Source organism: Thunnus thynnus, chromosome 6, assembly GCF_963924715.1.
Source record: "Thunnus thynnus chromosome 6, fThuThy2.1, whole genome shotgun sequence".
NCBI lineage: Eukaryota > Metazoa > Chordata > Actinopteri > Scombriformes > Scombridae > Thunnus > Thunnus thynnus.
Window position 1 is genome coordinate 13,465,858 of NC_089522.1, and position 238,496 is coordinate 13,704,353.

At 39.9% G+C, this 238,496-nt stretch overlaps 13 protein-coding genes and 2 long non-coding RNA genes across 39 annotated transcripts; 7 read left to right on the forward strand and 8 right to left on the reverse strand.

Annotated features, from left to right (window-relative positions):
* Positions 1-2,474: 2,474 nt before the first annotated feature.
* On the reverse strand, positions 2,475-11,445 carry prdm2a (PR domain containing 2, with ZNF domain a). Of its 3 annotated transcripts, none has more exons than XM_067591844.1 (4): positions 11,304-11,445; positions 9,841-9,908; positions 4,770-9,078; positions 2,475-4,483 (listed from the first exon to the last, which is right to left on the reverse strand). In XM_067591844.1, the coding sequence occupies exon 3, from the start codon at positions 9,009-9,011 to the stop codon at positions 4,803-4,805; it is 4,209 nt and encodes a 1,402-aa protein (XP_067447945.1). In that variant the 5' UTR covers positions 9,012-9,078; positions 9,841-9,908; positions 11,304-11,445; the 3' UTR covers positions 2,475-4,483; positions 4,770-4,802. The 3 variants fall into 3 exon arrangements, with proteins under 3 accessions (XP_067447945.1, XP_067447946.1, XP_067447947.1); XM_067591845.1 differs by having other exon boundaries at positions 11,330-11,443; XM_067591846.1 differs by lacking the exon at positions 11,304-11,445 and adding an exon at positions 10,937-11,278.
* A 6,344-nt stretch (positions 11,446-17,789) lies between these two features.
* On the reverse strand, positions 17,790-28,828 carry si:ch211-156j16.1 (uncharacterized protein LOC564557 homolog). Of its 5 annotated transcripts, none has more exons than XM_067591856.1 (6): positions 28,359-28,827; positions 21,129-21,539; positions 20,718-20,826; positions 20,290-20,332; positions 19,798-19,857; positions 17,790-19,449 (listed from the first exon to the last, which is right to left on the reverse strand). In XM_067591856.1, the coding sequence occupies exons 1-6, from the start codon at positions 28,420-28,422 to the stop codon at positions 19,393-19,395; spliced, it is 744 nt and encodes a 247-aa protein (XP_067447957.1). In that variant the 5' UTR covers positions 28,423-28,827; the 3' UTR covers positions 17,790-19,392. The 5 variants fall into 5 exon arrangements, with proteins under 5 accessions (XP_067447957.1, XP_067447956.1, XP_067447958.1 ...); XM_067591855.1 differs by having other exon boundaries at positions 20,284-20,332; XM_067591857.1 differs by lacking the exon at positions 20,290-20,332 and having other exon boundaries at positions 28,359-28,823.
* On the reverse strand, positions 28,647-95,879 carry LOC137184312 (forkhead box protein J3-like). 6 transcript variants are annotated; one of them, XM_067591849.1, is made up of 13 exons: positions 95,568-95,879; positions 86,151-86,274; positions 85,380-85,855; positions 63,322-63,396; positions 60,224-60,307; positions 51,976-52,077; positions 47,513-47,671; positions 42,596-42,860; positions 39,269-39,556; positions 36,132-36,233; positions 33,832-34,104; positions 32,971-33,072; positions 28,647-31,952 (listed from the first exon to the last, which is right to left on the reverse strand). In XM_067591849.1, exons 3-13 carry the CDS (start codon positions 85,737-85,739, stop codon positions 31,828-31,830), a joined length of 1,935 nt encoding a protein of 644 aa, XP_067447950.1. In that variant the 5' UTR covers positions 85,740-85,855; positions 86,151-86,274; positions 95,568-95,879; the 3' UTR covers positions 28,647-31,827. The 6 variants fall into 6 exon arrangements, with proteins under 6 accessions (XP_067447950.1, XP_067447948.1, XP_067447949.1 ...); XM_067591847.1 differs by having other exon boundaries at positions 32,944-33,072; positions 95,568-95,878; XM_067591848.1 differs by having other exon boundaries at positions 32,944-33,072; positions 39,269-39,553; positions 95,568-95,876.
* On the forward strand, positions 76,516-77,801 carry LOC137185342 (uncharacterized). Its single transcript, XR_010928834.1, has 2 exons — positions 76,516-77,246; positions 77,325-77,801. It is a non-coding gene; the product is annotated as an uncharacterized lncRNA (long non-coding RNA).
* Positions 95,880-98,803: 2,924 nt separating the features above from the next.
* On the reverse strand, positions 98,804-100,236 carry LOC137184317 (uncharacterized). Its single transcript, XR_010928653.1, has 2 exons — positions 99,620-100,236; positions 98,804-99,504 (listed from the first exon to the last, which is right to left on the reverse strand). It is a non-coding gene; the product is annotated as an uncharacterized lncRNA (long non-coding RNA).
* A 2,408-nt stretch (positions 100,237-102,644) lies between these two features.
* On the forward strand, positions 102,645-118,815 carry rimkla (ribosomal modification protein rimK-like family member A). Its single transcript, XM_067591859.1, has 5 exons — positions 102,645-103,491; positions 110,861-111,091; positions 113,058-113,144; positions 114,628-114,831; positions 115,708-118,815. Exons 1-5 carry the CDS (start codon positions 103,329-103,331, stop codon positions 116,226-116,228), a joined length of 1,206 nt encoding a protein of 401 aa, XP_067447960.1. The 5' UTR covers positions 102,645-103,328; the 3' UTR covers positions 116,229-118,815.
* A 658-nt stretch (positions 118,816-119,473) lies between these two features.
* Positions 119,474-127,273, reverse strand: zmynd12 (zinc finger, MYND-type containing 12). 4 transcript variants are annotated; one of them, XM_067591861.1, is made up of 9 exons: positions 126,820-127,271; positions 124,829-124,958; positions 123,765-123,936; positions 123,490-123,659; positions 123,181-123,303; positions 122,999-123,095; positions 122,112-122,257; positions 120,608-120,763; positions 119,474-119,677 (listed from the first exon to the last, which is right to left on the reverse strand). In XM_067591861.1, exons 1-8 carry the CDS (start codon positions 126,960-126,962, stop codon positions 120,641-120,643), a joined length of 1,104 nt encoding a protein of 367 aa, XP_067447962.1. In that variant the 5' UTR covers positions 126,963-127,271; the 3' UTR covers positions 119,474-119,677; positions 120,608-120,640. The 4 variants fall into 4 exon arrangements, with proteins under 4 accessions (XP_067447962.1, XP_067447963.1, XP_067447961.1 ...); XM_067591862.1 differs by having other exon boundaries at positions 119,474-120,763; positions 127,035-127,273; XM_067591860.1 differs by having other exon boundaries at positions 119,474-120,763; positions 126,820-127,270.
* Positions 127,274-127,480: 207 nt separating this feature from the next.
* Positions 127,481-132,676, reverse strand: LOC137184323 (epithelial membrane protein 3-like). The gene is made up of 5 exons (XM_067591874.1): positions 130,161-132,676; positions 129,027-129,115; positions 128,820-128,922; positions 128,584-128,724; positions 127,481-128,167 (listed from the first exon to the last, which is right to left on the reverse strand). The coding sequence occupies exons 2-5, from the start codon at positions 129,102-129,104 to the stop codon at positions 127,989-127,991; spliced, it is 501 nt and encodes a 166-aa protein (XP_067447975.1). The 5' UTR covers positions 129,105-129,115; positions 130,161-132,676; the 3' UTR covers positions 127,481-127,988.
* On the forward strand, positions 132,658-149,572 carry LOC137184318 (coiled-coil domain-containing protein 30-like). Of its 5 annotated transcripts, none has more exons than XM_067591865.1 (27): positions 132,658-132,740; positions 133,534-133,739; positions 134,823-135,005; positions 135,239-135,359; positions 135,671-135,861; positions 136,226-136,336; positions 136,824-136,980; positions 137,463-137,534; positions 138,315-138,430; positions 138,517-138,644; positions 138,744-138,936; positions 139,178-139,276; positions 139,744-139,872; positions 140,158-140,295; positions 141,234-141,412; positions 141,621-141,888; positions 142,056-142,178; positions 142,408-142,578; positions 142,849-143,058; positions 143,371-143,528; positions 143,698-143,863; positions 144,568-144,689; positions 144,788-144,929; positions 145,816-145,952; positions 146,187-146,304; positions 147,789-147,853; positions 148,077-149,572. In XM_067591865.1, the coding sequence occupies exons 2-27, from the start codon at positions 133,719-133,721 to the stop codon at positions 148,282-148,284; spliced, it is 3,726 nt and encodes a 1,241-aa protein (XP_067447966.1). In that variant the 5' UTR covers positions 132,658-132,740; positions 133,534-133,718; the 3' UTR covers positions 148,285-149,572. The 5 variants fall into 5 exon arrangements, with proteins under 5 accessions (XP_067447966.1, XP_067447967.1, XP_067447968.1 ...); XM_067591866.1 differs by having other exon boundaries at positions 136,259-136,336; XM_067591867.1 differs by having other exon boundaries at positions 136,262-136,336.
* A 450-nt stretch (positions 149,573-150,022) lies between these two features.
* Positions 150,023-160,072, reverse strand: znf362b (zinc finger protein 362b). Of its 2 annotated transcripts, none has more exons than XM_067591871.1 (9): positions 159,963-160,072; positions 157,466-157,529; positions 156,929-157,157; positions 156,398-156,502; positions 155,082-155,400; positions 154,164-154,388; positions 153,953-154,031; positions 153,684-153,842; positions 150,023-152,250 (listed from the first exon to the last, which is right to left on the reverse strand). In XM_067591871.1, exons 2-9 carry the CDS (start codon positions 157,526-157,528, stop codon positions 152,134-152,136), a joined length of 1,296 nt encoding a protein of 431 aa, XP_067447972.1. In that variant the 5' UTR covers position 157,529; positions 159,963-160,072; the 3' UTR covers positions 150,023-152,133. The 2 variants fall into 2 exon arrangements, with proteins under 2 accessions (XP_067447972.1, XP_067447971.1); XM_067591870.1 differs by having other exon boundaries at positions 156,929-157,184.
* Positions 160,073-165,708: 5,636 nt separating this feature from the next.
* LOC137184321 (tumor necrosis factor receptor superfamily member 23-like) lies at positions 165,709-176,802 on the forward strand. The gene is made up of 7 exons (XM_067591873.1): positions 165,709-170,296; positions 171,514-171,610; positions 171,700-171,825; positions 172,447-172,578; positions 172,739-172,766; positions 173,737-173,915; positions 174,175-176,802. The coding sequence occupies exons 1-7, from the start codon at positions 170,282-170,284 to the stop codon at positions 174,333-174,335; spliced, it is 738 nt and encodes a 245-aa protein (XP_067447974.1). The 5' UTR covers positions 165,709-170,281; the 3' UTR covers positions 174,336-176,802.
* Positions 176,803-179,100: 2,298 nt separating this feature from the next.
* On the forward strand, positions 179,101-192,695 carry LOC137184320 (tumor necrosis factor receptor superfamily member 1A-like). Its single transcript, XM_067591872.1, has 10 exons — positions 179,101-180,890; positions 181,764-181,860; positions 181,950-182,075; positions 182,702-182,830; positions 182,991-183,018; positions 183,993-184,231; positions 184,491-184,667; positions 186,738-186,775; positions 187,068-187,167; positions 190,378-192,695. The coding sequence occupies exons 1-10, from the start codon at positions 180,876-180,878 to the stop codon at positions 190,701-190,703; spliced, it is 1,275 nt and encodes a 424-aa protein (XP_067447973.1). The 5' UTR covers positions 179,101-180,875; the 3' UTR covers positions 190,704-192,695.
* Positions 192,696-193,878: 1,183 nt separating this feature from the next.
* On the forward strand, positions 193,879-201,882 carry ttc34 (tetratricopeptide repeat domain 34). 4 transcript variants are annotated; one of them, XM_067591876.1, is made up of 9 exons: positions 193,898-194,011; positions 194,093-194,309; positions 195,267-197,046; positions 197,209-197,431; positions 198,321-198,513; positions 198,922-199,088; positions 199,653-199,926; positions 200,112-200,326; positions 201,147-201,882. In XM_067591876.1, exons 3-9 carry the CDS (start codon positions 195,338-195,340, stop codon positions 201,690-201,692), a joined length of 3,327 nt encoding a protein of 1,108 aa, XP_067447977.1. In that variant the 5' UTR covers positions 193,898-194,011; positions 194,093-194,309; positions 195,267-195,337; the 3' UTR covers positions 201,693-201,882. The 4 variants fall into 4 exon arrangements, with proteins under 4 accessions (XP_067447976.1, XP_067447978.1, XP_067447977.1 ...); XM_067591875.1 differs by having other exon boundaries at positions 193,879-194,309; XM_067591877.1 differs by having other exon boundaries at positions 193,879-194,225.
* Positions 201,883-201,925: 43 nt separating this feature from the next.
* On the reverse strand, positions 201,926-209,895 carry alas2 (aminolevulinate, delta-, synthase 2). Of its 3 annotated transcripts, none has more exons than XM_067591881.1 (11): positions 209,738-209,827; positions 209,201-209,368; positions 208,307-208,658; positions 208,058-208,150; positions 207,753-207,975; positions 206,978-207,162; positions 206,538-206,717; positions 205,489-205,653; positions 203,818-204,086; positions 203,145-203,307; positions 201,926-202,854 (listed from the first exon to the last, which is right to left on the reverse strand). In XM_067591881.1, the coding sequence occupies exons 3-11, from the start codon at positions 208,635-208,637 to the stop codon at positions 202,691-202,693; spliced, it is 1,773 nt and encodes a 590-aa protein (XP_067447982.1). In that variant the 5' UTR covers positions 208,638-208,658; positions 209,201-209,368; positions 209,738-209,827; the 3' UTR covers positions 201,926-202,690. The 3 variants fall into 3 exon arrangements, with proteins under 3 accessions (XP_067447982.1, XP_067447983.1, XP_067447981.1); XM_067591882.1 differs by having other exon boundaries at positions 209,201-209,302; positions 209,738-209,789; XM_067591880.1 differs by lacking the exon at positions 209,201-209,368 and having other exon boundaries at positions 209,738-209,895.
* Positions 209,896-211,382: 1,487 nt separating this feature from the next.
* LOC137184326 (N-terminal EF-hand calcium-binding protein 1-like) lies at positions 211,383-230,601 on the forward strand. Its single transcript, XM_067591883.1, has 12 exons — positions 211,383-211,729; positions 215,811-215,835; positions 222,264-222,372; positions 223,126-223,151; positions 223,381-223,478; positions 227,356-227,614; positions 227,815-227,894; positions 228,942-228,995; positions 229,248-229,360; positions 229,508-229,585; positions 229,736-229,827; positions 230,263-230,601. Exons 1-12 carry the CDS (start codon positions 211,613-211,615, stop codon positions 230,289-230,291), a joined length of 1,080 nt encoding a protein of 359 aa, XP_067447984.1. The 5' UTR covers positions 211,383-211,612; the 3' UTR covers positions 230,292-230,601.
* Positions 230,602-238,496: the final 7,895 nt, after the last annotated feature.

Sequence of the window (238,496 nt, forward strand, 5' to 3'; positions counted from 1 at the left end):
AACATTACTGCACTCGTTACTGTTTGCCAAGAAATAGTTCCAGCATGTGACTTCCCATAAAACCACAAATTTGTCTTTACATTTTTATGTACAGGTGTTACAAACAAGATACAATGTGTACGTAAATCAGCTTTAGAGGTGTTAGCAGGGGTGTTTTTTTCACTTTGGACACAGTCTGGCTAGCTGTCTCTCTCCTTTTCTTTAAGCTGAACTAAATCTTAACACACAGACATCCTCGTAAAAAAGAGAAGCATGTTGAACTCATTTAAAAATAAGAGAAACTCCCACCATGTATGGACTCACTGCCACTTGAAAAAAAAATCCATCATCTGTTTTTAGTCATTATTAATTGTTTTTATCTGAATGTTAGTATTTGTTTGATGTATTCTTTTTGCTTTTTTTCTTCCATATTCCCCAGCCACACAGGATATGTTGATGGCCATGGTCTGACCATGAATTTGTTTTTTAAATATAAATGATCTGTCTATTAATACTATTTATACTTTGTAGCTAGTATGCACTATATACTGCATATAGGCATGAAAAAACAACTAGAACCAACCAGTTTTAGTTAATGTTAGTGTATAGTAAGTTACTGTTTATTGACCCAGTTTCTCATATAAGCTATGATGTCATTATATTGAAGTCACAGAGCATCTGCTTTTCTGAAAGTTAAACAGATAAAACCCTGAAGGTTGTTCAGCAACACTTACCACTGTTTTGAAGGTATTCCCAGAATCCCCAGACTCCTCTGTTCATCTGGATCAAAAAATGTCCTCTGTCAAAATGCGAAAACTAATCTACTGCCGTTACAGCTTTGCAGCTCTGACTCTTAAAGTTTGCCAACGCATTATTACTCTTCCATGCAATGTTTTTGTAAGTGAAGGGGGAAATCCTTCTACACATGCACACAAATTTAAACAGAGCGCACATATATTTTATAACATGTTCAGCCACTCACTGCTGCAACACTGTCAAAATCGAAATGATAAGAGTTTTACTGTTTGAATGATGATTGCTTGAATGGAGACAGGTGTTTAAGGTTATAGCTAATTACCTTTTTTTTATTTACTCAGGAGAAACCGATTGAGAGCAACGTTCTCATTTACAATGATGTCCTGCAAATACACAACCAAACAAATCACATAGCAAAAAGTGTAAAGACCAACTTATACCAAACATAAATACAACACAAACACAAGATAAATGACTTGAATGACTGAAATAACTGGACCTCTGTGGGCTTGTAGAGAACAATTTCCCTGAGCATCACAGGAGCTCGGTGGTTATTCTGCAGTGCTTTTGCCACACAAAAAGAACATCTAGAGTTCAGTCCATCTGTGGCAGATTCTTGACACTTTTTAAGTTTTTTTTGAGTGCAAAGTGGGAGTGTGAGTGGGAAAATGTTGCAGTTTTTGGTACTGCTATACATGTTAGCCACTCACACATCATGTGACTCATCCCTTTTATGTAAATAACTTAATAACCTCAGTGTGTGATGACTAACATCACATGTGAGGCACAAACTGTGGCTTGATTAATGTTAGTTAATTTACAGTTGAGGTTTCAATGCAAAGGTCAAGGAATACTATAGAGAGACATCAAGAAGAGAAGGGGACAGTTGCATTTTTTTAAAAAAGCAATGAAATATCTTGTTTGAGCAGAATTACACTCACATAGCACACACACTACTTGACAGGTTTTAATTATTCATGACCTGAAGCTTGATTAAGCAACTGTGTTAAAACTAGTTAATTTAGGAAAAAGAAAGCAATCGTGCAGCAGCTGCAGTCATGGTATGTTGGATATCACTGTTTGATCCACAGAACTCCCTTAATTTTGTTTTTTAGCTGCAAGAGTAACCTTATTTAGTCCTTATATGCACTTATACAGAGGGAGTACAATAAAATGTAAAAGGTGTTACAGATAGTTATTGCACCTTCTGACTTTTGGATTATCTGTTTGTTCCTTGGTTATTTACAATTTTATTTATACCTTTTGTTGATGAATGTTAATGTGAAATATCTACTCTACACAGTTATTCACTGTTTTCACAGAAAACAGGTCACAGGCTGGCAGCAGTCCGCACTCGTTCTGGAAACCTTTGCATGGAGATTTTTTGGCATCCACATTCAAAATGTTAAAAATAATGGTGGAGGACAGAATGCTTTAACAATAGCATAAAAAACATGTGTCACTGAAAACTGAATTTTCAAAGAGACTGTGGGAGTGCAGATGAGATGCAGTGGTATTATAAAATCCTATCTGTTGAAGCCTCTGCTCAAGATGTTAAAGTAAGGAAAGTGTGCCACCACCTGGACATTTTATTTATTTGTAGGCACACACTGCAGTAGGCTGAGTTGAATTCTGTTAATACTGTAAAGTAACCAAATTAAATGTATTTAGTCATTTATAAACTTGCAATAATGTGATAAACTTGTTTACTAAATAAAATTTCACACAAACTTCAAATGTAACTTTAACATTCTCCATTTATTTTGAACACTCGCTTGAAAAAACTTTAGTGCAAATCATACAGAGGAACTTTTCAGAGATTGAGAACATAATTTTAAATTATTAATAAATATACATGACTTAATTTACACTTTGAAATGCTACAAGCACTTTTCACAGTTAAATAACAGTCTTCCAAATCATCCTGTACATCCAACACACTGCAGTCTGTCTGCATGAGGAAAATATTACCAGCAAGGGTTGAAAAGGCAAAAATGTAAAACAAAAGTACCATTACTCGCTCTCAGATACAGACCATTGTCAACTTCTCAAGTGCAAGTTTTAGTTCAAATTAAGTTAACTCATTTAAATCATAATGAAATAATTACCCTGTGTAGCACTTGAACTTAACACCTGTAGCTTATGATAAGCAAACAGATACAATTCATTACACTCACTCTGACAATAGTTACAACTTGCCATCATCGTTTTCATATTCCAGTACGGGGTTCCAGCAAAAATTACCTCATAATCGATCTTACATTTCCATTTTGAGATTTATACATGTTGGAATTCATTATACACACACGACACAACAAAGTGTTGACAACTGTTACACAGAATTTAAGCAGTGATGAAGTGCTTGTATTCTACAGATGACAAAGACCTAAATAGACTGTATTTCTCACATTAAAATTTCTAGTCATTGATTTGGAAAGAAAACCACACAAAATCATATTTTTGACAAGCATTTTGTGAAACAGGTGCAAAATAAAGCCTAAAAGCAAACTGGACTGTTGTAAATGTTTCTAAATTTCAGAAAAAAATGCAGAGAAGCCAAGCGCTGGAGTCGACTCAGCCGATGCTGTTTAGAATTGAAGTCTTATTACTGTAAAAGTGGCAGCAATGCATCCAAACCATACAGAAAATTACATAGTAATTTGTTTGGGATTGCAGTGCAAATACATCAAACTGCAGTGTTTTTCTTCACATTGAGAATTTATTTGTGGTGGCCCATCAGCAAGGAAATCCAACATACAACATTCGGCTGCAAAAGGAAGTAATTTTTCTTTTTAGATGTAATTACACATCTGCACTTCCACGCAGACTTCTGAAGAGACAAACATAAAAAAAAAAAAAATCATCTATTTGGGTCGGCCACCTTAATAAATTCTACACTTGGGGAACAACTATGTTCATTCTTCATCATCTTTATGCCACATTTAACCTTGTCATATACATTTGATGGCACAAACAGTAAAGATCATTATTCTCAAAACTGATAACTTCCATACAAATACGTAGCAACTGGGCCAACCGGATTATATACAATTTTGATTTGCAAAGGCTGCAGCATTAATTCTACCAAATGTTGCATTCACATCAATAATGAAAACGCTGACTTCTCTAATAATTGACAGTGCCGATATCCTTAACATGAATTTTGACAGGTAGCTTGTGGCCAATGTTACACTGTAGTACACTATACTATAATTATGCAACCTCAGATTCAGTGTTTAAGGCCTAACTGCATCAACATAATCCTTCCTAAATGAATTTAGCTGTAGTACAAGCTCACAGCATGCAGTAAGACTGTAAACCAAAAGGCCACAGATAACAGATAAGGAAAAGTGCAAATGCATGCTGAAAATGATTGCCACCTGCCATCCTCTCTAAGTAGCCCACCGAGTAGGAAATGAGAGCAGCCTTCCAGCTCAATTCCTCCCACTTCCTTTCCAATTTGTGACATGTAGCAGTCAGATTAACTTCAAAGTGCAAATCCAAGCCGTTTGACAAAAAAAGTTTACGAAATGAAGGAGGAAGCTACAAAACTCCGAGCAACTACAAAAGCATTCAAATACTCAGTTGAATACATCCACTCACTGCAGTCTCCTTAGTCGTGTGTTTTATCCATCCTCAACTCAGTCATTTAAAGTACAGTATAACGCAATCTGAGTCCGTGTCCAGTTTACAGTGTGAGAAGCAGTTATCTCCTTTTAATATCACTGAAGTTCCACACAGCAGAGTCCTGAAAGTGAGAACAACAACATACATTGAGACAGATGTGAGCATGAGGTTATTTACGATCTTGTATTTAAGCATATTTCATTTTCTATTTTAATTGCACAACCATGTATGATCTTAAGAGGCTTCTTGTGTGTTGTTTAAGCTTGTTAACTCACTTACCAGTGTAGTACCCGTCTTACCTGTATAAATGAGTAATAACCGTGCATATCCCTTCTATGTTTGCAACTACTACTTATCTTTTTACTTTTTTATCATTTTGCAAATAAACTTAAATGTGCTTTAACTACCTGAAGATCCTCTGGTGGCCTGCTGAATATTCTTCAAGCTGAAGCGCTCTGCTCAGAGCTGCTGGTGATGGCTCCGGTTGCTTCTTCTCGGCTCGGAGCGGGAGGCAGCTCATCCTTCTGTGGTTCGGCCTGTTGTGGTTTCACTATGGTGATTTTAATGGGGATGCCTTTGACGTTATGCTGCACTCTGGTATACTGGCGCATCGAGGGGTTGAAAGTGCGAGCAATGGGAAGTTCATTCAGAGTGGGTGTCTCAGTTTTTGGTTGCGTGCTCTCTTTTATGATTATTTTACTTCTTTTGTTTGAAAAGACAGTTTGCACTGGTAGGATGGCGGGCCTCTTAGCATGGCCAGAAGTCTGGAGTCTAGTTTTATGCTGAGGTGAGACTTGTTTCTCTTCGACGTGAGAGACCCCTCTACGCAGGTGGCCATCGTTCTCCTTGGTCACAGAGATTCCCCCTTCTTTCCTTTTCTTCACCTCTTTAGGCTTCTTGGGGCAGACCGCCATGTGTTTGGTTCTGCTGCGACGCATTGTGAACTCCCTGCTGCAGTGTGGGCAGACAAATATCTCCTGCTGCTCATTAACCTGTGAAGATGACACTTTATTTGATGAAGGGGCTGACTTGTTCCTCTGAGGCATGACCCTTTGTACCAACTTTTTCTTCCTTTTGTTCAGCACTTTGAACTTCATCTTTACTGGTGATTCTTGATGAGGTTTGGACCTGTTTGACTGGCTGGCTCTGTTTGAAGCATTAAATTCATTAGTAGAGTTAGTTGTAGACAGCACTCCATTTTGAGTTTTTGCAAAGTGGCGTAGTGGGATGGGATTCTTTTTGGGTGTGTACCGCCTTTTATCGCTGGCGTTTGCACAAGCCAGGATGTGCTTGTGTAGCTCTGGCATGTTATCAAAGCTTTTCCCACACTTGGTGCATCGTATAGCCGTACTAAATGTTTGTGGGATGTTGTGGGTAGTGAAGTTTGTGGCTGAAGCCAGTGAGCCAGCGGGTGATCTGTTATGGTAAGGAAATGGAGGAGGCTTAAAGCTGGGATAATGCTGGTTAATGCCAAGTCGAACATCAGGCCCTTTGAGTTTGCCTCCATCTGAGGCCATGATTTTTATTGTTGTAAACAGTTCTTCAGCAGCCATATCCACCTCACTCTCTTCCTTTTTCACCAATTTCTTGGGTTCCTCTGAAGCATCAGGCTCTGAGGGCTCTGTGTTGACTTTCGTTGAGTTGTTGTAGTTCTGAGGTCGTAGTTTTCCCTTTTCTTCTTCTGTGTATGTACACTGCTGACCGGGATGTAATTCTTCCTGATGCTGTTTCAGATTGCAAAGGTAGACAAAGTCTTTTGTACATGCACTGCAAACATAAGTCTTGCCGACACCGTGGAGGCTTGATCGATGGTCAAGCAGAGCGGATGGCTTACCAAAGAGCAGCACGCAGAACTCACATTTGTAGGGCCATTCATCAGCATGGTCACCTACATGATGGCCTAGTTCTTTCATTGAATGGAAAAGCTTATCACACACATTGCAGATGAAGTTCTTGGTGAAAGTCTGCTGTTGTGCATCGCTAGGTGAACTACCTGAGGATTCTTCCTCGTCAGCTTTCTCAGAAGGGTGTGAGGTTTCAGATTTAGAAGTTTCGGGTGGGGAAACAGAAACGTCAGCAGGTTCCTCCTCTTTTGTGGTTGGTGGCTCTGATTTAACAACCAGTTCTGGGTCAGGATTTGATTCACCTACTGTAGGACAATCAGATATCAGTGAGGTGGTGGTGGACAGAGTCACTGATTCTGCGATGGAGGACACAAGAATAGTGGGATCCGCAGTTGGAGGGCTGGGTACTGATACAATCTGTTGCTCTTCTATGTGATTAACAACCATCTGCGTAGGTGCTGGAGGCTCAGCAGTGTTTTCTTGTAAGGTAATTGCAGCAGGGACAACACTCCCTGGGCCTTCAAGAGCTATTGTGCACTCTATCAACACAGTGTTGCTTGTAATGTTGTAAGAGTTAATGAGGGAATCATTTAAAGTTACAGTGGGTGTGAATGGCACGTCTGACACAGGAGTGGATTCAACTAAAGGGGGGTTGAGGGCAATTTGATCGGTGAGAAACACGTGGCCAGGTAGATTTAGAGTCGGGTCAAGGGGTTGTGAGAGAGCGACAAGGTTTGCAGAATTCGCAGTGGTAAATGCAGTAGTTAAATCACACTCTGAGGAATTTAATGCATTTTCTGTGCAGATTACCAAGGGCTCAGGAGATATATTTGGAGCTAATACTTGGATTGGTTGGCTTGAAGGGTTAGAAATGGGCGGTGGTGGTGCCAGAACTGTAATTAATGAAGGAGCAGTGGGGAGCACTGTGTGTGAGGCTGGGGAAGCAAATGCTATAGTGCACGGTGAAGCTGGCTGCAAGGCAACAGAGGTAAGGGAGGCAGATGATGGAGTGAGGGAACTGGAGGGAAGTGCAAGCCCATAAACAAGTCCTTCCCCAACAGACTCCACGGGGGTCACCATATCTGATCCTGTAACTATCGCGAAGTCTGTGACTAAAGGGGTCTCAGGATTCCCTAGGCTTATATTTTGCTCTGCAATATCCATTAAGGCCTTCTCCGCCATGCTTGTATTCGATCTTCCTTCTTTCAAAACTGCCTGTAAAACTAAATTTGATGGCAGCTCAGATTCATCTAGGCTCCTTTTTTGCAAACTTAAATCCAGCACGGCATCGGCCAAAGCTTCATCTTCATTTCTTTTGACTGTATTGGAGAGATCCAGTGGTTGCTGGTTACAGGAATTACCACCAGTCATAGGGGGCCAGCTCTCTGTTAAGACAGCATTCACTGCTGGTTCCTCTACAAATACAGTTGCGTTATCCTTCTCATTGGCTGTTTGGTGCACAGGTGAGCTATGCTGAGTCTCCGTCTGTCCTACACTTACAGCATCACAATCTCCCGTATCTGGCATTGGCGTTTCCTCGTTAGTTGTTGGATTTTGCTGTGGAGAGCTTTGTGGAGATCCAGTCCTTCTTTTAAACCTTCCTGTTCCGGCAGGCAGGACAGACAGAGAGACAGGTGAACAAGGCTTTTGGCCATCTGTGATGAGGGCGAGTGTGGGTTTAAGGCCATCCTGCTTCTCCAGGAGCTGCTTCAGCTTAGGGGACAGAAACACGGTCCTTTCCTTCTGCACAACTGTAGACTCTGTATTCTGAGGAAGTAGATTCTCTATTAAAGAAGACACAAGTGACGATGAGGATGAAGACACGACTACCTCAGACTCCAGTTCAGTTTTAATTTGTGGTAAAAGAGGTGGTGTCGCAGTTCTTCTCTTGGCCACTGGCTGACCAGGTATTTCTTTACCTGTGACTGAATCTGGATTTAAAACCTGGCTGATTTGGGTGGGGTCTAGAATCAAGGCATCCAGTCCGACTAAAGTTGAAGACCCAGAATGAACCTCAGCTGCTTCACAGCTACTGACTGTACTCGTTGACACTATCTTTCCGTCTATGTAAAAGCTGAGATTCTCTGAAATATTGCTAGAGACATCTAGCATGTACTGTTCTGTGTGCTCCCCTTCATTCTCCACAACAGCTGCAGGTGCTGTATTTTCACTGAGCTCTGTTTCCTCTTGCGATGTTGCACTGATAATCCTCTGAAGACTTTCCTCCTGGGGCAGCTGGGTTTTTTCTGTGTGTTGCAGATGCTGCTCGTGGATCCTGCGCTCATGTCGTCGCTTGTTGGTATGAGTGGTGAATATTTTTTCACAGTACTTACAAGCATGATGCCCCTCTAATACTCCCTGTTTGTCTGGCTGAGCAATGTTTTCTCCAGCCGACAAAATGGAAGTATTAGAGCTTGTGGGGGATGAAGTATGAGGCTGCGTGACTGAGCCTTCTGAATCCAAAGGCTTCATCTTTTCATGCTGCAGCTGACCTAAATTTGAACCAAAAGATATGATGCTCTTATTGCTTTTGTATGCCTGTGCCTCGTTGTTTGCCAAAGTGTGGATGTGCATGTGTCGTTCCAAGCCTTGTTTACTGGTAAAATGTCTCTTACAGTGCTGACAGGGAAAAGAGTCCCAGCCACTCTCAGTATCCTGGCCAGGATGTTCATGAAGATCTGCATTAAGTGAATTAGGTGTGTCTGGTTCCATGTTACTTTCCTCTTGATAAATGTCTTCCTCGTCCTCCTCTATATCCTCACTGTCTCCAAACTCAGAGATGTACAAGTGAGGAGAGTCCTCCATCTTCTGTGGAGGTTGTATCCAGTTTTCGAAGGAAGTCTGTCACACAGGACTTTGACAGCTGTCACAACTAATGAATACATAAAAAGAGACATTGTCAATTTAACAAACAAACACATAATATAGCTGAAGTGCCATTAAAGGACTCCAACAACTGAACTAAAACATCCATCATGTGCAGTCAAATCTTTCAAACTTTACACTATAGTGTAAATCAATAGATCACAAATATTTAACTGGTGTTTAAGTTATCTGCTTTTTCTGTTATTTTTATGTTAAGAACTTTGAGCTTCCAATAATTTATAAAAGGTGCTGCATAAAGTTCATTATTACCAGTAATAGCAGTATTAGTAATTCCTTTTATTTATGAATGACAGCAAATTTGCACCTCTCTAATGCAGCTCTCAACAAAAACATGAACATTATGTAATGCTGGCAATTTATTAATATAGCACTTTTCAAAACAGAAGTTACAAAGTGCTTCACAGGAAGAAAAAAAGGGAAAATGGGGAGTAAAAAGAAACATAATTGTATTTCAATTGTATTAGAATAGTATTATATTTTACAAGTGGTCAAGATATTGTCTAAATCCTACAGTATAACATATCACAATGTTATTATATATTCTTGGTCTATTTTTGCATTTGTTTGGGTATATTTCATCAGCCCTCAGTATTATTGTAAAGGTCATTCCCATTCTTTGATGTGTTACTATCTAAATAAATTCAGCCATGACAACACTCCATATATTCTAAGCATTAAATAAAAAAACAAACATTCAATATTGAAGACAACAATAAATTAAAAATATGTAAAATCATTGCCATCTTACCATTTTAATTGTCAGTGAAGGGTGGAAGGCATGTTTTGTTTGCCAGATGAACACACGGGCTTTTCACTCTGTTGGAAGAAAGATAACAGCAAAGCACATATTTAAAAAAAAACATGAAAATGTGTGCCAGGACATGAGGCTTACACTCAAACTACAGAATGATACAAAGCACAAACTGATCAGCTGTGATGTGGGAGTTGCTGACCGTTTGCTTTATCTATCTGTTCATTTGGCTGCAGAATAAGCCTCGGGTCCTGCCTTGTCATTATATAATATGCTGATATCCCTCAAGCATATCAAAAGACCCACACCTTGTACGCAGTTAATGCTAGATACTGTACTGCTTTCATTTTAACGACTGCTTACTAACACTGAGCATACTGCTAATCTGTCCCCATGATGACCTTATTTACCCTGGTATGCCTTACACCACCTGCTACACTGATTACACACATACACACACCTCAATCATGGTCAATATTCTGATAGTTACTTCTCAGTTATTATTGGAAAACTTGTAAGGAGATACAGTTTGATACATCCATCTACTGCTTGGTGGGACAAAATGGCAGGCCCATCATGTGTGCCAGATCTGTCGTCTCTGCACACTTACACAATATGTTTTACTCGATTCTTTCATCATTTGTTCAGTTGTTAACATGTTAATCTCTTTGCTCCTTACGGACAAATTATTTTCTATTCGTCCTGCATAATTAATACATATCAGCGCAGTTTTCAGGCACTTGTAGATACGAGAGGAAATGTAAACAAAGACCTTAAAGCTTGTGTTTATACAATTAATCTTTCATTTATTTAAAGGCAAAGCGGTTGTGTGTTGCTTTTGCACAAGTACAACTGAATTACTCACGATATCATGTTAGTGGAATCGAAAAATGTACATACACCAGTCAGAGGCCTACATTACATTATTTGAGCCATTTTTTAAAAAAAAATATTTAACTTCTATTTCCATCCATCTGCGCTGCAACAGGCTTCTCTGGCATGACATATAAAGTGCATTCATAACAACAAAAAATACGTATTTTATTTAAATAACTGCAGGTAGGATTCGTGCTGGTGCGTTCACATGCTTCACCTGGTTTGATGACGCTCCCCCGTCCTTGCACCATTGCTAGCTGGTCACACAACACGTCGTCACAGGACTGTTTTGCTACAGACGCTGCTGCTAGCTCCCCCACTTGAAAAGGTCAACTGGCTCCTCTAAAATAGCCCCACCGCTACCCTCGACATACAAGAAAGCCGCTCGCACACTAAACACCGATAACCGTCAAGATCCTGTGACAAGGTTTCACTTATCAAAGGGAAAGAAATCAGCTGTCGGCCATTTAAGCATTGGCAACATAACGTACTGCTAGCTACAATGCTAACTCGCAAGCCCTGGCTAGTAGCTACAGTTAGTGAAAGAAAACACGACCGTTACTAACACTGCCTGTTATACAAACCTGTTTGTTACAGCTTCCGTACATACTTTTATTTGCAGCTTGAGTGGCGTTTGAACAGTTTAAAATATTCCTCTGGTGCAGGTTGTGGACAGCTGTGTTCCTTAATGTTACCAACAAGGTTCTGGCGTTCTGATTGGCTGGAGAACGTGGATGTCAAATTTTCGACCAATCAGCGACAGGTTTGTTAAAGCGCAGGAAGAAAATAACATCTAAGCAAAAGGCAGCTGTCATCAGAGACTAAAATGAGAACATAAACGCATCTCTACCAGCCTATGCACTGTTTCATTCAAATGTATACATTTTTATGTATTTCAAGATATTAGATTATAAATATTCACTTGAGTAATCACAGATATCCATGCTGTCTCCAGCTAGTTTGAATGTATTTATCTAAAATTGCGAAAAAAACCAAACTCCAAACTGAAACTGCGTACTTGAGGACTATTTTACCCATTTTTACCTATTTTACTATACGTTGATATTTTTAGTTTGGAGTTTGGAGATCTTGGATAATCTCTTCACACTCTCAACAATACAGTTGAATTATCAAACAAACTAAATGCGTTTTAAATAGTTGATTTGACAATTTGCCATTTCTTTGTAACACAACCATCTCTTATATTTTATTATGATAAAAAAAAAAAAACATATTCCTTGCAGTGTAATAATTTGACCTGTAGAGGGCGCATTATAACATGTTCTCAATACAAAGAAGTTCATTCGCTTCACTTCTGTGGATTATACAATAAATTTGGTCATTCACATCAAAGTTGTATTTCGGTGTTGTTTGTAGGGCATAAACATTTTGAATGTGTAATGTTCTCAAGCTTTCAGACGACAGCCCTTACTATATGATCAATTATTAATACTTTTTTTTGCTACCAAATGCAATGTAAAACATACATTTAAGCTTGTCTGCAAAACGTTACTTAAAATATAGTTCTGTTTTATCTTAATCTACATATATGTATACATATATTTTATGTGTTTCAGTTCTTTTCTTTCAAAAATATGTGCTAATTTATGTGCTAGTTATAGCCAGGCCATATTTCACTCTCCAGAGTTCCCCTTGTCACTGATTCTCAGCTGTGGAGAGAAGCCAAACCTAGTTGACAGATTTATTTATGATGTGTGCTGTTATGCATTCTCATCCCCCAACCACTTCTCTGTTTTCCCCAACAATTGTCAATAGGATCACATGGCAATAGCTCATATAAAGCTCACACCTACACTGATAGAAAGCTACCCCCTGGTTTCACATAGCATTATTTCCACCTCCAGAATCATGCCAACATAAAAGACAGTCTTTGAAAGAATCTGTAGGAGTTGACCACACTATACATGTGCATGTGTGACATTGTGCAGCATATGGGTGGTTTTCTAATGGCACATGCATGGAGTTCCTTGTTGTGATGTAAGTGGGCTAATTGGTGTTTTTATGTCAAACTACATGCCAGAATTCTGCGAGACATACTGAAAGACCATACAAATCTCTATTTGAGATTCAACCTCACAAACGTTTCATTGAAAATGCTGACACAGTGTGGTGTGTAGAACTGATGTAACTCTTGAAGAACAAACTGTATCTGGCAGTATCAGATTCTCATGCAGAGTTAATTTGGTGACAAGTTGACTGTGATCATATATATCTATCATATCATATATATTTATAGCTAGTCACAGTATTACAAACAGTCACTCTGCACATGCCCGAGGCTCCAGCATGTCTTTCACATTGGATGCCACATGCGGTTCACGTTTTGGTCTGCTGGCCAGACACATACGTCAAATCATCGTATAAGCAGGTGCTGACCACCTGGAAGCCATGTCAAACACATGGCTAAGCAGCCAAAGTCGTCGGATGAGCTTTGCTCGTTGAAAGCAATTCAACACATATATAGCCTCATCAGAGAACAAACTGTTCTCTGTTGCACCAGGACTTTGATAGCCAGAAATATAAAAGCAGAAAATATTTGCATTTGCTCTACAGAAAAAGCCATCAACCATTAAATGTCCAAACTCAACATGAGTTGCAGTGATAATATGTGTTTATATCTGCTGCCCTGTGATAAGTACATACTTCGTCTGCTATGTGACGTGTGAGAAGTTCATTAGGAGAGAAACGTCATCTGCCCCATATCAAATTAACAACGTGTCTCACTGTCAACATGCATGCAACTGGATTAGCCGCAAATGACCCCCGTACTGTATGCCACCATGAACATGGAAGCAAAACTCTCAAGCTTTCAGACGACATTCATAAACATATAAATGCTCAATGTGACATTTGAGGATTTAATACCATATATATTATTTTATTTTTTTATTTTATGTACTTTCCCTATTTTTAAATTATTTGATTATTTTCCTTTTTATTTCCAAGTGATCATTGTGTTGCATCACTGTGTACTGTAACATGGATGTTTACTTCTTGTGGTCACTCAGTGTTGTTTTTGTGTTGAAGATAAAAGAACAATAACAAAATTCAAATAAAAGATATATGAGAAAAAAATATTAAATATTAGTTTTAGAGAACAAATGACGTCTTAAAAGTTATGAATATTCTTTGCTGTAAAAGCAAACAGGAAACTGAGTGATTGTGAGAGAGAACTGAAACAAAATGTGCCCCAGATTACAAACATGGTAGCGTATCCTGTGGCAGCGGGCACCGGTTCGTGCCAATGACTCTGTGCACAATGCAACATTCACCAGCCACATGAACATATAGGACAAGAGAGACAAAGATGAGGGAGAGAGGGAGAGGTGGTCCACAACGTGTCTGTGTATCAGGACGATCAGTGAGCAAGACATTGGTGTGAAACAATAAGGGTCTCTTATAGAGGATGTGTGCCACACAGTGCAGACAAAGCCTCGCCTGTGATCAGACAACATGTCATGTCACTGGGACGAAATAAAATTTTACTGCCACATGTGGGACACCAGATGTGCTGGGAAGAACATGTAAATGCGAACACGTCGAAACACAAATACAAACTGTACAGTGGAGAAACACATGATACTGTACAAATGTGCACACAACTGTAGCACAGTGATGTACATGCACACAGACACACATGCCACACCCATGCTAATAATCCCTCAAAGTCCAATAAACACACATGTGCCCTCCAGGATGACTGCACCCTCTGACTTCTGCACACACACACACATTTAGAGATGCACCCTGACACCAATAAAGTAACACGCCATATGCACAGATACTATACACACACTCTTACATACCAATCACACACCATCAATCCTTCTCCTCTTTCACTGTCTCCGCCTCCTCGCTGCCACACACAAGCAAGTTCAGCTATTCCCTGTACCATGCATACTGTCTCTGACCACACACACAAACACACTAAGTGTCTATGCCTGTCACCCAGCGTTGTGCCCCCACCTTTGCCCCGCCACCTCCACCCCACTCCTTCCATCCACCCTCTGGCCCAGCTGTCTGAGACACTCAAAGCACACGGGCCTAGTGGCTGACATTTTATTCGTGACATCACAAACGCCTGCACCCTACAGGCCTGACATGTGGCGCTCCTCGCACACCCATAAACCTTCATCACCGTAAGATGGCATTCATGCCACCTTCATGAGTTGAAGAACCGCAGACATGTACCAGAGACACTCGTGAAGATAACTGCCATTTGTTTACACAAGTCCCCTGACTGTCATATAGTACTGAAAAGTATACAAATACTTTTGTATCTTAAATCTGTAACAATAATCAAATTATGAGATCACTTCCTGTAGATTTTGATAAAGTGTCAACTAAAAACCACAACGCTTTTGGAACATCTTATCCTAGATAGTGGTTTTATATCAGCTCTGAATTAAGCAAGTTCGATGTTGTGAAACTGGTTGTAATATGGCCGACTGACACGGTAGCTGAGTGGTTAACACTGTCACCTTGCAGCAAGAAGGTCCTGAATTCTGGCCAGCTTGGGCCTTTCTGTGTGGAGTTAGTTAGTTTCCTCTGTGTTTCCTCCACATGCTCTATTTTCTCCAATCAATCCAAAGACATGAATGATGAACTGCTGAAACTATATGACTATAGATGTGACTTTCTTGCCTGTATGAGTGCCTTTCACCCAAGGTTTGATAGCATATGTGCGACCCTGATGGAAATGAGCAATTTAGGGAATGGATGGATGGTTGTTTTTAGAGGAATCTATTTAAACATACAGGGCAGACAAAATTTAACTACTAAAATCTGGTACTTCATTACATCTTTAATGTTTTCATTAAGTAGAAACACTATAAAATAATGCTGGTCAGTGAGTTGTTTTAGTTGCATCCTTTAATTGCTCAATGTGAAGGAAATGTAAAGTTTCTAATAGAAGACTTTTTCTATTACATCTTGAATTATTGCAATTTTTCACACTTGTTTTTTAAGCAAGATTTGCCAATAGGTGGCCCAAAGAATTGCCCAGAATACATATTTCTACAAAGAATAAAAGAACAACCTGCTGTTATGTTTTATCCAGGTTAATAATCTGTGTTGTAAGATTTTAGTAGCAACTGAATATTAAGGAGAACAAAAGTGACCAAAACTATTTTATGGTACAAATAGATATTTGTTGTTGGGCATGACTTGTTTCATATCCTTTGTTTGTTGGATTGCCTTACATAAGAAACTCTCTCTAAGATACTGCAAAAAACAACAACAACAAAAAAAATCCAGTGTTTTTTAATTGAAAATATTGAGCACATGTATGCTACAACCCAAATTGTTCTCTAAGACAGCCTCACCTGCCAAAAGCAAATTTAGGGGAATTACTCTGATGTCTGGTGTTTATTTCAAGTCCTGCATTTAGAAATCCCCGGTCCTCTATTGTTATACAATCTGTGCTCTCCTTACACCGTCACAGGATTATTTTTTGCTGAGTGAGCACCAACAGCTTTCCTACATGTGAAAACGATGACCAGTCCAGATTACACGTCTCTTCTGTGTGGAATATATCACAAACAGACAGTTCACAGTCAGCTATAAGAAACCAAATTTCATTTGCTGCTGTACAGACAAAAATAAACACACATTCTTCTGTTAAATCAAAATACACGGGTGTGGTTTTATTTGGAGGAAAAGATATTGCCTCATCAATCTGTCTGCTAGAGCTGAGCAGTTTCCTCCTTCCTGTTTTTCAGTCGCCCTGAGACGAGCTCAGGAAAGTCGAGGGGAGACTTTGTGTAATGTCTAAATACCAAAAAAAAAAAAAAAAGGAATTCTGATGATTTATTCCACATGTACACACACAGACTCATGCATTGTGTCTGTATTTATAGATATATACTGTATATAACATGTACAGACCAGATACACACATGTGGCGGACCACACCAACACATGTGACTATGCAGAGCCTCCAACACACTCAGCTCATATTTATGCCTGCACACCACATAAGCATCCTGTTTTGAGCCTGATAATTAAATATGAGACATAGACCTGTGTTTGCAGTGGCGTAACCATGTGTCATGAATCTGACTCCGTGAATCACTCACTTTTATGGCGTAGCTTAATAGCTTCTTCTGCTGGGACATTTTGCTGGAGCATGACTGTTATGATAGCTTTAACATGTGCTCATCTGCACAGTCGGTACACAGTTAGTGATCTGGGTCTGTGTTTGAGTGTTTCTGTGTATGAGTGCGTGTGTAAATGCACATGATCAATGCTGGGCCCACCCAGGAAGTGACTCCACCCTGTAGCGATGTACAGAATTCCCCCTTTTGCCGAAGGAACGAGAGGGAGCTGCTGGCGAGCAGTTTCACAGCCACGGCCCATAGCTTCTCCATGTGCCCCTCTCAAAAGACTCCATTGTTCCCAGCAGTCTGAAGCGAGAGAGTGAGCTAAAGGGAGTTATGAAGCTCGCCGGTGGGGCAGAGGCTGAGGTGGTGGGCGTTGGGCCGCTGCCTAAAACCACACGGAGGAGAGGGAGCCAGACACAGAGCATCTCTGTGCGACTCGCAGCCTACTGTTGGAGCCTTGCCTCAGCTTAACAGCACCATATGAAAAACTCCACAACATGACATAAAAAACACACCTAACTGTCAGAGGGCTCAACCGACTCAACGGTTCGAGGCCATATGGTCCTCCATATTTGGTGCTGTTTGTTTCCACTCCGAAAAAGGGTTGTTGTTTTTTTTGTTTTTTTTCGAAAATTTGAAGCATTACGTGAACCAATCAGAGCGGGCAGCTGGATGCTGCCCCTGTGGAAGCTGTTAATGATGTGTGTGAGTTGCACTTGGAAATAGAGAAGTGTCAGAAGATTTTAACTGTTACAAGTATTTTGGCCTGGCTCAAGATTGAATACAGTGCTACTCAAGAATGTATTGACTTTTTGGCGTTGCCATGGTTACTAATCTAATTGATAGGAAATGGTGAGGACAATAAACAAATATTTGAAAAAGCTATTCATGCACAGAAGACAAAAGAGAGCTTTCAGTGAACAATTGAGTGAACTACTTTGTGGAGTGTTTTCAGTTTTTTATTGAAACAGTATGAACAAAAACACTGCAATTAAATAAAAGGGTTCAAACAAATCAGATGGCACAAATTAAAGACCTAGAACTGATAATATGTGGCAAAGCAGAAGGGAGGAAACAAACAAACGTCGTTGCAAATGTTTGCAGTGTCTAAAGCCTATTCATTAAACATTACATCACTCATTCAGTGCACATATTAAACGAGTTTGTAAAGCAAGCGGAGCTAAGCTGAGACTTAATTATTTGTACACCCATTTATGCACACTTACAATTGCAAAAATAACAAAAAAAGGGCATTACTGCCAACACTGTGCACTAAAACTAAGTGCAACTATAAAATGTCGTCCTGTTTACGCAATCTGGGTTTAGCTCAATTTATAGACTGGATGGCTGTTCTGGTAATCTAACTATTAACAGAAGTACTATGAATACATTGTCAAGACAATGCTATTACTATGTTGAACAACCGCTGGCTGTGTGTAAGCCTTTACAAGGAACACGCTTTGGCAAGGAAGCCAGAAGTCATCAAAGCTGGTCTGTTTTGGAATGGGTGGCAGTTAAAAAGTACAGTCAATTCACATTAATAATGCACTTCAAAAGTTAAAATCCTCCTAACTACCTAGAGAATACCAGAGACAGTGGCACAAACCCTTCTGCTAAATTTCACAGATATGTATTAGGTTTTTATATGTCAGTGTTAAAGTGGGCAGAATGTCACGTTACTCTTGCAAATGAGGGGTGCCTTTTTCTTTTTCTGTTAGCCCCACGGTAGCCCTCAGAGCTCCTGGGTGTGCTACATGTATGTCAGAACAACTTCTGCACACGGTGCTTCATACAGTTGGCCAACATATCAGGGATTCTGGCTACGTGAGAAAATGTTTTAACTGGTGCTCAGGGTATTTTTAAAGGTCTGTTAGCCACAACAATAGCCTAAGGCTGCCTGTATGTACTGTGTATTCCATAATATCAAATGCTAGCCTATGCAACTGCAACATATGAGAAAGTCATTAGCTGTATACTATGTAGTCCCCTTGCATTGTATATACATCCTGTGGAATTTGTAACAGTCTTTCCTGCCTCCTTTCCTGCTCACACCTTCCTTGTCTATTTAATTTCCTTTTGTTTAGTCTGGATTTTCATTTTATGTCTTTTTCTTCAACCTGCATGTAAATCTAAGCCAGTCACTGTAAGAGTATCACTTTATAGGAGAGAGACTTTTTTCCCCCAGATGCCAGATAACTCTCTATTTCTCTCTCTCTCTCTCTCTTTTTTTTTTTAAACAAATGCATTTGAAAAGCCCTGAAATTCTTTGTGACATCTTGCTGTCACCTTGTTTTGTTCTCTCCGAGGGTTTGGAGTAGGGGAAGACAGAGCCTTTTATATCGATGGCTCCAGGGGGTCAGGGAGGTAGCGGGGGGAGGTGATGATGTTTGCTCATGTACCCCTCTTGTCTCACATACAGTACATACATAAACACACACACAAGTCTCCCTCCCCCTCTTTTTGGGCAACAGTCCAGAGTCCTGGTTAGATTCGTTTAGTTCTGGTATCGTGCTTGTTTTAATGATCGGAAATGACATCACAGTTCAGTAGTTCAGAATTTCCAGAACTTCGAGCGCTCCTGCTGCTTGGCCGACTTTTTCCTCAGGGGCTGTGGGATAAAAAGAGAGAGTCAGACTGTCAGTGCTTGAAAAAGGAGGATTACCCGTATCTACAGCTGTTAGAGTATCTGAGGTTGAACTCATTTTGAAGTTAATTCATTGGTGGACTTGTTTTGTTTAGTGTCGTTTCATGGATGTACAGTTAATTTTTTCCATTATGAGGGCACATGGAAACAAAATGGGGGTACATTTAAGTAAAAGATTTAACATGTAGGTACATATACAAAAAAAAGAGGCAACATAAGTTTTACATAGGAGGTGTATTTATCAAAAACAAAAAAGAAAGGGACATTTTTTTAAGTGAGAGCTGACAACATTAGTTTGCAGACTACACTTACCCCTTTTAAAGTGTATCTTAAGTCAGGGATGATTTTTAGACGATATTCTGTGAAATAAACCTTTTAAAAATAGACCAACAATCACAGGAAGACTCATAATTAGTTCCTGAGATGAAAACCAAGCTGCAGTTTTGCGTTGCTGCCCCACTTCTGACAAACACAAGCTCCCTGTTCTACGGCTGGTGAGACAGACAAGGGGACAAATCAAGCTGTTCATATAGAGCCAGTCTTCTTGATGACACTTGGCCACATAGACAGACGCTTGAGTAAATAAACAGGCTCATTATAAGGCCAAATAGAGCCACTTGTCACCATCAATGCCTAATTTTACCCATTGGGCCACAGGACTGTGTGTCAGCAAAAGGAGCAGCAACTGTCAAACTTTGTCAGTAGTTTTTGGGTAAAAGACGTCTTACACGTCTGTGAAATAAAGGGGGAGGAGGCGTTAAAGTGGTTAGATGAAAGATTCAAATAGGGAAAATTTACAGAAACCATAGCGCTGTCTTTTTTCGCAGGTTTTTTGTTCTTGGCAGACCTGTGACAAAAAAAGACATTCATCATTAGCGTGACATGCAGCACATGACAGTATCCTCGGAGGGGAGGGTGTGGTTTGTGGGAATACTGTCATCAAGATGGGACCTCTATTGCTCTCTCGAGGGAAGGTCGGCATTTAAATATTTTCAGCACCAGTTATGGTCTAAATGCTATGCAGTTTGGGCATGCGAGGTCATCTTATCACACAGAACTCTCTCACCAAGATCCATGACATCACTGGCTGTGTTATTTCATCACAGGATGTGTCCGCTGTGACTAAAAGCTCATGCATTTTCACTCCATATTTAGAGGAAACCAGTAGTGATGACTCACTGCACAACATTATTTTAACTGTCTGCATTCACCGGGAGAGGAGAAGTACTCACGAGTATTTGCCCATCCTCCTCACAACAGCAATCACCACGGCAATGACGATGACCACTGCCAACAGAGCGCCAATCACGATGCCGACTACCTGGCCAGAGCTCAGGCCATCTGAGGGACAGAAAGACAAGAGATATTTTAATATGTAGACCAGTGAAGGCGTCATGAGTCATTTTTACCCTTAGAATTAATAAAATGCCATCCACTTATCTACAGTATCTATCTAGAAAAAGATTAATAACCTGTAGGAAAGTGAGAAAGAGTCTGTTTTGGGGGAGATTAAGCCTGTGTGTGACTTTTAAAACCCTTCGCAGAGTTTGAGCTTGTCTATCACATCACATCAGTCAATAGGAACACCTGAATTCAAACTGACCACCATCACTACCCAAACCCCCACCCCACACATTCCTCACCCTCTGTGCCTTCTTCCATGACCACCTCGTCACCCGTGCCTTCCTCAGCGGCTCCCGTCGCCTCAGTTTGGTCCTTAACCTTTGCTGGATCAGTGGGGGCTTCGGTTTCCACAACAGGAAGATGAGTGGTAAGGGGTTGTGATGCTGCAGTAGAAGCAGGAACGGGGGCATTTGTCTCACTGACGTGGTCCTCGGTAACAGAGGGAATGTCTGCCACAGTGACGGCAACTGTTGCAGCCTCAGGGGCCGCTGCTGGAGCTGTTGTAGGAGTATTAGTGACGGAAGTAAGATCCTCTTTTGGAGCATCTGTAGTCTCAACTGTTGTGCTGAGAGTGGTCAGGAGAAGATCAGTTGCTGAAGGTTGTTCTGTGGTAATGCCTGGAAGAGCATCTGTAGGGGTTCCTGTAGGGCCTGGAGAGAGTCAGGGAGCAATTAGTAGAGAGATCACAGATGGGTTCAAATGCAGGTGTTGTTGTAATAATAATACTTATTTATATATTATTTTTGTCATTTGTTTCATGTTACATGGTGCTGCTGGGAAACCATTTTAAATTGGTTTGGCAAAATGCACTCTTTGTCTCTGAAGTCTGAAATATTCCTGCCAGTATTTTTCTAAATGTTGAACCCTTTAATGGTTGTAATAAACCTAAAACACGTAATGTATGTCATTTTCCAGTGATGAAAACAAATCAAATTAAAGCCTCTTTGTGTCTGTATGGATGAAATAATATTGCAGTTAGTAGCACAGAATTATCTTGATATAGATGTTAAAATCTCTACTGAAGTATTCAAAATCACATTTGAATTAAATATTTTTCAGTGGTTTTCTTTAAAATGTATTCATTTTACACTTCATATTTCACACTGTGATAGATTTTGGTAAAAATTTTTTGGTAAACTTTTTTGGTAAACTTTCATCATTCATTTAGACAAGACAACTGTGAAACATGATATCTAGATATGTGAACGAAGTAACAACACTGTTATATAAAGGTACAATAAATTAGAATATTGAACCAAGCTCCACTATACTCCGTCATATCGACCCAGATCCAGATCAGTGCCAAAAAAGGTAAAAATGAACAAGGTAAATGTTCACATTCCTCCCTGACATATCATGACATGACCTTTCCTCCTTCTCACACTACCTCGTGACACTTTTCCTGTCACCAGCACACGGCAACCGTGACAGCATGACCACCACACCCCATGACGTCATAAAACATACATCTTCCCTCCATTCCCCCACCCCTCCATCCTGTCTTTAGGGCTGGTATTCTGTGCGTACTGGCATGCCACATCCTCTGCCTCATTTCCTGTGCAGAGAGCCACCGCTGCAGCAGTTGATGTGTGAGGAGAGCACAGGATGTTTTATTAGCTCTCAGTCATTTTACATGTGCAGTTATTTAAGGGTGGGGTATCAGGGACAACTGATTGTGAGAGGACCATCAAAAAGACAATCTCAGGAAGATGTCCTAATTCTGAAGTTGTTGTTCTGTCTTTGTTTTTTTTGTATAATTACTATCCAATATCAATCTTAAAGATCCCATGCAGACTTGTTTTAAGATGTATGTATACTCTACTTTGAATAATAATTTGCGTCTGATATAATATTTCCACACAAAAAAAGTTCAATTATGTTGTTAAAATCCTTAAAATGACACCTACTCCTTCTCCCTCATTAAAAATTCTGAATCTAGAAATATGCAAATATATTTAATCTCAAAAGTTTAACTACTGGACATAAGATGTCTCCTTTTTCACTGTAAAGTCTATTCTCAGTGTATGTGCACTGGAAGTTTCAAGTTTCCACATCACACTTGTGTAAGCTGAATATTGCACCAGGATTGGCTCCAAAAACTATTTGTGATGTCACAAATCATGCTCGTAAAACTGTATTGTCAATGAGCACAGAGAAACTTTCCACTTTCAGCCGATGAATGTGAAAAAAAGCCTTCTAGTGCACATAAAATCATCCTGCACAGTGAAGCTCAAACATTCGAGAAGCAAAACATTTTTGAGTGGAGGGTGACTTCAAGAAAATTAGAACTTTTTTTTTTTTAAATTGCCATCTAACATCTAAAAGACAGGCTTTGTCAGAGTTTAGAAGATGTCTGTGCTTGCAGTTAAATGGAAGCTCCCATTTTGCATTCAGCGACTGTATGAAGACATGTATTTATCCTCCTGTCTCTCATCAAGGCCTGGACTATGAAGGGGCCTGGGTTCAACCTAATCATTTCCCTCCAATAACCCTAGTTCCATCTCCCCACGTTCAACATCCTCCCAGCCACAACTGAAAGCTCAGCCTGGACAGCGCTACTTCAAAATTAAGGAGGTAGTTTTCAGTGTGGCACCAAAATTACGGTCTACAGTTAACTTTCCACTGACAAGATGTTGGCCTGAAATTGCTTCTTCTCCTTGGAAAAGAAAAAAAAAAAAACTCTGCTTCTCCTTTAAAAACTTTCTTACTGTAGAGACCAGGGGACAAGCATCTATGCAAGTCTTCTAAACTTAGCGTCTGACATCATGTTCTCTCCATCTCCGGTTTTCACCAATTGTTCTAAATACTTGAAATAATAGAAAATACTTTACAAGGGTAAAAATAACTCTGAATGGCTGGACTTGTCTAACAACTGGTGCAGTTATTCCTAGTCCTGTGCTGGCTAGCGTGTTCATTAGCAACAGGCGGGGTAAATATAACAAAACATTTGTTCCCACCGCGGTCGAGTATTGAAGGGGGTTTTCAAATGGAGACTGTTTGTTTGGAACGTCTGTAAGTGATGATAAAATGGTCTGCGCTTCACAGAGTATGGCCTTGCGCTATGTGTAATCACCCCTTCAACCTCCACCAACAATTGTTTCATTATGTGCACAGTTCCCACAATTAGCTCTGAGTAGTATTTCCTCCCCACTGTGCTGACTATCGTGGGTTAATACAGCTGCATTAGTGAGTAAGAGAGGGTGAGACTGTTGCGGTTCACATCCCCTCTCTCTTTTCCTTTTAATCTACTACTTTTCGCTCCCATCTTCCTTTCCGTGACCCTGCCACTCCCTAAGGATAGGTTTGTTGCTGCTGCAAACCTTTGAGAAGGCTGAATCCCCAGAGAGAGAGAGAGAGAGAGAGAAAGAGAGAGAGAGAGAGAGAGAGAGAAAGGGAAGCAGGAGGGAAAGTAAAAAAGGGTGGAGGGGAGTTGCGAGGGAACGGTATGTTAAATGAGAAGCCAGGGAGCAGCCCAGTGTCCCTTCTGCTGCTTGAATTCATTGTGAACATGGTCTGTCTTTGATTTGCTGTCTTTGCTCACAGCAATATGTGAGCCTGTGTGTAGTGGTTAGTATGTACGCAAGTGACCCTCTGTTAATCCTCGGGGGGGACGGAGCACAGGGTCACATGCAAGAAGAGTACTGCTCGAGCTCCATGTAGATGCAGATATGATTTTCGTACCACAGAGTCACGCTTCTCGTGCGTCTAATGATGACCAGACACCTCGAAACCGCCAAAGTTTAGTGGCGTTGTGTGAAATCTCAACACACACACACAAAAAAAAACTGCAACACCGCAAAGTTGGAAGTGGTTCCAGTTTCCTTTTGACTCTCTCAATCCTAGACTGAGAAAGGTTTACGTAACTGTGGCGTTGTTCTTATTATTCCAAATTTTCAGCGGTGCACGCAGGTCATTTTACCCACCATGACATCATTTTGACCACACGTACTCCTTGGCATCCATTTCCATGTGAAACAGCCTGAAATCATCCTGCCACTCAGCAAGAGTTAGCAAGCACCACAGCATGTGTTTATGGGCGTGTGTGTGTGTGTGTGTGTATATGTAAAACTATGGCTGTCTCAGCCTTTGACAGGGCTTTAAAGTGTCTGTTCACCCAAATTATAAATATATTTTCTCACTCATTAAGTTATTAAGAGAAAAGAACAAAGCAGGTAAATACAAGTAGAACACAAGCGGTGATGATGCTGTCTTCAACATATAATTGGGACTGTGAATCATTCCCTTCAAAAAAAAGCTGGAGTGATGGAGATACTCAGGGAAGGAAGGGTGAGGTGGAGTATAAAAACGCAGGCAGACAAAGAGCTGAGTGAAAAGTGAGCGAAGTGTAAAGGAATAAAGTAAAAAGCTGGGAGAAAGAGGCACCCACATGGGGCTTCACTCCTGCCCAGCAGAAATAAAACCTCCAGAGAGAGTGAAAGAGTGAGGGGTGGGGGGGGGGGGACAACGATATACAGTGTGAGACCGAAAAGGAGGGAGTAGCAGCTTCCATCCATTACGATCACAATCAGCTGTCACTGAGGCCCCCTATTTGTGTGAATGTGTGTGTGTGTGTGTGTGTGTGTGAGATAGCTACTAATTCACAGTCCTGTGTGGGAGGGAAAGCGTCCATACAGACGATGGGAGGGACTGTGTGTGTCCACCTTTGGAGCCCAGGAATGTTTTTGCGGCGCTGGAGGAGGGAAATGTGAGAGATAGGCGCCCTGCCCATCTCGCTGCACTATGACGAGATGCCGTACGGTATAACCTCCCCCGCTAAACCAGTAGGAGTCAGCTGTGGAGATACTGGGGCGTGCCATGCACTGCACACTGGGGATTTTGAAGCAGGAGACAAGCTGTAGTGGAATATTCTCAGCCAGTCTTATCACAGAGGCAACACAATGAGCGTCCACACTCAAACAGGAACAGATTTGTTCCCCTCCTGGGCTAACTTAGATATGAGGACATGCAGCAAGTCCCATCTGGACTCTATCATCCGAGGCACGAACTGGTACCAGACCAAGTGGGCCTTTAATCTCTAAGTTTAACAGGTCTGATTAAATTCCTAAAATGTAATGAATCAGAACAGGGATGACATGGAATGCAAGGGAAGATGTAGAAATGACAAAATAAATAGATCACGCTGTAGCATCACTTTTCCTCTCTCCTTTTCTGTCAAAACAAAACACCCCAGATAAAAGCAACACTCCTGACCTCTAGAAATTTATCAAGCCAGCCCCTTAATGTATTTCTAATCTTGCTAACCTTCAAATCCAACTCCCACATCATAAAACACCCACCCAGTTGTGTAAGTGTTCCTTAGTCAGCGGCTCTGTTTTTTTTTTTTCTTACTTTCTCTTGCACCATGTCTCACCCTGCAGCACACGTAGGTGCTAGAGATATGAGACATTTGTGCTGGTACTCATAGAGGAGACACACACACACACACAAAAAGTCCCTCTACAGTTGGGTTTGGGCCATGCTCTGCTACTTATTTAGTCATGTTTCTGGAGTCCCACTCTCATGTGATAAAAAGTGCCTGCAGCACACTGTCGGGGATTGGGCTTGGTCTGGGCTGAAATGGCAACCTCTTTTCCATAAACAGATGTTTCTTTCTCCTAGCAGAAATTTTTGGAAGTATGACTGAGCGTTTTTGTTTTCTCAAAACGAGACAGAGTTGACGTGAGAAGCGCCCGTTCCTCATGGTCCCTCTTTACCCAGCATGTGTCTCATATTTGGAGTGTGAGCGCAACATTTGAGTCATTTCTAGACGCAGGCACGGACAAAGGGCATTGACCTCTCCCTTCGACGGCCAGATGTGACGGGGATGTTATTGGACCAGGGAGGCAGACAAAACTCATTAAGAAGGAGACTGGAGGGGTGGGGGGAGGCGAGGGGGGAGCGGGGGTGTAGGGTTTTACAGGATACATGGGGTTTGCTAGTTAAGTGAGCGGGCGCTAGGGAGTTAAAAGACCCTGTTTCTGAAGCATGGATGAGGAATGAGCTATTTTCTTTGTTTCCTCTTTTCTTTGGGAGGTGGCAGAGGAGAATCGCTCTGGAAGTTTTATAAGGACCTTCTTTTTCAGAGTAAACCTCCATGGAAATGGTACAGGCACGTCGCCTCCGACCGGTAAAGGTTGTTGTTTAAAAATAGACCCAGCCTCTCTCAGCTCCCCCTGTCTTTACACCAACCCTGTCCCCCGGGGTCCAGACTCATCAAGCTGGAAAAAGGGAAGGGGGCAAAGAGTTAGGAGAGAGGCGGAGGACTGTTAAGAGACCGAGGGAGAAGTGGGAGGGGTGGGGGGGGAGAAGTTTAAGTGGTAATGCTTGATACCCCACCAAAGATGGGTAAGTGCCAAGGGGCGGGGTGCCGTACGGTCTAACAACATGCGGGTAAGAGAGGGTGGGGCGCCTCTTATAGGTCATCACGTACGGGGTGTTCTCCCTTCTTCCTGTCTCTTGCTTCTCTCTCTCATCCATATGACCCTCTTAAATATAGAGCCTCCCTCTATTAATACACGCACGCAAACCAGCCCTGCCCTGCCCTGCAGTTCCCTCAGGCCCTCAGCCACACCCCCTCCCTCCATGCCTGCTGCTTCCCCCCGGGCAAACACTGCTGGTCAAGGCAAAGGAAGGAAGGAAGGAAAGAAAGAAAGAAAGAAAGAAAGAAAGAAAGAAAGAAAGAAAGAAAGAGACAGAGAGAGGAAACATACATATAGGGATTAAGAGAGGCAAGAGAGAGAACAGATGTAAAGCAAAAAAAAACAGAGGAAAAGAGAAAAGAGTGAGTCAGGAGTGAAGTAAGAGGAGGCAGTAGATAAGCTTTCAGATAAATGTGTATGGTGTATGTTACAGTTTACAGCCATCCCTCCCTCTCTGTGTATGAGCCCTGTTTTGGGAGCCTTCCAGAGGATATTCCTTTCTTCTCATTGCCTGTGCCAAGAATTTACAGACACGAGGCAGCAGAGCTCCTGCCATTACATCACTTTTCTCCCTTGTGTCTCCAAATCAAACTTTTTTTTTTTTTTTTTTTCCTTTGCTGCTCAAAGTTCAGAGGTAGTGTGTGAAAATGTGAGAAAGATAGAGGAAGGGCATCTGTTAAAATCAACACAGTCTGTCCACTTGGCTCTGTCTTTGTTAAATTAACACCAGAAAGTTTGGAGAGTGAGTCTCAGCCAAGGTGGAACATATGAGCCGGCGGTTTTCAGTGATGATTTAACAGTATAAACATTAAAAATATCAAAAGTGTAAATGACTTGAATAAGATGAGAAATAATTCATTAGTTAACAGCTACACACATTAAAATTGAACTTATTCCCATTTGAAAACAGCCCCCATTGTGTTATTGTATGAAAATCAACAGGGATTAAAGCAGACAAAGAGTGGTGTGGTGTGGGCACATGGAGGCAGATGGAGAGAGGGGGACACAGTGTGCTAACAGCAGGACGGTGATAGCGGAGAGTTTACTTACTTGCATGTGTGAAGGCACAGAAAGGGCCAGCCAGGGCCAACAGGAGCAGCAGCTGAACATTCATCGTGGTGAAAACTTTTCTCCTCCAGTCACTACCTTTAGGGACTCCCTCGGGGCAAAGAGCACGACACCGGAGTCTTCGCGCACGCCAGACACACACACACCAACCGGCCTCTTCGGAGAGGAAGGATGAAGGACCAAAAAAGGTCAAGAATGAAAATGAAGTCTTCTGGGGAAGTTTGGGAAAAATAGCAGTCTGAGATCCTTTTTTCTTTTTTGGACTTGTAGAGGTTGAAGGCAGACGGGGCCAAGCCGGAGCTGATCACTCTCTCAGTTGGAGCGGGAAGAAAGAAGAGTGGTGGAGGGATGTAGACAGGACAAGAGCAAAAAGAGATGAGCTCTGGCCACTTTAAGGAAGTGAAGGGAGAGAGAGGGACTGGCACACACAGCAGGAGAGAGAAAGAAGAGAGTGTGTGTAAGTGACTGTGCTGAGAGTGGAGGAGGGGTGCTGGTACTGGTGGTGGGCTGGGCGGGTTGAGGCGCAAGGGGCAGGTTGGGTTGGGAGGAGGGTGTCTGGATAGGGGCAGTAAGGTGGTTTCAGCCCTCTTGGTGCGCAGCCAGACACCCTGTTTGCAAACCTTGCAATATCAGCAGCACGCACACACGCAAACACACACTTGGAAATAAAGATAAATAGACCGACTTATTTATCAAGACAAGACAGGCGTTTCAAACTACAGGCCAGTTTAAATAATTAGAAAGCTAAAGCAACAGGCTGTTCCAGTGCTCTCTGAATGAATGGAGAGAGATGTAAACAGAGCTTTGAGCTGTCTCAAATAATCCTTAATCACATAGTTAAGAGCCAAGAAAGTGAATGAAATAAAGCTGTTCTGCAGCCTCATATTTTTTTAAACCGATTTTAACCGTAAAAGCAAACAGTGAATGAAACAAGCATCCATAACACATCCGTATTGATCCTTTAAAAACATCAATTTTGTTTGAGTAATGAAAATTGGCAGCTTACATCTGTGGCTGCTGTGTGTTAGCAAGCGGTAGCTGCTTTTTGAACAGGTTTTCCAAATGAAAAGGAGCCATAAATACAGTTAGAACATCGTGTGACTTTCACACAGACAAGCATGGGTGGTCTGTTGAGTTTACATGCGATGGAGTGCAAACAAACTGTTGCTTGGCACTAGACTGACACCTGTTGGACAGCACGCTGCAAAGGTCAAAACAGCACAGAGGAAAGGAGGAAAAAGTTATCTCAATAACAACGACAAAGTAAACATTTACAAATGTGACTCCTGCTGAGTTGTAGATTTAGAGTCATGAATAGCACTTAAGCAACTTGTCCAGCATCATTTAAATATTTTTTTTCATTGACTGTTGAAGTGAAACGTGCCAACAGCTGATGAAATAACGACAGCAGATGCATGTTAGCGCAGTAAAAATGATCAATGACATTTTAATAAACACTGAAACAGATTTTAACTGTTGAACCGCCATACACAGATTATCTATGACACACAGAACGCCAATGCCGATTTTTTTTTTTATCACTTATTTACAATATACCGAAGGTATGTACATACGGTGTCTCCTGAATGACAAATAACAAAATACTTTCTCTCCATTTGCTTTTTTTTTTCTTTTTATCAGTCTGTGTTTTTCAAGGGCAAACAGAGGAGTAACATACTGTTATTTACATGGACAACAACACACAAACATACAAGATATATATAATGCTGGTCACTGTAATACAGCATTTAATGGCAATAATAAAGAGTATTCTTTTTTCTACAATGAGACCTTGTTTTGACCATCCTAACAATCACTGAGATCCTCCAAACCAAAGAGCACTTTAAGGTCCCATGTTTCACTGTGTACCCACTTTAATACAAACAAAGTATTTGTTTCTTATGAGTATCTTTTGAGCTACACGGAGCGGTATGCTAAAGAAAATCAGAGAAGACTATACACACTTGTACACACAGACAAAAGTAAACATCACAGTAAAAAAAAAAGTTGAGCATTTTGTTTAATTTTGCTCCCTTGCTGATCATCTTAATAAAGAATTAAAAAGTTCACCGTTATCTTTTATTTCTCTCATTCACTAGATGCTATCAAGCTAGGTGTTGTGCAAAAAAATGCTTGTCTTCTTCTTAATGAGGCATCTCGAAAATCACGGCCGACCTTCCCTGTCTGCTCATAATTGATATGCACTTTCCTCAAATTATAAAAATTGGAAAAAACTAAATTATGTCTCAGAAAACAACGGATTATTGTTCACGATGTCCAAAGTCTAGCCAGCATATTGTTTTAATTTTAATTAGTGGCTGTTGCATGAGCTGCTGAAAAAGCATATTCCACAGTATTTTATATCAGTTAGCTTATAAGCTGACAAATGAAGACTTTACTTTTGACCACAGTCACCAGGACGCTCGCTGTTCGCCGACAAGAAGTGAACACTGATTGCACCGTACAACACACGGCAACCTCACATACAGACATGTAAATGGCTTTGTGTTGGTTTGACATGGCATGTGAGCGAAACACCCTGAGAACATGGCACCATGGACAGTTACACACACACACACACACACAGACACACACACACACACACAACAATGGCATTTGAAATGATAAAGTAAAAACGTTTACAACTGGTGTCCAACGTGAAGTAACAAAGATAAAGACAGAACAGACAGTGGTGCATAGAATTTTTTTTTTTTTTTTTTGGCAGAGGAAGCAATATGGTGCCTGTTTTAACCAGCAGGTGGTGCTCCACTCACCCTTCACTGATTCAAGTTACAGGTACAACATCATTACTTTCTTCTTCAAAAAAAACAACACAGACGCCCGGTATGAAAATAATGAAGAGAAAAGAAGAAAACATCTGAAATATTTGGACCTGCTGAATGCATGTGAATGACAAGCAAAATTCATTTTCTGCAGTTTGGAAAGTTTGGAGATGAACAAACTTTCTATTCGTTACCTCCACTCGATCACATTTGCTGATAATTTGCAGACATGGGACACAAGTTGTAGCTGGAAACACAAAAGATTTAAGAAAACAAAAAGAAAACAATTCACAGATGTTTCGACAACACTTTGGCGACTCGTAACCCTGTTGGCACTGAGGGAGGGGGGCACACAACATGAGACAATTCAGAGAGCTTCAGACGTCCTTTAGTTTTGGATGATGTGTGTTTACATCTTGGCTCGGTCCAATCCTGTGTAAGTCTCATTTTTTAAATGATTGTCTTTAGACTCGTCATCCACTTGTAGCAGAAAAAAAGGCCAGCGAGATCAGACAAATTACTTAACGTTTGTTTTCTCTTGGATTGTCTTCTGTTTTCTCACACTGGTGAAAGGAGCAGGTTGGCCAGTCCCATACCTCATATGTCTCTATGTCTCTTTCTCATTTCCAGTCTCTCTCTTCATCCCTCCTTTCGACTGACGACTCCGTTTAGACGATGGAGTCCCAGTCAAAGTCGTCCTGGATGTCGTCTGCAGCGAGCATGCGTCTCACCTGGAAGTGTCCCGGAGGCAGCGTGTGTTGTTGCTGCTGCTGGCTCAGCTGGCTGTGATGAGCTGGACATGGAGGGAGAAAGATACTGTTACACATACTAGTGTTGTCACAGCGACATATCGATGCTTCTTCTGTATCGTTGCCACAAACTGATTTTTTTTAGCACAGTATTTCTTTTCTTCGATGAAGAATAAGGGAAAAGAAGTTTTGAATAAAACATTCTTCAGCTCTTGATCATGTCAAGACATCAGCACTTAGTGAAAAAATCTGAAAAGTCAAAAACAGCTGAAAATACTGCTAACAACATTAAACAATTCACTATGTCTTAAATTCTCACCCACATTCACTGGTTTATACTGGTGACACATAGTATCTTGGTGATTTTAATGACAGACTAGAGTTGTGAATTTTACTTTTAAAATGACATCAGCATCTTTTAAATTAATGCAATCCAATGCAATAAAAGCTAGTGCATCTTTATGAAGCTCATAACATTTTTGAGACTGTCAGATAGGTATTGATTCAACTATATGGTAATATCTTACACTTTAGTTTGTGGTGTTGTCATATTGTTCTGTATCATGTATACTGTAAGTATTTTTTTATCGTTATCTTCAGAAACATATTCTCAGCTGTCTTCACTACAAAAGGACCATTTAACATATTAAGATATGTGGTGAACAGCGTCCTCTTGCAGCAGGAAATGACTACTTCTTGAGGCAGTGGCACATAAAACCATGGAAGTTTATTATCAGGTGAAAATCTTTGAAAAATTGAAACAATTTGTCTTAATTGTACCAGTTTCTTCTTTAATTCCCTGAACGTGCCTGTGACACTCTTGTATATAAATATTCATAATTTCTTCTCCTTGAAGAGATTAAAATGTATTACTGAAACTACTTATATTCATGCTGAATTTACAATATTGCATCATGGTGTCATTATATATGCATATTACTATTAAATGCACTGATACTGAGAAACACACACACTTGCATGGATGTACACCTGCATACACATATACACCCTGCATCTCTACCTGCTCCTGCTGACCTGTTAAGAGAGCGATGGAGGAGTCACCTGTCATGGTGGGAGTCGTGTTGCTCATGGGAGGCATGTGGGGGTACCCCGGCGGGCCCATCAGAGAAGAAATGTTCTGTCTCGAGTCCATGTACATGTTCCCTGTGGGAGAACAGACAAAAGGGCAATGACTAACTGTCAAATTAGTATCCCGATTTTCACAGGTGCGCTTGTGTCTTCGCAGAACGCGAATGTGCTATAATGTGCACACAGTTTTACTGCCGTCTTATGTCGAACTAGAGAAATTTAGCAGAATCTGCAGTCACTCAGTGGATTTCCCACTGGTGAAATATCCCCTTGTCTCCATGTCTTTACTTCGGTTGCCATGAAGATGACAACATCCATAATTCCCTTGTAAATCTATAATGGGCCAACAATGGCAAAGTGAGTAGAGATACTTTAATTCAGCTTCAAGGCCTACTTGAATGTCTACTGTCACAGGTGGGAGGACATTTATATACTGTAAATCTGGCACTTTTACTTGAGTATTTCCATTTTGGGACACTTTTTACTTTTCATCCACTAAAATATTTGTGTTTTTACTTTTACTATGTTTAAGTGATGGCTGATGTTACTTTGTACAATCAGATTTTATATTAATTTTATCATAATCTCATAAAATTTAATTATTCTCAAGTAGAAATCTAAAAACATCTTAAATCTTTAATTTAATCGATATCCCTTTTCAAAATATCAGGAACTTTACATAACAGCCTTGTTTCAGTTCAGTGAATCAAGCAATGATATTAGACATCATACAAAGTGAATTTATCTCAACTTGTACACAAGTTTCTTTCAATTTTCTCTCTTCCACTGCTGCCTACCAGCCTGCTGTGCTGGGTGCTGTGTATGTATACTGACCCGTGCTAATGTGTTGGTTATGTTGGTTGAGTTGGCCATGCTGACTATGCTGGCTGGCCTTTGGGTGCATGGCCCCATGCGGCTGAGCCGGGTGCTGCGGTGCCTCTGGTGGTGTTGAGTGTTGGACCTGAGGTTGTGGGTGGGCGGCGCCCTGAGGGGGGATGACCCCTGTGGCCGTGAAGAACTGGTTAATGGAGGAACACAGGTCAGCCATTTGGGCGGCATCCAGAGACCAGTTGTTGAGCTCAGCCTGCCGCATGCTCTCCTTTAGGCCTGATTCAGACGGACAGAAGAGACAAAGACAGAAGGTGACGATTACTCACTGTAGAGCATTTTTCTATTCTTATCTACATCTGATTAACCCCATGAACACAACTGTTCCCAATATGCCACACCATTTTCCCTTTTAGTAAAATAAAAACTTGTAATATCTACATTTCTAACTTTATTTACTGTTTCAAAACTTAATCTTACATATCTGGCTGTTGCAGGTTATGTGTTGCCGTTTTCTCTGACATACAGTATATTTGGTATCTCAGGTTCTTAGCTATAATATAAAATAATTTGAACAGTGTGTATCTTCCAGAATTTACAAGGTCAATATTTGGAGCATTGGAGATGTGTGTGGATAAAAATGACATAAGGTGTTCACTGTTGTAGCAGAAAATAAAGTATGCACATTAATATTTTTATGTGTATAGTGTTGTTCCATCTTGCTTTAACAGTGGTGATGGTTACTTAAGACTAACAGTGGCCTTTCCTTTCCTGAAATGAACTATTTCAAGACAATTTCATGGCCTCATAAATGCAGGGCTCAGGGAAAACACACTCAGCACCTCAGAGAAAAACTTCAAACACAAATAAGCAAACCATAAAAAAAGAACTGTACCAATTTAGCACTGTAGTAATAAAACTCACGATGGCCACTTAAAAAGAAAACGAATCAAAATTGATGCAGAAAAAACAGATATATTGCTTTTTTTCTTCTATGCATTCTTTTTCCTTGTCAAAACCTGGGGCCTACATTGCCCACAATGCCTTGACTCCATTCAGTCAACTGTACAGATTCTTTTATGTAATGCTAAAAGCGGCTAGTGTAGCCTCAAACCTCAGGCAGAGATGAGGAGTGAGCTACAGATGTCTGGTAAACAAGCTTCTTTCTAACTCCACACGCCCACATTTTTTTCATTTTCAAACTTCAGTCCCAATTGAAGTTGCCTCAAGTGACATCACTTGAGGCAATTTATCAGACTTCATGCAGCTCTCTCTGGAGCCACAAAAGACTTTACACAACTTTTTACCATATGCAGTAGTTCTCCTCGAGTTCTCCTCAAACGGACTTCTCAAGACCTGTAAACAAACTTTAATGTGTATAATAGGTGGAGGCCCCCTTTAAGTCTTAAATTTCAACAAGTTAAAAATATATTACTAGTATCACATATATTTGTGAGTCACATCCAGCATAAGAATCCCACTATTACTTTGCTATTCCACCAGCATTACAAGCCACAGTGCATCTTTCTCGACAACACGCTTGTTCACATCTGACACAATGTAGAACGAGTCCTTAAACCTAAAACACCTCATATTCTTATCAACTTGTTCAAACAAAGACACAGCCGAGCTCCTATTCAACAAACTACACTCTACTATCCTATATTTCTCTGAATCAAATTCATATGGCTTGTGTTTGGCGGTGGCTGAGATGAGAGGATCCGTCCCCTGCTCTTTGGATGCGAGCCAGGAACGGTGGAGGATGGCATAACGGCGGTGTGAGGGAGGTCAAGCGCTGCGGGAGGAGGGAGAGGGGCAGCGGGGCCTGTGTGTTATAAGACCAGCCGTCATCATCCATCGTGTGTGGATGTTGCCGGCTTTGTGCGCTGACCGTGATAAGAGGCTGTTACTGAGCCGGGGCCTAATTGGATTATTCACATCATACAATTGGGAGGGAGGGAGACAGTGTGTATGTGTGTTTGTGTGTGTTTGTGTGTGTGAGAGAGAAAGAAACAGAGAGTGGCAACCTCTCAGATGCAGGATAATGACTTTTATTAGGCCAGTACTATTACGACAGTGGATATTATGATATTGTGCCTCAAGGGCGAGTGCATATGAAAACACAGAGTGGAATCATAATGGTTTAATCAAAGTAACTGATTGACATCATAAGCATTTGATCAATTCTCGCTGTGAGGAAACCAGCTGCTGTGGATGGCTTTATCAATATTCATATCAGACGCTGCTCACACTGATGGCACCGGGACTGTTAGTGGTGTGTGTGTGTTAATTAAAGCGTGTATTACCTTGAAATGGGGAGAGGTCTACGTCAGCCCAGTTGTAGCTGGTTGCGATGCGACAGCTCTCCTTCAGCCAGTCCAGGTTGGGGTACCAGTCTGATGACATGCCTAGGAGAGTGCACACACACACACACACACACACACACACACACACACACACACACACACACACAGACACACACACACACACAGGGGATGTGTTAAATTACTCCAACTTAAGATATTCAATTTACAATGAAACAGAGTAGAGCAGCAAATCCTCCAATTTCTGAAGATAGAAGCAGCAAATGTTTGCTATTTATGTTTGATTAATGACTATCAAAATGTTAAATATTAATTGTTTCAGCATTAAAATAAATACTAGAATCAAAATATGACAGTCAGAATAAGAGCATGAGCAGCATGATGATGTAAAATAATCATATGAAACAGGTGAACTGAAAAATAACAAGAAGATTAAAAATATAAAAAAAATTGGTCCACAGTCTAAGTTCTGTAATCAACCACAAGGTGGTGCAACTTCACACAGAAAAATTCCAGCCACAGCTCTGCTTTTGAGAAAAAAAAAAAAAAAAAAAAAAGAAAAGAAAAGAGAAGATGCTTTTCACCGTCTTCACTGCCACAAACTAAACAATACATTCTCAGGCCGTGGATCAAAGACAGAGGGATTGCTTTCATTCATCCTCAGCTTGGTTGAGGAGAATACTAACCTAGATAAATAATGTCTGAATAGTCCTTTTTTTCTGGCCTGAGAGCAGTGTTGCAGAGACACAGAGGAGGGGGAAAAAAACAAAGACTGGGAATATGAGGAGGAAAAGCCTCGGTGAAGCGCCGCCATACCCGGCCTCATAATATCAAACGCTCTGGGACCTTATAGAGGAAAGAGTATAATATAAATGCAATGAGTCTGTGCAGAGACAGGCTTGTTTTGATGTGTTGGGTGAATTGCATTTACAACAATGTGGCTTTGGGAATCAGGAAAGTAGAATAATTGTTTGGTTCTGTGTTGCATCAATATATATGAAATATGAAACAAACTATACCGCACACTTGCAACCGGGTTCCTTTCACAAGAATCAGTAAAAAGATATACAGCGAAGTCGAGACATGGTTATATTGGACATTCAGGCTTCCAAAGTAGACGTCTTATACATATTTCTTATTCTTTTCAAATTTGTCTCATAAATGTGACTGATAGTTGGAAAGATATAGAACTGGTTGATTAATCAGTACGAACACTCCATGAAAAACTGCTTCAAAAAAATGCTTTACTGATAAAGAATCACAGGTAAAAGTACTGTGCATATAAAAATGTTAGGGAGAGATGTAAGCTACAAAAAAACACACAGGCACCAAGCTTAAAATTAAGGTACCTGTGCTGCTAATAGCTGTTTGAAGCGATTACGCTTTGAGGAAACCCTGGTAATACACTCCACAGAATGAATCAATTCACTTTTGGATTCTGGATCAATTCAGCAACTATGAAATATTCAGAATATGCTATTACTCTGATTTCATGGCTCTGTGTGTGGCGGAGTCTTCTGCTAATGCTGTGTTCACGCCATGGCGTCAGAATGGAGAGAAAGGAAAAACATCTCGTTGTTACACCTCTGAAGCATTCATGCATTAATTCAAGATGGTTATCCCCTCTCCTGTTCCTATAGTCACACAAGGTCAATGGAAATGTAGCCCAAATTAACTATTTTAGTGTGGTGTATATCTGCAGTGGTTTGGTTTAACCAGATATGAACAAATATGAAATTTTGTAATCAAAGTGCATTGATAACATTTATATTAAAATGTTAAATAAGTTCTTTCCCCACCTGGAAGACTCATTAGGACACTGATGAGGCTGACACGAACGTTTCTGCCCACTTAGCTGCTTGTATTTAAGGTCTGTGCGATATGATGTGAACGTGGTAATAGCCACAGCTGCAAAGGCTCATGGGTATTGTAGTATTTAGAGACGTCAACCATACCAAACTCACAAAAGCAATGAGACGAGGCTGTGAATTACCCAGGAGTTTCCCATGTCGCTACATTGGCAAACACTGGTGTTATCATTTAAAGAAAACTTTCAAATCGACATTTAGTAGATTCTTTCAAATTATTCTGATGGCCTACATTGGGAAGTTGTAGAAAAATTAGAGTATATCAGTGAAAGCTAGTGTCGTCTATTTGTTGCTTTCAGCCCTTTAACACTAGAAGTCGCCAAGTCAGAAATTTTCATATCCTACACGTTGAGGCCTTAAAGGACAGGTTCACAGTTTTTTAAGTCTGTCTTAAAGGATCCATGTGTAAGATTTAGGGGGATCTATTGGCAGAAATGGAATATTCATTAATATGTTTTAATTAGCGTATAATATAAACTTGAAAATAAGAATTGTTGTGTTTTTGTTACCTTAGAATAAGCCTCCTTCCATGGAGGCTGCCATGTTGCACCGCCATGTTTCTACAGTAGCCCAGAACAGACAAACCAAACACTGGCTCTTTTATGCCACTAAATCCGACACACTGGTCCTTTAAAACAATAGCCAGGTACTCAAATGAACATTGAAAGAGGTTTTTCTTGCTGTAATCATTCCTCCTGTTCGTACTGGTCATTAAGATATCCCTCACTCATGCACTTACAATATAAGTGATGGGGGACAAACCCCATTTTTATATTTATATATATAGATATATTTCAAAGTTGCAATCTTCTTAGTATAAAATTCACCCTTTGTGTTTCCCTGCACAGTGTTTTCCTGTCATGCTGTGGTGGAAGGACAGTAAAAAAAAAGAGGGAATTTGGCACTAAAAAGAAAGTAACTGGAACTCAACTAGTAACTGGAAGATATTGAGTTGATTTGACTAATTTGGACGGCTGAAGCTTCATATTAGCTTCAGATAAACTTTTAAATTAATTTTTGCACAGAAGGAGGACTGTGGATTTTGGCTCCATCACTTAAATTGAAAGTACATTATGATGGGATCTTCTAATGGCCAGTATGAACAACAGGAATGATTACAGCAAGAAAGACATGTTTCAGTGTTAATTTGGTTACCTGAACACTGCGTATCCTTTGAAAACTGTGAACTTCTCTTTTAAAGCGTGTTAAATACACAACCTGCAGTTCTGCGCTCGAGTGCTCCGTCCTCACCTGTTGTTGGGCAGGTCTGTCCAGTGTGACTCTGGTGGGAGAGAGACGGGTGCTGCTGGGAATGAACAGGGTGCTGTTGGTGCTGGCCATGCTGACCATGCGCCTGGTGCTGACTGTGGGCGGAGTGAGGGGAGAGGTGCTGCTGAGGGTGGTGTGGGTGGTGTGACGCCGGGCCATGGTTGTGTTGGTGGTGGTGACTGCCGCCGTTTCCTGCACCAGGAGAATGCTGGTAGGAGCAGGCGGTCCGGCCCTGCTGGCTGGAGTCCCCGGGCATTCCCATCAAACCTGCTGGGAAAAAGGTGACACAACTTATCACAAGTAAGACAACAAACAAAAAGAAACGGAAAAAAATGGACAAAGATCAAATATTCGTAATAAGACGGACAAAGTGGAGGCTTGGTGTTAATACTGGGATCTAGGAAAAATATGTACATTCAACCCTGAACTACTCACATCTCACTTTGCCCTTTTCGTCTGACTGTTTCCCCAGCTGTCTTTTTCCACACATATTTACACCCACTCATGTGTCCGTGTCACCACCGCCACAGATTGTCTATGGGCTCTATCGCTCTCCTGAAGCTTAATTTTTTAGCTGTTTTAATCATTTAATCTACTGAAAAAGAGCAGCTATAATGGTTCGGCTTCTGGTGCTTATAAATCACTGTGCATAAAATCATAACAGCATATTCCATATGATCATAGCTCAGACAATAAAGTGATCTCTCGAGAAGTACAGGATGAAATTATCAGGGCCAATAAAACAGAATGACAGTATTGAAGTTTTGACGATCAGGCAGCTTAAAATCTTTATAACGACAAAGTAGCAGATGATGTTGACTTGCTTCAAGTTTTTAATTCTTATTGTTTCGAGAGGTTTGATTTAACTGAGAACAACTATATACTAAGATAATCACTGGTTGTAAATTGCACCATTTGCTGAACATTATTCCCTTTTTCTAGTTAAATGACCATAATTTGGGAATCTTCCTGTGTAGCACTGTTTCCGAAAATAAGTAGCCCTAAACAATGTAATGATTTCAATCCAGTTGCACTTTGGTTGCCAGTTAGGAAAATGTTGTCTGAAACACACACACACACACATTGTGTCTCCATCATTCCACTTCTCCTGTGTATGTAGAGAGTAGAGGATTCTTATCAATGGATGTTTCTTCATTGCACAGTTTGTTTTCAGATGATGCCACATTGTTGTCTCTTCCTCAGGTCAAGATTTGGACTGTAATTGTTCCTGCTTTTTTAAAAAAGTGGTATAGTGACAATTTAATGTAAGTGGATTTAAATGTAAGTAATAGATCGGTTAAATTTATTCTTTAGTACAGTAAACATAGAGATGATCATGAAGTGTGACCAGCACAGACCTTTTGGAAACTTCAATTGTTTCAGTCAGTAAATTTATTCTTCAGTCGTTTATACTATATAATCTTCTGTTGAGACTCTTTTGACCTTTTCTTTTATCTGATAGTTTTATAGGTTATCACTGAGGGACAGATCACTGAGTAATACTGTTAAGATCTCTTCAAAAATCACTGGAGTGAAACAAGAGGACTCCAGCTCTTTTAGTAACCAAAGAAAGTAATGACCATACTGACTCGATCAGAATTTTCACTGCTGCCATCAGGGAATCGTTTCGCTTTACCTGCTTGTAAAAGTGTTTTTTATTCAAACTCTTTTATCCACTCTGCTGTCTGTACTACACAGTACTTTATTGCTGTCTTTTAAAATTGCGTCATCGGCATTGTTTTATCTGTTTATTTATTTACTACTTACTGGAAGTCCCTGCACAGCTTTTAAATGTCTTGGTTGCTTTTTTTTTCCCTTCCTAGTTTATTGTAAGGGTGTTGTGTGTGTTATTAAGAACTGTCATAAGGACAAATATAGTTATTCTCAATTGAATTGAGACATGCCACTTGTGAGTGGTGAGTGTGGTTATTAAATGAGTTATTTAACAATCTCAGTTGCTCCAACTGATGATTTCAAGCCTTCATTTATTAATTTAAGGTTTGTTTTGTGATTTTTTTGTCTATTGTTTGACCTGCTATTTATTGGGATGTAGATAAATGATAGAAGCAACACCACCTGAGTCAGTTACAGTTTGATGTGTGGTCTTGGACACACTGTGGTTTTTTTCAGGGGCGGCTGTGGCTCAGGAAGTAGAACGGGTTGTCCACCAATCAGAAGGTCGGTGTTTGGATCCCCGGCTCCTCCAGTCCGTATGTCGAAGTAAGCGCACAGAAACATTGCGGGGCGCTTTGGATTGATAGGAAACGCTGTATTACTCCTGATGAGCGAGTTGGCACCTTGCATGGCCGCCTCTGCGGTCAGTGAAAGAATGCGTGTGTGAATAGGTGAATGTATTGTAAAGCGCTTTGAGTGGTCGATAAGACAGATAGAAAGGCGCTATATATACAGTAAGTGCAGTCCATTTACCATTTACCATTCAAAGGTGATGATGAGCTCCACTGTCTGGGTGACTCAAATTCTCAAATACAATGACTGCTGACACGTCCTCCCGCTGAGCCTCACACTTAAAGGCCCCTTTCAAACATCCGCTAAATCCATTTTCTTCTATGTTTTCTTTCTAGGTCTACGTGTTGTATCTATTTTTTCCAATCAGTATTCTCATTGTCTTGTCTTTTTTTCTGTGTGTGTGCACCCCTGACCACAATTTGAAGGGGACCTTGTCAGAGGGTGAATCCAGGCAGCAGTTGCGGAGCTCAACAGAGCGCATCAATCTGCCTCGGTTACAGAACATACGTGGATGTGTGCGGAGAGAAGAAAGAGGGAGAGGGAAGGTGATGGAAGGGTGGTGGGATGGTGGGGGGTCCAAGTGGGAGGAGGCTTGGTGACCTGAAAGCTTCAGGAAGCAATTAGCGAGATGCTTCACAAACTTTAGAACCAATCTAATTAGCTCCTATCAAAGCTGCAGAACCCTTTGCTCTGCTCGACTGCAGATGTGTTTGTGAGTTTTTTCTCCTTCTGTTGAATTCTTCTTCTTAATTGCCTTTGCTCATTTGACTGAGCGAGCCGTAAAATGCAGATATGCGGAACAACAGATTGTTTATTAAAATACAATAGAGTAGGAGTCGTGTGTGGTGGATATTAATACAGGAAGGCTTTTACTGCTATGAAAGCAATGTTAAATTCTTTGCACCGCAATTTCAATAGGAGGACAGTTAATTATGTGCATGAAGCCTGACATAGAGGTTTACAAGTTGTTGTTTTTTTTTCTGTGAACACATGTGTCAATATAGATGTTGGACAGGCAAACATGAACAGATAAACACAAACAAAATGAGGGTCGACACCCACCTTGCTGTGAGAAGGACTGCTCGAAGACGCACTTGTAAAGGCTGCGGAACGAAGCGCTGAGGTCTTCGAAGTCAGAGAAACAGAGCTGCTTGTCCCGTGACTCCGGGACAGGCAAACCGTACTGGGGTTGTGGGGGAGGAGGGGGAGGCGGCGGAGGCTGGGCGGGCTGCTGGAGGCTCAGGGACTGGGATGAAGGCTCTGAGTGGCTACCCACCTTCGATAGACAGACAGAGAGTAGAGAAAGGAGAGAGACGGAGTGTGAGAGCTGCAGAAAGAGAGACACATGGAAAATCAGTGGTATTGATCAGCAGTATTAGTTTCAGAAAAATACATCAATGGCAGAATCCCCACAGCGGCTCAAAGTGTGCGGCTGCAGTTAGGCCGACATAAGCACTGCGTCAAATGACATAAATAAAAACAGTCTCCTCATTCACTTCAATGGGACCAATAAAACCACTGTATTGGCACAACTGGGGTCCAGATGGGGGGAAAAAAACACTAACAGCGTTACAACTGAACGTTAATACAGGTGGAGGTGATCACGCAGTGGTGTAGCAGTGAGGAGTTCATTGTTCAGTAGGACTGCAGCTAATGATTATTTGCATTATTGATTAATCTTTCCATTATTTTCTCTTCTGTATGTTAGAAAATGGTGAAAAATGTCAATCGCTGTTTCCCAAAGCCCAAGGTGACGTCCTCAAATGTCTTGTTTTGTCCCAACCAACAGCCCACAAGGATAGATATTCAGTTTACTGTCAAAGAAGGCTAAATAAACCAGAAAATATTCATATTTGAGAAGCAATATTTGGCAATTCAGTTTGTTATAGTGAATCTGACACAAAAAGCTGTATGGAGACACATTTTCAAATTTCTATTCAGATTATTGTATGCAGTGTTGCCATGACACTAATTAAATCTGTCATTCATCATTCATTCATAAGTTACTGTGAGCCAGCGTTAGCATGAAGGACAATTCAAAAGAAGGTGAGTGAAACCTTCAGCTTCACTGTGACTGGAGAATAATGATGCACATGGCCTGATTGGCCAAGAGAAGAGTGTGAGGCCTCTTTTGCCAGCACTGGAGTGGGCCGCTACCTGTCAGTCACCACGCAGGGAAGTAAAGTCCTTGCCCTCCTACCTGGATGTTTGTCTCCAGTAGCTGAATCTAAATTGAGAAACCTGAATTACAATTGGGAGAGCTGTACTGCAAAGTAGAAAAATAAGTAAAATTCAATAATAATGACATTCAGATTCAAGGAATTTAATTAAATTTCCAATTGTGCCTTTCAAATTCAATTTCCACATTAATTAATCCTACAAATCATTTTTTAAATTCACTCATCCGGTATAATGATAATACCAAATTCAATTTAATGCAATGAAAAAAGAAATCTCTGCTGGCACTCGCAAAAACAAAATACAGCTCTTCAAATTTCTACTTCATATTGTGAATGCAGCCTGTCTTCCTCCACCCTCAATCATCTCATCCCAGCTGTCATCTTCCTCACCATCCACCCAGCACATACAAGCAATTTGCTTTGAAAAGTGTGCCTCCGCAAACATAAGCCAACTTAGCATGACACATCCCCCCCCACACATCCACTTCCACCCAATAATGGCAGCCTTTCCATCAGCTATCTTGGTGTCTTTGAGATCTCTGCCAGTGATGCCACCAGTAATCACCGTCAGTCAGGAGGGTATCACCTGCGCCAGGTAATGAGGCAGAACTAACCCCGATCCCGCCGGACCAGACCACAGATGAGGTCTGAAGCGATGGAGGAAGAGGGCGAGGGGTGGAGGAGGTGATGCAGGGAGGAAGAAAACAAAAGATGGCCTCTAGAAATGAGAGGTTAACGAGATGAGATTGCACTGACCTTTGCTAATGCGGGTGGGAGGTGAGCGGGGAAAAAGTGATTGATGGTAAAAAGGTGAGCAGCTGTTACAAGGGAAAAATAATGAAGTGCAGTGATTTTTCAGGGCTCCTATAATTTTGGACTAAATGTTTTTGGACCGAGACTGGCCTTTAATATTATATTATATTTAGTTTAAAGGGACAAACACTTTGACAAACATGTCAAACACATTGTAAGCGCATCAAAAGTCTCCATAATTAGACTAAACTGAATGGACGTTTAATGACCACAATGAGACAGTATAGAGAGAAAAACATAGAATAAAGGGATACACAAAGCAGCATAGGAACTTTCTTCCTGATCTTAAGGTTTATCACCTGGGAGTATGAATGTGCTGAGGGTGACACATGAGGAAATATCAAAAAGGTTCATCCTCTCAGTGAATGAACACAAAAGTGCCCTTTAGATTTTGATGTTTATTGTGTACAAATGGAGGTTCTGGCCCGATAGTGGCTCCTCTGCTTACCTAGACTTACAGGATAAGGCTGCAATTTTCTATTTTTTTCTTATTGTCAACAAATCTGATGTGCAGAGCCAAACTAACAACGAATTGATCCTACTTACAAGTACTGTGTGCGTATCCAAAGCCTGATATATTTTATTCCTCTGTGCCATGGACCAAAAACTATTAAAAACACGTCAATGAGCTACACCGCTGCACTGGGTGACATGTTTCTTCATCACAAAAAGTATAAGCATGGTAGTTTATATAGAAACAGCTCAAAAGGCTACTAACTGTGATAACATTTTCACTCTCCAGAGAGTAGTTCCTTGTAAGGCAGACGCCGCTGCACATGCGTGGGAGTGCAGTTCCATTTACAGAGCTTTGCTAGCTTGTTGTGCTACATATCACAACCTCCTGATTTTGTGCTACACTGTAAATTTCTCAAAGAGCTTCAGTACAAAGTCACAAGGTTGTGATATGTAACATCACCCAGTGCAACAGTGTGGCTCACTGACATGTTTTTAATCGTTTTTGGACAACAGAGGATTACAGCACAGAGGAATAAGATATATCAGGCTTGTAAGTAGGATCAGTTCATTGTTGGTTTGGGTCTGCGCATGTGATTTATAATCACAATATATTCTATATGTGAGGATTGTCCTGTTGCCAATATCAGCTTTATCTTAACAAGAGAAGCTTCACTATTTAAATCATTACTATTATTGTTAAAAGCCTTTCTTGGGTCAAAGGCTTGTGCTCCAGACACATTTCTTGCATCTGATAAGCATGTGATAAACTGTTTGCTGCCTCTGTTAAATATTTGCTCTAACTGTAAACTGCTCGGCATGGGACAGTTTATGTCCTGACAGACAGGTTGGATAATCTAACCACTACTTCATAAAAAGGCAACTTATTATCATCTCACAAACACACTGCTTGAGACTAATCAATTCAAACAGCCGAAGGACCTTGCTTTGTAAGATGAGGAACCATTTAAACAGCTAGTATAAAATCTGGCCAAATGTGTCCCAGTGTACCAGTGGCCTGCCAAGTCTCGAGTGTACTTTACACCGGCCAACACCGTAGGCACCATAACAGTAGACGACACAGGACAGCCTTGGTTTAAATAAACCTCTCTGTGTGTGTGTGTGTGTGTGTGTGTGTGTGTGTGTGTGTGTCTGTCTGTCTGTGCATGTACAGTAAATGGGGCATAGAAAAAAGTCACGGTTAGTGTGAGAAGGGTGGCTACTGCTTACCTCCCTCGGCTCAGGCCTCAGACACAAACAATAACATAGTCTCTCTCTCACACACACACACACACACACACACACACACATATAGAGCTCTGCCACTAGAAAGGCACAGAGACAGCACAATCCAAGTCTTTAATTGCTGGGTAACAGAATTAATTTGCTTCTAATTTTGTAAAATCTTGCCGCTTTGTTTTAAATTTGTTAATGTCTGAGTGGTCAGGCATCATTTATATGCATCAGGGATGGTAAAGGTGAACTGTCACACTGACACACTCTGTTTCCTGCTGTTTTTATTTTTTTCGGGATAGAAGCATTTCTATCAGAGCAAACCACAGCTTTAGATTTATTTGTGGTGTTCGACCCTGAGGTGTGTAGGGGGGGCATTGATAGTCAGCTGCAAAACAGCATTCACCTCAGCTAAATAATCATTGCATATGAAGGCAACAACAAGGTTTTCAATCAATCTGCACTTTAAATTGCATTTCCACACCTCTGAAAGGAAGAGATGATAAATTCAAAAATCTTTATAGATGGGGGCATTTTGATTCAGTTGGGCTGCCCAAATAAATTCTATTTATGGGAGACACTGACTGAAATATGAAATATGAATGTCAACAACAGCAATAAAATGGTCTACTTAGCCATTATTCTTAATTATTTAGTATTTAGTAAGTGAGAATAAGTGAAATATCTGATTTTCTGCAGGCTAAAAAGACACGAGTGTATCTGTTCATGCCATCTACTTAAATCTGGTTGGTCGGATTTTTTGCCAACCTAACTCATCATTTTATAGCAGCAACACACTTTATGTACTCTGATAGTGTTCATAATAATTCAGATGTAATCTAAGCATAGTGAATGTGCTCTCAAAAGACCACAGAAAATATATTTGCTTGCAAAGTCTGAACATCAAACAGAAAATACAAGTTTCAGCAGAGTGCTGTAGATCCAGCGTACATGTTGTTAGCTGGTTACCACATCCTCAGTCTGCTAAGGGTGCAGTAGACACCTTCTGTACCGACTCTGCCTGTCTGGACCACTGACTGAATCATCCAGATTTTGTCAGAATCAAGTGAACACAGAGCATGAAATACAAAATCACTTTTAGTTTGAATGGTGGTGGTTTAAAAAGCAGTGGAAAAGAGGTAGTCTTTTGGAAAGTGGGAGAAAGCACCGACTCTGCTTGAGTGTCCTTAAACAAGACGAGTCAGGTCAGCGGGTGTCCTTGTGCAGACAGACATAAGAAAGGAGAAATTCTCCTGCAGCAATCATTAGGCTGTCACCCAAAATAAAGAAGAGGTCTCACTGGTGTGTAGCTGTGCACGTTGCTGCCGCTGCTGACGGCAGTGTTCAGGTTGTTAAGGTTGACGGACGCCAAGCTCTGCTCTGAAAGACTGTTGCTCAGGCTGCCGCCCAGACTCCCTGGACTCTCGCTGCCTTCTGCCTCCGGGTTGTACAGCGCTACCTGCACATACACACACACACACATCAGAATCATGTTAACATAACAATAAAGGCTATTATACAGGGCCGGCATTTTGAGGCAAAACACCATGTAAACTCACTTCAAAGACAGGGATTCATGATTTTATTGTTCCTTGTTGTCCATTTTGTTACTCTCCCTCATTTTGTCCATTTGCCAATTCATATACAGACTAAAGTGAACATTGCCCACCTCAAGAAGTTACCCATGCACCATTAACTTACGAGACAACTCATGAGGAAATATGGAAATTAAAGTGCTGGTCTATGTAAATTAGTCCTGCTGCTGCGTGAAAACACAGAACGTAAACATGGGGATTTTTGATTAAATGTCTTGACCCAGAGACCAGTCCGTAACTGCCAGGTTATTTCAGAAATGTATTTATTTTCTGAGAGTTTTGGCACTGATGAAGACACAAGTTTCGCTTCAGAGGAAGTGTATATTGTCTTGCAGTGACAGATCACAAAGCTTTTAAAAGAAATGCCTCAGGATTATGTTGAATCACGTTTCTCCTGTTTAGTTTGACTGTCAGTACTTGTGAAGCCGAGCGCCAGTGTTACCTCCAGGCTACATTTAATTGTATAGACAAATGTGAAAATATAGCCTTCGGGTGAGACAACAGTAACGGCTCTCTGGGGCAGTGCTCTACCCTGTAGAGCTTCCTTTAGAGGAAACAAGTGTTTTCGATAGTGAGATTTTTAAGTGTTAATCCTGAACATTTTCTGTTTCTGGTGGATTTGGTGATTACTGTAGTGAGCGAACCTGCAAAGAAATGATGATGCAGTTTACAAGAACATTTGAGGTTTACATCAATGCGTTAGAAAAGAAAAAAAACCTGACAATTTTAGGCAGGCTTGAAACTGTTTTTTACATTTAGTAGACCTTCAATCACTACAGTTTTAGAAATTCCAGTAAAAACATTACAATATCTGAATCTAATCCTAATTTCCTGGTATCATATTCTAGAAATGTCTACTTCAAAAGGAACAGGCTCTCTCCAATGCAAACAGAATATTAGTGAGCAAATGTGTTATTGAAGAGGCTCTGACGCACTACTGTGCCTGCAGGATGCCACCTGTCTGGATGTGGGAGCATATCATTGACGTTGGCATCAGCATTATTATCATCAAGGTCCTCTTCTCTCTGCTCTGAATCATTGTTTCAAAATATAGTCAAGTTTTAGTCGCTGCTGAAGTAAAACAGAATCAGTGGACGCTGTCTCTCCATCTGCTGCGTGTGTCACACACCGAACTGTCTGGGGAAATAACGACGATCATCACCTGATGCTGATTTCCTCAGCTGATAAGGATGATCAACTATTGCTTTTTATTGTCAAATTTCATGACTAATTTGTCTGCATACCTAATAAAACTGAAGAAACCTGTACAGAATAACTCAATAATGTCATTAACTGATGTAGTAACTACTGTTTTAGGAAACATAACATAGTGACTTAACCACCACTGCATCATTTTTCTATGTTTCTTCTATATTATATATCTGAAGTAACAAAGGCATGTTCAATTGCATTTCAATTGTCTGAACAAAGGTCAAAAAACAAATATGCTAAATTTACATGAACAGGGAAAAATAGCATTCAAGGGGCTAAAATCAGTTAATGCTTTATATTTCAGTGGATAAATCAAATTTTTTCAGCAATTAATCCATTATAAAAATTAAGAAAATAAGTGGCTATGTAATGCTAGTGAGAATAATATAATGTATTGTATTGTTCTTACATAATAATCATATTCCCGGACTGTTGAAATACAGTGATCAAAGTGTTTCATATTGACAAATTCTGGGAAGAATGAGTCAAGGTCTGTGAAAAGAGCAGAGTGGAAAACTGGAATAAGCTGTCAAGTCCAGACCTTCACATCACGTCCAGACCAAACACTCTCAGTTATGAGAGCTGCTGCTGCGGGACAGATTTTCTCTTTGGTCGGGGTCAGATGAAGGGGTCACGTACCACACATCATCATTCCATGTGTGTGTGTGTGCCTGATCAGACAGACGTCAGAGGTCCCAGTCGACGCTTGATCTCTGACCCTCATACAGACGGTCACACCCAGTTCAGCTTTTTAGTCAGCGTGTGTGTGTGTGTGTGTGTGTGTGTGTGTAGATGTGTCACTGCATAAGGTTGTGTGTGAAAGAGCAGAGCTGTTAAACAGGCCAGGCCACTGATGGTGTAAGAGAAATACAGACTGCTTCTGCTGCAGTTTTATATCCAGTCTGTATTTATTATATACTGGAGCAGACATCAGTTACATTATTTTGGCTTATTTTGTTTTATGTGGAGCAGGAGTTCAACAAAACTCAACTTTTTCTCAGCAATGAGTACAAATGAGTTCATCTTCTTGAATATTTGTCAAAAAACCATCATTACACATCATTAAGAAAGACATATACAAAAGATTAGAGTGGCCCAAAGTTTTTCTACTACTTCTGCATTTAATATTTGTGGCTCCTGGAGCATAATATGAGTCAAATTCAGCATTGGGTGCTTAGTGGTTGTTAGTTCAAAGGAAGTCTAGCACCTGAGGCTCACCCAGTCCTAAGATTTATGTCTTCAAAACCGAAGCAGCAGGCAGAGGTTGTGTTGTTGTTAGAAATCTATCTTTTCTGCATCACTGATGTTCAACCATCCTTGCTCAGACTCTCAGTTATCTCTCAACCTTTCACACTGATATACAGTTTGGTAATTAGCCAGGTAGCTAATATTAGCAACTCTTGAACTCATGTCAGTATGTGAGTAGCTAACTGGTTACCAGTGGTGGAATGTAACTAATTACATTTACTCAAGTACTGTACAAGTACAATTTTAATGTACTTGTCCTTTACTTAAATATTTCCATTTTATACTAGTTGATACTTATACTCCACTACATTTAGTTTTTTAGCTTTAGTTACTGGTTACTTTCTTACTTTTCAATATCAAAGATTAAATCAGTAGTTCCCAAATGTTTAGTCTTGTGACCTCTAATAAAAAATCAGTGTGTAGTTGTGTCTCCTTGTCATGTTTCAGAGGTCTATGAGTTCTTATCAGTTCCACCAAAGAGACATTTCCCCTCTAAACTTCTCACATGGTTTCATTTCAATAATATATATTTAAAGTGATCCAATATTTCACCAAAAATCAAAGATTAGACAAAAGTCCAAAAACTGAAAAAAGATTTGTGATTCAGAATGTTGTTTTTTCTTCTTTCCTCTCCCATTAATCATCTCATGACCCCCTATAAACTAGTTGCAACTAAAGCAGCTGCAACAGTAAAATGCTATTTACACATTGAATTATCAATATTAAAAATCTGATCATGTCATATATAACAATATATCAATAACAAGGGGCAATTTTCTGCAAAACAAGTACTTTTAATAACCTACTTTAAGTAAATTTAGCTGATAATACTTTTGTACTTTTACTGAAAAGCAGGACTTTTACTAGTAATAGAGTACTTTTACACTGTGGTATTGCTACTTTTACTTAAGTAAAGGATCTGAGTACTTCTGCCACTACTGCTTGTTACCACTCTCTTGAATATGAGGACTTGTTGCTTCTTCTTTATGGTGTTGCGAGTCGCCTCAGCGAGCTTCCTGTTTGAAATTGTTTGATTTGCTTGCTGGAAGGAAAGGATCTGTCCAGAGAATTGTGAACCAACAGCCGTGTTTCTCCACTGCTCTAAATGACAACATCTACTCTGTGATTTACACTTTGTTCAACTTTAAGTTGCGACTCGTATTTCATACTTCCAGATGTGGAGTATAAAACATCCTTTTAAGCTTGGAGTCACTACTTAGAAGGTCAGGAAAGTTTTTTCAAAGTACAGTTTGTAATGTGAAATCAAAATTAATGTGGCTTCCTGAACAAAAGTAGAAATACTACTTTTACACTATTTTATGGTTTCAAATACTTCTAAGTTAGATATTTTAGCATTATATGTTTAAAAACTAATCAGCATTCCAATACAGTGACATTACTTGGTTAAACGTGTACAAAGTATTTACTGCCTGTAGCAGCCAAACATTTTACAGCGATCTGTGTTTTTCTACCTGAGCAGCTCAAATGAAGGTTGGGAGTGAATTAAAATTCTCACCACTTCCCGTTAATGAATTAAATAGGAGGAAACAATGGTTATGTACTGCACTGAGATACATGTTTGGTGGAATAAATCTTTTGTACCTGCCATCTTGCTCTATTTTGTATTGTTTTTGAAAATACCTGCTGAATTAGAATAGTATGGCCTGGAAAAAACAAACCTTTCCGAATTGACTCGCTAGTGTCGTACCTTGTTGGTTACAGCGTTGATGGCCAGAGTGGGAGACACCCCTCCAGACATGATGCAGTCCATCCTTAGAGACTCTGACTCCAAACTGTAAGGAGTTGACGCCTAGAAGGAGAGGGGGAGGACATGTTCATATATGATGTTGTGTTATCCAAATAAACAAAGAAGTCAAATCAATCAACAATGCTTCCAGAAGATCTCCAGCAAAAGGGACTTTTTCACAGAAGACATTTTGACATGTCACAGTAGAAAAAACACAGGTCTAATAAATAAGATGTATATATATAAAGATGTCTGAATTCCACTGTCATGGCTTACTGGGACACTTAGTATAGAACGGAGCCATCTTTAATGTTATTAGTAACACTGGTGCTGTTTCTACTATAACAAGTCAAAATGTCTGCACTGAAAAAGGCCTATGATGATGTTCCATGTTTACAGCCAAGCTAAAACTGTGTTAACGCTAATGTGTCCAACGCAACTAAAAACAGTGTGTAAGCATTTATATTTCTCTTCATTTCAACTTTTAACCCTGCAAAAAACTCACAATATTTCATCATTCCCCAAACAATTCGGGGGCGGTTGGAGTCACATATCATGAAAAGACATGTCATGTAAAATAACTTATTAGACCCGTCCTCATAAGGAGCTTTTCCAACGCAGTTTGTGTTTATTTGGCTGTGATTTGATACCAGCTGTGGCCAAATTCAAGCTGTTTGTATTGATACGACTTGTGCATTGATTTAAAGTAGTGAATTGTGACACACAGGGCAGATTGATGAAATTTACTGAAAACATTATAAGAATATTGAAGTAGTAGGGACCACGTCCTGTTTCCTTAAGAGCTGAACGGGGAGAACAATAGAGGACAAATAAAAATCACTGTTTAGCGAATAAATACACCTTTTATAAACCTGTATCAGCTATACTGAGTAGGCAGTGTTTTCTTTTAAGAGTTATATTTACACTTAGATGAAGACGACAAATACGAATAGGTACACGCATATTTTTAAATCTTGCCTATTAATTAATATGCAGAAGTATTTCAAGTATACTTTCCTTTGATTGGAAATATGCGGAGGAGAGTGGCAGTGAGAATGAGGAAGGAAATTAAATGTGACAAAGGTTACTAGAAATGTCTGAATGCTGCCAGTTCATGATTCTGTGCTGAGCCTCCTGAATCACCAGAGTGCCCAAGGCTCCAACTATGCGAACTAGTCGAGGCGCGCTTCATTTAAAGTGCCGGACACTTAAGCAGCCTGGAAAGTGGACACATCACTTGCACTTGATAAGATAAATCAAGCCATCCTCATGCATTATTCAAGCATCTAAAATGTATTCAGCAGCGGTTCATTTTCTGTTGTCCTCACAAAGTGTTATAGTCGGGTTAACCGAGTGTGAGGATATGAGGAACTATTCAAAGATCGATGAGGGGCTAATTTGACGCCTGTAAAATTAAAAAAATAAAAAGAGGAGGACGATATTTTTTCCTTGTCTGACTCCTTTCAGGGTTCAAGACAGCTTGCCTGCCTTCCCAAACTGCTTACAGTAAGAGGATTGGTTGGTAACAATGCAATCTTTAATTTATGATAAACTCCCAAGGAAACGGGTTGTCGGTTCCCTGGTGGAGGCACTTAAAAAGAAGACAATGGAGAGGTGAAGAGAGGAGTGAGGAAGGCTTGTGGAAGAAGGGGGAGAGGAGGAAGAATAGGTAGAGAGATAATTGAGTGGTGAAGGACAGATAGACAGGCAGACAGAAAGGCATACAGGCCATGAAAGAGAGTGATTATGCTGGGGGCACCAGAGACGCAGGTACTAAACTAAGTGTAGACTGCCTGTCTACACATTTATACAATGCATTTATGCAGCTGACGTTTAGCCCCGCTGCCAACTTCAAATCTTTTCATTTGCACAGCCGCTTGTCATCAGAAGACTTTAAAGACTTTGACTGTGTAGCCATAGGTGCAACAAAACCCCAATAAAACAGTATGACATATTTAGCCCACCTTTTTTTTTCCCCAGACGGTAACACGGCTATAAATCTTAGCACTTAAAACCTCCCTGTTTCTCCTTAGCCCATGTGACAGCCCGCAGTGTGTCTGCCAGCAGTGTAAGTGAGGCGTAAGAAAAGGGGTCGAAGGGCCCATCCATGTAAGACGAGATGACAAGGCTCTGAATTAATTAATGTTTGTAATAAAAAAAAAAATCGTTGGTGAAGAAAATATGTCTAACGGCAGCCCCGGGGCCTTCTGTGGTAATTAACTGGAACACAAGCCTAGAATACTCTCCCTCCTCCCTCCGCTCCTTCTTGTTACTCCTCTTACTTCTTTTTTCCTCCTCCCCCTTGCAGCTTGACTTTTCCCTCTCTGCTCCGTCTACCTTGATGTCTTCTTTTTTTTCCTTCATCCATTCTCTCTTTCACCCTTCCCTTTCTTATTTCTTTGCCATATTTCCCTTCTCTTTCCATTCCTCCCTCTATCTCTCTCTTTTACCTCCCAATGAGCGACTGTGATCGTGCACTTTGCCGCTCCACGCCTGCCTGAGCTCCAGGGAAGAGGAAAGGGCTAAAGCAGGTATACAGGCAGAGAGGGAGAGGCAGGGGGGAGAGCGGCAGACGAACCAATAAACGGACAGACAGAAAGATAATGATCAAGATACAGAGGAGGTGGCGAAGGATTAGAAAAAAAACAGGGAGATGACCAGTCAAGCTACACTGTGATGAAAGAGTCTGCAGGTTTTCTTTAATGAAATAAAAAGATAGGCGGGTGTATGTTCACTAAACCCTCAGTGAGTCAGCTACTGGATACAAAGATCTACAGTATGCAACAAAAACAGAAAGGTACCTGTGTACTGGAAGCAGCTAATGGTGACGTTTCAACCCAGCAGGTCTTCTGCTTGGTCCAGCTGATTTCACTAATTGGTTCCTCAACCTTCGCTTTGATACTAATGTCAATTTATCATCTAATTATTCAACACTTATCATGAAGTAACATCACTGAACAACCATTTTTTATACTTAATTCACTTTATCTTTGTATTTATTTGCATGTATTTCAACAGGTGGCGTGTTGAAATAATTTAATTCAGGAACTTGATCAATAACGGCTTGGTGGGCTGCTACGTGCTACAGCAGCATCTTGAAATAAATGCTATGTCTTGTCACCTGTGGAGCACAGTTATCGGTTCGTGTAAGTTCTGTTGACGTAATGGTCAAAAAGGAATTTCATCTGTTGAATACTGAATCTGCTAAGGGGAAAAGCACAATATACAATAGTCAGAGACAGAGTCAAAACAACGGAGATGTAGACAGGCTGAGGTGACGGCAGACCTGCGATACATCACAGAGCTCAGCCTGCTTTGCCTTTGTATTCAGATCCTCGGGTTAATGACTGTACACCTGCCGCATTCTGCTGGGCTGATGCAGGGTTACATATATTTATGGCCTCAGCCGCTGTCAATCAATTTCCCCAAACCAATTTTCATTCCTACTTTTGTGTTGTCACATCTGCTGTTTTCGTGGCATCTTGAAAATTGCATATCCAAGAACCTGTGGTTAACATGTATTTACATGCAAGTCAATCCCACTTGATCTAGATGAATATAAAATCATGACATTGAGACTAAGTCAAACAAAGAGAAAGGTCTAAATTCTCCATTCCTATTTGTTGTGAGGTCTGTTGTGACATTAAAAAACAACAACCTTGAAATGCCACAAAAGAAAACCCATCGATGCGAGGACAAGATGGAGGAGATCAGAAAGTCTCTTTATTCCATGTCGGAGGAACTAAGTAAAGTGGCTAATCAACAAGCTAAACTGCTTGGACTAATGGAGGACGTCCGGGAGCTCAAGTCATCTATCAAGGAGAAGGACAAAAAAATTGCAGATCTGGAGCAACATGTTGATGATCTGGAACAATTCTCTCACATGGATGATTTGATTATAAGCCAACTCAAGATAAGACATAAAACCTTCGCCTGGGCTACAGCTGGTGGAAAAGGTGAAGACGCCCTACTGAGTGAATTACTTTCTTTGGAAAAGCAGGTGCTTCAGTTCTTTGAAAACCAAACTGTTTGTATACAAACCAATGTGATTTCAGCCTGCAATACACTTCCTAGAAAGGACAGTTAAACAAAGCCAATAATTTGTGATGCGCTTTAACAAAGCCGATAATTGTGATGCGCTTTGTGAACAGAAAAGCCAAAACTGAAATACTGAGCCAGGCTATAAAGCTGTGGGGGACTGAGGTCTACCTGAATGAATATCCAACTAAGAAGAACGCTGATAGCAAGGCAGGCACGCATCTTAAAAAAGCAAAACAAAATAGAAGCAACGTGGACGAGGAACTGCAAAGTGTGGATAAAGTTGAGTGGATCACCTGAGGAGGCAAAAGCAATAATGATAAGAGAACTTACTGACTTGGAAAAATATGGATGAATAGTCATCTCTGTTTTTACTGGCTAATGAGATTTATGGACAAATTGAGAGACAGACTGAACTGTACCAACCTAGTGTGCCCACAATGACATGAAATATGAAATATGATGTTATAAAAAACGGACATTAAATCCAACCTATGACCAGTTCTGACAGATGTCATTTATCTCCATCTGGAGATAATGATTGGCAACCAAAAAGGGGTACGGGATATGAAAGCCTCGGACTGAAAACACAGAGCATAAATTACAAGATATGGAGATAAGATATTGATCCTGAGAATAATTTTTACCACAACATGCATAGTCATTGTGAATACTAGACTGTAGAGTAATATTAGTAGGAGCCTTAATACAAACTTTTCAAAGATCCAACATTGTTTGAGACAACTTGATAAGAAGTTTGCCGTAATGATGATCTCTGAGACTTGGCTCAGTGAGGAGCAAGCTGCTACGGTCGAAACTGAGGATATGAGATGTTCTTTATTATTAGGATTTTTAAAAAAAGGGATGGGGGAGTTGCTTTATACATTGATAAAGTTTATAAAGGTGAATTTGTGAGTAGTATGTCACTTGTTATAGAAAATGTTATGGAATGTATCTTGTAGAAATCGAGATTGAGAAATCAAAAATATAATTATAAGCTGTGTATACAGAACACCAGGATCTTGCATTGATACATTTAGGGATAAGCTATCGGGGCTGTATGAAGACATAAACAATAAGAAAATGTTTTTTAGTTTGTGGGGATTTCAATATTGATTTGTTAAACTGACTTGAACACAACACAACAACAGAGTTCATTAACTCAGTGTACAGTATGTGTCTATATTCCTCAATTACACAGCCAACTAGAATAACAACACACAGTGCTACACTAATTGACAATATATTTACCAATGTTATTGATCAGAAAGTAGTAAGTGGACTACTTATAAGTGAACATCTACCATTCTTTGCAGTCAATCGGAGCTGTATTAGGACCAACAAGGATGTTAAAACTAACAAACTAATTAGACACAAAACACAATATGCAATTAATTCTTTTAAAGAAGACCTATTGATAAAAGATTGGAATAAAGTCTATGTGAAAGATGTAGATGAAGCATATGAGACATAACAATTGCTCTCTATGAAAAAAATTGTCCTTTAGTAAAGAAAGCAGTGGAACAGAAATTTGCTGGGTATACATCACGCATGCAAAAAGAAAACAACAAAAGAAGTACAACATACATACAAGACATATAAAAACACACTGACATGAATTATGAGATGCGGCAAAAAGGATTATAATAGTAAATTATTGGAGGACAACAGAAATAATATTAAAAATACATGGAAAGTATTGAATGACATTATTAACAAAATAATAACAAAATATTATTGAGTGTGTGGTGAAACCTCTGACACATATTTGTAATCAGTCTCTACAAACTGGTGTATTTCCTTGCAAAATAAAAACAGCTAAAATCTTACCTATATATAATGCAGGAGACAGACATTTACTCTCCAATTATAGACAGTTCTCTAAAATACTGGAAAAAATATTCTATAAAAGACCAGATGATTTCATCACAAAACATAATATACTGTGTGAACAGTAATATGGGTTTAGCTCTTACAGGACAACTTCGCTTACATTAATAGAATTTGTGGAGGAAATATCAACTGCATTAGAAAATAAAGAATATGCAGTGAGGTTTCTCCTGGATCTTACAAAAGCATTTGATAATGTTGATTATGACTTATTATTGAAGAAATTACAAAGATATGGAATTAGAGGGGTAACACTCTGGGTAGTTACTTGGAAAATAGGTATCAATATGTGTAAATAAATAATTTTAATTAACCAACTAATAAAGGTTATTTGTGGGGTTCCCCAAGGCTCAATGTTAGACCCATTATTGTTTATTTTGTACATAAATAATATATATGAGGTCTCCAAAATATTAAAAATTCATATTATTTGCAGATGATACCAATTTATTTTGTTGTGTTAAGAATCTGAAACAACTTTTGGATACAGTGGAAAAAGAACTGGAAATGCTAAAGAGTTGGTTTGATTCTAATAAACTAACACTGAATTTAAGTAAATCTAAATTTATAATTTCTGGTAATTATTTAACTAATTCAAAAAGAAAACTCATGATAAATGATATTGACATTGAAAGAGTGTCTTAAATTAAATTTCTTGGAATGATAATAGATAAGAAATTATGCTGGAAGCCACATATAAATTATATCAAAGCTAAAATATCAAAGTCAATTGATTGCAATACTATATAAAGTTAAAGATCTTCTGAATCAAGCTTTGTCATACAGTATAGTCCCATATATAACTTACTGTGTGGAAGTGTGGGGACATACATATAAAACAAATACTAATCCAATCTTCATAGCTCGAAAGAGAGCCATAACAATTGTAAACAAAATTACTTATAGAGAACCAACAAACAACAACAAAGGCTCTAAAATTTAAAGATGTTTAAATGTGTGTTGTTTTCAACTGTGGTATCTGAGTATCTGCCTCCTTTTTATGTGTCTATGTATGTGAATATATGAACGTGCATATTTATACACACGACCTAATTATTTCTGTTATTGATTGCAGACCGAAATAACTTTAAACTATAGGCTCTTTTTCTGTTATGGCACATCGTACATATAAAATGGCACATGTGCTGGAGAGGGGGCATTTCTGTCAGCACAGACATGTTTCTCTCCAGTAGCAGAGGTCCAGTAATGAGTCAGTCAATATCCATTAAATAGCACACAGCAAAGATACCCCTGCTTATTCAATACAGCCAGGGGAAAAGGTGCATGATGTATTTGAGGTCTTTGCTATTTTTGTGCCTTTTCAAAGTAATTATTGCTATTATATAGATGAAGGGCTCATATTCAAAGTCTGATGCAGTAGACAATTAGATTAATAGAGACCCTTCAAACAAGCATAACATGCAGCAAGAAAAAAAATAAGCAAAAAGCAAACAATAAAAGAATAACCTGCATTTTTCATTCTCTCCGTGAAATTTATTAGCACCACACTAAAGCAGGCAGCTGACCATGTACTGTAGTTGTGGAGTGAATGATTGTTGCTCTACTGAACACTGCACAGTAACACTATATGAAGTGTGGAGTCGGTAGAAGGTTTCATTTGTTGTAGATGTCATGGCCTGCTGGCAGATGGCCTCCCCACTGTAACCAAACTTTGTCTTTGTCACCTGATCGTCTTGGCGCTTCACTTCACTGATCTGATCCCAGACAATTTTCAATCCACATTGTGTGCCAACGATTACAATTAATGCCTCTCAATCACAATAATAACAGAACAGAACAAAATTTGCTGGTATGTTTTTAACTGTAAATTGATTTGTAAAGTTTGGTCAACTGTAACATTTCACTGCTCTGCCCAGAACACTGCAAGCTTTTTTGTTTGTTTGTTTGTTTGTTTTTGCTTAAAAGGTACCTTCCTGGTCTATTCGGACATCATTATAGCACGGAAAAGGGGAAAATACTGGATGTCTGTTCACACACAAACATTTCTGTGGCATCTCAGGTGTATGGAGCAGCTTTTCTCAGTCTCTTGTTTTTCTGCTCATGCGCCTTCTCAACAATACTCCCATTTGCCACTTTGTGGACTTTAAGCTTGAACTGGAGTGAAACAGGGATTTATTTGAGAATTGGGAAGCTAAAAAACGCTAGGACTATTGTGGCAGCAAAACCTCAAATAGCACATGTTAAAGTCTTTTGGAAATAATAACAGTATATCGATGTCAGTTGAATACTAACTTACATACAGTGTGGTTGAGGTACTCACCCTTTCTCCAGAGCGCGGCCTCTTCTTTGGCCTGCTGGGTACTGTGTCCTCTTTAGGGTTGGTGTCTATGGCCCAGTAGGAACCCTGGAGATTGACCCCAATAAAACAACCAGTTAAGCCATCTGTTTGATGGAAGCTGCTGTGTATTTCTCTAGTGCTTTTGATTGCTCTCTAGGTTTAGCTACACTTACATATTCTTTTTTATCTTTCTTTAATAAGGAGTCAGTACTCAAATAATTACTTTAATAAAAGAATCAACACCAAAGGAGGAAAAATTACTCCATTACAAGTGTAAGTACTGAATTAAAACATTTTCTAGTGTTACCTGTAAAATAAATACAAAAATGTACCTTATATATTGAGCATAAAGGTACTCATTATAGGAGAGAAATCTTGTACACTTGTATTAGTGTATTAATATGTTATACTAATAATAATAATAATATAACTGGATCTTATTTTTGTAGTTGCTCCAGGTGGTGTGAGTGAGTGTGATTGCCGAATCGTAATGTTGGTTTTAACTACAGCAATGGATATTTTTTTATAAGTAGAGAAAGTCATGTTTTGAATATGTGGAGGCTGACTAGTAATTACAGCTGTTTTCCAAAATGAAAACTCAAAATGCCTTTAAATATGATACTTGAGTATATGTAATTAGTTACTTCCCACCTCCTTAGATAACTTTATTGATTCCAAGTGACAAACAACAATAGAGACTGGTCACATATGAAAGATATACAGCCACAATGGTAGACTAAAAAGAAGTCAACAAAAAAGATAAAAAATATAATACATATGAAATGAAACCTTACAATTTATGTCAAGAACACAACCCATATTTCAGGAAACAAACAAGTATCACATGTCATTCAAAATGTTCACAGCTGTGGAGACAAAAGACCTTCTCACTCTGTGGAGGATCTTAAACTGGTCATTTAACAACTTGTTAGTTTGTTGCAAACACCTTCACACCGATGTATGGTTTGAACTCTTCTCCTGGTTCCTTCCTCCAAAACATTTTGTAACGAATCAGTAATCAAACCAATTATAGATCCGGCCTTTTTAATAAACCTGTTTATCCTATTCCTATCATTGGCAGCAATGCTTTTACCCCAACAGTCAACAGCATAAAACAAGGCAGTGAGCACAAAACTCTGGTAGAAAACGTTTAAAAGCTTCTTACTGACCTCGAAGGACTGAGAAAAGCAACCTGGATGGTGTCTTTTTAAACATAGCAACATTTTCCTGCTTTGCTTTAGATGATGTTTCAAATAAGAGTGGTAGGTAACAGAGCAATTAAAATAGTAATTACAGCATATATCTGTTATTATCTGCCATTATTTGTCAATTATTTGACAATTCCATCTGTTTGTAATGAGGTATCACTTTCTATTGAGAGTACAATTAAGCCTCTTTTTTTCTCACTTTTCCCCAGTGAGGCTGCTTCAGTCCCTCTAATAGGGGAAACAAGTGTCACTAAACAGAAAAAGGTGCAGTAGATGGATCTCCCTTGCATCAGATATCTGTTGTTATTCCAGTTCTAGATCCAATCAGTTTCCTCTAGGTCTAGGTTTCCTGTGGTGCATGCTCCTGCTGCCTTCCCCAAGAAAATCCACTAAAATCCTTTTGATACACAACGTTAAAACACAGCAGCCTCCAAAATACACACATACAATGAGAGAGGAGGAAATCAATTGCTTTTAGGTCCTTGATTTCCTCCTGGTCTGTCCCCCCCCCCCTCCTCCCCCACACACACTTTCATTTTTCCTCTTCCCTTCCTAGCAGGTCCAAAGCTGCAGACAGAATTCAGGAGGTTCATCTAGGCCACACACACACACGCTAACACACACACATACACACAAACACACACACACACACACACTTCTCCTCCCCCTGTCTCTCAGTCCCACATCACTGAACAGTACACAGCCAATTAACGTTAGCACATGCATGATTTAGCTTCTCCTCTCTCTGCGGCTTCAAACAGACCATGTACATTCAACTTCTCTGCACACAGATGACCTCCCCCTCATACCGCGGTATTGACCACTTCGATCCAAGGTGTGAATTAAGGTGCTGGTCAAGCCCAAGTCAGGCTAATCAGGGGGGAGCCGCTCTCTTTGTGTCTTTGCAGACTATAGGCCTCCACTCAAGCCCAATGATTTTGTTTGAATTATTTAAACCTTCTTCCCCCTAATTCATTTTTCAATGGCTCCAAAATCCCCACAGCCTGGAGACACTCCCTCCTCCTACCGCCCACTAAAAAAAATGAAAAGAGTTTTGAGCGCTCAGTGAAAAGTTTTGGTTTGTCAGTTTTTGTAAAAAGTGGTGGATTGCTTCTCACATTAACCCTGTGATGAGTTGAAATGCAGACATTTGAGCTTTTATTAAAAAATCTTGTAAGGGCATGCTTCAGTGATCAACTGTAATTATATACTTTCCCCCGTCTGAGCAATTCCTTCGATTCAGCACAAACAAGGACTTGACAAATTGTTGTTATCAAGCCGGCACTGCTGAAGTGGCCGTGGCAACTCTGCTTCCTAACCGCAGGAGTAGCAACGGTGAAACATATCTAAAGCTTCCTCTGATTGTGTGTGTGTGTGTGTGTGTAAGAGAGAGTGAAACAGAGCCTAATAAAGCATAACAGATGCGTGAACGGCCTCGTATCTGAAGGGGTGTACCTACATATACTTATTATTCATTACTCCCTGTACCACATTATTACTTGGCAGAATCAATATCGGAAGAGTAGCAGAAAACAGAGAAAACGGCATTAGGCATTCAACACAGCCAGTTATGGAGCAACAAACTGCTTTTAAGTACAGACTCTGTGTGTGTGTGTGTGTGTGTGTGTGTGTGTGTGTGTGTGTGAGAGAGACAAAGAAAGAGAACAAGTGAGTATGGGTGTCTTTTGGTGCACTGATGCACAACCGTACACACACATGTGGCACGAGGGCGTCTAAACACGTGAAAAGTAATCACCGTTTCCTCAGCCGTATTTGTAAGCTCGCTGAAATAGGCTTGCATTTTCATTGTGTGTCGCACCGTCATTCAAGCTGAGCTTTTCAGTCGCATTACATTGTTCAGGAAATACTTACTTTTCCAGGGTCGTCTTTGGAGCGAGGCACTTTGAGAAAACACTTGTTCAAGGACAGGTTGTGTCGTATAGAATTCTGCAGGGAAAGACAGACAGAGAACGAGAGAAAGAGTAAGAAAAGAAATAACAGGAAAAACAAAAAGTCAAAGAGTAATTTAACACTGAATTCACTCAAATAAGTAAAACACATTTATAGTGACTTTATTAAACAGTACTATCAAGTGATTCTGGTCAATAGTGTTCATTGTAACATCACTTCTTTACCTGTTTCCACAGAAAATTGGATATTCTGTCCTCTAGACCAGTGGTTCACAATCTGGGGGTCGAGGCCCCCCAGAGGGATCACAAGATGATTAATGTGTGATGATTAAATAATTCATTCTTCTTCGCCGAATTTTTGTTCATTTTTTTCTGACTTCTCTCTTAGTAATTCCTTTTTTCTTGTGAAATACTGGGTAGCCTCTAAAAAAAATATTTAAACAGAACAATTTGAAAATGGAAAATCACTTTGGTCAAACTGCTCATAACTCATAGGCATTTTCAACCACCCCCCCAAAAAAAATCTGTGAACAATCTGTAACGCTGCCTCGTACTCGATGCCCCCGAACAAGACAACGTCACGTTCTTACATAACAACACAAATCAACTGACGATGTAGAGAGTTGCATCTTAGAGCAAGAGCATGTGACCGAGAACAGAGCTTCAAACAAGTCAGGCTTTGAACCACTTCTTGGCCGTCAAGAAAAGTGTTGAGTAAAAAAAGAGGCTTCGGGTACGGGCGTGGCTTAGAGTGGGGTGTGAGCGTCTGTGGGTGTGTGGTGTCCCAGTTTGGGGTGCTCTGAGTTCGAATGCATTTATTGAATATGTGAAGGGGCGTGTTCAAACTGAAAGGGTGTTACATGAAAATTCAGCCATTTTTGAAGCATATAACAAATCCATGGTTTTGGCCATGATGAGGAGAAACTGAAATTTCTGCAATTTTTAACACCTCCTATTGTGTTTATTGTGTACATGTGAGAGAACAGAAAGGGAAAGAGAGAGTGGGAGAGAAGGAGAGAGAGGGAGAGAGAGGGAGAGAGAGGGAGAGGGCCCACAAACAGCGTAGGCTAACCTGACATGAACCTGTTCTCCCTTCAGGCTCCCGTTCTCCACTCATCTGCTGCTGCTAATTAATACCACTGGGGAGGAGGAGGGGAGAAGACAGAGGGATGGGAGGAATTTCTCTGCTCCTTCTCCCGAGTTCTCGCTGCTCAACACTGGCTTTGTTTCACCAACAAAAACCAGCCTCTCTTTCTGTCTCTAGCATACCATAACAGCCTGGCCCACCTCTGCCTCGTACTGCTCCTCCTGGAGAAAAAGCTCCAGCAGTTTTCAGCTGCTCTACTTAGCGAGTCACTGGTTGTTTTGCGGCCGTCCATCAAGGAACTGCGTGACAGTCGGGCGAAGAAAAAGGCAGTGACGACTGCCACCAGCTCGGCACACAAAGGCAACCATCTGTTCCAAAAACTTTCCTGTGGGAGGTGGCAGTGGGTAACAACGAGTCCACCAATCACTTCAGCAGTCTAACTTTACTAACCTCCACATCAGGATCCAAAATTAACACCCGCCAAGCGCCAAATGCGGGTAGATTTTCCGTTTGGTGAGTAAATCGCTATCCGCCACATGGGCGGGTAAATGTTTGTACCAAAATAGTCATGCCATAAAATATCTGGCATGATGGGGGAAATTACTCATGTTTGTCCCTATACAGCGTAGACACGATCACCATATGTGTTTTTTACGTGTGTCTAAACAATGCGTCAAAACTGTAGGAGTGCTTGAGACGGTCTGAGGTGAAGGAGTGCCAGCCACGGACCGTCTCGAGTGCTCCTACTTTCGTGGCAAAATTTGCTAAACCAATGGATTTTTTAATCTACCGGTCCCCTCGGCAGGTGAATTTCGGACACTACTCTGTATACTGTTTGTTTATTTACACAATTTTTTATTACCCAAGCAGTTTTTGCACATCTGTGCACTACTTGCGATGTCTGCACGACGTTGTGTATTTAAGACTTTGCACACTAAAGCACTTTTCACTTTCAGGTATGTGTGCTCTAAAACAGGGGTTTACAAAGTCTGAGACTGTGGGCCTCCCCTCAGACAAAGCTTGGAAAAGGCGCCCCCTCACCCCCTTTAGTTTACTTGTTAGTTTCACTCAATTCCTGGATGCCTATTGGATCATGATTATGTTATTTGATCCCATAGACACTCAATGATTGAGCCAAGATAGCCTAATATTGCTGTTTGACACTTCAGACTACACCAAATACATAAAAAAGTCTGTCCTAAGGCATTTATTAGTTTCTGACTCTGGGAAAGCGGGAAAAACAGTAAAACAGTAAACATTACCATAAATTATCGTGTCTCTGAACTATCTCTTTAACCAAATCACACATATTCAGGCTATTCTACATGATCTCCTTTTGACAATTAATGTAATATTTTTTCACTTCCAGTCACTGAGTGCTCTGCCTTAAAAGTTACCACTGCTCACTATAAACCATGAATTTCTTAATGTGCGTCACCATGAACTGTCCCCTAAATCTAGCTTTTTTTGTGGCATTTTTCATTTGGCATTTGTGGCATTTTTGCCTTTTTATTGGATATTGGGCAGTGAAGAAGCAGACAGGAGACAAGGGGAGAGAGAGATGGGTATGACATGCAACAAAGGTCTCTGGCTGGAATCAAACCAGAGACATTGCAGTTTTGTGGCATATACAGTAACCATTTGGCTATAAAGGCGCCCCCCTATATCAAGCTTTTAAATTATTAATCCTAGGATAGTTTGGGGCACACAGGGAGCTTGTTTTTCTCATGAAAAACTAAAACCTTCTAACCTTAACTGACTGGAGTGTCAGAATACAGAGCAACACATGCTTTTACACCACACTGATTACTTAATTAATTAGTATATAGGCCTACTTGTAATACATTGACATAAGATGAGGTGAATCCCCTCAGTTATTAGAAAATATTTTATGACTGAATCAAAACATATTTCAGCAGTATTGAATTTTAGTTGTCAGGGAGCTATGATGGCAAGAAAAATGGTATTTTCAGACCAGAGTAAATAAACTTTGGAAAGATCATTCCTCTCCCCACCGTGTTCCAGTGTTTAAAGGCATCAAATTTGTTAACTTGGCAATTAGAGTTGTGCAAAAAATATCACTACAGTATGATCAAGATGTAGTCAAGATATTAAAAATAGTTGTCATGCTAGCGGCTCTATGAGGCTGTATTTAAGCACAGCTGTGCTTTGAATTAAATGATAATGTTAACATGCTAACATGTGAATGTCTAGGAGGTATGTTTTTCACACTCTTACAACAATCTTAGTTTATGTTCATAAATCAAAGTGTTGGATGAATGAGTACTTTGACCTGGTGATGGCTCAAGATGAAACTTGGATCACCAACTCATTCTGAGGGGAACATGAATGTGTGGACCAGATTTCATGGAAATCCACTGAATGGTTGAGACGTTTCACTCAAATCCATAAACTCACACTAGAGGAAAAAGTCAAGGCATCACTAAAGTCATTCGAAGACTGCAAACTGTAAATATCTGTAGAAAACGTGGTGGCGATCCATCAAGCAGATGAAGTATTTCACTGGATAAGTGAAAACTTTGAGCTGTTGGTGGCGCTAGAGGAAAAGTCAGGGAATCACCAAAGTCATTTGGATTCATCCTCTGGGCAAAATGGATATCTGAACCAAATTTTATGGACCAAAGTACTGGACATTACCATCAATATAAACATGCTGCTAGAGTGGCTGAAAATCTTCTCTTGAGTCAAAATATTATCTGGGACTCTGGATATCATAACAACATGATGTAACTGTTATTTTTGTTTTTCTGGTCTTACAATAAAGGCTACATTAGAGCTCAGTGACAAAGATGTCTGAGCTTATTTCTTATTTCACTGGTGTCTTTGAGTGAAATAAACAATGAAAGCCTCTACGTGATGTTTGTTCTTCAAATGTTCCTGTCATTATGTCTGCGAAGCTCCAATAATTGGCCACAAAATACTCTCAGAATTATATCAATACATGTTGATTTCAGTTTTTTTGTCAAAAATATTGTGACATTTCATTTTGTAAGTATATACTATCCTAAATAATTACAATTGTATCAGCTCAGTTACCATTTACAGTATGATCATTTCCACTCTGATCATTGTGACCTTTTAATTTCTTTTTTTTAATTTACATTTTAATTACAGAAGAAAAAAAACCAGACCAAATACAAACAACACAAACACAGAACACAAGGACAGTACACCAGAGGTTACAGACATAAAACAAAAAGAAATAAATATAATATACTTTCTTAGGAAATCATTACATCACCAATCCTTCTTGACAGGACTTCTCCGTTCTACCTACAAAGATCAGGTTTCCATTTCATTGTGCTGGCTTTATATCTTGGATATGTAAGGAGCCTTCATAACGTACACACCACCTCCATATATGACACATGCATACATGCACACTCACACTGTTAGAAACCCACACAGTGACACAAAAGACAGCTTCTCTTTTCTTGTCAATGACAGGAAGAAAAAAAAAAAAAACAACAACCAGGATTTTACCGTTCAGCCAGCTGCAAGGACATATATTTTCAAGTAGGAAAATGTGTGTGTGTGTGTGTGTGTGTGTGTGTGTGTGTGTGTGTGTGTGTGTAATTGCGTAATGAAAAGAGAGACTGTCCTTCCACCTGGAAAACATCAGTCTAAGCCTACATTTCATATGCCGACAAATAAACGCAAATGCCTTCTTTCCTACATGTTATGGAAACAGTAATCTCCTCTCACTGAATGGAAATAGTCATCATCAATAAACCTACTGATTAGCAGTGCTGCAGAGTAAGATAATAAGATTCACTGCCGTGTCCTCCTTCCGCCCACTCCTTGCCCTGTCTGATTAATGAGCTTATTGGGCCAGGCTGGGGCCATGCCATTCCTGCCCAGTAGCTGATGGATCACACAGTCAAAGGCATCGTGTGCGAGTGTGTCTGCGTGTGTTTGTGTGAAATGTAGGAAGAAGACTACTGGTCCAGGTCCTTAACTTTTCCAAGAGCAAGAAAAATCCTATACATAGCATACATGCTCAGTGTTTCCACTGCAGGAAAATGTCTCAAGAGTCTGTAAACACAGTAAATCAGTGTTTGCCTTCTCTATATGCAGCAGTCTAGAGAGTCTTTTCAGACACACACACACACACCAGGCATCTCTGAAACCAGTGTGGTCTACAGGTTAAGAGAAACTCATGGAAGAATTAGCAATGTGGCCGTGGTTATGTTTTTCATACACTTATGATATTTGTATACGCATAGCTTTTAAAGGGATGTTTAAAAAAAGCAGCTCGGCAGGTTGGGGTATGTGCAAAAAAAAGTGATGTTTATTAACAAAAATATTAATGCAACAGAGGCAAAAATGAAATTGAACAAAAATAACTGCTCCCTCACCGTACGCAAACTGACTGGCGACAAAATCTGCACTCATTCATTGTCTATAGGAAGTGACTAATTCACTGCACAAAGCATGCTGGGATACCTGAAGACACAGACCAAGCTAGCGGTGTGATGAGAGAGCGGGACAGATTCAAAAATTCAAACGGTGCTCGCATCAAGACAACCAATCAAGCTGCAGCACCATCGACTTTTTGAACAGCTGTGTGTGCCAGCTGTTTGAGTGGGCGCGGGTTTATACGAATTAGTCGCGTACAGTGGGCCAGCACCATCAGCCTCACCAAACTGGAACGTACCATCTACTCAGGTTACCACAGGGTGAGTTGGACTGACAAAGCATAAGAACAATACAGATTTCTCTGTTACTGCTGACAATCACAGTTTTCTATAGTCACACACACACAGCCATTAGTGCAACAAATTATGCAGAATGTCATTTACTACAGAACAGTTTTATTCTTCCTACCTCAACTTGAGTTAAGTGACTCACTGCTTAATGCAGCTAATGATGTATACATGTTGTCACTATCACTGATTAAACAGATGATCTGCCCTACCATCACAAAACTCTCAAAAAACCCCCAACCCATCACAGCAGGATTGAAGCCCTTCAACAAAATATAACACTGTGAAACACAAACCACACAAATGAAACCCATATTCCATCATTGGTGTAACATAACTGATAAATTAACAGAAACATTGGACTGAAATTTGTGATTTAACACAAAACAATAATAATTGTGGAAACCAGGACCCAGTGAAAAGGGAGAGGAGCAACCTTTTCAGTTATAATGATACTTTTATTACTACATCAATTTGATTAAACATGAATTTGCATATAAAGCAGGGGCCGCTATTAAAGTAGTTTATTACAGTATGCTCAAGATAGAGAGATACTATATATAGATAGATAGATTAAGTTTCAGCACATTAAGTCGAGGACTAATAATGAGTATACATATGCATGAATACACTGTTTATATAATTTTGAGAGCAGACTACAATGCAACTGCATCCACTCAGTCTACGATCTACTCTAAGTGTTCAGCTCCCATTGATGCCTCCTGATTTAACCAGCATTTTTTAGAGACTGGAGATTAAGAGCTATGTCACCACAAAATAAGGTCATAACAACCGTTTTTATGCAGTTGTTACTAGACATATAGGGATTTGTGCTTGCATACAGTGTTTACATGCTACGTACAGTATAAACTGTGTATGTGATAGCGGGTGTTGCTGCTGCTGCTGCTGCTGCTGCTGCTTAATGTGGGGTGTAGGATCCTGGACTTGAAGAGGTTAGTTATATAAAGCAGGCTTGATAAGCATGGATGACTTTTTGACAAAATGCAATGTGATATAATGTGATGTGTGACAAAAAGTCAGGTTTTGGGGACATGCTTTCGGGTGGAAAAGAAATAGAGGAAAGTAGTGTGCGACTGTGTGTGTGTGTGTGTGTGTGTGTGTGTGATGTGTTAGAAAGTGATCAAAGAAAGAATGATGAGGCTGAAGGTTGACAGGAATGGTTGAACAGGTTAACGTATGTGTGTGTGTGTGTGTGCAGACAAGGTAGGGTGCATGTCAGAGGAGGCAGAAGGATATTCCGGCCTGTGTGTGTGTGTGTGTGTATGTGTGTGTGTGTGTACACAGAGAAGACTGAAGTTACATAAGCGGGTAGGTTTGGAAGATTTGGGTCATGGTAGCTGAGTTAAATACAACGGGGCAACATGAGATGGCATTTCCTCTAAACGGAATTAAACAGTCTTGAAAAGTGATGTTTCGCAAGTGAGGCGACAAAAACTGTTCCATTTTAACAAAACACCGAATAACTTGATGAAGTTGAGCACACTAAAAACTCACAACATAACTGGTATAGAGTTTAAGTTGTAAAGAGGAGGGATTTACAGTTTTTCAGGTGCCCAGGTTTCTAGTTGCAGTGATTGTTTGATAAAAAGTCAAAGGCAGAAGCTTGTGTGCATAAAACTCACAACTCCCTAGGAGCAATTCTGTAATAAACATGCGCTTAGAGCTTATTTGAGAATCTATTATTCGACACAGGCCTTTTTATTCTATTAGTTTATTTTATTAAGTCTCTAATTTCTGCTCAATAATGCAAACTCAACATCTCAACAACTCCCTAAAACCCTTCCAGCAGTTCACAGGATGTCTTTCCTTCCCTGGAAGGGTTTTATTGTAAAACATCTGCAAGGTGTGTTGGGCCTCATTAACAGCAGCTTGTCTTCATGATGAAGCAGAAATTTAAATTTCACAATCAGTGAGTACGAATAGTATTTCAGTTAAAAATAGAAACTCAACAGAATGCTGAGTGAAGCAAAACTGTGTCGTTTTACTGATGGAACTAATGCTGTAAAAATAGAAATGATGCTGATGTGCCATATGCTTGCCATTACAGCACTGATATCAATCATTTTGTGGGTTTTCGCCCTCTCTGTCTTGGCTATTGTTTGGGGCCTAGCCATTATTGGAGCAATGTCTTTTATGTGAGAATGTAGAGGACACTGAACATGAAGACAGACATGTAAAAACACAAGATATCCATTTAAGATCTGTAGACAATATGAAAACAGTGAAAAGCTTTCGATAAAGATCAAGTTTGAGTTTTTGAAATAAACAAATAACAGAGGACAGCTTAAAACAAATGTACAGATGTAAATAAATGCCAGTGGACTGTTGTGTGAAATCCAAGTAGGTAGCTGCTGGTCTGAAAAGTGAAGCCAATGCAGAAGTATCTTAAACCTGAATTCTCTCAAATGGTCATCAGGGGGCGACATCACTGGCTGCAAAGAGAAGACCAATTGTATGGAAGTTAATGAGAAAATGACCCTACTTCTCACTTGATTTATGATCCCAGTAAACACTTTTCTAATGAGGTTATGGTTTCAGTTGCTTGTTTCAAGTCTTCTTCAATAAAGCATGATGTTCATTTTGTAAATTATGGTCACATAAGAGTGAAACAGACAATAAAGCAGCGTATCCTTTAGGGCGTGGCTACCTTGTGATTGATAAGTCACTACCACGGCAACAACATTGATAACTTAACCATGGTGTAACCCCAGATTCACAGAGTATAGGTGTAACCGTCGCTATTCAGTGTGTTTTCAGTTCATGAATGTTAGTTGTAACATTTTGGTCGCCTAAAAAAGTCTTGTTCAGCATTTGGTTGTATTGTGAGACCATCTAAGGAGTCGGATGTTCAGTTTTTCCAGTAAATACATTTTTAATGGTTTTAGGCCTGTTTTTTGCTAGCGAAGATTAGCATTAGCATTAAACATAGACTGTAAATGCACAATGCTAACCAAGCTAGCAGCTAGCACTAGGGTCAGCTCCACCCTCTCATCCAAATATGGTCACTTCTGGCTCCAAAAATCCAAGATGGCGATGGTCAAATCGCTAGACTCAAGGCTTCAAAATGGCAGTCCACAAACCAATGGGTGATGTCACAGTGACAACTTTCATGTTTGTTTTTTTTACAGTCTATGGTGAAATCCAACATATTGGGTCACTGTGGTTTTGGAGATGGGCAAGCCGTAGAAGTTGGAGAAAAGATAAACTGTAGTTTGTAAGTTTGTTTGAAAATAAATTCACTAATGTGGCTGGCTGGGAGTCTCTATTGTGCAAGATAAGAAAGGAACCATTCATGTCTGTGGCTGTGTAAATCCCACAGAAAACTGCTCAACTGGGTGTCTGTAAGGAGACTAAGATCATAGGGCCAAAGGTTTGCTGGTCGGGGTATTAACCTATGGAGGGCCAATGGAGTTTGACGTGCACACACAAATGCACACCCACGCTGCAGCATTCAGGAGAGTCTCTCCCATGCCCTTCAGGATAAATGTATTGTGGTGTCAGAGAGGTAGTCCTTGTGCGCCCACAGACAGAACAAGAGATAGAGAAAAGAGAGAAAAGGAAGTAAGATAGAGCAGGAAGGCATATTTAGAGAGAGGAGAGACAGAGGAGATTTTATTAACTTTCAGCTGAATCCATACAGTGCATAAAGAGAAGGTAAAATGTGGTAAAGTTTGAAGGTAAGGAAGAAGGCAGAGGAGAAGGAGCTAGGAGGAGGGAGGGTACAAGAGGCACAAAGAAGTAAAGAGCTGGAGTCGGCTAGAAGAGGAAGTGTGGGGGTACACGCACATACGGACAGATGTCTCAGATGTGAGAGTCTCCTGGGTTCTGAGCATCATTGAGACACCTTATTATATCCTGATGGTGACGGAGTGACAGACGCTCCGTGAGAATGCGGGGTTGAATACAAGTCACTACTTCAAACCCCATCTAATACATATTCATTTCATTTGATGGACCCTTCCCCCGCCCTCTTCACTCCCTCACTGAAGTACTTCACACAAGTCATCTATAAGATGAGAGGTTTGTGTGTGTGTGTGACTGTGGAGTGTGTGTTTATACACTGTGTATGTGCCTGAATGTGTGTTTGTGTGTGTGCAGCCGTGTGTATTTCAGTATTCGCTCTGTTTTGCTTGCACCTGCGTATACGTGTGTATGTAGGCAGGTGTGTGTGCACCTGTGCATGCGCCTGTGACTGTGTGCAGCTATGTACACACCTGTTCATCTGTGTTAAGGTGTGCGTGTGTGTATGTGTATGCATGTTTTACAGCATGAGTCTAACATATCTGCTTACAGATATGTTTGTGTGGTGAAAAGAGAGGGAGAGCAAGGTGAGTGAGTGTGTATGTGTGTGTGTGTGTGTGTGTGTGTGTGTGTGTGTTTGTGTGTGACAACAAAGACATCTCAGACGAGGTGGAAGTAGGGTTGCTGCTGTCTCTGGGGATCTTGCAAGAAACTCCAAAACAGGAAGGATACACTAAAATGCAGTGTATCATTCCAACCAGCAGGCCCTGCTGGAGCAAAATGTGCCCAAAACCAGCAACTTCTCATTTAAAAAGGGGAAAAAAAGTCAAATGAATATAGTTTCTTATCTTTTTTACTATCTTGTGATCCCTCAGATTTAATTTGAAACTCTTTGGAGGTTCCAGACCTCCAAATTGGGAACCACTGTCCTGAGCTGCCAAATATTAGAAGTAACACTTCACCGACTAGCTACCATCCTCCCCGTGTCACATCCGTAAGATTTCTCATCTCACAACTGATTTAGAAAGACAAATCCTTTCAGCTGTTATTTTAATATACTGTTTCAAAAATAACAGCAAGACCAAACTAGCTGGCAGGGCAGCAAGAGGTCACGGTGGCACACTTCCTGTTACTGGTTGTGTCGAGCAGAACGCTGCGGTGAAGTGACAGCTTCTGTCAGCGGCTTTCCGGGAGAGGAGGTGAGTGAGCGGGGACGGAGGAAGGGTGAGCTCTGATTGTGCTCTGCACCCCAATAATGTTTGACAGTCTCCTTTTTCTATTCTCCCTGACAAGTATGAAGACCAGTCCAGCGTGAGTTTCTGAACTACATGGAAGTGAGCTGTGTCGAGCCGCTCAGGACTGAGCTCCGTTCATGTCTACTGAAACTGCACTGGTTAGGCAGAAATGGACAAAATCCACACTTCAGGCATTGGTGTACACCAACCAAAGTGCTTGTCATAGGGACACACGCTCAGTGGTGCCGGACAAATCAAATCCAAAAAGTCCACCAGTCGAGGGGAACGACAGAGCACTTAAGTAATGAACACTTTGGCAGCTCCCACTCATGGTGATGCAAAACTGCATTTGAACTTGAGTATTTGGTTCTTGCTGGAGAGGCTGTCTGAATCAAACCTTCCTGGCACATCAGATCAATACAGACAAAACACAGTGGGATACTATGCACAACATCATGGGAAACCATTAGGAAAGCTTACGCTGCTCAAGATAAACAAACATAAAAAATAATATCGCAGGTGACTGGGTGTAACGTGACAGAGGAAAAATCTTGCAACAACACATGTACAGCTTATGGTCACCTCACAGTAGGATCCCCAGAATCTGCACCAATGTTCAAGCCCATTTTATAGGCCAAGCGTGCCGAGGTGAGACAGTCAGCACTGTTTGAACTCCTCTGTCAAGCTCTCCTTTTTCATTCTTTATACAATTATTTCTGTCAGTTTTAGTGTGTACAACATAGTGCAACACTATTCAAAGAAAGCCTGTCTGAAAGTGTGCACTGTTATCTCCATGTTTCAACAGTTATCACATCTCTACTCACTCTGACGGCCAGCTTTTCACCCCGCCTTTCAGTGCGGCCACTCAGAACAACACTTTTGCCTTCCAATGTGGTCAGAGATGTTGTATTAACTGGTTATTTTTTGGCCAGCGTTTTATCCCTTGAAAAATTGAGCTTTCTCAAAATCTAAGACATAAGCCTGCTCAGACACCATCTGGTGGTAAAGTTAAGAGGTCAGAGTTCTGTCACCTTTAACCCTCTCTGTGATTCCTCCATTTAATTGTCAGTACAGCCTATCACATTACATTAATTTGTCATTATGTCATATGACCTCGCAATCATAAAATAGTGACTTTGGTCAATGTCTCAGTGTAGCAGCATAGTAGCTGTTGTTTGTCTGGTTTAACAGTATTTATGAGCCACAATTTCTCTTCTTGCTCAGTTGTCTAAATACAGAATATAAATGAGAACAAATAAATAGTGAGTTTGGCTCTAAAGTATAAGTGAACCAAATGGAGGTTTAGAGGTTTGAGATTCAGCAGAGTAATGACTATGTTTCTGGTCCACTCCTTAGCAGATGTTGACTGTGATGCACAAGTTTGTTTGCCGAAACCAAAGAGTATGAAGAACAGATGTAGCCATTTTCGTCTTGTTTCTGTGTTTCAGGGTGGACAGTGATCTTTATTCTCAACCAAAATGACCTGAAAGCGCTAGTGTGGAGGTGTGTCGTTTTCACATGTAAACTGTGTTTTAAGATTATGCCACATTAGTGAGGATGTAGTCATAAAGAAAGAGAAATGCCTTAGTGGTTTTATGTAACCAGAGTACAAACTAACTAAATTACCAACAGCTGAAGAGGCAGTTTTTATATTTTGATTTTGTTTCACATAGATTTTATACTTTCGTTCCATTATTTTGTTGCATTAATTTTTGAAAAACTCTACAAATTGAATCAACTGTTCACAGTTGACAGTCTGACGCGTCTTTAGACAAAAACATACCAGTGTCCGTTTTATCTGACTGGCCTTCCTTTTAAAAAATCACCATATAGGTTTCACTTGCACATATCACCCGATGCACTTGAGCAAGGCTTCTTTAACGCTGTCATTTTAACTTTACCAGAAAAAAAACATCTATAATTTCTTCTTCTGTTCTATAAAAGTCAAACAGCTCTGTTGTAATTTGGAGTCTGACAAAAGACAGGCTAATGTCTCTTTTTGGGATAAAAACCCAGGGACTAGCTAATAAGCTCATTCTGTGGTATTATTGTTGCATTCCAGAGTGCTCGGAAAACCAGCCTTAAGCCTATTATTAGCCATATGGAGAGTGCTACAGGCCTGGCTGGTTAGAGAGGGAAACGCAGAGCTGGATGGGTGCCAAATCCTCGAGGAGATAGCAAGAGAAATTCCTCAGTTTTAATTAAGAATTTAATACTGAGACTGCTATTAGTGATTAGTATGTAATTAAAAGCTCTAGCAGTGTTTCACATACAAGTATAATTAATAGCTGCATGTATGTGTGCTGTGTGCGTGCACATGCGTGTGTATGGAGGGAGGAGGGAGCCTAAAAATGACACGGATAATCTTAATTTGTTCGTCAAACATTAGCAACAGTTTATATTAAAAATACAAGTGTGGTGGAGGGAGGGTGCCTCTGGTATATATTGACTCATAAAGAAATGTCATCGCATGCAGAAAAAATTGAGGCTATTATTGTTTCATGGTTCACCTTTAACTTCGACCAGATTGGGAGAACACACAGTTTGTTGCAAATGGGATGTCTGCAGATATAAATCTTTGCCTATGAAACATTGGTTTTGTATGAAGGAAAGGAAGGAAGGAAGGAAGGAAAAATGATAAGAAAGAAAGATTATTTTATCGGCTATACAGTGCCTTGAATAAGTATTTCCCCCCCTGGACTTTTCCACATTTTGTCATGCTAATACCTCAAATTAAAATGGATATTTTTGGGATTGTATGTAATGGACCAACAATTTTCTAATAATTTTATAAACAGTCATTTTAAAATGAGGGGTATATTACATGGTTTTCAAAATTACAAATAAAAATCTGAAAAGTTTTGACTGCATATGTATTCACCCTTTGCTGTGAAACCTCTAACTAAGATCAGGTGCAACCAGTTGCCTTCAGAAGTCACATAATTAGTTAAATGGAGTCCACCTGTGTGCAATTTAATCTCAATATAAATACATGTGTTCCGTGAAGGCCTCAAAGTTTGTTAGAGAACATTACTAAACAAACAGCGTCATGAAGACCGAGGAGCTCACCAAACAGGTCAGTTGTAAAGTTGTGGAGATGTACAAAGCAGGGTTAGGTTATAAAAAAGTATCCAAAGTTTTGAATTTCTTACAGAGCAGCATTAAGTGCATCATTAGAAAATGGAAAGAACACGGCACGACAGAAAATCTACCAAGAGAAGGAAGCAGGCCAAGAGAGCATTAATCAGAGAAGCAACAACGAGTCCAGTGGTAACTCTGGAGGAGCTGGAAAGATCTACAGCTCAGGTGGGAGAATCTGTCCACAGGGCAACTATTAGTTCTGCACTCCACAAATCTGGCCTTTATGGAAGAGTGGCGAGACGAAAGCCATTAAGAAATCCTGTTTGGAGTTCACCACAAGCCATGTGGGAGACACAGCAAACATGTGGAAGAAGGTACTCCAGTCAGATGAGACCAAAATTGAACTTTTTGGCCTGAATGCAAAACGCCGTGTGTGGCAGAAACAAGGGCTGAACGATTGTGAAAAAATATCTACTTGCGATTATTTTGACTGATATTGCAATTGTGATATGATTTGTGATATTAGAGGGATTAAATTTTTACATCATTATTCTCATTTTAATTTTTTTTTTTTTTGATGAGATCTGTACCAAACAAAGATGGTACAAAGATACACAATATGATGTGTAGGCCACGACATCTCACGACAATATTTAATTTAAAGCTGGAGTTCAGGTTCTGTCTCCCCCTTCTGGCAGAGAGAGTGAAGGGGGGCGCTCGGCTGTGATTGCCTGACACAGGCGTGCAGCATGCTCTCACGCTCACCCAGAATGACAGGCACACAGAGAGGGCCGGTAAAAACGGATATGTTTTGACGGCCTACCAGGATTTGTCCCAGTATGCCAGCACAACACTGGCCGTACATTTGGGAAGTCTACAAGAGCTGCACGATTAACAGCCAAACGGCCAGCGTGGGAATGACGCCCCTGACATGAGATTTAAAAACTCTGTATACTGTGAAATACAGAGAGATTTATCTGGTGGTGAGAGGCTTAATCAGCACTGTGTGAACTTGTTTGGCAAGGGCTTGAATGTAACACACATTCATTTATATGTAAAAGTTCCGCGCTGCAGGTTTAAAATGGTATTTTGACACACATTTCTCCTTTAACAAATATTGCGCCTCCTGTGATTTGAAAATTGCAGTAGGCCATGTTGCGATTTCAATAAAATTTCAATTAATTGTTCAGCCCTAGCAGAAACCCAACACTGCACATCACCCTGAGCACAGCATCCCCACAGTGAAACACAGTGGTGGCAGCATCATGCTGTGGGGATGCTTTTCATCAGCAGGTACTGGGAAACTGGTCAGGATTGAGGGCAAGATGGATGGAGCCAAATACAGACCAATTCTTGAAGAAAAGAGGGGGGCGGAGGTTCACCTTCCAGCAGGACAATGACCCTACAACCAGAGCTACACGGGAGTGGTTTAAGGCAAAGAATGTTAATGTCTTAGAGTAGCCCAGTCAAAGCCCATACCTCAATCCAATTGAGAATCTGTGGCGAGACTTGAAAATTGCTGTTCACAGACGGCCTCCATCCAATCTGACTGAGCTTGAGCTATTTTGCCAAGAAGAACGGGCTAAAATTGCAGTCTCTAGATGTGCAAAGCTGCTGGAGACATACCCTAAGAGACTTGCTGCTGTAATTGCAGCGAAAGGTGGTTCTACCAAGTATTGTCTCAGAGGGGGGTGAATACTTGTGGATCCAGCAGATGTCTGCTTTTTTGTCTTAATTATTGTTTGTGTCACAACAAAAAGTATTTTACACCTTCAAAGCACCATGCATGTTGTGTTAATCAAATGGTAAAAAGCCCAATAAAATCAATTTGAATTCCAGGTTGTAACACTGCAAAATGTGGAAAAGTCCAAGGATGGTGCAAACTTATGCAAAGCACTAACACTGGCTCATGTATCTCAAGATGTTTTCATATTACAGCACAGAAATCTCTGGAAAAGTTTGACAGAGCACAACTTATGACGACATGCTTAGCCTCTGTGTGACTTGAAGCTCTTGGCAAAAGTCCAATTTTTATGATTTTTATTTTCTATCATCAGTAATAAAGTCTTATCTATACACATAATTATTTAGGTCACCAATGTGATCATGTCAGTATGAGATCATTTTTGGAGGGTTTAGAATTTGTTTAAATGAACAACTTAAAACAGACTTTCAGAAATGCACTGTGAAGATGTGGTAAAGCTGAATTCGAGCAGTTGTTGCTGTTTTTGTAACTGAAATTGGGATTTTGTTTTCTAAAGGTTAATTAAATAAGCTATCAGCTCTCAGATTTGATAGCAAAGTATCAAAAAAATCATTTTCAGGGTCAAGGTTGAATTTGATTTACAAGCAATCTATATTGTATACCAAAATTTCACCAACACAACATCAAGTGGGAGACTTTGACCTTGAGACCTATTTACACACACGTGCACGCTCATGCACGTGCGAACACGCACGCAAACATCTGGCCAGCAGACTGGTCCAGCATGACATGTAGACTGGGAATGCTGGACAGTTCTCATGTGTTACTTAGTGACGAGGGGATAAACACACAGTTAGAGGTGAGACTCAATAGAACAAACAGACGGCTGAGGCATTTTCCAAGTCACCACTATCAGACACTTTTAAAAAAAAAATGTCTCAAAAAGTGCACTCACACACATACACAAGTATGCAGCTGTACACCCACATACACATCTGTCCCCGTACATACAAAAAAACCCATCTTGTACACAGAGCTACAAACACAATCACTACACAGTGTAGAGGTACAAACACTGCACACTGTGTTTTTGCACAGATATTCCACAGATTGTCCTAAAGCTGAATCACAACAAGCACAGCCCAGTGGTGAAATTTTAGTTGTGTTCATGAGACTAAAGCTCAGGAGCCTTTGTGCAGCTACAGCCACATAATGACTCCCAGCAGCCAATGACAACAGCCTTCCTCCACATACGTAAGTACACTTGACACTGTGCACCAACCTCCGCTGTGCTCAGTCGCAGATCTCCCACAGAGAAGGGAAGAGAGGATGTGAGCCAGAATAATGGCCCAGTGCTGATTCATATCAGGTGATTGTCTGTGACATGTGGTGTTCAGCCAAAGGCCAAAGGCCATTGTGGTAGTGCTGCCCTTTACAACGTCACATTAGGCCTTGCTAATTCGCAGGCAATTAGCCTGGCTGCATGGGAGCTAGCCTGAGGCGACGGGGGTCGCAAGAGAGCAGGTTAGTCTGCACAGACTACAACATGCCATTTGGTGAAGGTACAGGTCTAGACTGCATTTCTGAAGTGGTAAATAATGGGGAAAGCCTTCATATTTCAATAGTAATGTAATGGTGAGGTAAGCTTTGAATATTCAACATTTCCCATCATAATATTCATCCTGAATAGAATATAATAGAGGAGAATAGAACAGAAGTTTCATCACGGATGAAGATTTTTTTCATTTAATCAATACATTATCATTATTTAGTCTTTAAAATGTAAAAAATATATGATAAATACCCATCACCAGTTCCAGTAGCCCAAGGTGATGTCTTTTTTTATCTGACCAGCAGTTCAAAACCTATTTACAATGATAACAACCTGCCAAAAGCAGCAAATCCTCACATTTGAGAGGCTGGAACCAGAGAATGTTTGGCTTTTTTGTTAGATCAATTACTTTAATGATTGATCCAAAATTGTTCCGTCAATCGATTACTTGACTAATCGTTTCAAAACTTAATAGAATAAAACTAAATAAAATAGAAAAGAAGATTCCACCAAGGTGAAAATATTATTTAACCAAGACATACAATCAGCACAAAAACAACCCATAGCAGAACAGATCAAGACAGTGAATAAACAACACGTTCTCACTCCCAACTCGTCACATACCGAGGCTTGGTCAGGACCCCCTGGCGTCACTTTTTAACGCATTGGGTACCCCTTTAGCGTAATATTTCAACGTGCAGTATCACAGCAGTCACTGTTAAAAAACAATTATATTTTATGGTGTGACAACGCTATGGTTAAGGTCTGGTTAGGTTTAGGCACAAAAACCACTTGGTTAAGGTTAGACGAAAGATAATGGTTTGGGTTAAAAAATAAAATAAAAACGGCAAGGTGGTCTCGAACCGTGCTCTCTGCTGATTTCCAACTTTCTGCCAACAACGTTGCAAACCATCCACCAACCCCTCCACCTCCTAAGAAGAAAGTCAGCTTATATAGACGTCATGCGAAGTACGTCACCTCAGAAACGTTGATATGATACGTATTACAGGTGTTGAAATGTAGATATTCGATGGATCAGTGGTTTGCAGAAATGTACAATGCCAATGTTTTATTCTGGCGACCAGGCTGAAATTTGTCACCTTACATAGACGTCATCAGCGTCTATTTCAGATGTTGTGGGAGTTCAACAGAAGTCTATCGGACTACCCTGCACGTTGAAAACGACGCTAACGGTGTACCCGTGCATTAAAAAGTGACGCCACGGGGTCCTGACCAAGCGTCAGTATGTAACAAGTTGGGAGTGAGAATGGGCTGGCACAAAATAATAAAACAGCATAAAAGAAAAGCCAATTATGCTAATTAAGGGAGGTTAAAATATTAAACAAAAAATATTATAGGACAGGTGTAGAATCCAGGTAAAATCCAGATTGCACATTCTCAAAATAAAAAAAAGTGGACTCACTGTCACAAACTGGCCAATCAGAGACAAAGATAGAAAGCAATTAAGAGAAATCTCTGTGTGGCTTTGGTCTCCCGCTGCACACTCATTATAAGATGAGGTAAAGGTGGGCCCGAGGGCCACGGGAGTGGGGGGACACGTGGGTGTGAGAGGGCTGCGAGGGGACTGCAGAGGGCATGGGAAACTAGAGCAGAGCACAATGTAGGACACAGATAGAAAGAGAGAGAGAGAGAGAGGGAGAGGTTGGTAAAGAAAGATAACATAGGGGCGATGATGCCAGTCCTGTGATACAAAATAATACTGGAATGATGCAGTCTGATGCAACACTGTTTGCATTCCTCTCCAGTATACTGTATCTCCACTCCAGTGTATCCTCTGCTTTAAAAACAGAAGTGCTATGCATGCATGTTACACAAGATGAATCTAAGAGCGCCGACGAACTTCATAAACAAATGGCTTATGCATGCGTGTGCTATTTAATTTCATGATTTTTTTTTTTGTTACAGAGTCTACACCTCCTCCACAGATCTGGAGGAAGCTTCTCATCGTTACTTCTCAGATGAAAAGAGTTCTCCATATTCATTTCCCGCTGAGACAAAAATCTCATGACCTTGGAAACTACATGATTATAACGGCTAACTAGATTGGCCGTTTAATGCATTTGAAAGTGTGTGTGTGTGTGTGCGTGTGTTTGTGTTTGTGTGCAGATGCACCACATGAAGTAAGACTGATTTCTAAGGATGGAAGCTGGATGTGTGTGTGTGTGTGTGTATGTGTGTGTGTGTGTGTGTGTGTGTGTGTGTGTGCGTGTGTGTGGTGAGTGTGTATGACTGTGTGTTGTCCTGGTTTCAACTCTGCCGTTCCTGCACTCTCACATTATCATACAGAGCAGACGGAGTGCGTGTGCTGGGTAGTAAAACTCTCCTCTGCTCTCTGACAGTCTCCTCTCTCTTCTCTCCCCGCCCCCCGCCTCCCCCCCCCCCATCTCCTCTCCTGCTGAGCTCCCCATGTGTAATCTGTAGACTGCACACGTACACTGCCTACCTGAGTGGGAGTCTCTTGGTGGGTGTACAAGCTTGTGTTGTGTGTGTGTGTGTGTGTGTGTGTGTGTGCATGCATGTGTGGCAGAGGATGAAGGAGATGGCAAACACGACGGACCGCGTATGAGGCATTTCGGAAAAGCTCAAGTGTTCGACTTCAATCGGTACATTCAGAAAACACACATTTCAAAGTGTGTACTTGCAACGTGTGTATGCGTGAGCCGACAATGTCTGCCGAACGTGGCAGCCAGACAATCTCTGTGTCTGCGTCCCACTGTGTACAGCTGACAGCAATCACCTGAACTGGAATGAACCAGACTTATGTAACTTTCCCTGTGACGGCCATAGCTGGTATAAAACAAGCCCCACTGTGTTGATTCGGGTCATCCAGGAAGCAAAAGTTAACAGCCTTTTCTCAAAGACCAACACAGAAATGTGACTTGTGATCTACCTTAAAATCCTGCAGAGTGCTTAATTTGTTACTTTACAAGCTTACAAAATGTCAGTTCATGCACAAGTCAGTGGTTGTGAAAATGTTTTACAATACAATGTGTAAAACTCTTTTATTGGTATCTTAAATAGAAAGAAAAAAAAAATAGATGGGACAATCTGAATTAGCTTGTTGTTTGAGAGTGTGTTGTAGTCTAAGAAGCATATTCCGTCAAGTATTGTGTATTGTTCATGTGGCCATGACCTCAGTGGAAAGCTGCACAACTTTGAGTTATGTTTCTAACTACAAACTCACCGCATTGATCTCATGGACGAATGCCAGAACATGTGAAAATAAAACCACCATCAGTATAGTGCTTTAATGATGCTACTAGAATGCAGCCGCACACACAAATCAATGAATCTAGAGGTGTAATTATGGGATACTAAAACATCCTGGCACCCAAATACAACCAGAAAGAGAAAGCAGTCATAAGCTGCGGAGAGAGAAAAGCCTGAATGGTCTCAATAACCCCTATCCTCTCCCTCTCTGAACAGAAAACTAATTGATTGAATCCTACGTGCAGGTAAGAAGCACTGCCAACACAACCTGGCTTGTATCATAACCTTTTTGTCTCAGTTTCTGGCATGCATCTCTGCTCGGGGAATGGTGTGTAGAAGATTATAGACGGGGAACAAACACAGGTTGGTGAAAGGAAACGAAGAAAAGAGGAGAGGAGTGAGTGAGTGACTAAGAGAGAGAAAGGAGAGGAGGAGGAGGTGGGGAGGAGGGGGGGGGGGGGCGGTGGTGGAGTGCAAGTGCTTGGGAGATGAAGATAGAAAGTGAAAGAAAGAGAAATAATGAGAGAAGAAGAAAAATGTTCCTGCTCTCAGCGAGATGAATAGGTTGATAGTTTGCAGACAGCCTTTTCAATGTGTCAGTGGAAGGACTATATCCATCCTCTTCTTCACTAATAAGGTAGAGAATCCCCAAGACACAACTGTAGGGATCTATTCATTTGTCTCCAATAACACAGCCACCTTTTCTGCTCATATTAGCCAGGATTTGCATAGCTACATTTACATAAGGATTTAATAATGTCGGCTGAATGAGACGAAATGCATCTGTCAATCAATCCTGGTTCACTAAAAGGTTTCTGTGCTCTTCAAGGCAACCGCTGGATCAGATTTGTGTATTTTGAGCACTAGAAATAGGGCTGAGGGGGTTCAGTAGCGTTTGATCAAATCTGAATTCAGTATCAAATCCGCTTGTCAAATACAAAGTCTTTCAAATCCCTTAATGAATCTTGGTTTAGCTTTCAACATTTGTGAGTTATGAATGATTTAACTAAAACTCAGAGATTCAATTGAGATATGTATTCACCTTCACCTTGGGTGGGAAGGTAGAAACAAGACGACTACAACCTGAAAATAAGATGAGCACTATGATATGATATTAAACATTGAAATAGCAGGTGTCACCTACTTACTTTTGCCCACCTTATATTTCAAGAACTAATTACTACAAAACAAGAGGTCCTAATTCAGAACTACAGTACTAAGCTGAAGTTTAAATTATTGTTATGATATATATGTGAAACTATAACTGGCATATTCATATTTCTACTGGGAAACTGATGCAACACACGTCTCCACTGGTCTTGTTGGCCTGCAAAAACCATTCGCATTCCAACCGTAATCATAGAGTTGTGTAGAGAGTGCTGTTACAGAATTAACGTTAATTAGCTACAGCTAATATAATTTGTTGTTGCCAGTTTTTCTCAAGAAGGTTTTGTACACTGCTCTTTCCTCACAAAAAAGAGAACGAGAAGAGATTAAAAATGTGTCGGTAAGCAATATATTAGCCTTTAGATCTAGACAAATTTGGGTATTTGTGCAAATAGGAACCAGCTATCGGAGCTCAACCCCCTTTCAGCAAGACCCCAAATCACATAACATCTCTCTCATTTATCTCCTCTTACCTTCCAGCCGCTGCCCGCTTCTCGGTAGTAGGGGAAGTTGTCACAGATCCACTGGTAGATCTCACTGAGGGTCATCCGTTTGCGCGGTGAGCCGTTGATTGCGAAGGTGATGAGGCTGGCGTAGCTGTACGGCGGTTTACCGTCTCTGTGCTGTGCAGCTTCTTCCTGGTCCAGTGTTGTTCCTGGGTCCAAATGGGTGATTTTCTTGCCAGGTCCGTGGCCGTGATGGTGACCATGGTGGTGGTGTCCATGGTGGTGGCCGTGGTGGTGGCCCGCATCTGTCTTCTGGATGGCCGCCCTCATGCTGAGCTGGGGGAGCCAGTCCATTGAGGTCAGGCTACTCTCCAGCTCAGAGGTCATTGTGCTTGTAGGTCAAGGGGTCAAAGGGGGAAGGGTGCGCGGCTCAGCGACGTGGCGTGTGGACGATCTCCCGTTGGCTCACTGAAAAGGTGCTGTGCAGCAGCCTTGGCTCAAATCTGGAAGAGCAGGGGGTTTGTTTACTACGTCTATTCCTCTCCTTTTGCTGGAGCAGAAAGCACACTTGGCAGAGAAACACAGATGTTAACTTGCACATTATTTTCCACATACAGTGTATGGCTGACTACAGTATGTAGCTTTGTATAATGGAAAAACTAAATATTTTGGCATGGTAACCACTTGCTCTTTAACATTGCAAGATATGATCTGTGATGTAAGCTGTGGATAAGACAAAACTTTAATCAAACAGTGAGAAGCAAAGCAATACAGGGGACTAGGTATTAAGTGTCTTACTCTTCCCAGTCCTTTCCATCTTTCTTTGGGCCAAAGCATCTGGGGAAGTCACCGAAGTGAAAGGTAGAGTCCTTCCCTCGTGCATGTTCACAAGTTCTTCATTTAGTCACTGCAATGGCCACTGCTGCAACGCACAAACACAAAACCACACAAGACGGTGAGCTTGCTCTGCCAGACAGCCTTCATAAGATATTAATATCGTGCAACCGCTCAACTGGCCTCGGCATCTGTCCAACCCGATTAAAACTCTTCTCCCTTTCTCTCTCTCTGTTCTGTCTATCTGGATTGCCTCTCACTCTCATACCCTCCAAAGTGGAAATGGCAATTGGATCTGCAGAGTGACTAAAAGCTGGGGAATTGTTTTCACAAGTGTCTGCCAAATGGGGGGGGGGGGACTGCGCGGGAGGAATTCCAACCCTCTGGAGGAGCTGAAAGGCTCGTCCCCTTTCCCTCTCTGTGTACCCCCCCACCTCCCCCCACACTGTGTTCTCATTCTCTGACTCTCGACGTGCCTCACTCTCCTGTCAAGTCCATGCCCACCCACCCCCCTCCTCACCCCACACATCCCCTCCTCCTCTTCTGTGATCCATCTCAGACAAACACAATCAATGAAAAAAATCAAGAAGCCTCAATATTTTAATTTGGTAGCTATTTTTAGAGCACTGCTGAACTTGAAAATGTGTCCTCTTGTTTAAGTAGAGTAGAAAGTTTCGTTTTTTGTCATGGAGTCTTTTTGCAAATAGTTTTAGCATGAATCAGGACAAAAGACAATCATTTTTTTACATGAGAGTGAAAATTATTCACCAATTGTTCTGTACTTCTGTCAGTCACAGAATTTTTGTACATTTGTCACTACTGGACTGAGAACGTCATGTAACTGTTACTCATCACTGGAGTAAATATGTTGCTTTCTGATTCAACAAAGAAATTTGCCTTGCTTAGTGGTTGATGCTTTCGGAAGATAAATTATGTAAAATGCAGGTAAACCTACGAGTTTTGAAAAAAAAAAAAAAAAAGTTAGATAGAGTGAGCCAATAGATAAATTGCTGCCAGTAGTTAACAAAGGCTGTATAGATTTATCCAGAAATCTACATCTAAAAATTCATCTTGCATCTCATACAGTAACCTTCATGTGTCCTTCAACAACAAAGAGCCTATTGGCCCACGCATTTTCCATTCATGCTCACTGTATATAATCAAGGTGGGAGAACTTCAATGACTCTGCCTACCAAGAGGAACACAAACCCCTCTGTCTCTCCTTCCACCAATCCCCCTGGAGAGCCCAATACACCAGGAAGACGAAGAAGGGAAATACTCAGCTCCTGCAAAAAAATCTTGTTAATTACAAGCAGAAAAAAACAAATGTTTATCAGCCGACTCATCAAGCCAAACAAGCCAGGCAGTGGGACTAGGGGAAGGAAAGAGAAACCGAGAGGAGAGATATGCCCGATGAGGCCTCTTGCACAACACCACCCCCATCTCCTCCTCAAGGCCCTGCCACTGTGGGAGAAACCATAGCTAACCCCCCCTCTTCCAAATCCCAGGAAGCAATCTTAATTAGTGCACCTTTTTTTTTTTTTTTCGCTGAAGGGAAGGTAGCATTGCCAGTTGTAGTGGTGGTGGGTAGGTGGGGATGGGGGTGGTGACACACAAGACACAGAACAACAAGTACTTATTTTCCCCTCATTAAAAGGAGGCTCAAGCTGCAAATCAGCCTGCCACAAGCCCCGACCTGCTGTGCTGCCATGGCTGTTGTTGTTGAAGAAGTTTGGGAGCGTGGGCTGGCTGCATGGCGGCACGGTGTAGCTTCACACCGCTAGCCTGGTAAGGCGTCGGGATGATGAGTAATAGAAGAGAGCGGAGAAAGAAGAGGAGGGGCATGACTTGGCTTCTAGGGGAGAGGGTCCCTGCTGGGTGGATAGACGCAACCAATTAGACCTAGTCGACTCAGTCAACTGGTCCCACAGTGACTGGGCTAACCTCAGCGCCGAGCCTTTTGTTTCTGATATCTGCCGTGTTTCACATCAGCCTCAGAGGCCTGCTTGGTATCAGGGGAGAAAAATGATCACTGCAGAGATGACAGCTTACAGTGCATCTCTGCTTATCTTAAGGCTATCAGTTTACTGTACAATTTCATTGTTTTTTATTGTAGGAAAAGAGATCCAAGAGTGCCGATGAACTCTTTAGGACCCACCATGATAATAAGATAAGCTCCAAAATGTCAACTAACGGTCAAAAAAAGTGCGACATACTTTATCAAAAAGGTCATTTATTCATCTCAGGTAATTGTTTTTGGTTTTCTGAGCATACTAAAGCATCCATACAGTCTATTGGCATCTGCTTAAAGTACTCATGATTGGCATCCTTCAGTTTCTTCACTCACGTAGCCTGGAAAAGTGTAAGCCCTGAGATGATAACATCATTGTCAGGTTCAGATGGGTATCAGACGTGTCTGTCTGTGATGTCGTTTGGAGACACTTTTCAGCCACATCCAGCAGTGTTTCAAAGACACACAGAAGACTGTTCAATGTTAAGGCTGTTAATACTGACTTGTCTGAGTTTGATATACTATTAATGATGTTGAAAATGATCCTTTACAATAGTAAATCAAGTCCATAAAAACACTAGGTTTTCATATGCAATGGATCTAGCCTCCCAAAACATTCACTTTTTTTAACATTGTTTAAATTTGTTACTTTAAACACTATACTTTTATTATCAACTGTTATTATGTTATCATGACAGGAATTAAAACTCTAAGCCAATTTAAAAAGGAACCTAATTAAGAAAACTACCAGATTGTAAAGTCAATGTTCTATCTAACAATAACAACAAAAATGTATGTTTTTATTCACAAATAAGCAATTAAATATCATTGAACAGATACAGTAAATTTAATTATGGTTGAGAACATTGTCCCTGAAAAGAGTCAAACCTACCAACATAACTCCTGCACATACAAGTTTAAAGCCCACAAGAGTCAACTGTGCACCTTCATATGTGAGCTGGAAACATCAAATTATTGAGCAGACACATTTCAAAGAGCCGTAGTTGAATAGGAAATAAAGGTAGTGAACAGGGGATATTCTGGCAGATGATCATACAGAAAAACAGTGTTTGATTAAATAGTCTGAATGCTTGTAGTGTGAATGTGCTTGGGAACATAAATTTTGAGAAGGACATTTTGGCTACCATTAGTAGGTATCAAAAGAGGTTCAAAATCTGGCAAAAAGGAGAACATGTGGCATCTGAGATTTTTATCTTTTACCCAACGAAAAAAGCATTTAAAAGTTAACTTTAGTAGCTTGAAAGTTGTGAGATATTAGCTGGCACTTCCAGAAAAGATTACAAGCATTAATGAAAAAAAAGGAGAACAGGGATTTGGACGTTTATGAACAAGAAATCTTTCTCCTCCAAAGAATTTAAATACATCACTCTCCACACTGTGGTTGGAGCTTTCATGACTAGGAACATTGTCCCTTTAAAAGAGTTGAGGGTGTGTGTGTGTGTGATTGAATGTATTCACCCATTAGACTTTGTAGCTGTGATGCACTCACTCAGCTGTATGCATCACTAACAGCTAACAGTCCCCCGCTGCTAGCAGGCTTTTAGACTGAGAGGCTTTACAGTTCTGCATTTTAATAGAGAACTTTGAATGGAGTGACGGGGGATGGGTGAGAGAAGGGGGGGAGGGAGCCAAAGGAAAGAGGCATCAAAATATTTTCAGAGGAAAATGAAGTAATGACAAAATACCCACCCGGAGCGTGCCGAGCAGAGGGGGTTTCTGGGAAGGACTGCCTTGGCAAGGGTAAGGCTAATGTGTCAAAAGAAAGTCTGTAAGCATACTGAGCGCTGTCATGTCTAGGAGTGTGGGCCATTCAAAAGAGGGAGGAAAAGGTCCAAAAAGCAGTATTGAACGTCTTAATTACTTTCTGCTTCAGTGCCAGAAAACATACCCCTGAAAAGGTTCAATTATGAGATATCAAGGCAAATCAGCTGCCCTTATGGTGGCTGCTTGCTCATCTCTCAATGGAGCTGGGTTAAGCAATTATGGTTTGATACTGTCTACTTATTCTCAAAGGAGACCTGGAGAGGCATCAATGTAATGCACTGTTTCAAACTGAGATACATTTTGTGGCCTTAGTCCTTAAAGCGAGTGGTCAGGCAAATTAATGCATGAAAGGAAAACAAAAATGTGTAAAAAAAATAAGTAATACAGAGTGAGGACATAATTTATCCATGACAGAACAACACTTTCATGAGCAGTTTCTGGCTGCTGTCTGGTCCTTGTCAAACAAGTCAATCCAGTGGCATCTCGAATGGAACAGAACGTACTTATTCACTCCACTTTTCTCAGGTCTGAAAGAAAATCTGATTGAAAGAAGGAAAGAAAATCAGTAGGTTCCACTGAATCCCCGAAGGCCTAGAATAAAATATTTAACTCGCTAAGCCCACACAGAACATAACACCTGAAAACATCTGCCAAGGTAGAGGGAGTTAGCGACCCAGAAGACTTACCACTGCCGACTAGGAAAAAGCTATCACAATTCGAGATTTTGACAACGGCGAAGTTAAAAAGGCATATTTTGTCATAAATAAAACATAGGAGTGCAGCATTTCGGCAAACTCCCCCAACGAAAGGTCCCAAGAGAGATGGGATGCTGTTTGTGAACTCATGCTTTGCACAGTAAAGGGGGCTATAGCACTGCGTCACCACGACTCAAACTACATTCCCACATCCAACCCTATTCAGCGAGGACTACTCCTCTTTAAAAATTCATTAATTTACAGCAAAAATAGATTATAGATAGAAGCGCCCAACTGCACCAACCTAAAAAGTTTGGCTTGTGAATAGCATTAATAATGGAAGCGAGCATCCAAAACCTAGAGGCCCTGGCTCGGAGGCATAGCTTAGGTTTTGTTGCGCTTTATAATGGAGGGTAATTTACATTTTTTAGAAGTATTACAGCTTTTTGATGGTTGTTTATAATTACATTGTTTTACATGCAAATTGGCTAACAATTGTTACTCATTAAAACATAACCAGAAGAGTGCAACAACACTCTCAGCTTGTGTAAGACACAGGCTTTACACCAGGTTCACAACTGAAGTCCTGTCGCTGGCAGCACCGCTGCTGAGTTCAATCCAAATGACAGCCCTTTAAAAGTGATCACTCCCTATCTTATCTTTTACATCTTTCTCTTTCAAATCACAGCAATGTTTTCCTAACAGAATCAAAGAGGATTTTGACAAGATAAAAGGATTTACTGCATTTGAATTCAAATTATGTCTATTTTCCTGGGGACGACAAAAATCACAATGCCTGGGAACACTCAGAAAACTTAAAGGTACTTAAAAAGAGGGGAAGTTTGCTCTAATGCGTCATCAGCCTGATGATAGAGGAGTCTGCTATGGCACAGTTAAAGGTAAATCAACATCTAAGGAGCCGCTGATTTCATATTGTGTATACAGCATATATAACAGACTGGGGATGAAGGTTTTCACATCCACTCAGTCGCAGTGGTCTGAAAATGACTTCTTATATCAGGTCATTTCAATCATGACTTTGTCTGAGTGAAGATTTAAAGGACCAGTGTGTAGGATTTAGGGGAACCTACTAGCAGAAATGGATTACATTCATCAGTATGTTTTAATTAGTGTATAATCACCTGAAAATAAGAATCATCGCATTGTTACCTTAGAACGAACCCTTTATATCTGCATAGAGAGCGGGTCCTTTTCCACAGAGCCCACCATGTTGCACCACCATGTTTCTACAGTAGCTCAGAAGGGACAAACCAAACACTGGCTCTAGAGAGGGCCTTTCATGTTTTTCACGAGTTTCACAGCCACTGTAGGTTCTCCTACATGCTTGGAAGGGGAGGGGTATTCAGTTGGTTGCAATCTGCAACCTCACCGCTAGATGCCACTAAATCCTGCACACTGGTCCTTTGAACAAGTGACTATTGATATGACCCTTAGGTAATTAAAATGATCTAATGACCTGGTAATGTTGTAGGGGCCTAATAATTATAGAGGGAGATTAGAGCTGAGGCAAACAGGACGTCCTCCCCATCTTCTTTAATAGCTGCTGACATGTTATCTTCAAGCAAGGCACTTTCCCCACAGCTGCTCTAACGTGTTCAGTAACAAGAGTAGAAAACAGCATCTCCCAGGCATCAATCTGTACAAATTAGAGTGTGAGTGTTGGTGTTTTGCTAAAAGCATATTCTTACTTAGTACATTTTTCCTTAAGCAGTGGTGGAAGAAGTACCCAGATCCTTTACTTAAGTAAAAGCCCCAATACAGCAACGTAAAAATACTCCATTACAAATAAAAGTCCTGCATGAAAAATCCTACTTAAGTACAAGTGAACATAAGTATCAGCAGCAAAATGTAGTCAAAGTATTAAAGTACTCTTTTCGTCCATCTAACTGATATATTATTATATATGACATCATTAGATTATTAACACTGAAGCATCAGTGTGTCAGCAGCATGCTACTGTTGTAGCTGCTAGTCATTTGAATATTTATTGAAATTAAACCATGTTAGAAGTTTAGAAGGAAAAATCAATATTCGGTGGAGCTGTTAACAACTCATAGACATCTGAAATGTGACCCTGACTACACACTGCTTTCTGTAAGACGTCAAAAGCCAAAAAGGTTGGAAACCACTGGTTTCATCTTTAACGATGTGTTGTATTTTGAAAGCTTGTTATATTATCCATTGTGTCAAATCTTCATCTGAAAAGTAACTAAAGCTGTCAAATACATGTAGTCGAGTAGAGAGTACAATATTTCCCTCTGAAATATAGTGGAGTGGAAGTATACAGTAGCATCAAATGGAAATACTCAAGTAAAGTACAAGTACCTGTGCAGTACTTGAGTAAATGTACTTAGTTACTTTCCACCACTGTCCTTAAGTAAGCAGAGCCGTCCAAGGTTAAACACAGATTCTGTATAATGGCAGCAATATGAAAAGATGAGCCTATAGTCAACTGTATTCTGTGTATATATGTGGTTAAGACAGACAAAACACTTTCTGCACAGCACGTCAAAGAGATTGGTTTTTAGTTATGAGCTGTAAAAAAAAAAAAAGACGTCTGGATGACACACATTAATCATGCTGCGTTTTTCAGTAAAATGATCTCAACATTACACTGTACAGACACATAGATGCTGGGATCGTGTCTCAATTCCACATGTGCTTAAACACATATCTAAGATAAAATATTCAACTCGCTAAGCCCACACAGACCACAACACCTGAAAACATCTGCCAAGACAGAGGGAGTTATCCACCCAGAAGACTTACCACTGCTGACTCACAATTTGAGATTCTGTCATAAATGTGTATATACAAAAACAACTATATGTTCATTTTTTAAAAATGAACATATGAACAATTTTTTGTTTTAATTTGTGAACATTTCAGTGTTTTAACTCCATCATGTTTTAATTGGGTGGCAAATCATTCTTGGCATTAACAGACAAGACAGACCGGCTGCCCAACATTACTTTTGAAGTCACACAAAAAGAATATATTACAAGTTATAATGAATATGCAGGGAGACAACATAAAATCCTGACAGCCATTACTGATTCATATAGTAGCATACGGGGTTCATCTTTTATCAAAGAAAGTCAAACGCATGTAGTGTATCCACAAATAGCCCTTAATTCAACTTTCAAAAAGTCATTACTACCCTCGTTTCTTAGCGTTGCATTTGCTGACATTGACGATAATTACAACGACCTTTCCGATGATAAAACACAAATCAGTAAAACATTATGAGGGTTCCTTCTCTTCACGTTTCATGCGATTCTGCATAACGTTTTAATGAGGCATTTAGGGGTCTATGAGTGATCTACTGAGAAAGTCTACAATGGCAATCAGCAGTGAGTGTGGCAGCTGTTCAGCAATTAAAAAGCCAAATTACCCTCAATCAACACCATTTACAAGCGCAAGTAAATCTCAGAGCAAATAATGATGAGAGAAATCTGTTCAGACAGCTCTCATCTTGATAGGAATTAGAGGCGCATCCAAATCAGGAGCAGGGTACTCTCTCAAACGCTTTCTCAGTCTGTCACACACAAACACACACACACACACACACACACACACATACCTCTCCTTGTTCTGTGTGTGTTTTTTTGGAGAGATGAAACTATATAGTATTGCTCTTTACATAGCAGCATGATGAAAGATAATGACTCCTTTACAGTATAAGATAGTCACCGTTCATGGTGAGGTTATGGTCTCTTCATGGAAAGAGGCAACACTGATCCATCGAGGCGGCCTATGGAAGAGAAATCTATAGCGGCTGAGCATAAATGGACCATCAACAGCAGATAAAAGTGACCTGCATGCACTGTTGCAAAGAGATGCACTCAAGAACAGACAAGTTACGGTATATTCTGTCTACGTCAGCTAAACTGTCAAAAACATTTCACATAATTTACTTTAAAAAAAAAAAAAAAAAAGACTATCTACATCTAGGGAGCAGCTGTTAATATTAATTTAGTAAGTTAATTTTCAACTAAATATTAACATCAGTTTGTATGGTGCAACTCTGACTTTGTGTTTTACATCCTAATATTGTACATGTCCTGTTATAAATCTAAACTAGACGCACGGAGCCTCTGAAAATCCTTTTAAATAGTGTGAAGACTGATAACCTGCATGCCATGATATCATGCATACAAGCATAACTGTATGCATACCGTACATGCATATAGTCCATACATAGGAATCCTGTCAAAATCTATACAAATATCACGTCATTAATATCTATGCTGTGTTGTTAATGACACCTTGGCATGTATTCATACACCTATGTAATACAAAGTTCTGAATCCCCTAAAGCACATTATTTCAAGTGACCTGACTTATTCTCCCTCAGTGTAAGAGTTAAAATCCTTTAAACTTTTTAAAATAAATCACCGTTTTAAACCATACACAGTCTTCCATATTGATACTAATCAACGTTGCTCCCAGCATGAACACATCACTGTGGTTTGACTCAGTCCTCCTGGAGCTGGTTTGCTGCTCGGTCAGGCTCTAAGCTTCCACTGTTATCACTTCAAAAGTCTTTTCAGCTGTGCCAGGAACTGTCTGCTTGTTCCAATTCAATTCACCACTTGGATAATTGTTTTTATTAAACAGAGCTTTCTTCACATCCTGCCAGCCCCACTGTTTGAATGCTGTAAGACTATTATTGCAAACTTATAGAAGTTGATGTGACGGAGATTTTGGGATAAAGACAAATGCTACAGTGTCTGTGTCTGCATGCATATTGTGACAGCCAGCGAACTTGTCATTTAGTAAAAACCACTGCACTTCTTTTCCACTAATTATTTCTCACAAATCCTCACATGACTGACATTAAACAATTCTTCTGCACAGAGTACTCACCGTCGTAGGTGAATATGAACCGGCTCAGTTTTTTTTTTTTTTTTTTTTTTTTTGTACACTGCTTCAGAAGCTCCAGACGCCTCTTCTTGCACTTGAAAATTTTTCCCTCGAAGACAAAAAAGCTCCAGCGGTGTGTTGACGCTGTCACTTCGGCTGCATGCACGGTGCTCTGCGGGCGTCACGCTGACCGCTGCTGTGGTCACTCGACTGTCATGACGGGCGGACACGACCCGCTAATCGCGTTTGCGCTCAACAACACGAACAGCCCGGCTCTCTGTGCTCCGCTCGGCTGCTAAATCACCGGAACTACTTCCAGCGCCAGCCGGAGCACGTTGAAGATAAATTCATGCACCACAATAGGAAAAAAATGAAATCACGTCCATTTAACTAGTCCCCAATTTCAATATTAATGAGATTCTACTAGGATATCATAAGACATATTATAATTATGAATGGCTTAAGTGTCAGCATGGTGATGTAATAGCCTAATAATAAAAAATAATAATAGTTATTATCATCATCATTGCTATTACAGTGAGTTTTGTGACACAGTTATAATATCTGGGGGTATGATGGAGCCTAATCGTTATTCATATTGTTATTATAAGAATTTATTATAACAATAACAATTTTACTAAGAGGGAAAACTGTAGAAAACACTGTTTGTGTGGTATCCAAACAGTAAAAACAGTTACTGTAGGCAATGACACATGTGTTCATTAATAATGTTTACACATATTTAGTTTTAGTTGAGGTATTCCTCAGTTAGGCTGCATGCCTGTAATTTGTTGATGAGCTGTTGGGAGAGCACTGATGTGAAGGCACAGCGCACCCACCTGGACAAGACATCAGTCAGAGCACCTTGCTGGAGCTGAAGATGATTTACAGCCAGACTGCACTGATTTCTTTGGCATTTTAACTCAGTAGCTCACAGTTTCAATGTATATTTCAATATGTAATCTTACATTAGACTATGTTGATGTCTGTTGAGTCACTGCTGCTTTTAAGCATTTAGATTGAATACAGTTTTCCTTTTTCTAAAAACCCTATGGGGCAAATAATGCAAAAACATGAGCAGTTGTGTTTTGCTAATCATGAAACCACAACACACAGACAACTGTTCCCTAGGATACAAACACACACCCAATGTAATATTATGTAAAATTCATTATATGTTTTGCATGTAAATACTGGATATAAATACACTTTTTTTTTCTCCCACAGTGATGCATATCCAGTTCCCTCAAAGATCTTGACTGGGAGGATACCAACCACAAGACACAATTATGTACATGTACATGCACAGCTCATTTCTGAGAATTAAAAGTACAGCCAACAAAGGCGTCTTTTATAAGGAGAAAGAAGCTTCTGCTGCAGAGTCTCTGTGAACAACAGCTTTATCTGTTACAGTATGTTAGTTCCTTTAAGAACAGCACTTACATCTGCGTTAGGCTATAAATTGTTAACTTGGCGAGTCAACTGGAAGTAGCTCAGTAGATACATGCATGTATGAGAGGGGAGAGACGTGACAGTGGCACAAGCCAGGTTTAAATGTATGCAGACATTTTGTTTGGCAAGTGTACAAGTCCCCTTTCACACTTCTTGGCTCCGTAGATGTTTGCTGTGGAGTTATTAAACAGTTAACTCTATAATCCCACCATAAAGCTTGTAATTTGCTTGTAATTTGCATGCATCTCTAGATACAGAATGAAAAGATGAGTGAAACACTTCAAATGTGGAAGCGTGGCTGTTTGAAATGCCTCTTTATGTCTCATATAAAGCACTTTGAATTATATGTTGTTGGAAGGTGCTATGCAAAGAAAAGAAGTGGAAATTTCACCTGACTGCAAAAAAGCAGCAGTGTTTTAGCCACATTCTTGTTATATTTTTTGAAAATGTAACTGGGTTTACATTAACGCCTTCCCTCCACTCAAAAATGCATTTTGCTTTTTGCTATTTAACTTGGATGTTTGACCTTCACTGTGCTGAGTGATGTATATGCAGGAGGCTCTTTTCAAATACCTCTGTTGAAAGGAGCAGATCTGTGCTCACCTTGGATCTAAGTTTAAGACGTGGAAGAATGAATAGATTTTATGACAACTGGCTTTGATGCCAATCGAGGTCAAAAATGCATCTTACAAAAGAGTGATGAGGAAGTATGAAGCCTCCAGTGCACATACTGTACAGTAACACTGGACTCTTACTGGGAAACATCTCACACCCAGCAGTTCATCTTTTGAAATGAAAAGGTATTTGCACATTCATAGATGAAGTTTTCAATGAGGGAAAAGGAGTAGATGACATTTTATGATTTTTTTTTTACTTGATAATTGAAGTTTTTTGTGTGTGAAAACCATATCAGATTCAAATTATTATACCATTTAAAAATATTCCAATATTTTGAAATGTCTTAAAACATGTCTGGAGGGGGATCTTTAAGCTCTCTGCAAACAGCATTGATCAACTGTCAGAACAACTAGTGAATTTCTGTTCAGTGTTTTGGTAATGCATATCAACAGATCAAGAGATAAAGAGATTTCATTGTCATTTGCACAAGTACAGAAGAGTGCAGGTATATTGGAATTCTTGTGCATGAGTCAAGCTTTTAAAAACAGGCAAAGAAAGCCAAAATAAATAATAGATACACCATATATATATATATATATATATATATATATATATATATATAATACACACTATGAATTATTGCACAAAAACAAACCAATGGACCAATGGACTGGGGGAAAAACTCTGTATGACAGAGACCCGAGAGAGAGAGAGACAGATGTAATGAAAGCATTCTTTAACACGACTACATGAAGTCAGACTTGGAACAAATTGTCTGAGCTTGGTCACATGGATCCATTTCCACTTTTATCAGTGTTAGGTTTAGTAACAACTCAGTGCTGCACTCGTCTGGATGGTGGGGGAGCTTGCAATGGATAATTAATTTTCAAAGCAGCAGTGTACTGGAATGTGCACTACTGTTGTAGACTGTTTCTTCATATACAACCACTTCTGCATAAATGACCGTCTTTGGCTGAAACATTGCTGGGCTGAATGACTCTGCACAACAACACATGTTAAACATTTTAAAATTATATTATAAACACTTCATTAAATATTTTTTATATCTAGTTTTTCTGACAAGTGTCATGAATTTCTTTTTAAAACTCAGGGGGGAAATTATATTAAAAAATAAAAAGAAGAAAATAAATTAGATTAAAACTGTGCAATCTTGTTCTAATAACCCAAAAGTTGTAATTTGTAAATCCACCACCAGAGGACTCTCTAGGCTAAGACAATATTTTTATTATCGAAACCTTTTTTTTTTTTCATGTATCTGAGTTTTAAATTACCTAATCACATTTATTTGAGCACTTCAAACTGTGAATAATCATGTGAAAACAGTGCTGGTCTTCCAAGTCATTAAATAACTGTTCATGTTTCATACTTGGAAAACTATCCTGGTGAGCAGACTTGACCTTACAGCCAACAACAATGCAACATTTGTTCATCTCATGATGACAAACTGTGAAAGTTATTAAGAGTTTTTATTATCAGTTGTTAGCGTATTTTGTGCTGGTTTTCCAAACATTGGCCAGCTTGTATTAAGCAAATTAAGCCCTCTTTATTATGTTACTCCTACTTAGTTTTTACACCCAATCACAAAAACTTTATTACTCTAACACTCCAGTGGGAACCATGTCTGTCAAGTATATTTTACTGTGATGATGACTTCAGCTCATTTTTGAAGGTTTAGGTTTATGTTGTGAACATGACAAATAAGATGGGAGGTTGGTCTTGCAGCAGAAAATGTCTGTCTGTGGTTGACCGACGTTTATCAAGAGGAATGTGTCTGCTCCGGCGCCTTCCCCTGCTTTGTGATGATTGGCCAGTGCCATACGACCAGCTTTGCCCGGTTTGATCCAGTTGGCTTTCCGTAGCCCCGTACAAGACAAAAACACAGCCACCGGTCAACTTGGTGTGCGACATATCAAAAGCGAACATGGCAGTTTTCCATTTTAATTCTCAGGTCTGATGCGATCTACCTTTTGTATAACGTTAAGATGCCCACAGGCAGAGGACAAGAGAAGTGTGCCTCTCATCATTTCGCTCCATCACCACATGGAAGTGTTTTCCCTCCACTCAGCCGACACACAGTAGCCACTGTCTCACTGCCTATTTGATCATTACTTGACTTATTTGTAGAATAAACTCCTCTCAGTTTATAAAGATGATGTAGAACAGAAGGAAGGTGGGTTGTGTCTTTGGTTTGAGACGACCTTGTTTCATTTCCTGCCACTTCGGCATGGAGACAGCGCTGTCGGTGTTCGCCAAACCATCCTCCCACCGTCTGGTCTGAACCGGTTCGGAAAGTGCGCAGTCTCGTGCGCACTGCAGACTCCACGCACTGATTCACGCGGCACGCCGCGCGCACTCACCAGGCTCGGCCCGCTATGCCGTTTAGACCTCCGTCATTGGTCGGCAGGGCCGCGACCCGCCCACACTTTCCGCGTTTTGGTTGGACAATGTGAAAGTTTACGAGTTCTGATTGGTTAATGTCCCTCCAAACCCTTTATTTTGGGGCCGGTTGTATGCCGAGTTATGCCTGCCCGTGTTATGCAGAGCTATGCCTGCCCGTCGAAATCTGCATGCCCCTGGCGGGAGCGCGCACACGACTGAAGTGAGGGCTCCCAGGCATTGCAATGATTTATAAGTCAAAGTACTGCTTTAAAACAATATAATGGTGATAAATCATCTGCAGCCTACAGTTTATGAACAAAATAACATTTCCATGATAATACTACTCTGAATTTCACAAGATTTCCTTGTAATTCATGATTCAAGATTTCTTTATTGTCATTTCTTAGTATCCCACATACATTGAAATAAATTTGTTCCTCCCAAACCAAAAACAGAGCCCCCAGGGTCAGTTCCACTATGTGGTGCAGTGTCCAGTGAGGGGTGGGGGTGGGGTAGGGGCTGTTCAAGGGAGAGTAAAGGGGTGGGTGTGCTTATGGGGGGATCCATAGTGTTGATGAACCTGATAGCCTGGGGGGAAGAAACTGTTGAGCGGCCTCGTAGTCAGTTCGGATGATTCTGCACGTCTTCCCAGACGGCGCGGGGGGGGGGACTGACTATGGGAGGGGTCCTTTATGATGATGATGAGGAGGCTCTGTGGGCGCAGTGTGTGTGTGTGTGTGTGTGACAGAAAAGAGATGAATTTTCCAGGAGTATCCACCACATAACAATGTCACTTAGAAATCAAATGTTAGCATCTACAACAAAAATCTGATGCATGTAACACTTCTCAAAGATAAGGGGGAATACATTCCTCTCCAACTGTCAGTCTGATATAACAAGCAACATGATCCAGATGTAGACACTGTGACATAGCTGGTCAAATTAAAGACATTACTATAATACAAGAGTCAATAAACAGGCATACAGTTGGCAACAAGCAGGCAGTCAAATGAGGTAAAAAATCCAAGGTAATTAGACAGTGTAGACACCCTTTTGTACAGACAGACAGAAGGAAAATGGCAACAGGTAGTCTGTCAAGTTACAAGTATACAGGAAACATATTTAAAAAAAAAAAAAAAAAAAAAGGAATTTGAATGTCAACCTCCTTTGAATAAAAAATGTCTGAAATTCTGTACTTAATAACACACATAGCCTATAAAGTACACCAAAGAGTTCGCCTTCAGAAATATTGAGATCAAAATAGGAAATCTTGTAAAATTCAGAGTAGCCATATCTTGGAAATGTTTTCAAGAGCTGTACATAGCGGGTCAATGTGACTTGTTTGGTTTAAAGTACTTAAATAAGGCAGTTCATGTTTAGTTGTATTAATAGTAGCTATATCAAAGAAATGATAAAAATTGTAGTGTAATGTATTGTTGTTGTGAGATGCACTCTATGCAACTTAGGCCTCTGTGTATTTCTCCAGAGTTACCATACTGCATCAATGTTAGCAGAGAGTTTGCTGAAGGCTACGTGCTAATAAAGCATTGTGACTCAGCGTTAACTCTGACTCTCTCCTCTTGCACACTTGGTATCTTACACATAGTATTTACAGAAAATGTGAGAATATATGGGAAACCTGGTCAAGGTATTTATTCAACATTTCTATGGACAAGATATTTAAAATACATTGTTCCGAGTTACATACAGAGATGCTTTTATTGATACACATTTAATTGTGCTTTGTCTCTAATTTTAGTGACGATATTTGTGTACAAAGTCCATTGTTTACTTTCTTTTCTTTAAAACTGCAGCATATTGGCCAGTAAAATGTTCAGTTTGAACGACACCAATTCTGGTCATTATTAGAAGCTTCTTCTACACAACAGTGACAGGCAAATTTGCCTTATTCAAAACATCAAATAGTCTGAATGTTTTGCTCTGTATTAGTTGTGCTATAATAGCTTATGTTATATTATCAGTTCAATAAATATCACTATATTGACAGAGTTAACCATTATGCCTATAGCCTATAATTATTGAACCAATATGTATTGTTATATTGGCAGTCAGTCACTTTACATGGTTTGTTGACAGATATACTTTGCTACATTTAACCTCTTACCAGGCACTCCATTTTTGTGCACAAGACTGAAAATAATGTACCCAAAATAAGGTAACTGTCTTCAACCCTGTTGATTACGGTCATAACCCTGGTCTCATTTAAAAGGTAAATCTTTAAATTTTACAACCAGAAAGTCAAAATGAGTATAAGTGATTCTGAAAATAAAGTGTCCCATGGGTAGGACATTGTCACTTAACAGATTAAATAATTCATATGATATTATAATGTTACTGCATTGGCAGAATAATTTAACATATATCATTGACAAAATCATGTCAAACAGCAGCACGTATTTGCTGCGACAGCAGATATTTCTGTGGTCTTTTTTTCCTGGCAGCGACTGTATTGTCTTGTGCTTTTTGTTTAATTTTGGTGGCATTTCCTGTCCTGACAGTGGAGCTGCCCTTAGAGTGGAGCCTGCACCGGAAGCGTCCCTGCAAAGGAACCCCTGCTTGCAGCCAGACTGTGTTGATCTGATCTCCATGGTTATCTAGGCGGGCAGGTTTAACTCCCCATATAACCGGCCCCGGGTTGTGCACGGGCACGCGGAGAGATGGAGTTGTAAACGAAGCGCGCGCTGGTCAGCTACAAAAAAAAAACAGCGTGCACTTTTCAGCACCAATCCCTCCTGAACAGCAGCCAAACGGAGCGTTTTGGGTTTGTTTAGTTTATTGTAACAAACCGACGACTTTGCGGTTTGCAACGCCACACCGCCGCTGCGTTCACGGGAACCGTTATTGTTAGTATCGAGGCGGCAAGTGGAAGATACATAGCGGCTCTGCTTGAGCTTTGTTTCGGTTTAAAGAGATAAGTTTCTGCGGGTAAAAATACCAGTATATTCGGCTGGCTTGTGTGGAATTGGCGCGGTCTGGGCTCAACTAAGTTAACTCCGTCCCGGGAGGACTAAATGGCTGCAAATGAAGGGAAACAAAGGTGATAAAGAAGAGTATTCATCGTAGCCGGTTCGGCCCAGTCAGCGGTTGGGCCGTGGTCCTGTTTTTAGCCACATCACAGCCTGCTCGTACCGTTACCCGCCGAGGTCTCCATTGTGTGAGCATCTCTGTGCTATTTCCCACTGCTGCCCCGACACCTGCCGTAGCTACAACGGTGTGTTTTCTGCTGGATTTTTTTTTGTTTTTGTTTTAACTTTCTGAATCTTCGCAACCAAAATGTGCTCTCGGGTTTGGTTCGTGACCGACCGGCGTATCAGCCAGGAGTACCCACAAGTTCAGATCCTCCGGGCACTGAAGGAGCGCTGCGCCGACGAGGATGTTGAATTCCGCTCTCTCCTCATGGATCAAATCGTGCTTACGATCAGCGACGGACAATTAGGCAAGTATTACATACATAAAAGTACACAAAAGCAATCGCTGCCTGGTCGTAATGTGTGTAAATGAATGTTTTAGTGCAGCTTGGACTGTTTTAAGACCAGTGGTCTGCAATGCTAAGAGCTAACAGTCATTGTTTGGGGGCTGCATGTGCTGTGGAGCGAGGAGAGGGCCAGTGTAAGCACAGCCGTGACCGCCTAACCCAGTTTCCAGCTAGACCGCCTCCAGACTGAAGAGAGCAAGGATGCTTGATTAAAATTTTGCTGAATGCGTTGCAATACCAGCAATGCCGCAGATGATAAGATTAAGATTATATTACAGAAGTCCATTAATCAAGAACATAGGAGGTATTTCTGAGTCAAATCAAATTGAGATTATGCAGTTTTACCGCACATTTCGTCGGTCTAGGGTTGAAGTTGTAGGTTTTTATGATATCCTTTCACGTTATCCTGTAGGAAACAGATAAGGGGATTTCTATGTGAAAAAAATGTTAGTTTTCCTTTCAAAATAGCAAAGAAGGCGTAAGACACATGTTACCATGTTTCACATTAAGGTTGCGAGTAGACTAATTGATATTGAGTATATGTAGCCTATTAAATCTCCATATCTTCCATAGTCTAACCAGAGGCCAAAACAAGTATTCAGGTTTAATGGAAGTAAAAACAATAAAGCAAATTGAGCATCTGTGAAGCCATACCTAAGACCTGTTTTTGTTGTTACTTTATAAATTACTGAAAACAACCATGTTATCCAGCTAATCTATTTATATTTCAGGTGTTCTGTATATGTAACCTTGTCTGCGCTACCTACATCGTGTCAGGATAAACAGATCTTCAATCAATCTCTTTGTAATTTTTGGTACAATTTTGTCCTACCATGTTGTTATGAGGTGATAACATGTCACAGCATTGACTCAGGAGGACTTATTACCATCACTCTTAACAGCAGGAACTCTCAACAAACAGACATGCAAGGAATTTGTCAGGGCGGTGTGTGAAGTGGTGTCACCAGATGAGAGGTGTGTAAAGTCTTAATTAACACGTAAATGGTATAGGCTGGTATTAGCAGAGGCTGAATAGTTTGGAGATGTGGGCTGAATATGGGCGACATTGGGCAGCACGTCCCACGCATACTACATACTGTTGCATCAGGCCTACTGTACAGCTCTGTCAAGGCAAAGTTTTATACTCAACATGGAGTTTCAAATGCCAACAATGGATTTTTAAATTTGAAATCGCATGTATTTCACAAGCTACGACCAAAGGAATATATGTGAATATGAGCTAACATTCATTTAGACAGAATACCTACTGTACGACAATTACATTATAATGTAATTTTTGCTACCATGGCCACATAATCCAACTTTAAGAACAGTCTAATCTATGTATAATGAAAAGGAGAGAATATTAGTGACACAAATAGGAAGTTAGACTTGTCTAGACCTATAGTTTAGGAAGATACACGCAACTAGAGCAGGACAGTTTGCATGACCTAATCCATGCTGGCCTCAAATCTGCAGACAGTGAATGTCTTCTGATCCTTGGCTCGACATCACAGATTAACAGCCAGTGGACAGACAGGTCATGCTAGACACTGCTATGGAGGAAACCGTAGAGTACTTGGGGTCTTAATGTACATATTGGCCCTGTACACCTAGCATTACATGCAGCTTGTATCTAGACCATGCGAAATCCAAACTGAAATTGGCAGCTTGACAACATAGTCTTTATCAAAATACAGTTGCTTATGTCTTGTAATATTCATATCCTCTCAGGCTGTATGAATGTTCATGAGCATACAGCACCAGAGGCGATTAACAATCCTCCACATATCAGAGCGATTCTGAAATTTAAGATAGCCATCAGGAAATACAGTTACAAATGCAGTGAGTGAGACAGTGAATGTGTACACTAAGTAGAATTTCATCATTTGTTAATGTGATCAATAAGGCCCTTGTGGTCAGTGACCACCTCTTTAAGTGGTCAGAGTTATTCCCTACTGTCTATTTTGTTTTGCGTGGAATACCATTTGAACTAAATGTGTATGAATTTGATATTAATGTGTCAGTTAATATTAATTAAACATGCAATTTCATGCCAAAATGGATATTTGGCATTTCTAAGCAAAAATCTTATGGGAATCAAATATATAAAAAGGGGACTTTGATACTAGTACTGATTTCCACTAGTAGTTGATGGTACCTTAACCTAAACCACAAAAAGTTCAAACACACATAGTATTTGTTTTAGGATGCAATCACAGTCATAAAACTGATAACACTAATACAGCTTGCTATTTCAAAGGTTTCCTATTCTCTGGTCACATTTGTTTGCTCTCAAGTTAGGCTGAGGTTCAAGTTTTACCACTGAAGTTAATGGGTTCAATGTGTCCCCAGGAGGACACATGAATACGCACATGCGCACACACTATTATGTTTGGATGACCAATGATGGTCCCTCACATAAAGGGGCCAAACCCAGCATTCAGCAAAGCTAGAGGCATTTCGCATCCCATGATTTGTGCAGGGGGACATTTAAAGAGAGGGCTGGATATGAATTGATGATAAATGCAACACCTCTATGTCATTAAACGGGAGGCTGGAACATTCGCAGTACATGAGGTTGAGTTATTGTAGCTTAACACCAGTCCTTGTCTGACTATTTATTAAGCACAGGCTCCACATTTTATGAGCAATGATAGTATGTGATGATCAGCAATATGGCATAGCTGTTAAGTTGATGTACATCTGCAAGCTGTTGCCTGTCGTCTTCCAGGCGGTTAAAAAAAGCAAAGCTAATACGTGCCATGAATAAGGGAGATATGATGGATCTGGATTGTAGTGAGAACTTAGGTACATATACCAGTACTGGATTTTTGAGGCTGATATTGATATCAGCATTTGGGAAAACAACATAAACACATAACATAAACAATCTTAATATGGATCCCTTAGATTTGTGTTTTTTTTTTTAAAGAACTGTGATTAAGATACATATTAAAGCAACAGTATGTAATTGTTTACATTTTTTAGTTGAAATATGCTCCAAAGCGTGTCCGAATGTGGAGAGGTGAAAGGTTTCTGTGATCCAGGCTCATTGAACTGCTTAGCAGCACAACAGAGATATTCCCTTCTCCAGTTTTTTAAGCGAGCCTCGCCCCTCTAACCAATCAGAGAAGGCCTAAGTGAGGTGTGGGATCTCACGGCTGTCCATCCATATGTGAACATACTTCTGGCCTTCTATTCCTCTCCTACAGAGGCTCCAAGCAGATGTCGCTATAGTTCTGTGATCCCACTTTCTTTTGTGTTTTAATTAACTGACAATATTAACCCCATAGTGTTAGCTTGATTTCCAGAACTTGCATATTGTAGCTTTTAAAAAGGAAATTTTACAGTTGAAAGATGAACTTAGCGCTCTCTGGTGGACAAACTATGTAATTGTGACATTTTCTAAATGAACTCAAACCTAGTTTGGTATTTCTGTACTGCAATGTCTTGTTACTTATCGACAGACATATAATGTTGGTCAGTCTAGCTTTACCTATGGACTATATATCTCACTACTGTTGTTGTTTATTCAACACTTAAGGTTCTTTGTCACAAAATAACTATAAAGTTTCATTAATGATTAGCAAATATTTTAAAATTTAAATGCAATAAAAAGAGTACACAGTTTATATGGGGCTGTGACTTGATTGTACATGTAAGTACACACAGCTCATTTGTCATTGATCCAGCAGTATCTCATTTGCAGGTTTTCACATGCAGCATGAAACAGGTATATTTGCATTTTATTGGTGTTGGTGCAAAGAGACTCACAGTACTTACTTTCCCCGCCTAGATAGAAAAGAAGCCTACACAGAAAACAGCATTTATTACCACGTCTTGTTTCATCCTGTACTACACAGGAGAGTGTACATGGTGGCTCTAAAGTACATGTTCCACACAAATATTAAATGATTTGTTAAGTTGTGTCATCATCAACTGACATAGCCAGAAAAAATATTAGTCACTTTTATTGTTAAACTGAACAGATTATTCCTAGAAAAGCAGATCCTTATTAGGGTATGAGCAGCGTATCAAATCTGTTGTGTGCTTCTTCTTTTTACATGTGGTCAAGTAAGTACTTGAGTAATTTGCATAGTTGCAGTTGCCAAAGAGGACTGTGTGCTCTCTCATTTTTTGATTAATCTGTATTACCAGCCACTCTGGCAGGTAAATAAGTATCATTTGTAGATACCAAGCAAACATCAGTTTAAATAACAGTGGTGGAGTTTTTTCTTTGTGGCTCAAGGAAACAAAATATTTCCTCTCCAGAATTATGTCAAAAATATAGAAATAGCCATTGAGGAAGGATTAGCAAGAGAGAATATAGACTCACTCTCCCACTATACCAAAGTACTCCTTCATATCCTACAAAACAACAAAACTGATACTGGCTGGATTGTCCTAAAGGTACTGAGTGTGAAATCCTAATTAGGACAGTTCATGGTCAGGAGACTGCTTACTTGTAATACTGATGCCAAGAGATAGTCTGTCTTACAGACAACAAAGTGGTAGCAACTATACAGTACACAAGCTAACAGAGGATATGCAGGTTTTCATGGCCTCTCTGTCGATGAACAAAAGATTTTTAGGCCTGCAAGCCTTTTACTGTAGGCCTCACAGTAGGCCTACAGTATATGTTTTTGTCCAATGTGTTACTGATGACAGATATGCAAATAGACCATTGAAGGCATTGTTAGCCCAAACGGGACCAGAGGAAACTGTAGGGAAACCTGCTACCCCATCCTGCTAATTTCGACAGGATACCCAGAACCAGACTGAGATTGCATTCAGGGCTGGCAGGACTCACCAGCCAAACATTGGCACAGTGTTTGTCTGCATTGCCTGCTTTGTGACGTTGCAATGGTATGCATAGAATGCTTGTTATGCTTGTTAGCTTTGTCAAGCAGATTGAAAATGGGACCCACATATACAGTCCATTGAACCATGAAAACATTACAGTCTGTCACAGAGGTAAAAAAAACCCATCAGTAACTATAAACAGGCCACCACACACTAAATTTAGACATTGCCACACAAAAACCTATGTTGCCTTTGTTATACACCAAAATGGTCAGCAGGGTTTCTGAATGTTATTGCACTGGTCACATGACGGACAATGCGGAGCACACGAACACTTGCACGAATGAATAGGACTGATTCATCTGGCTGCCTCACTGGTCTCCGTTTGGTTCCCCTGGAGATGGTGACAAGCACAGTGAACAGTGAATACTGTCTGTCAAAAACCATGAGACCAACTCCCCCAACACTTCCCACTGTAACACCGCTCACAGTGCTCTTAGTGGCGGTACAATCAGAGCTGTGTGTGAAAAGTGTTGAATAGGGCCGGAGAGACAGTGAATCCTCCTGCTTTTGTGAGGAGGAGGAGGAGGAGGAGGAGGAGCAGGAGAAAAAGGAGTGGCAGTCTTTTCATGGCTTCACACTCCTCCCTTTTTCATGCACCTCCTCCTTCTCCTCGCTTCTTCCATGTTAAGGCTACAAGACATCCCTGACCTTTTCTGCCTGTTGCCTTTGTCTTGTTCCTCACTCTACCTGTCTATGCAGAGAAGGACCCTAAAAAGTGGTAATCCCACCAGTAGTGTGCGTCTCACGCACACAATACAGATTTGATGCACAGTGCATCTGTCGGCACAGTAATCGCTGTCATTTGGTGTTTTTTATGCAGCAAACATCAAATTTCCGGTGACCTCTGATGATCTCAGCCAGCGGCGCTGTCACTATTGTATGGCTGCAGATTCAAAGAGAGCTGAAATTCAGGTCACGTTAGAGGTGAAGTGCTGTGCCAGCGACAAATCTCCCCTCCCGCCCCTTCTGCACACATCATATATGTGCATTACCCACACACACACACACACACTGGTTTTGACATCATCCAATCTGTTCCTCCTGATGAGCTGTTGGGTCACATCGCCTGCTCGAAAATCTCACAGTCTGTCTCTGTTTCCTCTTCTCATCCAGGGTGACAAGTAGCACCAGTCACCAGTAAAATGCTGCCAAATCTTTTAGCCATGGCTGGTGAATCTGCCATCTGTGTTTGGCAAATTTCTAGCCAATATTCTGTTGTTTCAAAATCTGATTCTGTTGTGCAGATCTACAGTATATAGCTGTTGATAGAGACTGGAGAGGGCTAGCAAAATGATGAAATTTGCCAGTTCTTAGCCTTTTGGAATAAAAAGTTGGCTTATACTCTGTCATGCCAGCTGTACTCCTCCATCTCTGTGAAGTGACCCCTGTTTTCCGTGGCTTATACATGCTGTGCTGAATTGAAATGGCTGATCACTGACCTATTCAGATATGTTCAGTTAGCTTATTGTCTTTACGTAGCCTACATTTGCATAATATAATCAGTGTCAGGCTGAGACATTGAAAACCAATGTCAATTTGACTTTCAATAAAAACGAAACCCCGTGATTTTCAGATAATAATCACTGGATTACATTTGATTTGATCATTTAATTTAGGGAAAGGTTGACTAGATTGTGTTTAAAAAAAATCTTTTGTTATATACCGTATAGGATTGTTTCTCCCTGATGTGTTCATGTGTGATTAGTTTCAAGATGCACCCTTGGGGGTTTCAGACATCTCTCCTTACCCCACTGCCCTACATTGAGACAAAGTAGCACATGGTATCAGTATGTCTGGCAAAGATATCTCTTTCTCATTCGAAGAGGAAGATAGTTTCGGCCCGACACGCACAGGAGCTGGCAGCACAACAGGGTAGTATATGGATATGGGCAGCATGTAAATAATTGTATCAGCAGCCAGGGGCAGGCTCCGAACTCACGGCTTAACATAACCAGCCTTGGAGCTGGCTGCCTCTCTCTGGTCCTGTAGAAATGCCAACTCGCAGTCAGCTGTGTGGTGATGACGGGAGCAGTGTCCACAAACAGTCTCCATCAGCAAAGTCAACTTTTCCACCAGCAGTTGATGGACTCCAACACTCACCAGCCACTTTCACAATGTTTCCAGCTACTGTAATCATGACATTAGGATGTAAGGAGAGCTAAAGTATAAACAATGACTTGTTACTTTAATGTGACACATAGAGGAGACAAGCCAGATGCCAGCTGATGGCTCTGCTTTGGAAACAGACTGGATGAGTAAATTCTCCGTCTAATGGCTCGGAATTGGACTGAGAAAATGTTATATGTATGAGTTTCAGGCAGTTTGTTTTTTTTTTGACTTGTATAAATATAGACTGTTGACTGCCACAAAATAAAGGATGTCTGTCTAATCTTTCCTTTCCTGCCCTCTTTTCTCCAATTACCCCTCCTTTCATTCTCCCCACCACCATCTCACCCTCTAGGCCTGCGTGTGGAGCAGGAATTGGTGACATCTTATCCACAGGTGGTGGTGGTGCGCGTGCCCACGCCCTGGGTGCAGTCAGATAGCGACATCACTGTGCTGCGCCACCTGGAGAAGATGGGCTGTCGGCTGATCAACCGACCTCAGGCCATACTCAACTGTGTCAACAAGTTCTGGACCTTTCAAGAGCTGGCCGGCCATGGCGTGCCTCTTCCCAACACCTTCTCCTACGGTAAATCAATACTTGACATTTATCTTCTTCACAGTGTTGATGTGTTGTGGTAGCACTCTGTTGTTGAAACTAAGAAGTCTGAAGCAGTGTGCTTTTCCATGACTATATCAGTAAGGCAGCTGAATGTCTGATACGACTGGCTCTATGAATACATCTACCTCCCAGTGCACTACAACAGCCTTGAGTTAGATGATGCTTGCTTGTTGACGTATACTGCATATACTACACGTAACGCATGGAGTTCACGCTGCGTTGTCCCTTACGTAGGGCTCTTGGGGCTCTGTGCGGACTACACAACGCAGACTTTAATTCCCTGAGCAGACTACATAAAAGAAGTGTTACACACAAATATACAAAGAAATCAACACAGACATCCTGGCTCTAATTGATGTGTCCGTCACACCACCCACTTAAAAGCCTCTTTTAAGTCCCACAGACCCTGTCGGCTTCAAATAGTTTCCATCATGCTTACTGTTTACTAAAAACTAAATGGAAAACTTTTGCTACTTTGGTCAGCGTTTTAGTATTTTAGCAAAATTAAGTTAAACCGAGTCAACACAAATTGTAAATGATGGGGAAAAAAATAGATTTAAATGTTAAATTTGTGTTGGTGCATCATGTACAATCTAATGCATATTAGTTGAAATGTCAGCACTGCTTTTAGGTGTTTTTGACATTTCAATCACATTAGTTACATCACAGGCTTTAGTCCATATGTGCCTGTATAACAGATTAGCAAGCCATCACTATCACTGCAGTTATTGCAATTAAAGCAAAAGAGAGAAAATCCTATTAACATACACAGTAAAATCCTCACAGCTATCCACTAAACCACAGATGCTTTAACAGTTTCTTTAAAGCCACTTGTTTTAACCTACTGTGTTGATAAAGGCAGGATATGTGGAGATATAGAAGCCATACTGCTGTTATTTTATTTGCTGTAGCTGGTTGATTTTATAAGACAAAACAAAGGCTGACAACCAGCAGCACATATTTCTTTCTGTTTTCCAAAAGTCCACAGTGCTGTGATGTTTGTGTGAGCAGAAAGAGAAGGATACAGACAGAGAGAGAAAGAAAGAGGAGGGGGGGTGTTTGGCCTACATTCCGTTCGTCTCTCTGCACAGTAGGCCAGGCGATGCATGCAGAGCGGCTGGAGAGCTTATGTAACTACACCCCCCACCCCTCCAACACCACCACCCCCCCAACGCCCCACCCTGTGCCACCTCATGACTTTTCAAAATAAAAGATGCCATTGCCTCCTGCTCTCCACCTCAGCAGCTCATGACATGGTCGGACCCACATTTGTAGTCCACTCGCTATCTCCCTCTTCCTCTGTTCTTCCCTCCTCTCACTGAAAACACAGGTGAATCAGTGCGTCTGGAAAAAGCCATGTGACAGGATAGTTCACATCTGTTCCCTTGACTGAACGCCAGATAAGATTAGACAGGCAAAGAAAAAGAAAAGAGGAGCTGGAGAGATTATATTATTATCATTATTATTATTGTTAATATTATTATTATCATTATTGTTATTATTATTATTATTATTATTATTATTATTATTAACACCTCAATTTTCAATATTTTCTAAGCATTTTCAATCACCTCTTGACCAAAGCAGAGAAAGCTGAAGCACATCTGTTGCTACAAGCCGCCATCATGAATCACTGTCAGATATGGTCAGCTGCTTCACATTAGTGCACCCTTCAGTGACTGCTCAGTTCCAATCTCATGAATCTAGCAGCCAAATAAGTATAAGCACAGGACAACACACACGACTCCTATAGCCTTGCTGTTTAGAGTCACTTCTGTTTCCATGGAGACATCCGCACCCCCACCCCCCACTCTGCTCAATCAGCTGCAATGTGTGAACCATGCTATCAAAACAAGGACAATTATTTTTTAAACATTTTGCACCTCTGTGTGGGTACGTGTCTCTGTGTTTGTGTGCATGGGCATTTTCTCAGGAGGACATGACAACTTCCGTAAGATGATTGACGAGGCAGAGCCGCTGGGCTACCCGGTGGTAGTGAAGAACGCACGTGGCCACAGAGGTAAGCCGATCAATCAATTTCTTATTGTCACCTTCTCTACTCACTACACCACACCTCTTAAACATGCACACTGCAGGCCCCTAGTGGCAGCTCAGTCCACCCTTATATGAAATACACAGACAGTGTTCAATTATTTGGACTGTGGTGCTGCAACAAACAAAACAGAAGCTTATAGTTCTTGCGTTACGGCTGCTAGGCTTTTGTTCTTATTTAACAAATTGATGCTAGTTTCCTCATTTTGCCTGAATCCACAGGGGGCTTGTTAGGGAAAGTTTGAGCCTTCCTTGCCATGAATGTTTTGCTTTGTAGAGATTAGCCCCAGTGTCTGCTGACCCATTAGCCCTTTCCTATTCATAGTTATCGACACTTGAATGGCTCCGTCATTGTGTGATGGAATAACAATGGGCCCTGGCTAGCGCAGGCTGCCATCATAACACATTATTAGGGAAAGCAGCCATTGGTCAACCACTAACTTAACCCTTTTTTTTGGAGTTCAGCATCTCGAGGGTTGCTTTCCTCCCCTCTGTGGTTGACCGTTGACACTGGCTGAAGTCCAGCTTGTCTTCTTTCTCATGAGCAAAATATAAAAGGCTGTTTCAAAAACTTAGAGTCTTTGGTATTAATAGGTCTATACTAGATTTGTCACTCAACCACACATGAATTCACGCATATAGTTAAATGAAACATTGTCTCTACAGGGTCCAGTGCAGGTCAAACATACATATGAGCAAAAAAAACCCAAAACACACACAATAAATCTAATCTAAAAAAACAAACACAGAACTCTGTGTCCCCTAGTAGATGTTAAAAACGTATTAGATAAAAAAAAACTTGGAAATATGCTCTGAATATGTTCAGATGTGTAATATTGTTATTATTTAACATTCTTAGTTGCAGGCTCTAAACAGTGTTTTAGTACCATCGATACAAACTGTTCATGTTCAGGTCTCACTGAGCCGTGTCACAATGATTCCTTGCTTGTCTTGTTTTCGACTTGTGAAGTGTTGCGTCATGCCTGCCACTGTCCATCTTCACATCTTAATGATGTTACCAAGGGATTGCCTCGTCATCTTGTTTGGACTGTCTTACAGACAATGTGCACGTACACATACAGCAATCACATGATTTTCCCTAGTGCTGGAACAGGGGTCAGAGGGCTTGATAACAAGGAGACTGAGCCAAGCAGTGCTAATTAAAACAGGCATTTTCCAACCTTGGTGAGAAGTAATTCTTTGGCCCCTAAGAGAAGTGACCTGTCCATTATATGAGGAACGGGAACTGACATGAGACTTGGTCAGCAGAAGCAACTACTTGTCAGCATAACTTTGAGGAAGTTATCTAACCTCAGTAAATGTCTCACAGATATCAGAGTCTGCATGCATCTTATTTTCATGTTAATATCAACACATCTAATTATCCTAACAGCCTCAGAATTAGCTAATTAATAAAAAAAAACAACCTTATCTCTCCTTTTCTCTCACAGGCAAGGCTGTGTTCTTGGCACGTGACCAACACCACCTGACAGACCTGTGCCACTTGATCCGCCATGATACCCCATACCTGTTTCAGGAGTACATCAAGGAATCGCATGGCCGTGACGTGCGGGTGGTCCTGGTGGGCGGCCGTGTCATTGGCTCCATGCTGCGCTGCTCCACCGATGGACGCATGCAGAGCAACTGCTCCCTGGGTAAGCAGACACTCAGGAGTCAAAGATGACACACTATAGACTCTATTAGACACTTTTGTAATGTGGCTGCTTTTAATGTACTGATTATTTAGATCATATGAGACCTATCTTGAGTTGAGTAATTCTCTTATAATGTTTTATTTCAAGCCATGTGTTTAAATGGTTTCACTATTGTTGGAGAGCTAAAGCTGTTCTGATTATTAATTAGATATATAATAATTACATTTAGAGACAGTGACAATGTTTTTTAGACATATAAAAGTAATTGTTGTATTGTCATTCAGTTACTGCTTTAGTGGCACATTTAAGCAGTCACTGGACGAGGAGTCCTAATCATTCTTATGTATGAAGACATTTATTAACAGTCATAGCATCTTTCCACATTTTTAATCAAGTGTAACTCTCCATCTGCTGCATAAATCAGTATTTGGAAACAGTGCCAAATCAACAGGCTTGTCCTCATTCTACCCTAGAGATGTAAAGTGACACAGCCTTCCAGCTGATGAGACTGATTTTCAATGTCAGAGCATGAACAGTTTGGGTCTAGTAGAGGCTGTAATGCACTGTGACATATTTAGGACATCAGTCAGATTATTCTGCATTTATGTAACGGACCATGTTGACACTTGCACTGACTCTAGATGGATCTGATGTGGTATTAAATTAATATTAAATATTTAAAATGATGTCTTTAATAATCTACATATATTTTTTATAATAGCTCTTTACTCGTAATAGATTTAAATACTGCTAATTTAGAAAAATCTGGATGAAAATCAAGTTGTCCTTTTGCTCAGTCTCAGTTAATGTGAATTGAATGACACACAGACTGTGGTATATATTGACTTGATGTCTCTCTGTTTGCTGGACTCTTAGGTGGTGTAGGTATGATGTGCCCACTGAGCGAGCAGGGCAAGCAGCTGGCCACAGAGGTGTCAAACATCCTCGGCATGGATGTGTGCGGCATCGACCTCCTGCAGCTCAACAATGGCTCATTTGTAGTCTGTGAGGCAAACGCCAATGTGGGCTTCATTGCCTTCGACCAGGCCTGTGGCATGGATGTGGCAGGCATTGTTGCCGATTACGCCCTATCGATGCTCCCCAGCCGCCTCACCCGCAAGATGTCCCTGCTGTCTGTTGTGTCGAGCACCAGCGAGACCAGCAGTGAGCCTGAAGTGTGCCCCGTGCCCACTGGTGGAGGCTCCCTGCCCGAGGCCGTCTGCAACATGAGCGTGGGCTCTACTTCCAGCGAGAGCGACCCGGAGCTGGCCGAACCCTCCCAGTCCTCGCCTCGCCAAGCCTCGGCCCCCGCCCATCCCGATCTCTCCGATCTCCCTGATCCAGCCTACAACTTCAACACCCTTCTCGCCAATGAGATCAAGTTATTGACTGAGTGAGATTCAAGCTACTTCACGCACACACAAACACCACAAATACATATTAAAAACATGCATACACACACCTGTACGCATGGCAACATGCATTCCTTTTAAACACACATATCAATCCAAAAGCTATTAAAACATTAGGATGTTGAATGCAAAACAAGAGCAGAGAAAAACAGAACACACATATGGACACGACCACAGAAATACAAACACCAAAACATGAGCTTTCTCATACTAACTCCCTCCAAAAAACAAAGATCTGAGGCTGCTCCCCTGACTCTCCTCTCTTTGCACCTCTACTGACACACTGCAAACCCCACTATCCAAACTTAGCTTACACTGCAGCATGGTGGCGAAAGTGGGATATATATAGTACATAACATAATCGCCAAATTGACCTCTCCTAGAATCTATTTTGCAAAATAGTGAGGATGAAAGCTGACTGTGGTTTTTGGGGTGGATGTTAGATTCCCATTAAGGAATCCTGCCAAGTTTTTATCCTCACAATACGCTAACATTTAAAGGAGAATCTATGTTGTCATAAAAAAGGGATTCCTTCTGAGACTTTAGTCAGGTTTGATGGATTGGAGGCAAAATGAAGTGTTTTTTTTTTTTTTTTCAAGTGGTTAGCTCCTTGGGAGAGGAATACAACCTCAGGCTAGGCACATGATACTGTCAGTTCCAATGTAGCAATGTAGTGCTCCTGTCAAGGACACAGAACAGGATGGGGACCATCCTGCAGCAACTGGAGATGGAGGAATTTTATGTTAAATTTATAGCTATTCATGATTCATATTAACTGAGAGATGAATTCATTGCTCACTACATAAAGTTTCCTTATGACTACATGTCATATTAAGTAAATCCAACCTAAACAGAATGTATACACAGTATATTTTACCAGGTTTACATGAACAACTCTCTTAATTAAAATTCATAAAATCCCAGTTTTGAATGACTGATGTCTGATTTTAAAACTGTAGCTGTGGCTGCTACATCAACAATGAATAAGAGGTTAACATGATATTAGAATGATTTAGCTTTCATGTGTAAACAAGAATATTAGTAACTTAGATTACACACCCATAGCACCAGAAACTCATCTCGGGTGCTAACAGTGTCCATAAATCAGTTCTCGTTCACAGTGAACGAAGCAGGCTAATGTAAATGGAAGCAAAACTGCCCTAACCTGTGCAAGGTAGAAGAAATAACAAGTAGTTCTGTTTAAGAGTCAGAACGTGGAATATGAGAATGAATTGAGTGCCATTACTCGATTTTTAATTTTACATTCATAGATAGCTTCTTTGATTAGCCTTACCAGCAGCAGCAGTCTGCTGCTTTTTAAAATTCATTTGATGTCTTGCACTTTATGATGAACAGATGCATTTTTTTTTTTTCCTCGCTCAGATGACACATTTAGGACACATAAGATAGAGTGTGAAAGCTGTGTCTACACCTGCAAGCAAAATATACCTCAAAACAGTGATTTCTCACTGCCATAGAATGACACAGATATTCAAACATACAGTACATATCAGCCGGGATCCTTGTGGTTTTAAAATGGCCCTTGATATACCAGGTGTTCCTTCCCTTTATGTTTAGGAGCTGAAAAGGTTAGTTGTGTATTATTTTTTAATTTTCTTTTTAGCTTTTTTGTAAATATTTAGGTAGTGAAGTAGCTTCAGTGCATACTAGTATCCAGCTGATGAAACTGGAACGGCTGAAATAACTGCCAACATTGACATTTTTATAAGCTATTGTGGATAAACTTGTTGTAAAGAACTGCAATTTAGAAAAGTTGAAACTGAAATTGGGTGCTAACAACTCTCGATTTGGTTAGATGCAATTTCTCGGTCATATGATTTGTAGCTTTTACTTTTTCACCTTGTTTTTTTTGATAATAAAACGAAGTATCTTAACCCACAAAATATGTTGGCATGATGTACAAATACAAAACGGAAACTATATATTTGCAGTCTTTTTGAACAGAATGTTACTTTTTCTTTCCTTAGGGAAAAAAGGAAAAAAAATCCAGGGATTTCAGTGGCCAAGAGTTTACAGTTTTTGTTCCTCTTGATTAACCTCCTGTACACTTTCTGAAATAACTATCAACATAGAGATGGGGTACACTGGAGTAACTGCCATTCATTAAGAATCATTTACAGCTCTGATCAAAAGCACAAATGTAAATCCTAAATTGTTCCACTCCGTGTTTTGGGGCTTGTAACCCTTTTTGTTGACACAAAAATATTTTGTTGAATATTTAGTTTTGTCAAGTTGAACACACCTCAGGGAAGCAGCCTGGATCTCACTCCCGACCCCCAAAGGCACGACATATCCATCCAAGATACAGACATGTCAAAAACATGACACACACCTACAGGCAGACAAAAAGATACACAAACAACAATGAAAAAAAGGTTGTAAACTACAGTATAAGAGGATGTGGTATATACCATGGTTAACATGCACTTTTTTTCCTTGCTTGTTTTATATTGTTCCTTGTTTTCTTCCTAATTTATGGTATTTTTAAAGAAAAAAGTGGTTTGTGTGCACTAATATTGTCTCAATAAAGTAAAACCGCTGTGAAGCTTGATTTTATTTTCCTTTTTTGTGGGCCGAATTTACTAACTGTCTGGACTCTAACAGGGGCTTGCATGAGGGTGCCAAAACTAAACCCACCAGACAACAGGAAAGGCAGCTTTTATTTTCAAGAAGTCTGCTGTCAAGTGATCACAGTGGCTCCACTGAGAGAATAACACCATTTACACTACTGTGATGTTGTCCGGTATCTATATAATGAAAATATCTGACAAACAAACTGTGAAATCCCCTGATGTTCACTCTTCTGACATGCAAGGGCCGGTGGCCATGTTCATCAACAAGTCACATCCCAATATAAACGCTTATATGGGTGAACTATCTCCAGTTGTTGTTGTCCCCTATTTTTTGAAGTCTGTGTCTTTGTATTGAAGCCTGTGTCATTCCACATTGTGTACATAAATGTAAAGCAAAGATCACATATCCTTTCAGACATTAAAAATCCAGCCATAGGAAAGAGTGAAATGTTAATTTCTCTCTACCCTGTTGTTTAAATCTGTAGTAAATACAGGATCCATATGCAGACCGAGCACATTTAGCCATTGGAGGTTCATTTAACTGTGCCCTAACAATTTTCAGAATGCCTTTTCATTGTCAGGTTTCCTTTAGGAGCAGTGATTTGAAAAGATGAGGATCATAGTCGAGCAAAGGTCTCAGCTCAGATGGGATTTTAATCTGCTTGGTCTTTATAGATCAGTGGTCATGAAACAGTGGATACAAAGCATGAAAGCAGGTAAACCACCTGCTTGTGACACAATGAAGGAATAAAAAAACAAATGTGTATCATGAAAAGTGTGTTGGCCTGTGTGGTGCTTGGCCATCCAGGAACAAATGTGTAGGGACCTCTGGACTGGTCACTGTGTACAACACAAGAGAGCACAAGGTTACTATTTAATTCCAAACTGCTGCTAATGTATATTTGGCTCAAAAACAAACAAACAAAAAAAAGGGAATACGAGGAAATCAAAGTGTTTCCACGTTTTGCTGCATCTCGACACATAAAAATGAATCTACATGCCAAAAAACAAACACTTTGTTGTATAATTCAGTACTAATACTACTAGTGGTGAGATGATTTTAAAAGTGATTCTTTGTTTTGATATAAAGAATAAATGTTTCAGAATTGTATATAATTTGTAGGATTTCACAGCAATCATCGGATTCATTTTATGACAAAGTGAATCTGAGGTTTGCTTAAAGGTTTACAATATACTTTGATTTGGGGAAGAAAATGCAATGTGTATGTTGATATATAGACGATAGAAATCTTGAATTATATCTGCATATGATGAATTAAGGTGGTCAGAGGTTCTGGACTGCTACACTGGTACGCGTTGTGTAACATTTCATAAACAAAGGTTTTAGTAAATGCCCTCACCATTATTCTGTTAATCACTCTGACAGTGTTACAAAATGGATTCCAAAATCATGTAATTCACAAATGTGCAAAATGATGTAAATATATATCCCTCTTTTTTTAGATTAAAATAAAGATGAGTCATTCAAAAATGAACGTCTAGTCCCTTTACTGCTTAAATTTAATTTTATTCTGACTCTTTTCAGCCTTCTCTTCAAGTCTTTGTATGGTAAAACCACAGTCTAATATGGAGGTCCCAAAATACTTTTGTCATTTTCCACTTACAGTACCAACTCACAACATCTGGATAAGACATAAAACATCGTTAGCTCTGGATTCATCGACGTTCTATTTGTTACCAATTCAGCAGTTCCTCATATTTACATAGGTGACTGTGCGGCTAAAGACATGTCCTGGTGGAACAGATCACCATGCAGAGGGATGGGCAGGGCAGGTACGGCGACTAGTCAGAACAGGGATGTGGGTCTGTCTGCACCAGCTGCAGCAGGCCCTCGATGGACTCTGTCAGGTCATGATTTGGTATCAGCTGGCTGGCCTGCAGGGCCGTGCTGCCAAATCCCAGTGCCTGGCACACAAACACATACGGAAACAAACACAGCAGCTGCAGCTGTTAGACTCTCCGGGGAGAGTAAAGCTGACTTATATAATATCACTGCAAACTGGAATGCGACCCGGCCATCTTAACTCATCCCATTTTACCCTTTTGACAACCTGATCTACTCAGCTTTTATACTTTTCTTTGTCGTTTATAAGTGAGAGAAAATATTAAAGAGGATATTAAAGCATTGTTTGACACTGCTAACAAAACTATGCACGTTTAGATGGAGGCATGCCAAGCTGGATGTGGAATTAACTGTGGTTTGATGTGCCATCTGTGGCATGACTGTAGTTTCTTAGGATTTGTAAACTGGAAACATGCATTGTCACCCATTGTTACTCATGTGTTTTGTGTTATATCCACTTACAGCCCTCTCAAGCATAGTAAATACAAGGCTGATGTAATGTTTTATCAGACTTGCAACAACAGGAAGTATCACAGATAGAAAAGTGAAAGAATTCTCTCACAATCACACAGCATCCTACTGTTAACAGCTGTGTGCTTACAGTTATGTACTTTTCAAAGTACAGTTCTACCACTGCAACCCACAAATGGAACCATAATGTGGACAAAAACAGGAGCAGATGTCATACTAAAACCAAAATTACCACCACACACTAAAACATAAAGGGAGGAAAAGTGGTCATTATGACTGGGGTAACTTTGTTAACTCGTGTTATTTTGGCTCTGCTTGGCACCGGGGCCTAAATGTTGACCTTAGAGAAAAGGTTCATGTTTTTCCCCAGTAGTTTTAAAGCTCTGTTGTAGCAGTTAGTGAAAACTGAAAAAACAACTGCATTTTATCCAGCCTAACAACCCAACAAACCACCAGATAAAAACATGACTGAAAAAATCAGATACGTAAACTGATTGTAATGTTATAGTTGCGTAACTGTCTGATTCACTGTTTGTTTAAGCTTAGCCTTAAGATCTCATTCAGACCCACTGGACTTAAAGACGCAAACAAGGTTTAAAGTCTGTGGCAGTCACCTGTCTAGTACAGACCTTCCTCTGTAATCAGTGGTATGTATACGTTCACTAAACCCTTGCTGCCCTCGTCTCTCAGTTAGCACGACACGCTGGAGATCTGCTCATTCAGTCCAGTGTCTTTACAGACTAGAAACCAAGGCGTAAGTCAGCGTTAAGACAGTCGCATCAACTCCCACTAAATCCCTCCTCATCTTCACAGCTTTACCAATTAGAGATAATCCCATATGGAGACAGCACACCAAAGGAGGTGCACAAGGGGGTAAATGGGGAACTGGGTTAATGTGTCAAACTCTGTAATGCCTGGTAACCTTGTCAGGTGACTCACTTTTATGGCGTCTCCTCCCAGGAACCACAGCATGGCCAGGCAGTGAGCCACCAGCGCAATCTGTGCAGAGTCTTTTCTGGAGTCATTCTGCTCAAACTCCAAAACGGTTCTTAACATGCCGTCCACTTCAAATTGCTGCGCTTTGTCTGATTGAGAGACAAATGGATAAAGATGGAGATGTACTTCAGAATATTACCATTATACACTTGCACATTGATAAACCTACAGTATGGATTTTATTCACACAGCTTTCAAACATGGATGGATGAGGTTTGTGGAGGTCAACATTAAAATTTATCTTCTGCATATTTTGTGTAAGCATCATTACCTCCCACCCCCACTTTTTCCCAATGAAACATTCCAGATAGCCTGGGAAATTGCTTTGCAGCTAACAGGCTTAGCATCATATGTAGGGCAGCAGCTGCCAGAGAGGGTAGCGGTACGGATGCTGCACAGCCAAAGATGTGTCAGCAGTGGTCTCTAGTCAGCCCTAAGCATGCTAGCGTAAATCTGGGGTTTAGTTTACGGATTGCCCAGCAAGACAGCTCAGCTAAATATAGCACTGTTGACCTTATTTTTTCAGTGATACGTCAATGGAGCTCTCTGCTGTATAGTGGGTGGAGCAAATGATGGGTTGGTGATGTCATTTTCTGATTCTGCACCAAATTTGATTTGTATGGTAGAATTGGGTAGATTGACTAAACCTACATGTACGGTTCTTATTTTTATTGTTAAATTTGTGACATAAAACCTATATTAAGATGTTGTCTTTTACACTTTGGCATAATATAACTTCATCCTACAGCTTCTGCGATGGATACAGCTTTCAAAGGTACAAAAAGACAGACAAAATTTATATTACACATATTTGATGTGACAAGACGCACCAAAGGAGGGCTCCAACAACAGGTTGGGATTTTTTTGGACATTCTCAATGTGGGTCTTCAGGAGTTTGGCCAGATGGGAGTGCCAAGTGTGTGCCACCTATAATATGATAAATAAACCATAAAACATATAAAAAATAGATTTGGTCACATTGGGCAATAGCATCAAAGCTGTTTGATGTTACCTCAGAGTACAAGGAACGAGCAATAGTCATCTTTCCCTGTTTGGCAAACACATCAGCCATGAGAAAGTAACCACCACAGGTGACTATGCTATCCAGACCATACTCCTCACTGGCAAAGTATATCTGGAAAAATAACAGAGAAATTAGTTTAATTACATGGTATATTTATATATGATGGAGGTTTTCTATGTTGGGATGGGTGCACATAACATGGCTTTCATTTTGCTTCTTAATAAAGTTATAAAAGATTTGAAAAAGACTTCATGTACTGAAATCATTTCTGGTGAATTTACTAATTATGACACAGACATCATTTGCAAAGTTAAGCAGAGCTGCTTCCAGGTTTCCAGTCACTGTGTGGAGGCGGCCCAGGCTCCTGTGCAGCCGGTGGTGGACTGCATGACCACATTCTGGGCTCTTCAACACCGCCCACTCTGCCTGGGACAGGAGCTCCGCCACCAGAGCTAGATTTCCCATACCTGGAAACACAAGTACATGCATACACACACAAATACGCAGTCATGCATTAAACATAGGAAGGAGAAAGGTTTGAGCTGAGAAATAATTTCATCCTCCCTCCTCACCCATATTAGCATCAGCCAGCAGCAGGTAGGCAGGGACCAGTTGGACAGTACTGGGGCCATGGACGTCGATAGAACAGCGCAGACAGAACTGGGCGGCAGGCAGAGCCTCCTGGTGCCTCCCCTCAGACAGCTTGCTCTCAGCCACCACCCTGGAAATCTCAATCAGCTCCACCTGAGTAAAGAGCCAAATCCAAGATACCATTACGTTTATTTGTCAGAAATTTACTTTTCTTCCAGGAATATTTCATAACAAGGCAAAGAAGTCAACCACTCCTATTTACTGACGGCAATGGCATGGCGAATATTCAATGTTAGCTTGTACATACACTCAGGGGGCCACTTAATTTGGTGCATCTGTGCTATCTAATGCAATCCAATACAGCAGCTCTGCCATAAATTCTACATTAACAAACCTTATACATTTTCAGTTTTTGTTGACATTGTCACAAAGCTGATAATTTTACTTCATGTTTATTATTGAGGTCGTAGTGGGTGGCGGTGGTGTACTGGACTGCATTATATTGAATGGTGTTCCTAATATTTTGCCTCTCTCATGTATGTTATATATCATTACAGCATTATTCAATATAAGTTTTCTCTCTACCATAAATGTGTTTCACAACATTTTCACTCGGCTTGAAAAGTGAAAGAAAGGAAAAGAACAAAGATTCAGGGTTCTTGTGGTGTTTTTGCTGTTTCCTGAAAGATCACACAATACAGGAAGTTATTGAGAATCTGTGCTATGTTCTGTTATTAAACAGTAATTCTACCACTTTATTGCATGCTCCAGGTCTGGATTTGGCAAATGTCATTTAACTAATATGAAATAAAGAAAGCTGACCCAGAAAAACCTGGAACAATAATAAATTATGAACTGTAGACAAATTTCTGAGAAGAAAATTCAAATGGCCTGGAGATAAAGTTTTTTTTTTTTAAAGTTCAGGTTTTTCCTTACATCTTACTTGACAATGATAAATGCAAACTAGACTCAAACAAGATGTCCACACTATGTATGTGACCTATTCTACCATGATCCCGATACCTCACATACGGTACATCCTCACCTTTTTAAGCTGTGTTTCAATGCGACCAGCCTTCTGGAGACTAAAGAGTGTTGGGGTGCGAACGGGAACAAGCAACTGACAGATCCTCTCATGGATCCCGATCCAGTCAGCCTGCTGGTGCTCTGCATCACTGAGGAATCAAAAAAAAATCAAGTAAAAGAGAAGGACTGCAACTTTAGGTCATATTTATATCACCAAACTGACCAAACCTCAGTTTCCTTCTCTCCCTTCAGCTACCTTAGATCCACAGAGCCCTCATGGATTTGTGTAACACCTGCTTTTTTCTGCATATTGAATCTCTCCCCTGTGCATAAAGTGGATGATGTTGACTCAATAATCCAGCTATTGAACATGAACCTGTTTTCCCTGCTATGAACAACTGAGCTGCAACTAATAAGTGCCCCGGTAAGTATGTTTATAAGTGTGAATAAACTAGCTTCAAACTGCCAGTCAGATAGGATCACATGTACCATCAAGCTAACTATGAAATGTTTTTGTACATCAGTTGGTTTGAATTCTGCTAACGTTTTCAAAGCAGAGCTCCTAGCTCATCTAGAAAATATCAGCTGAGTGCACAGAGGGCATACTAAATTGTATGCCATTACATAACTGGTCTGTAATTTTGTTCATCTGGCTCTCCTCTTTGCACACTGGTGTGGAAACTGTCCTGCTTTTCCTTGTGTTTTTTTTTTCTACTGAGGAGCATGTGTCTTCACTCCAGTATGTTTGTATTTCTGGATCTGAGACAGAAGAAGCGAGCAGGCAGTGATCTGGCCACGTCACATCAACAGTAGCACTGACATAACTTTATATGTGTGTGTGTGTGTGTGTGTGTGTGTGTGTGTGTGTGTGTGTGTGTGTGTGTGTCTGTGTGTGTGTGTGTGTGTGTAGACACAGAGAAGAGCACACAGACACACACACACAAAGGGTCTTCTTAGGACACTGCACTTTCTTGTCTCTTCTGAGAATTCTTTGCATACATGAACTCAATCTGCCAAACAAATGGTCACCATAAACATCAGCCTGTCTATGAGTCAGCCAGCAGCTTGGTAATATGTTATGGCTCATTAGGCCTCCAATAAACCATTTCACCCCTAACAATGTAATAGTTTTACACTCTTTATTTTCAGCCATAAAAAATGATGATGCTCTGACAAAGACCAAAAACTAACTCAGCTCTTAGCTATGGACCCCTGGAGGAGTAGCTGTTACCAAGGCAACGAGTAATGGGGATCCCAATAAACAATAAACAAAAAACTGACAACATGTATATTGCATTTGCTACAGTTCAAATGAAAACCTCTTTATTGCTTAGGTATAGTTTAAGGGTATGTAGGCTGATATTTTTCAGGTAATTTAAGATATGCGTGATGATATAAAGCTAAGAGGGAAAGAAGCACAATAAGTGGCTGTAAGCTCTCTTTCAGAGGCTAGCTTTGGTGGCTCATCCCTTGAGACTAGATAAATCCCTGCAGGGAAGGATGTCACCACATGTTCCTCTTCACTCCCCACACTGTGCCGATGAGGATTTTGCCACAGCACCATCTTATGTTCTACAATATGAGACCGCTGTGATGTCCACCTTTGCTGAACACGCCAATAGCTACGTTGGCTCACATTAAAAGGTTGTTGTTGTCCAATTCATACTGTCGGAAAAGACGCGGGCAGCCTTTTCCATAACAGTCACATGAACACACACACTAAAAAAACACAAACCGCTGAGGTAATTTCATATCCAGCTGTTCCTCTCCCTCCTGACAACACATTCACATGAGTGCCCTTCATGCTGACGTGTTCTGTGATTTTTTTTTTTTTTTTTGCTTTTAAAAAAACATGGCGAACGCTGCCACCTAGCGTCCAAACCGTAGACATTGTTTGATCATAGTTCATACAAGATTACTTTCTAACATTTGGAGATTATGTTCTCTCAAATAAACAGTCATATGGCGAGCAAAAGCTTTCAGAATGAACCAGTCTTAACGTAACGTTACCAGTAAAAGGCGACCCGACACTTGGTGCACTGCAGGTACGCTCTTCTTTGACAAAGTTCACACAACTTTTCCGTTCCCTTGGGTAACGCAAGAGGAATAATGTTGGATGTTGTCCTCGGATCCTGAGGTTCAGCTTCCATCATAACGTCCCTTGTGAGATGGATAAACACGCTTTTTCCAACAATAAAAGAGCAAACTGGCGGAGCTAACGCTACCTGTTGAGGAATTCTAAGTTTGCGGTCGCTATGGCAACAACCTCAGTAGTTTCCCTCTCTGTTGGCAAAGGCCTACATATGGTCGTGTCCATGGTCCTAGATGGGAAAGTCTTGCGAAAGCGTTGTACAAAATAATTATGTTTTGTGATGTGACAACGCTGTGGTTAAGGTCTGGTAAAGTTTAGACACAAAAAACACTTGGTTAGAATTAGGAAAAGATCATGTTTTTGGTTAAAACGATCACTCTCGCGAGATCTTCTCGATCTCGCAACCCCCTAAAAATATCAATGATGTGGTACAAATACAGTATAATAATAACTATAAGTGTGTAGGTTATTTATTATCTGTTGTAATTATAATCTAACAATATCTAAATGTAATTTAAATAAAGAAATTTAGGTTGTACTAAGAAGACATTGTAATGACAGGACTTGCACACATTCTGTTTCATCTGTGATATTTATTAGGAGCAACTACTGAATAGATTCTACAGATGAGCTTCAGGTACAAAAAATATATATTTCCAGTTTGCTCTATAGAAAATTAAAAGTAATTCAAAGTGCCTCATATGGTTAAAAGCCTACAATACTAATAAAGAATACATAATATTGCTTTGGTATCTGTTGCCCTGGTCTACACAGGACAGCATTGGAAAATAAAAACCTTGTACTGTAAAAATGTTTTAAAACATAAAATGAGCATATATTGGAATGATGTTGAAGATTTAATGCCTGCCAAAAGATAGTCCTTTATTTCATCAATAATGTTTCCAATATATTTTCCAGTATTTACAATACAACAATTACATTAATCAAATGAGCAGAAATCATAACAAAGGCATTTGTGACAAATCTGATGTGACTCCTGCAAAATTACCATTTCTGATTAACAAGAAGTCAAGCCATTTTTATTTATTTTTTTCTAATACTGCTGACAATGTTTTACTTTTTCAGGTCACTTTTTTTTCTTGCGCAGGTGGAGGTATATGATCCCGCTACTCAGCAACAGAGGGACACACACCCAGGCTAGGATGAAGCAGTAGCCAAAGTGTCCTGAAGTCAGGTCTCTGGAGTCCTGAAGGATTTCCTTGTTGTGTAATGTGTAGATGAGAGCTGCAGAAAAGGCTGTCAGGCCTAAAAAAAAAAAAAGAGGTATATATGATGTTTGTTTTAGGATTATTTTCACCTATCTAGAAAATACGATGATGTGCAGTTAAAATAAGGAGCAGGGTATGTTTAGCTCATATTCCTATTCATTAATATCACACACTGTAAAGTGATAGAAATGACAAGACGTACAGAAGTTGGGGAAAAAACCATGAGTACATGACAATATATACATTTTTTGTTGAGACTTTGTTGCAGAAATGTTGATATCTGTACACAATGCAAATTCTATGGCAGATATAGACACTCAAAAAGTATAGTTATGTCACTAGGATTGCAGATTTGCATTAATGGGCACACCATAATGGGCCTCAGATGTACACCGGATTCACCATTTTTAACAGATTGCACGCTGGAAACACACTGTTTCACTCCACTGTTACCTGAAAAGACTTGACACAGCCCAGTGAAGTAGAAGAGTCCACCCTTCGACATGGTGAACAGTTGACCCAGGAAGACCAAGAAGGAGACCGAAGAGAAGACCACTGAGACGACCATCAGGACCTGAACTGCCTGAAGCCACTCTGAAAAAGGAAAACACCCAAATTTAAAAAAAAAAACATCTTAGCTTTCCAATTTTACCCTTTATGGAGGTATAGAAATAGAAGTCTTTCCTTACCAGTTTCTTTGGAGGATGCACACAACCAGGTTCCTGTGAAGTTGTCAAACCTACAGTTGTACCATAAGTCTGAGTTCTCCATCCCATCCCACACCCACCAGGACTGTAAGGAGAGATTGGACATGATACACACAGATGGATATGTTGCACTTATGAAATAATATGGTTAAAGTGTATGAACATTGAGTCCTAAAATTTGAATCCTACCTTCTCCATGGTTGCAATGAACAGCATGGCCAGTGTAATGAGATGCAGCAAGATCACAAACATAAGCAGGTACGCCATTTTCTGATTCCCTGCGAGAAACAAACAACATAGTTTAAATGTAGGCTTCCTCTGACACTGCAGTTAGCACAGAAATAGTACGTGTCCAAATTAACGTGTTTGTCGGTTCCACAGTAAATATCAGTGTTAGGAAACTTTCCTGTTTTGCCTTAGAACATAAAATGGAAAGTCTGAGTAGCTGAATATAGTATACTCTGTGTTACATAAGACCACGCTTCAAAACAGAGCGCAGTGAGTTATTTCAAAAACTTCTCTTTGACTGGGTTGTGTGTTTCCATTGTACATGGGCGGGCCCATAGAAATCTAAATGGTGCCAAAATATTTACCCAATTAACCTCTCCAACCCTGTGAATGGTTGTTTTTTTTCTCACTGCATCAGGTAAACAGTCTGTAATTCAACTTACATTTGGATTTCATTATAGCCGCTTTACTTGGCAACTTAGAGGAAATTGAAGTCTGAGGAAAAGCCTGTGATTTTAAAAGCTATTTGACACTGTACACACAGTGGCAGTGCAGAAGCAAACACTGAAGAGGCTATCGTAGCTGTAGTGCCCAGTAATTTCAGTTAACTATAAGGAGACATGAAGTGAAACCAAAAAAAAAAGAAATAAAAACATAATAGAAAGACGGAAATAAGAGACAGATGAAATTGTCTGTATAGATCTTTATCTGTAGGAGAGGTCCACTCGGGTGGGCGGTGGGTCAAATTATGTCATTACACTAGATTTCATCCATCATAAAACAGAGAATGGAAGGTAATAATTCAGTGATAAAATACTTCAAAACAAAGCAGATGGTTATAAAAGAATTCTTGGTGTAAGAAACCGGATAAAATACACATAATACAGAGATGTGATATGTAAAATCCATTATCTTTTCTCTGTTGCAAACTATGGCGCACAAAATGTGTGGCATGATTTTGCTACCCATTACTTTTAAAGCGTGTGACATTGGTGCATGAGTCACCACATTGGCATCTTTGTTTTAAAAGAATCCAGTGAAACAATGATTTAGCAGGGTTTTCATTAATATTTCATGAAAAAAGACATTACTTACCCCTGGTATTGCTTGTTCCTCTGAATCAGATCTCTGGGGCTGCTTCCCCACTCTGCAACAGTGTGCCCCTCTAGGTGGTCCTCTCCTTTCTAGTCTCGCCACACCCCCTATATTTTCTCAGTCACTCCATCCAAACTTTCCAAGGAGAACGCCCATTTCCTCTGTGGAGAAACAGCTCTGCCCTCGTAGTCCCACAGCACATCACCACCCAAAAAAAGACGCCAACAGGACCCACCCATGGGCAGTGGAAGCACGTAAAACCACATGAAAACGCCTCCTCTGCAAACAGTACACTTGGGATGCTCTTTGGTATATATAATGAGCATTCCATCATATGCCATCCATGCATGATGTGGGTCTTGACTGGTCAGATATGGAAAATAAACACACGTCTGCAACATAGCTCACATTTCTGCAGCAACAACATAATGAGTATTCAGAGTGTGCTAGTCACACAGAGAACATCTGGGCGGGACACAACTTGAAGTTCATGCAGTAGGCTGAGTGGAGGTAAAAGTAAAATGACAAAAATATCAAGTTTCAAAACATAAATTACACATTTAACCCTCACAGTACCCAATACTGTTCATATTCTGACCCTTCACAGTATGGAGCGAGTCATTTCTGACCTGGTTCAAGTATCCCTTTATAATTAATCTCTGTACCAAATTTTGAATTTGGGTGAATTTTGAATAAATGGGTGATTAATCCTTCATTAATGTTTCAGAGAGCAGAGAAAATGTTTTCTTTAGGTTTGACACAATTCATTTATAGAGAAAATACTTTAACAATCACATGATATTATGATCTCATGTTATCTACAACAAGAGAACATAACAGCCATAATAATTTCTATGAATTTTATTAAAAGTGAAGGATGTAACAATATTTTTGAATTGTAGGTTGCATTATAACTATTAAAACCATCAATCAGCACTGCCTGTAAACCACATGCCCTCCTTTTCTGTCAGTTGTGCACAGTCAACTCTGCACTGAGTGTATTAGTCAGAAAACCAACAAACTGGTTTGCAAATTTCAATCAAACAAAACTGCAAATATTACTTTTACAGTCCTTTTTGTTGTGCAGAAGTTGTATCTCCACCTCTTTTTCCCCTTGTGGCAATAAACTGAGGACTGCAGACTGATCAGGGCAAGATATGGACTACAGTGCTGCTGTCGCTGGCGTGTGGGAAAGGTGGGGTCGCCTTTGCATGAGAGAAGTCACAAGGGCCTTTCCTCCATTTCCTCCATGTTGTCCTCCTTTTCCAACACTTTCTCTTTAACTCACTGTCTCCTTTTTCAGCTTGGTTCAACAGATCCACCAAATCGCTCCTTTCACGCCACCAAATCAGTAAAATAGGCACTCAGGTACTTTTTATAGCCCTGTGAAAGCTGCCCTCCACTACAGGGGGGACTACGTTGGACAACCACAATGTTGGTTGCCTGGGAATTGATGGGTTTGATATGTTATTTTGTGTAGGCTTGTTCACAGATGCAGATGCAGTGTCAAGGCTCATGACTCTATGTACACCATATGTGATGCCTATGCACAGTTTTAGTCTTTCACTGTTTCAAGATCCCCCCATAACACCTCAAAGCCTGCCTGGGTGGAACCCTGGCAAATGTAGACATATGGTGGGAACCCAGGCAGTTCTCATGACAGTGTCAAGGTCCCCCTTGAACTCTGTCCCCACTGTCCGAATGACAGAAATACACACACATGCCAATCTGTAGTTTCACCGTTTCAAGATTCCCCATAACCTCTCTCTACCAAATGTGTGCAAAAATGTATACCAGCTGCACAAGAATAAATTATTTTGACAGATTTCCATTTTTATATATTCAGGGTTAAATGATATAATTAGGGTGTTTTTATTGCTTTTAAATGTCAAAATTGGTCAAATCTTACCTGAACAGTGTGTAAAGGTTAAATCTAGGTTTAAAAGAAGAAAATTATGAAATTATTTAAGAATCCGCTGGACATTTTATTATTAGTATCTCTCCATTTATTCTAAAAGGAAACAATGATCAAATATTATGATAGTGATTGAGCTAAATGCTGAAATCATACCGAAGTTCTAGCATATTCGGAAATTTCACCTCCTCCTGATAGGAAATGTAAATGTTAGTTTGTCGCCACCTGGTGTTTGCATCCATAAATTGTTGAGAAAGGCTTCACCAAAAACCAAATGCGATGTCCAGCAAATACCAGCGAGTACAGTAAATACAGCATGTTACACACACAGTTGCACACAGCTTTACTGACACAAATCTTACTTTAGACAAAGCCCCGGATCAACCCAATCTGGATTAGTTAAACTCTGCGGTTATTACTCGTGACAAATAGTTTTGATGCTGTCATTTGCAACAATAATATTCCTCCGCACATTTTTTCTAATCTAAAACGAACACCACCCATAAATCCAGCATAAACACCATTTGGTTGCAGCTGTTGTGATCGACCGTCCCCTGCATCCTTTGAATGGTACGGTCCGTTGCCTAGGTGCTCGTAGAAGCCAATTCACTCCACCACGCCTGTCCTCAGCGTTTGGCTCTCCTGTCGCTTTTACCTTTTGCAAGGTGAGTAAAACTTTGACTGCACACTGCAAGCTCGACTCCACCACTGCAAATAAGTTATTGTTTGAACATAAGTGTTCAGCTGTACGTGAAATGTTCACCAGTTGCTGCCAAGCGGCCACTGGAGAAAGCTATGGCTACCGTTAGCGAGCTAGCGTAGCTGATCGTGAAGTATACTAACTTTGGAGCTAACTTTGCTAACTAGCTAGCGCTGCGGGTCGTCACGGTTGTCCGTTTTGATTATTTACTAACTTATTATAACAGTACATGGTTTGCAAATCAGAAATTATTAGCTTACCACATCTTTCTGACTAGTGAGCTTGCGTGGCCAAAAGGAATGCAAGTGGCTGCTGTCCTACAAAAACCTTCGTTTGCTCCTCCTCGTCAGACATTTTGGAGAGAATGCTTAGCTGGAAAATAAATATTTTCAACCCCACATGAGGTGAAAGTCGTCACTAGCGACACCGTTCACAATCCAAGAAATGAGTACAGATTTTGATGCTAAATGCAAGGAGGTTCCCAAATGCAGGACAGGGAAACGCCTGCATAGAAGATAAAGATGATACTCCTTTGGCTGTCCGTGTTAAATACCTCATGATAAAACAGCAGTGTATTTAACATAGCTAATCAGCTAGACGTTTTGCATGGCTTCAGGTGATGCAATGTAACTAAGTTGTTAAACTGTACAGCGCCAGTACACGGCTAAGCTGAAGCAGCTAGTCTAATCTCTAAGCGTGTGGTTGCAGGTCCTATCATGACTGGACAGCATTGTTCTAAAGTGTCTCATCTTTTACAGGGGATGTCAAGGGCAGGAGACGTTGTCATGGATGAATTTCAGCAACAATGGGAGTGACGAAGTTTGAAGATCAACTGAGTTGTATACTGTGAGATGCTAGGCTAAATTGTTGTTTGGAATCAGTCACTTTCACCACTGAGGAAAAAGGTCATCACTTACAGATGCAGCTTCATCCAGCTTAATGCATGACCATGGATCATGAAGAGGTAACATTCATAGCTGTCAATTTCCTTACAGATGACATTAAGCCAGTCACTGATGCTTGGTGCCAGTTATCAACAGCAGAAATATTTAAGGAACAAGTTTGAATCCACTTTGTTTTGGCATTCTCAAAAGCTTTTTGTCCACTGGCCACAGTGTCTGCTGGCAATTTTTACTTTGTTGTTGGCTGATATATGTTTATAAGTTCATTTAAAAAATGATTGTGATGCATGCAAAAGTGATTGTTGGAGTGAATCAGGATGGTTGTTGTTGTTGTTAATGTCTGATCTTGTAGCCACAGCATCAAGAGTATGGACCTGTTACTGTGATGTTTAAGTACAAGAGGTACATGAGACCTGATACCTAGCTTGTGACAATACGTTGCATGTTGTTGGAGTAGTGACCGCTCGTGCAGTAGTCTAATGCTTCATAGGGGGCCTGCTCAGGTTACAGAGCCTCCAAAGTACAGTATTGAATTCAGCAACAGGTGTTTAGTGCTGGCATGCCCCTCTGATGTTGTGTGCCTCTCCAATGTGTCCCACAAACGGATCATTTTTCAGTGAGACTGACAACCTTGATGTCTTTTGTTCATGCTGTAGTTTACAGGATAGTTTTAAATTATTTTTTTTTAGCAAAAGTAAGTAATACACAAGTAAAGATATTTAGCTTATTATGTTGCCGGTGTGACAAATATTCAAAAAAAGCAGCATGTAGCAGTATATAACAGCATAATACACACAAAAGTTCAGGAAATTCTGTGCATATCTAGCTTGGATATCAGCTTTTAGCTAGATGACACTTGATGAATACACATATGCTACAATAAGCAAAGCTTTAAAATGAAACTATCTATAAACTGTATACCCAAGGCTACTCATTCAAAGACAAGCTTAATTTGCAGATCCTTTCACCACAGCACTGAAAGGTATTTCACTTTATAAAATCTTACAAGCTGCAACTTAATATAACATTTCAGCACACAATAGATAGAAAGATAGATAGATACTTTATTAATCCTAAAGGGAAATTAAAAAAAAATACCCAATTAACTGGACACAAAACAATATGCTCCTCTTCTGGGTCCTCAGGTGCTGACGGAGTTCGACCAGATTTCTATGCGACTTCAGGAGGATGGTTTGCCTCCAGCAGCCAGTCCCGAGGAGCGGCAGCGCCACCTGTGGCAGCAGCTGCTCAACAGTGAGGCAAAGCTTCAGTCAGCCACCCAGGAGCTGCAGACTGTACGTACCCAGCAGGCCAATGAGATGAAGGAGGTGAGATGTTTTGGAGTATTTGGTGTTTTAGTACACTAACTGTTGATGTCATAGACCTTTTGACCAAACTGTGAATGATGGACATAATTTGTTCCTCCTTTTCATTGAAACTACTGTGCAGACAGTGCTGTAGCTCATGACAAGAGTGCATTAAATAATACTGAAAAACTCTGAGATGTGTGCAAGGCAATGCCAACAGAATTTTTTTGCTTATATGTCTTTTTGTCTGTCAGGTGGAGAGCTATGTTGCACATATTCGTGGGCTGCTGCAACAGCGTGAGTGTCTGACTGCGGGCTATGAGAGAGACAATGAACAACTGCGACAAGAGCTTCACCACATCAGACAACAGCAAGGTGAGTTCAGTGTGACTGTAGTGCAACATTGGCTTTCTTTCCTTTGGGTTGTAGCCTAGTCTGGCTCCACAGAACTCCGTAGCAGGATATTTTATACACACCTTAGCTTACATTTTCTTTTTCCATGTATGTTCTAAAATCTTTCTGTGAATATGTCAAAGCATAGGATCTGTGAGATGGATATTAAATTGTGTTTATACTAAGTCTGCTGCCATACAACAATACTTCTGATATTTCTATCCTGTCTTAAATGTTATTTCATAGTCCTGCCTGACAAACTACTGACCAGTGAAAACTCCCCTTTCTTCCAGAGAGCCAGAGCAAGGAGCTGGCGGAGATGTTGGCCCAGGAGGACCTTGGGGAGATGGGCTTGAGCAGCCCCAGTGAACAGGTGGCTTACTTGCTGGTGGAGAGGGCCACACTGCTGGAGAGGCTGGAAGCTGCTGAGAGGAGACTTGACAGTCAGAGCCTCCCTGACAACTTAAGGGAGGTCCACCTCCAGGTAAAGGACTTACCTATGTCAGAGGACTGTGAAATTTCACAGGAAACAGGAAAGGTACCACACAAGGCAATGTGAATATAGTATATGCTGTGGTGTAATTAATTTTCATCATTTGAACTGCCTCCACCATATTGAATAATGAATTTACAGTCTCTGGTAAAACTTAATTTTCAAATGAACCTGTTCCAAAGGCTTCATGTGTAGTGAACTGTAATGGTTAACTATCCTAAGCAAATGCAGAAACCACATAAACTTGTTGAGGTGAGTCTCTGTCTCTTCTTTGTGCTGCTGGTGGAAGACATTGGGGTGTTGCCTCCCTCCTCCTTTTCTTTTAACTTTTAATGATAACTCATTTATTGTCTAGTGTGATTCTGCACACACTGGTCTTTCCTCTCAGCAGGGTTCATCCCAGAGTCCATGGAAGAAGCTGTTTGGGCTGCGCAGGTCTGGTCAGAGCAAACACAATATTACCCCTGTAGGTTCCCACCTCACAGCTTATACTGACATAACTAACACAGGTGTTGTGATAAAAAGCCAAACAGGGGCATCACTGGCTTGTTTCAGAGTGGCACTACTTTTTAAAATAACAAGCTGACGATGTGCGCATGACTGCTATGATGCAGACGACATTGCCTGTCTCACTAACACATCTGTGAATCTAATTTTCTAACAACTGATGGGAGCTCACACAGGGTGGACGGGCATGTCACAGGTAACAGCATGTGTGCTTTTCCTCCCACTTTTTTCTCTTTGCAGGTGAATCATAATGCTGAAATACAAGTTATTAATTTATTTGCCCTCACTTCTCTCTAGGCCTGCAGTGATGATGAATCTCACCCTCAAACTGCATGTCTCTGACAACAGCATGCTGGGTCACTTGCATCTCCAAGTCTAACTAGCAATATTTTCACCAGCTGTACTACTCCCACTTTAACCATCCATGCATGATTCTTTTACATTAGGCCCACAGCGAGGAGATTTCTCTCGAGCGAAATGAGCGCCAAAGGCTGGAGCGGGACTTGGAAGAGGCGTCTAGCAGGCTGGCGATGGCTCATCAGGATATCCGAAGACTCAACAATGAGCTGGATGTTGCCAAAAACAACAACTTTGACCCAAGTGGTATGTTAAAGACTTTCAGTATGTGTCCCTCGAAGAATTATGAGTCTATGTTAAAGTTTGATGTAATGTTTTTAAGGACTTTATACACTGATGTTCAAATTTTGTTTATTGTTTTTGCACATTGTTGCTGCTTGAATGGTTGTAAAGTAACACACATATGATGGCATAGAGAACCATGAATGCCCAGATTTACACATGCAGCCCCAATGCCTGGTCTACCCAGCTTGTTGTCCATGAACATGTGGTGTTGTATTTGTCCAGCTCTTATTTCTTCCTCTGCTGAAATGTCAATATTACTCGATATCAGGGCACACATTTGGGTAATATAGTAACTTCACTTTCTATCAGTGTGTGCCAATTCTTTCAGTGTGTTATTCTAGCCAACTGCAATAAGTCATTAACAGCATATGAAAAATAAAACATTTTAAAAACCAAATAAGCAGAAAGCATATTTTCTATTAAAAATATGCTTATAATCTCAGGATCAGAGCTTCAGGGAACGGTCCACGAAGTAGAGAACCTGAGGAAGGAAGTGGACAAACTGAAACACTGTGGTGAGACAGATTTGAGTGTGAACTTAAAAACTGACATTCAGTGTGGGACGTTAACACCGGCCACATTGTTTTGGAGTTTTACTTCTCTAAAATTCTGGTTGCCTAGAAATTGAATTGGTTCAGTAGCGTTTAACATGGTTTGGATATTACTGATTCCGATTCTACTTATTGGATTGAGTTTGTATGTAGTTGTAATTTCATTGTATTTAGATATAAGTTACTACTAGTGACACTACCTCACTACATAGTTGATTAACTTACTTTTACATGTCCCTGTCCTTTGGCTTTCACACTTTGAATATAGGACATTACTTTATTCCTTTATGTTGAGATCAGCCTGGTGCAAAAGGGTTTCATGATGTTGGTTTTAGTGATGTAGAGATATTCTCCCTTGACATACAGGTAGTATTTTGGCTGAATCTTCATGTTTTCTCAGGAGGCTCAGTCAAATCTTGAAGCAGCTGCCACATGCATTCATGGTTTAGCTTCAACTAGTGATGTAATAGTCCTATAAATTAGTTAAAATGCTTAATGTGGTTTGCTGTAAGGACTGAACAAGAAAATTTGAAACTCTTTTTCTCTTATCCACCGTTCTGGACAAATGTCACCTGCCGTTGACAGCCATTGTGCATTTTTGATATTACCTTAACAATTACTACTCATAGTTTATGTGTAAAATCTTGTTTAAGGTCTAGGCAGGCAAACCAAGACAAAAGAAACCTTGTCTAGTATACAGTATTTATTTTATATCTTCATGGTAATGGTTTTGTCTCCTCCTAGATATGATGAAGCTGCAGAGAGCCAAAGAGCAAAATGACAGACTGGATGCTGAGAACAGAGCTCTGAGGGAGAGAGTGCGCCTTTTAGAGTCTGAGAAGAACAATCTCCGTGACCAGGTTGGTCGTTTATGTATGATTATATATATTAACGTATAAATTCCATACGTTCCAGCTTGGCATTGTCTGGTGTTGTGTTTATCCAGTTGGCAAGGAATGATACAGACCAAGATGTCGCAGCCAAAGAGGATCCAAAGGACAAAAGCATTAACAGTGATCCACAAAGCCATCTGTCTGGCCTGTCAGCTACAGAGAAGGATCTCGTTCACAAACGGTAAATATTAATTCCTCAACAACTGCATCCTGGTTAATACAGCAACGAATTAATGTTGACTTTGTCAGTCTGACTTGAATCATCATCATTCTCTGTCAGGTGTCGTGCAGCCATGGAAGACAGGCTTGTACAGGTGAAGGAGCTGGAACGGCAACTTCTGAGGCTACGCAAGGAACAGGAGGAGCTGGAAGAGAGGAACGAGGAGCTGGAGTCCCTGCTGGGGGAGACCCAGAATGCTAGCAAGGAGGAGAGGCATCGCCATGAGGGAGAACTGGAGGGACTGCACAGGAGGGTAATGAGCAGCACTAAATTCTTCCTCGAAATCTATATGAATCTTACCTGGATTGATGGATTATTTACTGATCATTATTTTGGTTTTGAAACCTGAGAAGTTGAAGAAAGCTAGTTTTGCAGACGTGAATTAATGCCAGTCCTTGATTAGAAGAACAAAGACAGTATAATTTGGTCTAGGACGTGGCTTGGAAACGGTCTTCTCTCTAAAGGCTCAGTAATGATCTGAACTGGTCATGCAGATCAAAAGCCTGGAGGGAGAGCTGAAGAAGCAGGATACCCAGGAAAAACTGTTAAAGAACGGAGAAGAGGTCAAAGCCACTGAGTCCTACTTACAGCTGGTAAGACAAAACTCATTTTTGAATATCATTGTTTCCTCTGTGTTAATTACACAGTTTGTCAGTGTAGTGAGAACACTGGGGCTCGTGATATACAAATAAAAATAAAAAATAAAATAACTTTTAAATGTTTTTTGTATTATAAGTAGCACAAGAACAAGAATGTGATCAAGACGGGTATAAAATTTGAGGAAACTGTTCTCTCAACTCAAATAGAATAAAATAGAAACCAGTTTTACTACACAATGAAATTCTTACCCGGTTTTCCTCTCAGATCGCCACACATAGAAAGTTAAATGTTAAAAGGAGTAATAATGTTAAACCTTAACCATCAGTGTGCGAAGATAAATCATATAAATCATGGTACATCAAAAGATTTTATGTACTTCAAATTGACCTCACATTTATAGACTTCATGACCTCAATTCAACTTATAATTGCATTGTGTTCCCCTTTCACCGTGTATGAAGCACTTAAGGGACAGCAGCCAGGAGAGGTTGGCTCTGCTAGAAGCTCGTCTGACTGAGGAAAAGGACTGGAGGAAACAGCTGGAGGTGGACCTCAGTGCTGCCCAGGCTGCACTTAAAAAAGACAAGGAGGTAAACACCACATATATCTAATGCTTCATCTGACTGTGCAGAAAGAATAATAACACCACAGATACACAAGGGTGTGCAATTAAATTTATAGTTCAAGAAGTTTAGTTCTGAAGCTTTTGGTCATATCATTATAAATAAAAATATTTACTGGAAACACACGTGCAACTAAAACAGGAATGGAAAAAAGGAAGTAGTGCCATGCGTGTTAATTGTCAATTTTAACCCGTCACAAACCACACATTTTCTTTAACAGCACAAACTCTCTTCACTCTCCATACATACAAGGCTTTGCAGATAGGCGAGCGAGAGCTGAAGAAGCTGAGACTCGAGGTCAACAGCCTTCAGACTGAATGCCAACAAGGGAAAACACTCATCAAGAGCCTCAACCAAGTCAAGGGGGAAAAAGCCATTCTGGAGGAAAAGGTTTGTTAATTTTGTCCACTGACACATTGCATAAGTCTTTTTAAACATGATGTTATGATTATAAAATACAGGAAATATTTAAAGAGATAAAAATAAGGTTTTAGTGGAAATAGTGCAAAGTAGACTGGTAGAGCATAACCATAAACCATCAGTGCGGAACTTTTACATATAAATGAATGTTTGTTACATTCAAGCCCTTGCCAAACAAGATCACACAATGCTGATTAAGTCTATCACTGCTAGTTAAATCTCTGTATTTCACAGTATATGTTTTTAAATCTCATGTCGGGCACAACATTCCCGTGCTGGCCGTTTGACCATTAATTGTGCTGCTCTTCAAGGCTTTCCAAATGTTGTTGGACTGAATGGATCAAATTCTGATAGTGAAATGAGTCGTTTTGCGGGGGTTGTGTGACGCTCAAAACAATTTATCCACCGATTTACAGCCGCAACAGTAGGTTACGGCCAGTCGTGTACTGGCATACAGGGACAAATCCCGGTGGGCTGGAAGACCATTAGAAAAATATGTTTTTGGGCTGGTGGACCATCAAAACATATCTGTTCTTTGTGTTCCTGCCATTTGGGGTGCGCATGAAAGAGTGCTGCATGTCTGTGTCAGGCAATCACAGCTGAGCGCCCCCTTTACTCTCACTGCCAGGAGGGGGAGACAAAAGTCCTGAACTCCAGCTTTAATAAGCAAAAATATGCCCACTTTCATTGTTCAAGCGTTTATAAAAAATAGTCTTAAAACGTGAACATAATATAATATATATGTATATTCAGTGTTAATCAAGGAGAATTGACTTGACAACATAAAAATGTGTCAACATTAATTTACAGCATATGTAAAGGATTTGCCAAAACTTGCATCATATTGAAATTTACACCATTAAAAACAATTTCTGTCTGTCATCTGTCTTTGACTCTTTGTCTGCCAGGTAGCCCAGATGGAGCGCGCCCACCGCCGACTCCAGAGTGAGGCAGAGCACTACAAGGACAGTAACCAGACCCAGGAGGACCTGCGGGAAAACCGGTTGCAGGTTGACCAGCTACAGGAGCAGGCTGACCGGCTAACCATGGAACTCAGCAGCCTCCAGACAGCACACAACAGACTGAGGTTGTTGTTAGTTTAGACTTCACAGTGCTCAGAGTATCATGCAGTTGTATTTTTGAAACATGTGGGTTGAAATAGAGATGGAGCAGAGCTGGGAGAGACATGATAGCACTGCTGCAGCTGGTACTTCTATCTTGTTTCTTGGCTGGTCACAAGATAGGACTGGCATGCCGGAGCTTACCTGTTTTGCATACGTGTGCATACTTTGCAGGGATGAAATGGTTTCTGAGCGGCTGCAGACTGCTGAGCTCCAGGCCAAACTGAGCAACAGTCTCCAGGAGAAACTGGCAGCTGAGGGGGAAAGAGAGAGACTGGAGCTCGAGGTACAGCGCCTCAAGGGGCAGATCCAGTGGCATCAAGAGCAGCTCTCCTTGACAAAGGAAGCACTTAGTAACAACCAGAAATCTGAATTGCTCACAACTCACATAGAGTGTAGGCTTAGTCCAGTGGAGAGGACTAAGGATGAGTGCCTGGATCAGGTAAGTGCATGTCCATCAGTAGGGTAATTTCCCCACCAACTCAAAGACACTATTCTGTAGTTGATCCTAACCTTTGACCTGCTTGTAGAGGAAGACAAGCAGAAGGGAATTTCCTCTGCCAGAATCATATATGATTTATATACTGCATGTGTGTGTTGTGTGTGTAGCTTTCATGTCTGAAGCAGGAGCTGAATCATCTGCAGACCAAGCTGGGGGAGGAGCGGCAGCTGGCCTCTCAGCACCAACTGGCTCTGCAGGCTCAGATCAATGAAGCCCAGGCACGAATCAAGGTGCATCTTATCCTAAAACATCATTAACATTCCCAAACAGTCATGCTGTTTCTGCAGCTCAATTTAAAATACCTCCTTATGTATTCACTAGGTTTAAGTTTCAGTTTATTATATGATTGGCTTTTCATTGCTTTACTCTTCATATCGTGGAAGCTTCATTGTGCATTCATACTTAAGTTAATAGCCGATTTGAATATATCACAGCCCTGTCTCTTGTTTCCCTCATTAGTCCCAGGACTTAGTGATGAGCCAGAAGTCAGAGGAGGCTAAACAGACGAAACAGGACCTGCAGAGGGCACAGAGTCTGTTCACCTCAGCAGAGAGAGAGTTGCGCTATGAGAAGGAGAAGAACATGGACCTGAAGAGACACAACACCCTGCTGGACCAGGAAAAACTCAAAGTTGGTATTTAATTACAGCACATTTGGAATTTCCTGAATGCCACTGATAGTTATCACTTAATCATCATTCTGTTTTTCACTCAGTCACCTCACTGTGAATACTAATTATTATGATGAGCAAATGTGAAACTGTAACATAAACGTTAACAGGAAAGAAAGGTGCTATACAAAAAATTCTAACTGTTAGATAGTTTATAATATAGTTGTTATATTGGTGTTAAACATCCTTTTCTGTGTTCATGCTCTGTTGTCTCATTCTGCTTCCTTCAGCTTTGTGCAGAGCTGAAGCAGGTTCAGACCAAGCTGGTCCAGTTGGAGCAGAGCGTCCACACTCAGGCGGCTGATTCTGAACGTCAGCAGCAAAGAATCAGGGAACTGGAGCTGGAACTGGCACGCAACTCCACAAACCGCAGCACCACCACCAGTCTGCAGGAGGACCTGCAGGCCGAGAGGGCACGGCTCATTGCTGCTGACAAGAAGGTCAGTGCCGGGGCAAGAAATCACTGCCTGGTGTTTCCATGGTTAGACTAGTTCAAACTACTTTATGATAAAGGCCTCAGGTTTTATTCATTAGTTCCTCCTCTATGGTTTAGGTTCTGCTTGAGCCCTGTCGTAGTCTTTGGTTGGAATGAAAACCTGCATACTGAGTCCTTGTGGTTGTGGTGGTTTGGTTTCCTGTGTCCTGAAATGCTACACAGCACATGATATGATATTGCAAATAGCCATTTTTAAAAATTTGCGATATGATTTCTGTCTCACTGAGTGAAGCCTGTGGCTCTATTGTGATGGCAGGTGTTGGAGCTGCAGCAGCAGCTTAAGAGTGCCCAGCACCAGCTGCGCATGGAGGAAGCTCGGGCTGGTGAGAGCAGTCGCCTCGAGAGGGACAGCAGGGATCTGTCTGACACCTTGTCAGCCCTGAGAGCCCAGCAGCAGGAGGAGCACATCACCAGGTCACACACACTGCAGAGCTGCTGACACTGCCTAGTTTGATTTAGTTTCATTAGTAGAAAAATTGTCATAATCAACACCTTAAGTTTTAGGACATGATGCTGATTCATATTACATAGAAGTGCTTTCTCCCCCGCCCTCCATCCATCTTCTCCTTCATTCTTCTCTCAGGAAGCTGATAGAGCAGCGTGAGGAAGAGCTGCAGCAGCAGGTGCGCTCCCTGAGGCTGAAGGAGGCGTCCCTGACCAGGACAAATGCAGAGCTAAGCCACCGTGTCCAGCAGCTGGACACCCGTCTATCCATCCTGGAGGCTGAACTTAACAAGGCCAGAGAGGAGGTAACGAACAGTGTACAACAGTCGATCAGTTGTCATTAGTACTGCAGGGTGTTTCCACTCCTGAAGCATCTTTTACACTCCTACTATATCGGTTTCACAAAGATTAGAATCAAATGTGATTCACAACTTACATCCATTGACACATTCTCAGTCTTTACTTAGCTTCTCAATGGGATCTCATCTGTGCAGGTGGTTGATCTTTTTCTTTTTTTCTGCCCTGTTATAAGTTTGTATTTCCCAAGCACAAGTTCTCATCATGTATTAAACAGGAGTGTTATATGCCTTGTTTTTCCAGAGGTGTCATGCTGACAGCTCATATCCAGAACAATGTTTATACAGTCTGGTTGAGCTCTGTCACTTAATCTATACTTCTAGTTTAAAGCTGTTCAATCAGTTGCTGCAACCCCATAAATTCCCAAAAGACCCTGCTTGTGTCATATCTTTTTACTGTAGTCTTATGTTTTTTCAAATATGTTGTAATCATTTAGTGCTACTTGACTTTTTGTTGGAATTTGCATAAAAACATAGACCCTACATTAAACTGCTGAAACTATGCATTGTGTATTGTGGCTTGAATTGTATTTTATAGGAAAAAATACATACATACAAAAAATAAAGAAAGTATCTTTTTCCCCTGAAGCTTAAAAATGTGTTTTATCCAGTTTGAATTTAGTTTAAAACTATGTTTTGTATTTGTCCTCTAGGCGAGAGACGGTCAGACGTCGAGCCACAGACTGAAAGAGGAGCTGGCGGCCAGTCAGCAGGAATATGACAGACTGCAGGCCGAGCTGCAGCAGGTTCTCTTCCAACTGGACACACACGTCAGGTTAGACACACCCACACATGTACAGTCCATAGTATAATCTAATTAAGACACATGGAGATATGGTTGCTTTTCCCATGCTCCTCTGCTCCTCCAACCAGGAAGTACAATGAAAAGCAGAGTCAGCACAAGACAAAGCTGCGTCAGGCCAAGCAGGTCTTTCTCAAGGCCACTACACAAAGGGACAGCACCATCCAGAGACTGGAGAACGACCTGGCACTGGCCTCCAGCCTCTCACACAAGGTCAGGCACATGATGATGTCACTATCCAGTCATTATGTCACTGATGTTATGGAAACAGGTGTTACACTTCCTGTTTTATCAGAATGCTTCCTGAGTCCCTTTAGCTTCTAAATATTCAGGAAAAGACTTACTTTCTCGAAATAAAAATATGAATTAGTTACTAAATCACAGAGTAGTTTTCACAGCTTGGGGCAAGGTTGCTCAGTGCAGATTTTCTGCATTTATAAAGTGGATTGTAATGTGTATAGAACATAAAGATATACTGTGCAGGATTTTCAAGCAATGTATAGACTCATACAAAAGTAATCCCTCTCAATCATCACTTATGACCCACTAGAAGTGTGTGGCAGTATATTTATCTGCAGAGACTCTGCCTTCTGCCTGTATTTTCTTATTATTTTGCTGTGTTTGGGATTTTCAGGGCATCAACCTTTGGGCAGTGGGTGTGTAGCCCCCAGCCAATAACAGTGCGCAGGGTGTGAGGTCGGGACTCGTAGCATAGCGACTAGGTTACAATGCTGTCTCCGTCTCTCTCCTCTGCTCCGCTCTGCTCTCTGTCTCTGTCTCATGGATATATAAAGAGCTGCAGGTCTGTGTGTCTGCTTGACCGAGGGCGGGGCTGAGCTCCACACGCAGAGCAGAGAGGCCAAAGCGCACAGGATAAAGCTCTGTATTCACACAAAATCCAGCAATGCGGTACCTCCTTGCAGGGTTGTGCCGAGGTGAAACAATTCACGGCTTTGTTCTCACCAGCGCTGCTCACTCTCATCATTCTCTCTCTCTCTCTCTCTCTGCCGGGGAGGAGGGGCCAACTTTGAATGCTGTGTGTTTACAAACACCAACCAACAAATCCTGAAAGTTGTCTAAAATGTACTGCGCTCTACAGGAGAAGGAGAGGATCCACAAAGTGGTGGAGGAAAACGAGAAGATTTTGGAGGAGAAGAGGGTGCTGTTGCTGAAGATAAGTGAGGCAGAGGAAATGGGCAGCAACGGCATGAGGGCCGCGTCCACAGCCCAACACAGGTATTGTATTGAATCACACTAATGAATGACTGAAATTTGTTGCTCAGATGCTTGACAGATGTTTCAGATGTATTTAATGTATTTAATGAAGGAATACTAATGTATTTAATGAATGATTACTAAAAATTGTATAAATTGGGTGACTAATTGTCACCCTAAATTGGTCATTGATCTACATGCCCTAGTGAAGACATATTCATATTGTGAGTGAGTGTGAACATTAATGTGTTCTAGGGTCAATGTTTTAGAAGTGGAAAACAGACAACTACAGGATCGAACCCTGAAGCTGTCCAATCAAGTCAGTTCCTTAGAGCGCGCCCTGAGGAACGTCCAGTCGTTCTACAGCCTGGAGGTAACACCACACCCAAATCTTTATGCCTGAAGTCTTTATGGGACATGCCACCCAAGGCCAATTTTCTAAAACAGCTCATACAACATTAATTCAGTTCAAATTTATTTGTATAGCACCATTTCCTACAAAAGCAGTTCAAAGTGCTTTACATAAAAAAGAAAGCAAAAATGTGCAAATAAAGAGAAACATGCATACATATGCATAAAATCACAAATATATACACGCATATAAACAAACATACTGTACAAATACAGCGTGTTCATTTAAGAAAATGCTCAACTAAAAAAGAAAGTCTTTAGTTTTCTTTAAAAAAAAAAAAAAACAGCGTAAGCGCAAGTCTAAGTTCAGCAGGCAAACTGAGGTGCATAAATACTGAATGCCATCTCACTAGAGTTTGAAAGTGCTCTAGGCACATGGAGGAGATATCCACCTTGTGATCAGAGAGATCTGCTGAGGTTATAAACTGACAGCATGTCTAAGATGTACTGTGGAGCCAGACCAGCAAGTGCTTTGTAAACCAAAAGGAGGATTTTGGTTTTGAAGTATTCTGAAAACAACAGGTAGCCAGTGGAGGTTCTGGAGGACTGGAGTTAAACGGTCTGATCTTTCTGTCCTGATTAGAACTCATGAAGCTGAGTTCTGGATAAGTTGTAATCTATGGATTGTTTTATTTGGAAGACCCATGAACAGAGAGTCGCATTAATCCAGCTGCTCATAACAAATGCATGCATAAGTTTCTCTGACTCAGATTGAAAAAAAAAAGCCTCTGATTCTGGAAATGTTACTGAGTTGGAAAAAGGCAACCTTGGTAATGCTGTTAATATGATGCTTCCATCCATGGTTACACCTAGGTTTTTAATTGGGTCACTTGGTTTTAGTGATCTGGACTCCAGGTACTCACAGACAAGGTGTCTCTGGGCTTTAGCATGTATGACCAAAATCTGAGTTTTCTTCCTGATCAGCTGAAGGAAGTTTTCTGTCATCCAGTGGTTGATTTCATCCAAGCAGCTGACGAGGGAGTTTATGGGTTGGAAATCATCGGTGGATAGTGAGATGAGAAGCTGCGTGTCATTGACATAAGTATGGTAGCTGATGTTATGTTTGCTGATACTGTAACTACGGGGAAGCATATATAGGTTGAACGGAAGAGGACCCAGGATGGAGCCCTGCGGGACCCCGCAAACTAATTTATGTCAGTTGGAGTTGGAAGTCCCCAAGTGTGACAATGAAATCATGGTTGTGCAAGTAGAATTTAAACCACTGGAGAACCGTGTCAGACAGACCCACCCAGTTTTTTAGCCTTTCTTCATCTTTAATTACATTAGTACTGAAAGCTACTACTGCTGATGCTGAATGTTTCCAAGGTTAAAAAAGGGGCTTTCACTAAGGTTTGACCAAATGTTAAATAGGTGACATGTCCCTTCCTCTGTTGTAAAAGGAGACTTTAATGTCTGTTGATCTTTAATGGTTGAAATGCTCAACAGAATGCCAAGAAAGTGCTCCCCTCTGAAAGTCTCTGTGACGGCATCCTGCACACATCTACGTTAAGGTGAGGCAGTTTGAAGAAAGCTCACAATTTTGTTTGAAACAATTACTAAAACAATATCTGTTAGTTGTTGTTTACCTTCATTTTTTGTTAGAAGAAAAAAGTGTTAGAAAGCTCTGTTATATTCTTCAAAGAATTTCCAACGTATTCACATACATAGTGTTTGACTACATTGAGTGCTTTTATGTGCATTTTCTGCCATTTCTCCCCACCTTGTTGTCACTAGTCTGACGTCAGGTTCGTGTGACCCACTGGACATCCTGGACGCAATCTGCCGTATGAAGGTTGGCGAGCGTGCGGTGGTGGACGGCACTCGAGCATCTGTCTCCACACACCAGCCATCAGAGCAGGGCTACCTGAATCTCACCTCCCCATTAGTTCCTCCAGACACCAAAGGCACAGAGGGGAACGCTAATAACAGTGATAAGGTATGAGAGGATGAGAGGGTAGTACTACAGCATCCGCCTGCAAATAATCCTTGATAAAAGACAGTAATAATAAAAAAAGGGGGCTTCCACTGCAGTTCTGCTCAGGGTGATATCTGTGTCTTGGGGGATTTGTAAAAAAGCTTCAATCAAATATTTTTTATGACATATTTAAAAGACACAGGATGTCATGATTGATTCTTAGTTTTGATTTGGAAGCTAAACATGTGGCACAATCATGTCTGTATGTACAAAGTGTGTGTCTGGGGAGTTGGTTGATTGTTTGCGTCACCTCGCCAAAGCAAGTAAGAATGCTTAAAAGCCTTGTGTTGGTTTACGGGAAAGATTTTTATTATTATTTTGTATCTAATGGTACATGATAGGACAATGTACTTCGCACTAGTGCAGTGAATGTCAAGGAGACATTTCATGAGTGAGATTTGACTAGTTTAAACTGAGCACTTTAAAAGTTTTACTTGTTACTGTTTACATTCAGGAAAGTGTAGCAGTGGAATACAACAATGGGTCAATGGTACACATTTTTCCCCAGTTAAATGTATATCTTTGCAGCCTTTTCTATGAAAAAAATGCCTACGGTATTGTATGTTTATGGTTTTATTGAGTGAAAAAAATCTTTTTCTTCTGGAAGATTTTTATAAATCCATGTTGATATATCTTACATTGATAATGTGTAGACATACTTTATGTCTAAAAGGAGAAGCTGTGGTAAGCTGTGCCCCAGTGTAAATATTGGGCTCTTCTCTGAGGTCAGAGATGAGGTCACTCTTACAGCCACTCCAGTATTTAATAATAATAATACACTTCATTTGAACCGCACTTTTCATTCATAGGAAAACTCAAAGTGCTACAGTATTAATAACATAGAACACACAACATCAAGAAAAGAGTAATAATAGTTAGGATGAAAAAGCCTTCCTGAATAAAGGTTTTTAGGCCTTTTTTAAAAAAGAAACTATGGTCTATGCTGACCTCAGATGGGCTGGAAGGCTGTCCCACAAGTGTGGTGCAGCAGAGTAGACGGCTCGATCCCCCAAAGCGGAGCTTAGGCTTGGGGCCCGAGGGAACAAGCTGCTGGCAGATTTGAGGGTGCGGCTGGAGGTTTGTGTTATGATCATTTCCAATACTCAGCTTTGCTTGTAGTTTAAAAAAACATACAAGACAAGAAAAACACAGAACTCCAGGGGCTTTTTTTTGTCTCTTTTGAGCTTCCCAAGCTGTTTTTCTTTTTTTTTTTTTACATTGGTCAACCTCAATGGTTTATTCCAGACAGGCTCAATCAGAAAGTACTTCTACTTTAGCCATAAAGAGAGTTAACAGAGAGAGATGTATGTTTTGTACGTGGGATCGAATGCACTCTATTTCATACCACTATTATTATTTTGTATTAATAATAGTTATACACTGTGGAAACCATTGTCTATTTTGTCTTCAATGTGCCTGAAATGATAAAGTGTTTAACTTTGTCTTGCTGCTGCGTGAATAAGTCGATTAACAAAAGCCTATTTGCGACAGACATGTCAACTGAGATCTAATCGACAAGAACCTTTGAAATTTGTTGTAAATACATTTTTAAACATAAAACTATTTTCATAAATAAAGGTCAATAAATCACAAACATAATGCTTGATTTTATTTTTTTCTCCATCATGTTCTCTTAAAAACAAAGTTTGTGTGCAGGTACTGGATGCGTCCTTAGCAGATTTGGTACAAAACAAGCAAGCAGTGATGAATTTATAACAGTCTGTTTATTAAACAAGGTAAAGATACAAAGCTTTTTTTCCTTTTTTAAACATTGATAACCCTTAGTTTAACTTCTCAGTCTTGGCTGTGCATATTTAGTTGTCTAGAAACTGTATATGAAACCACAATGCAAGACAGGAAAAAGTGTAATAAATCTACGCAATATTTTTTCATAGAGAACATGGGTTAAACAGTTATCATACAGATTACAGCTCAGGAACTCCATGCGGAAGGATAAAAATTAAAAAAAATGTTTACACGACTGAATACTGCAGAACACAATACAGAGTAATGGAAATGGGATGATAAAACAGTTAAGGCTTACATGTAAATAACTGATATAAAACATGAATATTAATAACATACGAATAGACTAAAATAATTACAGTAAGTTCAAAACCCAAACAGAACATGTTTATGAAAACTTAAAAATAGGTACTATAAATGAGTAACATGTTTTACAGTACAGCAACATGTACATTTTCCCATTATCTCAAAAGAGAGAGAGTAAGTTGAAGAGGCAGGGTCTGTTGTTGGCGTAAATGTCTGTTTTTCAGGCCAGTGGCTTGAGTAATAAGTTTTTATTCTTTTGAAAACATACTATATACTGTATATGTATTTTACATTATTCTCAGTTCCGTCTCAAACATAATGTCTAGCCGTAGCACCTTTTCTTAAGTGCCCTGAAGAATACAGGGTACCCTATTAGTACCATCCAGAGGTTAAAGTTACAGTAAAAATACAACAAACAATACTGTGTACAATAAAAAGAATACTAATAAGAAAAAAAAAAATCAAAAAGGAGAAGCATCACCTCCACATTAACTAATAATATAGGCCTATGAAATATGACATATACTGCAGTTTATTTCAAATGGGTAAAGCTTATTAAAGATTTTTAAAAAAAAAAATCCTAACAGGGTCAGAGCTGTACAGTAACTTCACATTTTGGTCCAATGGTTAGGGTTAAAATTTACTACTTGAGTAAAATAGAATTTTAGCTGAAGTGTATTTAAGAGTCAGGCTGAGTAGAGTAGAGCTGGCACTGGTACATGTGCAATGGATTCAACCTCTGTAACTAATACTTCGAAAATAAATCAAAGCTGAACTGAATCGAGAAAGCAGACACGTGTCATTACAAGATTTGCTTTCAACAAGGTTCATATGGCACTAGTTAATGGGACGTGAGGAGAATGTAATGTTAAAAAAAAGCAGTGTTTCTTTGATCATACGTTATGATCGTAAAGGTGCCGTAAAGGTGAAGTCAAATATGGAGTGAAAGACTTTTCAAAACAAAACAAAACAAAAAAAAAAACATTCATCTTTCTTCCCTATTCCGTGTTGCTCTATTTCTTGCCTCCTCAAGTCAATAATACAACTTCTGAATACAATCATTAAATGTTTAAATTGTCATCTACCGATTGCCTTTCTTCAAATTTAGATGACCCTGTAAATGTGTACTTGCACAAAAATGTGAGTGAACAAAGAAAGTAACAGAAAGACTGTTATTTATACACAGTCAGTACTCTTAGCTGCCACAAGTAATGCCCTTTGGCATTTTCCATCCAACAAGATTTAAACAATTTGAGCCAAAACCACAAGGCCTAAAAGTGCTTTAAGATTATCTTTGGATGTCTCCAGAATACACCCAGTGAACAATTTTTCAACTTTCTCAATTCTTTTTAAGGGCAAATATCATCTGGCACATTTTGGAAACCCATTTCATGGAAGAGGAAAAAAAAACAACCAAAACCCTAAAACTAAAACATTTCTGATGGCCAATGCATCCGGCAGTTTACATGACGCTTACGAAAGTGCTTATTAAATCTGACGCAAGACATTCTTTGCCACTCGATCCTCCGGACAACATCTAGCTGTATTGTTACATTCACAAAATAACGCTGTGCTCATTTTTGACAGACCGCCTGTGTCAAGACGGATGGAGGCAGCCTGTTTACTGAATCTAGCACTGAATGCTTATGTCAGCTGTCATAATGCTAATGTAAGCCTTATGTAGATGGCCGTGGGTGCAGGGCCTCATAAGCTCCAGCCTAACCTAGACTCTGAATCTGACCTGCTGCCGAGCGGCCGGGGAGCTCAGATAAGGGAGATGCGTATGGGGATGTTGGGGGACTCGGTCCTCTGGGGCGACTGGTGACTCACTAGGTGCTCCACCACTGTGTGTTTGGACATGTGCTTCATAAGGTAGGTCTCCTACAAAGACATGAAAACACACGAAATGGTCAAAAATGAAATTATTGCCATTTTTAGATCCAGAAAAACTTTATTGTCCATTTCAAGGAAATGATAATGTGACTTTGATGTGGCTTACACAGTACATAGAATAAAAACGTACATGTAAGGAGAACATACACAGTACTGTGCAAAGGTTTTAGGCACTTTAGGTGTTTAGATTCTCATCCATCACTAAAACTTTTTTCCCAGCACTGTTTACACACACACACACGCACACAGTTCGAGTTCAGAACATTACGGCTGTGCAGGAAATGCCACAGTGCAAATATGTGTTCTTCATAGCGTGTTTATCATGTGAATAGAAGTTTGAATGAATGACTTTTTTAATATATTTGTCCTGGCCAGAGGGTGTTTATAACAGCAGCCTGATGGGAGGAGTTGGAATGAGTTACAGAGGGGGTGTGAAGGGTCCTGTGTGACGAGGTTTGTTTTAAGTGTGGCTGCTTGAGTGTAGAAATCTGATAGTGGTGCCTGGATTAAAACAGCAGACTGGTCAACAGCCACAAAAATCCAGTTGAATTTCCAAAATTACTTTGCCAGGAAAATATCTGGTGAAATCTAGGGCTGCAGCCAAAGATTCTTATTGATCGATCACAAAGTTATTCTCTTGAGTAATCATTTGGTCTATAAAACATCAGAAAATAGTGAGAATTGTCACTATCATGATTTCCCAGAGCCCAAGCTGACATATTAACATTACTTCTTAGATTCAGTTTACTATCCTAGAGGCATGGGTGCAGGGGTGCTGCTAACTTCATGCTGGAGAGGCTTTCTGAATCCGGTGCAAATCTTACTGCCACAACAGATCAGTAGCTACTAAAGGACACTGCACAATATTATAAGAAACCATGTGGAAAGCTCACCCTGCACACAGTAATCCAAAAAGAAAAACTATTGCGGGTGAAAGGGACTGGGAGAAGTGGGATGTAATGCAGCAGAAACAACAATCTTGCAACAATACAAATCTATCTCTGCCAACTGGAGGCAGGGCTGCTGCACACAGCAAATACTCACATTTTAGAGGCAGTGAATTGTGGGCATTTTTGCTTTAAAAATTACATTAAAATGATTCCATGATCAAAATAATTGCTTATTAATTATTGAAAGATTAAAGACATCTTTCGCAAATCAGATTATTAAATTAATCAGCCCTTGATTGATCCCTCTATACCAAAAACCTCAAACCTTTTCTGTATGCTTGAGTGGGAGCAAGAGAATGTTAAACTGTTAAGTATCAAAAACAGGAAACGCGTCTAGTTTCAGGTCAAGAGAGACATATTATCATCAAATGCCATCATCTTATCAGCTATATTTAACAGTCTGTCTGAAGACACATTTGGAAAATCCGAGACACGTTTAGATAACATATAGATAAACTGTCGTGTACTCACTGAGGTGTATGCCCTGCCACACATGCTACAGCAGTAGGCCTTAGCGTTTTTGATGGCGTGCGCTGACAAGTGGATCTGCAACGATGCAGAGTCTGAGTAGGCACGGTAGCAGTTAGGACATTTATACGGCTTGTCTTTATTGTGCTGCCTCTGGTGAGACTGTAGGGGAAGAATAACGGACAAAAAAAGTGAACTTTTATGTTGTAATTACAATCAATTAAAGCAAGTTACTAGTGTGGCAGAAATAAGCTGACTGACGATGTACTGACCTGGAGGTTAGACAGCTGGGTAAAAGCCTTTTCACATCCGGGATGAGCACATTTATAAGGCCTATCGCCAGTGTGGATTCTGCGGCAAAAGAAACAGAGTCAGAATTCAGTTGTCTTAGTACAGTATACTTTACTCAAGGCAGAGCTACTGAGCTCTGCAGTGGCTATTTTAACACTGACTTCCCTGCTTTGTGTACACAGCTGGACCGACCTGGTGTGCTGCTGCAGGTGTGACAGCTGACGGAACGAGTTCTCGCAGTAGGAGCAGTGGTAGGGTTTGATCCCCAGGTGGATGCGCAGGTGCTGGGACAGGTAGGAGGCGTTGGCGAACGTCTTGGAGCAGTGGGGACACTTGTGTGGTTTGGCCTCCGTGTGGGACTTGGAGTGGATCTGCATCTCTGACTTGGTTAAGAAGGTGAGCGGGCACACTTTGCATCTTGGTGACACAAAAAGGACACAAAAATGTATAAAAATAATCAGATCAGACTGTTTCAGTCTCGAACCATAAAGAGACTCCACAGCATAACCACATTAACATTTTAAAGTATTAAACAATCGCTGCCCCCCTTTAAAGACCACTTTAGTTATCTTAAACTAGCAGTAGCACCGACTACCAGTGAAACTCAGAGTTTAATTCTAGATTCATTTAAAAACAATAGGTAATGTTTTAGTATCCAACTAAAAACTCCTGATACTAACTACTTGAACTAAAACAGGCATTGTAGATATAAAATAAAGCATGCTTCTGCAACTTCATGGCCTATTTTTCACCTAAATCTTATTCAGATCCCATCTTTGGTAGATGAATAAGGAGACATTTGTCATGTATTTCCAGGTGATTATAGGAAGCAAAGATCAATTGATTGTCCATTAAATGAGGCATTCATCCAATCAGGTGAAAGATGGGTTCATATTGATGTCTCAGTAAGGGGAAGCGCTCTCAATCATCTACAGCCTACTTAAAACCAATCTTGTCTCAAGCAAATACTTATTGATCCTCTAGAGACCACAATTAAATCTGTGAATTGGCTTTACAAGGGCAGCACTGAAAGGAAATACCCTTCCCCGTGTGATGCATTAACATCTGCCTGAAGCCTGAAAACAATAGTAGCAGCTGCCAGCGTCCAACCTGTAGGTTTTGCCCTCTTTGGGTGCAATAGTGACACAGCCTTGGTCAGCTAGGATTGGGTAGGGCACCACCAGCAGAGGACCGGACGGGTTTTCAGCTTTGATCTTCTTCCGTCCTCTTGGTGCCTTGGGTGGTGGGCCCAACAGTCCGGCCAGGCCTCCAGCCTTCATGTGGTCCATGCCGGGACCACTAGCCAACCCGGAGATGATGTTCACAGAGGGGGCACCGCCCAGGCGGTTCTGGCTGCTCGAGGTTGGAGTTGTGGGGGTCAGAGCCTCTGAGGTGCTGTGGCTGTCGGGTCGGGATGAAGGAGCCAGACCTGTGGTGGTGGGAACCAGGACTGTTTTAACACAAACACCAGCTGCTACAGCACTACACATGATGATCCTTTTAAAAGGGCCGCCGAGTGTTTTTGCAGTTTCTAGTTGTTTTTTTTAACTGCAAATGATGTGAACGTTTCATTTCTGAACATCTGCTACACAGTTTTGAATTTCACAGTGAATATTTCCTACTGTTCCAGGCAGCCATTGATTTCCATTCATTTGTGTATGATATGAAAAAATACTTAACAGTACAGACTTGAAAGTCACCGCATTAATTTTTGTCAAGATAAAGTCTCATAGTGTGGAAATACAGTTGAAGTGAACATTGATCTGCACTAAATTAAAGCAGGCTGGATGTACTGGAAACCAATAGTGACCTGCAATAGTAGCAAAAAATACACTGATATTTTTAAAAAAACAGCAGCATCGTTTTCAAAATGATAATCTGTGATGATGAAGTAGATATTGCTTGTAGAAAACAGGCTAAAACTTGCAAAAACAGTGGAATGGTCTTTAACAGGACTTATGAGTGTGTCCTCAGAATGTACCACTTGAGTTAGACTGATAAATTTGTTTCATATGTCAGATCAGGTTCCAAAATTTTGGTTTTAAGCAGCATCTTTCTTAAATTATTAATACTAACCTTTAAAGACCAATTTTGTTATACACTCCTTGCCAGCTAGCTGCCTGAAAAGCAACAACTGCTTCTCTCAGTATTGTGCTTCTTACCACATGTTCAACAGAATTGTTTTGTTAAACATTATTTCAAATGTTTGCCATATGACTGTAGCACCAGTCTGTGCCGTGTGCCAGCAGCTGTCTCTTTATGTGTGCTTGTGTATATTCGACCGTAACAGTTTCCTGTATTTTGGCAGTATGACTCATCACACCGCTGTCATGTTTAACTACACCACCGGCTGCCATTTTTTTCACGTATTTGACTGTGTAGCGTTGTTATCTTCTATTTTGCACAAAGGGCAAAAACCGCAGTACCTGAGCGATGGTTGATCCGGCCAGGTTGTTCGCCGAGCTGTCTCATATGCCAGTCTTCCCACAATCCTTTGGCCTTCACAGCTGATTTATCGTCCATATTTCCATCTGGGAGTTGTGAGGTGATGGAAGTTTAATCAGTTAACGGTAAATAGTGCCTTGCTACAGACAGACCTTACACTGCGTCATGCAAAAAAACCCAAAAAACCCTCAGACCTTTCAAATGCATGTCAGATAAAAGCTCTTTTACTTCACCTTCAAGATATGATTAATCTACAAATAAGGGCTAAATATGCCTCTCGGTGTATCGTTATTTAATTTTGTCTTGACACAAGCAGCCTTACAAGGACTTTTCCTAGATATAATTAGCAAAGATTCCTGATTTAAAACAAAGATATCTGATCAGAGAATAAGTAAACAGGACTAAACATTTGACAAAGCTTGACAGTTTTTGATATTTGATGCTACTGACACATTTGGGTCTGTGCTTGTTGAGGTTCAGTACTGAGGCCTTGCAAACAACAAAGACTGTACCAGAGCTGGAGGCGGGGCGGGCGTGCAAAGCGATGTCTGGTTGTCCAGAGCCCTGCGGCTGCGGGTGGTGGCCCGGCACCTGCTGTGGCTGGGGCTTTGGCACCGGCATGCCGTGCTGCGCGCCACCATCCGGGGATGAGGTGGGCACCAGCAAAGACTGCTGGGAAGGAGTGGAGGTAGGCGGCAGGTGCAGGGGTCGTATCTTCTCGGCCATCAGCTGCTCCTTGATCTTGTTAATGAGCACCAGGTTATCCAGCTGAAAGGGTTAACGGGTCATGCTCAACAGAAAACAGCCACCGTGTGTGAATGTCATTCATGCCCCCAAAAACACATCCCATGTCAGCAAACAGCGGCTGACCAGCACACAGTACACGTTTATTTTTTCTCTGAATCTACAAGAAGAAACTGTGACAGATTCTGAGTGATTGTTTCGGTGTCGGACTGCTGCTGAATGGCTGAAAAGACATTCACACATGGAAACAAATGGCAATGAAAGATGGAAATGTCACAGTAATTAAATGTTACGAGTGGACTTACCTGGCCTGGCATGGAGGGAGGCGGCGGCCAGAAATACGGGTTGTTAAATCGAGGCTCTGCCATCCTGAAATATAAAAAGAAAACAATTGTTTTGGGGACATTTAAACATGAGTTACACTTAATGAAAAAGGTCAATGGGAATTGGGGGGGCGGTGTGTGACATTCTTTTTCAAGCTGCAAAGTCTTTGAAAATTTTGAGGAAAATCTACAGGTGTTAATGTGACAGACACCGGTAGACTCTGTGAAATGAAGATGATGACACCTAAACCACATGCAACACACAGACTTCCTGTTGAGTGGAAAGTCAACATTTTCCTTTAACCATACATCAACATATGCATTTCATTAATTTTCCACTGCCCTCGCTTACATCCACGTATGTGCGTCACTTTCGTTAAGAAACTCAGTGACTACTGACATCAGCAAGTTTGAAAATGTAATAATACATTTGTAACAGCAATAGTAAAGGTGTATACAATTCATACACATCTGGTTGGGTGACATGATGATATATACCATGAGACAATATACATTCATCAGCTGATTTTGCCACATTGTTTATATCTCACTAACTCTCCCTTTAATATCTCTATTTTTTTTGTACGATTTTCTATGAGGTGTCTTGTCAAGTGTTTAATTTGCTGGATGAGCCAAAAAAAACAAGAATTACCATCTGGTTATGTATTTATAATTAATTTTCCTGAAAATGTACTGATTATATAAGTCAATATGATGACAAAAAATACACCAGGAAAGTTAATTTAACCCGTATGGCCCACGCTTACATGCAGGCAAGTTTCAGTCTACAGATGGCACAATTAGGCACAAAGGAAGGATTTTTTAAAAAGCAGCTCCAGAGACGTTACTAATAGTTTATTAATGAGGCTTGCATTATGATATATGTGCGCCAATTTCTTATTATTTTTTAAGACAAATGCTAAGGTTATTTTGCATTTTTATGACAAGTGTAAATGAGGTTTGGTTAATGTAAAATTTTTACCACAGGCAACTGTAATATATGTCTAAGCATGCAGGTACATCGTTATGCATGTTTGCCCGTTAAAATGGCTTTTATGGGTTTTATGGAAAATCAAAACTTATGATTCTGCTAAAAAATCAAATGAAGATGAGTAACTTTTAGGGTGGTATTTGAAATAGCATAAAACATGATTTATCAAAAGTTAAATTCTTGACCTTGGAAACATATAGTTTGACATACAAAATCTCTACTCAAGGTCTACTCATTAGATTTTTACAGCTTTCATCTGCACCTCACCATCTTCCTCGATGAATGGAGTTTGCTCAAATGAGCTATCTCCATGACAACCGAGCGAACCCCATCTGCTGAGGAAGACAGTTTGAAAGCTCTGGAAAAAGCTTGTCGGTGGACCTTGAGTTTCAAAATGTTTTGTAGAAAAACTGGGTTTAAGATGTTTTTTAAAAGATTTATGAAGGACCTGCAGTCACCTTGAATATTATAATAAACATAGAGGTGCTATTTGATAAATATGTACATTTTGAACAGTGTATGAACTTGTTATGTTACATTTATGCTACTAACTGTGTGTAAATTAGGCCTGCAGACTGTCACTATGAGCCATGCTGTTTTAAGTTAACACAGGTCAAACATCTAAATGTCAACTAGAAATATTTAAACACTTATAAAATAGAAAGCAGCGGTCTGACAGAGCCGTGTAGCCTGGACGTTTAGCCCCTCTGTTCCTTTTGTCTCACAATGAATTCCTGTAAAATAAGTGCACGTCGCTTTAAATCTCAGATTAACGCAATAAGGGGAAAAAAACTTTCCATTCTTTGACTTTTCGGACATGTCTGCAGCCTGAGAGCCTCTCTGGACGCGCACTGATGGAGGATTGTTACGCATCGAGCCTCCCGGTGCGACTCAGACATTCTCAGACAGTTTTCTTAAAACATTTCCAGACAAAAGAGAAACAAAAATGGCAGCCTTATTTTTATAAGGCGGGACGCCATATTCTGCAGACCCCAAAAAATTTAGGAGCATGAACGTGTTGTCGTGAGGAGGCTGCTGGGGAGAAGAAGGGGCCCGACGCCGACACAAAGGTGTGTTTATCATGTCAAAGGCATGAATGATTGTTTACGGCGAATTGCAGGTTTGAATAGCCCGGCCTCCCCACCTCTTAAAAAAACTGACACTTCCTACAACAACCATGCCCTGCAAAAAAACAGCACGGAAACGGACAAGACGCAGGCTCGAGCCAAACACCACAAAAACAACCGTACCGACGCGTTAAGGTCAGAATAAAACCGGCGCACAATGCTTCGTCTCCAGAAACACGCTGTGCCATCTTAACCAAATTTCACTTTTAGACTGCTTTTTTTTCTCCTCCACATTCTGCAACTTTTGGACGAATCAAAGGACAGCGGTTGCATTTTATGCACAATGCACGCACATCTGGGAGTCTATCGCTTATCAGACAAATGCACAGCAGTGAAGACGCGAGAAGACATGCACAAATACCTTGTGTCCTGATTGCAGATATTGTCTTGCGAGCACAGCTATAATATAAAAGGTTGATGTTCTTTCTGCCTGCCTCCAGTCGGACCACCGCTTCCGGGTCGCTTTGTTCACTTCTGGGTGCTGCTGCAGGCTCAGTACAGTACACACACACATACACACACAGGCACATATACGCACAGAGACAGAGATATGCTGCTAATGTTGCTTTGGATAATTTTACCCGATACTTTGTTCACGTTTAATGTGCAGCGGATTTCTGCAAAACACGATAACGGTTTTTTTCGATGCGTGTTTGACTCTCATGGAGTGGAAGCAGTACTCAAATCCTGAAATAGCAATACCACAATGCAACAAACACTCCGTTATATTATCATTATTATTATTATTATTATAAACTTACACTGCAGTGACGTGTTCGCTGCAAAATGTCCTCAAGTTTGAAAAGAAAAGGGGTCAGACTGTTACTGATGCGTTCATGTGTAGCTGCCCCAGGTGCTTACTTTAAGCTAAGTGTTGTTAATCTGAAGAAATGCATTTGTATGTAAACCAGCAAAAAACTGTAGTAAAAACTGCAATATTTTCTTCTGGAGTGTAGAAAAAAATAAAAAAAGTCTCACAAAACTTCTGAGCACCTGCATTAAGAGTGACATCTGAACTCCTCAGTGAGCCTTGATTTGGTGATTTGCAGGTTAAAATCTAAGAAAAAGATTAAAGTCTCTTATTCAAGAGAGACCTGGCCAGAAGTGCTGTGTAAGAACATTGTTACAATGATGAACACAAAATGCTTCAACAAATGAGTTAATATGCATACTCAGGTTTCCAAAACTATCTTAAATAAAGTGAAAACAATAAGTTAGAAGCAAAAGCATCGAGCAGTGGTGGTATTTTACAAGAAAAAGTCTAGGTAACACTACATCAATGTTAAAACTGGGATAAATTTGGTTGAAATGAGAAAGTTTTTATTTTAAATGTCAAGGTTACATACATATCTCTTGTGCAAACACATGGTGTTGACGAACATTCATAGACATTGTTTTAACAGCATTTTAATGACTATATTTAAAAAAAAGCAGGTATTTCATTGTGTAGTTGGGAATTGCTTCACATTTATGTTTAGTCATTCAAATAGTGTTGAAACAATGGTATATAACATAGACATCCATTAATATACATCAACAGATGTCTGGTTTTAGGCGTCTAGACTCCTCTTGAACTTTGAGTCACCAAATACTGGGTAGAGGTGCCTTCTTGAGCAAGGTTTTACCTTTGCTCCAGTAATTTGTGTGTGCACTTCCTTCCTGCCGGGTCTCATTGTTTTGAACTTATTGTTCATCCCGTTGGTGTAACATCATGTTAATACAGTGAACACTTCTCAATCAGAAGCATAGTTTTAACTGATTAAAAGAGCTTGTTACCTCCCAGTTCTGGACATAATGACCAGTCCAGTTTCAGTGTCAGTAACATGAAAGAAACAGGATTGAAAATAATGTTTTTATTGATTGATACTGATTTCAGTCAACTTGCAAACTTGGTTTGAATCAATGTTTGTGGGATACAAGTTAAAAAATAGTCCCTACAGCAGTTTGTTTTCCTCTTTTAAAAGTTAAGATGTAAATACTAAATGACATACAGTAAGAAAGTAATTAAACCTATTGTTAAACAGTATAACTTACATATAAGTCACTGAATATATACAGAATATAACCCATATTTACAGCTAGAGGCCAACACAGACAATACTTCTACTTGGTGTCTGTTTTTGAAGCACAGCGGAGTTTAACTGCAGCAAATAAGTCCATAATATCCCAGCAAACATTGGTCAGATGGTGATGTCGTGTCCCTGGCCAAAAGTGGTCCTGGTCAGTCACAAATAACTGTAACATTGCACATAAAACTGTGACGTGTATGATTGTTATGACTGTTTGATGTATTATGTACGTCTATGAAAAGTGCCACATGTGTAACTGTATGTTTATTGTGTGTCGACCTCTTAAACTGAACAGCCTAAGGATGTAAAAATTACTTTCAGTGTAAACTGACAATAAAATCGTATCTTATCATATTGTAGCGTATGTACCTCAATGGAAACTGGAGCAAAGTGCATCAGATAGTATTTAAAGAGTTAAGAATTCAAATTCTCTTGTCTTAATTATCTACAACAAGCTGTACTTTTGATCACCTTTTTCTGTTTTGTTTATCTTAATAAAGTACTGTTGTATGTCAGTATTGACTCAATATGTTTCTGTAAAAATGACTGCATATGTCTTGTATTAACTAAGATATTTAATGTGTTTGCTGTGTGAATGGTTTTATATCATTTATTATCAGGATTATCTTCAAAGTGACTCATTGTTATGGGTGTATGACCAAGATGTAAATTTGACCATTTTAGAAAGTATAGTACATTAAGTTGTTAATCTAGGCATACAGGATGTATAAAGCTGCAGAATGCACACTGTGTACATATATATCTTAGAGAATAGATAAATAGGCCCATAGATGATGGTAATGACATATTTCGACATTGCTGGAATGCCCAGGGAGGAAATCTAGCAGCCAGGTAACGTCCAGGGCTAAGTTCAGCACAAACTTTCATTTAAACTATTTTTTAACCATTACAAGGTGTCTTGAAGGGATGTTCAGACAACAGTCAATGTCAACGTCTCAGTGTTTGCTGGTACACCACTGCCAGCCAACCAACCAGGCAGAAATTATATTTTGGATGTGCCAATACAAAAGTGGGTGAGACATCTTTTCATAGAAAACTGACTCATGAAAAGTTAGAAGAAAAAAGAACAAATATAGAAAAACTGAAAATGAGCAACTAGTTCACTTTGCAACATTTCCGCATCACAAAGACATTAACTGCAAAACACTATCCTATCCAACATGCTCAACCAACGGAGCATTAGTCTATAAAGGCTGTACACAACAGTACAGACAAAAGGTGATCTTCTACACAGTAAAAAAAATGGCTGTGAAATCCACAGTAATTTAAAATTCATGTAGGCTTGCGACAATATGCTTATCACCCAATTTGATACTATCACAATACTACTTCCAATATACTGTGTGCTAAACCATTCACTGGTCTCCTTATTCCATTGAAATACAATATGAAACATAACTGGCAGATAAAATAAATAGCCCAGTCTTTTTAATTTAAAAAGTTAACTGCTTTAATTAATGAATTTAAAAATGTCTCACAGTCTCCTGCCTGTAATAACAAACTGAGAGGAGGTGGAGGAGTGTTGTTACTGCTGTGTTGTTATTAATGTCTCTAGCAGTGGAGAGCAACCTCTCTGCTGCACTGTTAGCTCTGGAGAAAGCCATCGTTGTCCAAGACGTTGAGCGGGTGCAGAGTTTTTGAGGTGAAACAGACTGAGCACTAAGTTATTTTCTTCACCTCAGAGTTGGTTTAAGTTGTCTAATGCTGCTGTTTGTTGGTCAGCCAGTCTCGTTTGTTAGTGCTGGAGTTTGCTGTACCACTCCGCTAACGTCAGTCTTTGAGTGACGGCGTAGAAAGTTCATAATACACTTCATGTTTGTCTTGCAAAGGTAATTATTTAGTCATTAAATCAAAAAATGCTTGCAACCTCTGCATTTTTTGAAGATGAACTGCAAGATAAATCTAGCACGTGCACACTGTACACTGTGGGTGCTGTGCTGCCCTCGCAGTTGAGTTCCGCCTTTTTTGCTCCGTCAACATCACATGCTGAAATTTTCAACATAGGCAGAGGCAAGTAATACAAAGGTGGACCACCTTTGAGCTAGCTAGAAAGGGAAAACCCTGTTACTGCAGAAAACCACAGTAACCATTTTACTACTGTAGAAAAACCCAGTAATATTTATACTACTGCAGAAACCATTGTTACTGCAGAAAACCACAGTAACCATTATACACATAAAATGCACACATTAAACACACATAAACGCTGTTTAGCCACCTTTAAAATTCAGAAATAGCATTTACACTTTACAGCTGTTAGCTCAGACTGGCTTCCTACTGCAGTTTGTTGTAGCTTCTACACCACTGACTCCTGCTATTCGGGTGTTTAAAACAAACAGACCCTCCGTGCTGAAGCTAGCAGGCAAACTGGAGCCGCTTTCATGGGGCAGACAAATGAATCAGAGCTCAGAGGATCATATATGACATTAAATGACATTTACGGCATCAAATAACAATGTCAGACATTAGACAACAAAGTAAGTAGCTAGAAAAGCTCTTCAGTGAAGCTAAAGTTTTTAAAATTTACATCAATGTTGTTTCATTCAACCAACTAGTTTATCAGGTGCTGCTGCTTTACATTACATTGTTAATGTGACGTTAGCTTGATAGTTTGGATAGCTGGACTGCTGATGCATTCACACTGTGTGTAGTTTGTCCACAATAACTGTAATTAACACCGCACAAGTTAAAGTTCTGCTTCATGCTCTGTCAGATTTTTAAAAGGAAGCTTTTTAGATTTTCAGAGTGAGTGAAGGAATCAGGAGAGAGAAGACACAAATGAGGAAGAATTGCAGGATGTAACTTAATGGTGTTGAAAGAAAAACAAGGAGAAAGTAAAGAAGACGCAACTGGTTCAAGATGGAAAGAAAAAGTTTAAGGAGGACAGAGAAACACACAGAGGTTCAAAGCAAATGTAAACTAAAGGACATCCTAACAAACAAAAGTCAAAGCACAAGATGTGACATGTAAAAGGATTAACAGACCTTTTAATACAAATACTAACACTGCACATCAACTCTATTAACATGATGTTTTCTTCAGCTGTTAGAAGGTCGTTGACTTCAGTAACTTGTAAACTCAGCACTAAAACTGACAGTTGCGGTTATTAGGCAACACAAAATGCTGATTCGTTATTCATCTGAATGATTCATACATTGGTCAAACTGTTTTCTTAATTTGGTTTGAGCAAAGTCATTCCTCATAAGTCAGTTTTGTTATTTTGTTATACTGCAAACATTGATCAATATTAAGGACCATATAGACAGTGTGAGAATCCAGATTTGTTTTTAAGATAGAGACTCACTGGTCCATCTGTCATCCATAAGGCCCACATTTATTTATGTGTTGTGAATTAATATTGTTAATATTTATTAACCTTATTTTTGTGCACTTATTTAATTTCAGCCACCTTACTGCATGTGTCTATGACGACACTGTCGACACCACATATTGTATCCATGACACGCTCGCCCCGAAAGACAAAACTAGTAGTTTCAGGGCGCCTACCACCCCCACCTGAAACAAACCCTAGGGGAAAAACTGTCAGTCATCATTATTAAACATCAGAAGGATCATCAGTGATTAATCTATAGAGCTCAGACTTTACAAAGTATTTCACAATTCAGGATCAAATGAAAAGATCATTAACAGGGAAGTAACGGCTTTAATAAAATTCATAAATTGAATCATTTATATGTTGACACTGTTGGGATGCTTTCAACTGTTAGTCTAAAGTCTGCATTCACATACAAAATGAAAGAAGTAAATTATTGTCATTTTTACCTGGACAAGTGACTTTTGTGCCTGGGCAAGTGAAAGGAAATTTACTCATCTGAAGGACAAGAGCCTCAAAAAGTTAATGTTGAGCCCTGATGTGATCTCAAATTTGAACAGCGTCACTGAGTGAGTCTAGGCACCAAAGTAACTTACTTCACTGCAGCTGGTTTGGGACTTAACAGCTTTTTGGATTACATGATTTTTTCTTACCTTAAAGGATTTTCTTTTTCAGAGTAAGTACTTGTGTTCTGGTCTGTTTTTGCTCGATGTAAAGTTGTCAGACCGTATCATAGAGGGATAATGTGGACTTTCTAACATCCTACAGCTTGCTAACTTCACCAGCTAATATTCAACTGCAGAATACTCTGAAATTAAGGATGCAACAAACTCAGAATATTCATAAATCTGCACTGGAAGATATGGAAGACCACAAAGACATCTGATATTTTGTGCAGTGTGGACAGTGCACTTCTTGCGGCGTGGTGAGGAGTAACGTTAGCTGTCAGTAGGAGCTGCAACAGCAGCAGGAGTCACCGACGTCACCATGACGTGACCATTATCCTCCTCTCCAGAACAAACAGAGCCAGTGATTAAAACAGATGAAAACACTGAATAAAGCAGTTTTACGTGAAAAATCAGTGTTTCTCTGATGCTGTTCAGCAGACACAGGACGTCTGGGAGGGGCTGCTAGCCAAGCTGCTGCTAATGTTTGCTCAGCTTCTTTCTCTGATAACTTAAGATCCGGACGTCCGATGACTAAAATCCTTCTTAAGTTAAAAGCGACCAAGATCTAAAAGGTTGATCTATGTTATATATTTTGTTAAGTTGTGCACTCACACCATCCCAAATGTTTCCAACTATTTTCAAACCCAGAAAAATCCATAATTTTAATCAAGGTAACGGTCCGTTTCATTTGGTCGCCTGTCAATGGCGTCATATCCCCAAAGAGTAAGATGATAATCATCTTGTGCGCATGCGTCTGCATTGTGGTTGACCACCACAATGGCGTCTACCAAAGAGCATATGTATACAAGATAATGGGTCGGCATTGTGGTCACCTGCCAGAAACGAATAAATGGACTTTTATTGAGTTTTAAGCCCAATTTTTACAATAAACATTTTAGATTTTGGTTGTTTTTAACTATATCTTTTAACTGGATGAAGGATTTTAGTCATCTGATGTCTGGATCTTAAGTCTGGAACTTAAGTTCTGGAGGGGCTGCGAGCTTGGCTACTCTGTCTTTTGTTATGGTTTTGATTGAGAGACCTCTAGCAGCTGAAATTACATATGTGCATTTAAATTAAATTGTAAAATTTAAATGGAATCATTCTTGATTTAACATTGATGACACTGGAAAGTTACACTGTTAGAGCCTTGGACTTTCCCGCGAGGAAAACCAGGAGGAAGAAGTTTTTAAGGTAGGAACGGACTTTGGTTGTTTCATCTGTTTGTGAGTGTGTGTGTGTGTGTGTGTGTGTGTGTGTGTGTGTGTGTGTGTAAGCTTGCATATGCATGCATTATGTGTGGAGAGAGATGGCCTACAGTCAGCCGGCCTGTACCTTTTGGTGACACAGTTTCTGTATTATATATGTATGCTTCACTGTGGACTTATACTTGTATTTGGTGCTGCAACAGTCTTAGAATTAAAAAATTGAACTGCAGTCATTAGTGATTGTGAATAGTGAAGCGTGGCTGATGTTTGTGCAGGTTGGATGAGTGGACGGTTGTTGAGTTGTGATGGAAACCAAATATCTGACTAGTTACTTTCCTCTGGTGCTGTGTTATGTTCCAACTGGTTTTCAAGCTAACTGGTTTCTATACCAACAGCAGCAGCTGTGGTTAGCAGATTTGTCACATATTCAAAAACATGTTACTGGAAATTTTCTGTTCCTCTTTGTCTTATGAATAACAGAGGAGGTTTGGGTGAGTGCCAATCTGTACTTTACTATACAATATATACAAAAGGAAGGAGAGTTATTGTAAATCATTAAATCCATGCCTTCAGTATTGTGTTGTGGGTAGAATATTACTACTTCTCTTCTACTCCTCCTGTGGTTCAGTGTTTATTTTTTATTAATATATTAGTGTATTTTGACAGTATTATTGTCTGAGTTATATCATCACTGCTTAAAAGTATCTCTTTGTAATATAATAAATATGTTTGGGTATTTATTAAGACAAGCCCCAAGGTAACCAGTTGTTTTGAGTAAATCCAAAACAAAATGTCACCTGGATGCTGACATAATTTACCAATATGTGACAGAAATAGTAAACTGTGAAAGCTTGAGTGGCTCACAGTGTTAGGCAGGTGATTTGTACTAAATAGTCTTTTGCTCTAGTGCGATCGATTCCCGCTCGACGCAATCTTGCAAAGATGATATTTTCTTAAATTTCTTTTTTTGTAGGTGGCTGTGATGTAGTGTTCACTTATACAATCATATTGGCTGCAGCAGATATGAGAAGTGACTTGAAAATCACCAGTAATATGTTTGTGAATGTGTGATGAATCTGCTGACAGAGGCAGACCACAGCTGCTGCTGTTAGGTACGGAAACCAGTTAGCTTGAAAACCAGTTGGGATGGACAGACTTCATCAAGCGTATGGATAGAGGGTACACTGGCACCATGCTCAGTAATGTTAAAACTGACACTTGAACATAGCCTGGAACAGCAGCTACATGAACCACACACATGCACGCACACACACACAGATCATCAATATCAGCATAAAATCCAATCATACACCCAACAAAAATTATGCTCAGTAAACAATAATATTGAAATAGGCAATAGGCTATTACAGTCCGAAGTTGTAAATGAGCTGGCTTTTGATGATTACAGCATGAGGTGATGGTGTTGAACACTGAAATGCTCCTCTGTGCAATGCACAGGCTGTACGCTGAGTGAAAGAGGAGGGACTGCTCGTTGCTTGCAATGCACTGCCACTCACAAATTCCAACCTATCATCATCATCATATGTTAAACAAGAAGCAAGAAACAAGAATTGTATTATTTGTATTGGTCGCGTAGTCACATTTGAAACAGTATTCATTGATTGCTATCCACTGGATGATCCAGCAAAAAAGGAAGCCTTCTGATTGGTTGGGCCTGAGTACCAAGTTGGTGAGCCCACGCCTATCCAGGCCCACCCACAGCTATGTGGTGCCAGCCACCACCGATGTCCAACCCACATGCTCATGACATCTCCTGTCACTCAGTCTGAACCACATGGAATTATGAGAAACAAGCAGAGGAACTTGTGCACTGATGTTGCTACCAATAGTTGTGTCACTGTGTGTGGGTGTGTATGGACCACCACACACCAGTATTACGTTTCGCCTGCTTTTGGTGCTGTCATGTGTCAGTAACCACACGTTGCAACACCTGATGGCGTCGGGCAGAGCACACGACCAGGTGTACCAGGTTGTTAATTCATTCCTTTCATGGGTTATGGCTTTTTTTAAAATTGTTTTCATGATTTGAGTTGTTTGTTTAAAATGTTTCAAATATTGGAAGTTAGCTCTAGTGAAGCTGTTTTAGATTCTTTGTTGGTTGGTTCTGCAGTTCCACATCTCGTCAGTGCCATCCCCCACCTCCTCTCACTCTAAGCCCAGGGTCTCAGACACTGGCTGCCAGTGCTGCCTCCATATCCTCCACCACCTACTCCTTACACTCTTGGAAAGTGGGCATCAGTACCACCCTTCATCATCGTCACCATCATCTGCTATATATCACAACCTCTTGACTTTCTACTTAAGTTATTTGAGAAATTTTTGATGTATTACAAAGTCAAGAGGTTGTGATATGTAGCACAACAAGCTAGCAAAGATCTGTAAAGTAAACCACGTTCCCATGCATACGCAGTGGCATCTGCCATACAAGGAACTTCTCTCCTGAGAGTAAAGCTGAAAGTTTACTTTCCGTGTCCGCTAGGGTCTGCGTGACATAACTTTCGTCATCAGAGGGTGTACGAGTAGGCTCTGTGCAGACATCTGCCTACCTGTAATTTATTGTGTCTGCGTGGACCTGTCCGCACCAGTATGCGCGGTCACAACACTGTCTCCCTATAGAAACTGATCTACTGTGCATGTGTGGAACGTGTCCTCCAAGCGGACCCCAGAAAGTAGTAAAAATAGAACAACCACTTGTCTGTGGTGTCCGCAGCTGTCCATGTACGCGTCTGCTTGGGAATATAAATGAAGCTTCACAGTCTTATCGCTGTTATTACTCTTTGGAGCTGAGCACATGAGATTTGTTGACAATAAAAAAAAAAAGAAAGAAAATTGCAAGCCTTATCTTTTAAGCTTGTCAGCCTATCAACTACGCTATTGAGCCATCCATGGTGCTGTGTTAAATATAATTCTTGTAGATCACATCCAGGCCATGACCATGTACCCAGGTGTCAATGAAACGCCTGGTCACGATGCCTGTCACATGTTTTATGTATATTAGCACCAGACACCATGGTGAAGGTGTGGTTACTGACGTGTGACTGCACTAAAACTAGGCAAAACGGCGTCCCATAGAGGGGTTTTGTGATCTCACTGTGTTTCCTGTTCCTTGCGCAATTTCTCTGAAGACTCCAAAGAACTGTCAGCTCTAACCCAGAACTATGTAGGCTTCCTTTAACACTTGACTCAGCTTAGAGGGAAATCTATAGATAGCTTAAAGTAAGAATGCTACTTCCTGTTAGTGAATGTAGGAGTGTCCTCAACTGGTGATGTTGTGATAATCGTACTTTTGTTTCAAATGAGAGAAACTCACACTCCTCTTAAGTGGGTTGTTTGATCACCTCAAGGTCTAATCTTCCAACATGAACTTTGTCTTGGTAAGTACTAATTTAGACATTTTAATTGGATCATCTGTATGTCTGTTTCCAGGACGCTTTAATGTAGTTTCTGTGAGTTGATTTTAGATAATAATAACTATTCTTAGCAGCAAGTGTTGAATAAAAATGATCAAAAAACATACAATTTGTCTCAATATTTGACTCAAGGGTTGATCTGCAGCCAACTATGTTTAGTAATGTAAAAAAGAGATATAAAGTATATCTGCACAAACTCAGTGTCTCAGTTCAGCTTTCAGTTGGTTAACATTAGTTAACATTAAGCCGTAGTGTTGCTTCTTATGGGTTGCTGGCAAACACGCACAAGGTTGTGTTGATGATGTTGATTAAGTTATATGTGGCTAAGTGAATGCCAGGTTTTTTATTTTTATTTCAAACAATACTTGTAATTATCAAAGTAATAGTAATTATTATTAATTAAATAAACCCACATCTACATACATTTGGAATAAGAATTAGCCCCAAATTGGAGGATGTAAGGTTAGCTCTGCCAAATTATATGAAGCCAATATGCTGATGTTTTGGGTCCAGGAGGTGGAAGTACCTTTTTAGATAGTGTACTCTCATTTCAACAACAGCAGGTGGAGTTTTGCATTCCCCACTCTTTTATCTGATACCTATAGGTCAGGAGTTTTGTCAGAAAAAAAACATCTTTCCATCTCTTGAAGATGGAAACATGCAGCTGCTTCTTCCTTAGATCGCATTAAGCTGCTGTGGGTAGAGAGACAGTCTCTACAAATACAGTATCACAAATATGTTTTCAGTTAGCAAATGGGGTAGTTAATTCCTCATCAATATGCACAACGTAAGGACTACAGTTTAGAATACCTCATAGACTCTATCTGACTAGCAGCAAAACCTTTTTCAGGGGTGGATAAGAATTGTTTAAGATGTGTGTGTGATATGTGAAAAGACTGGACCACCATCCCAGAAACATTTGGCTAGAGGATTTAATGGCACAATATGCATATTTAATAACCCGCTTGATATCAAAGATGTATGAAGATTAAAAAGTACATATGCCCATGCAATGACTTAAAGAGTTGTATTCAGCCAAGTTACTACACCATTACGGCTGTAGCTTTGTATGACGACATGGGAGCAGCTATGGTGTTGGAGGTGTCAGTTGATCTGCCAGCAGTCTCCTCTCCTCACAGTATCACACATTATTATTATCATAACCTCGTCTTTTGTTTCAGGCTTTCTCACTGGGACTTGCCTTACTTTCTATTAGAGAAAGTTACACTGAGGGGACAGAACAAACCAGTACATCATGTTATGAAAAGTGCCCACCTGGTAAGTTATAACACAAAATGCCTTCATGTTGCACAGTTATACTGGCATTATCACCTATTAACCCAACCCCTTTCTCCACTGTTTTCCAGGATATCATAAAGAAAGTGACTGTGATGATCCTGTTGGACAGTTCAGATGTAAAAAATGTGATGCTAACACATTCACAGATATAGAAAACTCCATATTGAGATGTGAGAGGTGCGACACATGTAAGAGTAAGTATCTTGTTCAAATACTATTCATTGAGTTTAGTGATATACGTACTGTCAGTTTATGGGATATTGTCTGAACTTGAAGTTAAACTCTACTAAGATAATACATTGTTGAACGTTTCTAGTTATTTAAAAGAAAATATGTTGCTTTTTGTTGCAGTTAACATTCACTTGTAATTTTCATGGTTTGAGATTAGACAGAAGTGGAAACACTGATTAGATAAATCTGATGTAAAATCTTCTTCTGTATGTGGCTGCACGTCCCGTTCAATGAGGTTGTACAATAGATCTAAGATGAGGGATTTTGTTGGATAATGGCAACATGTGAATTACGTACACTGTGTGCCATTCCCATTTTAACTCCAACTTAACGCACAGGTTAAATGTGATCTTGTCTAAAAGGTTATTTCTGTCCTGCAACAGATTCAGCCTTAATTTTGTAGTAGAATTTTAAAAAAGATATCTGGCTGTGTGCTGACTGAAGCAATGGCAAATTGATTAAAATAATCCTCGAATCAGCTCATGCCCTCCCAATTTTATTGTTCAGAATAAAACGCCTTGTCAGCATTGTGTGTTAATGCTGTGGATTGAGACAGAAATATTGTGTTTTTAAATTTCCCCCAGAATTTGAGGAGCAAATAAAGCCCTGCTCCTTTAACAGTAATGTGGTGTGTGAGTGTAAAACAGGATACTACAATGAAGCTACTCAAACTGACGACAGGCGGTGCGTTCAATGCCCCACTGAAGGTTGTAAAGGTAAGTAAAGACAAAGTCAAGGACATATTGGGATTCATGGCAGCCATATTGATTCATATTCTAGCTTATTAAATATAAATTACATTCTCTCAAAAGAAAGGCATGTGGTTTTTGGATTCTCAGAATCACATTGTTTATATTTTTTGGGTTTTTTTTCCAGATGGCAAAGGGAAGCAACAGGCTAACAGGTGGGTGATTTTACTATAAAACAGACGAAAACCTAGATATGTTTAAGTCATTAAATGAGTAGTATTTAATGAGTGGAGAGTGCACACATTGAAAAATCTTTTATAGGTGCTGGGTAAAAAACTGCAACAGAAGGCAGAAATCAGACTGATCTACATACTGTAGTAATAGATCCCAATAAATCTTGAGAGCTGAGGAAGGATCTTTTCACTCAGTGTAACAAGTCAGGCTCATCGCTTTAAGCTAATCTTTCCACTGTTAATTTGTTTTGGGGTGGTGACTGATGTCTTATCATCACTATCTCTTTATCTTTTGACTTTTCGTCACTGATGTACTTAGCTATTTCTATGTTGTACTTTCTATGATAATTGCTTTCTTTTTGATGATTTTATGACTTATGTATTTTATTAAAACTTCATGTAGAATATTCAATATGTGTTTCATACAATTTGTTGTTGTTTCCATTGAATCAAGAGAAAATGTCAACTATTCACTGACTCTGATATTCTACAATTATTAGGAGCTATCAGTAGAGTGTGCAGATGTTTTGTCTGATTTCTGAGCCAAAAGACCTCCTTTAAGTGCTATGCTCACATTTTGAGAGTGTATACTACTGCTCCAAAGCATTTTAAATTCCTATGAAAGTGACTCACATATAGCCAGAGAGTTAACTGTGCAGTTCAAAGAAAAAAATACCCCTTTTGATCTTGTAACTGACTTTTAGTGTTGATTTAAAAAGTATTTTTCTGTGGTCAAATCCAGCATAGCATGATTTCAGGTCGGGGCGAACTTTTTCTCAATGGTCTTGACTTACTGAGGTTTTACTGTACAACCTGCACTGAACAGTGTGGCTGCAGATGTTAAAAGTTTTGTTAAGACTGTCAGGGTAGCCTTACGAATAACGGATTGTAACTGTGCATAAATATGTTGTTATATTCCACTGTTGTCTATATTTATCTCTATGTTTTTCAGGGCTTGTAAGAACTGTCTGAAAAACTCAGAATGCAAGAAGATATGTCTATCAAATACAACTACATCCACAACTACAACTGCAACTACAACTACAACTACACCCACAAGTACAACTACATTTATGAATACGGCATCTTCAAACAACACACCATCGACTCCTGATATGGTCCCAGTTCCAAGTAACTTTTAGTTCTAAATATCTACTGTACTTAAGAAGTGATGTAGACAAAACAACTCACTGGTTTGTGTTTTTTTTTGATTTATGACTCATGTTATCTGTTTATGTTTCAGTAAGTTGTCATGATTCTTTAAGAAATGTGGTCATCTTTAAATATGACTCAAGTTCACCCCATATTTTAATCATCAGAGGTTTCCAGACAGAATTATGTCAGAATTGATGAGTGGTAGAGTTATATCAGTGTTTCTTTGTGTCCACAGCAGTGAACTATTTGACCTTGATGTTTCTTGTGTTGGTTGTGGTGACAATTACGGGGCTTTTTTGGCTCCCGTTCTCCACCCTCTTCATCAGGAACCTGCTCAGATACTCAAGACAGTTGTCCCTACTGGGACACAAACAAAGACCTGAAGCCGCCTGCTGAGGACCCCAAATTCAATGGTAACCTGTGGTAGAATGTAGCTAAGTACAAATTGCTGGAGCTGGACAATCAGAAAAGAGTGGGCTCATCAGGATGGAGGCCTTAAAGAAACTGGAGCTAAGACGTCCTGTTTCAGACAGAGGCTTAACTGAGGGGCTGCATAAACATTCAGTATGAATTAAAAAAGGAGTTTTTTGAACTATAAATCTTGCAAAGATAGTCCAGTAGAGTCCCAGATTAAAAATATAGATCTGTAAATTTGCATAATATGTCCCCTTTAATGTTCAGACCAAACCAAGTTTTTATTAGTGATCTGCCTTACTTATCTGCTTTAGCTGCTTTGTCATTAAACCGCCCCTTCAGTCCTGGCATTATGGGTGGGCCCCTGGAAGCCAGAGCGAGAGCGGAAACTTAAAGCGGCTAGCTGAGGTTAGCATGCCTGCCAGTGTTTCAGTTTAACCAGTGACCATGTTATCTGGTGACTTTCATGGCAATGCGTCGTGGTGACGGCAGCTGTTGAGAACACGAACAGTACATGTAAGTGTCCTCCTAAAAGTCTTAAATAATCATGTATTCAACACAGTATATGTTAGTCGTGTCCTTTTTGTGTTACATTGTGTAAATTAAATGGTGTCGCCAACAAGAGGCAGTCACATTTCCTCACTTATTTTTCTGAAATTAATCTTTTTAAATGGCTTGCTTGAGATGAAACGCTGATTCTCGTTGCAGTATCCACACTGATGGTCACAAGTTAAAGTAGGCTGGTCAAACCCCGGTGAATACTGGCTGTGTGACGACACAGTTTACACAATATTTAGCCACAAACTGTACTTTTAGTGCACAATGACAAAGCAGGTTAATTGGTTGAATATGGGACACTTTCCAATTGAAGATAATAGTATAAAATCACAAAAAAGACCAAAGCTGCACTGCCAACTTATCGGCTACGTTTTGTTTCCCACGTTATAAGAAACGTAAAAAGGTGAATGCTTCTTGCTTAGCACAGTTTAACTTACATTAATGGTTGGCATTGATAATAAACACACTGATTTATTAAAGTAAAATTGATAAGGCTTTTAGTAGCCAGCTGTCATCACTATGAGCAACCACAACGCATTCAGCTGAACAGTGCCAGTTAACACGGTCACTGGTTAAACTGAAACACTTGTTAACGATCAAAATGTTAAAATAAAACGTTAAATTAAAACAGAATCATGGTCATCACTGGAAATGACATTGTTAGAGCCCTGGACTTAACCACCAGTAAAACGTGTGGGGAAGATGTTTTAAAGGTGGGAATGGACTTCAGTTGTTTCATATGTTTGTGTGTGTGTGTGTGTGTGTGTGTGTGTGAAACTGTGCATTATGTGTGAGAGAGGGGTCTAAATGTATTAGATTTTGGTAATTCCAATACTACGTTCAAGGTCAATTGGATAAAAAATTATATACCATGGTCTATATAGGAAAGTATAAACTATGGTACCTTATTCCAGAACTTAATTTTGAAAAAGTAGGTTGTATTGAATTCCTCCTGCATTGCAATTTTGATATAAATAAGATCCCTGTTACACTGTCTAACTACCATAAACAAGTTTTAGATAGTATATTAGATTTACAAATAAAACATTGTTAATTGAGACCTTGGTTTAACATATAGTTGGTGACACAAAATGAAAACGGACTTTTATTTAGTAATACAGAATTTCTCAGGAAATATAGAATTCCAGCTATGCCTAAATAATTTGCAGTTATCTTTGATGCAATACCTCCTGGTCTTTTGAGATTAATGCAGGGAAATAGCATGTTTGATGTGAATCTGCAATTTAAATGTAACCTTGTGTCAGATGGTATATGCATCACAGACAAAAAATGTACTAATAATCTTCTTATGAGACTTTGCCAGGGGTCCGCACCTCCTCCTGCCAAGTTATTTTGGAACTTGAGATTTGAAAATATTAAGTGCAAATCAGTTTGGTATTTCAATAAGAAATATTGTGTTACCAACAAAACCAAAATTTTGATTTATCCTGTGAATCAGGTACTTTCAAGATTCAAAAATGCTATTGATGGAAAGTGTTTTGCAATAACGAAACTGAGACCATTTGTCATTTTATTTTATGATTGCCTGTGTGATTTTAATGATAGGAATGATTTTGATTGTTTATTTTGAACCTCTTTATCTTATATGGAAAATATTACATTCACAAATGCAAATGGACTAATAGAAACCACACATATAACAATTCAAAATAGAAATCAGACACTATACTGAACCATAGAAATTTGTAAAGATTAAAACATTTTCCTGTAATGCCTTTGTTGCTTGTTACATGGTACCCCTATGTATATAGTTTTGTTAGTGTCTTTTTTTATGTCAATTTGTATACTTATGTTTTATGTTTTGGTTGAAGATGATTGTATGGTTTGAACATGATACAGTATTAATAAAAACCAAATACCTGACCAGTTACTTTCCTCTGGCACCGGGAATGAATAGCAATACCACAATGTCAAAAATACTCCATTATATTATTATTATTATAAATCACACTGAAGAGACGTGTTCACTGAAAAATGTCCTCAAGTATCAAAAGAAAAGGAGTCAAATAAACTTTTTATTTTTGTCATTAATTGGTTGTGAGCAGACATCCTACAGAGACGTCCTCTCCATTGGGCATTACAGATTTTCTTTTAATAGTTCAGCAATGATGTAAGCTTTATCTGGGTTAGGGTTATGAAGGATTTATTATTGAGTCACATAGCTTCATAATTTTGGCTCATTCTCATTTGATTTTAGTGGCACATCATCCTGCCTCATGGGAGTACATGAAGATTGCCATAGAGCCCAGAGTTGCCCATGTTATTGGACAACCTGTGGCACACTCCTTTCACGTAGCTCACAACAAGAGCATGCTCAGTCTTGCCAACAGTATCTCTTCTGACTCCTCCATTTGTTACACAGAGATACCAAATTCTGCCCTCAAATAGGAAATTTAGAGTCCCTCAATTTAAACGAAACAGGCTGAGGAATTATTTTATACATCAGTCTATCCTATTGCTTAACCAAGAGCTGTGTGCTGCCAATTGAGATCTGAATCCAGAGGATATGATGTGATATGTATGATCGTTATGACTGTTTGATGTATTATCTATGTCTACGAAAAGTATGTATGTGTCAACCTCCTAAATGGAATGGCCCAAGGACGCAAAATGAATTTCAGTGTAAGCTGATAATAAAATCATATTGTATTGTATCGTATCATATGTGTTTCAATGGAAACTGGAGCAAAGTGCATCACATAGAATTAGTCTATTTTTAATTCAAACGTAAAAATAAAAAACAAAAACAAAAGAAGAATAACAATAAAATGAAATGAACATTAAACTTATACAAACTCAATAAACAAATTCTCATAAACAACACTAGTTAAATGTTACGTGTTTGAAAAGGAGAAGGAAGAAGTATACACTTAAAAGAGTTAAAAATTCATATTCTCTTGCCTTTTAATTATCTACAACAAGCTGTACTTTTGATCTTCTTTTTCTGTTTTGTTTATCTTAATAAAGTACTGTTGTATGTCAGTATTGACTCAGTGTGTTTCTGTAAAAATGACTGCTTATGTCTTGTATTCACTAAGATATTTAATGTGTTTGCTGTGTGAATGGTTTTATATCATTTATTATCAGGATTATTTTCAAAGTGACTACTTGTTATGGGTGTATGACCAAGATGTAAATTGGACCATTTTAGAAAGTATAGCATATTAAGTTGTTAATCTAGCCCCAACGTCTGGGGCTAAATTCAGCACAAACTTTCATTTTGGAACTATTTTTGAACCGTTACAGGATGTCTTGAAGAAATGTTAAAACAACTATCAATGTCAACGTCTCAATGTGTGCTAGTACACTGCCAGAAATTGTATTTTGGATTGGCCAATACAAAAGTGGGTGGACCATCTTTTCCCAGAAAAACTGACTTATGAAAAGTTAGAAGGAAAAAAAAGAACAAATATAGACTGAAAAACAAACAACCAGTTTACTTTGCAACGTTCTGCACCACAAAGCCAATAACAGCAAAACACTATCCTATCCAACATGCTTAACCAACAGAGCATCAGTCCAAAAGGCTTTCAGCCTGTCTAGTCTAAAATACAGTATATTTCATCAGCTTTACTGCAAACTGCACTTTTAATTAACTATTTTATTGCACAAAGTGGCAACTAAACATAAACTCAGACAGCAGAGTTGTTAAAGTCCAGATGAAACGGCATTTTGAGAGTATCTAACTTCCATATCGTGGTGTATTTCCAAGTGAAACAGGATAGACAGGCGGGACTTGACAGGAATTTTATTTGAATGTTGAAAAGTGGGCATGTCATAATGAATCTTTTTCAATTCACTTCAGTTGAATTTTATTTATATAGTGCCAAATTGAAACAAAAGTTATCTCAGGGTTCTTTTTACATAGAGCAGGTCTAGACCCAACAATTCCCCCATGAGCAAGCAATTGGCGACAGCAGCAAGGAAAAACTCCCCTTTAATGGGAAGAAACCTCAAGCAGAACCGGGCTTTAGGTGGGGTCCATCTGCCTTGATCTGTTGGGTTGAGACAGAAAGAAGGAGGGAGGGGGAGAGAGACACAGAGAAGCATGATAACAACAATAACAATATAATAATAATAGAGCTATGACTAGTAATAATAATAGCAATAATAGCAGGAGAGGGTGTTGAGGCAGGACACACACAGGACCACACTACCATCCCCACATCATCCCCGCAGTCTTGCGCCTCCCCAGCCCAGGCGGCAGGATGTGCCAGATTTTTGCAATATTATGTAAGTGAAAAAACGCAGTCCTTGAAATTTGTTTTATGTGGGAGTTAAAGGACATATCCTAATCAAAGATAACTCCCAGATTCCTAACACTTAAACCAGCTTAATACAGTTCCTTTAATGCCAATTAAATGTTCCAGTTTCTGTAATAGGATGTGATGATCAATTGTGTCAAATGTGGCACTAAGATCTAACAAGACAGAGAGAAATCCTTTGTCTGATGCAATTAGGAGATCATTTGTAACTTTCACCAGTGCCGTCTCTGTGCTATGATGCGCTCTAAATCTTGACTGAAAATCCTCAAATAAGCTATTGTTATATAGGAAGTCACACAACTGATTAGCAACTGCTTTCTCAAGGATCTCAGAGAGAAAGGGAAGGTTAGATATAGGTCTAAGCAGCCTCCCTGGCTTCCTGGCTGCTCAGGAGCTAACAGGGGAGTAGGAGCTATGCTAGGTTGGCCCGCACCGGCTACTGGGGGCTGGCTAACTACATTAGCTAATGATTGGTTTTCCATGGTGCAGAGCTATGCTTCCAATTCTTTGAGCCTTGCCTCCAACATTGCAAATGAACAACATTTATTACACATACCATTATCATTAAAGGCAGAGGAGGCAGAGGAATAGCTAAACATATGACACACAGAGCAAGAGAGAGCAGGAGGGAGAGTGGGAAGCCATCGTTAACTGCTTAGTTAGCTGCTAAACTAACGGCTGAGCTAAAACTGTGGGATTAGCGAGAAAAGTTGCTAAAAGAAGGAGCGAGCTAAGAGTGATAATTATCTTTATATATTTAGAAATTTTTAATGTATTACAAAGTCAAGAGGTTGTGATATGTAACACAACAAGCTAGCAAAGATCTGTAAACTAAACCACGTTCCCATGCATACGCAGTGGCATCTGCCATACAAGGAACTTCTCTCCTGAGAGCTACAGTCTTATCGCTGTTATTACTCTTTGGAGCCGTTTCTAAACAAATGACCGTAATCACTCTCACCAGGGGAACATGTCACCCAGTGCAGTGGTGTTTTGACATGTTTTTATTAGTTTTTGGACAACAATGGAGGTCTATGGCACAGAGGGAATACCATTATCAGAATTTGAATACACGCACAATACTTGTGAGTGGGATGTGTTCATTGTTGGTTTGACTCTGCACATGAGATTTGTTGACAAAAAAAATAGAAAATTGCAAGCCTTATCCTTTAAGCTTGTCAGCCTATCAACTACGCTATTGAGCCATCCATGGTGCTGTGTTAAATATGATTCTTGTAGATCACATTCAGGCCATGACCATGTACCCAGGTGTCAATGAAACGCCTGGTCACGATGCCTGTCACATGGTCTATGTTAATCAGCACCGGACGCCATGGTGAAGGTGTGGTTACTGACGTGTGACTGCACTAAAACCAGGCAAAACGGCGTTCCATAGAGGGGTTTTGTGATCTCACTGTGTTTCCTGTTCCTTGCGCAATTTCTCTGAAGACTCCAAAGAACAGTCAGCTCTAACCCACAACCACGTAGGCTTCCTTTAACGCTTGACTCAGCTTAGAGGGAAATCTATAGATGGCTTAAAGTAAGAATGTCTCTTCCTGTTAGTGAACTCAGTCCTCGCCTGGTGATGTTGTGATAATCGGACTTTTGTTTCAAATGAGAGAAACTCACACTCCTCTTAAGTGGGTTGTTTGATCACCTCAAGGTCTAATCTTCCAACATGGACTTTGTCTTGGTAAGTACTAATTTAGACATTTTAATTGGATCATCTGTATGTCTGTTTCCAGGACGCTTTAATGTAGTTTCTGTGAGTTGATTTTAGATAATAATAACTATAGCAAACACACAAAAGGTTGTGTTGATGATGTTGATGAAGTTATATGTGGTTGACTGAAGTGAGGGTGTGAATTAAAGGGGCTCTCTGTCATGTTGTTGCAGCTCTGGTAGAAATGAAGCCTTGACATTTCATAACCTCATAAATATAAATATTTAGATGTTTCTATGACCAAAATATATAACCCTGGATAAAACAAGATACGGAGCGGTGATCGCTCCTTTCTTTGTCCCTGGCAGGCGATTATTTTGATTTTGATTCGATAATTAGATAATTATCAAAGTAATTTTTGAAGGAGTTAAATAAACCCACTTCTACATACCTTTGGAATAAGAATTTGCCCCAAATTGGATGTTGTAGGGTTGGCCCTGCCAAATTATATGTTTTATTATTGGGCAGCCAGTATTCATATGCTTGTGTTTTGGTTACAGGAGGTGGAAGGACCTTTTTAGAGAGTGTACTTTTCTGAGTGTGTAAAATGTAAAAAGACTGGACCACCATCCCAGAAACATTTGGCTAGAGGATGTAATGGCACAATATGCATACTTAATAACCCGCTCGATATCAAAGATGTATGAAGATTAAAAAGGAAATATGCCCATGCAATGACTTAAAGAGTTGTATTCAGCCAAGTTACTACACCACTACGGCTGTAGCTTTGTATGACGACATGGGAGCAGCTACGCTGTTGGAGGTGTCAGTTGATCTGCCAGCAGTCTCCTCTCCTCACAGTATCACACATTATTATTATCATTACCTCGTCTTTTGTTTCAGGCTTTCTCACTGGGACTTGCCTTACTTTCTATTAGAGAAAGTTACACTGAGGGGACAGAACAAACCAATACATCATGTTATGAAAAGTGCCCACCTGGTAAGTTATAACACAAAATGCCTTCATGTTGCACAGTTATACTGGCATTATCACCTATTAACCCAACCCCTTTCTCCACTGTTTTCCAGGATATCATAAAGAAAGTGACTGTGATGATCATGGTCGACAGTTCAAATGTAAAAAATGTGATGCTGACACATTCACAGATATAGAAAACTCCATATTGAGATGTGAGAGGTGCGACACATGTAAGAGTAAGTATCTTGTTCAAATACTATTCATTGAGTTTAGTGATATAACACACATACTGTCAGTTTATGGGATATTGTCTGAACTTGAAGTTAAATTCTACTAAGATAATACATTGTTGAACGTTTCTAGTTATTTAAAAGAAAATATATTGCTTTTTGTTGCAGTTAACATTCACTTGTAATTTTCATGGTTTGAGATTAGACAGAAGTGGAAACACTGATTAGATAAATCTGATGTAAAATCTTCTTCTGTATGTGGCTGCACGTCCCGTTCAATGAGGTTGTACAATAGATCTAAGATGAGGGATTTTGTTGGATAATGGCAACATGTGAATTACGTACACTGTGTGCCATTCCCATTTTAACTCCAACTTAACGCCCAGGTTAAATGTGATCTTGTCTAAAAGGTTATTTCTGTCCTGCAACGGATTTAGCCTTAATTTTGTAGTAGAATTTTAAAAAAGATATCTGGCTGTGTGCTGACTGAAGCAATGGCAAATTGATTAAAATAATCCTCGAATCAGCTCATGCCCTCCCAATTTTATTGTTCAGAATAAAACGCCTTGTCAGCATTGTGTGTTAATGCTGTGGATTGAGACAGAAACATTGTGTGTTTAAATTTCCCCCAGAATCTGAGGAGCAAATAAAGCCCTGCTCCTTTAACAGTAATGTGGTGTGTGAGTGTAAAACGGGATACTACAATGAAGCTACTCAAAACGACAGGCGGTGCGTTCAATGCCCCACTGAAGGTTGTAAAGGTAAGTAAAGACAAAGTCAAGGACATATTGGGATTCACAGCAGCCATATTGATTCATATTCTAGCTTATTAAATATAAATTACATTCTCTCAAAAGAAAGGCATGTGGTTTTTGGATTCTCAGAATCACATTGTTTATATTTTTTGGGTTTTTTTTCCAGATGGCAAAAGGAAGGAACAGGCTAACAGGTGGGTGATTTTACTATAAAACAGAAACAAAAACCTAGATATGTTTAAGTCATTAAATGAGTAGTATTTAATGAGTGGAGAGTGCACACATTGAAAAATCTTTTATAGGTGCTGGGTAAAAAACTGCAACAGAAGGCAGAAATCAGACTGATCTACATACTGTAGTAATAGATCCCAATAAATCTTGAGAGCTGAGGAAGGATCTTTTCACTCAGTGTAATAAGTCAGGCTCATCGCTTTAAGCTAATCTTTCCACTGTTAATTTGTTTTGGGGGGGTGACTGATGTCTTATCATCACTATCTCTTTATCTTTTGACTTTTCGTCACTGATGTACTTAGCTATTTCTATGTTTTACTTTCTATGATAATTGCTTTCTTTTTGATGATTTTATGACTTATGTATTTTATCAAAACTTCATGTAGAATATTCAATATGTTTTTCATACAATTTGTTGTTGTTTCCATTGAATCAAGAGAAAATGTCAACTATTCACTGACTCTGATATTCTACAATTATTAGGAGCTATCAGTAGAGTGTGCAGATGTTTTGTCTGATTTCTGAGCCAAAAGACCTCCTTCAGTGCTATGCCTCACATTTTGAGAGTGTATACTACTGCTCCAAAGCATTTTAAATTCCTATGAAAGTGACTCACATATAGCCAGAGAGTTAACTGTGCAGTTAAAAAAAAAAAAAAAACCCCTTTTGATCTTGTAACTGACTTTTAGTGTTGATTTAAAAAGTATTTTTCTGTGGTCAAATCCAGCATAGCATGATTTCAGGTCGGGGGGAACTTTTTCTCAATGGTCTTGACTTACTGAGGTTTTACTGTACAACCTGCACTGAACAGTGTGGCTGCAGATGTTAAAAGTTTTGTTAAGACTGTCAGGGTAGCCTTACGAATAACGGATTGTAACTGTGCATAAATATGTTGTTATATTCCACTGTTGTCTATATTTATCTCTATGTTTTTCAGGGCTTGTACGAACTGTCTGAAAAACTCAGAATGCAAGAAGATATGTCTATCAAATACAACTACATCCACAACTACAACTGCAACTACAACTGCAACTACAACTGCAACTACATCCACAACTGCAACTGCAACTACATCCACAACTACAACTACAACTACACCCACAAGTACAACTACATTTATGAATACGGCATCTTCAAACAACACACCATCGACTCCTGATATGGTCCCAGTTCCAAGTAACTGTTAGTTCTAAATATCTACTGTACTTAAGAAGTGATGTAGACAGAACAACTCACTGGTTTGTGGTTTTTTTTGTTTTATGACTCATGTTATCTGTTTATGTTTCAGTAAGTTGTCATGATTCTTTAAGAAATGTGGTCATCTTTAAATATGACTCAAGTTCACCCCATATTTTAATCATCAGAGGTTTCCAGACAGAATTATGTCAGAATTGATGAGTGGTAGAGTTATATCAGTGTTTCTTTGTGTCCACAGCAGTGAACTATTTGACCTTGATGTTTCTCGTGTTGGTTGTGGTGACAATTACGGGGCTTTTTTGGCTCCTGTTCTCCACCCTCTTCATCAGGAACCTGCTCAGATACTCAGACGTTTGTCCCTGCTGGGACACAAACAAAGACCTGGAGCTGCCTGCTGAGGACTCCATATTCAATGGTAACCTGTGGTAGAATGTAGCTAAGTACATTTGACTTAAGTAATGTACTTAAGTCAAATGTTGAGTTACTTTTACGTTTTATGTTGAGTTTTTTACTCCACTACATTTGTTGGACAGTGTAAGTTACAAGTTACTTTAGAGATTGATATTTTACATATAGAGCATATGATCAGCATATAAAATATGACACATTGTTATACATTAAATTACCAAACCATAGGCCTATATAAAATGGTTGAAATTAGCTATTAGTAATTATCTGTAATAATAATCCCATAACAAAACATTGACAGGAATTGATCTCCATAATGAGTACATTTACTTTTGATACATTAATTACATTTTTTTGGCAATGCTTCCTTATTTTTACTTAAGACAGACCTTGTAGTGGATTATTTTTAGAGTGTGGTGTTGCAACTTCTACTTAAGTAAAAGACCTCAGTCAGGGGCGTCATGCACAGTTTCACTATGCATATATTAAAGGGGACATATTGTGCTTTTTGAGATTTTCTGTTATTTATATACTGTTTTGATGTTGGATGTCTATATTAAACATCATCAAAAATCCAAAACTTGAGGTGAATGTATGTAGAAATTCTCCCTCCAAGTCAAAAGCCCAGGCTTCACCATGCTTTGAACGCTTTGTTTTTTTCTACCTTGCTGACGAGCGGATGTTAGCTTGTCGCCCGTTCTGTAGCCTTTGTTGCTAAGGTTACAGAACCTTAGCATGTGGAATTTGCATTGTCCACTTTCATATTTCGGATCGGATTTCAGCTCAAACATGTATTTGAACATGTATTTGAGATGGTGACATTTCGAGGCAAAATGGAGTCATCAAGCATTGAGGATGACTTTGTGGTCCTCTCACTTCTTAAAAGAAAAAGAAAGAACCACACACACACACACACACACACACAAACACCTGATCACAGGTGATCATAGGTGATCAGCCTTTCGACTCATCAATAGTTGTCCTGCTATCAGTCTGTGTATAACTCTTCTGCTAGAGCTGATAGTATCAGTGTTTTGAGGCTGTGTCGTTTGCGTGTACGGTGGCTCTTAGTGGTCAAACAACTCTGTAAAGGCTTTTGACAGATGCAAAAAAAACGCAGAAAATCGAACCTTCTCTGAAAACTTCAATAATGGACGAAACTTTCAGAGTCGGTGTGTAAACGTGATTGACACAACATGACATCGTATTTATTTTTTAACATGCAACAATTTCAGACGAAAAAAACGGATTTGGTGTGCAAAGACCTTAAATCTTGCAAGGATATTCCAGTTGAGCCTCAGATTCATACCAAACCAAGTTTTTATTAATGATCTGCCTTACTTATCTACTTTGGCTGCTGTGTTTATCATTAAACTGCCCCCTATTAGTAACTATCTAGAACTATAATTGAATGACACTTTCATTATTAACACTTTAAATATTTACTGTTCAATATTACATTTAATAGCAATATTGAACAAGAAAACGTTAGTAAAAATGCTTTAATCTTGGGGCTAACGTAAGTTGGTTAGCTAGCCGGCACTGTTAATTATTTAATGTTGAAGAAAGCTCACAGTCTCAACATGTAGCTACTGTTGTTACTTACACTATAATGCTCATGACTGCCTGTATAAATCTCATTATGTCTGGCCCAAGTAGTCAAAGCAAAGAGATGGGACTGTGTGTACCAGGCAGGATTAAATATGAATTAAAACATACAGAAAAGCAACTTTTGTTTATATATTATATTACTAAGGCTAATTAAAAACACTTATTGCAAAAATAGAATTTAAGTGGGCACTTCTACCACTAACGGTGACAGCTCCATGGAAATGATAGATATATAAAATTAAATACACAAATACTTTAAATATATTATTTTTTGTGTATTTTTGTAACCAAAGATAAACTTTCTTGTTTGATTTCTAATGCAATTAAAATGTGTAAAATACAAGTTTAGGAGGCAGTTATTGCCACACAGCGTACTTCAGTGTTAAGCAAAAAACGTCTTTGTGCGTTCATGAGTGAACGTGTTCAGCAGGAAGCTTACTGATAACATCTGCTTTCCTCCTAACAGAACAACACAGTCATCAAGGCTGCAGCCCGACCACACTGGTATGTACTCAGTTTCATGCATTTTGTGTTCTGTTGAGATAGAGATCTAGATTGGAGAAGTAATGTAGGTGGACAATCAGAGGCCCTGTTGGAAAAAAAAGCTCAACGATGTCAATTAGTGCAAAGGTGAAATATAATACAATTTGTAGCTAAACTAAAGCTGTAATACATTATTAAGATCATTTACTGGTGTTATAAAAAAGCTGAAGAATTTCACTCTCTCTAACACTTCAAAGAGTTGTCTGCAACAAAGTTTTTTTTTACTTCCTTTTTGTTGTTTTTCCCTTTCAAGACATTGAACATATCTGAGGAAACTCCCATGATGACTTTCAGTCAGAGTCCAGAACATCCAGCCCACATCGGTCTTCTAGTGCCAGACACTGAACACAAAGGTAAGATTCAGTATTTGATTTCAATGCAAATCTGTGACGTAGTGACTTAGTCAGACTTTGTTTGATATATTAGTGTGACATCAATGTTTGTCTCCAACACTGGTGCAGGAGCTGAATATCTAATGAAGGGGAAGAGGAAACTGTTGATTGTGAAAGTTTACACCAAAACATCAGCAGAATATAGAGCCAGAAGGTTTACAGATATGCAATAATAAAAATGTAAAAACTAAAACTATGTTATCCTGTCATTCAGATTATGTTTAACATTCCTTTACTTGCAGCTTGCATTACATTGTGGTGTAAAACGAACTAATTAAGTGAGAGATGGGATATTAAGTAAGAAGGTTTGAAGGGCTAAGTATGCATTGTAGCTATATATCATCAAAATTGCTAATTAACAATGTAAAATCGAATGGAAGGTCAGACGTGGCTTAACATCTAATGATAATATTACTGCTGTAATTGCTACTACAACTACTATACTAACAATGCTGATAATAATGTAGTGTAATAGAATAATAATGGAAAAGGAAAGCATGATCCACTTTATCAAAGGCAGCTCGGAGGTATTATGATCTAATCTAAATCCAGCTAAACAACCTATGCAGAGCTATAACAGTACTGTGATGACATGTAAAACTAGTCTCATATTATCAAAGAGACATGAAAGTAAGAAACTACTTACTGACAACTACTTATTACCTGTAGCCAAAGACTTTTGTAGAATCGGTCTGCAACAGTCATATCAAGACATTTTCGTGATTGTGCTGGAACCACACAGGAAGTGAAGAGGAACTGGTTATTTTAGGACAGGAAGACAAATTACCTCAAAGGCTTACTTAGAAAAAAGAAGTAGAAAGGTATCAAAGGGAGAGGTGATCTGCTATTTAACACTCTGACCAAAAAATATACAATACCAGTCAAACTTTTGACCGGTATAGTATGTCATCACCAATAGTCTAAATATGGTGAACACTGGTGGCAAAGTCACATGTTTATGGAGGACAAGTTGATCAACAAAGTCAAGAAAATTGAGGAGACTTCGATCAATTTGTTGCAGGGAATAAAATATTTAAATGTCTGAGGTCAGTTCACATTTAAAGAACACAATTATTTAAAATAATACCCTACAAAAAATACTACAAAAGTGCCCTCTAATGTGCCCCCACAAAGGAGAAAACATACTAAAGTTCTGTAATGTCTGTCTAGTTATGGGTAAATCAGGATGAAGTGCCCTCATGGTGCCCTTTCACTGGAAGAAAATGTGATAGTGCCCTGTAAAAAATAACCCAAAACAAGAAAACATGAAGTGCCCTTTAAATGGAGAGGATGTAATGCAGTGTCCTATGATGCTGTTATAATGGGGTGAGCTGGAGGTTCTTTATGGGTGCCCTTCTAGTGAACACACACACACACACACACACACACACACACACACACACACACAAAAAAAAGGAAAAAGCACAATTTAGGATTCACCTAAGAATAAAATGCAGAATTGGGTGCCCTTTCAATGAAAAAAGGTGCCCTATAGGGTGCACTGTGTGGGAGAAAAACATTGTGAAGTGAGGGCTCACTGAATGTATCAGGTGCCCTTTATATTTTTTCGTCCCTTCCCCTGAGACTGCCTGAGTCCACCACTGAGGCTGTGAGTAAGCTCCTTTATGTGGAGGATTTAGATTTTTAAAACTAATTGTAGCTAAATTGAGACAGAAGCTCTGAAATATCTTTGATAAAATCAGTTAAAAGAGAAAGGTTGATAAATCAGATTTTTATCAAAAATAAAATTTTAGCTTGAATGAGACATGCAAGACCCTCAAACATTCTAAATTTCCCACTGTTGGAAGTATTTAAAAGTATCTCCAAACTATCACCTGGTAGGGATTCAGTGTCTTGCTCAAGGACACTTCAGCAGATCGGGTGCTTGCACACAAACATGCAGCTTGTCTGATTGTCTGGTTAAAAGATTGCATCACCATTCATTATGCTAAATTTGTTGTGAGGAAAAATAAAAAATATCACTTTGCCCCATCTGATTACTGGTGTTGTACTATCTGCAGCGGCTGTGTTTTCAGATGCACAGTGGCAGCCTTTCCATCTCTGCTTGTTCAGCACACTATTTATCAGTGATCAGCATAGCGTTGAGGTGGAAACTGGAAAATAGAACGCCCTCACTTTTTCATGTCAGTCAGCAATTAGACATCAGGGGAAATGGCAAATCAGATAGTGACTGCATGTCACTGTTAACCTTGAACCTCCTTTGAACCACTACCTCACACTTTCAGATGTTATTTAAAGCGGTGGTTCTCAAACTTTTTCACATCAAGGACCCCTAAACCAACACAAATTACATCACAGACCTCCATCTGATAAGATTTTTGCTTTTAGGTGTTTTATTACAGAAAGTGTATGAAACCCATGACCAAAACAGTCAAACATTCTGTCATTGCGTTATTTATGGATGGAATTATAGTGAAAATAAATTATTCCCCTTTTTGCTGGGGACCGTCTGCAACCCACTCAATGACCTCTGGGGTTCCCCGGACCCTACTCCTTGAACCATTGATTTAAAGAACTTGAATTGTGAAATATTTGTAAAGCCACATTTTTTGTCATTAGTTATGTCATGTTGTATCTGACATTTGTACCTGAGCTGAAAATCCCCTTGTGGCCATAGAGCTGTTGGCACTGTGGTTACTTTGTGCATTTCTTCACAGAGTTTGGAGATGGTGGTTGTCTGTCTTGATTTTAGTGAATATTGTATACTGGGGAAGTTTATTAGGCGGACACATCATAACAAACATGCATCATAGTTAGTAATAAGTGTTATTGACTGTTTTTTGCACTGTGTTGTTCTGTGTCATTATTCTATATTTTTCTTCATGTCACAGCAACTCACCAACAATGTGTCATCCCATTTTTAACGCTCTCTTACTTCCCCACCATTTCATCTGTGAAAAAGGCTTTTTTGGAATTTCAGGAAATACTTGTTAGTAGGTTCAATTCATAGTTGGTTTTTCATCTTTTCATGGGATTTGTTGCCAAAATGAAAAACAGAACATCACTAGACTTATCCTTTAAGGGCATGTGTACCTTTTCATATATAAATGTAGTGAGTGGCTTGCTGATCTCCTGCTCTTCTGCTCAAAGCAGAATTTTTGTTTCTACAGGTTTAGAGTCCTCTGACTGTTTATGATTCTCTCCTCACAGCTGCCAGACAAAAGGTGCAATCAAAGCACTGGCCGGCCATCGTCCTCTACGCGATTATTAGGGAGGTTCCTCTGCGTAGGTGGAAGGAGTTCCTGCGCCTGCTCTCAGTGGCAGACCAGCAGCTGGAGCGGGTGGAGCTGGAGGCTGGCTTGGGTCTGGGTTTTACCGAGAGGCAGTACCAGATGCTGAGGCTGTGGAGCCAGCGCTCCTCTGCGAGCCTGAACGATGTCTTCTCTGCCTTGCACTACATGGATTTATCTGGCTGTGCCCAGCTGCTGCAGGAAAGCCTGGAGAAGCTGCAGTGGCAGCCTGAACCGATGCATTGACAGCCTGCAGACGTTACACAGACCATGGTTTCAGTGGAGCAACGCAGGACACCTGAGGCTGAGGCTGCACCTGGAGACACAAGCACAATGAGAAACAAGAGTGCTTCAATCATGGACGGAAGTGCGTAGGGCTAGAAACTTCAAGTTCCCGGAAAGGACTGAACCATAGCCACTATATGGTACAACCACAGGAAATTGCAATAATGTCACAAATGATCCAAAGCTGAGTAAAGGAGATGTATAACACAATGTAGCTAAGAGTTTAACGGCATTAGGGAGCACTAAGGAGATCCTGATAGGCCCAACTGCAATTGGAATATTTCCTCTTTTCCCACTTCTTTTAATTGATATAAATCATCAAATGCATTTCAGATGAGTTTGTAATATGTTTTTTCTTGATTCTTCATTGAGTTGAGCTTTATTTTGATCCAAATTGACACTTTGAATGCAGATTGCACACATAAAGAAAATAATAGATAGGTTGCAGTGCAGAATCAACTGCAGAACTGGAACTTGGATCATGAAGTGGCTTCATCAAAAGCATGTTGACGACAGTGTAGTATCTTTAAGGACATCACGGCCTGTTAACATTTAGGGAGTGCTGAATTTTCTAGTAATCTAGGCGTGGGAAAAATGACTTAAAAAATTATTCAGGGAAATCCCCGTTCTCTTAGCAATACTGTTAAAGCGCAATGTTTAGTACCGTACCCTTCAGCTTCTAGTGTGGTGACACGTAAAAGCTAACAGTCGAGGGTTGTGGTTTCACAGCACGGTGTTGAAACGTACATGTGCGAAACTCAGTCATTGTGTGTGTGCGGTAAACAGGGAGAAAACTTCCTTTTTTGAATTCCAAAGAGGTGTTTCATACTTCCAGAGAAGTGGTGCTTAGCTTGCATTTTACCAGTCAAAGTAAAGGCTCTTCTTCAGTTTAAGTGTTTAAACTGTGTGAACATTTCAGTGTACATCTATGATGATTTTACCACACCCGACATCTCCTTCGTGTCTTTTGACATGAAAGTCTGGTAATAACAACTCAGCCACTGATTCTTGCTGAGCACCTTTGCAAACGAAGAAAACAGAAATCCCCACAGGACGTCAGATTTTCTGTTCTCTGCAATGAAATGGTGTCAACATGCAGTAGGCCGGGTTTTTCCTCACCACATATTCTATCCTAACTAATGGTTTCCTCTGGTGGTGTTGGGGTATCTCACTTTGAGAGTGTTGTGTGTCAACTCAATAACCGACAGTAAAGGATTTAGACTTTCCAATTAATGGAGTTTAATAATGAATGTTTTAATGTGAATCTATGGATTCTGGCTTTGGGCCAGCTGAGACATATGTGTGTGTATATATTTTGTTATTACTTTTAATTCTCTCAAACTGTTCATGGATTCCTGCATATTTTGTTACAAATCTCAATGAGTGGATTTATCATACGGAAAATGTCAAGGTTAGGAATTGTATCCTCACTGGAGTCACAAATTGTACAAATATATGGCGGTGAGGTACTTTTAAAGCCCGAGTATCAGGAGTAAAACTCTTAGCCACAAGGTGGGAGTGTTGGCTGAGTGTCTGAACAGCAGCAGCTGGTGTGCAGTTTTGAGCACACAAAGAAAATGTAGGCAGGGTGCTTGAATAGCTTTTATTCTTGAGGTGGATTAGACCAACCTCATGAATTGCAAATTCTGCTTCAGCACAAAGAACAGCTGTCCTGCATTGTCCATTTCTCCTGGACGGAAAAAAATAGATTCTATACAGAAAGACATTTATCATATTCACAATATGTTAAGAGATGTGCTAGACAACATCTGAAATTCTGATAGCATGTGTAAATAAACACTGGGATGATAAACATTGCATCGTACCAACACATGTTGATATGCTGCCAGCTAACTTTTTTTTACAGATGTACAGGAATACAGCATTTTGATAGACCCTTCAATTCACAATTTAAATTGCTTTTCCATGCTGATGTTTGAAAGGATTTATATGAATACAAAATAAAAAAACATATTTATATTATATTTGTGGTGTGTATTAATGTGGGCCACCCCAAAAGACTGTAATTTATTCATGGTAAACACTAATACAACAACAGAAAATATCAAGTTTCCAAATTGTCAGCATATGTAGGCAATAACTGACAGTGGTGGAAAGTAACTAAGTACATTTACTCAAGTACTGTATTTAAGTACAATTTTGAGGTACTTGTACTTTACTTGAGTATTTCCATTTGATGCTACTTTATATGTACTCTCCACTACATTTCAGAGGGAAATATCCACTACATGTATTTGACAGCTTTAGTTACTTTTCAGATGAAGATTTGACACAATGGATAATATAACAAGCTTTTAAAATACATACATACATAAAAACATTGTTAAAGATGATACCAGTGGTTTCCAACCTTTTTGGCTTTTGACATCTTACAAAAAGCAGTGCGTAGTCTGGGTCGCATTTCAGATGTCTATGAGTTGTTAACAGCTCCACCAAATAGTGATTTTTCCCTCTAAACTTCTCACATGGTTTCATTTCAATAAATGTTCAAATGATCCAGCATTTCCGCAAAAATCAAAGACTAGAGAAAAACTGAAAACAGATTTGTGTATCAGAACTTTGTTTTTTCTTCTTTCCTCTCCCATTAATCATCTCACGATCCCTCAGACTTATCTGGTGACCCTTTAGAGGGGCCCGACCCCTAGGTTGGGAACCACTGGACTAAACAAGCTAACTAGTTAGTTAACTTTATATACAGTTATACTAGTTAACTGTATATAAAGTAGTTGAAACTAGCTCCACCTCCAGCAGCTACAACAATAACATGCTGCTCTAACACTGATGCTTCAGTATTAATAATCTAATGATGTCATGTATAGGGATCAAACCACTACTTTTACTGCAATAGGCTACTTTAACTACATCAAGCTGATAATACTCATGTAGTTAAGAAGGATTTTTCATGCAGGACTTTTACTTGTAATGGAGTATTTTTACATTGCTGTATTGATACATTTACTTAAGTAAAGGATCTGAAAAAATACTTCTTCCACCACTGATAACTGAGCGTACACGCAACTTATATAGACAGTAAAAGGTCATTTTAATTGGCTATTTATTTTAATGGTTATAACCTATTAAAATGACCTTTTCTCTGGGTCATCTAAAACGAGTGTTAGTGGTTTCTATGGCAACCAGAGCTGTGCTCAAGAGGACAACAGCTCACCAGGACCGTCCCATCCCGACAACAGGAGGAACAGACAGAGCCAGGAAGAGTTTATATCGGGATATGAAGCTTTTTCCGCCTGGTTTGTTTTTATCTTGTTGTTTTTTCTGTTTTCCAATCTGCTGCTTACTTAAAAAAAACTGAGCTGCAGTTTTTGTTGTAGGTATTAGCGGACACACCGTGTTGTCCTGGCAACTCTGAGTGGAGAGCTATTGAATTACAAAAATGGGGCCCAGGTTTTCTGTTCTCGGGATGTTCTGCAGCAGAAAATGAGCTGACCGACTTTGACCGTGTCGGTGAGTGGTTTTCTTATTCAGACTTTAAAAAGTCACGGATTGTTCAAGTGTCGGTGGATCTACTTTGGGCAACAAAAGGAGCAGGTAGGTGAACCATGGGTCAGAAAGAGCAAAAATCCCACCCACACGGGGGCGTTTTAAAATTAGACATTTTATTAATCCTGCCAGTTAGTTGAGACCACATTGAGACAGTATTTGACTAGTAGTTGAGTCATGATATATATCAATGTCCAGTCATCAGTGCCTCCTACACGTTCATCAAATGTCAAGGCTGAACAATAAACTGAGTCACTCAGTCTTTGAGGCCAAAAACCAATTCCTAAATTGGGCAATACTAATACATACTATATTACAATAAAATCCTCACTGTTGAATTAACTATTTAAATGTCTTAGAAGAAACAGTCAACATTTGTGAGAAACAAAATGTCACTGAAAATCAACATTCAGCATGTCCACCCTAAAAATATTAGTTTAACACAATTCTAGTGTTTATAAAGGGCTAATGAGGTCGAAAGCAGGACCATAATACCTTTATCCTGCTGCTAAACTGGGAGTTGCATCAGTGTCATACTTCACATACTATCACAAAACGCCAGTGCCACAATATGTCAGATATCAGCAGTAAAAATAATATTGAACCAACAACAACATTGTTTTTAATATGTCAGAATACTAAAACTGATATCTCAGTGCGAAGAGTTTGCTTATTACTCACAGGCTGACATTTTGACATGTCACAGTAGGAAAAGCCCGGGTGTAAATAATAAAATTAACTATGAACTGAATTCCATTTAGCTGCTTCAATTTCAGTGTACTGGTATTGTGCGTGCTGGCTCACTGTGACACTGTCATGACTTACTGGGACATTTGAATAGAAAGGAGCCGCTGTTAATGTTGTTAGAAACACCTGTGCGTTTCCTACTATGACAAGTCAAAATGTCTGCTGTGAAAAAGGCCTGTTGTGAGACAATTTGATACAGTATGCGCAGTATTGATAATACTGCTATTTGAACTAATAATTTAAAATTATACCCATCAGGTGACGTCTATGATGTCATCGCTGTGAGCAGCTGAGGAGAGAAGAACAGACAGAGGGTCTGCTGCCTGATCATGACTGCTGTGGTTCGACCTGGAGTCAATGTTTCAGAGCTATGTGAGGATGGAGACAGGTTCCTTGAGGCTGGAGAGCTGGGGAGGGCAACCTTCCTCTACATGTCTGCCTTCAGGACTCACGCCACCTCCACTGTGTCCCACCTGCGAAAATTGTCCAGCCTGTGTGGGGTAATCTCTACTCTAGAAGGTTGGCTTGACAGTCATGGGGAGACTCCGCCTGCTGAGGGTCTTAATAAAGGTCTAGCAGCTGTGTTTCTGTCCACACTCTGTCCCAACAATCTTTCTGCCACCATTTTCAAAATGGAGTCTCTCCTTCATAGTGGCAGGCATGGTTGTGAGGAGATTTTTGCTCGCTGCACTGCTCTGCTTGAAGGGAAGCGAACCCCTCATCCAGAGGGGTCTACTCGCGTGGTGTTGGAGATAACTCGTGCCCTGGCGTGCTTGTTCTCAGAGCCTCACAGTGTCAAGGGACTAAAGCTTTACCTCAACGCTTACAAGAGCAACAAATCGGAAACTGTCACACTGGTGAAGAGCAGACAAGCTCAGCACCTACCCAAAATAGTGAAAGCCTTCACAGACCAAATACTGCACATACATCCCTCTCTGATGTTTGACAGTGAGTGTGAAGTGACAACAAAGAGGAAGGAAAAGCTAGACGTTGAGTCTTATACAATGACTGAGTTTTTGTCGGCTCTCTCACCAAGTAACAGAGAAGTGCAGGAAATTCAAGCAGCACATTTGTTTTTCACAGGCAGGTTTGGGGACAGTGCAGAGGTGTATTCTGCTGTCTTGCAGCAAAGTCATTGTCAGCAAATGTCAGAGAGTAGTATAGACGATACAGTCCAAGACACACCTGAGAGGAGAGCTAGACTTTTAACCGGTCGAGCAGCTGCCTGCTTCTCAGCGGGCGGGAGAACTGCAGAGGCCTGCAGGGATCTGGGGGAGGCATTTGAGATCCACCCTGCCTGTGCTCGAACTTATTTCCAAAAGCTCTTCACAGATCACGGTACAGGGGTGGCTGCTCGTAACCATCTCCGTCAGCAGGCAGAGAGGGGCTTATCTAGCTACAGAGAGAGGGTCCTCATTCGTCCAGACCTGCGGTCCACAGAGGGAGTTGAACTTTTGGACCCTGTGATCTCTCAGTTACGGACTCTGTGCCATTTAGAGCCTGACGGGGGAGGCAGAGAGCTGCGGGTACGACTGGCTGACTGTCTCCTTCTCAGAGGGGGACACAAAGAGGCCCTCTCTATCTGTAGCCAGCTAGCTGCTGCACAAGGTCAGCAGAGCTATCAGAACACTGTGCAAGTTCTTCGTGGATATGCACGACTTCTCAATGATGACCACAAGGGGGCGTTAGAAGACTTCCAGGCTGTGATTGAACACAATGCCCCCCACCCATCCAGCTGTGTACGGGCACTCTGTGGCAGGGGGCTTCTTCGTATGATGGGCGGCTTCAACTACCTCACAGCACTAGATTATGTGACAGCCAGCAGGCTGCAGCCTCAGGAAACAGCACTGACTGTTCGCTGCTTAGTGCCATGGAACTGCCGGGGGCTGCTGATTACTGTTTTATTGGAGCAGGGACGAGTCATGCTGGAGGGGACTGGAGAGCACGGATCCACCTCCAGTTCAAGTGAAAACTCCCAGCAGCCACTGCAGGGGGATCAGCTTCAGGCCCCATCAAAGAGAGACAACCACAGAGCCGGGTATGATGTTAATCTCACATACAGTTTGCTCAATGGTCTATCACTTCACCAAAATCTCATCATCTCAATAAATTTCATTTTCAGTTGATGATATTTGCTCTAATAACAGTTCTCATTCATACTTTCTCAGCTCATTAAATGTTCCTGGTCTCTGTGCATTAGGACTCCTGCTGGTGTCCAGTCCCTGGCTGTGCTACTGATGGAGCTGCAGCCCAGTGCTGATGGGCCTCAGATCCTGGCAGCAGACGCCTTGTACCAGCTTGGTCGGGTGGAGGAGGCCTACCGGCTACTGCTCTCCATCGGGCCCACATGTCCTCGGGCACCTGTTCTGGCTCGCCTCGCCCTGCTGCAGCTGCACCGGGGCTTTCTCTATGACACCAATCAGGTACGTAGTTTTAGGGCAGTGGGTCCCAAAGTGAGGTCCAGAGGCACCAAGATTTCATTTCATGCCAGGTGAAGATCTGGCAAATGTTTCATTGGTGGTTTCACAAGCAGCAGACACATTTATTCATTTAATTCATCTCTGCGACAACTTCTTGAAATTAATCATCCTGTCCTTGTAATTATAGGGACACATTTGTATGAAAAACTTTTGGGCCACCTTCTGTATTGCAAGGACTTTTAATACAATGTTGCAATGTAGTTTCAGTAGCCTGATTAAAAACAGAGCGAGGAGCCTGATTGTCCAGAACAAACCCAATTAAATTCGGCATAGAGCTGGAGTGAGAAAGGCCTGTGTTAATCTCATTCACTCAAATTGCTCTCTGGACGCAGCTTCAAAGTGCCCACGTTCAGGAAATAAAGAACCACAAGGACTCATTTACACCCCCTCTAATTAGATTTCTTAACTTGCATATGAGTTGATGAAACTTTGCCAAAGCTGGTGCTGTAAGAAATATAACACAGTAAATCTCATCACACCAGCCTCAGGCACACAAATACAAATGTGCAACAGTAGAGCTGCAGTATCGCAGTGCTGACCAGCAGACGAGATAAACACTGAAACTGAGTTGTCACCTGTAGAACCACCAGCGCGTACAGCATGAAATCATCAGTTGTACTGTTTTTCATTTTTGAATTTAATTAATATATTAGAAAAAAAATGTTAGATGTACAGCTTCTACTTTCAAACAATTTTTTTTATAAATAGAGTTTATAGTCACAGATAGCCTGCAGGGTTATGAATTTCCTGTCAGGTAGCTTAATATATTTATTAATTTTATGACATTTATAGTGAAGGAGATGAAGATTTCACTTCTGTCTTTTCCTCACAGCTGCTGAAAAAGCTCATTCAGTGCGGTGATACTAGCTGCTTGCGCCCCCTGTTGGCGGTCGCACAACAGAGGGACCGGGCGCTGCTGCAGGCACACTGCCACTCCGCTGCAAAACGCATCCTGGAGGCCAAGAGAGAGGAGAGGGCTGTCAGGGAGGCTGTGGCCTATCTCTCCATCGCCATCATGGCTTCTGGTGATTAGAATCTGATTGATAAGAAAGATACTGATGTTTGTTATTGGTCTGACTCTCATTGTTGACTGAAGTAATAGTGGGTAATCCTTTAATCTAGACAGAAGGAATGATTAGAGGGATGATAAAGAGAATTGATTTGGCTTCAGTTCAGTATCTCTTCAAACACTGAATAAAAAGCAGCAGGCAGATTAGCCATATGATTTAACTAAAAGACAACAAACATGAATAAAAACCTGTCAGTGTCAATCTGTCAACACATATCATACTTGTCACTGATCAGGATATTTGGATTAGTCATTGTTTATATACAAAGATTGAAGTATCCAATAAAACGATAATGGGTCAATATGATATTATGAAGTATTATACGAATATTGTGAAACCAATCAGGTAATTGTCTTTGTCAAGGTGGCGAGGCAGCAGACTCCTTGCTGGAGAGAGCGAGGTGTTATGCCCTGCTGGGCCAACGAAAGACAGCCATCTTTGATTTCAGTGCCATTCTTAGGGAGCACCCGAAACACGTTCAGGCCCTCTGTGGAAGAGGCTTCACCTACCTCATGCTGAGCCAACAAAAGGTATTCTGGAGTTGCAACGCTGTCAAAATGTGCCGTTACTCAGAACCTGTATTTTAAACAGTTTACTCCCTCTCTAAAAAAAACATTTTAGTCTCAAAACCTTGTAAACACCTTGTGGTAGATTTTATTCTTATTTTTTTCTCTGGCCTCCTCTCGACTTGGAGCTACACTAGGCAGCTTTACATATTTGTGGCTGCAACTGGCAGTGAAAGTTAACAGTTTGAAAACTGTAATTTTAGGTGTCACAATATTAATGACATCTGTAAACTGCCAGTACTCTCTCTCTCTCTCACTCTCTCTCTCTCTTTCACTCTCTCTCTACCTCTACACATATATATATGTATATATATATATATGCAAACCAACGTTGGCAGGAAAAAAGACGCAAAAGTTAGCATTTCATGTTAGCAGAGAAGAGAACACTCCTATCATTTGCAATAATTTGGGCATATGGGATCTCCAAGATTTGATCTCCAGAGGTAAATTTACATAAAATTGTCTGGTGCAGGAGATGTGTTTATTCCATTTAAATGTAAATTCAAACTGCCTTTTTCCATGCTGTAGGAATGCACTCATGATATCCTGGCAGCACTTCAGATAAACACTGACATAGTCACCAAAGACATCCTGTCACTCAAGGACAAGGCACGGAAACTGGTCTGTGATTGGTTGCATCAGTTCTGCAGGACCAGTCTGTCAGACATCCTGGTTACTAGTGCTGTCCCCTGCCAGGAAGAGCAGCTCAGAGAGGCTTTTATAATCAGTGGAGCTCTGATGAGGACAGACTGCAGAAACCCCAGATGGCATCTCCTCTATGTGGACATACTTTTAGCCAAAGGTGAGAGGGGAACTTTGCCGAAATGTGCTGCTTGAATTCTCAGTGAGATCCTTGATGTCACTGGAAATGGTCTGGTGAGGAGATTATGGATTAGGCTGTTCGATGTTTCGTCTTTGACAAAAAAGAACCATTGAACCTAGTTTACAGTGATCCTTACTTCTGCTATTATGGTCCATCTGCTCCAGGTGAATTGAAGGCAGCAGGAGCTCATCTGAGCCAGGTGTTTGGTCAGGAGCCAAGAGATGCAGTGGCCCAGGCCAGGTTGGGTGTGGTGGAGGCCTGGCAGCAGAATTACTGCAGCGCAGCTCGCAGGCTCAGCAAACTCACTGAGAAAGATCCATCCAGTTTGGACTTTTTACTGGACCTCATCCCGTTCAATCAGCGAAAACACATGGCACAGGTAAGGCTACTGGAATAATAGATTTCAATTTTCGAAATGAGCGCCATAGGCAAAATGATTTGTTCGAGCTATGGAAGCATTTTTTATTCCCCCATCATCAGCAAGTTAGTTTTACAATTTATCTGCAGACGTCCTCATAACAGAACTAAAGACTGTGCCTACATCTCTGTTTTTTAGTAGATACAGAGCAATTTACATAAAACAAATCTTTCTGATTAAAATACATTCAGTTTCACTGAGGCTGTAAAATGAAATGAGCCTTTAGGATTTATTGTTTTTTTTTGTTCAAGAGAGTTTTGTCAGTACATTTATTTATTGGCTTGTATAGAAGAATAAACTCACACACTTGCTGAAGAGATTATGAAATTGAAACACTTGCTATCTAATTTGTGGTGTTTGTTTTTCAATCTTCTCCACACTGATAGAGCTGAGCTCCTCTGTGACACTCTGAAGTCCCTGATATCTACTCTCAGAATAGTTTCTTATTTCACCTGCATGAAATTTTAATTTAATGTCTTCTGTCTGATGTCATGGTATCCTTCAAATAAGTTAACATGATTGGCAATTAAAAAAACAAAAACAAAGAAAATGAAAGTGTACTGACATTCATTTATGTTCTCTCTGAACATATAATGAATATTTCATGTTTAACATTGACAGTAAGGTCAGAAAAGATGGCGAAGTATGCGTAATGTATGATGATGGAGTACATAAATAATGTTAAGACAACAGCATCTTTCCATAATCTCACTTAAGTGTTGTAGATAAGGAGTATTTATGCATAAATTAATGTCATATTTTTACATTTGTATTGCAACAGGCAGCAGCACAGGAGGCCAGCAGTGTGTCATCAGCTGGCCAGTGGGATCAGGCCCTCACCCTCCTGAATGTGGCGATACAAGCGGTGGGCAATCACAGACTCCAGTATCTTCGCCAGCGGGCTGCTTGCCTTGCACAGCTGGGCTTACACAAGAGGGCCATAGCTGACCTAGACCGAGTTATCCAGAAACACGGTGGATCCGACCCCAGCGGCTCAGATGACCCCCAAGTCTGGGCGGAGGACCTGTGTCGTCGAGGTCGCAGCCTGGTGTTGTGTTCCAGAGAAGGACCAGCTCTGGAGGACTTCAGCCGGGCCTTAGAGCTCCACAGGGACCAGGCCATCCAGTGCGTGGAAGCTGGTCTGGGCAGGCTGCGTCTGGCTGAGTGCTTCTTGCGGGGGGCACTGCTGCACTACGGGGAGCAGCAGCTCAGCAAAGCTTGGACATTGATTGAATGCGGCCTTGTTGTGGACAGTGAGAACGCAGAGCTCCGCAGACTGAGGGCAAGGGTCAAACGAGAAGTAGCCAGCCCTTGCAATGTCAACTAATGTTGATTGAGAGCCGCACAGGACACAAGAGCTCCAGCCGAGGTTAAATGATGTAGCCATCATGATGTAGTGCCTGTACCTGAAAATGTTGTATTGTAGAGGAACGATCTATCTCGTCGAGGACTCTTCCACAGTGTTTTAGGACACGGTGCTTCGGTTCTTATCATGTCTTCCCGGTTCAAATTAAGTATGTAGGATTAACAGCAGTGTATGTTAAATAACAATAATACTGATAATAATAATAATACTTTATTTGTACAGCACTTTTTTAAAGTTACAAAAAGCGTCACAAAGAAAACAAAAAAGCAAACAAAAGCAAATTAAATGCAAATACAAACAATGAGATCATTGTTTTTTTATGATAATATCTTTATAATAACAGCAAAACACTATATTGAATATTAGATTATGTGAACAGTACAGATTTTCCATACCACAAATTTATTGTATTTTAATTTATTCATTTTTATAATTTATTTTAGGAACCAATTACTCTGGAAATTCAGACATTCGTTGGAAAGACGTCCTCTGAGTGAGAGTGAAGTGAAAGATCAGTAACTGAAATAATCTGCAAATGCAGGCAGATGATGGTTGTATTACACGGTATGAAGGAAATCACGCAACATGAATTTAAATAGTATTGTTTAATTCAAACCATCACACCTAGATATAAGATTTAAGAAAGTGCCCAATGTGCAGGTTTTATGCTTTCAAACTGGAAGAGGCACAGTTTTCTTTAATCATATCCATGACAGCAAACACAATTTTGTAAGCATAAATACAGGAAAAGTTAAATAAATGCTGTAATCCAGTCCATATCATTCACATGAAAGTGTCAATGAATGTTAAAAGTCAAGAACAATGTCAGTTCATTAATATTCTTAATGCACATGAAGTAGGACTTTATCATTTAAAATGATGCTGAATACATTGTAGCATTAAATTTGTACATATACTGTCTGTGTAACTTGTGTTGAGACGCTACATGTGCTTCGCTGTTATGCAGACACAGTTATGTATTGTGGTTCCATGTTGCCAAAGTAGGATTTCTCCCACTCACTCATGAGGTCAAAGTGCAGCGGGCGGTCGCAGAAGGTGCAGGAAGCCGTGGCCGGGCTGTTGATCAGAAGCCCCGCCTCCTGCCACACCTCCACGAGTTTATCTGTGAATGAAACACAAACATTTATAAGAATAACAAATTAAATGCCAATATTTATTTCTCTGTCTTAACTGAGGTTATAGTGTTGCTTTTGCTACTGAGGGACAATTTTAAGATCTGCATCTCTTTCATTCTTACTGCACTGCCGACCCATTTACAGTAAGTTTACAAAGCAGAGAGACTTGCAAAGGACAAATATAAATCACTCATTGTACCTACTGTCCCTGCTTATCTTGATTGGACATTTACCAGAGTCACTTTGTCCTAATTTCAGTAAGGATTCCCACACTCACCCACAAAGTAGTTCATCATGGCGGGGTCGTGATGAGGAGAGGGAGCCAAGCGCAGCAGCTCCTCACCACGAGGCACTGTGGGGTAGTTGATGGCCTGGACGTAGATGTTGTGTTTCTCCAGCAGGGTGTCACACACCTTAGTGTTCAGCTCAGCATTGCCCACCTAGGAAATGGACCATGAAAGGGGACATTAGCCATTTGGAGGATGGTTTTATTTAGCATAAAGCCATTACTGTGTTTGAATTGATTTATGGTGTACAGAGTGTGCTACTGAAATAATTATAGACTTTTCTGATGATATTACAATTAGCTTATACATAAATGCATTCAAAAAAGCATAATTAAATTAGCATGTAGATTAAAAATAAAAAGCATACATCATTATATGTATTAATATTTGTATTTTAAAATAGAACCATCAACTTAAATGGTGCCACAATAGTATTCAAGTTAGTATAAGTTAAATGACAATTTAATTAACTTAATTACATATAATTTCTTTTTGAAATTCATAAATTTTATTATAACCAAACATGGAAGAAGTCTATTATTATTATGTAAATAATTTAAGGGTAGAAGTCTTTTGATGTTTAGCATGTATCATTTAACAGAAGTCAGAAGAAAAGTGAAATAATATAGTAGAGGAAGGAGCAGCAGTGCTACATCTTCATACCCGTATGGGGATGATGTGGCTGGGGCAGTTGACCACAGGCAGGCCTTTATCCATGAGCAGCTGCCTCATGTGTTTGACGTTCCTCTGGTGGGCTCTGCGGAGCACCTGTCCTTCAGGGCTCTTCAGGACCCGCACAGACTCCAGGGCTCCAGCCAGGGCCATCGGGGGCAGGGCAGTGGTGAAGATGAAGCCGGCTGCGAAGGAGCGCACTGTGTCCACCAGGGCGGCGCTGCTGGCGATGTAGCCTCCCACACAGCCGAAGGCTTTGCCTGGAACAGCAACAGATGACAGAAGGTGAGATGAGGTCAGGAGACATGAAGTACAAATATAACATCGTTTAGTAATACTTAAGGTATTTCCACTTTGTAGTACTCTACTTTTTCTATACTAATACATTTCAGAGGGGAATATTATACATTTTACTACATTTTACAATTCAGTTGACAGCTTAAGTTACTTTGTAGATTAAGATTTTATATACAAACCATATGATAAGTTTATAAAATTTGATGCATTGCTATAGATTAAACTATCCAGCAATATATAAAGTTTTTCATCAGTAATAATGACACATAACAATAATAACCTATACAATAACATAACATTTGGAAAAGGGCCCTTCAGCATAATAAGTACTTTTACTTTTAATACATAAGTATCTTTGTAAATGATACTTCTGTAATTTTTAATGCAGGAGTTGTGATTATATATTTTTACATTTTTACTACTTTTATGAAAGTAAAGAACCTTTCTCACAAAAAATAACACATTCAGGTAGTCAATTGGTGAAATGAGAATATTTTTTAATAAAATGTGTAATCATATGTTCAATACAATTCAATAAATATAGTGAATGGAGTGTGTGATTGTTGAGGTAGATGAGATTTAGAGATTAACATATAATATTTTATTTAAATAATTTGTTTTATATAAGCTGCTGGTGGTGAGACTAAATTCACTGTTTTATTTAAATTAAACAATGTGACAAACGATGATGATTTTGCATTAAATCGTGACATCACCATGATGTATCATGATGAAGTTTTGTGCATTGATACACCACCAGCTATTTATTTGTTATTTCATTAAGCTTGTTTATTTATTTATTTATTGCCAAGTGGACACTTGCGACCATGCTTTGTAAAGTCAAGTGTAGTAATCCAGGAGGATTTATTAACACTTGATGTGTGCTTGACAAGGATTTCTACCCAAAGCCGTAAAGTTGTCATAAAGCTACAACACAGCATGGCCTCTGTGATGATGGTTTTATCAGTACGACCAGAGTGGGAGTGGAGCTGGCACCCAGCTGATAAAACCTCTGCTTCCTCTGATGAGTGCCCGGTCCTCTCCTGTCCTCGTTTAACCAACATGAAAGCAGCATCGTGCTTGTTGAGTGTTATTGCTGCTACGTTGGCATTATGCCAGTTACAGTTTGTGCAAATAGCTGTAAATGGGCATTTTCCCAGGAAGAGGCCAATTAATCTATGACGGTTTGAAGCCGTTTGTCTTGCCCCTCTTAGCATGGCGTTGGGTAAACATAATGGTTGGTAACTGTTGTAAGAGTTATGAGAGTGAGATTGGCCTTTAAGTTATTTGATAAATAAGATTTTTTATTATACATTTCAAGACAAAATAGTTTACAGCTTGTGAATTTCCTCAAAAGACACTCACCTAAGGTCCCAGAAACAATGTCAATCTTGTGCATAACGTTGTCTCTCTCTCCCACTCCAGCTCCGTGGGCCCCGTACAGACCCACAGCGTGAACCTCATCGACAAACGTCAGAGCTCCGTAACGATGAGCTACATCGCACAGCTCTTCCAGAGGACATATGGCACCTGAAAACCCCAAGAGAATAACATAATTAAAACAGTGTAATATAGGCGAACAGCTGGAAATGTACTGTAAAATGTACTGAAAATATAGTATGTGGAGAGTTGTTCTTATAATTAAAAAAAAAAAAGTTAAAATATCCCCTAAAAACAGAAATCAGAGAACACGTCTATCAAATGAGTGAGCTTCTTTTATATGTGTTTCAAATGAATCCTCTTGGAAATTAACTGATATGGTCACAGTCATCTATTCAGACTTTAGTTTGTGCTTTATGGAGCTGTCAACAGTGTAATATCAGTCAGAGACATAGACTGGGGGAGGAGGAGTGGAGGACTATTTCCTCCCATGAGAGACAGTGATGAATGACCGATAATGTAGACTGAATAATTGTATTGTGTTGTTTTAGAAATACAAATACTCCAAACCTGGCTTTTCCCTTTATTAGCTATGGATTATGAGCTTTGCTGATGGTGCTTATTTGACTTAATATACATAATATACATATACTGTAGAGTTATTAGTCACATTAACAGATTTCTAATGGCATTTCCTCTCATTATTGTCACAGTGTGGGAAAGGCTGTTGGTCCACTTCTTGCTTTAACAGACAATGATTGAAATTCTTGGGATTTCTATAGCTCATGTTTTCATTACATTACGTTTTTGAGCATTTACTTATTAAAACAATATTCAGCTGGTGATTATCATAAACCACACAACCATCAGTATACAGTAAACTAGGACAATTCCACTTTAATCATATAGCTTAGATCAGTCCAATACAGGTTGCCATGATGTACACTACAAATAAATATCAAAATGTTAGTCTCTCTGACTATAACCCTCTACCATAATTCTGATTAAATGCACACATACATTGTCGTACTCACCGTCCATAGAGTGCACAGTCTCAAATGCCACTATTTTGGGTGTCTTGGGGTCGGAGCGCTTCAGCAGTTCTTCCAGGTGTCGGCTGTCATTGTGGCGGAAGATGAAACGCTTGGCTCCGCTGTTCCTGATTCCCTGAATCATTGATGCGTGGTTCCCTGCATCAGAGTAGATCTCACATCCTGTAAGTGACAGTGAACACACCATGAAACCAGTGGAGATGAACACCCCCCCGACTAGTATCAACACTCAGATGGTATTCCCTTCTTCTACATAATATACGAAATGTGAAAAATTATCTTTGCAGAGCATCTACAACTATAATTGACAAACTGTATTTTAAAAACATGTAATTGAAAACTGTGACATTGACATTTATGAATGTCATCACCTGAATCTATTAATTTGACCCATGTGTTAGAGGTCAGAAGTCAGTGTTTACCTGGCAGCATTTTAGCCAGGGTGAAGAGGGTGGAGTCATTTGCCACGAAGCAGGAGGAGAAGACCAGAGCTGCGTCTTTCTGGTGAAGCTGGGCCAGCTCCTTCTCCAGAGACACATGGTAGTTACTGGTGCCGGAGATGTTCCTGGTCCCACCTGCTCCTGCACCGTGCTTGTCCAGGGCATCTCTGAGGACATGCAGGACAAAAAGATGAAACATCTGGCCCACATAATCCATGTCATGAAAAGTGTCTTTTCTTTTTTTTATATTTGTTTTGAATAAAAGTGTTTTATATTTGGAACCTGAGTAACTAAGTGAAAACAGATAAAGCTCTACATGTGCTTCTATTATCCAAATACAAATGGTTCAAATGTTGAGCTGTAGACTTGAGACTTGTGACTTGGACTCATGTTAGACTTGATTCATAAAAACAAGTAGTTGAGACTGGACTTGGACTTGACTGCTGCAAGACTTGACTAACTTGACATTTGCCTCTCTTAAGGCCTGACCTGACAGCAAAAACATTCAGTTCCCAAATTATGACCTATGATCTTGTATTAATGAAATTAAATAAAGTAAATAGATAAATAAGACAGTGACAGGCAGGAAAGGGAAGCTGTGTTATTTCAATGATCAGAATTGAGACTTATGACTTGACTTGGACTTGCTCTCGAGGACTAGAAACTTGATTTGACAAGAGCTGCGACTTGGACTCATGACGACTAACTTGAGACTTGACATGGACTTGTCATAGAAGAACTTGCTGTCTCATTTTACCTGATTCCACTGAGGACCCGCGGGTGCCGACTCATCCCCAGGTAGTCGTTGCTACACCAGACAGACACCTGTGAGCCCTCCCGGCCAGAGATGGAGTAATCCTCAGCAAAAGGAAAGACCTCAGCGCTCCGGTTCACGGTCTTGAAGACTCTGTACGTGTGGTCCTTCTTTTTTTCAGCAATCTTCTCAACGAAGAAGTGGTCATAGTCGTAGCTGGGGCCGACTGCAGGGATGATAGTTTTGACTTGAAATCACTTCACTATCACAAAATGCAAGTATCAGACCAACTTAACTGTAATACATACCCATGTTGTCTTTGAGGAGGGTGACAGTGTTGGTTGGAGCTGCTGCTGGGAGAATTGAATTCTTTAAATCCCTCAGCAGAGAAGTCACCCTACCTGTGAAAGATGTTGCACTGCATTACTATTTTGTCCTGGATTTTTGTCTTTACTTTGATATTTGGAAAAATTTAGTTCTGTTAAAGTTCTCGTTCAGTAACTCTGGTGTTGTGTAAGTTCACTGCAGCATTGCTATAGCTGGTTAACTCTTCCTACCTCGTTGCACATCCTCCTGCACTTCAGGGCTGGCTCGGACCATCCCGATCTGAGAGCTGACAAAAGGGCAGCCCTTCGATACAGATACTGCCACCTGAGTGGCCGTTTGAGCAACCAGCCTCCTTTGATCCACCATGGGAAGTCGGTGAGGCTTGGTTTTGGTGGGTGACACGGTCAGCTTGGCATCCAGAGAAGCTGGGCTGCTCACGCTGATCTGGCGAACGATGATGGGACATTGATCGGCCAGTGACAGCAAGGAGGTCCCAGTTCTCCTCAGAGCTGGCATAGGGACCGACTTCAGAAAGGGGCAGTGGTGAAGAAAGGCAGCCATGGTATTCCAGCTGTTCTTACTCTGAGTTAAGATGGAAGACAGGAAAATACTTTCATAAAAGATCTTATTCACCATAGAGTATGAATATCACTGCATTCATGATATGTAAAATAATTATTTATTTTTGTTGTTTTTTCAAAACCTTCACAGAAAAACTAATATCGATGACTGGAGAACGACTGAACTTTATAGATTACATTATAGTTAACAAGGCCAGAAACGTTCTAAGGGGCTAATAAGTGGTTGAGTGTAGAGCAGGTGCCTCCTGCAGGGTGCGGCAGGTTGCTGCTGCTTATCTTCACTCTGCAGGCGCAGAGCAAGTTCTGCCCTGACATACGTCATCAGCTGAAGTTGCTATCAACTGATCGTCTACAAAACACAGCAGGGATGCGTCTAATTCTTTTGTTTCCTAATTATTATTTCCCCTATGTTAAAAGTTTCCCAAACTTGCTGGAAAAATAAATGTTGGTCTGTGAGACGCTGCCAATAAATAATCCACCACATGATTATAGATTTTCTCTATATGTAGTTTAGTTTACAAACAGAGTCCAGAGGATCATTACCTTCACAATCTCCTGTGGTCAACAGATAAGGCAATTCTTAGGATCTGTGGCCTTTCTTGTGGTTAGATGTTATCTTTACGTTGGTTTGTCAAAGGCCAGCGCCTTTTAAACACCAAAAGTGGGTCAGAAGGTTCATCTTGGTATTGTTTTGTTGTTGTTGGAGTACAGCTGAGTATTGCTCACAAGCAAATATGCATCTTTCTGTTAGCTGTAGACTGCAATTTAAAAGTAATGGAGTATCCAAACATTCATTTTTTCTGAATTACTGTCAGCAAGAGTCATTCAGGGATACACTGTGTGTGCACGACATGAATGAATAAACAGACAAAACAATAACACAGCCACTACTAATACCCATGATAGTAATAGTATGATTATCACTACAACAACAAAATCTAAATAACCGTGATGGTGGTCATAATACAAATAATAATAATAATAATAATAATAATAATAATAATAATAATAATGATAATAATAATAATAATAATGATGATAAAAATGAAACAACAAAGTGAAGACTGTCAGGAAACTCACCTGTTGACCTGCACTGAGGACGAACTTCAAAACAGCAAACAGACAGAGCGTCCAAAAGTGTCAACACTGGTCAGATGTTGAGGAACATTATGCAATCAGCTCCACCCCCCACCCCCATCAGAGGTGTCGTACCGGCTTCGGGGGCCACCCAGGGAGGTGGGTGTGTGTGTGTGTGTGGGAGGTGCAAGATGCTGATGACACTTTACATCATCATTTAAACTGACTTTATGGAGGACTTTTTCTCTTGATGTCTGAGTTGAAATAACTCTCTGTTAAATCAGTAATGTTGCATTTTAAAAAACAAAAATGTTTATAATAATTATGTTCTTCAGCTGATGGTTTGTTGAATTACACTATGACACAGATCTAAAATTTTATAAGGAAACTGCAAGAGAAAGTCCTGATATTTTTTATTTTTTGTGATATTTTAGGTGTAAAAAAAATCACAAGACTGTTGTTTTATGAATGTTTTATGTTTATGAATATTTATAACACACTGTAACACAGCTTTAAGTATAAAGACATGTTTAAATATAACAAGTATAAACAAATAGTAAATGATTGGTGATATGATATAGCAGTTGTAATTATATAAATTACATCTTTAAAGTTTATACAAATATTAAATATGATGTATGTATTTATTACATGTATTCATGTAGTATTAATTAATACATTTAGAAATACTATGTCTACTGATAAAGGCCATGAGATGAGGCTAAAATCTCCATGAGAAATCTAGTTAGAGGACCTTGAGTTAAGATTTTTTTTTTCATCACTGCTTTCAAGTTCAGCATGTTCTCATGAGTTTTGAAGATGTTTATGAACTGTTTTCAACCTGCCTGTGAATGATTAATACATGTGTATCAACTGTTCATTCATTAACTGCATATAAACCAAAATGTCCTCACATCTGCTTACAATTACATATAGTGTGTTAAGTGCATTTATCATTTTATCTGTTCATTATACAGTATATTGCTTGTAAATGCTTAAAAAAGCAAGAACACTACAGTGACATTATATGAAAATAATAAGAATAGCCATGATAATTGGCTTATATCATAAGGGAAACGTATGCGACAATTAGGCTGTAAGCCCCTACATAGAAATGTTACAGGGATATAAAAGTGATACTGAAAGAGAGATGTCATGAATGTCCTTAAAAAAAACATGATGATTAATAAAGATGACTATAAGCTCATTTAAAAAACTATGAATTGAATTATTAAAATATTATGTCATATAGCCTACAGGATAAGTCCATTTCCTGATACAATAAGTGTCCCCCATATGGAATCAGTTATTACACAAACACCGCAGGCTATTGTAAATAAAATATGATACAGTACAGGCTATATTCCACCATAAGGTCATATAAACTCACAAGTTCATCTGGGAATATAATGGGAACATTGAATCGATACAGACTAGTGCAAGTCTCCAAATTATATCTCGGGAGATAAATACTGGCTGTCAGACTGATTTAAGGGTCGTGTTTGTTTCTTTGTGAGCCTGTTCTCTGTACAACTCACTCCCTGTCAGCCAGCCTGTAATTAACTGTTTATCTGACTGTGTGTGTGTGTGTGTGTATGTGTGTGTGTGTGTGTGTGTGTGTGTGTGTGTGTGTAGGCACCAGCAGATGGTGCAGTACTCCTCCTCGGGGTTTTATGAATAGCTGCTGCTGCTGCTCGTGTAAGAGGCGGAGTTCTTCTGGTCCGTCGACGTGCAGGCAGGCTGGGAGCATCACAGGACCAACATCATCCACCATCCACCCTCACAAGGACAACATCTCCCGATCTCCCGGAAAAAAAGAAACACACACACACACACACACACACAGGGGGACAATAGGGGGCAATCGAAAACGGCAAGATGCTGGCCTGTACAGAGATGATCACCATGTGTCTTCAATCTGCCAAACACGAGCACTTGAGAAAGCAGCAGGAGCTTGATCACAACCAAAATCAAAGCACCTCTCTTTTCCAGGATGTAAGTACATCTTGATATTATAATGTTGAAAGTGATGTAATGGCTTCATCTGTCATTTCTTATTCATATATATCAATGTTATGCATGTTTGTATCTATATTTAGACATGTTCTGTTCATGTCCTCCTCTCGGGGGTCGTCATTCAAAGCCAGCATATGAGCAGTCCTTCATTCTGCTCTTTATGAATGGCTCATAGTGAGTTAAAGAATGTCAGCCTCCCATTCACATTGATGTACAGCAGCCCTGTTATGTAAAGGTGAGGGCCCCATTAGTGCGTGTATAACAAAAGAGATGCCTCAACACGGTCATGACATACACATGTTTCCCCCCTTTTAACCTGCAAAGCACCACAGTGCAGTAGTTTTAATTTGGTTTCATCCCAGTTTTTAATATGATAATAAGGGTCATGACATTGGTTGTACTCTGCATGAAACGTGCATGTGTGGGTGTCTGTATGAAACATATGATAGCTGTGAATTTTATAATCAGCAGCCTGGCTTTCACACAGCTCTAAACAGAAACACCTTTTAAAAATAGAAAGATCTCACAGTTTTAATTATTTAATCATGCTTGCACAGCTGACAAAGGGTTGGATTTACACGCACGGGAATGTTCCTCAACTCAGCCCGCTTATCTTACCATAACATGAAAAAAATGGCATGTTCTCAGCCACTGAATTCCCTCCATTTTAAAAGGAGGCGACACTCTGTGTCCGTGCAGTATTATATTTTAAGTCACTGCTTTATCTCTTGAGCCTTTGTGGCTGTTTTGTCTCTGGAGACTGACGATGCTCCAGAAAATACAAGACACTGTATTTAGCAGCATCATTTCCCAGCTGTAGACTTCCTGACAGCAGGCTGTAAATAAAAATCTTCAGTTAATGTTCCCTTCACTGGCAGATCATTGGCCAGTGAAGGGAACATTAGACTGCAGCAAGTGCGCATTTGGTGTAAATGCAGTTAGCATCCAGCCCAACGCTGCATAACCACCAAACTGGCATTTCTTCACAAAACCCATAGCTGATGGATGATCATTTATTCTTTAATAGTTGCAGAAACTAAGAGTGTGAGCTCTCTGGAAGGCAACTTATCCACCTTAACTGTCATGATCACTTTCCAGTATAAAACAGGCTGTCATTGACCCGCACTGATTCTCCTTTATTCCTCTGTCTTCCTAACTATGAAATCCTGTTGGTGCTCACATTCTCATATTTGCAGTATTTTACAGAAAATTGAGCCCAATTTGTGCTTTTCCTCTTCTACTCAGACTTATTACAGCTCACTTAGTCTTGTGTTTTTGTGTTTATTTGTCTCGCTCTCTCTAAAGTTGAAGGACTCATTGTTGGGTTTAACAGACTCACAGAAGTCCTCGAGGAGTGTTATGCGGCTCTTTTTGAGATGCTAATTTGCTTCAGAGGCTGATGGGAAGCAGCGTTGTGCATTTCATACACAGCTGAGATGCTACAGATGCTCTCAGAGTGTCAGTCTCTTCTCCTGCTGTAGTTTTATTATGTTCAACAGGACTCAGTGTGACATAGTAACTGGCCCCAGGGACTGGCTGAGGTAGAAATTATGACCATCATGTAGCTAATACTGCTTTTAGAAGATCTTCATCAGCTCTGCAGGATCACAACATTTCCGTCGACTCCAGCAACCCTTCAGTTAAGAGCACAAAGGAGGAATTAAGGCCAGTAAATCCCCTCCTCAGGTTTCTCAAGAGCCGATGTTTATTTCTCTCAATTTGTTTCTCAGATTTTATGGAGCAGCTCCCTGTTGGCTTCCTGAGATAGGATGCTTACATCAGCACTTCTACGGTTTAGGGAGAATTGACAGTGATAGTGCAGCCTCCAGGTGCCATCACCGGCATCCAAAAGTCATCATGCCACCATCCAAAGTTGTTAAAGGATCATACCAGTTGTTTAGCATGTTTTATCCACTCACAAAAAATCCTTTGTGCTGGAGATCAGTGGTTCCCAACCTGGGGGTCGGGAACCGCACAAGGGGCTTCTGGATTAATCTTAGGGGTCGGGAGATAATTGGGCAGGATAGGACAACAGAAAATTTTGGGGCACTTTTTTTTCAAGCTTCCCACTAATTTCTGCTTTATTTATTGTGAATTACTGTATTTTATCTCCTCAAGCCTCTAAAAGTTATAAGTACTCTTTTGTTTAACTGGTGGACAATGCAACGTGTGAGGAGGGGTCTCAGGTGGACTTTACTTTAGGGGTCACAAGCCAAAAAGGTTGGGAACCAATGTTTAAATGTTGTGACAGCTAGCTTTAGCTAAAGCTAATTTACAGACTTTCTCCAACATTAGTTTGTTATACCACATAAATAAGGCCGTAGTTAAATCAAATCATAATGAAGAAAAAAGTAAAACTAATCCTGCTGAAAGTTTTAATTCATAGCTGTCACACCTTCAAACTTCAAAACCTTTTTTCTCATCTTCACTGTTTCTGTAGTTCCTGCTGTCTGCCTTTGTGAGACAGAACTAAGCTTTTTGTAAACCATGTTTTTGTGTTTTGGAGTCCACTGATACATCATCCAGTTGATATTGGTATTGGCAAATGTGTCCACCAATAAATAACGAAAAATTGCGGTACATAAATGTTAAAGGTATGTTTTGAAAAGGAGCTTATGGTTAGACTTTAGTATGATGACATAAATAACAGCTTGAAAACTTTAATGTAGCTTACTTTTAACAGACAGGAAGAAAAGAGTACATAAAGATGATTTAGTCGTAGACGAAGACGACATTTAAAAATCTGTTATAATTTGTAGTTTGGGTTTTTGGCAAGTTTATTTTTTTTATCTATAAAACTCTGTATATATTTGAGTCCCTTAAAGAATTATTATTTTCTTACATCTTCAGCTGTGTAATCATCATAGTGAACATCAAGTCTGCATTCATTGTTGTCAGTGTTTTGTTTTGAGCCAACACAAATCTGCCCTTTAACTGTTTTACCAGGCAACAGTAGTGTAACTTTGAAATAAATAAATGCACACTTGATTGTGACTGTGATTGATTGATTGATTGATTACACAACATACTCAAGTTTCAAGAGTCTGCTAATTGATTTTTATTTCATAAATAATTGAAACCAACAGCTGCCTGAAATTGAAGGAAAAATATATAAAAACTCGACAGCATGTGTTCATAATTGGTCAATGAAAACATCAAATATACATGATTTTCAAATACACAGGTATGATCCTTTAAATGTACTGAAAGACTGGGTGTTTTCCTGAGGAATTCAGTGCAATCTTTCTTATTCTGTACATTTGTTCGGTACATTTCTTTCTTGTATGGATTTCTGTGAGGCTCGGTAGATGTGTCTTGAGGGATGTTGTTTAAAAATGGGTTGCTAGCAGAGCGTGTCCAGGCCTTCACACTCCAATGTGCTCGAAAGGTGGCAGCTGGAAGTGAGTGCACCGCTCCACTCTGATGATACAGTTAATCAGCCAGGCGCCGGACTCTATTGGTCCACACAGGCTGATTTTAGAGAAAAACATGAAAGAGGTGCCACTCTGATCATGCACACAACACTTCACACTCCACTAACAGATCTGACTTCTCACAGCGTTGGTGATGAAGTTGAAGATAATAATGAGGATTTTATTACCGTGTTCATAGCATAAATTAAAAGACATGAAGCACCGTTGCTTCCTGCTTGTGCAGATTTTGCACAAAACAGGGAAAATATCTTAAAGCAGCAAGATTATCTCAATGCCTGCAGAGAAAAAAACATAAAAGCTATCATTCCAAAGCTCCTCTCGGGTGCATGTACGTAAATATCAGCGTCTCATTTCCTGAGGTGCCTCATGTCTCTTTTGTTATTGAAATGCAGAAATGACAGCTCTTTTTAATGTTCTTCTGTGCAGACAGAAAGAGGAATGTGCCATTTGTGGAGACTCACCAGTTGGCTTGCATCATTGCTTCTCCCTTGAGCCAAAGTCTTTGCATTTCATCATCAGTTCATGATTGATCATTGATGTTTTTTTTTTTTATCACTGCTCCTTTGTCGTTTGTGCCTGTACCCCAGACCTAAAAACCTAAACATGATCTTCTCCTCTTATTGCAGATATTCCGCCGGGCAGACAAAAATGGTGAGTAAGCAAAATATGAAGATAATTGGATTATACCGCTAATTAAAACTCAATTACAGAAGAAGAAGAGGGTAAACTGAGTACAGACGTGAGACATGAGAACAGGTTTGTAAACCTGACAGAAAAAGCTGTCTGAGCAAAAGATGTTTTGCAGAATGAAACTTCTACAGTTGCTGCTTGAAGCTGCTCTGGCTGATCTGCTGCAGCTCTGTAGTCTTTTCATGTATTTACAGAAAGGATGAAGGATCAAATCCATTGAAATATTTAAACACAAGCTTGATATATAATATACATAATGAAAATCAATAAAGTTTGCAAAACTTAAAACTTGTATTTATTTAAAATGCGGCAATGATGGTACCTTATTTGCTTTTTGTCCAAGATTTTCAAGGCCTGACTTTAAAGACACTCTATGGATTTGATTACTGACTGGTTGGCCTGGGACCAGGTAGTAAAACCATATACCAGATGTGAGTCACACAGTCAAATGTCAAGCAATTTCTTTTCCTCTTCAAACAGCTAAGGTTAGCCTTAATCATTTACAAATCAATTTAGTATGATTTTTAAAATTTAACTGAGAATCTAAAATGATCCCTAAATACTTCATCTCTGTTACGTTTTCATTGAGCTCTACTTTAATTCTAACATTCAAGGATTCTGTTACATGTTTTAAAGGAAAAACAGACAGACTTTGCTTTCGTAGTGTTAAGTGTCAAACAGGAAGCATCAAACCAAGCTGATAGCTGTTGTATAGCTTATCTGCAACAGCCTCACAGGTTTTGCCAGACACCTGGACGACGGTATCGTCAGCGTACATCTGAAGGCCTGTACCGGGGCATATTTCTGGCAAGTCATTAATATACAAACTGAAAAGGATGGGACCCAAGACAGTTCCTTGAGGGATTCCTGTTTCAGTTTTGTATTGCCACCCTTGAAAGATCCAGATAAATAATCTGAATAACAAAGGTCAAGAGCAGCTGCATCTTTTTGTGATGTGATTGGATTTGACAGAATTAACTCCTTCAGTGCAGCCACTCGTCTCAGTGATATACTGAAACATGTACAAATGTATAGTATAAGTAATCTTGCTATGCAGTAAATGTGGCCAAAGCTGTCGCTTGCCTTTTGCTTTTGTTCTCTATAGGAAAGAACATTTTTTACTCTAAATGGTACAGACTCACTGGAGACTTGCACCTAATCTGAATATAATTTATTCCCCCCTGCAAATGTGTCAGTGTTACATTTGATTAATGTGTTACAGTGTTACATTAAAATACCCTCTTTATTTCATAGGGAATCCTCCCCCCAAACCTCTCTTGGGAAAACACAGAGCATTCAGCTCTGCGAGGGAAACAGTGGTGACAAACAGGAAAATGTTTTTGCTCTTAATTTTTTATTCATGCAATGCATCTCCGTGTTATGGCATGCAAAATACAAAAGGAGTAAGTGATTAATGCATGTAGAGTATCTACGAACTGCAATCAGTTTCCTCAGGAGGACAGTGAATGTGTTACATAAGAGCAGAATTAATGATGCAACATGTGCCATCATGAGAAAGGGTTGTTTTAGGTGCCTCAAAGCTCATGTGGAGATGTAACGATTTGCTTTTTCTTGGGGGTTGTTGTGAAGAAACTCTGAAGGATAGAAGGAAAGGGTGGGAACATTTTTCTTTCTTCAAGTTGCGTCTTCTCTCAAGTGATTACTTTGAATTAGTAGCAAAAGCATAATGGCTGAAAGCACAGCAGAGGTGTGCGTTTCATTCTCAGGTGAAGCATTTTTCCAGAAATAGATGTTGGATGCATTTCAGTAAGCGAAGTGTATATATTACATGCGTTTTTGTGAAGTCTCAAGTCTGCTCCCCGTGTTCATTCTTTCCACCCCCTACCCTCCAGCACACACACAAAGCTTTTATTTTTCCACTCTTTGTAGAAAGAGGAGAGATTAAACAAGAGATAAGAACTCTGTGGCATATTTGTGGTAGTTATCTTCAATTTGCAGCTGAGCACGGCTTGTCTTCACGAACTCACTGAGTCGTGCACCCGAGAGGAAAGTGCCTCCTTCCAATCAGTACTGAGTGGGCTGCCATGATACGCCTCGAGCACTGCGGATTTACCACATAATGAGGGCTGGCTACCAACCCACTACACTACATCCCTTTACAATGTGGTAATGAGGAATTACATTCTTAAAAGCAAAAAAAAACAAACAAACAAAACAATTATATGAGTACAAGAATATGAAGTAGATACTAGAAGCTTCTACTAAGCAGCCTTTTGCTGAGATTAGTCTGTAATAAATGTATATTACATCACCCTGTGCTGGTAGATGTACACTGCGGCTCACAGTGTAACAAGATGAAACAGAAAGTGCGATCAATGATATTAGAATCTCATTTTTCAGTGCAATTAATAACAGGCATGAAAAACACACATAAGTCAACATTTATATTTTCTCTTTTGAAATAAATAAACCCTTGTAAAGAAACAATGTATTATGTTACGTGTAACATGGGCTAGTACTGCTTTTCTTTATTTTGATGATTTATTCATATTATTGTATTATTGTATATTTAAAAACAAACAGTAAATCATAAGCTGCCTTTTCTCTGTGGACACTCAAATAGTAAGCATCACTGTGCAGTTTTTTGATAAATGCTCACAGATTGTAGTGATGTACGAAAGTGCTGCATCCATAGAGGGAAGAGACTACGGCTGAAACTGTCATTATCAATTAATCTGTCGATTATATCTTTGATTGTTTGTGCCATAAAATTGCAGAAAATAGTAAAACATGACCAGATTGAAAGGTGGTGGCTGACCAACAGTCCAACACCGAAAGATATTAAGTTTACAATAATTTATGACAGAGAAAAGAATGAAATCATTGCAAACTTTTGGCATTTTCCCTTAAAAAATCGACTATCAAAATAGTTGCAGATTAATTTTTCTGTCAATTAACTGATTTATCGACTAATTGTTGCAGCTCTAGAAGAGGCTAACATAGATACAAACACTCAGCTGCTGTTCATACATTAAATATTTTAGAAACAAATTAATTCCATTAATTAGTCTGAAGATTTTTGACACCTGGACATTGAGGCAACGTAAACAAAACATGCTTCATTTCTAAGCTGTCTATATGGTACAATGCTAATAAAAATAACAGAAAATTTAAATTGAATTCTCTAAGACTTGATTCACATGTGTCTCTGTAAGGAGAGTTGTTTATTTATTATTAATTAACCTACATATGTTGACCTCTTCTATTCTTACCTCTCATATTCTCCTGAATTGCACTTTATGGATTGTTTCTGCTTCATCAGTTTTAGGACTTTTAGCTTTAGGATTCCCTCAAGGAAATGTGTTCCTGGAAAAATATGAGCTTCTGTACAGGGAGAGCTTTTCATTTAGGTCACAGTTAGAGCTGCGGTTTTATTCAGTGTGAAGTAAGACAAAATAAAGCCTGTAAGCTGTCATGCTTCTGTCGCGAGGTGCTGATTTATCATCCATCTGAACAACACTTGAAATTTCCCAACAGAGGTATCGTATTACAGTTGTTAGTCATGAAGCCTCGAGATCAATTGCTGGAAAATTTTCTTTAGTTAGATATCACTGTCTGAGAGCTGAATGTTGATAACAGTGACCAGCTCTTCTATTCTTGCAATATAATAACTACACAAGAGTTTGCCTAATGGCATTGATTAGGAGACATACAGTATTGATGAGTCACATTGTTAGAGGACACATAATACTTCTTCACAATGTGGAAAAGACCTGCAAGACATATAATAACAACACGCAGTTTTTAATCACTCTGAGCACAAATTCAACATTCTGCTGCACCTGCAGTGTGTGCCAGTGAGACACAGACGGTGCAGCTGGGGAAGACGACAGTAGAGTTGTGAATTAGTGCATTGAACTACTGTACAATTAGAGCATGTTGATCATACTGGCATGCTGTGTTTTTATATGTACATAAGATAAAAATGTCCACAAGATCTCTACATGTGCAGTGACATAGTTATTATGTCTGCAACCAAAGATTATTTTCACTACTGATTTTTTGAAATAGAGAATAGCAGTGAATTACCACATGTGAAAACCTGCAAACAACAAATATTTGGCATTTTTGCCTGGTAGATTATTTAAATTACAAATCAGATATCAAAATGATTGTCCATGGACTAATCCAACATGTCCTCTAATATGATTGACAAAACTGGTTGTTTGTCATTGTCTTCCAAAACAAATCATATGAGCAACAAAAATCTCTCTAAACTCAGTTTTTTATGTTTCTCAGAACATAACCAGAAGTTGTTTTGAAGTGTTTGATCAAAAGACTAATGTCACAGTTTTTCAGATGAGGACAGTCTCACTAATGAATTATTTGACTAATCGTTTCCATACTAATTGTTATGTAGGGCGTTTTAATTAGGTGATGAAAAAATTGGAACAAATCATTAATCTTCCACATTCAGGACATATTAACTGTCCTTTACTTACACTGGATCTAGCCAGACGCTCCACTACTCTACCCCTGCAGCTCTGCTCTTTGAGAAAAACACTGAACACTTGCATAATGTGCCATCTGATGTGCACTGTAACTCGTATTCGGGTGTCTAATTGGGTGTGAATTTAACCAAAGCAGATCTGATGGAGAAGGCTGGAGAATGAGTCAGAGGTGCAGCAGACTGTGTTTACTCCTACATCATGTGGAAAAGAGAGCAGAGATTTTTACTGGGAAGTTTGAGACAAGAATTATGATTCTGCCGCCTCCAATAGCTTTATCTTCCATCTGAGGTTAGCCATGTTCAGTAAACACAGTCTTTTCCATCTTAAGGTTATGATCTCTTGCCTAAATCAGAAGCAAATCTCTGCTTGAAATTTGTCATATAAGTCAAGTCAATTTTATTCATTTAGCCCAATATCACAAATTTGCCTTTAAAATCTGTACAGCATACAACTCCCTCTATCCTTAAACCCTCGATTCAGATATGGAAAACCTCTTCCAGGACAGACTGACATGTAATCGATGTCATGTGCACAGAATAGACCAAAATAGCAAAATTACATTATGGAAAAAGCAGGATGACAATTGAATAATATGAATCCGGGAGGACGTTTAGCACCTCCTCTCACCATGGAGACTTGGAAAGAGAACAGACTTCACATACATACAAGAGGCAAGACTCAAATACACCATCCATGCAGAGGGAGAAGAAAGGGAAACCGTGCATAGTGAAAAGAGAAAAAGAGGACTAGGAGAGAGAGAGACAAGAGAGAGAGATAGGCACACATCTTGGGCGTTATGTGGGCCAATAACAAACAGAGATGCAGTTTTCAGAAGGTTTACAGTATTTGTGTCATCAGGACAGACATGAACTTTAACTAGTAAGGCTAAATAGATTCAATGAGACTGAGACCAGCCCAGTAACAGGTGCAAGGATCTGAAGTAACCAAAGAATAAGAAACTGATTGAAAGGATGAGTTTTCATTTGAGATTTTCAGCCTTTACTGCAAATGCATCATGTCCAGAATGATCCACACAGTGTGAGTCGGCAACAGGTCAAAATTATTCCAACAAACTTAACAGATGATATGATTCACTGATGGCTCAGGCCTTTCAGCCTGAGCTCTGCTGTCTGGCAGAGATCTCAGAGCCGGGTCTCAAAAGGTTTCAATGCTTGCAGAGCAAAGCTGGCGGCGAGATCTCATTATCGTTTACCGTTAGTCCGGAAGCGAGCTCTGCTCTGACTACTCGAACCAGCCCTCAGTCTCTGCTCCCAATTTCCTCTAGATCCTGCGGGCACTGCAGTACACACCCATGGATGCTGCTTACCATCAGCAGACATATTCACTTGACTTTGTGTTTAACTGCACTCTAGTGAAGGCTTAAGAACGGCTGATGTACAAACTGTGTTTATGTCATAAACACAAAATTGTAATAGGAGAAATGAACTGAGGTGGAAATAGTAACAGTGGTTAAATCATTCTGCAGGATCAGTTGTGAGGAAATGGAAGCAGCAATATGGTCCCATTATAAGGAAAAATGGTGCACTCTTGGGGAATTATTAATCTTAAGAATAGAAATCGGATTCTTAGCTGCATCACATTACCACCAACAACTGCTGCAGTATAATGGAGATGTATTATGGGAAAGACTTCGAAGTGACATTTGTGGCCTAAAGTTTTGTCCTCGACAGAAGTTTTAAAGCTAAAAAAAAAAGAAGGCTTTGCGAAGCTGCCGATTGATGTGAAACATTTTAATTTGCAGTAGCTATTTTGATCTTATCACTGAAATTAATTTAGTGTTGTGAAACCAAAGTAGCCTTTTCCATTACATGGGATAATTGACAAATTCTTCATTAAGGTGATAAAACCTTTCAGGCGTCAGCGAGGTGTCATTTTCATGGGTTTTTCTTCTTTCAGATGACGGGAAGCTGTCCTTGGAGGAGTTCCAGTCATACTTCACTGATGGTATCCTCACTGACGAGCAGATGCAGGAGCTGTATTACTCCATCGACAGGAAGCAGACAGAGTAAGCTCATCTTCCTGTTGGATGTCCTCCAACTCTGCTGCCATCTGTAGCCCCTCCTGCTCTCCTGCTGCCTGACAGTGAGATGTCTACATCTCACGTCATTGAAGATTATGTCGATATTACATAGAGAGCCTTCATTCTGGCGTGAAAGCCCCAGAATTTGCAGCACTCTGCTTGCACACTTATGAGCACAAATAAGATTGTGAAATATGTGAACATATGCCTGAGTCACTGGATTACAATTAAACTTTAAAAAAAACATTAATTGGAATAAAAACCATTTGGTGATATTGCAAAAAATATCCAAGAGAGCTGTTTGTGTGGGCACAATATATCACTGTGTGCTTTTGGCATCACTGAGGTACCAACCAATCACAGTGAAGAATGACCTCTCAGATGTAACAGCTTTAGCTACACCTTTAAATGTACAGCTCAACTTAATTTTTGTACTGTCAACTTAATGTTTTCTTCAACTTTTTATAAATACATAACTATAAATGCATGTAAAAAATGGGAACCACATTTCTATATTAAAAGTAGATGCTGTATAACATAATAAAATCAAATCCAATCTCAATCAACCCTTTACAGACATGTTTTAATACATTTAGAAATACATTTGTTGTGAGGCTCCTTTGAATACAAAACCACATATTGAAAAGACACTTTTTAGAGTACCAATAATATCTTTAATTAACACATTTTTGTCTTCTTCCCTTTACCATCCTCTTCCTTCCTCTTCCTCCTTCACAGCAACCTGGACATAGACAAACTCTCAGGTAATTATTTATATCTTTATGTATCACAAAAGTTCAATGTTTCATGGTTTTAACTGTTGCTGTTGGCCAAGGCTGACTGACAGTGACCATATTTCAAACCCCAGGATGCCCCTGTCTCAGTAACTCAGCAATTAAGATGTAATCATGGCATCATTGCCAAAACTACTTTAATTCTAATTATTTCCTAATTATATTATTTTCTAATTATTATTATCTTCATATCCTCCAGAGTACTTTAGTCCACACCTGGGAGAGTACGTTAACGTCCTGTCTGCTCTGGAAAAGCTGAATGTGGCCATTTTGAAGGCCATGGATAAAACTAAAGAGGTGGGTGGTGACTGCTTTCACTTCTGCACTGTTTTGAATTTTACATGTCAAGTCATAATTTAAATACAGCTCAACATCATCAGGCTATTATCCATTTCAACTGCATTCAGAACATTTGTAAGTACGCTTTATCCCTCCAAGTATTCAGACGAGCTCCTTTGTTTGTGCTTCAGCTGTCAGTTTGAAATCCTCTCAGACGTCTTTGAGTTTGCTCTGCTGTGATGGCGACACGGGAGAACAGAAAACCACCCAGCATGACTGACTCTGTCTGCTATCGGCTGACAATACATTTCCAAACATGAACTCATAGAACCTTACAAGCCAAGCCATGCTCCTTAAAACGGCCTTCTCTAACAAGACAGTTGATGCCAGGTTGTTTGTGTGAGAGACATGACAGCTGTTGGTCTTTGTAAATCAGCTGGTGCTGCCAGTAAAGTAAAATAATATATGACCAAGATATTTCGGGCTGTTTATCATTCGTATGTTGTTTGGATCCCAACGTCTTATTTTTTTGCTCAGGCAAACAAATCTGCTGGCTGGGTGTAAAGCTCACGTGACACTATCTCCTTGGTGTCATCTCAAATACAGAGGGATTTAATGCATTCAAAATAGCTTTTGGGAACTGAGCTGAAAAAATATTTAGGTTTATACAGCATGGTGCTGGAATATGGATGACTATGGATGTCATAAGAACTGCAACGTTCGTTCTTGACTAATCTATTGATTGTTTTACCGCTTAACTGTCTGTAAATAGTGAAAAATGCTCCTCACGATTTTCCAAGCCCATATCATATTGATTGATTTGTTTGACCAACAGTGGTGCCTCGAGCTACATGCTAACCTCAGCATGCTAACATACAAACATTCGCTAAAAAGCACTAAACACAAAATACAGCTGAGGCAAATGGGAATGACATTACTATTGCAGGTAATTGGTCACAAACCAAAGTATCAAACAAATTGAAATTTTGACCTGATGATGTCACCAGATGAAGAGTCATCGGATCACCAAACTCATTACAGTTTGTCCTCTGGGGACAAATGTCCAAATTTCATGGGAATCCATCTTATAGTTGTGGAGACATTTTACTCAAACTAAATGTCAACTTCATGGTTACTAGAGGAAAAATCGGGGGGATCTTTAATGTCAGTAGGATTCATCTCTGGGGACATGAATGTCTGTAGAAAATGTCGTGATAATCCATCCAGTAGCTGATGAGACATTTCAGTCAGAACCAAAGTGGTGACTGAGCGACGGACATCCCCATCCCTAGAGCCACGCTGTTAGCATGACCCAAAGATAATCAACTGAGATATGAAACAGAGAAAAATGGCAAATAATCACATTTGAGAAGCTGGAGTCAGATTAATTGCTTTATAGAACTGTTGCCAATTAATTAATCCATTATGTTTTTAGTGTTCAATTTCACACTAACCTTCGTGTCATCACACAACAGAAAGACAGGATTTCAGCATGAATGCAGCCCACTGTATCAACATCTTTTAAACATCAAAATATTTGTTGTTTTTTTCAGTTATAACATAAAGTTACAGACATACATACAGAAACAGATTCAAGCACAAATCACCTTCACATAGAATTAAATTTCCTCTGGCAACATAATGCATATTATTGCTGTTAACTTTCATGTGAAGCACTGATTGGACATCATTGGCCACTTGACATTACTTTGAGTTTTCTTTGTTGTTGTTTTTGTAAAGAAAAAATAAAAAGCTCAGAGGTGAAAAAAAAGTCACAGGATATAGTCTATCTCAACATTTTGACTCAGTATCATAACATATTTTCACCAAGTTTGCATATCTTTAGTTCATTACTCATAAAGTTAAAATAGAGATCAATGCTGTTCAGTTCAAAGGAGAAATAAAAATTTTACACCAACATTTCTTTTACATGTATTTCCAGATAATGAGACAGTATCTCATCAAATCATCAGCCTTGGATTATGAAACATGCTAATTAGAGCGTTAGAAATCCTGTTATGGAGCCTCATTGAGCAGAAGCGTATGCTGTATATTCCAGGAGATGTAGAGGGGATTAAAGAATCTGCCCCTGCCCCATGCAAGGCTTTAATCATGTTGTTTTAGGCGCTCGAAGCCGAGATCAACATCAAAGAACTTCTGTTAAGACCTCATCGATATCGCTGCTCACTCCTCATCGATCTCACCTAAACCTTAGCCAACTAGCGAATATTTATTTACGTTTGGCACGGGAGGAGAAACAGGTGCGGACTGAGAATAGGTAGACGCATGTGGGCGCAGACTTATAATGAGATTGTTTTCTCTGTGGTATGCAGAGACATATTTTTCACTGCAGTGCAGGAAGTGGGTGTTACTGATGATAGTAAGAGAGAGAACGCAGGGTGATAGTGGAGCGTAGATGACAATGAGCAAAGCGGACAAACACCCCCCCCCAGCTGCCTAACTGATCTGACGTCAGATGTCCTCCACATACACATCAACTGCACCATTAACACACAGCTATTTTTCAGGTCCTCTTATCTCTTCCTCTTTCAGTTTCTTTCCCTCTTTTTTAATCCGAGTCTATTATTCACTCAGGCGCTCACTTTGCTGTTTTATCTCCTTTCTCTGTACATCCATCTTCCACGACACTGTCTGTCTGTCTGGCTCTTTTTCTCTTTCTCTTGTTGTGTTCCTACAGCTCATACATTTTTCATGTTGCTATTAGTCTGTCAAAAAGCTTTCTTTACTCTGAACAGCAGATGCATTTTTTTTTGCCATCCTGAAGTCAGTTATTAAAGTCTTATTGCTCAACCAAAGATAAAACTGGCCACCAGTAGTCACATTTGTCTAGAGGCAAAAATAGGAGAACAACTTTTACATGAACTCCAGTTTATAATGCTTTCATAATGTCAGATAACACAAACCGACAAATGATGAAATGAACAAACTGAGAGAGAATGTATCTCTGTGTTGTTGTGGTGCCCCGAGAAAAACAGAAAACATCCGCTGTAGTTTTGCAGCTCTTCTGTCTTGAAAAGAAAGAGAAGAAAATGTGAGAAAAGGACTAAGGTTCATTACTCATGTGGTGCAGCATCTCTGCTCCCGAGAAAACAGAGCGCACAGAGACAAGGATTCCAATAAGCTCGGTGGGCATTTTTCAAATGTCTCCCTGTCATTTTTTTCCTGGACTCTATTTCGTTGCACCACAGGGTGCTGGTGAGGGTGACGGGGTTCATTATCCACAAAAACTGAGCTGGCAATGTTGCATTTATCTGCAGAAACACAGCTATAAAAACAGCAGCCGCTGCACTGAAGCATATATAGTTTTAGAAAGGTCTCAGCAAACTAGCACCAGACATCCATACATTATCATAATATTCCTTTCCAGTGCATGGAAGAATAGACTATTATCACCTTGTGTGCATTAATTAATTAAGGGTAATCTACAGAGTGACATGTTTGCACCATGCACGTTTGGACAGTTTTAACTTTTTACTTGGTTCATCTCACCAAATAACTGCAATAATATGCCTGAGAATGCAGATTTTATTTCTTTTAATTGTGTGAGAACATAATCTAAACAACCAAAGGACACAACCTCAAAATGCAAGTTTTAATGGATATAAGTAGATGGAAGATTGTCTGAAAACCAGCAATTTGCATGCTCAAAAAAACGTGAACCAAGGAGGTTAATTCTGGTCTGGATTTCATCTTCATTCATGTGTTCACAGCTCATATAATCAGCCAGGCTGAAGATTAACAGGCAGACAAGTCCATCATATCAACTACAAAAACACAAGAAACATTTCTTGGGGTAAAGATAAGAATTTGATTTGTTTCCCCCACATCATGGCTGATTCTTTCCCTTTATTCTTCTCCTCACCCTTCCATCCAGGAGTATCAGGGCTCCTCAGTGCTCGGTCAGTTTGTGACACGCTTCCTGCTGAGGGAGACCTCCACTCAGCTGCAGTCCCTTCAGTCGTCACTGGACTGCGCTATGGAGGCTGTTCATGACCAGGGCTGCACAGGGAGGAGGATAGTGAAGAAGCCTGAGGACCTGCCTATCCAGAGGGTGGCCAAACGCCCCGGCCGACGCATCCAGAAGAACATGTGTCTCTCCCCTACAGACCCCTACTCTGGCATGCTTACCACAGGTATGTCTGAGGACACTCTGATTAAGATACTGGAGGTAAATCTGGGTTAGGCAAAAGTTTGACAAAGTGGAAATTTAAATGGATGATTGGGCTCAGGAGGGCGCTCACTGCGATGTAGCTAAAAAGTCAGCACCTTGCAATACTGTCATTTACCAGACAACCTGTGTTGTGCCGTGCTGATGTTGTGTTTCTGGGGTCAGGGGTCAGTGTGGAGCCAGACAACCACTGGGGCTCCCAGATCAACCAACTGGAGCAGCTCATAGACAAGCTGGAGTGTGAGGTTCGTATGAAATCTTGTTGTTTTTATCAGTGCGAGGCTGTGGCTCTGCACACTGTAATTAAGCATGATATTAGTGGTAATAAATAATAATTTCAACCAATTACAGAGAGCCACAGCGCCACATCAGACCTATACTGGCAGGGTTGTAAGCAAACACGTTTAAGTTTCATTTTTATGTTAGAAAGACTATAATTTGCAGCCAATAGGTGTCCCTCGAGAGGGAGAGATGCATTGCTTTTTGCCTCACACAAAGGTTTCACTACAGAGGCTCAGCTGCTACAGACAGAAATGTCACGCAGACCGTGTGAGTCCTACCGTGTGTGTGCAGATATGCAGAGTTTACCCTGCGGTATGGATTCAACATATTGACAGAGAGGACGATTTGTAGAAAATACATGAGGATGGTTAGGCCGACAGTAAAAGCTGCATTGAGCTACACACACTGGATGTCATGCATAAGGTATCAGCCTGTGAATGCATGATGTGCTTCACTCACTGGACAGTTTCAATGAGCTGATTTGACACAGTGGTTGTATAAAAAACTTGATACTTCACACAGATATACAGATTCAACCCTGATGCTGGTACTTTGGGATAACAGATGTTTTGAATTTCTTGAAGAGTCAGTTGTATTTTGTTTGTAGCTCTGAAGAAGTGCACAAATAGCCTCCGGATGCTGCTGTGTGATTTATTACTTTTTAAAAATTTTTTGCAATTATGATAATTAAAAATATTCATTTGAAATCATAGAGTAGGCATTTTCCAAGGTTATAGATTTCAGCACTGCAAGGATAATGAACTAGCCTGCTAACACTGATAATTACATGTTCTTATCTTTGCCATGCAGACAAGAATTTAGTGTAGTCCTCAGGGTTGCACTGAGGCTGCTGGAGGGTTAATATGAATATGGCGGTATCCTCCTCGTGAAAGCCAATGCTTTGTGACAGGCTGTGACCAGAGGCCATATTTGTGCAGGATTTGGTTCAGTCCTGCTGCTAATTCTTGTTCTGCTCATGCCTGACTGAAATATTTATGCCTCCCTTTCAGAGTCCACATCTTGAACCTCTCAAAGAAGACACATTGGCGGGGACATATAAATCAGTGAGTCCAACTAATGCTAAATATAAGTACACTATTCTGTAAGATTGTGTTAGATTATATATGAAATATCTTTGCACAGAATCAAAAACTATACATGTAATGATGTTAGATTGCTTTGATTTGTATATGATATTTTTGAAGTTAGAAATCACTCAAACAAATGCACCTGAAATTAAAAAATGAGCCGGGACAGTCCACGTTATTTGAAAACATGATTATGACTCAAGTTTGTTTTTTCTCCTCGCTGTCTAGAACATCCTCCTGGTCCAAAGACAGATGTCTGTGAAGGAAAGGGATGTGGAGCCATTTCAACAAGCTCTAAAGATCTACACAGATGCCACCAGCAGCCAGCTAAACAACCTGCAGTACGGCCCTTTTATCAGTGCCTTTGTTTGCCTCAGGATCTCTCTGTGATTTCATGCAGACACTTTCACAAACATAAGCTAACCCCCATTGCCCTTTTTTTTTCTCTCTCTCTGTCTCTTCCCCTTTCCTTGTTTTTCTTTTTTCAGCGTTTCAGTCCAGAACCTGCCAGACAGATCGTGTTTCATCATGTACGAATTTTGGCAGGATCGTCTCTCCTGGATGAGGTAGGATCAGAGGGGCTTCACGGCATATTAGAAGAGAAAACATGCTCTTAAAATTCCATTTCTGAGCCCAAATTTGCTCTCTTTGAAGCGTCACAGCCTTGTTGAGAGGCAAATAGTAGTTTCATCTTTATCACTCCTCTTTCCTCACAGCTACCTGCAGTCGTCCATCAGTAAGACCTTCCAGCGCTGCATTATCGACTCACTGGAGGAGCCGGAGATAGTCTCCACCATGCTCCTCCCAGGTAGATAGAAACCAAACATTCAAACAATAGTCTAAGCTTACTGAAAGCTTTCATGCACAAAATCTCACATGAATACAGTTTGATTTAGTTAATAGTTTTATGAATAAATGATAACAGTCAAACAGTGAGAATGAAATAAGAAATGAGATGCTTCTGTTAACTGTCAAACAGTCTTAGATTAAATGAACATAAGACTTTAGTTAAAACCCTTCTGGGAGAATAATTTGTGGGAAACATTAGAATTCAGGTGCTTTACAAAGAAAATATCCTCTTAATATTGATTGAAACAGGAGGTTTTTACTAGACCATGAAATACATCTTTTCATGGCTATTATTTTTTACAAGGAAAAGTAAAAATGCTTGTTTTTACCTTGCTTATGTGGCTCAAGCAAAGAGCTTAAAACATTAATGCTTCATTATTTTTGCATTTTACAGCTTCTTGGTGGATTATGAACAACAACTGACAGATCAAAGCTGCTACTGTTCAGCACAATAAAAGCAGGAGGAAGAGGAGCTTCTATGATCTTTTTTTCTTTTTGTTTTTTTTTGTTCTTTGATATCTTTTTCTTCATGGCATGACCAGGATTGTTTTTGCAGAGCTATGCTCCAAGGTCATAAAAAAAGAAGACTATCAACAGTGAAACAAACCTAAACCTTGGATAGAAAGAATTGAGGTAATGCAATATTTTATTGTGTGATCACGATCTGTGCGTTCATTTCACAGTATTGGCACATTCCTTGCTTCTGATTTAATAGCAACAACAAAAAAAGAAAGATTTGCATGATTTCTTATTTCTGAGTTTATCAAAACTGCATCTTAGAGTAGATATAATGTCAACGCCTCAAAAATAGAAACACATGAATGACAACTGATCTGTCCATCCATTACTCATTCTTCAGTACAGACAGAAACAGAAATAGTGGTAGGGTTAACCTGCATTTCCCCTCGTTCTCTCTGTGGTATTGTGCTTTGTTGTCTCCTTCAAAGCTTTGCTAACAAGTGTCTCTTTGCTGATGGGTAAGGTAGAACATAGTGAACTAATAATCATGGTCCGGATCTAAACTTTTATCATCCGTGTGTCACTCCTGCACTTTAGAAAAAAATGAACCGTGGACCTAATTGTGAAGAACGGAACATTTATTGTAGATTGTCTATTGAAAATGTAGATTTAACAGCTGTTATAAAAAGCCAAGAGCTGCACTGAAGTGTAGTGAGACATTAGCGGATCATAACAATTAACCAAATAATTGTGCAGTTTGCCTGTACTGTTATTCTATAAGTAAAACGAAACTCAAAAGCCATTTATTTTACTTTTGCGGTGTGTAATCAGAAGAGTTTAATGGTACAGTACACACAAATAGAAGTTTATATTTTGAGTACAGAAATGAAGCAAAAACTGTTCTGTGTAATGACATTATAAAGAAAGTTTGTTATGATGGTGTACAGTAGTTAATGGAAGCTGTAAGGTGTAAGTAGACGTTGTAGAACATTGGTAAATGTACAGTATGATAATATATTGAGCTTTGCTCTGATAATGAGAGGAATGAATGTGTTCACTCTTTTTTGAAGTGTTAATTATTTCTTTTATGAAAAATATAAAGTTGTTATGTGGATGCTATGTTTGTTTTCTGGCATGAAATAAAGTTCATGACATGTTGATGACATGAAATAATACATTCATTGTCCCACTCTTAAGATGTTTCTAAATTGTGATATAATAGGAAAATCATAGATGTTTATTAGAATAAGTTAATGGTAGGATTAGAGGTGGTATTTAGCAGCCACCACACTGTGTTTCTGTTTGTTATGGTACTTTTTCAAGTTGGCCTCTCCCTCTTTAGTGGAAAATATACTGCATATATAAAAATATCAGCTACGGCAGAGTAAACAGTGGATTCTTATTTGGTCTGAAGCTTATTAAAACTTTTTTTTGCCTTTAAATTGTCTTAGAAATAAATTTACATATGACAGCTGTCAAAAAAGCTGAAAAAAGAGGAAATTATTTTCCCGCTCCGTGGCTGAATAAGATTGACAGACTGAAATCCTCAGTTAATATAAGCTCATGATATCAGCAGCTGGAACCTTTGAGAAATTACTAAGAAACAGTGAAACAGTTTCAAACCCACTTTGTGTTGAATCTAGGGCAATTAGCTGGTTTTCATTCCTCAAAGCCAGCTGGCTCTTTTAGATTCTCTCTCCTCAGACACAACCTGAATCAGCTTTAACCTAGAGAGTCTAAAGACAACATTTCCACTGCAGCAGCAGCAGTAGCAGCAGCTGGCAGCTCACATTCACAGCCTAAGTTTACAGCCTTAATAGTGTATCCAAATCAGGTAATATTTGACTTCACAGTATCTTTATCCCACAGCGCATTAACTAACAAAAAATATGTTTAAGTCATAGAGTTTTAAGACTCTGGGTTTAAATAAAATCCTCCAAATACATAATCTGCTGTCTACTGTGCAACACATCTTTTCCTTCAAGCACTATCTGTATCATTGTGCGTGAATGTTAATTATCCCTAAAGGATATTCAGGCACTGGAAGTAGGTCAGTACACTGTGTTCTTATTTTATCATCAGAAAGTGTTACTCACTTGTAATTTGAAGATATGTTACATGATCCTATTATTAAAAAAGTCTTGGAGAAATCCAACCTGTCAGGTCCCTACAAAGGTAAAGATAAATGGAAAGGTTTTGCTATGATGGAAACTAGTGATGGTGAATGGAGGAAACCTTTTACAGCTGCAGCCTTTCATGGGGAGAAAAAGTTGCTGCTGCTTCAGATCGAACACCCTAATCCTTCCCCGCTGCTGTTTTCTCCTCGGTGACAGTGGAGCCTCTGCAGGGATGTCGGGGCCAAAACAACTGTGATAAAGAACATCTTACATAAGTTCCATGTGTATGTATAAGCATCAACCATTATGTCAGCTCTCCCGCAATCAAAGATATGTATTTTCGATCCTCCCAGGAGTGGATACAATATGCTGACGGCATTATGTCTTTATGTGCAATTTCCTTGTGCAAATTGCATGGGGAATAGTATATTTCCACAGCAGACTGAGCAGACACTAATAAATGTGCAGTGGATGTAAGAGAAGATGAGCAATTCAATGTGATGCCTTTAATTGCCTGTAAAGGGAATGCAGTATGTGATCGGCACCTATTAGCAGACAAGGCTTTTCTGACCATGATGTGAATGCACCTGAGTGTCGCTACTCAGCTATTTTGTCAATTAGGAGCTTATGTGCATGTTGCTGTTGTGCTTGTGTATAATTGAGAACAAGTGGGTAGAATAGTAGGAGAATATTGCAGAAGTAAAGGATCAGAGAGAAGAAGGGGTGTGTGTGTGTGTGTGTGTGTGTGTGTGTGTGTGTGTGTTTGAAGAGACCGGGGGACACAAGCAGAGGAAAATCAGGGTCAGCTGTCAGGGCGCATTGATGCTGAAGGGAAGCAAAACCAAGCAGAAAGCCTGAGATCTGATTTCCTGAAGTGTAACACACACACACACACACACACATACACACACCAGTGGCTAGATTTGTGATAAACTAGGAGGAGTACAGATGTATGGAGGAGGAGATGGAAGCTAGGGTTATTCAGAGAATGCAGTGATGGGTACAGTTACATGTCTTCTAGCGTTTTTCCCGGACAGCTTAGTGACAGTTGATCAAGGAAGGATTACTGACGACCCACGGCAAAAAATATATTTCTGGAATTAGAAGGCGTTTGATCTGCCTTATCAGATGGGCTCCGCTGCCTACTTTCATTGGCCACGAATTTGCTGCGGCATCAGCAGCAGCAGATGACACACACACAAACATAAGCGGAGGAGTGCATCAGCTCAATAATAGAATAACCGTGGAGCGTTTTGAGATGTTTCAGTTCAATGGTGTAAATCTGAACAGAATATGGTGATATTCAGCATTAAGTTTAGCTTAGTACATATAAGAGAATGTGTCTTTAAACACATACACATCAGTGCAATGAGTAAATGAGTAAATGCACTGCATTGGACGCTTCATTTAATTTTACTGTGAGCAAGGTTGTTGTAAGTCCTCTGGTGCTACATTTTTAGGCCACTAAATGGCATCGTAGCCATAGAAATACCAAAAATGGAGACTAAACCTGAGGCACATAATTGCCTCTCTGCTGAGCAAGCTTCAGACTACTTCAAAACAACCCCTGGATATTTGTGTTAATTTACTGAAAAGGAGAACGGAGCCAGAAATTATATACTGAGTCACTATCTGAATAGTCTGGCTAGACAATAAAGCACTTGACCAACCGCAGAGTAGTGGAGAAGTTCAAGAGGATGTGGATCCAAATGCACCGTGCTGGAGGATTAGAGAGAGACAGAAGGAAAAATGACATGAAAGTATACAGTTAACAGTATAGAAAAATATGAGACGAGAGAGACAATATGGAAGCGCAGGAGGGAGGTAAAATAAAACCCCAATTTGCAACATCATCTTGTAAAAGCACAGTGGGGTGATCAGGGGGGAAAAGAAGGAGGTGTTGGAGGAGGAGGCCTGATGAAAAGAAATATGAAACAGAGAGGAATGTCAGTGGGGGATGTGGAGTGTGGTGGATGTTATTTGAAGAGTGGAGAGACGGTAAATTGGCAGCATGAAATGCAGGACAAAAAAAGTGGGAGAGAGGAGGAATAAAGGAATAAAAAATAAGGTGATGGAAGCCCCTAGAATGAAAGGATATTGAACAGTTTGGGGTAAAATAAAAATAAATAAATGTATACACAATATGACATCTCTTGGTAGAGTGAGATGTTACAATGAGGATTATTAGATGAATAGAAATTAAGAGGATGCAGAAAACCTTACTATGTGGGCAAAAATCTATAGCATTAACAATACATCTACACTGTACAGTATGACCACTTCTGTCCATGTATTTGTGTACTTGTGGGGCTGTTTTTTATGGTCTAGACTGGGACCATTATTTCTAATTAAGGAAAATCTTAATGCAATAACATCCAGGGATATTGACAAATGACAATGACAAAGCAAGCTCCATATAGAAACGGTTTTCTGAGTTTGGTGAGGCAAAGCTTGACTGGCCTGCACAGAGCTCAGATGAACTGGAACACTGACTGAACCAGTCTCATGTCGCCCAACGGTGTGATCACACAATGGTGGGAACAAATCCCGTGTGGAAAGCCCTTGGAGAAGAGTGGAAGCTGTTATCGCAGTGTATTAATGCCCATGGTTTTGAAATTAAATGTTCTACACATGGGTGTATAGTTTGCGTGTCAGGTGTCCTCATACTTTAGTACCTGTATCATACAACAATTATTAACTGTTGAAAGAAATGTAACCTAAGAGTTCATTGCATTAGAGCCACTCACTTTAAGACTCGATGGCTCTGCTGTGCTGCCTCACTCCAGGTCCTTGAAAACTGATGCTCAGTGATAAAACATTCATCATGAAGTTATCACTGTCTCTTTTCATCTCTGAACGGATACAGTACAGATGAAGCATACGAAGAATGGAGGCAGAGGACAAGAAAAAAGAGAGAAAAATGCGTGGAGAGAATGGAAAAGATGCAGAAGAATTTGCTGGTAAAAAAAAAAGATTAAGAAAAGAAGATGATAGGAGTATAAAGATGAAAACAGAGGAGACTGAAGCAGCCCGTGAAATGAGATTACAGATACGAGACGACTGTAAGTGCGAAGAAAGCTGGAGGGAGGAAGCAACAAAAGGAATAATGAACAGTTGCAGTAAATATAGTAAAACCAACAGTAAATGAAAGCAATTACAAAAAGAAAACAACATAGAATAAAAATAGAAAATCAGATGCATGCAGGACACAGGAAGATAAAAAACAAAGTAAATGATGAAAAGGGAACAGATTTAGGGAATATAATGAAAGAAGGGATGAGAGTGTATTTTTCTACTATTTTTGCTAATATTCTATTCAACTGATAATTTACGGCATCATCTCAGCCAGAACCAGTGCTGATAGTTTTTGTTTCACTGCAATATATAATAATATATATAACTTCCTCTTGAGTAATTTTACTCATGAACTGTAGTTCTTCTTGCCAGTAATCTTCAGGATCAACATCATTAAAGATATCATTAATAGTTTTAGATAAGTGACTGCATTTACGTACAGAGCAAAGAAATGCTATAATTAACTCATCATTATCTTCAAGCAGTTACTGAAGGAGATTAGCACAAACTACTTCAACTCAAATGTAGAATACATAAAAGATCATGGATTTTTCTCACAGTGGGTCGATCCAAAGCCTCCCTGTCAGATGTTGACTGTCACAGTGCTGCCTGACACTTTCTGTGTGGGCTGCAGCCCGACCTGTCTTTCCATCAACGTCTGTCATCACTGTGGTGACATACTGTAATTATTGTGCCATCATGTTGGTGCAACATTTTGGGTATAATTTTCATAATAGTCCAATCATGCATGCAATATGTTTTAAAGCAATTAGTGCCTGATAACCTCAGCAAAACATGCATAGCGCTCACTCAAACCACTCACACACAAAAATATAGAATTGCTGCAGTGATATTTTTCCTCTCATAAAATAATGTTATAATTAATTGATTCTTTTGAGCAGAATTTAAACATTGTACCTGGTTGAGGTGAGGTTAAATCGTCATTGATATTTGTGAATATATCCATCAGATAAATGCAGTGAAGTAAAAAGTGCAATACTTTCCTCTGAATGTAGTGGAATATAAGTAAAAGTTAGCAGAAAATGGAAATATTAATGTAAATTTAATTACAACTTGAGTAAATAAACTGTAATTTTCCACTACTGGTATAAATATACATGATCAGGTAAAATCCAGGCCTGAAACACAAACAAACAAGAGAAACAAAAAGAAATGTACTATTATTAAAACTATCAACCAGCAGGGTTCACAAGGTGCTAATAAATATAGATTACTGGCAGTGGAGGAATGTAATTAATTACATTTACTTACAAACTGTCCTCAAGTACAGTTTTGTGGTTCTTGTATATTACTCAAGAATTCTTGTTTTCTGTCACTTTCTGCTCCACAACATTTCAGGGGGAAAATGTTACAGTTTTAACTTCTTTACATTTATCTAATAGCTGCAGTTACTTTGTTTTTGTTTTTTTGCAAATTTAAATTTTTCATGGAAAATATATAAAAACATATATCCAGATGACAAAATATGATACATTCTCATAAATGGAACTACTCAGTAGTATATCATAGAAAAAGTCAATATTACGTTGTTAAAATTGGCTCCACTTTGACCAATTAAAGCATTAAAATGCTGCTGACAAAGTAATGCATCAGTAATTAAAATCCAATGTCAAAAAACATGAGTATTGTGCATAATGAGTACTTTCACTGTGGATACCTGACTGATAACACTGTACTCTTAAGTAGAGTCAGTAAGGTTTTGAATCAGGAAGTTTTACCTGTAACGTAGTATTTTTTATAATGTGCTATATACTTTCAATGAAGCAAATAATTTAAATACTTCTTCCACCACTGGTTACTGGTCCAAGAATTCAATTCAGTCATTTTGTGCCACTATTGGCAGCACGAGGTGCGACGAGACACTGTTGATTTTACACTCAGCTTCTCTTGTGTGGGTATTGTTAATACGAGTGAAATTTACTGTTAAATGTTTTAAAATTAAAGAGAGTAAAAGTGGGGGGAGAGTAGTCTGAATTGGGTTTTGGAGTCGTGCTCCACCTCATACATCGCACTCATTTGCCAGCCGCGAGTGATTCCAAGTCAGTGTACGTCACATCCGCCGGTGAGCTGAGAGTTTGCTCGGTCCGGCTTCTCCTGCGATCACCGCACACTAACCCATCTTTCTGTTCGCTCGCTCACCCGCATCAGGTGATACCCTGCAAGGGTAGCGATTGGCTCTTGTCTCAGACCTTCCCCGAGGTGATTGGTGGAGTGACGAGCACTCAGCATGTGACCTCTACAATGAGCTTCCGCCCACATCGAGCCTGTGACACGTCACGACACATTTATTAACCCCCTATTGCACGTGAGGACCTTGTAAGGGTGCCGGTTTTATCTTACTTATCATTATTATTACTGTAAAACAGACATTTTATTGTGTGGTTTTCTGATATAGGTCTGCTTATATTTTTGACTTTATATTTGAATCATTTTTATAAAACAGTGGCGTGGATGCTGGGAAACATGGCATGCTGGGAAAAAAAGGCGTTTCCATGTATCTGTCAGGCGATCAGATGATCGTATCACAGTCTTAGATTAGAAAATACATTTTGGGCTTTTAAAGACAATTTGATTTTGTTATTTTTAAAAAAGCTAATTGCTATAGACAATATTCATACATCAGGCTACATTAAATATCATTAAGACTATGGGTAAATAGGCATGAAAGAGAGAAAACGATACAAGAGCATCCTCTCTAAAACAGGCAGCAGTACAATCAACAGGGTTGCAGACATGAAAACATACAACAATTTACAATTAATATATATACCTATTACACATATATACCTTTATTTAAACTAAACAACTAAACATTGCCCTCTTTTACAATGGTGTCAAGTAATAAAAGAAGACCACATTTGAGTCCAAAAGTTACTTGAATGAATGCAGACATAAAGTAAATGAGAAAAGGACACAAGCTCCTATTTGCAGAAGGAACATAGAGGAGAAACATCGG

Coding starts and splice junctions, on each gene's coding strand:
- LOC137184323 (XM_067591874.1), bottom strand. CDS start 129,104: ATGGCGTACCTGCTTATGTTTGTGATCTTGCTGCATCTCATTACACTG. Junction 128,923..129,026: donor TCATTGCAACCATGGAGAAG/GTAGGATTCAAA, acceptor CTCTCCTTACAG/TCCTGGTGGGTGTGGGATGG. Junction 128,168..128,583: donor GCTGTGTCAAGTCTTTTCAG/GTAACAGTGGAG, acceptor TTTTTTTTTTAG/GCCTGACAGCCTTTTCTGCA.
- zmynd12 (XM_067591861.1), bottom strand. CDS start 126,962: ATGATGGAAGCTGAACCTCAGGATCCGAGGACAACATCCAACATTATT. Junction 123,937..124,828: donor TTGAAACACAGCTTAAAAAG/GTGAGGATGTAC, acceptor CTCTTTACTCAG/GTGGAGCTGATTGAGATTTC. Junction 122,258..122,998: donor GTTGTTGGAGCCCTCCTTTG/GTGCGTCTTGTC, acceptor TCTCTCAATCAG/ACAAAGCGCAGCAATTTGAA.
- rimkla (XM_067591859.1), top strand. CDS start 103,329: ATGTGCTCTCGGGTTTGGTTCGTGACCGACCGGCGTATCAGCCAGGAG. Junction 111,092..113,057: donor TCCCAACACCTTCTCCTACG/GTAAATCAATAC, acceptor GCATTTTCTCAG/GAGGACATGACAACTTCCGT. Junction 114,832..115,707: donor GCAGAGCAACTGCTCCCTGG/GTAAGCAGACAC, acceptor CTGGACTCTTAG/GTGGTGTAGGTATGATGTGC.
- znf362b (XM_067591870.1), bottom strand. CDS start 157,528: ATGGCAGAGCCTCGATTTAACAACCCGTATTTCTGGCCGCCGCCTCCC. Junction 157,185..157,465: donor CTCCCTCCATGCCAGGCCAG/GTAAGTCCACTC, acceptor TAACCCTTTCAG/CTGGATAACCTGGTGCTCAT. Junction 154,032..154,163: donor CACCTGCAGCAGCACACCAG/GTCGGTCCAGCT, acceptor CTTTTGCCGCAG/AATCCACACTGGCGATAGGC.
- ttc34 (XM_067591875.1), top strand. CDS start 195,338: ATGACTGCTGTGGTTCGACCTGGAGTCAATGTTTCAGAGCTATGTGAG. Junction 199,089..199,652: donor TCATGCTGAGCCAACAAAAG/GTATTCTGGAGT, acceptor TCCATGCTGTAG/GAATGCACTCATGATATCCT. Junction 200,327..201,146: donor AGCGAAAACACATGGCACAG/GTAAGGCTACTG, acceptor GTATTGCAACAG/GCAGCAGCACAGGAGGCCAG.
- LOC137184318 (XM_067591865.1), top strand. CDS start 133,719: ATGACCATGGATCATGAAGAG. Junction 139,277..139,743: donor CTGAGTCCTACTTACAGCTG/GTAAGACAAAAC, acceptor CCGTGTATGAAG/CACTTAAGGGACAGCAGCCA. Junction 144,930..145,815: donor CCTCCAGCCTCTCACACAAG/GTCAGGCACATG, acceptor TGCGCTCTACAG/GAGAAGGAGAGGATCCACAA.
- LOC137184326 (XM_067591883.1), top strand. CDS start 211,613: ATGCTGGCCTGTACAGAGATGATCACCATGTGTCTTCAATCTGCCAAA. Junction 228,996..229,247: donor TGGCGGGGACATATAAATCA/GTGAGTCCAACT, acceptor CTCGCTGTCTAG/AACATCCTCCTGGTCCAAAG. Junction 229,361..229,507: donor AGCCAGCTAAACAACCTGCA/GTACGGCCCTTT, acceptor TTCTTTTTTCAG/CGTTTCAGTCCAGAACCTGC.
- si:ch211-156j16.1 (XM_067591854.1), bottom strand. CDS start 28,422: ATGAATGTTCAGCTGCTGCTCCTGTTGGCCCTGGCTGGCCCTTTCTGT. Junction 21,540..28,358: donor CTGTGCCTTCACACATGCAA/GTAAGTAAACTC, acceptor GACTCTCTCCAG/GCCCTACAGGAACCCCTACA. Junction 20,827..21,128: donor CATGGAAGAAGGCACAGAGG/GTGAGGAATGTG, acceptor TCTGTCCCTCAG/ATGGCCTGAGCTCTGGCCAG.
- LOC137184312 (XM_067591847.1), bottom strand. CDS start 85,739: ATGACCTCTGAGCTGGAGAGTAGCCTGACCTCAATGGACTGGCTCCCC. Junction 63,397..85,379: donor AAGCGGGCAGCGGCTGGAAG/GTAAGAGGAGAT, acceptor CTTTCCCTGCAG/AATTCTATACGACACAACCT. Junction 52,078..60,223: donor GGCCGCGCTCTGGAGAAAGG/GTGAGTACCTCA, acceptor CTCTCCTTCTAG/GCGTCAACTCCTTACAGTTT.
- alas2 (XM_067591880.1), bottom strand. CDS start 208,637: ATGGCTGCCTTTCTTCACCACTGCCCCTTTCTGAAGTCGGTCCCTATG. Junction 207,976..208,057: donor CCTCCTCAAAGACAACATGG/GTATGTATTACA, acceptor TCATCCCTGCAG/TCGGCCCCAGCTACGACTAT. Junction 205,654..206,537: donor GACTGTGCACTCTATGGACG/GTGAGTACGACA, acceptor TGGGGTTTTCAG/GTGCCATATGTCCTCTGGAA.
- prdm2a (XM_067591844.1), bottom strand. CDS start 9,011: ATGGAGGACTCTCCTCACTTGTACATCTCTGAGTTTGGAGACAGTGAG.
- LOC137184321 (XM_067591873.1), top strand. Junction 171,826..172,446: donor GAGGTGCGACACATGTAAGA/GTAAGTATCTTG, acceptor AATTTCCCCCAG/AATTTGAGGAGCAAATAAAG. Junction 173,916..174,174: donor TGATATGGTCCCAGTTCCAA/GTAACTTTTAGT, acceptor TTGTGTCCACAG/CAGTGAACTATTTGACCTTG.
- LOC137184320 (XM_067591872.1), top strand. Junction 184,232..184,490: donor TGATATGGTCCCAGTTCCAA/GTAACTGTTAGT, acceptor TTGTGTCCACAG/CAGTGAACTATTTGACCTTG. Junction 187,168..190,377: donor GCCAGACACTGAACACAAAG/GTAAGATTCAGT, acceptor CTCTCCTCACAG/CTGCCAGACAAAAGGTGCAA.